General features: G+C 42.6%; 10 protein-coding genes and 2 long non-coding RNA genes across 19 annotated transcripts; 6 read left to right on the top strand and 6 right to left on the bottom strand.

Annotated features, from left to right (window-relative positions):
* Positions 1 to 738: 738 nt before the first annotated feature.
* On the top strand, positions 739 to 2,545 carry TMEM158 (transmembrane protein 158). Its single transcript, XM_059848268.1, has one exon. It carries the CDS (start codon positions 922 to 924, stop codon positions 1,951 to 1,953), a length of 1,032 nt encoding a protein of 343 aa, XP_059704251.1. The 5' UTR covers positions 739 to 921; the 3' UTR covers positions 1,954 to 2,545.
* A 37,351-nt stretch (positions 2,546 to 39,896) lies between these two features.
* Positions 39,897 to 65,553, top strand: CDCP1 (CUB domain containing protein 1). Its single transcript, XM_059848254.1, has 9 exons — positions 39,897 to 40,047; positions 52,587 to 52,790; positions 54,091 to 54,447; positions 55,726 to 56,094; positions 58,317 to 58,544; positions 59,232 to 59,612; positions 59,923 to 60,288; positions 61,499 to 61,580; positions 62,770 to 65,553. Exons 1-9 carry the CDS (start codon positions 39,960 to 39,962, stop codon positions 63,215 to 63,217), a joined length of 2,523 nt encoding a protein of 840 aa, XP_059704237.1. The 5' UTR covers positions 39,897 to 39,959; the 3' UTR covers positions 63,218 to 65,553.
* A 10,431-nt stretch (positions 65,554 to 75,984) lies between these two features.
* On the bottom strand, positions 75,985 to 84,552 carry CLEC3B (C-type lectin domain family 3 member B). The gene is made up of 3 exons (XM_059848234.1): positions 84,078 to 84,552; positions 79,262 to 79,360; positions 75,985 to 77,922 (listed from the first exon to the last, which is right to left on the bottom strand). Exons 1-3 carry the CDS (start codon positions 84,181 to 84,183, stop codon positions 77,522 to 77,524), a joined length of 606 nt encoding a protein of 201 aa, XP_059704217.1. The 5' UTR covers positions 84,184 to 84,552; the 3' UTR covers positions 75,985 to 77,521.
* An 8,005-nt stretch (positions 84,553 to 92,557) lies between these two features.
* On the bottom strand, positions 92,558 to 114,378 carry EXOSC7 (exosome component 7). Of its 2 annotated transcripts, none has more exons than XM_059848219.1 (8): positions 114,067 to 114,378; positions 112,377 to 112,478; positions 111,610 to 111,704; positions 106,037 to 106,199; positions 101,510 to 101,580; positions 96,821 to 96,944; positions 95,717 to 95,872; positions 92,558 to 93,125 (listed from the first exon to the last, which is right to left on the bottom strand). In XM_059848219.1, exons 1-8 carry the CDS (start codon positions 114,223 to 114,225, stop codon positions 93,021 to 93,023), a joined length of 975 nt encoding a protein of 324 aa, XP_059704202.1. In that variant the 5' UTR covers positions 114,226 to 114,378; the 3' UTR covers positions 92,558 to 93,020. The 2 variants fall into 2 exon arrangements, with proteins under 2 accessions (XP_059704202.1, XP_059704207.1); XM_059848224.1 differs by lacking the exon at positions 114,067 to 114,378 and adding an exon at positions 113,787 to 113,896.
* On the top strand, positions 114,153 to 117,106 carry LOC132328423 (uncharacterized). Of its 3 annotated transcripts, none has more exons than XR_009486770.1 (3): positions 114,153 to 114,286; positions 116,067 to 116,284; positions 116,559 to 117,106. It is a non-coding gene; the product is annotated as an uncharacterized LOC132328423 (long non-coding RNA). The 3 variants fall into 3 exon arrangements; XR_009486771.1 differs by having other exon boundaries at positions 116,495 to 117,106; XR_009486769.1 differs by having other exon boundaries at positions 116,067 to 117,106.
* A 701-nt stretch (positions 117,107 to 117,807) lies between these two features.
* On the bottom strand, positions 117,808 to 118,410 carry LOC132323741 (proline-rich protein 2-like). Its single transcript, XM_059839356.1, has one exon. It carries the CDS (start codon positions 118,408 to 118,410, stop codon positions 117,808 to 117,810), a length of 603 nt encoding a protein of 200 aa, XP_059695339.1.
* Positions 118,050 to 151,999, top strand: ZDHHC3 (zinc finger DHHC-type palmitoyltransferase 3). Of its 4 annotated transcripts, none has more exons than XM_059848201.1 (7): positions 118,050 to 118,136; positions 129,530 to 129,859; positions 132,574 to 132,698; positions 135,880 to 135,976; positions 137,878 to 137,959; positions 139,737 to 139,867; positions 148,084 to 151,999. In XM_059848201.1, the coding sequence occupies exons 2-7, from the start codon at positions 129,554 to 129,556 to the stop codon at positions 148,324 to 148,326; spliced, it is 984 nt and encodes a 327-aa protein (XP_059704184.1). In that variant the 5' UTR covers positions 118,050 to 118,136; positions 129,530 to 129,553; the 3' UTR covers positions 148,327 to 151,999. The 4 variants fall into 4 exon arrangements, with proteins under 4 accessions (XP_059704184.1, XP_059704187.1, XP_059704177.1 ...); XM_059848204.1 differs by having other exon boundaries at positions 118,083 to 118,140; XM_059848194.1 differs by lacking the exon at positions 118,050 to 118,136 and adding an exon at positions 118,648 to 118,932.
* Positions 152,000 to 152,715: 716 nt separating this feature from the next.
* On the bottom strand, positions 152,716 to 166,166 carry TGM4 (transglutaminase 4). Its single transcript, XM_059848183.1, has 14 exons — positions 166,031 to 166,166; positions 162,355 to 162,534; positions 162,135 to 162,238; positions 161,683 to 161,812; positions 160,924 to 161,042; positions 159,492 to 159,599; positions 158,747 to 158,921; positions 158,100 to 158,238; positions 157,733 to 157,836; positions 156,240 to 156,491; positions 155,249 to 155,596; positions 154,145 to 154,314; positions 153,546 to 153,682; positions 152,716 to 153,058 (listed from the first exon to the last, which is right to left on the bottom strand). The coding sequence occupies exons 1-14, from the start codon at positions 166,044 to 166,046 to the stop codon at positions 152,917 to 152,919; spliced, it is 2,124 nt and encodes a 707-aa protein (XP_059704166.1). The 5' UTR covers positions 166,047 to 166,166; the 3' UTR covers positions 152,716 to 152,916.
* Positions 164,574 to 170,514, top strand: LOC132328361 (uncharacterized). Its single transcript, XR_009486760.1, has 3 exons — positions 164,574 to 165,010; positions 165,219 to 166,401; positions 168,460 to 170,514. It is a non-coding gene; the product is annotated as an uncharacterized LOC132328361 (long non-coding RNA).
* Positions 170,515 to 175,882: 5,368 nt separating this feature from the next.
* Positions 175,883 to 184,038, bottom strand: TMEM42 (transmembrane protein 42). Its single transcript, XM_059848178.1, has 3 exons — positions 183,925 to 184,038; positions 179,132 to 179,278; positions 175,883 to 178,323 (listed from the first exon to the last, which is right to left on the bottom strand). The coding sequence occupies exons 1-3, from the start codon at positions 184,036 to 184,038 to the stop codon at positions 178,183 to 178,185; spliced, it is 402 nt and encodes a 133-aa protein (XP_059704161.1). The 3' UTR covers positions 175,883 to 178,182.
* Positions 184,039 to 184,905: 867 nt separating this feature from the next.
* KIF15 (kinesin family member 15) lies at positions 184,906 to 218,781 on the bottom strand. 2 transcript variants are annotated; one of them, XM_059848163.1, is made up of 35 exons: positions 218,674 to 218,781; positions 217,022 to 217,064; positions 215,683 to 215,866; positions 214,498 to 214,574; positions 213,356 to 213,393; positions 213,125 to 213,222; positions 212,574 to 212,753; positions 211,666 to 211,875; positions 211,442 to 211,567; positions 209,972 to 210,094; positions 209,105 to 209,228; positions 207,338 to 207,429; positions 206,318 to 206,527; positions 205,075 to 205,252; positions 204,521 to 204,662; positions 202,062 to 202,203; positions 201,535 to 201,723; positions 200,604 to 200,711; positions 199,702 to 199,807; positions 199,020 to 199,185; positions 197,981 to 198,131; positions 196,895 to 196,980; positions 196,438 to 196,513; positions 196,084 to 196,170; positions 195,042 to 195,146; positions 194,070 to 194,192; positions 192,486 to 192,632; positions 191,420 to 191,524; positions 191,085 to 191,249; positions 190,515 to 190,621; positions 188,562 to 188,634; positions 187,923 to 187,960; positions 186,300 to 186,465; positions 185,818 to 185,949; positions 184,906 to 185,562 (listed from the first exon to the last, which is right to left on the bottom strand). In XM_059848163.1, exons 1-35 carry the CDS (start codon positions 218,690 to 218,692, stop codon positions 185,482 to 185,484), a joined length of 4,197 nt encoding a protein of 1,398 aa, XP_059704146.1. In that variant the 5' UTR covers positions 218,693 to 218,781; the 3' UTR covers positions 184,906 to 185,481. The 2 variants fall into 2 exon arrangements, with proteins under 2 accessions (XP_059704146.1, XP_059704153.1); XM_059848170.1 differs by lacking the exons at positions 184,906 to 185,562; positions 185,818 to 185,949; positions 187,923 to 187,960 and having other exon boundaries at positions 186,299 to 186,465.
* Positions 218,782 to 218,854: 73 nt separating this feature from the next.
* Positions 218,855 to 231,419, top strand: KIAA1143 (KIAA1143 ortholog). Its single transcript, XM_059848154.1, has 3 exons — positions 218,855 to 219,013; positions 220,483 to 220,642; positions 228,934 to 231,419. Exons 1-3 carry the CDS (start codon positions 218,906 to 218,908, stop codon positions 229,143 to 229,145), a joined length of 480 nt encoding a protein of 159 aa, XP_059704137.1. The 5' UTR covers positions 218,855 to 218,905; the 3' UTR covers positions 229,146 to 231,419.
* Positions 231,420 to 285,807: the final 54,388 nt, after the last annotated feature.

Genomic DNA, 285,807 nt, shown 5'->3' with positions numbered 1-285,807 from the left:
CAGCGATTCAAAAACGCTGCCAAATCTCACGGCTACCTCGCTTAGGAGCTTTGTGCTGCTTGTAAGCAGATTCCTCGCTTTTATCTTTGCTACAAGGACCGACAGCGCCCGTCGGATGGGTGGGATGCCTGTGGTCCAAGGCCAGGAACATCCTGGGGCCGAGTCCGGACTTGGAGGGCACCGCTGAGGAGAATGCAGCCACCGAGTTTAAACTCCCTTTCTCCTCGTCTCCCCAGTCCCGTCCCGTCCCGCTCCCTTCCCATAAAGTCGCAGTGAAAGCGTGTGCAGTCGGTTCGTGGATGCTATTCCCGGATCCGCGCCCCCCGCCCGGCCCGAGGCGACGGCGGGAGGGCGCTGCCCTCTGCCAGCAGCTTTCCCTCCCCTTGTCCAGCGAGGAGGGGGAGCGGCGGTCACCACGGCAGCCCCCGCGGGTGAGACGGTGGCGCCGGAGCTGGGAGGCTCCGGCTCTCCCCTCGAACATGGTTGCGGGGGGCCCGGCGCGGGAGAGGGGGACCCTGTGGGGGGACGGTCCTCGGCTGAGGGGACAGCGGCGGCCGCTCCGGCCCGCGCCCCGCGGCAGGGAGCGCGGCTGCCCCGGGCCAGCTCCGCGGGAGCGGGGCCGAGCGCCCGCCCGGCCCCTCCCGCCGGGGCGCTGCCGGGCCGGGCCGGGCCGGGCCGGGGGCGGAGGAGGCGGGGAAGGGGGGAGCCGCTGCCGTCACCGAGGCTCCCGGCTCGCTCGGCTCGTCGCCGCGGCAGCCCCAGCCCCGCTCCCACCCCCTCGCTTGCCTCCACCCTCCTTCCCTTTCTCTCGCTAGCTCGGCGAGAGCACTGTGCCTCCTTTCCCGGATGGCAGCCGGCAGCGCCATGCAGCCTCCCGTTCCTCCTCCTCCTCTCCCTCCTCTCCGGCTGTAAGTTAATGCCATGCTGCCGCTGCTCTTCCCGGCACTGCTGGCCGCCTGCCTGCCGCCCTGCCAGGGCTGGAGCCCCTCGGCGGCTGCCAGCGGGCAGGAGGAGCAGGAGCAGGAGCTCTTCTTGCCCCCTTCCAACTCCTCCTCCCGCTCCTTCGCCAGCCTCGAGATGGACCTCGACGGGGCAGCGAGCAAGGAGGAAGGCAGCACCGACAGCCCGGGCACGCCGGCTGCCCCTAGCCAAGAGCCTTTTCCTTCCGCTCCCACCATGTCCGGGCAGGAGCAGCCGGGGCAGGAGCAGCCGGGGCAGGAGCATCAGCAGCGTCCCCAGCCGCAGGGGCAGCCGCAGCCCGCCGAGGACCCGCACTGCAACATCAGCGTGCAGCGGCAGATGCTGAGCTCGCTGCTGGTGCGCTGGAGCCGCCCGCTGGGCATCCAGTGCGACCTCCTGCTCTTCTCCACCAACAGCCACGGGCGAGCCTTCTTCTCCGCCGCCTTCCACCGCGTGGGGCCGCCGCTGCTCATCGAGCACCTGGGGCTGGCGGCCGGCGGTGCCCAGCAGGACTTGCGCCTCTGCGTGGGCTGCAGCTGGGTGCGGAGCAGGCGGGTCGGGCGGCTGCGGGGCGCCGCGCCCCAGCCCCAGCCCCAGCCCCAGCCCCAGCCCCAGCCCCAGCCCCAGCCCCCCGCTGCCGCTGCCGCTGCCGCCGCAGCCGCCGCCTCCGCCTCCGCCTCCGCCTCCTCCTCCTCCTCGCTTTCCTACCCGCCGGCGGCCGAGCCCGGCCAGTACTGGCTGCAAGGGGAGCCGCTGAATTTCTGCTGCCTGGATTTCAGCCTGGAGGAGCTGAAGGGCGAGCCGGGCTGGCGGATGAACCGCAAGCCCATCGAGTCCACCTTGGTGGCGTGTTTCATGACTCTGGTCATCATCGTGTGGAGCGTGGCCGCCCTCATCTGGCCCGTGCCCATCATCGCGGGATTCCTGCCCAACGGCATGGAGCAGCGCCGCGGAACCACTGCTGGCACCGCCGCCGCCGCCGCCGCCAAGTAGCCTCTCCCGGTGACCCCCCTTCTCTTCGTCGTGTGCTGTGGAGGGACGCGGGACGGACTCTGTCGCGTTTTTCTTCTTTGCAGCGTGCCACAGGTGCGCGGCGGGACGTGCGGCCGCCTCAGCGCCCGGCCCGGCCCCGAGGGGACCGAATCATATGTGCGCGTTTTATATCTTTAATACCCGTTTTAAACGAACCTTTTAGTAAAAAAAAAACAAAAAACAAACAAACAAACAAAAAACCCCAAAACCAACCCAACAACCCCCTTCCCCAGGAAAAAAAAAAAAAAAAAAAAGGCAAGAAAAAGCCCCCCTAAAAATTCAGTGGAGGAAATCAAAGACCCTCCTATTCGGCTGCATTTGTTGTCAGAGTAGCGTTTTTGTATAAGGTATGGTTTGAACGGGTTTTTCCTTAATGGACAGAAAGGGATATCTCTCTTTGGCAGAATGGAGAACTGATGTGGTATATATATTGTTACTGCTGAAGCTGAACTTTAATGAACCTTTCACACTTAATTTCCTGGTTGAGATAGTGTGTATTTATTATTGTAGCTCTGCGTTATTTGGCTTTTAATACAGAGGTTTTCTTTCTGGAGCCACTGTAGCCTTTTGTTGGTCTGTTTCCTCCAGGGTGGAACAGAGGGTTTGGCTGGCCTTCCTGTCTGCAAACCTGCCACGAAGCTCCTTTCCCTGTGAAATGGTGTTACCAGGGCTGCTGGTGGCAAAAGGAGAATCCCAAAGCCTTTCTGACTGGTGTTTGCCGTATCTGTGCAGCAGATGTGGGTCTAAATGCCAAACCAGGGTTGGGTGGAGAGGGGTGGGGAGCACAGCTGTGCCAGACATCCTCCAAAGCAATTTCTTCTGCACGTCTCCACAGACTACGGCTTTCTCCTCAGTTTGAGGTTGTGTGGCTTCGGTCCTGGAACGATGAGGCCCTCTCTGAGTTGTACTAAACAGCGTGGGGCATGTCTCTTGACTTGCTCCTTGTTCATTCCTCAAAACCAGCTTAGATGCAGTGTATTTGTTGGAGACACAGGAATACTGTACCTCTTTTTCATCTACCAGTCTGCAGGGTTGCTCACAGCAAGTCTGTGGGGTGAGAAGGCAGGAGCTGCCAGTCCAGAACTAGATTTCAGCTGCTGCTGTGCAAGGGTGCAAAGAAGAAAGATTTCTTCTCTCTTGTTTGAGCAGACAGCTGTGTAGCCTGAAATATCATTTGTTGTGTACTTCCAACTGTTTAGCCTTATAAAAAGTTGTTTCATTTGCCTTAGACATGATTAGTCCAGCTGAAGTCTCTAAAACCAAAATAAGAGCTAAGTGACAAATATTTGCAATAGGAATTCTCATTTTTTTTGTCAGCATCGATGTATTTAATTTGCTAGGAAGGCATGTATTTGCTTGGGGCTAATTTGGTGTGTTCGTTATGTATGGTGGAAATGACTGGGTGGAAAGGCTGGAAGGATTAAATTCTTAGGATTCCCACATTTTTTAACTGACAACAAAATAACATAAATGCATGCTCTATGTGTATGCTCTCTGGACAAAAAGACAGAGAGAAAAAGATTGACAAACAGCAGAAATAAATCAAAATTTAAAAATGCTCCATGTTAGTAGGCTGCCTCTACACCCACTGTTCCTCCTGTTAATCCTCTTGTTGGGGTTGTCACTTGAGTAAACATTGCAGTGGCATTGTTTTCAGAAAGCAGAGGATCTGGTCACTGCGAGAAGTGCTCTCATGACCTGTTGATCCAAAGGGCTCCTGCCCCTGTACACCGAGTTTAGAGAGCCCCTATTTTTTTTTCCTTGATGTGTAAAACAATGTCATTTCCACCTCGTGCAAACTCTTGTCAGACATTTGACATGCTAGAGAGCAATTCTTTGCCTATTAATCTCCTGTGTGACAGAGACACCTCTTCATACTGAAAGGCAGGGCCAGCAGGAAAACATGAGGGTACTGCTAACACCCTCTCAAAAGAGAAATGTTCAACATATGGAATAGACCTCAGAAAAGTTGCCATGCTAGGGAATAGTTTCATCTTTTGAATGAGATGCATTTAGGCAGAGAGTTAACAATTTTTACTGGAAATTTTTCTGGCTTTATTAATTCATGACGTATAGTCCTCACTGTGGTGCAGGCAGCCTGTGCCTAAACTCAAGGGTGGAATCTTTTTTTGCTTATCCTTGTTTCCTTTTTGCTTATCCTTTGGTGATGTGATATTGAGTTTTTTCCTGAATTGCATCAACATAAACAAGGGAGTGGTGTTACTGTCCGAAACAGGCAACTTCAGTTATTAAAGGCTTATTATTTTTCAGTTCTTGCAGACATGTAGCAGGTGGAACACTCAAACTGGTACAAAATGGCTTGTTTTTCTAACTTCTATCGATATCATCTTAAATACAAACTTTGTGAATAGACAGTGCCACAGTCAGAATATTTTGCTGCTTCACGTAAAAAACATGATACAAGAGAGGGGTTTTCTTATAGTTATTCTATAAATACACTGTTAACTGGAGCTATTATTAAAAATCTGCTAAGACACGAATGTTTAGAACACAGGGATGGCATCAAGCAAACTCCAGAGGCAAAACTTTTCTGGAATACAAAAAACTGCAATGTTTTCAGGGAGTACTGGTCTCAGACACAATGTGCAAAGAGTCCTTGTGGGTTAGGTAAGGTGTTTCCTTAGACCCCAGTGACCGTGCACATGAGCATGTTCCCTTTGCAGAGAGAGACCCCTCCGTGTTTCTGTCCCTTAAAGAGGAGTTTAAGACACAGCAGGGGGCACAAGGATTGCCTGCTGTACAGGCTTTAGGCTGAATTTAACTCCCTGTACCCTGGGGTTTCAGTCAGGTGGCAGCTGGGCTTCTCCTGTAAGGAGCAGACAGTGGGAATGCACTATGCAAACTGCAAGCTTTCTTCAGTCACTGTTACACCTAGCTTCAATAACTCTGCTCCTGGAGCTGTGGCTGCTACTGTGACTCTAAGTAAACTGTAATTTTGAGTAACTTTTGCCTTCATCCATGGGAATTTCACAGGAATGCAACCTAGAAGAGGCAAGCCCAGGGCAATGTGGAATGATAAATCTGCACGCCAGCTCGTTTAAAGTTTCAAGTTTAGACACTGAAATGTCTATTTCCTTTTTCTGCACTGGGAGTGGAGCTTTATTGTCTCTTAGCTGGAGTTGACTCTAAGCCTTTTTTTATTCATTTGGATTTATTTTTAAGACCAGCTGGTAGCAGGGTCAGCACGAGAGCAGATTAGTCACCATGTATAATCCTTTATGTACTCAGGGAGGGCATATATTTGTATATATGTATCTGCATATGAGGACTAACTCTGTGGAACAGAAAGTTAAAGCAGAAGTGAGAAAAGGGATGATGAGAAACAAGTAGCACTGATTTTCCTTCACTATTTGTTGGATCGTGTTTCCTGGTAAGTTATCCTGACTTTATTTACATATGAGTGTTTGTTGGAAAGCAAGGGATATTTAGGAAGAGAGGGAGTTTCTTGATTTACTTTTAAAAATTCAATTCAACTCTATTACAGATTCTTGTTTTCATGCCAGAAACCGGGAGCAATCTTGACATTCAGCATTAGAAAGTACTAGGCTTGTGTGTTAGTGTGAGACTGGTACAATTTTTTTCTGTATATTCAGACCTCAGAATTTAATCTCTCGCCTGTTTTCTTAGTTGTGTTTCACAGATGTGTTAGAAGTGGAAGTATACAGAGGAATGTGTAGTTTTAGCATGGACACAGTTTTGCTGTTACTTAGTGCCATGTTGATTCCAACAATAAAAATACAAAAAATGTGGTAGAGTGCAATAAGAGTTATATATTATGTAAGTACACTGTTGCTCAATAGGTTGTCAGTGATGAAGCATTTCTGTATGTCAGGAGGCATTGGGATATTTGGGGCAAAATTGCCATTCTAGGTTAAATGTAAGAGTTGTTACTTATCCAGGGCTTAGTTCACCAGTGCTTTCAATGATTAATGCAACAGCAGGACTACTTGTTCAGTGGATGTTACTCAATATGAGTAAGGGCTACTGAACCAGACCCTAAAAAAAAACTTAATTAAAAGCTGTAGTTGGCTGAAGCAGTATTATTCATCATGACATCAGCTTGCTGAATAAAAGTGTCTCCTGGGCTGACGTTATGTGATCCCAGGGGCTGAACAAAAGCCTAGTGAAATCAAATAATTAATTGAAGTTTTGTAGGACTGGAATTCAAAGGATTTATTTATAAGGATATATCTAGATGTAAGGGTAGGTATGATCTTCTTGTTTCTCTCAGTCCAACGTAGGGCCTTGCCAGTTTGGAAGTTGGCTTCTTTCTGAAGCTAGTATGAAAATGTCAGTTATTTTTCAAGGAATTTTACAGACTAAATGTAATTTTCCCCCCAATTTATTTCAGGGAGAGGCCTTGACTTTGCAAAAAGCATTTGTAATGATTCTGGGAAAACATGTAAATATCAAATCCCAAATGTATTCAGATTTCAAAGAATAAAAAAATCTTTTTAATCAGTAACTGATTTTTAAAAGCATATTTTTAAACAAAAAAATTCAGTTTCCGTTTTTCCCCTCAGAAGGTGAACATTTCAGTGAAGATCAGAAGTGCATTTGAGTGTTTCACATTGTGATTTTGTATGTGATTTTTTTTTGTGGAAAAAAATTCTCTTCCATGATTTGGAACTGATAGCAGCTCTTGACAGATAAGTTACTGTATTTCTTGTCCCATCTTCATAACTGGTTAAATAAGTTGACCAAAATAATTGTAAATCATAATAATAATAATAACGATAATAAAGTAGCTTAGCCCATTTGTTGTGTTTCTGTTCTACTGTGCTGAGGAAGAAAGCAGTCTGGTGTAAAATTTGGGATATTAAAGATATTTATTGGAAATATCTGGACAGCGTTTAATTAGATCTGTGTACAGGCTTCAGTGTCACAGTCATATCTCCAACTTTTTATAAAGTTTGAGTTCATTATTGAGTGTAGCAGTTTGAACATTTATATGTCAGAGTCCCTGGATCTGCAGGTTAGGAAAACCAGGATCTAAAACATAATCTCTTATTTTCACTTTTGTATTACCTCAGCAGGTTAACAATGTCAGAACAAAACAGAGCAGAGCTGAAAGATGCAAATATCCTATGAAATGCTATTTGTTTCTGCCTGTTTGACTTGTTCTTAGCTGTCATGGAAAGCATCAGATTAATGAGACATAAATAAGAGATCAGTGCCATTTTGAAGAAGTGAATTCACTGGGAGAGTGAAGGAAAATTATGTTTATGTTCCTTGTAAGGTGAGATTTGTTCGAAACAGTGGGATTGTGCCTTATTGGTGTCATTCTGGGTGTTGCCTAGCAACATGAAGTGGTTTAAATGGAGATACAGAAGAAGATTGTGGAGGAATTTAAAAAATTAGACATAGAAAAAGCATAAAAGGGAGCAAATGTGACAGCACATCATGCAAAGAAGTTGCAAAGTATCAGATGGGAAAAAGACAGCATTTAAGATCATAGAGAAAAAAGAAAATGGACACAAGGTGAATTAAGAACTTGATTACGTATTTCATATTCAGTCTTTCCATATTCAAACTTTCCAGTTCTTTGCTTGAACAACTGATAACAGTTTTGGCCCCAAATGGCACAACTAGTGGCAAAAGAGAATAAAAGCTTGGAAAGAAGTGTGGGGCTTAAGAAAAATTAGGAAATGATACCACCATATCATTAATAAAAAGAGTTCACTCTCTGTGTTGCTGGCAGCTAAGCAATGAAATGGCAAGGCACTCTCATGCAAGTGTTTTCTATTCTACCCCAAGGAAGTGGTCATGGCACCAAGCCTGCCAGAGTTCAGGAAGGATTTGGGCAATGCTCTAGGAGACATGGTGTGTTTTTTGGGGTTATCCTGTACAGGGCCGGGAGCTGGACTCTGTGGTCTTCCTGGGTCCCTTCTCAGGATCTTCTGTGATTCTGTGGTTCTGATTCTACTCAAATTATGCTTCACATGTTCTCTGAGGTTGTAAGGGAAACAAGCTAAAATACCATTTTTATGGAATGGGTATGGTTCTTCCATCACATCTTGCACTGATCCATGTCAAAAATATGCTTCTCATTGTCTAACACAAGAATGTTCATCATGATTGTATTAAAGCCTTCCACCTGAACTGAAGCAGTGCTGGTCCCAGGCTGGGTCAGGTCACTGCTGCAGACAAGACTACGTGCTGGAATGCTGTGGATGCATTCTGATTTATATTGCCAATACTTTCTCACTCAAACACTTTAATGACTACCTACAGAATTTTCCCTTTTTTTGTGCCTGTCTTCGTTGTTTCCAAAGTTTCACTCCATTTGTCTTCTGTCACTGAAAATTAATCATTCTTAAGATTTGTTCTTTCTCACCTGGTATGTCCCTCTTCCCTTCTCTCTTTCCATGGCATGTATTTATCTTGACATTTTCTGCCTTCAGATTTCCCACAAGTATGTCTTTTGTTATCAAGCCCTATAAAGTACTTCAGGGAACTGGAGCCGTCAGTTTCTTCTGCTTTTCCACTCTGCTTCCCACCCATTCAGGCTGCACCTTTCATGCCTTTGGTCTGTGAAACTTCTAGGGCAAAGATGAGCAGGAAACCTTGTGTTGAGGGTAAAACCAAGTGCAAAGTTGTCTCTCACACCAGTCCTGTCATCACAGGACTTTTTCCACACATCTGCCCCAGACACTGAGCATATTTTATCTTCTGGTAAGTGAAAAGTAGGCCCATTTGAAGAGTTCCTTCCTCCTTAATTGCTCAAAGTCCTGCCTATGAATCACCCTCTATTCATGCACCTGCCCAAAACCCTATCTCATGCCTCATGGGAGCCCTCACATGTCAGTTTTCCCACATATCCTCAATTGAAATGTCAGGATGTGTCTCATCCTGCCCTCTGCTCTAACCAAAGGTAGGTGTCTCACAGCCAGAGCAGAAATTATCTCACTTAGGAGTGGACCAGCACTGAAAGTTACTCTCGAGACAGGTATGCAGCCACAGGGCAAAAACCCATTACTTTTCAATTAAATCTTGGATTCTGCAGACAGTGAACGCTGCTGCCCTGGATTATGGGCCATGGGGAAGTTGTATGAGCAGCAGATATGGCAGGTTTTCAAGTGTTGGTCTAGTAGCCCTCTGGCTTTACTGGCAAAGCTGAGTGGCTAGGATAACTCACCACAGCCCTCCTTTTGCTAAATGATGACAGATGTGTGCAGCTCAGACAGGGGCTTGTGAGGTTCAGGCCTTGTGAAAACTTGTCTGTGTCCCTTTAGCTACGGACAAAATAATACTTATACTTGTCATACTGGTAGTGAAAGGATTAATGAGGTAAATTCCATGTGGCATTTTGAGCGTGTGAAGCACAATAAAAATGCAAAGCTAGAACAAGATTTTATTCCTTCTGTGTTCATTTTTGCACTGAAGGGCATGTACAGAGCCTTGTGTTGTTAAATTAAGGTATTCTGCACAATTTTGATCATGATTTAGCCAGGCAATATCTTTATTCTGGAAATGTTTTTTCCCATTGATATCTGTTGCTGTAAGCAGACATATTAAAACAAATCATTACTAAGTGATTCATGTTACTGGAAGATATTCTAATTAATCCAAAAGAATATGAAAGAATCCCCCAAAGTGTAAGAAATCTTTTTAGGAGGTGAATATTTGAAAGATTTGGTGTGGAAGTAGCTGGTGGAGATTGAATCATGGGGCTATTTTATTTCTTTTCTTGCACTTTGTGTTTCATCACATTTTCTCTGGAGAATATGAGCTGTGCCTAATTATGCCAGAAATGTAGTTGCTCCTAAATGGAAACTGGAAAGTACTTTCTTCAGGCAACACTTAGTATGAATTCCTGGGTTTTTTTTTCATTTCCTCCAGGACATGTAAAGCACTTAATGATGAAGGGTCACATCATTTACTTAACACAGAGAAACCCACTTTTGGGGCATGATATTTATATGCAACATCTCATCCAGTCCCTAAGATGAGCATTTTCCAATGTACCTCAATTCCTGCTATCTTTTTGTAGAATTGCTTAGGGGCTGAGAACATGAAAACTGATGTGTTACCCCTCTGTACTCCACCCCAGCCACACATGACCTTTCCTTCTTTCCTGGAAACATAGTTATGGTGGCTATTACTGGGAATAAATTTACAGCAAGGCCATGCAAGCAGCAGTTACTCCTCTCCATGAAGAGCTACCAGTACTGCTACCAGCAGTACTGGTAGCTCTTCATGGAGAGGACCACATCCAGCAGACCTCTCATTCCTTTTGCTCAGTTGGTTGCATTCCAGGCCTGTGGAGTGCTCCACAGCACTGTGGCTGTGGACCTTCCTTATGGGTCCATGTGGGGCAGCTGAGGAAAACCATATCTACCCTTTTGGAAATGAAATAAAGCTTGGCCTAAAAGTAATTTTGAGCAGAAAAGATATTTAGCTGAGCTCTCCAGGAGTGTCTGTGCATTATATGAAACTTTAAAGAAGTCTTTATCATATACTCAGAGTTTTGCAGGCTTTTTTGGATTGCTTTATTATTTTTTTCAGAGTTTGACCTCTCTAATTTTTTTTTCATAATTGACTGGTTCCTTTTTTTTTTAGAATTTTTTTAGATACTACCTGGGAATACTTCTTTGCCCTGCAAATAAAATGTAATTTCCAAGGCTTTGCTCTAGCTATCCTAATGTTAGAGTGGATTGCCTATGATGAAACCCATCCTCCAAAATATCAGTTACTTATCTCCATTTCTGAAACAGAGACTCATCTCCTCTCCCCATGAGATCCCCATTGTAACACTAAAAGGCATCAGCCCATGCTGGGTTAAGACAGAAGATGACAACTCTTATTTTCTTCCTACAGCTGGAATTTTTCATGCCTGTGACAATTCTGAGTTCCCTGAATTCAGCCAGTGAGATTGATAATGGTGATGCCCAGTGCTAACTGAAGTGCCGTGGGTGGAATGGGTCAGAGAGATTTACTCTCCTCCCACACACAAAGTGCAGAAGGAAAACAACATTGGCTAATCTGTTTTCCTACATGTGCAGAGCACAGTGAAGCAGAAATCAGAGACTTTACCCATGTAAGAAAAACAAACCCCCTGAAGAACAGATGCTGAATGATCCAGTTACCCAAAAACAAAACAGGAGCCTTTTTCTGTGCACGTAACTCCTGCCGATTGCCATGAGAACAGCCCTCCTGAACTGCATGATCAGAAAGTCTTTTAACATAATGACAGGAATAGGATCACTTTTCAAACATTTCCCAATTAATTTCATCAAATTGCCTGTGATTCGTCTGGTAACTGCACTATCTTTAATATCTTTGTGTCAATCAAGAGGTCTCTATTGCTATGTTTCTTCTGTTAAATATAAAAAATAATGCGAAACCTATGAGGAGGAATAGTGTTAATGACGTTTCTGACCAAAAAACTGCTTAAAATCCTTCTAACAATGATATTCAGAGAGCTCATAAGCTAGAAAGCACCAAAGAGTTAGTAAATTTCTGTAATATATTTAAAATACCAGAATCCTCAGTGTTGAGTGCTACAGCTTGGCTGTAGCAATAGAAAGTATTCACAGCAAGTTCCCAAGCATGTGTGGTCTGCTATTGCTTGGCAAATAATCATTGTGCTTAGTCGCCTGCTAATATCTTCCAATCCCACAGTTACAGTAAAACCAGTTACTCATGACAAATGCACATAAAATATTTTCAAACTTCTAGTCTGAGTTCCTCAATGATACAAGCAGATTTCATCTACCTATAAGACTGTCTTGAATATTAGGATTTAAAATGTACAAAATGTTTTTTCGCTTTGACCATCTTCATTTTCTTGCCTTTGTTTCCTACAGCTGCTGTACTATCGAGTTTTACTCAACATGTTTATAGCTGTGGTTATTCAGGAGGCAGTGGAATATGTGAGCAATTCAGCAAAAACTTTTTTCAAGAAATACTAGGCTTGGAGGTAGCACAGGAACAGAGTGTGCTGGATGTTTCCTGCCTGTTATAAAGAGTGGAGTGTGACTTCAGAGAAAAATGAAATCAGAATTTGCTGCAATGATTTTAAGAAACTGATCTTTATTTCTCAGTTCAAAGCACTGAACAGTCAGTCTGGATAAAGCATAAGGCAAGGAGGATATATCAGCTCCTCTGTTTTGAATCTGAGGGGTTTAACTTTCCATTTTACCATAGGTTTTTATGTTATTTCAGACAACTGAAGTGTAGAGGTTTGAGTTACTTCAGAGAAAGTACAGAATACATATACAAGTGCTGAAAAAATAGATCCCATGAGAACGTTACTGATGGAAAGTACCACACAGCAGCCCCTGCCTCTTATTGACTCACCCCATGTGTTGCAGTTAACAACACTGAACTGACACATCTGAATCTTCTCCTGGATGAGCAGGAGGTGGAACTTCTGAGAGAGGGCAGGCCAAGGGCTGAGGGCAGCAGCCACCATCCCTGCTGCAAGGTCATCCCTGTGCCACCTCCGAGGCACAACCCTCCATGTGGCACAACCCTACATGTGTCCACGAGCTGTGGGCACGCAGAGCAGACAGCTGGCACAGGTCTGAGGAGGTGCTTTCCTGGTGTGGCTGCCTGGTGAGAGCTGCCACGTTGTGCTACCACAGCTCTCGGTGTGAGTGCTGCTTCAGACAGAGCAGCACAATCATCATGTGCTCAGGCTGGTCTAAAGACGCACTTTGAGAGGTGCTGTGAGGCACAGAGAGGCACAGAGAGGGTAACCTTCAGCAAGCCCATTCTGATGTGCTGCACACAGAAGCCAGTACCAAGGGCATATTCCAGCAGCAAACCCAGCCCGTGGCACCTTGATGCTTCCTCACAGGAACCCCACAGAGTTTTCAGCTGCACACATCCAGCTTACCACAGTGCAGCTTAAGAGGTGCAGTGGCATTGCTGCACTGCTCTGAAGGAGGTCTCTGACTACCCTTCTTCTCCTCTTGCTCCAAAATGTCAGAGGTATTCTAAGCCCAATCTGTGTGTCCCACACAGTTGAGCTGCAGTTGCTCACCAGCCCCTAGGGTGCTCTGACTTTGCTTAGTCCAGATCACAGCTGCTGTTATGCTCCAGATTCTTGCTGCTGGTCATTGTTTTAGTCTCCTGCTTTTTGGTTCTGCATGCTGCTTCTGCCTCTGAACACCTTAGCTCTGACCAGCTTCTCTGTTCTCAACCACTTCACCTGATCTTGCTTGATCCCTGACTACTTACCTCCTTGATCCTTCACTACCTCCCCTGGCCATCCCATACACCTGACCTGACTCTTGGGATATGAGTTTTTCAGGTGAGAGACGTGGAAAATGGAAGGACTTACACTTCAGAGCAGATAGCTTTTCTCTTCTTTACCTCACCATGACCCATTATTAACTTTAAATGTAAATAATTCACAAAGTTAAAAGTAGCAAACAAGAAATGTAGGTAGCCACTGCAACTAAAATGAATGATTTCTCTTAAGTACATCGGAGAAAAATGGGACTGTATATATCTTGCTTTCTCAAGGAAGACAGAGACTCACAAAAATACAGCTATTCACAAGGCACATCTTTGTTTGCTCTACAGAGATGGTTATTTGCTTTAACACCTGTGTGATTTATGATGTAATCACAGTCTAATGATGCCATCAAAGACTGGCCTGTGCAATGAGCAAAAAGTGACTCACTGGCACGTTAAATAGCAGAAAAGGAATGAAAATGTGCATTCACCACATTCACCAGTTGTCCCATTAATGCACAGTGGCATAAAGCACCATGAACACCTCAGTGTATGCAGGCTCAACAGATCTACCCAAATCTGTTCTGTTACCTCAGTATGTGTGTGCTTTAGCCTACACACCAAATCCCTGTGCTGGCTTTTCCCCCCTGGGAGCAGAGCTATGTCCTGTCATGCTCTGCTGGCTGCTTCCCTCCCCACACAGCCCAGCTGCCCACGGCAGCACCCACATGGCTGGGTGCCATCCACCCCACAGCCCCTGTGCACCTATCCATGATTATCCTCTTTCCAAGACAGCAAGAATGGCTATGACAGTAACTGTGCCCAGAAAGTATCACCTGCTTGTCTTTAAAGACCTGCTTTTTAACTGTTTATAGTGAATTAGGAAAGGATAGATGTTGTGTAGTACAGTGCTATTAGCCTAGTAGGAAAGATGTTAAAAGTTGCCATAAATCATTTGTTATGTAGTCCCTTAGCCTCTAGAAAAATTGCCACCAAACATTTTTTTCTTTAATGAAATGGCTTTTCTTCTCTGCTTGGCTCTTTGTAACACAGGAAGAATTGAATCCTCTGTGTGATCAATAAATAACAAGGAATTATTTCCTTGTAACTACTCTGCTTCTAATGCTGCAACCCCAGTGGTTTCAGCACCGTTTCTCCTGACTTGCACTAGAGAAGCTGAGATCAGGACCTTTGTGTCCCTTAGCAAGTAAGACCAAGCACTTTCAAATGTCAAACAAAGTACTCCTGGCTGTCCCTAGCAATTGGTAAAATGCCAGGGGACAAACTGGCCTGGCATCCTGGGGCTGGCCATGAAATCTAGAGGGGAGGAAGCAGGTGGGGCTCCTGCAGCCAGCTATCTGTTATCCTCCCACTGCAGCAGCTGGCTGACCAGGAGATCTCCATCTCCAGGCTGGAGGAGGATTGGTGGCAGTGTGAAATTACTCCTGGGTGCAGGCAAACCAAGTGACTCCCCATGGCTGAGCTATAAATTCGTCTCTGCAGCCTGCCAGCATATCCTGCCTGCTGATAGCTTATTTATAAGTCAGCTGCAGAGCAGGGTTAATATTTACCTACATCTCAGATGGGTGGCATTCTGAAGATGAAAAGTGTTACAGAAATGCTACAGCAAGTTATCATTAAGCCTCTGCACTGGCATATTTACTATCTCTAATAGCTTACAGAGGTGCAGAAATACAATTAAACCAGAAGAAATCTATAGCTTCTTGCCTCCTGATAACACCTCATCTTCCCATGTATTGATTTAACGCCTGTGCTGGTGGTGTAACATATGTTTACTGTGTTTTACAAGTACCACTGTGCTGACCTGATTTCTGTGTACTGCTTGTGGCTGTTTCTTTGCTCCTTTGGGTGGTATTTATTTATTGTTTCTGATAAAATATATGGAAGCTTACCAGAGAAAGGCAGGGTGGCTTATCTGTGGCAAAGGTGCATATCTGGAACAGAACTCAGTATGTTGAAGGGAAGGTATTATTTTGAGAGTCATTTAATTTACTGTCTTCTGACAACTTAAGCTGTAATTCTTTAATTATATAGGACCTGGTCATCAGACACTAATTCTCCATATCTCAAAAACCACGATGCTGCACAGACATCTGTGCTGTGCTTTCAGCTTAGAGTGCAAGAGAAAACCTGCCCTTCACCAAGGTAATGTTCCCGCTTCCTTTCTTCCCCTTGGTCCTTCTGAAAGGATTCATAGCAAGAATGACCCAGGGCCAATTCCCAGAATATAACAAGACAAATCAGGGGCATTTACATTCTTCATAAACACATGGTCTTTCTACCATGGTCATTGGCACTTAAAGGAATGTACTGCAACTGCTAAGTATGATCCTGGTCACAGCACTAATTGGATGCAGCAATTCAGCCTGCTCCAGGATTTGCTCTTTGCCTTAGCAAACAAGGATAAGGGGGGTTAGCAGCCCCTGGCAAGCCATCCCCCATACATGGTTCATTTGCAAACTTTAGTGTTTATGGCTGTGAGAGCAAGAGCCAGTTTGGAAATGCTGGATGCAAGAAACAGGTTGCTTTGCTGTGGATGAAAAGCACGAGGTGTTGTGAAAGAACTATTTTAGATGTCTATTTTAGGATAAGATGATCAGTGCTCTGAAAGTGACTCTTTCTTTCCATGGTTATGGATGAAATCTAGATGGAGTATTTACATGGTAGATGTCTGTACTTGCTTAGATGTATCCCACCCTTAAAGCCAAATCTTAATGTCACCAGGTGTCTTTTAAACCCATTATTCCTTGTCCTTCTCACTACACCCTTTCCCCAACCAAACAATCCCTTTCTCTGTCACTCTTCAGTGCTCTCTTTGGCTAAAAATCTGCATAATTCTATTTCTCCTTGCAGGTCTTATTTTCCAGACTTTTAAATTTGTGTCATCAGGGATCTCTTGTGCAGGCTGGCCTTTCCAAGCCAGTCCATCCTGGGGTGTAGCATGCTCTGTATGCTTCCTGCAGAGCTGTGCTTGCTCTGGTGATCCAGCCACTGTACCTACCTCGCAGCCACTGCTGGGTTTGGAACACCCAAGCAAATCCTTTAACCTTGACTGCCCCAGGTGTCCCCCCCACCTCTCTCTCTCTACATACTATTTAATACAATTCTATGAAGACTGGAATAGGAATAGAGTATAAGAGGACTTATATCCTCTGAAGAATAAATTGCCTCCTATAAGCTCTGGATGGAATTCAGAAGCACATTCCATGGAGATATGTCTTTTGGAAATGAGAGGAGGTTCATCATCAGACACGTAAACATGCAGAATATTCTGTTTTCTCAGCATCTAACTTTGGTTAGATGAGCCCCATCTTGAAAGTTCAGATCATATCTCTTCTGTTCTAAAACAGCCTACAGCAAAGCACTAGAAGAGAATAATTGATTTGGCAGGTCCATTTTCATGCCGTTCTCGGTTCTAGCATTTCCTGAAGGGTCTTCAACTAATAGTGTCTCAAATTTGTACTGATTGCTTAAAAGGGAAGGTGCTGGGAACAGTGGATGTCCTAAATTTGTGTGAAGTCCCACAAACATGTAGTTACTGGACTGGGGGTTTTCAGACACCTGTTGTTGGACCCATGAAGACATTGAGAAGTCATTCCTTCCTCTAAAACTTCACTGGCAGAGGCAGGAACCTTGCTTGAACCTTGGAAACAGCACATGTAATACCTTTGTTAAACTAGTTTCCATGGTAACAATTTCATGTCACTGAACATCGTTAAAGACAATAAGAAATATGAACTATTCTGTTTGCTTGTGTTTAGAGTTCTATTGACCTCCCTTTCTGAATAACTGTTCTCCTGGAAGAGAAGACTCAGGGCAAAACAACGGATGCTGGAGGTGTAGTTGCTTTGCTGTCACATTATTATCAAGCCTTTCCTTTGATTTTTCAGCTTGGGATTTCAGAAGAAAGCTCTGTAAATATGAGTAGGCATGGAAACGTGGCACAGATATTTCTGTCTCTAACACAAAAATAAAGCAACTAAAGATGATTGTGGTTAAATGGCTTGTCCAGAGGGGAGTTAAAGCAAAGCATAAGGAGGCTGAGCAAGAAACTACATGCTGTGATGACTTGACTCCCCACTTACTCCTTGCCAGAACATGATGGTTCCACTTCATGTTAAAGCTGGATAAACTGCTGTCAGCCTCCTTTGCCACCTGCCCCTCTGGCACTACTTTAAAAATGAAAACCCTGGCACATCTTGACATATGTGAGCAGCTTAACTCTTCTTACAAAATGCTCTAGCAATAAAATGGAGTGAGATGCACTAGTAGGAAAATTCAGCAGTTGTCTGTCATTTTCTCTGTGCACTGGGTGGGGATTTTTTTAGCTTACCTAATTAACATTTGTTTTCTTACCCAATGATTTTTTGTGTACTACACTCTTCTCTCTTGGGCAGCATTTGTTGCTCCTTCTGCTAGTGCAGGATTGCAGCCCCAGCAATGGAAACAAGCCATGTCTTTGCTCTGGCTCTAAAATCCCACTGGCTTCTACGTAAGGCTTGTCCAGCAGCCTGAAGGTTTCCTGTGTCACATCACCTGCAGGGACTTGCACAGCACTGGGCAAAGACCCTTGAAAACTACTGCTGAGAAAAGCAGTCAGTAAGAAGGATTTGTGAATGCCTTCTCCTCTGCATGATAGCCATAGCAAGCTGGGAAGGGTCTTTCAAAGTGGGAGGACAACAGGGGAAAAAATGTCTGTGTGTCTGTACGTGTCAGAACCAAGCTCATAGACTCAAACATTTCACATTTTTATATTTGCAGATTTGATATTTGCAGATTTGTTGCTGGCAGCCTGTGTTACTCCAGTATGTTAGACTGGGGTGTGAGCTATATCCAGAAGGTGCAGAGTGTAGATTTCAGAAGACAAATGCCTCACCAGCTGAGATATGCATTCAGGATCCTGCCATCCTATGGCAAATAGCTAATTGGCCGCTATCACCAGCAGGATGCCTGAACAGACATCAAGGGAAGGACACGTGCTTCATTTCTGCCTGCTGGGAAGCTGTTTGAGGGGGGATGAAATAGTGCACTGTGTTACTACAGGATTATAATTCAATAAAGAACTATCCCTTTTGGACTGACCCTAAAATCAAGCATTGCTTTCCACACCAAAAAACTGAGTAACTGTTTCAGGTGAAATGAAAAAATTTATGAAGTTTTCTGAGAGCTCTTCAGCAGCTTCTGCTGCAGCCTGAATAGCAGGAGGTGGAAGGGAGCAAGAGAAAAGGTGACATTCCTGTTTCTTTAAAAGGTTCCAAAATTATTCATATTCAGGTACAGGATCATACATTTTGTTCTGGATACTGAAGACTGACAGCATCATGACAATTCTTCCCCCTTCCCAGAGAAGCAGAGCATTTTGAGGCATACACCCTAGAGGTGGGAGGACAAAGTTGGACTTCCTGATCTCTGAGTTGAATGCTGTGTCTCCAAAATTCACTTTCTTAAATATACATGAAAATATTTGACATTATACTAAGCCAGCAGATCCCTAACCTGGCTGGTGACAGACTAGGTGGGTGAAGGGCCGGTGGGTTCCAACTCACAGAGTCGTAAGTTGTGGATTTTCCCACAGCACTGCCAAATGTAGGGAAGGATTTGACATTACCAAGTGTTTTCCTCTGTTTCCTTTATCTTTACAATGCTGCAGCAGAATGAAACACCAAAATCTCAAAGTAAAATGATCTGACATTTTCAAAATATTTTTTCCTGCCTGAATTATTCAAAACATTGAACATGAAACTTCAATAAGCAAAGAGACTCCTAAACTGTCTCTCACTGACAAAAAAAATTATTTGCTACAAAAATCAATTTAGGTACCCACTAGGATTGAATGAGGCATGAAAAGTTCCCTGCATGAGTATTCTGATTTGTAATTTTTCAGGCAAAAAACCCTAAAAATAATTTAGCATTGCGACTTAATTTTTTAAAATAACATTCTGCCTGCTGGAATTAAAGGAAACCCAGAGACTTTGAAATAAGGGAAACCTCAACCACAACCCCACTTCCAGCTTTTTTAGCTGAGCTTTGAATATTTTCCCAATCCCAGGGCAAGCAGTTCCCCAGGTTATTGAACTGTTTTGGTCCTGGCTATGTCTACCTGATGGAGCTGAGCAGAGCTGCTTCCAGCAGGGATCTGGGAATCCTGGCTTTGAGATTGGCTCCTTTACAAGCTGCAATGCTGCTTGCCCAGAAAATGGTTGGCTGAGCTGACAGAAACCCAGGATGAAATAACGTGCACAAAACTTTGGATTTCAATTATCAAAATGTTTTTCATCTGACTTTTTTCCCAATGACCTTTTAAAATGAATTCAGCCTTCTTGGCACATTTATTATCAGCGAGAAAAACAGCCTTTACCTTTGTGCCTACACATGATATTTTCCTTCCATTTTTTCACTTTCTCTGCTTCAATCTCTCTTTTAAACCTTAGCAACCCTCCTATCTTTTTCCTCCTCTTGCTGCAAATCCCAAATCTGAGCAAAAATATGCCTTGTTCTGTTGGTGCGACTTGGGACCTTACCATTTACATGGGCATGAACTGTGGTGTCATCTGATACTGGCACTCATTTCAGATGAAAAAGTGATGCAAAGGAGGAGGGGGTGGGCACTGCTATTTCAAATTATGTACACTACATCAGATACCTTTTCTTTCTTTTTAAAAACTCAGTGGCCTTTCTTAGTCCTAAAAAAAAATTTGTCCAAACCTCCTTTTTACTTTGAGGAAATTAAAAGCTGTGAGTGAGGATTGTCTCTATCAACAGCTCAAATCATTCTTTAATGAAGAGAACCAGAATCTTGTCTGTTTTCACACAGGCTTCAGTTCAAAGGAACTTGCTTGAGGATAGCATTTAATTGACCTCAGTGATGGAGCACTAGCAGGATGCCTCTTGCCTAGCAACAACCTCCAGGTAGGAAAGCTTTAATAACTGCTGGGATTTAGACACCAGGGAATGCTGTTGCACAGCTGTGATGGTTTTTGAGCAGCCCAAAAGTGAGCCAGGCTGGCTCCCCTAAAGCAACCTTAGACCAGGGAGGCTGGCTCCGAGGTTCTGCACCGAGCATCAGGAGGTTGCACCTGGATCTGTAGGCATGCCAAAGATTTCTCTGTCCTGCAAGGGTTCACACAAGCACACAGCAGTTTTCCTTCACCTGCTGGGGCTCCCAGGCTCTCTGAGCCTTGTGGGGTCAGCTGTGCTGGCTTTCAGCTTTGCACGTAGAGCTCAGAGGTCAGGCTGGCTGCTCCACACAAATGGCTTGCACAGAATTACATGAAAGCTTGACATTTCAGGTGGTAACCAGAGCTGTACCTTTTTGGTAAATAGGCAAACATTACCTGGCCAGGGTTCATATTACGCAATAAAGTATGTTAAGTGACAGACCAACCAAAGGAGAAAAACACAGAAAAAAGGAGATGAGATAGCACTCAAGTTTAGCCAAATTATTTTAACAAAGAACTTTTTTTCTGCATCTTCAGTTCCTATAAAAAGAAAAAAATTCCAAAGCCTGCTAACAGACAGGGTCTTCCTCCTACTAAGGACATGTTGGGGTTGAAGTCCTTTGTCTTTTAAATATAGGACACTTTGGGAAATGAAGCTGACAAAGAGAATTTAAGAGAACAATCAATATTTCCATCCTCCTCATTCCGGGCACAGTTTTTTTGAGGAGATATGCAAAGAATTGTGCTGAAAAGGGTCTTTGTGTTCTAATAATGATGCATTTCCTACATTTGTCTTACTGCTTTCAGAAGTGCCCTTCTGCTAATATTCAGCAGTCTTTCTTTACTAATTTTTTGTCTGAGAATTTTGTATTTTTTATAGAGATATATATATGTATATGTATATGTATATATTTGTGTGCTTGTGTTTGTATGTATATATAGCTCATACACCATTCTGGTGGACTTTGCAGTCTCATCCCCTTTGCACACTGTCTTCCCCCAGATCCATTGTTTTTCTTGGTGCAGATCCTCAAACTAGCCATGGTACCTAACACCAGAACTAGAGACAAAAAAAACCCCAGTAGTTACCACTGCACTCCTGGTCATCCTCCTGGTTCTTTTCTTCCTTCTCCTGTGCATCAGCATCCACAACCACACACGGGGATGCCAGATGAGAGGTGAGTACAGTCAAGCCTTGCCAGCTGCTGCTGAGAGAGAGAAGGACAGGCAGATCTACAGCCACAAGGGTTGAAATGATCTCTCAGGATGGGCTAAATAAGGTAAAAATGGATTGTTTGGACAAAGAGATATAAAACCAGCAAGTTCCCCTTCCGAGTGCTGAAGTATCACCTTTGGACCACGTCATATCTGGTGGCCTGCATCGTTTGGTCAATGTCCTCTGGTGGAGCCATGCTTTGATGTTGGTAGCAAAGGGAGAAGGCAGAGACAGCTGTTCACATCTTACCCTCTAGAGTGCAGGAGAAGTTTTCCACCTTATGCCTTTCTTTCCTGTGCTTTTGCCCAAGAATGTGTCTCTGTGGGCATTTGTATTCTGACGTGACTGAGCTCAGGGCACACTCTGTGAGTCATCTCCAGGATGGAAGATGGAGAGCTGAAATCAGCATGGAGCTGAGTCCAGTGCAGAAGCCCCGTCCTACCAGGGGCTGTAGCTTGTGCAGGTCCAACACTGGGTATATTATTTCAGCCTGGCTCAGAGCACTACCAGGACAAGCTGAAAAAACCCGTGTCATCCCATCACTGTTTTTTTAGTGTAAGCCTCTTATAGAAACATGGTTTTCAGACATGTCTGGGTAACATCTGGAGTAGCTGGCCATGAGATTTCAAAGGAAATTATATTTTCTTGAAAGTGTGCTCCTTTTGGCTTTTTTCTGATGCAAAACTGAGGAGTGGACTTTGTTCTTTGCTGAATGAGAGGGTGTTTGCAGCAACATTATGGACAGCAATTGAGTTAGTCTCCATTTATAACATCTGAGAGTTGAATCTGGCCTGAAGTCGAGCCAGTAAGTCTCACGGGATTTTATGTACACTGTTTTGAAAACCTATTTTTTAAGGAAAACAAAGGAAGTTCCCGTAATTTGAAGCTCATAATGTTTGCAGTAATCCAGCTACACAAAACCAAATGCCCCTCAAGTAAAAGTCCATTAGGCAGCAAACAAGATTTTTTTTCCTGGTGCCACGCTGCTTTGCAAGAAGGACCAGCCCTATTTTCTTCAGGAGGGAGTACAGAGGCTCCAGTGCACGTAGACTTCACCAAGAGGGGAAAAAGGGATGGCTGAAAGGAAAGCTGGACTTGAGCTTGAGCAGATCCAAACCCTGCTCTAATGCAGGCTGCCGGGTTGAACTTGAGCGTCGCTTTGCTTCTCTTCCCATCTGTCAGATGGGATTATTGCTCCACTCAGGCACTACAGGGATGGGGGCCAGGCAAGAGCCTGTAGCAAGATGAAGACTTTCTAATCTTGCAGCTCCTGACATCTGTGCTGGTAACAAAAAAGACCACTGGTGTAGGTGGCTTTATGATGAGGAAACTGCATCAAGACCTCAAACAAACCAAGACCACTGGCTTCTTTGTCTTAATGAAAGTGGCTGAACAGAGAGTTATTTCCAACAGTTTTGATCTGTGAATAGGAATCCTGGTTCTCTGGGGGGTTAGGGTTATCATTTCCCATTAGTGTTCATGCTGCTCCCCAATAATACTTTCCCTTGTCTTTTGCTTGTCTCCTTTCTTCCCCTTCCCCTTCAATTCCCTATTTCTATTTCACTGTTCCTGCTTTTATTTTCTTCCATCAGTCAGTTCTCAGAATTTTTTCAATGCCAGACTAACTGTTAAATCACAGCCTCCTTTCACAAACCGACTCCTGATCTGTGCTTATATTTTAACCCAAACGTACTTTTCCCATCCCACCTCTCAGTGGCTGAAATAAGCGGAATGCCTGAACACACTGAGGAGTACATTTCAATTGCGTAAGGAAGGGAGGTAAAGAAAAAATCCACAGCCCTGAGACTCCCAGGAGTACTGGGAGCTGGCACCACTCCTTTTGTCCAGTTTTGCTGGTACCAAACTGCTGTTTTCTAATCCAGCAACTGCGTTTCCACTGATGTGACAGTGTCTAGATTCACACTGTAATCAACATCCACCTCCTGGCCGTATTTTAAATTGGATTAGGGTGTGAGTTTCCTTCTCATTTTACAATCAACATGAGCAAATGCTTTGTTTATCAAAGCAATCTTAGTGATGCATAATGGAAAGCATTAGATCTATCTGGAACAGTTATAACCCTGGAGTAGGTGCGTTACAGTAACGGGAAATCTATTCTGCTAAAAGCTTCCTTCAGGATCATTATCCAGAGACCTGCTAACCCTGCAATTGTTCCCACAGCCCCAGCACCTTCTTCAGAAACAAAATTAAGACCATAGCTGCCTGCTTCTGAGTATGAACAGCGCAGCTTGCTGGTGCTCAGGTGGATGCAGCTCCCCATGTGGATGCAATGCTTCCCTCCCCAGATGATGAGAAAATGTAGACCAAGTGCTTTGAACGGAGGTTTCCCCACTAGTGCAAATCCTTCTTGTTTAAAGACCCTGAGGGAAAGAGCTCCTCTGTGCCTGACAGCCTCCTTGACTTCTTTTTTATGAATCAGGAGAGTTTTATATATAAACCAAATGTATGCTTCCATTTCCAAAGAGTGAGGCTCTAATGTATATGTATAAATCAATGGTATCCCTTCATATAAAGTTGGATATTTACAGTGATATTTCTGTAAAATTGTTTTTTAAAAGTTGCTTGCTTTCTTCTCAAGGTTATTTACACATTTGATATATGGACAAGAAATATCTCTGGTATTTTCTGTGACTTATTTTCTGAGCTCAACAAATGATTCCCCTATCATGACTTTTATAATGTTTATAATGTGTTTTATTCATCTGACTAATCTTGTTATTTATAAAATAATTCATGTCAACACACTCAGGCTTCCTCACAAACTTGTTGCTGTGGCTGTTGTCATATGCATGGTAAACCAGACCCACTCAGCCTAGGAGGAGACAGGTAGGAGCAGGGGAGGGACTGAGCCTTGGCTTTGTCTCCAGCTGTTTGGAGACTCTCCTGTGGGCTCAGCCGCTCTGGGTGAAGTGACTGTGGAGGTGTCCTGGGGTGACGTTATGATGCTTGTATCCCCTTCAAGACTGGCTCTGAAGAGTGAAAGTTTTGTTTTGGTTTCTTATCAGCTGCTCCCCCATGGCTGGCAGGACACAGCGATGGGACAGTACATCGTGCTGCCTTTGCTTTTTGCCTGGCTTTTCGCTTTGCTCTTGCTCTTGCTTCTGCTTTGCTCCTTCTTTGCTCTTTCTTTTTGCTTCTGTTCATTAGTTAGTTTAGCTAAACAGTCCAAATTTCTTCCTGGACTGTTTCTCCTTTCTTTTTTGGACCTACTCGAACCTTCTCCAGACTGGGACCTGGGAAACACTGAGAGAGAGTTTGCATCTTGTGGCTGCAGCAGCTGCCCCAGCGCCGGAGGGACTGATAACAGAGCGACCACCCCCAAGAGAGACTTTCTGAATTTTTCATCTTTTTCAGGACGGTGTAAGAGTGGTGTCATCTGGAATTGTTCATTTTTTGTGCTGCGGGTGCGGTGCCTGTTAAATAAACAGGTTCTTTCCACTTCTCTCCGAGGAATTCTTCCTGAACCGGTTGGGGGGAGGGGCCGTGTGAAGGGGCCCCCTTTTGGAGGTTTTCTTCTAAATTTGCCCTAAACCAGGACAGGAGGTCACTTCTAGTCTGTCTTGGCTACAAGTGGACTCTTAAATTATTATCACAGAAACCTCTTTTAGTTTATCTACTTATAGCAGCATTAAGCCTCTCTCAGCAGAGCTGTGGCACTCCCAAATACAAATGCAAAAATAATGATGAGCCAAAATGCAAAACAAAACGACAAATAGCAGCAGGACACTCAGACTTGCAAAAGAGATGATGCCTTGCAAGGCTGTCCTGTTGGTCTCCAATGATTAATCCCAGGAGAGATCTCAGTTAAATTGGATACCCTTGGAAAGGTAGTGCATGGTGAACAGCAGTTGGAAGACGTAGAATCAGAGGGGAAACGCTTTATCAAGCGGATATTTGAGTGTGTTAGCAATTGAAGGGAAAACAAAGCCAGGGCAGGTGAGTAATATCTGTGAAAAGGCAAAAATTTGCAGAGAATGAAAGATAGGAATGAAGCCAGGAGAGAGCTCTGTGCCAGTGGGGAAGGAGAAACTGGAGTCTGTGTGAGAGCTCAGCTCCCTGCAGCCCTTGCTTCAAATGCTGGCATGAACACAAAGTGCCTGCATGCCCCTGAGCTGGGATGGATTTGGACAGTGCATTGCACTAACCATGGCAACTCACCAGCTGGAGCTGTGAGCATCGCTCCTTGCGTGTCTGCCTGCACCTCCTGGCTCACTGCTCCCCTGGTAGAACCTATTCCAGCCTGGCCTCAAGCCTGCTAATGCAAGGCAAAGGAATTAAAACAATTTTGTGGCTGGCCTGGGTCTCTGGCAGTAACAAAGCCTCCCACCACTTCAGTGGTACCCGAGGTTCACTAAGGTGGGTATAAGGCATTTCTGTGGGAATCATTTTGCAGACATACTCCTCTGGTGAAGAGGTTTTCAGTGTGAAGTTTTCCCCAACCACAGTACTTGTAGATTTCACACCAAAATAGTATTTTGGTGGTGTAATTTTGCGGTTATATTTCATGATATCATATTTCTTGTATTATTATTGGATTGTGGTATTATATTTGGGTTTTTAATATTTTTTTCAGTAATATCAAACATCTCACTGATTTAAAATCACACTTCAAATTCTCACAAAAACCACGGGCTGATGGCAATAATTATGCTTCAGCTTTTAGGAAAGTCTAATCTTTAGGTTTCAGGTCACTGCAGTGACATTCATTCCCAGGATCTTTGGGCCACGATGAAAGGGGGTTTTATTGAGGACTGATAGAACATGAAAAAGCAACTGTCTCTTGAAGTGACTGTCTCAGAGACCCTGGGAATTCAGGTATGATTCTTCCTCTGATAAAGGCTGCATGCTGCTGCTAAAGAAATGATGATTTTTCTGAGCAAAGTAACCATCTACTGAAAGGAGCCAGGATGGCTCCAGGATGGCAGATCCATCTGCCACTGAGGTCAAAAGAAAAGCTCACCCTAAAGCAGGTCTTTGCAACACAGTACCAGGAAAGTAATTTTTATTTTTCATTACTGCTGTGAACTGGATAAAGAAGCTCTTAAATGCCTATCAGAAGTACAAAAGAATGCTGTTTATCTGCTGGGAATGCATTAGAGAAAGGAAGATGTCAGAACCTGGAGGGAATAATGTCTTTTATGTAGCAATCTAATGCAGAGGCCTGAATGCATCAGTGGCACTTGAATGACTGGAAAAAGATGTACAAATAATCAAGTCACAAGTTAATAACCATTTGAATTTTAAATACATTTGATGTAGATGTGCTGCCACACCTTTTGTGCTCATTTGCTTGCAGATATGGGAGAAATCATGGTTTCCAAGTTCAAATAAACTCAGAAGATAGTTTTCAAAGTTTGTATGCCCAACTGTTCCAACAAACAAGCATTGCATTCATGTTTATGAATGTTTGTACTGGAAGTGACTGCAGATGTATTCAACCAGTAAATAAAAATGACATAATTTGATTTATTTAAGCAGCCACAAGAAAACAATGTGCATATTAATGAATGCGAATAATTACTCAAAATTAACGTTCAATCTACAGAGCATTAGGATCATTAAGCTGTAGCAAATAAACTTAACTAAGGAATAAATGCAAAAGAAATTTGTGATCCTCTGTCAGTTATTAAATAAATGGGAGCAAAGACTGCATTAATTGTATAAATTATTCATTTTTAATTATTTGTTCAACTGTGATAAGCATTGATAATAACTTTATGTCTCAGGGAGGGAAGAATGATGACAAAGAAACTTTGCTTACTCTCCTTAACAATGGTAAAGGAAAAAAAATTGGAGAACGAACTGAAAAATCTGGGGGTATTTTTAAGTGTGTTGGGGACGTCTTGTTGCTCATCATTTTTTCTTCTGTCTACCTTTGTGCACAGCACTGGTGACCCTCTTTAACAGACATGCCTTTTGAAAACATGCCTGATTGCTGGTTGGAAGAAGAACTACCCAAAATAAAGGGAGCCTTGATCCATATAAAGGTTAGATGACAAATAGCTAATACACTCTCTGGAGTAGGTGCACATAAACAGGGCTGTGAGTGAGGACTGCAGCAGCCTGGTGAGCTGGTTTGATTCTCAGCAATGTGACAGCAGAAACATTGCATGCTTTGGGGATCCATGAGCGTGTGGCAAAAATAAATTAAAATTCTTCTACTTCTCAGCATGCAACCTGCAGGTTTTGATAGGTGCCAATACATAGTGGTGATCCCCAAGCTCCTGAGACCTCTTTCCTGAAGCAGGTGTTGAACGCAGAGGCCAGCAGGGACAGTTATCTTGGAAGTGCCAGCACATCATCCTCCAGGTATTTTCCCACCAGGACAGGCAAAGCTTCATGACTTCCCTGCCAGCACTGCTCTAAAGGCAGAGCTGCAGATCTCCTCCTTGGGTTGTCTCTGGTATTTGCTTTGTGATCTGGTTTGACAACATTTTCGGATAAGACAAACTTTTATCAAAAATCTTGGTTCTGCTGCTTTAACCTGAGAGAGCAGACTTACCTTGACTTACAACAGCACTGCCCTGTCTCCTACCTTGTTCCCTGTCTCATATCACCTCTAGGACGTATTGCCTTCTTGTTCCCTTTCTCACATCTCCTTGAGAGCTTGTTGCCTCAAGCTTCTTGGCTCAGCAAACTGGGACACCTGAAAACTACATGGCATCAGCAACAGAAGGCGAAGAGCTTTCAGACTGCCAGAAATTTTGGAAAAACCTAGCCAGACAAACCACCCCCATTTTATTTCTAGTTTGTGCTCCAAAGCATATGAACAGCAGAGTTTTTAGAAAAAAGAAATGCTTTCCATATTTTTTTACTGGCAATAAAATTATGAGTTTATTGAATCAGTTAAATCAATTTGGCTAGAATGTACTCAAGGAACTTAGGATGAATTAAATAGCAGAAAAATTTCGGCATCAGGCCTATGATAGGCTTATAAACAAGCAAAAAGCACTTTTGAGAGAGAAGCATTAGATAATCTTAACCAAAAAGTGCCATTCCAAATCTACAATGGGTGAAAATTATATATTCCATTAAATGCCATATGTATCATATGTACCTCCCACAGTGCAGAGCTGTTTTCTTGAATGATGATGATGATGATGATGATGATTTTCTTTCTGTGCAGTTATATTTTCATATATTCACTGGGGTCTTTTATTAAAGAAACACAATTCCTCTGTGCAAGGAATTGTGTTGGACCTTGGCAGATCCAGCATTAGTTCATACTAGCAGTATGAGGTGTCTGCAAAGGAGCAAATGTCCCAGAGAACTGCTGGGCACTAATAAGGTTTTTCTATGTGCAGCTGTTTTCTATTGAGAAATGAGAAACTGACTTTCCATTTCACATAGTTTCCCTCTGAAATGAACTAACCATCACTTTATCCAAGTTATTGCTCTGCTGAAACAACCCGAGGGCCATTCAGCCTCCACACAGCTAATGGAGGCATTCAGCAAAGCAATCAGTTTGAATCCCCCCTACAGTCTCTGATTCCAAGAAGCCTGCTAGCCTTGCCTGTATCCTGGGGACAGTATGCAAGGAATCACAGTGGGATCTGGAGGTGCCGCTGGCGGCGTGAAGGATGCTGTAAGCTGTATCTGTGAAGGATGCTGTAAGCTGCACCCATGAAGGATGCTGTAAGCTGCACCATCTTGTGTAGCTCCAAAAAAAGCCATCTGACAGCACAAAGATACTCAAGAATATTTCAGGAGGCAATTAGCATCCATGTACCAGGTGCTCCAGAGTGGCCAAGCTTTAGGAAGACTCCTTAGGATTTTCAGCTGAGTTTGTATCCCAGCTCTAAATCCAGGAAGTTTTTCACATTTGCTGCATAATACTGGGAAGGAAGGGACGGCAAAGATGAGTCAATTCCCTGTTTCTCCCTACAAATCTGTACCAAAGGCCTCTGTTTTGAATGTGTTATAGAATCAAATGTGCAGAATATGAAGTCAGGAAAGTTTAAGCCCATAAGCAGGGGGTAGGTATAAATACCGTGCTAGGATCTGTCCCTGCTCTCTTCCACAAATGTGAATCCCCCTGACATAAAAAGGCGACAGAGGGCTTGATGTCTCAGCAGGAGATGGATTCGTGCAGATCTCTGCAGCAGTGACATTTGCTTCCAGCTGACTCTACCTGTGTAGAACAGCAGGACTATTTGACAGCACAAAGGAAGAGTCAAATGAAATCGAGCAAGGAAAATAATAGCATTGAAAGCGTACACAAGAGGCTTGTGATATGTCCTGTTATGGAATTAAATGGAGACGCTCTGCACCTACTTTTCTCAAAGTGTTTCTCTGAGATGGAAGATGTGAATTTGTGTTTTGCTAATAATGGAGCGAGAGCCAACTGATTTTCACAATTAATTTGTGATACAGAGGCAGTGTCCTAGAGAATATGCTCCCTCTCTCCTATTTTATACAGAGCTTTGCTAGGAGGAAGAGATAGCAGGCTCAAATGAGTCTGTAGGGGCTCATTTGAGAGGGCTTGGTGCCGTATGCTGAGCTTGAATGCACAGGCAGGAATCAGGAAAGAAAAAGATGTTGAGCCTTTTAAGGCAGAAGGATCTTACATTGCCTCCTGTCGCCAGCATGTTCTCCTTGTCCAATAAATTGGACATTTGTAAAGTAATTTTTCACTGAGTCAGTGCTTCTCCTAAGGATGATACGTCTTTTTAGTGTAAAGTAGATGTTTTTTGAAGTCCAGCTCTGAAATCCTAGGGAGAAAATCTTTTTGCTGGAAACATTATTTGCTCTTGGAAAAACCAGCATATGTGCCAGGTAAATACATTCTGTGGTATTTTTATAATGACTATAGACAATGTGTGGCAATTATTTTCTGAGAAATGCTGATTTCCTAGTACATGCCTTTCATTTGAGTTTTGGTCTTTAATGAGATGAGCTTTGGGATCTGTGAATGTATCACCTCTGGCAGAAGTACAACACAGTGCATTTTGAAGTTAGTACCCAAAAGAGCAGTGGATAAGCCGTAGACACAAAAATAGAGCTAGGCTTCACCCCAGGCTTGTATGTTACCAGGTTCTACAGAAAGTTTCTTCTGGCCTTGGTGACAACTGAATCTAACTGCAGACTTTGGTTAAAACAAAACTTTAACACTTCACGTTAGCCTGTTGGGCAGAATCTCGCTCTTTTTTTTTGGATACGTTCTGCATAACTTAAAATAGCTTCAGCATATGCTCACTTCTTTCTCATTAAACATTTCCAGGAAAGTCTTAGCAGTCTTACATGTGGAATAAGAAGTTTAGCTTCAGTTTCCTGGACAACATGCAGCAATTGAACCTATAATAGCACCACTAAATCTCATTTAAATCTACAATTGTCTTTAATCCCTGACCTAGTCTTTTTCTTTTTTTTTTCCATGTCCACCTGAGATGGCAAATATTTTGTAAGAATCGGACAAGGTGTGATTGACTACAGAAAATATTGGGATGCAAGCTCCCTGCTTAATCAGTGTCTTTGTGAATTGGATCATTTCAGTATGTAACACAACCCCTTTAAAGGCAGAATATCATGCAGTAGGCACCTGGTTCACTTCCATAACAAAGCCTTATGAAGGCATGGGAATGCTAAACCCTCTGCACAGCCCAAGGAGGAAATGTCAGTGCCTCAAGCTCTGTTTGGCTTTACCATGTTTTTTATCAATATAGCTGTTAGTTCAGGCACATCACTAATAGTTCCCATACATAAAGGACCCATTTCATACATGCCATGGGGAAGGGCTGGTTTCCCCTTGGAGTGACTCAGGCTGTATCTGCTAAATACACACATAGGCATATGTGCCATTTGGTCGTGGTATTCTATCCTACAAGTTGTTTACCACACATACTATTCATAACTTTTGTTATCAGAGCTTGAACATCTGTACCAGAGATGTCTGTACAAAGTGACAGAGATCTGTATAGTATGCAACAAATAACCAGAGCTTGCATGATGAGGAATGTTCCTGCTGTTTAGCTGGTTTGTTAGGGTTTCACTTAGCAACAGATAAAGATGATGGAATATGAATTCTCCCTGACAAAAAATTGGGTTTCTTTCCAGCAGCTCAGAAATGCCTGAGCCTCAAGGCTCTCTCTGCTGTCTCCTTTGCCTGTCTGGGTGATATGTGATTGATGCCTTGAGAGGCTGCCTAGAACAGAGGCTAGGCAGTGTTAAAGGAATAGAGTATTTATTAAAAGGCCTTTTAAGGATACACCTTGGGTAGTACAAAAGCCTGGCTGTGGCTTTACCTAAGATGTACCCAAGATGGATGATCGGTCACGAATTTTCACACTTTTATAAGTTTTGGCCCATTTACATATCGGGGTTAATTGTCCAATTACAGCTTCAGGTGATGAAGCCCCATCCTCTCAGTTTGCTCTCCTCAATTTGCTGTTGTTTACACTTTTTGGGCCTGAAGCTGCAACGGTGTCCTTGGTTCTCAGGCTGGAAAAGGATTGTTTTGTCCAATCAAACTGTGAAGAGAACTTGCAAACACTTTATATGAAGTTCAGAGTTACATACTAATGCAGTACAGAATCTGGAAAATATGAAAGCTAAAACTTAAGGTATCCTGATGAGCACTCCCTTCCTATGCAAGCAAGTTACTCCTTTCAGGCTGCTGCGTCTCATGTGGGAAGGCAATACTTTTTTTTTTGCTGAACCACCCCTGACTACCCATTTGGGAGCAGATAGATACAAACCAGCCAAACAGGCACTCTGGGTTGCTGCTATGTTTTTTCCTTCCTCTGCATTTGGCATAGCACAAGAAGTGGGAAAAGCAGCCCCTCATGAAGTCCCGCTTGTTTCCCTTCCTGAGTAAACTCCCTTTCAACTGTCATCAAGAAGAAAACAGTAACTTTATACCAAGGATACATGAAAACCTAGCAGGGGGGCAGCAATTCCTCTCCCATTCTACTGTAACAGCACCACATTCTTCACAGCCAGTTTCACAGGAAAATTACAAGCTATCTGTTTATTGAAGTGTGCTCGGGGATAAATCCCGCTCATCTTCTTTAGGTGAATGAGTGAGCCTTATTGCATGAGAAGTTTGGCCAGGGGCAGAACTGGCTCACAGCCTGTGCCCCACCTCCCCCTGGCTCAGGGCGCAGCTTTTCGCATCCCTCTCCGCTCTGCCGCTGCATCCAGCCCCACTTGTGACGTCTCAGGCAAAGGGCAAAAGATGACAGGATAAGACCTTTCGTGTACAAGCTGCAATCTTTGCAGAAGTCTGATTGTCTCATCATTTTCACATCAAGGCCATGATGAGGAAAAAGCCCCATGGTAACTAATTGACGGGAGAGTAACTAGTCAGCTCTGGGGCTGTTGACTTTGTGGCATAAAATCATTGAATAAGCAGTAACAAATGTTTTTACACTCCCTGTGCAGACCTGCCAAGTCAATTCAGAGATATCAACAAGAGCTCTTTAAATGTTTTGGCAAGACAAAAATTTCTATAAGCTATTGAGGTTCTTCGTGCATGTATTTTCAGGTAACAAGCCTTGGCTCAAAGCCCTGCATTCAAGCATCACTGAATATCACTCCTATTCAAAAACTAATCAGAATCAGCATTCAAGTGCTGTAAGCACTATGTTTCCTACAATTCATCTAACCACCATGAATAACTTGGAAATAATTAAGCTTTTGACCAAAATTATGTGCTGAATAATTTCAGTCTATAGACTTGATTTGTTGAATCCAAAATATTCCACAGATCATTATTATAGCTGGACATATTTTTTAAAATTAATGATCAATAATTTATATATTATGACAGATCATGCAGAGTTGTATTGCTTATTTAGCATCATGTGTATCCTTGATAAACACTTTAATAGAGTAGCTTCCAAACACATTTTCAACTCAGGAAACTTCTTCCGATCCTATACGGACAGCAATGTAAATAATTCTGCTTCATTGTGGAAAATTCCATTTTATCCTGCAGAGATTTAATCCTGTGTCCAGAGGGTTGAGTGGACTAGATCCAGTGTCAGTACAACACTAATCATGATGATAACATAATTATCTGAGTACATAGCTACATTTATCAGAAGGGTCCTGACTCTAATGCACCTTGGCCTTTATGTTTGTTGCTCTCCCTTGTTCCTCCTGAATCACTTGCTTCCCCCAAGGAGTGACTCACCAGACCTGGTCAGGGGTGCAGGGGCAGACTTAGCCTGTGGAACCACTTCAGTAGAAGAAGTGCTTTGGCAGGAGAACTGCCTTAAGAAGTTATCAAGGGAATGAAATGTGCTCATATGGCTCACATTTTCACAAATACGTAAAAGACCATGTGGAGCTCTATAGAGCCTGGCAGGCAATAAAAATCCCATCTCCTTCCTTCCATATTTGTTGAGACAGTCATGAGACTTCAACTCCTTCTCCTCACAGCTGGCATGCACAGCAGAGAGGAGCTGCATCCCACAAGTGCTGAGACAGATGTGCTGTATTACTGCAGCTGGATGCTCCTGCTAGGATTGAAGCAGAGGAAACAGTGTCTTTGGTTGTCTTGAACAGAAATGAGAAAACATAAAAAGCTCTCACATATTTTCCTTAATATTAGGAAAGATAATATTTCTTTAATATTAGCTCTGTCTTATTTAGTTTGCTAGGATGATGCAACTGCAGTACAAGGGAAATCCATCACTTTCATTAAGCACAGTAAGTAAAACTAACTCAAAAAATAAATAGGCTATTACATATTTCTGTGCCTACCTCAGGAGATAGAACATTCATTATATTCCAATAAGACCCAGACAGAGATAAAAATACACACAAAATTTGCTAGGGTTGAAAAATGCCTTTTTTTCCTGTGCTCCTGCAGGAGATGCTGTACTTTTCACCATTTCCCTGCCATAGTGAGCTGATCTTTCAGCCCAGGAAAGCAGATGCTGTGCATCGTTGCTGTTCTCAGCTGCAGCAGCAACAAGGAGCCAGCACATGGCCATTTACCCAGTACTTCAGCCCCCAGTGATGTGTAGCTGCACTCACCCCTGTCCAGTGTGTACAGTCACCAGCAGCCCAGGTTCTGCTCCCTCTGACACATCCTCTTCTCCATTATGGGCTTCTCTCACCTTTGGCTCATTTCCAAGCTCTGTGGAGCAAGGCTCACTCTCAGAGCTGGCACAGTGACAAGGCTCAAGCTCTCCACCTTAAGTTAGGTCTCTAGTCATAACCATGGTATAAGGTCATAAATTGTCTGTTTGACATGAAATACTTGGAAATTAGCTGGAACACCCTTTGAGTGTCCTAATTCTCACCAGCATGGGGTACTCTTTGGTACTGCCTGGCGCTCTTTGGGCAGCTGGATGAGTATTGCACAGCTGGCTGAAAGCTGCTTTGGTTTACCCTGTGAAAGCAAATACTATCTCATACAGCAGCTGTGTTTCAAGCATAATGAACTGCATCTTGATTGGTCTCTTTGAGTCTGCACTGGCTCCTCTACCACCTGCCTCATGGACACACATCCTGTCTGTTCAGGATTCACCAAGCTTGTTCTGGTGCTGAGAGTCGGAGCACAGTAGAAAGCACCATCCTAAAAATTACTCAAGTGAACATTCTCTCATTAAGACAAAGAGCACCTCTTTCTCTCTCTCCGTGTGAGGTGATTGAATATTTTCTCACCAGAATCCCTGGGCTGACCATAAGGGTCTATGCCCCTGTGCCTTAATGATTATTACTTTATGATTATTACTTTAATGATTTCTTTCTAGGTGAAAAAAGGTAGGGAGCAGAATCTCTTACTGGCAACAATTGGTAGGAACAACTGTCTCAGTCTTTGAGGTGTTTATTTAGCTGTTTCACACACTGGATAAGGGCATAAGGAAGCTGAAGTGGGAGGTTTGCTCCTCAAAACCAGTATAGTTCAGAATTCACATGCTTCCCTTTATAGCTTTTCAGTACTTTCTTGCAACTTGCAATGTGTAATTTACAGGGCATTTAGAGGCAAAGGATAGGATTCCCATACTCAAAGGAAAGGTGTGTCTCCCATTAAAAAAAAAAAGGATAGGAATGTTTTTGATTAACCAGTACTTATGTGTTTTTTCTTATTTTATCCCATTTTTCCTCTTCCCTGGACTCCCTTTTTAAATTCACCTGTCCATGATGATTAATCCCAGCCTTTCCTCAGAGTGTGTTGACATCACTATGGTGAGCCAGTCAGCAAAGCTCACCAGTGAAATGCAGTATATGGCCCACGTGAAATGGCTGCTACAACACCCTTCAACACTTGCAGAAGAAGAGTACTGTAAAAACAACAAATAATGTTAACGAGGATTAAACTGCATGATTTCCTACACCATTTCCAGCTGGACTAGGGCACTTTGCATTAAGCTAATGAGAGGTGAAAGCCAAATTAGACGTTCTTGATGGAGCTTTCATTGTGTGTGGGCGCACACTGATGGCAGACGCAATTATTTTTCAACCCGTGGGAGCTTCAATCCATAGACTTGCACACCACGTCAAGCTGATCCAGTAAATCTGGCCCCCAAATCTGACCCAGCTGATTCTTGTTCTTTTCTGGGAAATTACTCTAGAGCAGGGAGGAAGAATGTAAAATGATACGTGCTGCTCTTGCTCACCTCCAGCCTGAGAGGATAGGTTTGCATACAAACACTTTCACATTTATCCTGCATTAGGACTAAAAATCAAGATCCTTCCCATCACTGCCAATATAGAGGCAGAACCAAAAAAAGAGGAAAACCAGAAATGTTTTAGACAACAAACAAACAAAACCAAAAAAATCAAGATGGAACAATTGCAAAGAAATTATTTATCTTCAATAAAAAGACAGACTTAGGGAATTGTTCATCAGTTGCAATAGCCAAAATGGACACATGGATGAATTGACAGGTTTACAAGAGTGTTCACCTTCTCAAAAAAATGCACTCAAAAAGTTTACCTTCTCAAAAAAGTGAAAGTTGATAATTATTTCAAGGGAAAGTTTGGTTAAAAGGTACATGAAAGGAAAAGAGTCTCTTACTCTTCAAAATTTTCTTCTTTCTTCATCTTCAAAGCAAAAGTGAAGCAATTAGGGTAATAGCAAAGCAGATTAAGTTACTTTTTTGCTTAGCAGATCAACTCTTGTCACTAGGGTGACAGTTCTTCACCTATGGTCCTCACTTTTTGCAGAGGGGAGAAGTCTGATTTTAGGGTGCCTATTTAACAGCATTCATGCTCTCTTACTTCCTAGATGTTTGGGTAGCATCATATAGGTTGATGCACCTCCATTTGAACCGTACTCTGAGGGTCAGGGTGTTTTGGGGTAGAGGTGTTGGATTTGTGTGGCAAGGGTTTGGTAGCAGGGGTGGCTTCTCTGAGAAGTTGCTTGAAGCCAATGCCAACACAGACCCACCACTGGCTAAGGCTGAGTCCTTTAGTGACAGTGGTAGCACCTCTGGGATAACATATACAAGAAGAGGGAAAGAAAAAACCCTGCAAAACAGCATCAGAGAGAGCAGTGAGAATATGTGAGAGAAACAACCCTGCAGTCACCAAGAGCAGTACAGGAGGGGCAGCAGGTGCTCAGGCACCAGAGCAGAGACTCCCCGGGTGCAGGCCATGGTGAGGCAGCTGCGCCCCTGCAGCCCATGGGGGTCCATGGTGGAGCAGAGATGCACTTGCAGCCTATGGAGGGACCCACACTGGAGCAGGAGAATGTGCCTAAAGGAGACCCTCGTGGGAAACCCATGGAGGGGCAGGCTCCTGTGGGATCTGTGGACCCATGGAGAGGAATTCATGCTGGAGCAGGTTTGCTGGCAGGTCTTGTAACCCTGCAGGACCCACACTAGAACAGTCTGTTCCTGAGGGGCTGCAAGGGACCCGTGATGGAACACTTCATGAAGAACTGCACCTGATGGGAGGGACTCGTGTTGATGAATTTGTGGAAAACTGTCTTGCATGGCAGGGACCACATGCTGGAGCAGGGGAAGAGCATGATGAAAAGGAGCAGCAGAGACAAGATGTGATGAGCTGAACTACAACCCCTACTCCCCATCCCCCTGCACTACTCAGGGGGAAAGAAGGTAGAGAAAATTGGGAGTGAAGTTGAGCCTGGGAAGGAGGGAGGGATGGGAAGGTGTGATTTATGATTCGGGTGTATTTATTTCTCATAATCCTGTTATGTCTTTCACTCTATTATCTCTCCCCTGTCCAGCTGATGGAGTGGTTTTGGGCATCTAGCATTCAGCCAGGGCCAGCCTGCCACACAAATGGAACAACTCTGTAACCAACTTTGCCAACCCCCAAGACTCTGCTGTAGCGTCCTGGCATGTCTAGACAAAACATATGATGGAGGTTGACCCCTTCACTGCTGATCAGGAGCAGCCACCGGGACTGCTGCCACTGTAAGGAAGCAGACCGCGCAAGCCTTAATGAAGCCAATGGAAAATGCCTTCACTTTGTGATGGTGATTTTTCCTCCATAAAATTATGTGTATAGACCATCAATGTTTTTCTACTTGAAGCGGTTGTTTCTGCGTGCTTTCCCATGCCAAGTATTTTAAATATCTCAATCCAGCTATCTACACTGTTTATGCAAGATAGATGTTGCATAAACAACAAAATCTACTAGGAAGTGACTCTCATATGCGGCCAGGCTGTCATATGCAGCTCTCTGGACCCTATGGGGGAGGAGCACTTATTCTCTTATCACACCAGGAAAGCCGTACAGACTTGTCCCTCAGCACATCAGCTCCAAATCAGAGGGAACTGAATTTCGCTGTCTCACTGAGGTGATGTTAGCCTGGCCAGCAAATGTTCATAGAGCTTACAAAGGGATTAGATGGTGATGTTCTTGTTTGGAAATTCTGGCAAACCACTGGGAAGACTGAGGACAACATAAGAGCAGCCAGACAGTGGGCGGTTTCTGGTCCTGTGTTCCTACATCAGAATTATAAATGATAGAGTAGTGTTAAGATTTGTAATGGACATAAACACACATCCATTTTAGGAAGTCTAACTTTTTAGAAAGTCTAAGCTTTTTCCATGTTTAGATATTGGGGAGAAAAAAGAGAGAAGAACTGTAAGGTAATATAAAGCTGAGATAAGAATTACTTTTAGTGGGAAAATATTGAACTTTATGAAGCTGGGAAATCTGATAAGACACAATTAACATAAACTAAATACTTTCCTCTTTCTTCAGTGGAAGAAAATAAAAACTCTACACCTCCCCTATTTCCTTAGATTAAGGAAGTGGCATCAGATCTGATTTGAACCCCTCAGAATCTCTCTATTCCCCTTAATGTGAATGCAAAACTCCTATCCATTCATTTCTCTGCAGTCAAATAACCATTAATTACTTTCTTATTAGCACTATCCTTCTCTAAAGGCTGATGTGTTTTTCTAGATATGTTTTCTTAAAATTGCATATTCTTTGTTAAGATGAGTAAAAAAGCCATACTATGCAGAAGATCACTGAAAAAATAGATTTATTTATAAAAGAGGTGTAAAGATCTCCCCGGAGAGCCGAGTGTCCTCACTGCCAGCTGAAATTAGCAAGAGCAGAGTCGTCTCCAAAGTTCAGCCTCAAATCTGTAACAGGCTGTGAATTTCTGATCTCATTAGGACTTCTTTGAACATGAATATTCTTGTGCACATTCCCATACATTTCTATAATAGCCAGGTGCTGGTGTGGGCTAGTATAAATGTACTAGGGTTTTGTAATGATATTGCCAAAGAAACAAATGCTCCAAAGCAACTGCATGGGATTACTGGAAGATGAGCTGTCTGACGTTAGTAAGGTATTTAGTCACTGGGCAAACATCTAGTCCAGACTATGTCATGATGGTTTCTGCTCAGTTTTCCCTTGCAAAGTTCCCAGATATTTAACAAGCAGGATACAAACCGCTGTTCACTGGGAGGAACCTGCTTCTGTCTGAAACAGGGCACTTCCAAACACAGAACAGTTTGGATTGGAAGTGACCTTTAAAGGCCATTAAGTCCAAACCCCTTGCAATGAGCAGTGACATCTTCAAATAGATCCGCTTGCTTTGAGCCTTGTCCAACCTGCCTGTGAATGTTCCCAGGGATGGGGCATCTACCACTTCTCTGGGCAACCTCTGCCAGTGTTTCACCACCGTCATCACAAAACATTTCTTCCTAATATCTAGTCTGAATCTGCCCAAGTGGTTTAAAATCATTACCTCTTGTCCGGGTAAAAAAGTCTGGCCCCAACTTCAAGCTCCCTTTAAGAATTGAGGCTCAGCGATGCTTTGGCAGGCAAGGGGCCGGTAACACCTCCGAGGGGGAGAGGGGAACTTGGTGACCGACACTTCAAACCCCTTTCGGTAAGTGTGAATGATGTCGGGAATGGGCAGAGAAAAGCGTTTAGGGCAGGAATAACACCTCTCTGCCAACGACCCGCACCTCCGGCGCCCCGCCAAGCCGGCTCCACCCCGCCGCGCCGGGGCCGGGCCGGAGGCAGCGCCCGGGCGGGGACGAGCCGCCCGGGAGGAAGAGGAGGGATTTCACCTGCCCAGCCCGGCCCGCCCCTCCAGGTGCGAGGTGGAGCAGGAAGCGGCGGCGGCGGCGCCGGAGGGACCCGCGCCCGCCTCGGCGCCGGGCCCATGAGGGGAGATGGCGGCGGGCCGAGCGCTGGCCGCGCTGCTGGCCGTGCTGCTGGCCGCGCTGCTGGCCGCCTCGGCGCAGCTGATCCCGCGGGAAGGTACGGACAGGGACAGGGACAGGGACAGGGACTGGGACAGGGATAGGGATGGGCCGGCTCTCGCCACCCTCGGCTCCGTTCCCCCTACCCCCACCCCGGTTCCCCGTCACCCCCAGCCGGGGCTCAGCTGCCATCCCCGCCCCGCCGCCCCTCAGGGGCTGCCCGGGCCGGCGGGACCCGCCCGTGCGCGGCTGAGCCCGGGCTTTGGTTGGCGGCACCGTAGGCGAGAGACTGATAACTCTGCCTTTATCCCCGTGTGTTGATTTTATGCTGCTGATTTAATAACTATTAGTTATTTAAAAGGGGCGGGGGTGGTGGGGTAGCATCGCGTCCTTGATGTTTCTGAGGTGGGACATTTCAGTTTCAGCACTTCTAGTCAGAAGTGCAGCTCCCTTTTCTTTCCTTTTGAAAATGCTAACAAGAAGAATTACTTGCTCTTTGCATCCTTGCTTGCTGGAGTATTGATTATGCAAGTAACTTCACAAAGTCCTTTTCCCTAGACGCCAGAGGGGCAGCTGAACTATCTGTAAAAAGCAGAAGCTCCTCGGTCTGTGTTCTGTGTGGGATCGTGCCCGAGTTTTTCATCAGAGAATGGTATTATTTATATAGAATAATATATAGCGGGTAAACCGTAGATGCAGGGAAATGGAATGGCTTAATGGAACCAGCCGAGCCAGATGGTTTAATGCCCACTACCAGCTCTGCATCTCTTGAAGTTCCTGGATGCTTGTTGAAATCTCATGTATCTAACCCTCTGTGCGACCCCAAAAGAATTCCAGTTAGGAACACAGGGACAGTGTGTGGTGTTTTCCTCAATTTCCAAAGCTGCTTGATTGCAAAAAATGCCCATCCTCAAGTCTAAACAGTCTGTTTAACTGCTCTCTGTAGTCCTTTCAAAGGCTCTTGACGTATGAGTCCTTATGTACAAAATAACTGGTGAGTTATTTGAAGTGATTGTAAATTACCTAAAGAGTCTGGTGTGAAATTTGTGCCTTTTTAATATTTCTATTGCATTTAACTGCAGTGGTTCTACTGAAGTGGAGTTCAGGCCATTATTATCATAAACAATACACACAAAATGTTTCCTTTGAAATTGGGCAGCCCTGAGGTTTAAGTTTCAAGCTGTGCAGTCTTTTAAATAAAATATTTGCATTTAATGTATTGCCTTTGAGTTGAGCGAATAACAGTAATTTGCTTCTCTAAGCCTCTTCAAAGGAAAAAGAAAATATAATGCTGTTTAATAATTGTGCTTTGTTTTCAGAGTAAACAAATATTTAAAACCTTAGATGGCTCAGCACTAGAAGCAGAGGAGGTAGACTGTCCAAGGATTTTAGCTTAATCTAGAGGAACGTGGGAGAAAGAGCACCACAACCTCTGGCCTTGCTCTTTGGCAAATCCTGAAGTTGCTGTTTGCAGCAAAGTTAGTGACAGTGAAGTTGCACAAAATGCCACTGGTAGACCCAGTGGTTTGTTGCCACTGATGGTGGCCCCTCTTCCTACCTCCTTCTGTCCCTTCCTTTCCAGCCGCAGGCTTCCACCCGCTGCTCTGTCTCCTGCACAAGCGCCACCACTCCTGTGTGCCAGGTCTTCTGTCACCCTCTCAAACTCTCTAACGTGGTGCCTTCCTCCTCTTTGAGAACCCCAGTCTCCCCAAAAAGAGGTGGCTCAGTCTCAGCCGCCTTAGCAGCATGGGTTGGCAGACTGGAGGTTGGGGTGGTGTGAGGGGGACATGAGGCAGAGGGGAGTGGTGCCTTCCCAGGTTGTTGGCACGTGAGACCTCGTGTGTCCTTCCTTCCAGTGGGAACTACTGTTGTTATTGCACAACCAAAACTGTTGGAACATTTCCCTGAGCAAAGGTTTGTCCCGAAAGCCCAAGACAGCTCAGGTTAAGATTTTCCTCTGCAGGCCTGTGTAGTTTGTAATTTTTAAAAAGTTCCGGTTGCTCTGGTGCTGACGTTGGTACTGGCTCTGCTGTTGCTGTGCTTTGGCTGCCTCCCTTTCCTTGGGGCAGCTTCCTCCCTTTCAGCAAGGCTGGGTTTAGGCTGGGTGTGCACCTGGGGTGTGTATGAGGCACACATGGCTCCTTCTGGGGAGTGGTGATGTCCTGGTGGGATGGCTACAAAGTTTGGTGTGCCTGTCTCTAAAGCTGTCTCTTGTAGTTCTTGGTGAAGTTCTTTCTCCTCCCACTCCCTGCTCCACCCTTTCCCAGCAGGTACAGTATTACAGTGGTGTTCCTGTAGGAAAGTGTAGGTTGAGCGTGGTTGGTCATGTGGTCCTCAGAGAAGCTTGTGGGTTTTCTTGAGCTGCAACTCCATGCATAAAGTAAATTATCAAATGGAGGATTGCTTCTAACTTATAGCTGGAAAACTACAGGATGAAGTATTTGGTGTGCTGGCTGTGCACAGACGTGGGAGTGTGAACAGAGTATTGCATATCTGACCTTTGAAAATGTGTTTTCCAACTAAAAATGAGTTTCTTTGAGGCACTAATAATGAAGTTAATCAGGCTTCTGTGCTGTCTATGAAACATAAACGTTTCAGGTTTAAAGTGTCCTTATGAATGTGATAAAATCTGCACATGCATTCTGGGCTTTGTCTTTAAAATGTCATTGTTATAATAAGTGAATTTAGAAATAGTGCCATGTTGATTCTTGCTCTACCCTCCAGTCATCTTTTTCTTGGCAACTGACTGATTTGAGTCACACGTCAGTCCTGACATGTAAAGCTGCTTCATTTAATAAAATAAAAAGCCCCGAGCTGTTAGCAGGGTCATTCTGCTGCTCTAACAGAATATAAATAACAGCCGTGTTTGTTCTCCTCTGAAAGTCAGTGGAAACTGGATTATTTCCATTCTGAATCACCATTTGTTCATTCGATTGAGACCTCTCCTTTTAAGACTACAACCAATGCACATGTGTTGTAACCTTTTTTTTTTTTGCTTGCCTCATGCCATTATCAGTCTTGAGTGCTAACTTTTTTTCTCTAGAAAATAATGTTTACAGTAAATTATTTATAGTGTGTCTCAGTTCTGGTACTACTGCCTTAAATTCTCTACCAGAAAATACCCCCTTTTTTTTTCCTTTCCACAATTCCAGAACTTTGTGTGTTTGAAATGTTTGTTTTTAAGAGGTGAGCCTTGTCTGTGTGTGTTTTTCATTCGTCTATAAGTCTGAAGGGATGTAGAGGTGATGGGAATGTGGATATTTTGAAGATTGATATACTGAGCTGAATTTAATGTCCATAGCAGAACGAATAAACACCAGTTTGAGTGTCCCCCACTAGAGATCTTCAGTAAGTTTGTTTTCTCTGGAGTTGTATGAATGAAGTTCCTCCCAAGAGCTGGAATCTTGTTCCTGGGCTTACTCATACTCAAAACTGGAAGCACCAACAAGTATCAGCCCCTTGGCTACAAAGTGGCCCAGGAGAGAAGAAACAGGATGTGATGAGCCAGCTCCTGGGCCTGGCTCCTTAGGTGGCTGGTGTCTTTTTTGTGCCTGGGGTTGTCATTTGATGTGGTGGCTCGTCAGCCAAAAATAATTAGGGGAAAGCATGCTGAAAAGGATTATTTCTTGGCACTGATTCAAGGCAAAGGACTAGTCAAGGGAGAAACAAGGTGAGACGACTGGAGGCTGATGAATCTCATGTCCAGAGTACCGCCATGGACCTGTGACATGGAGGAAGTAATTTGTTAGCTAGAAGGTTGTCTTTCTCTCATTTCATTACAATTCTTTGTGTTGTCCTGCTATACTACAGTGGGAGTTTCTAGACAGAAAGCAGGGCTTGCTGTATGAAATAAAGGAAGAACCTTTCCCCAGCCTGATATTGGATATCATTTGGGTCAGTTGTGCTCAGGCTTGTTAATTGCTTATATGAATTATCTTATCTACAGGTAATGTTGGAATAGGAAAAAAAATAGGAGAAAACAACTGAAAAATAATCTGACTTCTTGGAATATGTAATAGCAGCAGCAGTATTTTCATAAATAAGTGTTGCCAGGGTTCAGTTTATTAATGTAGCCCTTATCACTTAGACTAATTGATATTTATACCGGCATATGGTAAATGAAAAGCTTTGTGATCCACCAATTCCAAACCCTCAGTCTTAGGCAGAGGCTGAACAACTTTGCACTTAGTTCATTCCAGAAATATTTCAAGTTGGAAATAGCATGAGGAACCATCCTGTGCTAAGAGCAAAGTCAAGATACTTTTGGCTTTACCTGTGTTGACTAAAGCTGTGGGTGACAGGGGCATGGCGTGTTTGCAGATTAGTGTAGATGATGGCTGAATAGCTCCTTTCTTCACCAGTTTTTCTTTTTTTTTTTTTGATTCCATTCTCATTTGCTTTTTGTAATTGCTGACGGAAAACATGACCTTCTTCAGGTCCTGGGCAGAAGAGCAGTGAATGTGTGTGGAGTTGTACCCCTTCGTGTTGTGGTCTGGGTGGGATCAGTGGTGGTGCTGGGTTTTTCCTGGGCCTGTGGGGGAAGTTGGATGCTGATTTTTCCACTGCCATAGTGGAATGTGCCTCTGAGCTGAGCTGACCAGTAGTTCTCTTGCAACAGCAAAGTCCTCCTGCTCTCTTCTGGGTGCTCCCTGGAGCTCTCCCTTCAGATGTTTTCTGGTCTTGGTGTCCTTGCAAGAGCTCCTAGAAAGACTCAGCTGTAGCAAAGCATGTATTAACTAGAGAATATGGGGAAAATAGTCATGGATGCTGGTTTTGGTCTAAATGAGCTCTTTTTTGGACTATTCTTGTAAGCTTCTGTTAAAATATTTTTTAAAATCTGCACCTTTTTAAAATCTGCACCTAATTTCTGTAATTTATAAACCTTTGCCTGACTGGGGAAAAAACTAAAGATACCACTTTAACAAAGCACTTCCAGCAGTTTCTGGGACAGCATCCAACTCACTGGTGCTCAGGTGTCTCTGTCAAACCTCGGCTCTGGAGAGGACAACACACCCACTGCAGCAGGGGTTGGCTTGTTGGAACCAAACCATTAACCAGGTCCTGAAGAGCAGCTGCTGACTTACTGCTTTCTTAGTAGGATTCAGTCAGTAGGGCCGGGTCACCATCCCTTGATTTGTAAACTTCTCAAATATCTTGCAGATGTTACCATAGAGTTTCTTCTTGCTTCACATCTGCTTGTGCCACCAGGGTGTGAAGGAGAGGACGTGGGCTGGGCTGCACTTAGTACATTGTTGGCTGCTGGCCTTTACAGCCAGAGCAGAGCAACATCTTGGGTTTCTGTATTGGCTGGTGACAGAGGCAAGGGTTTGCTGCCTGCAGCTGAGCCTGTCTGCTGTGGATAGTATTGATGGGACCTCCTGGAAGACCTTCAGCTGAAGAATTGTGCCATAGTGTCTAGTAGATATGCATTTCAAGTGTGTTAGTAAGATCTAATCTGCCTGCGAGTGCCCAGGCTGCCATTACTGTGGAAAAAGTGGTTTTTAAAAAATCTATCTCCTGTACCAGGGATAAAGTCTCTGCTTTGCCTGTTCTATTGGATACCTTTTAACAAGGGTGCCATAGGGCAGCCTGCTTTGACCTGTGTCTTTTGTTTTCTTGGGGAACAAAGTGAGTGTGGTTACTTGATGTCAGATCAAGCTCTTATTTCGGGAGATAGGATAATGCTGGTATTTTGGAGTTGGTCCTGGATTTTCTGAGTCCCTGTCTGTGAGACAGAGGAGAGAGCAAGCTTTGAGGAGTGGAAAGAGAGCGTTTGGAGTTCCTCAGAAGAGAGAGACTAAGAGCTGACAGCAGGATGTTTGGTGTGGGAGGGATCCCTGATTGCAAAATGCGCTTTTACACCTTTGTTAACCAGAGCCAAGACTGAAGAACTGCTCAGACATGCTCTGAGATGTTGTCCTTCTGCTGGCTTAAATCAAGGTGGGGATAAAAAACTATGCAAGCAAACACCTCTTTGATCAGGGGAGGCTCCTGCAGGGACCTGTGTGGTGTCAATGTTTCTCTAGCCAGTGTGACATTTTCTCCTCAAGCTGTGCAGACCCATGGGTCGAACATTTTGTACATTGTATGCTGGTGGTCAGCTCATAGACAGAGTTTGCTGAGGTCTCCATCTCACCTCTGCAGAAGCAACAAAACTTGATATCTGTAAAATAATAATTAGGAAAAGGCAGTTGAGTGTCAACAGTGTCTCTTTCCCACTTGTGGTAAAAAAAAGCTTCTTTTAAAAAAAACTATTGCATGAGTTATATGAGTGTCTTAATTAGCTACCAGAAAGGTTCTAGAGAAAGCTGTATAAGTACAGAAATGTATAGTTGTTGGGGTTTTTCTTCAGTTATTTTAAATTTGAAGGTACTTTATTCCTGTTAGGCATTACAAATTAAGGAATTAGCAACTTTTGAGTGAGCAACCTTGTTGGCCTGGAGTGCTGACAGATCTCTGGTGAAATGTGTTGGAATGGCTTGTAACATCACTATGCCAGAAGTGTCTGCCCTTCCTCCTTGATGAGGAGGAAAATGCCTACCTCTCGCCTGCTTTGCATCCCCATCCTGGCTATCAGTTCAAACAATCAGTTTAGAAGAAGTGAAGATTAGGGGGCTGTTCTGTGATGGCTGAGGAATGGATATTCTCCCCCAGGAGCCCTCTCCTGAGGTGTGGTTAGCATGGCATGATAGCAATTGGCAACATCTATCTCTAAGAGTTTACAAGCTTTGCAGATTTTATCGCTGTGATTTTCTGGGTGATTCCCTGAAAGTAATCCTTTCACAAAATATGGACCTCATATCCCAGACAAGTGTGGTGGTGGAAGACAGGTCCAAATACGAGGAGATAATGATGTAATGTAGGGAGTAGTTTACTTTTAAATGAAGAAGGGTTGGCTGTAGTTTGTGATGGTGATCTCTCTTTTGCTACTCACAGCACTGGTCAGGAGGTGAGAGGAGTCCAAACTGTGTCTGTGTCTCTGACTAACTTTGCTAAGGGCTTGAAGACTGTGAAGGCAGTCACCTGGATTACATTGTGGGTGAGACTGGAGGAGTGGATGATGCTTGGGCAATTGGCTGCTGCAGTTGAACTGGAGAGATGGACTCAAATTGTCCAAGATGTTAGTAAGACAGGTGCAAAACAACTGAGTTGGCAAAGCAGGGAGACATTTACTCTTTCAAATATTCCTTGATGTGCTTTTGGCCAATTTGAGTGAACTGTGCAGTGAATTGTAATGCAATTCACAATCCACTGGTGTGAATTCAGTGTGATGGTGAGGTGATGCACCACCACACTGAGTTACTGTGTTATACCCCTTGCTTCCCACCTTCTTGCCATGACTCTTGCAGCAGATTATGTGTAGTGGAATAACCTCAGCAGGCTCTGAGTGTGCCTGCAGGTCAGCATCCCAGCAGGGTCTTGCAAGAGGCAGTGAGCCTCCAGGAGTGCCTGCCAAGCTGTAGTGGCAAACAGCATCCCTGTGCTATGGTCGTCCCAGGCTGGTGGCACAATACCCTGCAGGGAGTGAGCCTGTTCTCTGGAGAGGTGTGTTGGTTGTGTGGGTTCAGATCCCCCTGGGGCAGAGCAGGTCTTTGGAGACAGGTATTTCATAATCAGAGCAAGTTGCTGCTACTCGTCTTGTGGCTCCTCCAGCTCCTGAATGGCGGCTGAGTCAGCCCCATCCAACTGGGTTTCAATAAAAATGGCTGTCATGGAGCAAGCCCGTGATTTAACCGGAATGAGCAAACCAACAGCTTCTGTACATAATTCTGGGATAAATTAACATCTGGGATTTCGTTGTAGGTTTTGTTTACTTGGTCTGACTGGGGCTTTTTTGATTGTTTTAATCCACCCAGTCAAGTCGTGTGGAACAATCCATAGATCCTTATGGGTAAATTACTGCAATAAAATGCAGCTGTCAAGCCAAAACTAGTTGGACTCTGTTCTAGCTCCTGCTTTGTGTAGCAAGGCACTTTACATAGCCATAAAAATTGCTGTTCTGCCAAGTCCTTTGCTCGTGTATATGTACACACGCTTCGTGTGAGTGCTACTGCCCTGACTATTCGCCAGTTGTCTTCTGCATTGCACTCCCTCTTGTACAGGAAAAGTGTCCTTTTGACATATTTATATACATGTTCAAATTACTATAAGCTTGTCAGATGCAAACAGAGTAAATAAATTTAGGCTCAGCTCTCTGGAGTGATTGAACTTGTTTTACACTAGGCAGTTTGCTTCTAACCCCAGTGGAAGAGCTCTGAGCACTAACATAAAAGCTTGGAAATATCATCCTGCTAAGAAAAAGCTGTGTTTGTGCTGAGAGGGGCATTACTCTAGCAATAGAGGGATGCTGTGATGAGAAAACTCTCATGAAGGCACATTCTGAAATGAAGATGAGCAGTAGAAAAATCCAGTTGTGGAAGGGAGAGTGTAGATTGAGATTAGGACAGTTGATGAAATATCCATGAGAGGCTGCAAAACTGTAATCGCTTAGAGGAAAAAAGAATAGGGTGAGGTCAGCTGTCTGCATCAGCTATGAACCAGCTCAGGACTGCAGGCTTTACCTCTGACATCTTCTAGCTGGACGATTTCATTGTTGTAAAGACAGAGACGAGATCCAGCTTGGCAATGCTTCCTCATGGTGGTTTGGATATCCTGTGTGTCATCCCTGTGCAGCAGCAATAAGGCGTGGAAATTGCTTCTTTTCAAGAAATGTGTCCAGTTACCGGTAATCCTAATAAAAAGGCATGCAGTGGGAGTCACAGACAAAGACAGATTAGTGTGACTCATGGGGAGACTCACTCATGTTTATAAAAGCTCTCCAATGAAGGTGCTCTTTAAGTAGTCCCTCTGTCGTGCTGCTCATGTGTGGCTGTAGTTTGGGGAGTTTTAGCCATTTGTTCATTTGTTTTTAATGACTTTGGGATCACTGCATATACTTCCTGCGTGATTCTCTTATTCCACTTTTCCTATTAGATTTGATTGTCTAATGCAGCTTAGCACATCCCTAGCAGCTGGCTTCTGTTGGCATTACGGCACCATGCTCTTATTTCTTGGCCAAAATTATTATCTGTAGATTTTCATCTGTGCAAGCTGTTTGTTTATGCACAGAAGGTGTCTGTTCTTATGTGGGCTTCTAACAGGCAATTTTGCTGGTCTGATTTGCTATAGATCTGCATCCTTCTTGCCTATTGTTGTGATGATATATATATTGATCATTGAAAACAATTCTGTGATTTTGGGCAGGTTCTATTTAGGAAAGCTGAAGAATGGGATAAATCTATGCTGGAAAATAATACTGACCTGACAAATATTTTATATTCTTGCAGAGAGATCAAATGAAGAATGATTATATGGTCATGAAGTCAGCAAGAGGAGGGAAAGGAGGGAAAAAAAGCCCAGGCAGCTGAATTTGAGTCTTTCGGGGGCTGGGGAAGAGGATACTTTGTTTTGACCCTTGTGGGACCCTTTGCTTATTTCAAAGTGTTGAAAATTTCTGTTCTTTGGTTTCGGCTCAGGGTGTGTATTTGTTTTGATTTAAAGCTAGTCACGTGCTTAAGGCTATGTTTAAACTTAATCCTCATGGCTCTAAAAATTAGAGTCATGTGCCAACATGTGGTGGAGGAGTGCTGGGTGTTGGTGGTCCTGGTCTCTGTCCTGCCAGGTTAGCCATATGGCTGTGCTGTCCCAGGGATGGGGGAAGGACCAGTGATAACTGTTTGAACAGAGAGTTAGAAACAGAGCTATCAGTAATACTAATAAACCTACAAGGTGAGTATGACAATTATCTTGTGCAAGAAAGAAATGTCTTTTGTCCACAGTTATTAATTATTTGGTTTATGTTATTGACACATCATATCTGGATGACTTAAACAACGGAAAAGTTATTAACATCGTGGTCAAAGGCGTTTTGTGCACTAAGTGTTGTAAAATAAAACCCTAGAGAACCCAAAAAGAATCCAGTGATATGGAAAATAGAACTCTGGGCTAGGTTGGAAGCAGTTGTTTCACTTTCTTTTCTGGCGACTGCTTCCTCCTGAAGAATGAGGAAGAGCAGCACGGATTGCTTGCTTAGCTTTGCTCTCTTCCCCACCCTATGGACATTGCTCCTGCAATTGTCCCCTGTGTGCTTGGAAGGTTATTGTACAGGCAGTTCCCAGGCTACACCATCATCTTTTTTCCTCAGGAAAATCCATATAGAAAACCTTTTTTCGAAGGCAGAAACAGAGATGTAAAGTGTGCCAGCCATTGGAAGAGGCAGGAGAATGCAGTGTAGGCTCTCAGGTCAGAGAACTGTTCTGTCACTTAAAGGCTGTAGGAAAGTTATTCAGTGACCAGGTACTTACTAATGGTGTTAGAGGGTTGGTAAACTTGTGGTTAAAAATATGTGCTGCAGTTTGGCAAGCCTCATGGTGTTTGAGATTTTCATTTAAAACCTTTGATCCTGGAGGCAAATAGGTAAGGCAGTTTCAAGGACTTCCTAAGTCTTTTGACTCCAAGATTGTGTAGAAAAGCTGCAAAAAGGCTCAAGACCAACAAAACTCAGATAAACGTGATGAGCTCTGTCTCTGAGTACTCTATTCTGCCCTACTCCCCCTAGCAGTGGGGGTATTGATGCCTGGTGTTGCCAAACCTGGAGCCACAATGTTTCCAGTGGCAGGGAAGGACCATGCTGACTGCTCAGTCTCCGGGGCTTTTGCAAAGCACTGCAATGAAAGTCAGGCCCTGCAAAAACGTGAGATTCCTGTAAAAATTAGGAGTTTTCTAAACCTCTCTTCAATAGAACAGGTGGTTTTTGTGTGAAATTGAGTCTCTAATGCAATAAGCTGCTTTCAGCAGCTGTGATGACTGCAGCTTTGAGCTGGGTGGGTCTGTTTGTCGAGGGTCTCTGGTGTGCTTGTGTGCTGTTAGAGGGCTCTGCTGATCAAGGATTCCGATGGTGTGTTCAGCCCTGCTCCCCACAGCCCCACCAGGTGAGCCCCTGCATGTCTAGGCTCTGATCAGCATCCTTATCACCCCTGCACCAGCAGCAGCTGGTGTGGACCAGACTGGTGCTCCAGGGATGCTGAGCAGTTGGACAGAGCCTGAGGCATCCTGCAGTTATGTGTGAGCCAGCTGTTCTCCTACACCTTCCTGACATGCTGCCTGGAAATTGGAATGGCTTCAGGGGTTCCCTCAGGGCGCTGCCCTGCTGGGTTTGCCAGCACAAATCTTTTCTCATTGAGGTTAATGAGCACAAGGATTCCCAACCTGGCATACGGGCAGAGCTTTGTCATGCAGCTATGTGTGGTGTACCACTCAAGGCAGAGATGTTTTTGAACCGAACTTGGGGTACCTTTATTTCTAGATCTCTTGCTATTTTTTTATATGCATGATTTTTTTCTCATACACACTAAAACTCAGTTACTGTAGTCACTGAGATTCTATCTTCCATGCACCAAAATAAGAAATGGAGAACAATGAAAACAAGCAGCAGAAAACTTACTGTCTGTCAAATAAGGAATGTAGAACAAGGAAAACAAGCAGCAGAAAACTTACTGTCTGTCCTGTCCTCAGATTTTCACCTGGGACTGGGGTGTGGTTGACTTTACTGCAGACTTGACTTTTTTCAGCCAGGGCTGGCCTCATTATTTGCTAACCATCCAACTGAAGTTAATAATAGTCATCTTGAATGTCCAGTCAGTACTCTCTGGTGTCTTATATTATGTGTATATTTTTAGAAGACAGTCAGGTTTGAGTCATTTTTTGATAAACTGCTACCCATAAAATAAAAGATTATTCAGCAAGCAGTTTATTTAGTGGCTCCAGTATTTCCTGTGAGAGCTGCTCCTGCATCTGGCAGTACTTGAGGATGGGTTGAAATCTGTGAAGTATTTCCAAAAAGCTGTGAATCAGTGATGGTTGTGGCAGAGATGGAGAGGAAGCGTCCAGGCACTCTGTTCCAGGTCACAAATGCCTTTCTGTGCTGGTGAGGGGCACTGCACAGACATCCTGTACATTCGGGGAATGAGTTGGGGAGGGTGGGGAGAGTGGGAGAGGGCCATGACTGCACCTAAAAGTATCTGTTGGTATGTGCTTTTGGTATTGCTGGAATACCTCATCTGGCCCACAGTAATTGTTGAGGTATCCCCAGAAATTATCTGTTACCATTGTGATTAAAGTTGAAGCTTGTTTTTTTGTTTGGCTCCTGAATAAACTTCCTGAATTGAGTCGTGACTTGATGGGTGCCTTCAGAAATGAAGCAGGCTGTGTGATAACAAACTGAAAACAAAAATCAGGAGAACAACTATTTGGAAGAAACAGCTGAGCTACTTCTTAATTGCGAAGTAAAAGACACTGGTGAGGGTAAATTGGAGCAGAACTGATTGTCATAAATTCTCTATATACCGCTCCTGGGCACATGCAGCAAGCGTATTTTTATGTTGTCTGTGCTGGAAGAGAGGAGGCTTTTTCTATTGGTACAACACCAGAGGCTCCTGAGAAGTGGATGCTAATGTTCCTTCGGACACTGTGGTATCTGCAGGGCTGTGTGGAGAGCCTGGTGTTGCTCATATTGCTGGTAACAAAACACTTCTGTTCTATGTATTTTTTCTTTCTTAGATTCCTTTACAATCTCTCTTCATAAAGCGGACAACACCACAGTTATGATTAAACTGAAACCCGGTCTTCCAGCAAGCTGCCGAATCCGCGTGAAATACGTCATCATGTCTGAACTCAAGATAAAGCCTGGGGACAATGTGACTTTTACCTTCACCTGTAGTACTCCAGAGAAGTATTTCATCACAGAAATTCAGAAAAATATTGGTAAGATACAGATTTTTGATTTTTCCCCAGTGGTAATTTTCCTCCAGTAAAACCACATGTTTTTTTTTCCTGCTGCTGTATTAAAGTATTGCCAAAATCTTAGGTAAGAAGAGATCTTTGAGCACTGATAAACAGCCTTGAATGACTGCAACAACTGTGCAAACTGAAGAAGTCTGTATTGCAGCTGGCAGAATTAATGTTAATGTGGCTGTGCTGGAAACAGCTAGAATGAAGTTTGCTGCATGAATTCCTTGCTGCTTTTCCTTTTCCCACAATTTATAAACCCATCAAAGAATCTTTTTGTTCCTGACAAAAGCCTCTGAACACTTATAATATATTATGTATTTGATTAACAACTTGGTTGTGTCTATGAGGACAACAGAAACATTGAAGACCTGCACGTTTCTTTATCTTTAATGAATGTTATTGAAGTCAAGAAACTGTAAATTCAGAAGTGTAACTAAAGCTTCTTCTGCTTTGAATGTTATTCTTGGTGTATGTTCTCTTTAATGGCATGAACATGTGCTACTTCTCAACTAGATCCCAAACTTCATTGGGTATTCAGTCTTTAGTAACATCTTCATTATTTTTGGGGTGATGTTCAAGAGTAATTCTCTTCATGTCTTGGAATTTTATTCATATGATTCATGCAGATAGCAATGCTCACTGTATCTCATATATTTGCAAGACATACTTGTGATATTTCTTCTTTTAAGTCGAAGCCTAGACATGGATTAAAGTTACTTATTTTGAGTGTCAATCGTTTGCATTTTTCAGATAAAAGTTTTCTGGGTTCCCCACAGAATCCTGCAGTGGCATTTTTTGTTGTTAATCTGGGCACCAAGGGAACAAAAATACAGTTCATGGCAAGCAGTAAAATGTTTAAAGATTAATTATTTGCCAGTAACTCTCTGGGGGACATGGGATAAAATGGATTCTCTAGATCTTTGATTTCCAGCTCTCTTGACACTGCATTTGTCCCTTTTGCCCATTCAGACTCTGCCCTATTCACTAAATACCTTCTAAATTCTTCAGCAAACAAGGTGGAATACTAGGGACAATGAATCCCTCCTATTAGTCAGCCTGACTAAAGCAGGTTTATCCTGTCTATTCTATGGGCTGGGAGTCTGTTTGGAGACAGCCTGTGACCGTGTTACAGGAGTGTCGTTTAGTGCTTGTAGAGGAAAACATGAGTGCAACCTAAAAATTGTGATAATGGCAAAGAAGGGGAAGTATCAAACTCCCCTTTTAATGGAATGCTTTCCAGAGTGTATCACAGCTCTTCTCTCTCTGCATTTAGACTGTGTGTCAGGCCCATGTCCCTTTGGAGATGTTCATCTTTACCCACCGGGGCTGCCTCACCTTAACAGGACTTACATCTGGGACGTGAAGGCAAGTACAAAAGCTGGACTTGAACTAAAATTTTCTACCTCCTGGCTAAGACAGATTGAACCAGGAGAGACGTGCCCAGACTTCGTTAGCTACAACATCAACAGCTCTATTGATAATGCCACGGTCAACATTGGCACTTTCTGCAGGAATGGCTCCGTGTCTCGCGTCAAGCTGCTGGGAGGAGTTGTCATGTCCCTGCACCTCCCGTGGCACTTGCCTCTCACCACCTCAGGCTTCAACATAGCAAGCAGGGCTTCCATAAAACGTGAGTACTGAGTAGTGCAGCTGCCTCCTGCAGATTGCAGCAGAATTTTTCAACCTTTCTTTACAGCTAACCTTCCAGTTTTGATGCTGCTATCCCTAACTCCCTTTCACTTCATCTTTTCTGGAAACTATTGTTGTATGATTTTTAATTTAGTTATATGGTGTTCTTCTGGAGTCAAAGTATTTGATGTACATTAATAATTTTAAATCTCTTTAAACTTCCTAAAACTTAAACATACCTACTTTCTTGTTTTTGTGAATTCAGCTAAGTGAGACTAGGTAGTATAATTAGAATGAGCCAGAGAGTTTTTTGCTGGTTGGAGTGTGTAGTTGGGCTTGTTTATTTTTTAAAAAAATTTCTTTAAGTTCTGGAGCCCCAAACCAATATCTCTCTTCAGGAGAGGAGTGTGGGAAAAGGTGAAGCAGTGCCTGGAAGGCACAGGAGGCTGCATAAATACATTTATCTGTTTCAACCTGCACAGTAACATAAACTGTTGTGTAATAATCTTCCTAAAATACCTGGAATATTATACAGCGATCAGTGGGTTACTTTGTGATCTCATGACAAAACTTTCTCTGTACTTGAATTCTAGTGCTGTTGCTATCAGTTATTAAAAAAACCTGGTCCAGGTTCAAGCTTCTAGAACATGAGTGTTTTGTATAATTCCTGGCACTCCTCACTCTTGCACATCATCACTGGAGTCCTAGAGTGGGACCATAATCTCTATGTACTCAACTTCACACTGCCAAGAGTCATCCAAGGATAAAGCGTCTTACGCAGCCTGCACATTTTACATTTGTGTTTTAATATGCCTATCTGAGGCTCTTTGCTGGTGTGCTTTTGTTAAATTTAGGAGGTTTTTGTAAAGAGAGCTACATGCTGCTATAAAAGCTTGCTCTTTTGTTTCCCAAAACCCAGTGAAGCAGAAGCACTTAGCAGGGTGTGTGTTTGCTCTTGCAAATCCAAATGTAGAAGTAGGAATTAGGATCTTGCCCTTGCCAATAATAAAGGCTTGTCTGTCCATGTGCTTGAAAGGTTAACCTGCTAAACTTCAAATGCAGTATTAATACATTCCTTACCTTTTCTGTAATTGAAGACATAAGAATCAACTCAAATATAGGTTTTAGTCTGAGCCTTTTGTATTAACCTAACCTGTAGCTGGAGTGGGTGATCTCACTGTCAAAATAAAAAGACTCTGCTTCTTGGGTGCTAGATATGTCAGTGTTTCTTCAGTAACTGGAACTTATTTTATATGTTGTGATTCCCTCCCTGTTTTAGGGTTATGCATCATTGAATCCATTTTGAAGAGGGAGTCTTCAATCACCCTGATGTCCCCTAACTACCCACTGGGCTTTCCAGAAGACGAGCTGATGACGTGGCAGTTTGTGATTCCTCCCAACCTGAGAGCGAGCGTGTTCTTCCACAACTACAGCCTCTCCAACTGCGAAAGGAAGGAGGAGAGGGTGGAGTACTACATCCCTGGCTCCCCCAGCAACCCGGAGGTGTTCAAGCTGAGCGACAGCCAGCCTGCCAATATTGCTGGTACTTTCAACATGTCCCTGCAGGGCTGTGATCAGGATGCCCAGAATCCTGGCATTCTTCGCCTGCTCTTCCAAGTTGTTGTTCAGCACCCACAGGTTGATGAGAGTGAGTACCTACCTGCCTGCCTCTTTTGTTGCTTTTACTTACAGATGTCTGGCCTGAGCACCACGAGGGAGATAAATACTCTTTTTTTTTGTTATTTTCCTTGGACTTTGCTCCCTCTATGAATTTAAGGAGATTGCCAAGCAACGCTGAGGCCTGTTTTATTGCCCAGGGTAGCGCTGGCCCCCCGTACAGCAAGGCGAGCAGCGATGCTGAAATGTGCAGTTTGCAATGGGCTATTTAGTGCTGCTGTGTTTTTTACACCGTAACTTATAAATGGAGACTTCTTTCCATTTCCAGCACCTAAATAATGTAATTGAAAAATGCCTTTAACAATTCTGCTTTCAGACATGAGACTCAACATTTTAAAGATCATTCTTTAAAGCGTGAACCCCGTTTTTTGTTCCCTGCCTGAGCAATTGCTCCTAACAAGGTGAAACCTGCTGTCATGGTAGATAGCAAGATCTGTGGTGAATTGAGAGATGTAAAATTGTCTCTGTATTGGTAATGGCATTAATATACCTCTTCCCTTCCTTTCTTCCTTCGAGTTTTAATTTTGCTTCCTGGAGGAAGTTGAACATCAACAAGTGTGAAGAAGTCACACTAAACACCAAAGTTGTCAGTAAGATATTCCACTAATAATATCCCCTCCATACTTGGATGTTCTTTACATTTCTTTCTCTATACTGAGAAAATAATTTTTTTGTTGTTGTTTTCTAGCCCCAAATTCAGATTGGTTTAGCACAATGACTTACAATACCAGAGCATTTCTCTAAAAACAGAAATAAAAGGCCTGTCTAGGTAATGAGCCATGGAGTTAGTGATTTAGCCTCTGACTTTGCAACTCTAACCTCAGTTCAAGGTGAAGGTTAATAATCAAGGTGCACTTACTGCAAAAGAGCAGGTGGAGGAAAGTACACCCTTGACTGCCACTGTGTCAGGAGCTACTTAGAGGCTTTCTGGGTAATTTTAGAGAGAATAAGGTGTGAATGACTTGTGCCCCAAAGTCACATATCCAGAAAGGATCTGTAGCATTTCAGAGTTACAGTTCTTTCTTCTTTGTCTGTCTAGCCTGGCTCTGTTTATGAACAGCAAATCCTGACAGAATTGCTGTTAACAAAATTGCATTTGCTTACATTTATTGTGTGTTGCATCTTGGAAGCTAGACAGAACGAAAACATTATATTCAGTTAATCAGCTTTATCTCCCTTCTTCTTTCAAAAGCAAAAAGAATTTTAAAATATTTATGGCTAGGATACAAGACGATAATCATGTAAAAAATTAAAAACAGGTTGTCATTCCATGAATGAAATGCAAGTAATAAACCACTTGGATTTAAGAGACAACAGTGGTTTCTCTAGGGATTTTATAGGATTTCATGATTGATTTTGTAGTTATATAAGTTCCATCAAAGATTCAAATTCAGCCCTCAGGTTGCCATCTGCAACATTGCTCTTATTAAAAATGCATTGCTATCTGCATATTCTCAAAGCTTCCCAAACATTTGGGTATTCCACAACTGTCTGTGGTGCTTGTCATTAAATAAGAAAATATGGCTATATCCCATCACAATAACTTCTTGATCTAACTCTTCCTGTGTTTAGCTGCTGCAGGGAAAAACATTCTGAAAAATGATAACCTTGCGGTAGGAGTCCTAGGTTACAGGCTTGGTTGTGTCAATGCCTTGGATAATTCCGTTTGACCACTTGCCTTTTTGTCTGCCTGATTTCCCACACAGGAAAAAGCTATTTTATTCACCTTTTGTGTATGACTTTGAGATCTGTAGCTAAAGCTAAAACCAGAAAATGAAGAGTAGTAATGGAATATGTGTGTATATAGGTACACTATTTTTCTCCCCTGTCCTTTGTAGAATCATTAAATGGTTTGGTTGGAAAGAACCTTAAAGATCATCCAGTTCCAGACTGCCCTGCCATGGGCAGGGACACTTCCACTAGGCTGGCTTGTTTTTTTTGACATCAGAGAGAGGTGCCTTAGTAACAGCACCAGGATGTTGCATGGATCCAAAATCTATCTTTCCACATGACAGTCAATCTTTATGAACTACACTTGGATTTTTTTTCTCTTTCCTTCTAGTTTCTCCTTCCAGATGTCCCAAGTATTTGCTGTAACAACTGCTCATATAAGGGGGTGAGAAGAGGTGAAGGAGGTTCTGCTTCACACTGTGCTTCTTGGCTGTAATTGCACTGGGGTGTTTTTCGTTGCAGATGTCACCCATTTGGTCGACCTGAGCAAGGAGAAGAACATGACTGTGACAATACACTTGGAAGGGTGGCCCAGCCGCATGCCCCTCATGTCTGAACCCATATGCCTGATCTGCAAGGATCCTCGCACCTGCGACCGTGCCTTGACTTTAACCTCTGGTGCTGTCTACAGGATCTCCTTCCTGTGCAAGGACTTGTCCCAGCTGAGGATCACGGCTGAAAAAGGCATAGGTACTACAAAAGTGGCTTAATGCTGTTTCTTAGGGAATGCTTTTGCATGTTTTTCCCCAGGGGTTAACCAAACTTGTTCCCTTGCTTTGGCTTTAAATGGATTGAGGTTGGAAACCAGGTGTTGGCCAGCTGGGAGATGTGTGCAATGAATCTGGAGGTGACCTTGTTCAGTACATCATTCTACCTTTAGGAATAGAAACTGCATAGCTATTCCTAGAAGAGAAGAGATAGAAGTCACCTAAGTCACTGCAAATTATGGAAACAGAGCCAGAGACCCAAAAATCTGCCCATGAAAATGCAGGACCAAAGTTGCCATCAGGAGTGCATCTTGTTCTGCATGCATGTCCCCTTGATGTAGGATTTTCCCAAATGCTTTCAACTACAGGGGAAAAAAAAAGTGAAATATCCATACCTTGACTGGTCTGCAGCAGTGTCACAGTCAGCAGGTATGTCTTGAGTGAGGGCCTTTGAACATGTTTCTGTTTGTTTCTTTGGTGTCCTGCTCTTTAAAGGAAAGCTCTTTAAATACAAACAATACACATTTGGATAAAGGTTACTAAGAGAGGATATTTTCTTAGGTAGATGCTTATCTTGGTCTGTAATGCAAACCTGACAGTACTCTGCGTGTGCCCAGGTATTTCCTCTGCAACAAATACTCAGCTCTTTGGGTTTTGTTTGTTTTTGCAGGCTGTATGGATATTCGTTGGTGTCAGAAGAAGATCTATTCCCTTTCAGTGCCCAAGGCTATTACCCGATTGCCAATTCGACTGCATAAGTTTAATTGGAAGCTCTTGGCCACTGATATGATCAACGTAGAAATTATGTCTCCGTCCTTGAAACTTCAGCAACACATCCCAGAGCAGAGGTGCAACACGAGCTACAGTTACAGCATTGTTAGTGCCACCCCAGAGACAGAGCTGAATGTTGGTGTATTCTGTCCTGGTGGATCTATTGAAAAAATTCAGATGAGGAATAATATCACCATATCCTTAAAAACATTTGGTAAAGGATTCATCAATGAGTCTATCCCTCAGGATCTGAAAATGTCTTTCGTGCCACATATTAAAGGTAAGGTAGTAGATTTTGTACTATGTTGTACAGTGATAGATCTCTCAATAGGCTTAGTAAGCACATACGGATAAACAGAAATTAGGAGTTCAATCCTTTAGCAATGGCTCTAGGACTGGGCTCTAGAATCAGTCTTTATCTGAACCAGTGATGTGATCTATTTCGGGAAGAGAGAAATAATTCCAGGTAGTGGATAGCTGATCGTGGCAAATTCTGTAAGTATGTCTGTGTTTATTGTGATAACACTGATTTGGGAAAGGACAATAATTATCAAAACTAAGTTTTGTTTTCTTCTTTCCCCTTGCTGCAGATGAGTGCATATTCACCGTGAGTCCAGATCCAAAAGCTAAAGTTTACTTGCAGACTCCCAACTCTCCTTATGGTTTACCTCCTTATGTTTCCATATCCTGGTTCATCGCTGTGCCCAGCAAGCAAACTGCCCGCCTCAGGTTCTCCAAGGACCGCATGGGCATTGCCTGTGAGACGGGCCGTGCCTACATCAACATCAAGGAGGAGACGCTGGGAGCAGAGGAGATCGTGTGCCGCGAGGACGAGCTCCTGCCCCAGCCCCGAAACATGCTCCACAGCTTCTGGGTGAACGTCTCCAACTGTAAACCTGTGGATAAGACGCAGCTGACCTTGCAGTTCTGGGTGACTTTGGCTGACAAGCAGATAGGTGAGTGCTGTAAGGTGGTGGTGGTTTGTTTTCTGCTCGTTTCCTTGCTTTCCCTTGAGGTAACAGTAATGGATGATGGTCCTCCTTGGATGTAGATTCCTGCCTTTGGAAAAGTCTGTCCCTCAAAAACGTCAAGAGTTTCAGCGGAATATTTCTAGGAGCTGGGGAAGAAGGAGGGATTTTATTGTGGTATGGTTTTGTAGGGGGCAGAAGGTGTGTTTCTGGGCTTTTTTCCGTTGACACGAGAAATGGCAAGGATCAAGGTAGTAAGACTAGATTTCATTAAAAAAAAATTAATTTAACTTTTTAAATTGGAGATAACAGACGGAATATATAATAAGATCGAGTGATGTTTTTCCCTTCCAGGGTCACAGACCTAGTGAACAGCTTGGGATTTGATTATGCAAACTTATTCATCCAAGTAGTCCTCATTCATGTTAGCAGTTCAATTAGTCTCAGTGTTCAAATGAGCAAGAAATCCTCCCTAGGACAGGTCTGACCATTTAATGGAGATGGCGCCCTGACTGCTAGCAGCAAATTCTGTTTTTTTGTTCTCTTTCATCTCCCTGAAACATAAACAGTTTTTAAAGAAAAGATGAGGGGGCATTTTTAGGGTAGGCTTTGCTTATGTAAATTTGCTTCACATTTGCACTTTCTAATTTTTTGATCTTTCTTTTTTTCAATCTGCGCTTCTTTTGAAACTTGTAGCATTTTTCTTTGCTCATGCATGGACTTCCCTAATCAATTTTATGACTCCTAGAAAACCCCAGGTCAACACAACCTGTGTATTTCAGAGGAAAGGACGGTTTTGAGGGGAATCTATGGAAATACCACTTTTTCTTCTTTTGAGTCCTTCTCTGTTTCTTTCTGTGCTTTCACCTCTTCCTTGCCTATTCAGCCAGAGACATGTGACGTGCTGTAGGTAAGTTTAGCAGTGCATGAGCTCTATCAAAAACTCTTAGAGGTGGGTGGGTTGGTTGGGGTTTTTGGTTGTCCTCCACTGCCAACGGTGGGAGTTTGTTGTTGCTTGGCCTCCAATCTCTCAGAAATGGCTTGTGTTGCCCTGTGGCAAGCATGGCTTAGAAACTCCTGCTCTGCCAGCAGCTGCTGTGCTTAGAAGCTCTTAAAGGGATTCAAATCCAAACAGATTTTAGGAAAAAGCTGGCTGTTCCTTCTTTGCTCAGTGTCCTTGTTCCTTGTCTGTTTGCAGACCTCGGAATCATACTTGCTGTGGTGGCTGGGGCTGGAGTTCTCACAGTGATTGGATTGACCGTGTGCTGTGTTAAGAAGAAGTAAGTTCATAATTCAGCATGTGTAACTTAGCAGTTCAGGAGGGCATTTTGGGAGAGCTTCTGGGCCCTCTGTTTCATGTGTTGATTTCCTTTGAACCAGGGTCTAAAGCATGAGGAAGGCATGGTGGAAGTAGTGTTGACCCTGGGAATGCTTCTTTACTCTAAATTGACAAACTTCAAGAGCAGAGCAGCGTTCCTGGAGTCGCATTACTTCAACCTGCAGAGCACTGCTTACCTTGGCCTTAAGTGCAGGCTTTTGGGTGTACTGTGAGTCAGGTGTTGGTTGGACCTCCTCAGCAATATTGCAGTCCCTGCAATATGAAATCCCAATGAATGTGGCTGATGCATGCATGACTCCACTCAAGTCTTTGTTCAAACAAGCTGTGAACTCATGCAGATACACTAAGAGCTTTCTTTCATCCGCACAGCCTCCAGCTGCTTCTGGAGTTTGCACATCAAGTGGGAGCAATTTTCTGTGAGATGAGCCCTTGGGGAGAGAAGTGGGTTGTGCAAAGCTTACATGCATGGCATTACTCATATGAACAGAGTCTGAAGTCATTGATTGTCTGGCTTTCTGATACATGTATGCTCAGTGCTGTCAAGGTGGTTGGTCCTGAAGCTGTAGAGCTGGAATGAATTTATGCAATATGGTGACTAGTGCAGTTAGGAGCACATTTTCCTGCCACACAGGAAAGACTTCACAAACACAGGCTTAAAGGCCTTCAGTTCAGCCTTTGTTCTTTCCAATTTAGGGGCAGTCAGTCAGGAAAGCGTAATTAAGAAAAATTCATTTGACTTTCATTTTGACTCCATATCTTGTCTTCAGTAACACAGCCTTGTTTTTGTGAGGATCTAACGATCTCTGGGTCTTACTAATGCCAGTGGAAATTGTGGGACTTGAGCACAGCCAGAACCCCAGTGCTTGGGAGACCACTGGAGTTAATCTTGCAAACTTCAGGGTCAGCAGAGCAGCAGTGGGTAACCAAATAGCATGAAGTTGTTTTCTGCCCTGTTAAAGAATGTCTAGGCTCAAGAGTCATTTCTCCCAAAATTGCAAGTAAGGCCTTTAATCCAGGTAAGCTGCCTGACACTGTGTGGTTGGGATGAGTGAACAGAAGCTGTTGTTACTGAGTTCCAACATGCCAGATGTGTTGGTTTTGACCTGTTAACAATTTCACCTCTGTAACAGGAAGAAGAAAACCCAGAATCCCATGGTGGGAGTGTACAATGATAACGTGAATACCCAGATGCCTGGAAAAAAAGCTTTTTTTGGAAAAGAGAGGCAAAACAATGAGTCTCATGTCTATGCAGTTATTGATGATGCTGTGGTCTATGGACACTTGCTGAAGGAGTCCAATGGCTCTGTCTCTCCAGAAGTTGATGTCTACCGGCCTTTTGATGGACCCATTGGTAGCTTGCCACCTTCTCCACCTCCATTCTCTTTCAGAAAAGACATTAAACGCTCTTCTAACCCCGAGGAGGAGCCTCTGCCCCTGATGGACACAGACCAAGACACTTACACGTTTGCTCATCAGAAATCAGGGCAGTCAGAGGACAATGGAGATGCAAATAAAAAGGATAAGGGAGATACAGGCATGCCCTTGCTGGAAAATAAGGAACGGGATAGTTTAGTGTAGTAATTTTATGCCAGGCATAGCAGTTTCCTCTGGAAACACAGGTGTAAGGACAGTGGCCTAAGACAAAAACATACTGAAGAGGAGTGTTATTTTTAAATATGTTTTTATCTTGTTTTGTTTCATTTGTGTGTTTTCAGTTGTTTTTTGTCCTTTTTTTTTTTTTTAACTTCAGCTGTTGATAGCTTTTAGTTTTAAAATTAACACCTAGCAAACTCAATGCCAGTCAGGACTCTTCAGGACTGGTTGTGAAACAGGTGCCAAAGGTGTGATTCTGCTTTTTACTATATAGGCATCAGGAAAGTTAATTTTTAACCACCAGCTTAAAACTGGCCACTGGTAGCGGGGAGAATGTTCTGTCCAGTGTTTCCTCCTCTCACAAGCCATTATTTGTCTGAGTGTTGGTTGGTGATTCCTAGCAGATGCGGACTGCATCACTGTCTCAAGGCAGCTCCAGGTTGCACATGTCTAGGTGATCTGCTAATATCTGACCGTTCTTTCCATCACTTGCAGCTTGAAAATCCATCAGATTTAGCATGCCAGTGGCTGTGTGAGTGTAGTGAAAGACCATGTATGCTGCCTGGAAGAGCTCTGTGCCTGTAAATCAGTGTGATCACTTGAGCTTGTGCTCTTCTCCTTCAGAAGATAAGTTATGGATTTTCTCTAAATTTCAGCTGATGTTGTTATACTTGGGTTGGACCATGTGAGCTTACACCAAAGACTATTTTATTTGCTCCTTGACAAAAATAATTTCAAAAGTCTAAACCAATTTGTGGTTCTGCTCAGGTGTCTGTGACATTCACATTTTACTAATACCTTGCACTTTTGGTTGAAGTGAGAGTAAGGATTCAATAAAGAAATAATTATTTGGTCATTCAGCTGTTTACCAGTGCTTTTCACTTCACCTGTTACTAAGGTTTAAAATACAGGGTAAAAAAAAAAATTGTTTGCAGCACCTGGTGTCTCTGAAAGGCAAAGAATGAATCCACAAGAAAAGTCTAGATGTTTTTGTTGTTGTTTTTTTTTTTTCTTGGTGTATCAGTCTGAATTTAGCAACCATGTTGTTATGATGGTGGGGACAGTTTTTGACTTCTGGCAGAACTTACCTTTCAGGGGCAGCGAGACAACTGAAGTCTCTCTCTTGAAATCAGGTCTCATTCTAAGTGCTGTAGTTAGCATGCCCCTCAATTTCTGTGCCTTTGACAACACAAGGGCCAGATTCCTTGTGGGAATGAAGTTGTTTTTTATATATGAATATTTGCCTTGTCCAGGTGTACAGTTTACTGAGGGTGTTTGTAATTTTGTGTGCAGCACTAGACTGAGCAACTGGAGAATTTCTCTCCAAAAACCTTACCGTGACTGTTTCTGGCCTAGTGATACACAGAGGTGACATGAAGCTTTTAGACAAGTGTTGCATGCAATGATGCTAAACATATAATAATATTTAAAACTAAAATGCCTTTATTAGAAACCTTACTGTTTACATTAACTGTGTGTGCACACTAAGTGTACTTTAACTTAAGTTAAAGTGTGGATTTCTTCCTGTGTTAACTATGCTGGCATTGCTCATTGACTATTTGGTCAAATGTGTGTATTTAACAGTGCGTTAATACTTCTTGGACCTTTACACAATTCAGTATAATGTCATACCTGACACAGTTTTCTGCAGCATATATCAAAACACATGCCAGCTAAAAGTGCCTTTAATTGTTCCAGGTACCTTCCTGCTCATTTTTATCACTTTCAATACAGAAATGTGTATTCCTAGATCTCTGGCTACTCACTGGGATCACATATTTCAAATTGTACTGGATCATTTTTATGTCATTTGAGAACTTTAAAAGATTTCTGCAATAATAGTATCAGCTTTTCTCAGGTAAATGAATTGCCAAAACCTATTTTATCAGAGTAGTCCAGTTGGGCATTTGTCTGATCAATGTTCCTCACTTCTGTTTTATTGAATAGTCTGTAAAAGAAATTCAAGGCTTTCTTATCCCTCTAGCTCAACTTCGTCAGTTCCTTAGATGAAATTTTTAGTTCATGTTCCTTGTAACCAACAGGAAGAAAACATAATGGAGGTTGGGCATTTGTTCACAGCCTCTTGATCCTTGAGAATATGATTCTTGTTGACTGATACTTTTATGTGTTCTAACTCAGCTTTTCATGTGACAGTATAAACCTTAGTTTACAGATGTCCCCAGTCTAAGGTTGACCTTCAATATGTTTATTTGGTGTGTTTAAAGAAAGAGTTCAGGCACAGATTTCAGTTATTTTACATTAATAGAAAGTTGTGACTTAATTTTTTTTTATTAATAAATAAATGATAATGCTATTGCTAACTGGAGTAAGTAATGTATCTCCTTTCTCTGTGTGTGTGTGTGTGTGTGTGTGTGTGTGTGTGTGAACTCAGGATGAAGTTTTTTTGTGTCTGTCTGTTGGTAGCTATGCCATCACCCTGGACAATAGAAAGGGGTTTCTAGGGAACCTGGTTTCCTGGGATAATAAACTGCTCTCTGTGCATGTCCTCATTCTTGCACAGCCGGTGATATGGTGTTAATGACTGTTTTTAAAGGCTTGTGTTCAGATCATTGAGGAGAAGGGTTGTAAAATATTTGTAGATTTCGTATAAAAATAAACAGTTCAGTGGCTTCTCAGTAGGGTTGAGATATTTGTAATTTATCCATGCCCAACTGACACATAAAATTGAATTCAAAATTAATTTATTTTCAGAGATAATAGCACATTTTATGAAAAGTCCTTCAGCCCAGCAGTGGTCCTTATGGAAATGTGTGAAGCCCATTTTGTTCTAAATATAAGCTCATGGAATCAGTACATACTGATTGCTCTTTTGGGGGTTTTTGTTATTTATGAATTTATTTATTTTGGGGCAAGTTTAACGCACACAGAAATTGATGTTTGAAATCCTTACTACTGAGGATCCCCGTAATTGCTGGGGATGTATCCTAAACTTAATTAATGAGGTCTCCTCTTAGAAGGCTTGGGAAACCTGCCATGGATCATCCAGTCCTTAGGCCTTCTCCAAAACTGCCACTTACTACAAATGTAGATGCAAGTGCTTATCATTTGTATTTTTACTGCAATTGTACCATCCTGGAGTAATTCCCTGGCAGTGGTCTTTATCTAAAAATGAAAATTTCTAAGTCTGATTAGCTGTTAATTGAAAGGTGGGTGTCCATAGGAGGACAGCAGTTGCAGAACTCCTGGCCCAAAGTTAACTTGCTTTTGAAGAGCAAGGAGAAGCTCAGGGTTTTGTTGCCCAAACCAGCAAAGCTGAAAAGATACCTCTTGCTTCTTGTGCTTGAATTTGTAAGGTTTGGACAATCTTGAGCTATCAAAATACTCAGTAATTGCTTCATTTTTAAGCTTGTTTCTGAATAGTCACATTTCCAGATAGATCAAAAGCCAAGTTACTATTTTGTTGCACTACAGCAAAATTTGTAGAGCACCAGTAGGAAATGAATAAGTAGTTTTTATTGTCAACACCAGACGAACAGACTTCAACTCCTTGACCCTAGGGGGGGACAAAATCATGTTACTCTGAAGAAACTATCCTGGGGTACCTGTGAGTGTGACAGAGAAAAATATTTAAGTCTGTGAATGTTTTGGGGGGAGGAAGGAGAAAGCAAAACACTGGATATCACTCATCCATGTGCACATATTTAAGTCTGTGAATGTTTTGGGGGGAGGAAGGAGAAAGCAAAACACTGGATATCACTCATCCATGTGCACATCTTCACCAGCCAGCATCTAACTGCAGACTCTGATACACATAAAGGTGGGAGCAAATCTGCCTCCCCAAAAACTTTGAAGCTAAAAACAAAAAGTGGAGGATATATTTATTGAGTATATACATCTTTCTACATCCAACTTAGTCATCTTCTTTAAAACTGAGGAATTGTGGCATGGAGAACTGATCCAGCCCCGAGGAAGGAACAGTCCTTTTACAAGGACTTTGAAACAACGTGCTAGGAGTTTCTTAGACATAAAGGAAGCGTGGCAAATTGTTTCAATTAGCAACACTTAAGACATAAAAGGTGGTTTTTGTGGTTTGGGCTGTATCCATTTCTCGTCTTAAGGAATTGCTACACTGCTGCACACAAATCAGGCTTTACGCTTCTGGGCAAGATGGATCTTCAAAGACCCAGAAACTGCTTTGTTCCTTGCTCCATTTGTGAGTGCATTTTGTATACAGATCTGTGCCTTTGGCCTGGTACAACTGCTGCCTCACTCACAGCTGTAGAAGGACTGCCATAATGCATCCTGTCAGAGGTTCTTCAACAGAGAAGCACGTGCTCAGCACACAGCACTTTTTCAAGATAGGAAGCTAGAAAAAATGACCTCACTTTCTGAAAAGTGCTTTCTCAGAAGAAAATGAGATAAAATGTTTTGGCAGTATCCTGTCATCTTTGCAACAGAACTATTTTATTTTTTTCTAAATGGAGATTATTTTATTTGAGAAAGTATTGTTTAGAGCCAACTAAACGTTTCACGTAAAGTATGTGCTCCCATTTTTATTTATTTATTAATTTTAAAATAAAATTTTGAAATAAAACTTATTTTTCATTTCAAATTGCATGTATTTAATACTTCCTTTCCTGTAATATTTAATTCATTTAATTGATTTTGTTAATTTATTTAAAATGTTATTGTTATTTCAGTTGTTGGTTGTGCTTTTGTTGGTTGCCATTTCTTTTGGAGGCTGCATCCTCTGGTGGGTTGGTTTGGGTAAATATGGAGAGAGGTAAGGGGGTACTTCCCTTTCACCTCATTAAATTAAATGGGGGCAGGCTTGGGTGCTCCTCAGGAACCTTGGGAATAGTTTTGCCTGAAGGTGATGCCACCTTTGCCACTTGCCATGATGGGGAAAATATCCATACTGGTCTTTACCTTAAGGGCTAAAAATGGCAGACAGAGCCCATATGGACACCTCCCTTCATATATGAGATTAATGGTGGCAAAGCAGTTGCTAGTTACATCTGTAAATCTAGTTTTCTGCACAGGATAACCTGTTCTTAAATGAGATTCATCACTTGGTCTCAGGAGTATGAACTGCAGGCTCTTAAGCCAAATTGTTTTAGTATCTGCTTCAAATTCATCATTGTAAATGCTTTTTATTTAAAAGGTGCTGTGTGGTTTTTTTTAAAAAAAGGAGAAGCAAACTAGTTGAAACTAATTGAAAGGTGGGTGTCCATAGGAGGACAGCAGTTGCAGAACTCCTGGCCCAAAGGCAATTTGCTTAGTGTGTTTTTCCTCTCAGAATCCTACTTTTATTTAAATGCTGGCTTCTGGAAAAAGTAACCCAGGAACAAATGCACAGAGGTGTTGTTTTGTTATACAGGGTTAATTTCAAAGGGGAAAAAAAACCCTACTGCTCTACAGTTTAAGCTGCTAAGTAGAGCTTTGCTCATACTAAATTCTGCATGTGCACTGTGGGCCATGACAGCCTAAAGCTTTCAACTTTGAAGGCCTGGACATCCACCGGCAACTTCTTCTGAGGCAAAAACTACCAATTAGGCTACTTGGGAAAACATCCCTGATATCCTCAGAAATGAGGGCTTTAAAGAAAAATGCAGTGATAAGTGTTTTTGTATAAGAATTATCATTTTAGTAAGAGGCTAGCTCTGCAGCTTGACCCCTTTTAGATTTCACATTTGCATAGTAAATTAAAACTGTTCCACTTTCTGCCAAATGAAACCTGTTTAGATACTTGTTAATTCCTTTCACAGCTGAATGCTTTACCCATTCAAAAGCTTATAAACAGTTAATATGGCAGTTTTCCCAAGTTAGTTTCCTTAAGTTAATGAGAGTTTATTTAACAAGAGGCAAACCCTAAAAAGTAACCAAAGGCCTAATAAAATATTCTAGTATGATTATTTGGTGAACATTTTATAGGCTTATCTTTCAGAGCAATAAAAAAAAAAAAAAAAAAGAAGCAGCAAGGAATTAGATCTTCTTCTCTAATATCTCTTCTCTGGGTTATTGAAAAACAAATTTCTAAGTACCTTAAACCATCCCAACAGGGCAGATGGGTTCAAGTATGTGTCTAATATCTCAGAAGACAATATCTTTGCTTGCCAAACATCTTAGGAAAATTGGCAATGGCCATATACCTATGTATTCTGAGATTTTATACATTTGGCTGGTCAGTTCTGCAGGTCAAACTCTCTCACTTCTCCTTAGGCTTTTATGGTCACCCATTTGGGTTAAAGGACAAGATACAGCTTCAGCTGAAAGGACTTGATGAATTTCTGCAAGAGTGCTTCCCAATACAGGTTGTGGGGAATCTGTCCCCAAGTTATGGTTGGGAAAGGAGCACTTCTGGACCTAAGACAGCTCAGGCTCCAGAGTTTGAACCATGCATCAACGAATCTGCTCCAAACACCACTGAAAGATGGGTTTTTGTCATCACCCTCCTTTCTTTTCCTACTGTTGTATTTTCATGTCTTGTCTGCCTTTCTCCCCAAGCTCCCAATCAACAAAATTCAAGACAGAGGTCTCCAGAAACCAACTTTTTTTGGTGAGTGTTCTCTCAGTGTTGGTGTGAAATACTTATAAACCTCTGTCTACAATATATTTCTTACTCCAGCCTCACCTGAACCTGACTGGAAGGCAGTGAAGCTGCTGTGTGAAGTTTGCTACTGCAAGGTCCTCAGGTTTCACCACAGAGCAGCCACAAAGCTGCTTCAGTGCTGAATGAAGTGGCAGTGCTTGAAGTAATTGACATCTCAAGTAGTTGGAGAGGTACTTGGGAAAGCATTAATACATGTAGGAAAAACTCAAATTAGTCTGGAAAGTACTGCTTCTCTTGGCATGAATGACCTCTTGTATTAGTAACACCTAATTATACACCAAATTAGGTGGAAGGGTGCAGAACAATAACCCAGGTCCATGAATGGTGCAATGGATCATATCTCTACCAGGGACCTTTTCCAAGATGCTTCACAAAATCTGTGCTTGCTTCACTAACACTGACTGTAGCAGTGACATCTCCACCAATTCACACTGTCCTTTAGCTCATGACTTGGTGGCTTTCTGTCACTGAGGAGCAAAACAAAGGAGAGACATTCCCTTTGCTGCCACCTCGAAGGAGAAAATGCATCTGAAGGCTCAGGTATCAATTTTAATTTTTATCATTAAGCTGAAACTTAGTGCTTGTTCTGAGGCTAGAGATTTTTCCTTTATGTTTCCTTTTGGAGTGATTCCACCTCATTCTGGTATATCTTATGTTTCTGATATTAAGGTCCAGAGCTTTACAGCCATAATGTCTCTTGCTTTTTTAGTACACAAATTTAATGCAACTTCAAGTCCCTGTCTCTGGAACCATCAACTTTAATTCCCAAGGAGTGCGAGTTCAGGGCATTGGGAAAGGGCAAGGAGAGCAGGAAAGGAGTGGTGTTGTTGGCCCTGCAGGGAAGATGAGAGGATGGTGACCACAAGGCAGCATCTCACTACTGAGCACTGCCTCACCTGATGCAGCCAGTTCCTGAGACTCGAGACCAAGATTTTCTAGGGACCTCCAGGGTCACCCCAGCTCCCTCATTAGCACATGAATCAAAGGCTGAATATTTGCTTTGCTCGCTGCAGTGTGGCCTTCAGGGCTGCCTGCTCTCCTTCTTTAAGGGACATTTATCACCTGATCAAAGTCATGAGGTGGTTTTATATCTGGCTGCGAACACTACCCACGTCTGTAGTTTCAGCTGGCTTAAAAATAGGCTACTCATAGAGGCTGGCAAACAATTCCTCCAAATGTTTAAAAGAAGGCAAAGTTAATGATGATTTCTGGCTGTTTTCAAGCTCTCCATATTTTATCTGTAAGGTGTGGTTTTCCCTAGTACTATGCTTTCAGGAGTGTTTACCTTTCTCCAGCAATACATTACAACGACTTGCTGTGTTTGCATTCTTTTTTGGTGCGTACATTTTAATTTAGGATCAAACCCCACTAATTGTTGTTCCTCTTTTTTGAAAGCAGTTCAGTTTCCAGGCTGGGTACAAAACTTGTCAGTCACTCACTGTAGGTACACAGCACCCCACCCACACAGCCCCTTCCAAGTCCTCACTCTTCAATGGAACCAATTGTTTAACCCTGTTTATAATCAGCGCAATTCCTGGAGTGTTTCCTAAAATTTGACTGGCTTAAGGTCACTTGGGGGATTTGGCTTTCTGCCCTGATGTATTACAGAACAAAGTGTGAGAGCTACCTTGATAAATGTCTGTTGCAGCACCTGTGTGTTGGTGCTCTGGCAATGGCACCTGAGCCATTGCCCATCTCCTGGGGTCTGGATCCCCAATGCCAGCATGGCTTGACACTCAGGGGCTTTGGATCAAAGCCTTCCCAGTGACAGAGCAATGTCCACATTGCACATGAATCCAGATGAAATTCAAACAGCCCTTGGACTGTTCTGCTCTAACAGTAAAGCAAATCTTTCACTGTGGTTGATCCAATTCACATCTTCATCTGTGCACTCTTGAACTGAGTGTTTGGATTGAAAATTTAATATTAAAAAAGTATATATATTTCATTTTCTTTCTGGTGATTTGGTGGAGTTTGTTTCCAGTTTCCTTCTGGTTGAATAACTAAGTGAAGTTTCAGCTCTTGTCTGCTGATCACACTTGGCAGAGCAGCAAGACCTAGTTAGTATCTAGAGCTCTGGCAGCACTACAGTGTAGAAATCACTTCCCACAAGGGATTATTTTATTGGCTTTCCTGCTAACCTTGTTCTGTAGGAAGGCGTTTACATGACAGCTCGTCCATCAGGTGTCTGAGGTCAGCTGTCTGCTCCTGAAATCCCTGTTTTTCTCCTGTGACTGCAGAAGAGGAATAAGTTATGTAGAATCCCTTGCTCAGTGGCTGTGTTTGCACAGAAGTTGAAAGGGACCTCTGGAGATCACCAGATTGCACCTCCTCCTGCTCAGAGCAAGGTCCCACTGGCCAGGGCCACACGTCCAGTCAGGCTTTGAGTGTCTCCAAGCATTGATGCTCCACAGCCTCTCTCAGCAACCTGTGCCAGGATCTGACTACCCTCACAGAGAAAAAGGATTCTCTTCTCTTTAAGCAGAATGTCTTGTATTTCAGTTTGTGCCCATGGCTCTGTCTTCTCTACCCTCCCCATCAGGCATCTAAGATGAGATCCCCTGAGCCTTCTCTCCTCCAGGCTCGGCAGTCTCAGCTCTTGCTCTCTGCTCACACAACAGTTCCCCAAATCCCTTCTACTTCCCTGCACTCACTTCCCTAGGTACATGTCCTTCCTGTGCTGGGGAGCCCAAAACTAGACCTGTCACTCCAGATGTGGCCTCACTGGTCCTGAGAAACACAGACACAGGGTAAACCACTGAATGTCAGAGACCTCACTTTGTTAATGGGCGTGATAGAAATAGAAGTTACTGACACTGCAGTGGGAAACCAAGCTGTTCATGGGGCATTTCTGCAAAGGAGTAAGAGTTGTAGGTTTTATTTCCCCTCCTGCATTTTCATTTACAAGCTGCTGTGCTTCCCAAACAGTGTTTTCTAAACACAGCTTCTTGGGACATGTTCTCCATTGCCAGCCTGGCAAGCAGCTCAGGTGTTGTGTTCCCTCCCTCAGGCTCGGGGCCAGCTAAAAGGGCTGAGGCCAGAGCAGCCACGTTCTGGGATCAGCAGCTGGCCTCACCTCTTGACAATACAGCATCTTGGGTTTCTCTTTCCTTCCTGGAGGGATGCCGCAGGCCCTGGGATGCCTTGTGGCTGCTGCCAGCTTGGATGGCCCCAGGCTCCAGCACAGCAGGACAGGGGAGTCACAGGGAGGTGATGCAGACACTGACCTGTCTGCACAGCCCAGGACAGAGTGGAGAGGCTGCTGGGTGTGAGGCTAAAATGGTTGTGATTTGTTTTCAGCTGTATTTGGAACAGTCCCCAGCTGCTACCTTTGGACTCCCCCTGAGTGCTTCTATATATAAAAGCAATAAATCATATTTTTTGTTTGTTTTGTTTCGTACAGCACAGCTTGATATCCTATCATCTATCCCCAAGGAGTTTATTTTTATGCTCTCCATTAGTTTAGCGACCCCTCCCCAGCAGGTTTATATTTATGCTCCCAGGGGTGTTTTGGTTTAGCTTTGTTTGCTGAATCTCATAGATGTGTGCTTCTTTCCTGTCTGTGGTGTCTTCTGAGATGGAGAAATGTAACTTTAATTCAGCTATTTATTTTATTTTATTTGTCAAAGGAGAGGCTGGCAGTGGGGTTCAGTGCTTACACAGGAGCAGGAGTGAGGAGTAAAGGCAACAGGAATCACAAAACTCAGAGGTTCAGGGGCAGAGGAGATCCTTCCCTTTTGAGGTTCATTCCACCAAAGGTCTCATTCTGTAGTCACAGAGGTGGGAAGTGTGCTCCCTCTGTGCCAGGCAGGAGCAGAGGTGCTGAGGGACTGTTCCTTGCAAAGGATGACAGGAAGAGGGTGCACCTCATGTGGAGAGAGCCTCTGGTCTGAGTAACACCCGGGCTGGGTGGGCAGGCACAAGGAGCAGGGGCGTGGGGTTGGGTTTCTTGTCAGGACTACCCAGTGCCACAGAAGTGTTCAAGGCCCAAAACAAGCTTTTGGCTCACAGCTCCCAGATTCCTATCCACCTTTGCCCACCCAGCCCTTTCACTGACTGAAGCCAAAAGCAACCTGGCTGCTGAGGTGTGTGAATACTGTGCTGTTCTGGCTCTTGTGCTGAGAGACTTCAGAAAAGCATTACCTGTTTTATGGCTAACCATTTCACTCTGAACCATTTGGTCTTCTCCTGGACCTTCAGGCAAAGACCTGGAGCAGGTCCTGAGCTCCTGGACCAGGGTGAACTGGGGTGGGGGCCATCAGTGGGGTGGGTTAGCACAGCTCTGTTGAAGTCAGCTCCAGATGGCGTAGTGCTGAGGGAACTCCTGTAGGCCCGCCCAGTAACTTTAATTCCTTTGTTTATAGAAATACATGTGCATTTCATGCTTCATCTTTCCTCTGCTGCGTCACAGAGCCACAAGCAGCTGAGCAGTGCCACCAGGGGCACAAGGTCTTATACAACATCCCCTATTTTTAATAACATGTGGCTCATTAGGGATTGCAGGCATCACAATACATTGTTTCAGACATGACCACTTCCACATTTCCTTTTCCTCGGGGAAGAGCTGAGGTTTCGTTAGTCTGCATGCCTTTGGTTGGGACCACACTTCATGGACAGCAGATGTTCCACTCTGGCTTGAATGCCAAAGGATTTAATGGAATATCCAAAAAGTGATGCTTGTTCTGGCCCCCAGCAGATGGACCACATGTGCTCAGGACAGTTTCCCTATGGTGGCAGCCAGTGGCTGTCCCCCATTCAATCCCTCCAAACTGGCATTCCCTGTGACCACAAAACACAGGGTTGGACACATAAAACAACATTGCTGTGGTAAGCAAGGATGAGGAATCTTCTAGAAGTTCCTCCTCTTTGGCTTTTCAAAGAAAATTTGTAGTGCATATTGTATAGCAAGAAGAAGATTGCAAGAATAACAGGAAACTTACAAATGTAGAACTGAGACTACAAGGTCAGTTTTGTCATCCTAGATCCAACAAGTACAGCAGAGGCAAAGCCACCCTTCCCTGTGCTCCTCCCAGCTTCAGAAGAGCAAAACATCTATGAAGAATGGTGCTGGCAGGAGTTTAGCTTTGTGAAAATAGAGAGCAAGAGAGATCCGAGCAAGAAATCTGCTGAGAGCGACTTGTTATTTTTTAGATTTGACAGATTGACTTCTTCATGTCCTCTCTGGGAATATCCTTTGGCATCCATCTCCATGGCTGTTTTTCAGATTCACACTGGTGAAGATACAAGACGGTCCAGCTCCAGCACCCACAACTTTCCTGAAGCTCAGCATTGCAGGATCCATGGCTTTCACATTGTTCCTCTTTCCATAAAAGCCCTCAGTTTATTTCTCTGACCACACATTTGTGTTTTAAGACCTTGTGGTTTACGACCAGTCAGGATTACAGCCAGCAACGCTTCCAGCATTGCTGCTTTGCCTTCATGTGTATCTCAAAGCATGGAGGGAACATCTGCCAAAGGAACTGGAGGGTTTGTATTGAGACAAGCTGGCTTGCAGGGTGTAATCATGACCTACAGCAGAGAGTTTTGGAAAACGTCAGGAGCAGGGTCCAAAGTAAAGCTCATGGGAGGGCTGTGCAAGAGACCTAATTTTGCATGCAGTCCTGCAGCAGTTGAAACTTCACAGACTGGTGTGAGGCACTGTCTTCTACATGGATGGTCTTCTCTCCTACATGGGATGCTGGAGAGGAGGAGGAAGAAGTCATCACCACCCCAGTGAGTGAAGGAGAGGGACTCTTGTGCCTCTGCACCAAGAGCTCATTGTGGAGGAGGTGGGAGGCAGCCTGGGAAGGACTGGCTCCATGCTGGGAGCCAACTCCCCCAGCACCACTAGCGCTGCCAAACAGGGCTGAGGGAGGGTTCTTCCTTCTGGGTTAGCTTGTATTTCAGAAAGAAATTTCCCAGCACCAAGGGAGGAAATGAAGGAAATCTTATTTTCCTATAAAAGGATTCCCTGCCTGTATCCTGTGTATGACGTGTGACTGTGAGGATAACGGGGCAGGAGGGGGAGAATCCTATAAAGCGCATTACAGGGTGGGAGGCTCTCACTTCCTGCTTTTCCCCTCTGCCTTTGTTATCTCCAGCCTTCAGATATATCCCTGGAACTGCTCTGAAGAGAAAGACTAAGTAGAAGAAAACACTCCAATCACACTGGCACAACTCCATTCCTTCAGCAAGCTATAAAGACATCTTTATTTTATAGTCATTTGAACAGCAGAGAGTTTGGCAATAGTGACAACCTCAGAAGCGTGCACTTGGCATTTGTGTGAATGTGTGTGTGCTTCCAGCTTGGCTCAGACTCGATGGCTTGGAAGACCTACCACCATGCTGCTTTTAAACAAAGCAGCAAACTGGAATACCTGTCCCATGGGCAGGATCCTGTCTTGACACCTCCAACCTGGAAATGCAGGGCCTATGACCCAGACTGGAGGGGTTATTGCCAAGCACTGGACTGAAAAGAACCACTCATACCTTTTAGCCAACAGCCAGCAAAGCTCTGTTAAGCTGCCAGGGTGACCTGCACTTCTTTCCCACCATTGCTGGGGGGATTTTCTGCTTTGTTTTGCTTCGGTTTTGTTTTTCGTTTTGTTTTGTTTTACTTTAAACCTTTCCTCAGTAAAAAGTCACTGAGGTCAGACCTTCAGCTGGGCATGACTACTATATTGGCACAAACAGTGCTCAGCAAATTTATGTTTGCCAAGAACCAGCAAAGACTGGATTAGTTCATCTGGATTCCCATCATATGAACAGATCAGGTCATTCCTGAAGCTGCTGGAGTAAGTTGTCTTGGGGCATGTTTTCAATATATATTTATTTTTATATAGCAACATACTCCCTAAGAGTATTACATTTATGTTATTTATGTAATACACACATCTTCTATTTCTAGTAATATTGCTGACTAACTATGCTCCAATTTTTGCTGCTTTCCCCTTGATACTGCTACACAAATAAAGCTTTTGATGGGATTTTTTTTTTTTCCAAAGGATCTGGCAGTGGGTCTTGCTCTCCCACTGAAGTAAGTGAAACTGGCTTCTGGCAGGTGAGAAGAGGACCAAACACACCTGTAACTTGGTACGTGTAATTTGACTAGTTGAGCAGCTGGTACCCTACCAAATAAGCCCAACTGCATCTCTCAATGCAAAGCAGGAGCAGCTCCCTCTGCTTGTTGAGACAGGACCTTGATCCTCACAAGGCTGAACTGGAACACTGTGAGGAACATGGAACTCTCACAAATTGCTGCCAGGGCTTATGGGGAAGCAAAACAAGAGAAGAAAGCAGAAACTGTCTATGCTGGTGTCCCAAGAAAGCTCAGCAAAATGGGAAAGGACACTCCAGAGTGACAGCCCTGGGCAGCCGAGGCAGCTGTATGCCCGGCTGGACTGCTGCACTGGTTCTTTGCTGGAACAACTGAGCTGTCCTAATAAATTCCCTGTGTAAAAAAATATATATCTATAAATCGTGCCTTAGGAAGAGCAGTGCAGCTGTGAACAGGGCTGGATGTGGCCAAAGGAAATGCTCTGGGGCTCTAAGACCCGGCAGCGAGCCGTGGCGACTCTCTTTGCGAAGGGTGACTCTACTGAACACGTGCATGGGGGTGTGTGGATGGACACAGAGGAGCAGACGCAGCTACAGCTCCATCATACTGCTGCCCAGGGCGGGGTCTGGGCTGGCTGGGCAGGGGGGAGGCCCCGCCGCTACACGATCATGAACTGGCAGACGTAGGGCAGCTGCTCTCGGCACCTCTTGTCGAACCACTTGCCGTTGGCGGTCCCCGACAAAGCCGCGCAGTTCTCCAGCTTGCCGCCGTCGGGCTGGGTGGTGATTTCAGTCTCCCAGTTCTTGTAGCGGATGGGGCTGCCTGTCATGTCGACCCACCTGCCCTCCGTGGCCATGTCGTTGAGGCCCAGCCAGAGCTCGGCCTCCGGGCCGATGCTCCTGCGCATGTAGTCGTAGAGGGCGTCATTCTCTTCGCCGCTCTGGGGCGCGCTCAGCGTGCCGCCCTGGGAGATGCAGTTCTCGCTGGCCTCGTGGTACGTCTTGGCCTCCGAAAATGCCAGAAAGCATTTCAGATGAATTTTGGTGCCTTTCAGGCAGACTGAGAGGTTACCACACCAACAGAATAAAAAAGACAGAAAGCGAATTTGGTTTAAAAATGGAGCCCAGGAAGAGGCAGCAGCAACAAGCGCAGCAGCCAAATTACAAATCTAATTTCTTAGGCTGCACAGTGACCCTTAGCAGCACAGGATTCCAAGGGCCCCTTTTTCCCCTATGCAGGGTGGGACACAGTCATGGAGACGTGCCCTCCCCCTCTGCAAATCACTGGGTGAAATAGATTTTCGGGGTGCCCCTGTCACCCTTCTGGGCTCTGCTGCCACTGCTGGAGCCGAGGCACAACATAGTCCTCCTGCTCCTTCCCCTGGCCTTGTTCTTCCCCACTGCTACTCTTTCTGAGATTAATTTGTTGGAAATATGGTTTGTCATGGGCACTGCCGGGTGTTGGAGTGTTTTGGGAAAAAGCGTGCATGCCAATTAAATCATCTTAATTATGCAAGATGAAAAAAAAGTCATTTTTAATAAGCTTTGATCAGAAGCGTTGCGCTTGCATAGCTTGAGGTCTTCAGAGGAAATTTCTACTTGCCTCTGATTTTGGTTTTAAGGATATCAATTTATTTTGCTTTTCTTTAATCTCTAAACCTTAAGAGTGCAGGGTATTGTAGCCAAACAATACCTAATCAGAGACACACATTAATATCCAAACCAATTACTTCTCAATGAATGTGAGCTTGGAACTAAAGCCTTGATTTTGCTTGTGTTCCTTTTCTTTTAAGGAGAAAAATCTCCTTAATTTGCATTTTCATCTCATTTCTGCTTCATGTTTTGCAAATCCTACTCCTACTGATGTCAGTGGAGTTTGCACAGAATACCTATGGAGCACATCTGGAAGATGGACATTTTGGGACTGTCTTCTGTGTATGTTTAATGTAGCAGGACTGCCCTGCAGTGCAGTGCCCTGGGCACGGTGTGTATAAGAGACCAGGTTGCCATTTCGCTGGGGGTCTGACAAAAGATTAAGCTGGATTTGGTTAAATCACAGACTAATCCAAATCCTATCCCTCCACCTCATAAAGGAAAATGAACATCTGGCTTAGCATCATAGGAATATCCAGATGGGAGGCACATAAAGAGGGGGACCCCACACTGCACAGCTCCTGTTAACTGCCCAAGGAGGTTCACCAGCTCAGAGGAATTGCAGAGACCCACAGTCTGCTTTGATCCCCCAGCCCCTCTCCCCATGGTGGGCTTGTTGCTGTGGGGTGCTCGGGCATCAAGCACTCATCATGTCTCTCATGAAGACACGTAGAGCAATTGCAGCCACTTTATGAGCAGCTCCTCTCTTGAAGTAAAAGTTGTGTGTTCTTCAGCAAGCCCTTTACCTGTCTGGAGTGCTTGCTTCTCCTTCAGTAGAGCAACCTCCTGAGAGATGTTGTCAATCATAGCCTTCAGGTCTTCAATCATTTTGAGGCTCACACCATCTGTTGGAGAAATCAAAGAAAGAGCACAAATATTGGTTGTATCCCAGGGGAAGCAACCAAATCTGTTCCTATCATCAAAACTCCGTGTTTCTTTGCCCTCAGAGGAGGATAAACAAATGGAATCCACAAAGTCAGCACCTGTGTCCCCTTGCACATCCATCAGAGTGTGTGTTTGCTCGCCAGCCTGGTTCCACTATCAATTACAACCTTGTTTTCCTGGTTCAGGTTCTGGGACTGTGGACCCCATGCGTCTTCCAGCTGCAGGGGTCACCCTTTGGGTTGGCAGTGCTGGGGAAGAGGTGACATGCACGAGCACTGCAATGTGCAGGCTTGTCTCTGGCACCCCTGTGTAGAGCAGTCTGGGGTTGAGCTCCCAAAATGCAGGAGGACACCCCAGCCTGAACAGAAGTCCTGACACACACAAATGTTTTGTGGGCAACGTGAAGCTAATGATGAACAGGATTTATTTTTTTCAGATTCCTCAAGAGCCTGCTCTCTCTGTCTCTATTCACAGCACACAATCCTGGCTTCCCTTAAACACCCTAACACATGATGTTCTCTGTGTGCACTCCTGGCTGCACCCACCTCCCGTCTCCTGTCACTGGTAGGTTGGTAGGAAAGCACTTTGCTCACCAGGCTGATGCTCAGCAGGAAGGGGCTGGAAGGGCTGCAGATCCTACCTCCACTACATCTGCCTCTGCACCACTAGCCACCAGCCTCTGCCCACCAACCACATCATCCTTTGGACCACCACAGTTGCCTCTGCCCCATCTCTACCTTCATCACCCCCAGTGTAGGTACCCAAACAGCGTCCAGAGCTGCTCTCCTGCTGTGAGAAGACACCTCTTTGGCTGGAGAGCTGGCTCTTAAAGCACATCTTGTTAGGTGTGCTGCTTCTACAACAGCTCCAACCAGTTATTAAATCAGTACTTGGATTTCTCCTAGACAGGAGCAAAGGGACCATTTACACCTTGAAGGTGGTGGGAGAGGCTCTTGTATGCATCTAGTAGTTCTCATGTTGAAAGCATCTAGTAGTTCTCCTGGGCTGAAAGGAAAGGGGACAGTTTGCCCATGAATGCAGTAGGAGGGGCTTCCTTGAGGGCCAAGGAGCTGAGACACCAAGGCAGGCAAGTAGGGAAGCAGCCTGGGTGCAGGTCAAAACCACCAACCCAAGATTACATGGTGCCATGAACATGAAAACCAGACACATCAGGAGAAGGGCATTACTCATTGCTCAATTAACTTTACTTTACTCATTGCTCAGTTAACTTTACTTATTGCTCAATTAACTTTAATGGATTCACTTAACACTGAGGCACTAGATATTATTTTTCTGCCTTTGATGAAAACACTTTGTGGGAAAAGGCTAATTAATCATGGGGCTTTTTCCCATGCAGGCCTGTCTTGCAGCAGAACAAATGTTCTAAGGTTTAAGTAACATCCAAAGGCCATGTCAGGACACTGCTAATGAGTCTTGCTGGGCCAGCTCCTTATGGTGCTCCAGCTGGGTTTGCTGGTAGGTTCCCACCTTGAGGGTCCCTGCCATGAGAGGTGACATGTCTCCTTGATAACTATCTAAGAGCCCTGTCCCTTTTCAGTACCTCATCTCCAAACCCTGGGCCACAAGATATTCCTACAGCACTGCATTCGCTGGGATATCTCACAGAGAACCAGGACTGGTTGACTCACCCTTCAGCTATAAAGTGAGGACCATGGCTACATAACAGACATTGTTGTCTATTTTATTGCCATGGGTTTTTGTCTCGGTGCTGTCATTTCCTCAAGGCTCAACTCCTGAAGCCTGGGATCAAGCCTGTTTCCAGTCTGGGTTTTCTGTGATGGAAGCTGGCATACTGATGATCCTGTGGGAGCTGGAGTGGGTCCCTGTGCAGGACCGAGAGCAGCAGCATTAAGCGTGGGCAGAGGCAAGATCAAAAGGAGACTCACAGAAGTGTGGGTCAAAATAGTCTGTTGGCTTGAAACCCTAGCCAGGAATGTATTTAAAGCTACAAATGGGAACTCTCACCCATTCTAATTTTATGCTTAACAAATCCCTCTGTACTTAATTTTAATGTCTTAACTATTCCTGTATGAAATTTGGATATATATATATATATATATATATATATATGTTTCTTAGCTTTGCCTGGAGATCCAAACAGCTTTTTGTCCCCCAGAGGAATGAGCACTGCTCTGGTTCACAATGTCTGTCATCAAAGCTCTCTGACCACCAGTACTTCTTCTGACACCAGGCATTTCTTCAAAGGTATGAAGTGGAGCAGTCAGGTCCCATACTGCAGTCTGTCCCTGGATCAAAGGAGGAGACTGAACACACCCACACTGGATTTACAGCAGACTAAATGTTCACAGGCATTTTCAGGGAAGAGCAGCCAGACAAGAATACACTGAAATTTTGGGCAGTAGGTGGCATTAGGCGAGAAGCCCAAATTACTCCCTACTCACTGAATTAAGCATCCAGACTCTGACTTCTGTCTCCAGTTACCTCAGAAATACCTGTGAGAGCTGTGCAAAGATGCTCCCTTCCATGATGTCAGTACCCCAACACACCTGTGACCAAGGGGAGCCCCCCCAGGGCTGATGCCTGCACCCTCAAGCCATGGGGTGTCAGCACAGCCCAGGCAGGGATGCCAGTGCCTGCCTCCCCTGGATATTCTTTTGGATGAGACCTCCAGAGCTGCCAGACAAGGGCAAATCCATCTGTATCCCAAGACACTGGTGCTCAGGGAGAGTTTGCTGAGCTACTGCATTTGGAACAATAACTGGGGAGTACTCTGAGGGGGAAAAACACAACAGAAGGCAAACTGAATGTGCTATCTCAGCATTTTCTAAATACTGTGGTTTGGCTTTTTCATGTTGAAATAGCATCATTTTTCATTCTGAAGCAGATCCAAACATAAGCAATAATTACAAAAAGAAAAAAGAAAGAAAGAAAAATTTAAAAAAGACCAACATAAAAAGCTTGGCTTAAACCAGTGCTTTCTTTTCTAACATTTGTGGTTTTGTTGCATAGATTAAAAAATAAATCCAGCCAAACACACCAACCCTCCAGTGGCCTTGCTCTTCCTGACCTTCCCAGGCAAAGCGCAGGGCTGGAACCAGGATGAGGGCATTGAATGCCTGGATGAGGGTGAGATGGGGCCATCCTGATATTGTTCAGAGCAGAAGTGGCTGAGCTCTGGCCCCTGTGGTGGCTGGGCAGGCAAGCTTAGATGTAGAGTAGAAGAGGAGCTCCATAGGGGATTTTTAGTGCTTTTCTCCTCCTTTTCCTACCCTCAGGCATTGGTAAAAATCTGAAAAATATTAACCAAGAAATACTGGGAGTTTCCAGAGGCAGCTGATCCCCTATGGGGCTGGATGGGACTGATCAAAAATGCCAAGTTGCTGGGTTTTTCCCTTTCCTCCACAGAAAATGTGACCTCTGCTTTGAAAAGAAATTGACCAAAACCTGCCACCAGCTGGCCCAGATGGCTTGATTTTCAGGACACCCTCCTCAAAAGTTTTTAAATCAGAGCCAAATTTTCCTGTCAAAAAGGAGATCTTTCTCCCCCCTTCTTGCCACTAATTGATTACAAACAGGAGTTGCAATGACACCTAGAGAAAAACAGGATTTCTTTAAGAAATGTCTCTCTTTCCTGGTATTGTTGAGTTCTTTTTTTATTGTTTCGGTACCTCCAGTAAGTGCAGTGCATGTATGTGCCCTATATGAGCTCAAGGGGGTATGTTCTGCTCCTGAAAACAGTCAGACTGTTTTCTCTGTTATTCCACGTCCTGCAGAATAAGATGTGGAATAAGCAGCTAAGTTTGTGAATTCATAGAAAGATCTAATGGGAGAAAAGGCAGAAATTTCTCAAGGATGGAATCTGACAAAAATAGCCACTGGGTGAGTGTAGACAGCAGCCTGGCCAAGCGAATTCCAGGGATGCTTCTTCCTTGCTCCCCACTTCTTTCCAAGTAGGAAAGTGCCTGCCAGGAGCGGTCCAAGCCCACGCGGCTGCGGTCGGACACATCAGGCGGGCAGGCAAGCTCACATGCTGCTTCCTCACCTCCCCTGCCTTCTCCTCTACTTAACGTGCACTGAGTCAAGGATGGGATAGGAGGAAAACAGGAGAAGAGAAGGAGAAACAAACACAGTAGAGAATAGGAAACCCAGGCACCTTTGTGGGCACACTGCCGTCTGGCAAGCCTAAGCAGGCAGAGCTTGCGCCCGGTGTGAAATACACCCGAGGGCAGCGGTTTTAAATGAAGAACCCTGTTGATGCTTAATGGCTTGGATATTTTCTGCCTCTTCTCATCTCCAAAATTGTCTGTCATCTGCCACTTACTTCCTTCTGAAAAATGAATGAGAAAGGTTGAGGGGGCTATAGAAAGGAAGAGTTTATTAGAGGAAAAGCTTGGGATGAACCTTAGACGGAACATGGAAAACGTGTTCCCTCTGAAACTCAGACTAAGCTGTCCCAACAAATTTATCCAAGGTAGGAACCCACCAGAACCGTTTTAATACCCTCACTATTTTACAGAAGAGCTGCACAGTCATTCCCATGGAGGAAGGGGAGAGAAAGACGCTTTATTAGGTTTTTAGATGTTTTTTTATCAAGTTTCACTAAAGCACTGTTAAATGCCCAGGCGAGTGGGCTGACTGCAACCCCCCCGAAGCCCTGCAAGTCTTCCTCGCAAGGACGCTGCCGCTGCCCCTTACCTTTCTTGGAAGCCGCCGGTTTCTGCCGGGCTTTGCCGTTCTGCTGGTCGGAGACCTGGGCGAGGGAGAGGAGGCAGAGGAGGAGGCAAGCTGCCCGGAGCGCCATGCCGCTGCCGTCGGAGCGGAGCTGCAGCGGCTCTGCCCTCGCACAGCCGCCCAGACAGCGGCTGGAGGCAGGAATGGCTGTCCCAGAGCCTCCCGCTGAGCCCGGGCCAGCGCAGCCTCCCGGCCCCGCGGGGGCTCGGGCGGCTCCGGCCAAGGCTGAACACCTCCCAGAGGGCTTGCAGTTCTTAGCACGCCGCTTGTTTTCGTTAGAAAGAAAAAAAAAAAGCAAAGCAAAACAAAAGAAAACAAAACAAAACCTACAAAAAAAGAGGAATGAATGTACCGTCAGTCTGCTAAGCTAAACATGAGGAAAGGCTGGGAGTATAGCTGGAAGGATTTCCTGTGGCTTTTAGCACAACGCCATGACTTTGATCTCGTGTGTCAGCGATGGCAATAGCAAGGCGAGGTGTGAACCAGCGCTTGGGTGGCCCAGGGAGCAGAGAGGGGCCGCCTGTCCCCCGCCCCTCAGCAGGGATAGCCAGGCACCAACAGAGGCAGAGGGAGCAGCAGAGGGAGCAGCTGGGGGGACTGAGCACCCCGGTTCCTTGCTCAGAGTGTAGGGTAGCTCTTTACCCTCTAAAAAGCAGTCCCACTGTGGCTTTGGTAGGGTCATCCTGCTGTCATTGCTTGTCCTTGGGATCTCCAGTGGGCCTTGGGACCAGGGGCACATGTTCTACAAAAAGGAGGCCCCTTCTCCCCGAGGCCCCTTTGCAGGTTCCCAGCTTAACTTCTCGGACCAGCTGGGCTGTGCTGAGCCCAAACAAAGACTAAACAAAGCCCACTGCCTGTTTTTTTGGGTGGTGTGGTTGTTCAGTGTTGGGGTCTCTAGTTGGTCAGAATGACCCCGAGATACATTAGAAAGTCTCTTTTCCCAGCCCGGCGCTTGAAGAAGAAGTCAGGGCTCGTTATTTCTCGGTCTCAAGGTTGTTTATTGTATCTTACCTATAAAATTCTTTCTCTTGTCCAGCCGATGTCTGCTCAGCAGGACAGTCAGAGGCACTCTGCCTGTCCCCAGGGCAGTGTTATCTTTATATACTAAAAACTACATGTACAATATTTACAATTACTTTCCAATACCTATCACCTACGTTAGACAGTGAACTTCTACTCTAAACGAATCTAAAAGTGCCAACATCACCAGTGAAGATGGAGGTACAGAAGAAGAAAGGCTAGACACGCCCAAAACCCTCCATCTTGTCCCCAAAAACCCCTATACCAAAAATCTTAAAACCTACATTTGCACCCTGTGATTACTTTATTCTTACACTATTCAAACTGCTGTGGCTTTTGTCTCTTCATGTAAAGGAGGCAATTTGCTCCATGGTTCGTAATCGAACCCACTGGTGTTCTGGGCTGTGTGCCAGGGTCTCTGAGCCCCCTGGCAAGGGTCCCGGCAACTCCGAACTCCCAAAGGGATGTCCTGAGTTTTGACAGTTCAGCAGCTGCAGCTCAAGCAGATAAGCCCTGCCCACAGGAGGAAGAGCAGCAGTTTGAACAAGTGGAGGGAATTCATGCAGAAGGAGGACAGGTGGGCATTTTGGAGAACAAAGTGCTCCAGACATCAGCCATTAACCTTAAAACTTTTCTGAGAATTTAAGGCAAGATGCCACCCAGCACAATGTGAACCCCTGGAGTTGTAGGAGTATAAAAGATCTGAGATAAACAGGGATGTGACTGGAAAAAGAGCTGCCAATTAGTTAGTTTGGCAACCACTGTGTTACCCTGCCTCACACTTCTGCTGAATAAGGAAAATCCTGCCCTGATGTCCTACCTGAACAGTCCAAGCTTTTGAAGCATAGGAGGAACAGTTTGATTTTCACTGCTCTTTATCAGGTGCACCAACCCTCACTCAAATTTAAACTGGAAAATACATATTTTGGGGATTTACTGTTCTCCTGCCTGGACTATCCCAAAATGGGATGGATGTAGCCCAAGAGATGCCAGACATCTACATACACACACGCGTTTCCTTTCCTTGAAACTCGAAAGTACTTTTGGTAGGTAACTCAGTACCTCCCAGTTTTCCTTGGCTACAGATATACTCGCCTGCCTTTGCTTTGATTCATGTGCTGCCAAGCTGGAGAAAAACCCAAAATGCTCCCTTTACTGCTGCCCATGAAATAGATTGCTGTGGTGTGGAGTCTGACAGCAATTACCAACCTCAGATTTCCAGTCTGGGACCAACTGGAGTGTTGCCCATCTGAAACAAGAAGGGCAGGGTGACTTTCCATTAGTCCCTGAAGAACAGGTCTGCACCAAAGCGACCCTTCCCTGCACCATCCCTGTGCTGGATGCCACCAGTTTTTCTTGAAAAATGAGAAAAATGAAAACAAATAGACTCAAAACACTTGTCTCCAGCTGTAACACTATCCACAGGGGGCTTTGCCCCAATTCTGTCCTGTGTAGACTGAAAATAAAAATCCTTGACATTACAAAAGCTCATAAACCCTGGCCCATCCAGCTAATGGGAGCAAGCTGAAGTGTTGCTGCATTGGATCCAGCATGAGGATGCTTCAGGAAACAGCCATCCCCCGCCCAAGCTCCTGCTTGAAGCCAGAGGTTCCAGTTAAATAATGGGGCTCTCAATGGTCCTTTGCTTTTGAGATCCCAATGATTCACACTTCTTATGTAAGAGAGGTGTGGGAAGGGAGTAGAGGTAATCCTTTTTGTTAGATGAACTAATAGAACTGGAAGTCATCAGCAAATACTAAAATTATGCCAAGAAACCAAGTTTTCGTTCATGATTTTTAACATCTGTGCAATTATGGATTTTACTTCCCAGTAAAGGCACTTGACTCCCTGGTTTCAAGCCCAGACTCTTGGTTAGAGAGAGAGCAGCTCCTGTTAATTGCAAGGTAACTGGTTTGAGATGAAAAAAGAGGGCAGAAGAACCAGTGCTTGTTGAAACCATTCCAGGGCCGCAGGGAAGCAGACAGAAAAGTTTACGTGGCTTTGGGAAACCCAGTAAGTAGGCTGGGATGCTGAATTTGGAAGGCTTTCAGTTAGCAAAACAGTAGTTGGAATAAACCCATGAAAGGAAGCTGGATGCTCCTGGCAGCAATGCAGACCTGTGATTTCGTGCCCAGCTAGGCAAGGAAATGGGCAGCAAGATCAGAGGCTATTTTGCTTTGGCTCCTAGGAAAAGAGCAGGTATGGCCAAGCCAAGAAATGAGGCAGTGCCACCGCACAATGGCTGGAAAGTGTACAGGAGGACTGGATAACAGCATTCACACGGCTGTTATCAAGATCAGCAGTTACCAGAGCTGGCCTTTCAGGGCTAAGTCACCAGTTCAAAGGCAGGCCACCCCAATGCTGAATGATGCCAGCTCTTTGCCTGAAGCTCCTCCTCCTCTGGGAAGGCTCCTGCCTCCCCTGCCAGCACTGACAGCAGAAGTGCAAAGAGGAGGCCCAAAAGCATCTTTCTTTTTGGGGCCCTGCAGCTTGGGAGCCTGATCCGTGGCTGGGGCAGCACACTGGGATTCATACCTCTGCTCCCTTGAGATCAGCTCAGTGCATTAGAGCCTGGTGCGAAAAATGGTTGTGAGTCCCCGTACAGGCCATTCACTTAAGAGCCGGACTTGATGATCCTTGTGGGTCCTTTCCAGCTTGGAATAGTCTGTGATTTGGTGACATCCACTCTGCAAGGGTAGGATCCGTGTGTCAGAGGCACCACAGAACTGTCAAAGAGGAACAGGAGAGAAACAGCAGGGGAAGTAACAAACACTCTGTGAGGAAATGGGGCTAGCACAAGAAAATCTCAGATATTCATAAGCTGCTGCCTGAACTCGTGCTGGCATAGTTCCTAATTTCCACCAGCATAAACATGGGAACAGGTTAAAATGGAGAGAGCCAAATCTATGGATCATTGTTTTGCAGACCAATTGAGAAAAAACGCAATAACAGTTCAGGAAAGGGTGGTTTTTGTATGGACAATGATGGGGAAAACCAAGGATTTTGCCAAAATGTTATCCCCAGCATCAGCTTTAGGAAACTGACTCTGAGCCTAAGGAGGGAACTTTCCCATTATATCCCATGTCAAGCATGGCTCACATCCCTACCCCACGTACACCAAGGGCTACAGGACAGAAGGATCTATGCTACAGGAGATCCTTGGGCTTTAAACCAGATGCAAATGTGGAGGACTTCAATTGAAGCAGTATCAGCTGTTTTAAATCCTTCTGCTTGCAAAGGAGCTGCACCAAAGGACTCACACTCCCTTCTGTCTGGAGACTGTACCTCCTGTAGGCTAGAGTAATCTGTCTGTCCTCGCTGCTTTGTGTTTGCCTATCAGCCAGATCCCAAAGTCCAAACAGCCAAAGGAAAACTGTAGTGAACTGTCTAAATTTAACACCAAAATTCTGGAGGAATTCCTAACTCTCTAGGAATGCTCTCCACTGCCTGTCACAGCATCAGTTCAAGTGAGGTCAGCACTGAACTTGATGGTTGGTATTTTTGGACTGGCAAGTAGACAGCAGGTCTGTCAGCTTAGACTCTTTATTTCATGTTGTTCTCACTTTTGAGCATTAGATTGCTGCAGATGTTGAATTGTGGATTATGAGAGAATTTCAACTTCAGGATCGTGAATTCCTTAATTTTTTGAATTTAGAGAAAAATTTGCATGATCAGACAGCAGAAAGAAAGCAATCCAGTCTTGAAAAGCCTCATTATGTTAAAGGTTAAAGTTGGTCTTTCTCTGGAGGGAAGAAAGAGAGGCAGGATTTAAATCATGACTTTTCAACCCACAGGTTTCCAGCTGTGGAAATAGCCAAATTTACCATCTGCCAAAGCACAGAGAGAAGGGGTAGTGAGAGAGCTCCTCTGGAAGGGAGGAATCCCTGCCACAGCCAGCTGGGTGGAGGAAATCAGAAAGGGCCTAAAAATTGTTCTTAACTCTCTGAAGGCACAAGCTAAGGGACTGCAGCAATATGATGATCTCTGTCTAAATAAAGGAAAACAAATCTCATCATCAAGTAGTGTGACATGAAAACTCAGCCACGCCTGTGCTGCTCATCTTACCCAGATCTTGAGATCAGGATAGCAACAGAGATATTCACACAGCTCCAGAGATAACCACAGCTTTATTCAAAAGTGTTCCAGTCAATGAAATGGGGGTTTAAACCATCACCAGGGAGTCATTAGCAGCATGCTTGAGATTCTAATGATGTTTTGCAGCAACAGCAAAGACATCTTTGTTCCTGGATAGCTAGAAATAGCAGTTCCAAGAAAATAGCTAGAAATGCAGATCCAAGGAAAAGAAGGAAAAAGGAAAAGAACAAAGGAAAAGGAGCCTCTGTGAGGCACAGCTATCGGGAGCAGCCACATTTTGCCTTAGAAGGAAAAGCTGCCTTGCATAGGCAGGGAGTACAGTGGGGCAGGAGTGCACTAGGAGACAAGAGACTGGGGAGCAGTGAGAAATCAGAGAGGCTGATGGCTGAAGAGATTCAGTACCTGCTGCAGACCTGCTCTTGCATTTTTCTCCAGCGTGTTAAAGGAATGGGGAGAACAAGGCTCTGGGGTCAGGACTGGAGCATTCAGTCTCAGCAGTCACAGCTTTGCTTCTCCCACTCTCTGGGAGCCACTGGCCACTGACCACAGGCAAAGTAAACCAGTGCCACAGCAGGGCTGGAGAGCACCCTGCTGCTGAGGAGGGCAGTGGCATCTGCTGCAGTTCAAAAGAAAAGGTGGAGGCAGTCTTAGCAGAAGCGGGTAAACCTCAGGTAACTGCTGTTTACAAAGCAGATGTAGAAACACCCTATTGTCTGTCAAATCAAGGTGCAAAATCCCTCGAAGACAGACTTGCACACTCCAGTCTCACAGGAGCTGTGAGCAAGCTCTGGCTCACACCAATTTGTCTTTACATCAGGCTGTGCTGAAGGAAGGCTTCATTTAAAGCCTGACTGCAGGTGGCACAGCCACGCTCCTCCCCACCGCCTCCACAGAGCAGAATGAGCTCCCCTCTTCTCCCCAAACTGCACAATTACAGTGTTGAAGTGTAGCTGTAAAATGTGGGCTGACAGGATTCCTGGGCTTGGTAAATCTGCCAGGTCCACTGACCTACAGCCTAGCCCACTTCTGCTTCGAGGGGAATGCTGACCCTGTGAAACAGGTAAATTGCAGGTGTGTGCTTTCTAGGCAACATGAGTAGAAGCCTAGCAGGAGTTACTAGACTCCTCATCTCTAGTACACAGCTTTCAGCCTCTTGACACTCCCAGCAGAAGCAATTAATTTCTGGGACAAACAGAGAGCTATCCCACTCCGCAGATGTTTCCTCTTAGTTCTACTGGACTCAAGTCAATGAAAACGTGGCAGTATCTGCACAGCAACACATGGAACTTTCCACCAGCTCAGATGGGAACAGGAGCATTCTGAGTAGAAATCTCTATTAAAATTCTGCTATTTTTGTTTGGAAGAGAAGGGAGGGGTTAAAGGGAGCTAAGAAAATAGAAATTAGCCCTTAGCATGCCTGAGAACCACAGTCTCACAGATTTCTTGGCAGATACTGTATCATCTGAGAGAGCTGTAGGACCTTTTACCCCTGTCAGAGCTTTGTTTACCCATTTGGGACAGGAGCTGGTAGCAGCAAACCTCCAGGGGCAGCTGAGACCAACTAGCAGCTCTGTAATACTTTTGGCTGGGCTCATTATTTATATCTCAGTGGTCAAAGCAGGCCCCATCTGAACTGGGGTCACTCTCCTCACCACTGTTTTTCCACGCCAACAGATGGGAAGCAGTGACACAGAAGGAACTGGACCCCTTGGGACCGCCAATTCACTCTGTGCCTGCATACCCAGCTACAGAAGACCAGGGGGAGGACAGACACGAGTAGGGGAGGAACTGCAGACACTGGCACCAAGTTAATTTACAGGGTTGCTCTGAGGAAGTGCTTGGCACCAAGTCTCTCTCTTGAGCACACAGCCTGGATCTCAGAGGGCTAAATATTGGCTATCCTTATTAAGAAATGGAGAGGGAGTGCACATGTACTCCCCTCTACAGAGGCGTCAGTTCGCACACTTGAAACACAGTGATGTTTCTTTTCCCACCACCACCTCCAGCTCTCATAAAAATATATTTAAAATTAAAAGGATCTGGAGAGGGGACAAGAAGCATCTTTAAGTGATGTAACTTGCAAAATGCTTGGACATCCTTCAGCTGGAAAGCTGTGTAGAAATACACTATTCATATTACAAAATTCACCCCGAGTGTAACTCGGGGCAGCTTTTTGGTCTCCAAGCACAAATCTGCAATAAAACATTCAGAGAATGGCTGAGGTTCAAGACTTGAGGTTCAAGTCTCATTTACATTAACCATTTTCTGAAACATTAAATAATAAATGATCAAAAAACTGCCTGTGATAAGTGTAAGGTACTTTAAAGGTTTTTTTCCCCCCTTTCTATGCTTTTACAAGCAGCTTTGCATGGCAATGAGTGGATCACAGCTACTGTAAAGCTGATGACAGGTTAGTGTTTGCCTCACACAGAATAACTCTGCTGAAGTGATAAAAGACAATTCGTGCACTCATTGTCAGTTCTTGGCTCTACTACTGTGTAGAAACATTACAACCTACCTAAGCCATTACTTAAGGGACTAAAAAAATCCCAACCCGTCTAAAAACGAACCTTGGGCAAATTTTGGGGAACTTTTTTTTTTAAGAACCTGTCTACTTGTTACATTGCTTGTTATACCTGAAATACACAGTACTGTTGCAGTCCCCTTGAATAACTACATGTATGAACTCTAGCGAAGGACTGAAGAGATTTGGGAACCTTAAGCACTCCATGTATTTTAATGTGATCATGACTATTAGTTTGAGCTGCAATAGGTTGTGTCCTGTATGTACAGCTTTCCTTCAGCAAAATCCTTCTGCCCCTTTTCCACACCAAACATTTTACAGTCAAGAGAGTATTCTTAATCTGATATTATAAAATTGAAATAGAAAATTCAGAAAATTTTGCTTGAGTAAGAGCTAAGTAACTCCTGGATTATTGTAGTAATTTCTGCCATAAAGTTTGTTCAAAACAATCCTTAACCCTTGCAGATGAAGTATCAGCTTCTTAAAAATCAACTTCTTCCTTTGACTTTTTCCATCTGTTGTCTCTTCCTATCAAGTCAAATAAACACCTCTTACTGTTTGCTGGGCCATCCAATTGATGTAGGGAGGGAATCCACTGCTTTCAACACCTGGTGATGCAACTTGTATCCATGCCTTACCTGTAAGCCTCTGCTTTTCTTTGTGAAGGATTGACAGCCACTATGCTTTTCCAGCTGAATTATCAAACTCTAAAAGAACAGTTCAGTGCCTGCCCCCCTGCTTCCCCTTGTGAGGTAGTTGTAGACAAATCTTGGTTTAAAATATGAATTGTGAACTTGGGACCATGTTGTATTTATAGTAAAATCCAACCATATTTTATTCAAAGAATTGTAAGGTAATTTAAAGGAAGATTTCCATGTAGTGCTGCTCTCATTTGTGCTGCACAAAAGACAGCCCCATATGCATTCTAGAACACAGCAGCTGGTTTACAGAAGTGAAACACATGCAAACAGAATTAAGTGGAAAGTACACCAGTCACTCTGGAAAACAGGCTCAAGCACTTCCCAGGCAACAGCATTAACTGCTGCTGCTGCACTTCCTGGGTGCCAGCAGCTACCCATATGGAAAGCACCTCAAATTACTTATTTGCATTTAACTGTAGCTTTCTTTATGCTTAGTAACATTTTGAAAGCCTCTTAGACAGGAGGATGACTCTACTAGAAGAAAAAAAAATGATAGCCTTCTCTTTATATACAAACTGACAAGATTGTAAAATCTATTAAAAACAGTTTTGAACATTTAATAAAAACTCATCCTAGAAATCCAACTTTTGGTCGTGAAGTCCCCAAATTCTCTTCTTCATCCAAAATCTTCTGAAGGGCTATGTGAAGTGACTTGCCTACTCTTTGTCCTGTCTGCAAAGCAAAGAAAGCAAAACAAACCTGAGACACATGTTTATTTGCAGGAAGACAACTCTTACGGAACACTTCCTTTGATGATTCATATACACCAGCTGGTATCATAAAATATGCTTTTAATTTAGAAAAATAATGGTGGTGAAAGTTTCATTTTAACTTGATTAAGTTTTGGAAAAACATACACAGAAAACCAGTGCTCTCATTCATCAGAGAAGCATTCCACAATCATTAATACCATGTCTGTGCATCGCTGGATCACCCAGGAATAGAAATTAAATTCACAGGAGGCACAAGCACACATTAAAATTAGCCAGCACACAGAGCATGAAGCAATATTCTAGCTGCCAGAGGACAAGAGACACCTGACCAGCAAAGCAGGCTACTAACAGAAAGTTCAGCAGACTCTTCTGAATATGTTCAGAATCAGCAGAGTGAATTTAGGCCAGCTGAACACCCTGTCTTGTGGCCAATGAAGCCCAAAATGCACACTGTTTGCACCACCAAGGCACTCTGTGGGCAGATCCTTCATATGATAAGGATAAGATCCTTCTATTCTGTCCTGTCCAAGGGCCTTAAAGGAGTTAACAGAATGTTTTCCTTACAGAAATAAACTCCAGCAGTGAAAACCCAACAGGAACAGCTCCAGCACTGACCTCTACTCGTCCCACATGCCCAAGTATACTGTGCAAGCTACAGGGCAGGGAAACATTGGGCAGTGGTGAAATGAAGATCTTAAGGCAGTGGTGCTCATTGGAGCTTTCCCAGGGTCTCTCTAAATGACCTGAAATACTGACTGCAAACAGAAATAAAATGCCCACTTCCCCCTAGAGAGCCAAAGGCAGACTATATTAAAATAAGTTTATTGGCTCCTGATGTATGCAGCGAAGCCTCGGCTAGCCATACAGCTGACACAAAACTGTTTCACCTCCTGGTGATAATTACTGAAACTATGCACAAACCTGAAAATAAGCTATATTTTTAACTGAAGAGCCAGGTGCCAGAATATGGCCAGTGGTACCAAAGGAAATTTGGGAAGTGCTTTGATGCATCAGGGCAGCTGTCAATCCTAAAGACCATGAGTCATGCTACATAAATGGTGGGGCACAAGAACTGTTACATCTCTGCACTGGAACAAAGATCACTGCAGCAGTCCAGAATCAAGAAGATAAACTTTCTTCTCCTCAAATGTAGGACAACACCACTCCCCCCAGGTTAAAGTGAGTGGGAACTGTGCAGAGCTTTGGTATTGACCCAACACTGTTGCCATCATATTCCTGCTTGCCTCTCTAGTGGATCAGATCATAAACTCAGTTAAAAAAAAAAAAAAAAAAAAAAAAAAGCCTTATGCTTTTGGCAGCTTCCCAAAACTTTCCCATGAAACTCCCTTCCTAAGGTATGTCCTAGAATGTCTGTTCTCTACCAGTGAGGAAAAACTGAACATCCTCTGACCTTCAGCCAAATCATTCAGGAACAGAGGTGTCAGACATAGGTTACTCAGCTCCTCCATTGGGCATTCCCAGGCCTTTATGTTTTTCTTGATATCCTAATCAGGATGTTGAGTTTAAGGCAGGACCAAACAGATAAGCTCTGACCTTACAGAAAACATCTTGGTTTATTTTTTTTTTTTTTGTGATCAGCTTTATCTCTCACTCCTGCAGAGGAATTAGAGATAACACCTCTCTACCCAGGTAGGGGGGATGAAAGGCATGTTTGAATGCAAATAAAAAGCCCTCTGGTACCACTGGGATAAGCACTCTGGATTGACATAGTGACACAGTCAAGTGCCATATGGTCAGTAATTCCCTCTTGAGACCAACTGTTGTCAAACTTGGCTCCAACTTCAGCATTCCTCACTAGAGCCATGCAGAAATTAGCCACCTCTTGTCTCTAGGAAACAGAGCCAGCTTGAACTATATAATTTTCATTCTGACTTTCAAGTTCAAAATCCATTTCTGTCTCATGCTGAAGGCCAAACTCAGGCATGAGAATTTACACTGGAGAACAGATTTAAGAAGAGCCTGAAGAAGGGCTTAAAATGGATCTTATAGGAATGTGGACAATATCCAGATATTTTTTTGAAGTAGGGACAGATTGTAAACTCAATAAGGAAGTAAAGAAAAACAACAGTAAAATGAGAACAGTACATTTATCATAAAGCAAATGAGTTGTGCTAGAACACCATGCACCACCAATTCCAAACGCCATCTCTACTCTTATAGGGACTTTACCATGTTAGAAGTTTTGCTCTTTCATTCTTTAAAAGTCACAATAGAAGAGGGAACATGTTCTTTAAAAATACTCTCAAAGTTTTTCAGCTTAAGCTTTACTGTCTTACAGCTGTGAAGTACTTGCCTGAAACAAATGTGAGTACCACACATTTCAGGCATCCAGAAGTTTAGACAGTGTCCACTCACACTGGAATCTGTTCCAAAGGAACTGCCTGTGACCTTCACAAAGTCCCTTGTGCAAAGTCCCAAATCAAAGCACCAAGGTCTCTACTCTAAAAGCCCTTATTGGAGCTTTCTGTACACTCAAACTCCAGTTCATCCAGTATCATCCAAGACAGTCAACTGCTCAGCACTCCTTACCTCCATCATTTCAAAAATACTCTCAGGATCCAGGCTACCTTTCCCCACCTTCTTCATAGAAGTGATGGCACCTTTACTGGTCACTGAAATAAGCAGGCTTGCCAAAGAACAGGCTTCTTCCTGAAGGGTAGCATCCACCACGTGCCTATATCCAATCTGCAAGTTAGTGACAAAACAATGCATTAGTTTGCAGTTTTTAAAGCTCCCCCACTGAGAAATCAAACTGTGAATGGTGGCTTTGTTACTTATCTACAGCCTCCCATCCTAAAATTATGTGGTTTTTGGAAATAGTCAGAGACTGACTTAAAAGCACAGGATTTAAAGAGCTTCTGACCCCATATGATGGGTACATAAACAACAGAAGTGAGATAAACATGTCACTATTTCATACTGTTTTCTTTTCTACCATCCTTTTATCTGTATGAAACTCCATATTCACCTTTTCCTGCAACTGTAAGTATAGACTTTGCTCCCTTTAACCTGAAAATTACACATCCCAAGACTCAGGTGAGCCCTCATTTCAGAAATGGCCCCTCTACTATTTATGCAAATTGCTTAAAAGAAATGCCAGCCAAACTCGCAGGTGCCTAAGCCAGTCACTAACACTTGCAATGGAAAATGCAGCACCCATAAAATCCACTGTGTTAGCTGTGTGCTATATATGGAAGACAAAAACCTGTTTGAATGGAAAGGGATGGCATTGCAGCCATGAAAATGGAGTTCTGTCCTCAGCAACAAACACTCAGCATGTAACTCCAGGCAGATCACACAACCTCCACTGCTGAACACAGTGACCTTGTTTTAACATACTGAGATATCTGCTGCTCTGTATCTTAAGCAAGGAGCAGATGAAAAATAATAAACATCTCCTCTGCATGCAAAAAGATGCATTTTAAGAATGCATCAAGTAGAAACCTACAATTCAGAGGTGCAAAATCACTCTTACACAGTGAAAGTTCTTAATTAGGAGGCCAAAGACAAACAAATATATACAAAGAGGACACTGCCCATTTCTGCAACTCTAATTTTATCTCTAGGGAAAAAAAAAAGGCAGGTGAAATTAACAGGAACTGGAGTCTCTAGGCAGAAATTTGTCAGGCTTACTTTGCTTAGTGTGACAATACAGGGCACCTCATCTATGTTGAGTCGAATACAATCATAAGGGTCATCAGACAGCTCAATCTCTTTGGTGCCTTCTTCATCCTCCAGAACACGCACTTTGGGTATTCTGTGGAAACAAAAGGTGCAGAGTCATTGCCAGAAGACACAACAAATACAGCTGTTATACAGTCACAACTCCAGAAAGTCCCTGTTCTTCTAAATGAGGCAAAATGTTTAGCAGAACAGTACAGAATGTGATCAAAGGATTAACAACTCACTCCCCAAGACTACGAAGAAAACACTGTAAGTGGGAAGATATTTAGGATAACATCATCCTATTTACATCATTCAAACAGTTAAAATTTGAGCTGTTGTTTACACTATTACATGGGGAGAAATTAGTTTGGAACTTACACAAATCAGTTCTGAACAATTCTTTGTATGCACCAGAAAGTCATAGATGTACAGGAGACAAATTACCAAGACTGAATCCTTTTGTTCTGTGGTTCCCAACCTTGCAGACAACAGTAGAGTTGTCAGCATTACATCAGTTGCATTGCTTGGCAAAGGTGTGACATTAGTAGGAAATACAAGTAGTAAAGCTGTTCAGGAAAGAATAGCACCAGCTAAAGAGATTTGGGGTGAAGAGAAAAGGTGACATTAGTAAAATCCTTTCTCTAGCAAATTGAGAAGATTGGCAAGATACTCTACTGGTTCTAAGGACAGGTATACAAGCAATATGTAACATATCAGGAGGAAGAAGTGATGAAAACCCAGGCAGAAATCCAAGAAATGCTTTCTTCTCAGTTGTAAATGATGAGCTCTCTCCCAAATGAGCTAGACAGGCTCTTTATGGCTCCTTATCAGTCGTACATACATTTTATTTGTGATAGCCATCTAATGGAAGTTGTACAGGATGATTTAAGGCAGTTTCCTTGGCATAGTGAATAAAGTAATTTAAAATAATTTAGTAGAAGATGGTATCTCAAGCTGCCAAGAGTGTCAGCATCTTATACACCCTCATTTATCCAGGTGCCTGCTAGGATGGAGTACTGACTGAGAGACTTGGCATTACTAGCCAGTAAAACACACACAGAGCTCACCCACACTACTCTCTCTTTCACACATTTGCACATGAAAACAAAGTATTTCAAGATGTCCCAAGACAGCTAACTTCAGTAACCACAATCTGGTTTTATGTTAGTGTTTTGCAGTAGCACTGTGTTTTATAACTAGACTCTGGAGGTTACACTCTTTTATGCCCTCTGCAACAAATCTCTTCTTTTAAAAGAGGAGATATGGACTCATTTAATGAGTATTTCCCCCCACCAACATAAAGTGATTTTGATTAATTGATCCTTGGAAGAGTTGGAAGAGTATTTTAGTTGTTTGGGGCTAGTACTTCAAAACAGCTAACCCTGCTCCAGTGACAACAAATTCCCTACAAGCACACTGGTCTAAGCCAACCCAAAACTAAGACTTTGAGTAAGCAGAACAATTGTGATGAGCACTTTTTCCAGAAATGAAACTCCAAATGTTTCAACTCATTAGAAATGCATCAAAGCCTATTTTCAAGTTTAAAATATTCCATTAGAAGTTGATGGAATAAAGTCACAAAGTGACTAACCCTCAAGCTACACAGGACAATGGACAACACTAGACAACAGAAAGAGGTGCACCTGCCAGAGTTTAAAAAACAAAGCGAGATTTTCAGAAAATCTATGAGATTAAGCAATTTTTAACTCCAACATAAAATGGCTTTGAAACCAGAGCAGTATTTGTCTGCAAGAAAAAGTTGCCAGAATTAATATCTGAAAAATGCCTGCAAGGAGCTTTTTTGGCCAAGAACAGATGAGAGGTGTAAATTAGAAATACTGCAAAGGCAAAAAGATCAGACACAAGCATCACAGTTGCATAAAACGGGGGTATATGGACACAAAAAGTATGCAAAGTGAATGGGGCACAAAGCTTCTCCAGAACACTCTGGACTTCCTCTCCCAGCTTGTGAATATTCATCTTAAGAAACAGCTGTACATGATTACTTTGCAACTTTTATTTTTCTATTTTGATTCCTTCAACTAATCAGAGATCTGTACAGCAAGACTCAGTCCTGTAACAAACAGTGCTCTTTTCTTTGTGTGCAGACCCAGATGTCACAAATGCAGAACCAGTCCCACCCTTCCAAGGAGGCACTGGTTCTGCCTCTACCATGCTGTGCAGCAAAAACCTTGGTGTCTGCAAGGCTGTTGTGTTCTAAACGTTGTTGGTTTTGTAACTTGCCTATTTTCTGCAGCCTCGGGTTACAAGTAGGCACATTCCACGGGACCAAGTTTAATGTCCTGACACAGTAGCTAGCTGCACATTTTGCAATATCTACTTCCATCATTAATAAATCCATCCTCAAACATCTGGGAGACATGGGTAAGAAGAAAGCCTGGTATCTGCTATCTTGTGCACATGATCTTGACGGTAGCTTTTAGAACTCCATGAACAATGCAAAACTGTGCAGAGTTTTGTTTTAAATATTCCCCCTAAACCAGTTCTATTGTCATTGTTCCATGCCTGAAGGGGAGAGAACAAGTCAGGTCAGGCATTCAAAGGATTTAAATCCCCTAAGTCTTGAAGAAAATTCCTTAAGTTGTGATGTTGGATTTACTTAGCTCTAAAGCAAGATGGGTCCACAGATATTACAAAAATGCTTAGAGCAAGATTTTACATTGAAGCTGAAGTTTTCAAATGCCTATCTGAATATCTAAAATTTTGTAGCTTCAAAGAAACAACAGCAGCTTGAGCTCCCTGCTCTTTGTTCCAATGCTCTAGTCAAGGCTGGCAAAGATCTGAAAACATTTAGAACAAAAACTTAGTTGTAAGCAAAGTAGGAAAAGCAAGTAAGAGTCAAAGAGGGGACACATTTAGAACACAGTTCAGAACACTTAATCTGAAGCAATCTTCAAACTGACATCTTTTCTTGTTTGGAGAATAATACTTTATAGAGAACAGGCAGCTACCCTTAAACAACCTTGTGTCAATCCAAAGAAAGCCCAGTAGCTACAAAGGGAAAGGGAGAGAAAAAAGTGAATGAGGACAACAAGTTTTCACTTTGAATTTCACCTCTTGACTTTCTGAGCTTGCATGAGATGAGCTGTACTAGCATTCCCTGCTCAAATCAACAAGATAGAGTTTTCAAAGGGAAAAAAATCAACAGGCAGTGTCTTACTGTACCACATTTTGAAATGACAATCAACTTCAACTAGACTCGTGATGTTTGCCCTCAGCTTAAAGATTGTATAAAGGACACAGTTGTCAGAGGACTAAAAATAAGTAAGAAACATTAAAATAATTACACCCTCCATCATGTTGTCCACGTTCTTTTATTCACTTATTTAATTCACTACTTTTTATATGATCATCTCTCTTTATTCTGGTTAAAGTAAGAAAAAAGACCTAGTTATCTTATAAATAAAGTATGAGCTGTGGATCTGCAAAACAACTCAACTGTTTTAACTGTATGACTTTTGCATCCTGGCAACTGACACACAGAAATACAGGCATTTCTTCTTCTTACTGTACTGCCAACTCCTTTGTGAGCCATTACATTTCCAAAAGTATTTCTTAATGTTATAAAAGCAATTTACCGTTAAAAGTTACTGCTGAGAACTTGATTAACATGAGAAATTTATACAACACATACAATTTCTAGTCTCAGATGGATAAGTCTCCCCTTATCCCTTCTGAAGTGTTTATAACCTGATATACTCCCTGTCTTCAAAAGCTTATTTTCCTCTTTTTGCATGTACTTTTCCAGATCTAGTACTGTGCCTCAATTCCCTGATAAATAAATGACTAGCAGATCTCTAATTAATGCTGAAGAACAATTTGAGGTCCACTTTTAAAACATTTATGCTTGTAGAAGTCTAGGTTTCAAACCTCTACCAGCTATTTTTACCATGTAAGTTTTCTAGCAAAGCTATTCACTAGGTTGTTTTTCTCAAGGGTGCTATAAAACTCTGCATTCTCTTTCACCTACAGACAAAGAAAATAAAAACAACAGAAAAAACAGTAATGAGTCTTATTAAAAACACACAGAGAAGACTTGCATCATTCATTCTAGTAGATTGTATTTTCCCATTCTTTGAATTAGAATGCATGGAGCTAAGTTCTTCTAAAGACACATCGTCTTCCGCTCTCCACAATCTGTCACTACCAATTTTTTCCTCTTGGTTTTAAAAAGAACTCTAAGCTGACAGTTAATGAGAACAAAATCAAAAGTGGAAAACCAGGGCTAATTACAATCAGTAGTCACACTGACAGAGGGCTTCTTATTCAGGAGCATCATATATCAGTAAATACTTCTTATTTCAAACCCACAAGGCATCAACACCAAGGACTCCAAATACTTGCAACAAAACCATATGGTCAACACTACTTTTGTGGATCTGGCTACAACAAAATTTATACTGTGAACGTGACTGTGCATAACATGCAATATGACACTTGATCATCAGAAACGGAATTAAAAGAACATTAGTTCATGGTACTTGCATGCAAATGAGTGCTTTGTATCTGAATGCAAGCTGTCTTGGGAACTTATTTAAATAATTAAGCATTAAAAATGTTTTGCTAACAGAGAGAATGTTTCTCTTCCACTTCCCATGCCACTTCTACCCACATGAAATAAGATCTGTGTTTTACCTTGTGTTAAAGAGAGCTGCCTTCACTGCGATAGAGATTGCATCAAAGATGTTCCCACCACATTCCAATAACTGGGGAGGAAAAGAAGAATCTCTTTAAAAGAAAATCAGGCTAGCATTTTTAAATGAAGCCTTTATTTTATTTGAACCTACTTGAAAAGGAAGAAAATTTACTACCAGAACAGGTTTTTGAAAAACAAAGTTGTCTTTAAAGCCTATCTATGAAAAGAAACAGATAGGAAATTAAGATTTCAGCTAACTGTATTATACATGCAAAATAGAAGAGTTAATGCACGTCATAATGAAATTAATGATAAAATTTAATAATAGAAGCTGAAATGAAACCACCAGTGTTCTTAATCTTCTTGTGCTAAGGTTCTGATCTAGACTATGGCCAGAATACCCTTTATAAACTCATCACATTAATTCTTTAGTATTAAATTAAGCCAATCTATTTTCTATGTTTCATTTCTATATTTCAAAGAAGAGCCTTTTTAAAAAAATATCAGATGGACAAAACCAACTGGGAGAATTGCTTTAACAGAAGAAACACACACTGTCACTGAGAACATGGTATGGAAAGCAAGTTATGTAAGGTGTAGTTATGAAGGCACATCATGATTTATTCTCTTTATGGGAAAGAGTCATTGCCAGGTTTATCTCACAGCTGAAAGTGATCCAAGGAGAGCCTGATGTCAGAGTCTTGCAAATGAGTGTTATCAACAAGTGAAGTGTGTGGAGGGAGCCTAGCTCAGCTTCTCCCCATGAAGACCGGGAGAACAGCAGTCAAAGGGAAAAGCAGCACTGCATACAAGGTAAAAAAGGAGGGCTCCCCATACCACTAATACCTTCTGCAGACTGCCAGGCAAGTCAGAGATGTGTCTGTCCATAGCCTACTGTCACTTCTCTGACAAGCTCAGCTCCCAGCTGCCAGTACTATTTCCTGAGGACACACACACACACACAGAGCAGGCATTTGGATCTACTTCAGCAAGAACATATGGATGCTTCTCTGTGACATCAGTCTATGCTGTATGATGAGAGCAAAACATGTTTTGCAATCCTGATTACATTGATTGTTCTTCAAAATTTATTTAAAAATGAGATAAACTCCTGCACAGGGAGTAAATCATAAACTAGATATTCTGTAAAGACAGTTACTTTTTATGAAGACAGACTGAATAGTGTAAAAAGAATGACAAAAAGTTGGGATAGAAAGCTAAATACAAAGGTGATTAGATTATTTCTTTGCAAGCAGCTGCTGGATACAGAGAGGTTGCCCCTTTCAGTCGTTATTGGATTTTACTCGATAACACAATAAGCCCCACAATATCTGTGTTATTAAAACACAATAATGGGATGTGCCTGCACTGTTGCTAGGCTTGTGTTCAGGCTGCTGTTCTAAAGCCTTATCTGTACTACAGTGGCTCCTAGAGGCAAGGAACACTACCTGCACAGAGCATGGTGCGACAATTCCCCCACAAAGAAATGTCATTTGTACTGACATCCTCTCCATTTATTTAATTATTTTTAGGACTAAGAAAGTCAGCACAACTGTGAGTTATGGGAAGCAGAGAGGTCTTTTCTGCTTTTAATTTACTGATATGCAAGTGAAAAAGTTATGGGAAAGAAAAGATAACAGATTATTGACCTAACCTTATTCAGAGAAGCTTTTCCCTCCAAAAGTAGATTCCTAACTTCTTTTTAATCAGACTGGGAGCAGGGGAGGGGGAAATAGAAAAGATGAGGAAATCCTGGAAGGTGCTCAGTAGTGAACTGCAAAAATTTCAAGAGAAACTAATGTACCATGTCCTCCTGACACAATCTACTGTGACTGGATAGGGAATGATAAGAGATTGCACACTTTGATTCTCCTGCTGGGGCAAGTTATGGGGAGAAGGTTATACATATATATCAAAACTCACTCAAAAATGCCTAAAAGATTCTTATTTCTGACATCAATAGCTTGCTTAGAAAAGGAAGAAATTGAGGGAAACACAGAGAGGGTGAGAACAGGCCTTTGTGGTACTCCATGTTGATAAGCTACTATTTGGAAGTGGAACGCCTTCCATTATTAAAAAAGAATGCATATACTCTGAAAGATCAAGGTATATATTCTCCACCTTTGACACATGTATCTCAATTTGTCCATGTGCCTGCATCTTTGTGGTGTGCAAGGCTGAAGATATTTTTTTCCATTCTGCTTCTACAGAATTATAGCATTTCCCAAGTACACTGACCACTAGAAAATATTTGAGAAATGTTTTTAATTGATAAAGCTTTTGCATGACTGCAAAACACACTATTTTCTCTTTTGAGGTGGCATGTGTCAAATTTTGTTTACACACAGGAGCTGAATATAGGTGTTTCAATCAAACTGCACATGGCTAAATTGTGTAGGAATGGAGTATTTCCAGGCTCATAACATTTTTTCTCTCTTTTGGAATGAGAGACTTCCAGACAAGTACCTTCACATCTGACTGCAAGGTACCAGTATTTTCAGTTTTATGACAGATTTGAGGTTTATTTTCCCTCCAATTTAACTATGCAATGCAAACACCAATGTAAAGAATTTCCAGGAATTCTGAAGGAAAATATCACCCAAAGGACTCTCTATGAGTGTTGTTTTTATATTCAGAATCTGTCTCCCTCAAATGACGAATAATATGAGTTGCTCCTTTTATTAGCCCAAGTGTCATCCTTAAACCACACTCTATAAAAAGTAGAATTCTATAGCAATGATTCAGCAACAGCAGCTTCAGGAAAATCTGTAGGTGTCAAGCACCTACACTAGCACATGTAATATGATCACATGCTATCACATGTCTACTGTTTGGAAAAGGAAATATTACAAGTATGTCCAAAAAGTGAAAATACAGAGGGAAAAAAAAAAAAAGGTGGGGGTAGAACAGTGTAAGAGAGAAATATTAACAGTATCTTGTTCTAACTGTACCAACCGCTCTTCAATGGCTCACACACAAAATCCCTGCAGAATGAATATAACATCAAAAAGACTCATCAAGTTTAGAGTCGTAATTATGAACCTGCAACAGATTTTTATTGGCACTGTAAAAAGAGGTAAATGTAAAATTCCTCAGATAACATAGTGATGCCTTGATGCCCTGATGTTCATAATTCTGATACAATCAGTAGCATGAAAACATGGAGGCTCTTTTTCTCTGTAACTGTGGACAATCAACAAATCTGTCCAGGAAGAATCAGATAATGACCAGCTATATCTCAAACAAAAGCTATACAGAACAGTGTGTGTGTGTGTGTGTGTGTGTGTGTGTGTGTATGTGTATACACAGAGAAGCAGACTGCTTTATGAAAGCCTTTGTTTATGCAGTGCCTATGCAATGGTAAGCAGCATGTTGCTTAAATAAGCACTGCATTTAATATTCTGTACCTCTGCTTGTAATTACCCAGTAACTAAAGGCCCCAGTGTGATTTCTCAGAACTAACACTTCATTCTCCATTAAACCTTGCCAAGCTGCAATAAGCCAGTGACTTGGGCTGTTAAAGCACTCAGCAGAGGTACAAATTCCATCATTTTGTAGCTGGACTGTTGTACCATATCTACTATAATTAGGCTAATGCTACTGCTTTTTAAATACCTTGTGAACTAATTTTCACATTTATTTAGGTCTTAGTCTAAATGCTCCTGTATTGTTCAACATATCCCTGTATTTAATTTTCTGGCTGTTCAGCTTAACATTTTGCACATTATTTCACAGACCCTAATGGATTCCTGTAATATCCCTTAACATATTTTCACTTCCAAATTTGATAAAGAGAAACTCAACTTTGGACCAATAAGAATTGGAAATAACGTTCAGGAGAGTCTGACTTGCAGACTTCTATTGAAATCCCCATGACAGAGTGCTTTAAATGCAGCATATTTGGAAATTGAGCTGCTGCATGCATCAGATTTGTACGTATAAAATTCAGTGTCCATTATTGTCATGGGAACAAATATTCAGTTTATCCTCTATGTTTAATGCACATATACAACTTTCATCGAAGAGCACCTTGGCTAAACCTAGCTTTTGCCAAAAAAGTTTCTATTTTACTTCATTAGTAGTGATAATAATTAGTAGTGATAAGAGTACAAAGAACCAGACAGATGGACAGTTCTGTTAGGGCTAACATATACCCTTGATAATTTACATTCACTTGAACAATGCATTTGCTGTTACACCTAGCTTGGAAAAAAAGTTTACCCTTCTTTGGTGGCAATTTCCTTGTCAGTATAAGATCACTGATTTTTATCTGAGACACATTCAGAGTATTCAATGTTTTATTAGTTCTGCAGTAGAACATCAGAATCAAGAAGAGTAGAAAAGGAGCAAGCTGAAATTAGTGATTAACTACCATAAGTAGATGGAAAAGTGCCATCCATGCTGTGATACATTATATCACATAATGAGAAGCTTTCTTTTAAACAAAGAAATACAGAAGGTTATGCTAAGTCAGTCTCTGCCTTAGAAACATTTTGCTGAATCTTAGTTTTCATTTCTGTACTTACCAATACATCCACATAGAGAACCCAGCAGTGCTCTTTGGGATTAATACAAAGGGATTTCAAGTCTACACTGTTTTCGCAGCTGAATACTCTGTATAGTGTATTTGCTATATCTGTGCCAAGTTCTTCTCCTCCCCGGCCTTCCAACTCAGGAGAATTTGAAGAACTAGATAAAGAAAGAAAAGAATACTTTCACTTGTGAAGCAGCAAATACCCAAAGAATATTTCTTAAATATAGAGCATTAAAAATATCTAAGGATTTATTTGTATAAGAATAGGCATCCTATCTGAAAAGGAATTATTTCCATTTTGCATAAGAGAAGGTTTTGATGCAGATAATACACTGACATTTTGTTACAAATACTAACTAAATCCCACTACTATCTTCAGTTCCCCAGTTATAATTAAAGTAAAATTTGGTGAATTCTCTCAAAGATCATTTCTTAAGCACTTTCACCTTCTATCACCTCAACTCTTAAAAAAAAAAAAAAAAAAAGGGATATCTGTATTAAGTTCACAACAGCTACCAAGACAGCCTAGTGAGAGTTGAATGTTCAATTATAAAGAGATTGGCTAAGAAGAGACAGATATGATGATATGACAAGAAGAATACTAATTTCTTGTAAGTAACATGACTGCCTGACCTTAATTGGTAATTTCTTTACTGAGTGTATTGCCTGCTATCAAGCCCCTCAAAGAAAGCATGCCATTACTCTCTACAGCCTATGGAGAACAGCAACTAAACAACATCTTTTCCTGAAGGGATTTGACAAAGTGTGTACTCTTCACTTCCCTGATTCCAATGTAACAAACTATTTATGAGCAGTCATGCAAGAAAGTCCTTGGGTGCTGGGGCCTGCTACACAGCTAAAAACTTCTAACAATAAAAGAAAACAAGCCTACAAAAAAAACCCCCTAAAAACAAAAAACAAAACAAACCCAAAAACCCAAACCAAACCAACCACCCAGACAAAAAAACACAAACAAACAAAAGCCAAACCAAACTAAGCAAACAAAGCCCACCCCAAACCTAACAAAAAATGCCTTGCCTCCAAAGAACAATCAAACAGAGCATAAATGTCCAGAGATGCACATACAGCAAAACAATGAGCAAATTTTCCAAAGCCAGCCTCTGGTTTATAGAGAGGGCAAGAATATTCTCAAGCAGTGGTCCTGTAGCAGCATTGCAAATCCTTCTGGGGTCGGCTGTCTGTCTCTGCCCCCAGACACGCTTAGGATGGTTCTTGCACGCTGGGCTTCAAAGGATGAGACTGGACGCTAGGTTTTTTCAGTCTTCAGTTTGTTTATTATCTCTTATCTAAAAAGTCCTTTTCCCTGCCTGAAGGATCTGACCAGCACGGCAGCCAAAGGCACTCTGCCCACCCCTAAGGCGGCTGCATCTTTTATAACAAAAACTACGTATATCATATTTACATTTTTGTCCCCAATACCTATCATCTTCGTCACTAAGTACACCCTCATCCCAGACCAATCCACAAGTGCCAACACCACCCCAGAAGATGGAAGACAGGAAGAAGAAGGAAAAGCCTGGTGGCACACCCTGATTCCTCCATCTTGTCTCTACAACCCCCCTGTACCAAAACCCCAAAATTTGTAATTCACCCTATAATAATATCTTCCCTTCACTATTTACACCTGAGCGGTTCTCGCATGTTCCATTTCCTCATACATCGGTGGCACATCTCTAGATGGATCAAAATCAAGCCACCAAGTGCTTTTGGCAACATTCCAGGACTCCCGAGCCCCCCAAGGGTTCTCTCGGTAGCTCTGGACATCAGGAGTGATGTGCTGAGCTCCCACAAATCCTGTTTTAAAATAAACCAGTCAGAGCTCCACCAAATTAATTTCTCATTAGAGAACACATCAAAGGAAGTGGTTACACAGAAGCAGTTTTGGTCTGTTCAAAATCTGTAATGGCCACGCCCTGTATTCTCCTGGCGGGGCACATCACAGGGCAAATTTCTCATGTATGTTTTGTGTCTATATGATGATACAAAACACCAGGAATACAAAAATACAGCAGAAAACTAAGTCTTGGAATATAACCCCTTCACCTTTAAAAAAAACTCCAAACAACTAAAGATTCACATGATCAAGGTGTGACTTAAACCATCAAGTGAGCTGTGCCAATAATACTGCAGAATCTATAAGCTTACATATAATTATCCACTATTATCCTTACCTCACAGTAACTCTCCCAAGTTGTTGTTTTGCAGAGCTGATGAAAACTCAGAATGCCAGGAAGAACTACTGGATTTTACAGAAGTTATTTACTGCTACTAGAAACAGATAGCACTGCACACGCTTAAAAAGACAAAGAAACATTACTGCCAATTAAGCACCAATCTACACTTCCAAACTATATTTGCCATGTGAATAAGCACTGCAAGTGTGACACACAGTATTATTCAGGGTTTTTAGACACCAATTTTATGAGATAGGATCTGATCTAAGTAAAACTCAGTGCTGAGTCAGGTGTTCAGGTTGTATTAAACAAGCACTTATCCATGGAAGGCAGCTTTTATGCAAGCTAACAAGATCACTCTGTTTAAGCCATAGTTTTGCAAGCATTATGATCCCTATGGCAAGTTGCAAGAATTGTGCAAACTTCAATCTATGCCTCATTATTATTTCTAAACACAAAGTTTTATCAAATGTTGTATTTTTTGATTATGATTGGATGCTTTCTTTGACAGTGAGTAGAAATAACCTAAGACTCAATTGGAATATCACTGTACATTTCACTGCATCTTAATTCCAGTACCATTTTAACACTTCATTTCCTTGCAATCAAAATGAAATAAAGAAGCAAGGCTAGCAGGATATTATTGTAACTATTTGGTAAATACTGCCACCTAATGCCTACAGACTTCTGCAGTAACTTACACTGGGCAAAATTTGGAAAGAGGATTCTAAACAGACTAGAAAATGACAAAAAACTTGGCTTATGGAAAACAGAAAGAACTTAGTAGTGGTACAGAACTTCTACACCCAAGCAGCATGTAACTTTCAAGACTATCAAAATCATTTCAGTGTCACATTGCCTAACCATCAGAGATTCCTCTTGGAGCATAGTGATGCTTCCATCACTCTACTCAGATATCTACTGAATTTCAAAACTCCTCCTGTTGCCAGTCAAAATCTTTCTGTTGCAACAGTTAAACATTCCTCACTGATTGCTCAGGCCAGTAATACATTGTAATCTACAGATGCTCGGATCAGGAAAGATACATTCCTTTCTTCCCTAATTCCACAAACAAAATCTGATACATTCAAGGAATTCAGATGTCTGCTTTTCTTGTTGTTTCTATTTCTTACAGTTTGAAAGTGATAAATCAGATCAGCCAGAAAACTCAAACGTGATACAAGCAGACATAGCAGTCTTTCAGCATCAAGGGCCAGGATGAATGTCTTCTCCAGTGATGCAAGCCATTAAGAATACCACACATATTAGGGCATAGACTTGTTTTATGATAATTAATTTCTAGAATCACAAACCAGTGCCCCAAAAATCATCCCCTCCAGAGATTCGCATTAAAGTCTGTCTCAAAATGGGACTAAGTGTGCTCCTCAGATTTCAGGTAAAGGACTCAGGGCAGAATAAAGAGAAATAGAAGTTTGGAGCAGAGAATTATACACATGATCCAGCAAATGATTATTTTCATCAGTAAAAGAAACCATGAAATTTTTGGGAAATGAGCATTTTAAGACAAAAAATGAGTTTTTATTTTTAGCTTCAACAATATAATAGCCAAATAGAACACACAGGAACTTCACCAGAAGATTCAGGGTATGGAATTCTGCTCAGTTACTACCACTCAGTGGCAGTCTGGCAAAGCATCAGGGTACTGACAGCAGCCTGTTCCCCCTGACAGAGGAAGCTGCCTCCACTTCACTTTTTGTCATTTGCATCTTTCTGGAAGCTAAAGAACTTTAGCTTGGGGCACCTTTCCCCGTGCCACAAGCATGTGACAAGTGACTACAATCCTCTAAATCTCAGGCCCTTGGATCCTGTTGTCACAGAAATTAAAGATTACTTATTTCCTGAACTGACTAAATCCAACTGCCAAAGATTGATGCACATCTCCCTCCCATCCCATGAAGCAGAGATTAACAGAAAATACAACTGAACATTAATCTAATGAGTTGAAGATTTTCTAATATCTATTTCCATACACAACAAGTATCACAGAATTGCCACATGTCCACAGACCACTTTTTTTAGGAATGAAATCTCCTTGCTGTCAGTGGACTTTCTTCATATAGAGACAACCAGAAAAAAGCCCCAAAACAATAAACATGTACCATTTAAGACACTACATACACGAGTTCTAACAGCAGGACCACACTCAAGATGATCTTCCCATCTGATATTTTTTGAACAGCAATTGTAAACAAACTATCAATTCACAGAAGAGTGCTTTCCTTTAAAGCATAAGTTTCCACAGTTAACTAGAACATACTGATGTACAGAGGTAGTCTTAGGTAAGGCTGCATAAAGTGACATACCAATGTTAAGGCAGATATAGACAATTAGGTCAGAAAGATTATCAGAGATACACTTAGTACCTCTCATACCTTAGCTTTAACAATGGTATATTGGTTTAATGTCAGAGTAGCAACATTCTTTTGTTTTTAATAAAAATTTAAAGAGATGTCATGTGCAAAGCAGCCAACTTGACAATGCCAAGGCTTTTATGAGAGGTCCCCAAAGCAATTTAAATCATAAAGAACAGTTTTGGGTAAGTCTGCAAGACATGGATACTGTAGTCTCAGGCTGCAGACAATTTAGACTAACACTGAGATGTCACTGCGCTATCACAGAACAACCTGAAAACAAGAGTTCTCAGTTTGCTTCTAGGCTTCTCCCATAATTCAAACACTGTCAAGACTGAAAGGATAAACAACAGTCCATTTGTAGCAAAATGCAAGAAATCTGATTAAAAACAAACACCCTTTTAGTTAATGAAAGATGGATTCACTCATAAATATATAACTAAAATTTCTAATAAGTTTTTGCACCTGAAATTTACACTGGGGTTTTTTCTTTTTTTTTTTTTTTTAATTAAGAAATTTTGTAATAAACACACTTCAAACTTTTTCCACTGCTTTAACAGAAAAAGTGAGCAATCTGTAAAGTAAAGTACAGCCTGTAATGGTCAATTCTTTTCTTCCAACTTACTTTCTTTGAAAGATTTTCCTATTCTATCATGGTAAAAACAACAGCTAGACATTTTGCTCATGAAGTCTGGTTCCAAGCATGTGTACTTGAACCATTACCCTTTTCCAGCTGCAGTGATGCTATGCAATTTGGGATTGTTTTATTTAACCTGTTTTCATTCTTTAATTCCTGCTGATTTGCTTCTTTTGGGTTTGCAGGACCAGCAGAAAATTTCTCAACATTCACTGCTACTGAAATGGTAAAATGTTTCTATTACTCAAACCCCTAGAGGAGGTTAGTGGAATGAAGGCATAAACTTCTGAAGAATGGCAAGACCTGATTAGTCATGTATTCCAAATATTAGATCTATTTCATTCTTTTCTAGTATACTAACCAGTCAACAAAAAATTCCAGGTAGCCTTCATCTGGTTTCTCCAACTTCGGTGTCCCCATTTCAGCTTTTATGCCTACCAAGATATCAGTTTCTCCCTATTAAAACAAAAACACATCACACAACTGTAATAAGTACAGAACTACTTCTTTAATTTAAATATCTATGGTAAGCTGACATTTCTACCTTTCAGTTATCAAATCATTCTATCAGCATGAACTTAAAATAACGTTTTCCGTAAAAAACAAAAGGCTTTAGAAGGACAATATTAAGTGTAAGAAGATTCTTCAAACTATTACCATACATATCACCTGTCTCTAGGTCAAAAAGACTCTTAATATCCAAGACTACTTCTGTCATTTTGGTTCTGTAAACAACTTTTTCTGCAGAACCTTCATAATGGTGCACAGTACATTTAACTTCTTCTTCTTCAGTCAACATGTTAGAAATAGTTTTGCTTCGTTTTAAAGGAATAGAAATTTTTGCCTCTCCCAGGAACTAGGCACAACAGTGACTTCAGTTTTCAAGATTAAATGCTAGATTAATTCAGACTGAAGGCTGCCAAGGCAATTTACAGTAAATCCAGCTCAAGCCAGCCTGAACTAATTATACATCCTGCCATTATTACCATATCACATAGTTTCAGTTACTGCTATACACATACGTGTTATTGCACACACAAACCTATCTACAAATAGCATCAGATTAACTAGTCACATGAACAAGCAATTTCATCAGCAAGGTACCCAAACCCTAAGAAATTTACCTACCAGCTTTACTCTTGCAGATCCACTTGTGTTTGATACAACATCTGTTTCTACTTCTGCACATCTGTAGTCTTCACAGCCTCGACCATCTACACGAAGGTCTTCCTAAGTATGACAAACAATATATTGCTAAGGGAATCAGTAATGAAAAGTAAAACCAAACCAAACAAACAAACAAACCCCACCCCAAACAAAAACTGTGAGACTTTAAACTTTCCTTCTTCTATACCAAATGCAGCAGCAAAAAGGATATAAAAGCAACAGCTTGTAGTTTCACCATGGAATACAAAAGAACCAACTATACTTTTTCATTTATATCTCATTTACGTAGAGCTTGGAACAAGCAATCTGCAGGCAGACATGAATTGCACCAAGTCCCTCTAATTCCCAAAAGAAAGCTTCAGCTTTCAAAACTGTAAAGGTCTTGGCTTTAAGTGGTACTTTACCTAACACAACAGAGCTCTTTCCTGGGATAGGCAAGTTCTGTACTTTTACATCAGTAATTAGGACCGACCCCAGCAGACAAAAATAATACACCAGCCTTCCAAATGCTTTCATCCATTTGTATTCGACAAACAGGCACTATGCATCCTCTGATAGCTAGTTCCCATAAAACCAGGCTGTTTTTCAGTAAATTTCAGTAAGAATACAGTTCTTTTATCTTTGGGGCTTCTCCTTAAGCACCTTTCACTCTTCCTCCTTTGTCCACTCATGTTCCTTTGCTAAGTTACAGGCTAAAACTTTATCCAATGGCAATAACTTGAGGAAGAGCCAGGGAAGAGCAAGGAAAGAGGAGCAAATGGGGACAGAAGGATATTAAGCTCTTAGAGAGCATCCAAAGGAGGGCAATGAAGATAGTGAAGGGCCTTGAGGGGAAGTCGTTTGAAGAGATGCTGAGGTCACTTGATCTGTACAGCCTGGAGGAGACTGAGGGGAGACCTCACTGCACTCTACAACTTCCTCATGAGAGGAAGAGGACGGGCAGGCACTGATCTCTGTGGTGACCAGTGACAAGACCCGAGGGAACGGCCTGAAGTTGTGTCAGGAGAGGCACAGGCTGGACATCGAGAAAAGGTTTTTGACCCTTAGGGTGGCTGGGCACTGGAAAAGGCTCTTCAGGGAAGTGGTCACAACACCAATCTCGACAGAGCTCAAGAAGCATTTGGACAAGCACGTGCTGTGACTCTTGGGGTGCTCTGTGCAGGGCCAGGAGTGGAAGTCAGGATATTATGTGATTCTGTGAAACAAATCCATGTCCCGCTCTCAGCCTGCTTCCCGTTCCGATGCTCGGTGTGCTGTGATGATCACTACTCCAGAGGTTCGCCACCAGACACAACGGGGGAGGGCTCCCTCCGTCCCTCCCTCCTTCCCAGCCTAACTCTCTCCCTGCCGCCCGGCGCCCGCCCCCGGTACCTGCACGCCGTGCACGATGTAGAGCTTCTCCGCCTCGCTCAGCACCACGGACGCCATTCCCGCCGCCTCCCGCCCGCACCTGCGCAGTGCCCCGCTTCCTCCCTGCCTTCCTGCCTGCCCGCCCGCCTTCCATCCGCCCGCCACAGCGGGGAAGCTGCCGGCTATCCAGAGCTGGTGTCCCGCCCGCCCAGCCGGCACCGGCATCTCACAGCGAGGGCTCCCCTTGCCTGGTGGCGAAGCGGGGGGTGCAGCCGGGAAGCCACAGAAGCCTTTCACGTACCGCTCTGGACGCGGTACCCGCTGGGCACACCGCGCCCGGAAAACGTCCCGTCCAAGAAGCTGACCCTCGTGGTAAAAACAAAGCTCCCGCTCTCTGCCGAAAGCTCCTCCAGGAGGCTGTGGAAATATCCCGGTGCACAGAAATGGATCGTGTAGTCATAGTTCTCTGCGTTTCCTCATTTTCCTTGCGGAGTTTTTAACCTCAGAAAGGTCCAAGCGAGGTGCGGTGCGGGGAAGGCTGGTGCGGGAGCAGGGAATTCTTAGGAGATTCTCTTGGTCCTGTGCCAGATATTGCTGGGAAAGCGGCGTGGGAAATGTGATTAAAAACTCGCGCTATATATTAAAACAATAATTAAGGGTTGGGCTTTTTTGACAGCCTTAATTGAAAGTTTCATAACAGTCATTAATGTAAGTTTGCTTGCTTTTTTGCACAGCTCCTGTGTGATAATTTTCTGAGTATTTTAAAAGATGCTATCTTGACTTCACGCTGATGCTTGCTTGGCTAAAAATGATCCATGGCTCCCAAGGATTACTCAGCACACTGCCAGCGTTTATCCAGCTTTTTAAAACTCCTTGTTTAATCAAATGTACAAAGCATTCCTGGCTGTGCCTTCCTGAGCACGTGGCATGATGCAGAGGGAGCAAAATTCAAGAGCGATGGATGGTTTTGGGAGTTTTAGCCTGGTCTGGTCCCACTGGCAGGCTCCTTATCAATCAGCAGCTGGGGCAGAGTGGATGCATTTTTGGGACTCTTCCCACAGCTTACCTGCATCTGAAAGGTGCCACACTGCCTGCACACTAGGGTTGTATGGGGATTGCTTACTGCTTCTTGGTGGGGAGAGCCAGCAGTGGAGCCTGGTAGAGCTGGGAGCTTGGGTAGCTTGTCCTCCTCATTCCTCCTAGGGAGGTGAGCAGGGTCTCCTTGCTGGCCCACAGGAGTGCCAGACAAAGGCAGTGCCCATGCATGAAAGGCCCTGGTTTGTATGTTCTCTCTAAAATAGCATCTGCCAGTGTTGCTGTCCAGCACAGCCCAACCCTTCATTTGGCTTGCAGTGCAATACTTGTGTCCTCACATTGCATGGTGTGAACCAAACAACAAGTAAGGAGAAATCAGAAACTCTCTGAAGATATGAGTGAATTCTTGATCTGAAGCAGTGTTAATGCAGAGGCATCCTATGATTTCCACTGGGAGCATAGGGAGATGACATTCTGGCTCTCCTCTTACTTCCTGACTCTCATGGCTTAGCCCACAGCAGCTAACAGTTACAATTGCCAGGAAAGAGTGTTAATTTTTTTCCCACTTCTGCCCCACCAGCTTGGAGTCTACTTAATGTTAGTCAAATTCTTGCATAGTCCAGAGGCTCAGCTAGCAAATCTTGTTCACATGCAAACAGCAGTTATTTTTAAGGTGGGAGGAGCCCAGGCTTGGCTCATTTTTCCTCAGGGAGGGCAGAAGGCAACCGCTTGCCCTAAAGAGCACTTCTGAGGACATTCAAATTCCGGCACAAGGCAGTAGTGAAGCTTATCATACAAAAAAGGATGCCACTTGTTTCTTGGGTTTGTTGGGGTTTGTATGTTGGTTTTTTTTTTTTTTAACAAAGGAAAAGCAGTATCTTTTAACTTCATTGTGGTAAATGAATGATGTATCTTGGCCCATGTCATGGTTTGACACTGGCTAAACACCACGCACCCATGAAAGCTGTTTGCTGATCTTCTCTTGCTCAGCTGGGCAGAGGAGACAAAAAAAAATAATGAAAGGCTTATGAGTTGAGATAAGGACTGAGAGAAAACACTCTAAGGGCAAAACAGGTTAAAATTTAAAGGTATAAAGTAAATCTAATATTAACAGACTAAGAAGAGGATAATGAGAAGTAAAATAATCCTTTAAAACACCATTTTTCCCCCCAGCCCCTCTCTCTTTCCCACCAACAGTGCAGGGAGACAGGGTGTGGGGGTTTTGGTCAGATTGTCACTTGAGATTTTTTTTTTCTGTTTGTTCAGGGAGAGGAGTCTTTGCTATGCCCTGGGGTCCCTCCCATGAGCAAACAGTCTTTTTGAAACTGCTGTGGTGTGGATCACTCATCCACGGGGTGCAGTCCTCTAAGGATAGGCTGTTCTAGTTTGGAAGCAAGGGCCCTCTCTGTCTCTGGAAGCAGGGGCCCTCTCCATTCGGGTCTCCCACTGGATTGCAGTTTTCCCAGACATCCACCTGCTCCAGCGTAAGTACTTCTGTCATAGGCTTTGAGTGATCTCTGTATCCCCCATGGACCTCATGGGCTGCAGGGGGACAGCCTGCTTTACCACAGTCCTCACCACGGCCTGCAGAGGAGTCTCAGCTCTGGCACTTGGAGCACCTCCTCCCCTTCTTTTTCCACTGACCTGGGCACCGCCCTCTTGTTCTCCCTCACTTCCTCCTCTTCTCTGACTAGGAGAAAAACAGCTGCTTGTAGGTACCATGGCAAACAAGTTCCACCAATTCAAAGATTCTTGCAGGATCCTACAGTGCTCAGAGGTTGATCTCGTCTAAGTTTCACATCGGGGAGTCGCTCGCCATGTTTTCTCCACCGGCTTGGTGGCTGCCACAGCACTGGTGCTATAGAGTGCCTCTCCTCATGTGGGGCACCAGCAAGGAGGAGCCACCACCACTGCCACCCCTGCCCTTCTGGACAATTGGCGAGGGGCAGCCAAGCAGGCAAGGCTCACTGTGGGCTGCACCCAGATGGCAATGGCCATGGTGCACTGCCGTGTGTGTGCCGGGATGGCCCCAGTGGCACCGCCTTGCCACCCCTGGAAAAAACTGCCGGTGTGCTGTTTTGATTTTCTTCTTAAATATGTCATCACAGAGGCGTTACCAACCTCTCCAATTGGGTCAGCACCACGTTCATCTTCGGAGCTACCAGAGATTGGCTCTGTCAGATGTGGTGGAAGCTTCTAGCAGCTTCTCACAGAAGCCACTTCTGGCCTTCCCCCACTACCAAAAAAAACAGGCTGTGCCAAAACAACACAGCCCAAATAAAGCCAGCCTCAGGCAACCCCCTGAATTGAGAAGATTTGCACTGCATGATTAATACCTGGGCAAGGCCAAAAAGGCTGGAAGCAGTGGCTTGACGTAGACAGTGTCAATCAAACAGCCCTTGCTCTTGCTCCGACATGCCACCTGCAGTGGAGTGCTCTGTCACAGAATCACAGAATGGGTATGATTGGAATGGACCACTGTGGGTGATCTGGTCCAACCTCCCTGATCAAGCAGGGCTATCCTAGAGCACACGGCACAGGATTGTTCTTGAGTATCTCCAGTGAGGCAGACTCTACAACCTCTTTGTACAACTTCTTCCAGTGTGTGGTCACCCACACAGTAAAGAAGTCCTCATGTTCAGGTGGAACTTCCTGTGCATCAGTTTCTGCCCACTAGCTCGCATCCTGGTGCTTGGAACCACTGAGAGGAGCCCGGCTCCATCTGTTTGGCACACCCGCATGCCCCTCCTTTTAGCCATTTATTATGATGTCCCTTCTCAGTAGTCTCTTCTCGAGGCTCAACTCCCTCAGCTTTTCCTCTTAAGAATGATACTCCGGTCCCCCAAACATCCTCACCGCTCTGCACATTACGGCCCCTCCTTGGGTGCCAACAGATTCTGAATACCTGCAAACCAAAACTACCCTGAACCTGCCTGGGGCTCAGAGGTGCCCACTGAGGCAGAACCATCTGTTCCCATCTCAAAACAAGAAAGTATGGGGTTTTTCCTCACAAAACGCGCATTTCCCCCCCAGGCACCCGCACGCCCGGGCCGTTAACGCGCAGTGGGCACAGGCGGTCCGCAGCCGCACCGGGCCAGCCGCCGCTGCCGTCCGTGGGCCGGGGAGCCCTTGGCGGGGCGGGGAAGGGCAGGGCCGGGACGCGCTGCCTCCCGCCGCCGCCGTTCACTTCCTGGTTCCTCCCGGCGGCCGCTCCACCTCCGCGCAAGGGGCGGGCGGGCGGGCGGCGGAAGGGGGGGTGCGGTGCCGTGCCGTGCCGCTGCCGGCGCGGGGGCGGCGGGGCGCGCCGGACCCGCGGCGGCGGCGGCGGCCACTGGGGTAGGTGGGTGCGACTGACAGCGCGGGGCGGGGGGTGCTGGGGGGCGGGCAGGTGTGTGCGCTGGCGGAGCGGGGCGGGAGCGGGAACTGGGAGCACAGAGCTGGGAACCGGGAGAGGGCCGCCGGTGGATGCCATCCCGCCGCCGCCTGCGCCGCTGCACCAGCCGCTCCCCGGCCCCGCCGCTGTCCCCGGTATCCCCGGCCCGCGCGGCCCCCGGCCGTACGGGAGCCCGGGGGTGGCGCGGCCGCCCAAGGGCCGCGCGGTGCTCCGCATCCCTCGGCGGGGCCCCGGCCAGGGCCGGGCGGCGGGTCGTGTCCCGCAGCGGCGTCCCCGGGACCTGTGGGCATCGGTCGGGAAACGGGCGGAGGGCTCCCGCTCTCACCTCGCCGCCTTCCAGCGCTGGGCTTTAAATTCTGGGAAGCTGAACACATTAAATGATAGCGTGCTAAATACGCGGTTTAGGTCTGCTCCGCGGCCTTTCGGAGCAGCGTTGAGTCTCCTCGGCAGGAAATTTGAAGTCGGAGCCTCCAGTGATTTCGTCAGGGTCCTGTGACCTGTCAGTGGATTGCAGTGGTCCTGTAATTTGCTAATGCGTTGCAGCGATGGGACGTGCCCGCCAGCGAGCAGCTGGACAGCGAGTGGAGCTGACCCTGTCGCTTCCGAGGTGGCCCTGGTCACCAGGCGTGTGGCTGCGGCTGTCCGATGGCCCCATCGGCCAGGTGCGCCCCCGGCATCGGGAGTAATCCGTGGCGAAAGCATGGCGCTGTGATGTGGCGGGTTTAGTTGAAATGGATGGTGAGTTTTACGTGTCAGTAGCAAGCGGTCCGGACTGGTTTAGAACGGTAGCTTCTAAGTGTTACTGGAGTTTTTCTGTAAGGTAAATTTTTAGAAGAAGCAAGAGTTCACGATGGCTCATTAGAAAATAGTCTTCAAGAAAACAATCAAGAAAACAGGCCTTGGGGAGGAGGGGGCAGCAGTCTGGTCCCTGATGGGCTCTCCTCTTGGTGTGTACCATTGAGGTATGTGGGATGGACAGCAAGGTTCGTTTAGATGTCTTTCCTTTGATCCCGATTCAGAAAAGAAACTGTGTTTTTCAGCATGAGAGAGAGTGACAGTGTGCCAGACTCCTGGCGCAGCAAAGGTGTGTGTGGAATGTCAGATCTGTAGGAAAGGAGCCCAAATTTGGATGGTTGTTCTGATACGGTGGAATCACAGAGAGGGGAGGGACTGGTGATTTATGGTGAGTGACTGCATTGGGTGTCTTGTGGTGTACATAGCAAGGCATTAGTGAGGACCATATTTTCCTTTGCTTAGTTAAAGCAACAAATAAGTCTTTAGCGTGGCGTTACAGGCATTTCAGTGATAAGAGTCATCATAAGGGAAGCCATGCCATTCTTACATCTTTTAAAAACGCAGCCCCATGTGCAATAAAGATGCGCTCCTTCAAAGGCCATGACTCTGTCAGTGTAGTTCTTGGTGCTGCCTCCCTGATGCAATAGTGTTTGTCACACCAGAGGGACCTGCTGCTGGTAGTAAGTTGTGTCCGACTGAATGTTCATTGAGATTTAGAAGGTGTGGCCCAGAAACTCTTGTGTGTTTATAGGTTTATGAAAGGAAAAATATTAGGTCTACCTAAAACCCAAAATATTTGTTGTGACATTTAGGACCTATAGCAGTAACATCTATTGGGTATTCTCATGTACGTTTCTGCTTCCTTTTAATTTTCATTTTACATGATGTAGTTACAGACAAGGGTGTCTATTTCAGTTTGAAATTGCTTGTTTGGTTGTAGACAAAAGTACACAAATGTAATTTAATCCAAATAATGGGAGCAGGTTGCAAGAAGATGAATGCCTAATTCCTCAGCAGATGCAGGTCTGCTGTGCCCAAGTAGTTATGCGTTTTTTCTGGGCAGTTTCCTTTGCATCAGCAAAGGGGAACAGCTGACAGTCTTCAGCAGTATGTGTGCATCCTGGGCAGTGGTTGCTCAGCTTTGGTGAATCTCTTTTTCTTTCCTAATATGTATTTACTTTTCTCAATGGGTGGATTGCTGTGCACCTCCAGTAGAACAGGAGCTAGCAGTGCTGCGTAGTCCATGCAGTTTAAACCTGTGTGTTGTATTATTTCAGGAAGACTTGCTCATGGAGCCAGTTTTACTGTGCAGACATTTCCCATACAGCTGTAACAGGGCATCTCTCCTGTAGAGAAGACTAGATGGGCGCCCACAGTGGTGTCAGTCTGAAAATGGACTGGCTGTAGCTCAGCCAGTCTCTGCAGATGTTAGTTGGCTGAGCTTATGCTTTTCTCTGATGCCTCTGCAGTGTAGACATGACCTTTTTCTTAGGGCATTATTTGGGAATACAGTTTTTCTGCTTTCCTGACAGAAGACAGCAGATAATGTAAAATATGACATGACAGAATAGTTTGTTGTCAGGTTTTATTTCCCCCATCCTGTACTTAGCTGGTTGAAGCAAACTAAACGTGACTGATTGTACCTGGAACATCATGTTTAACCTGTGCAAGTAACTGATCTGAAGCTTTGGGTTGTGTTCAAGAAAACGAGAAGTTAAAGTTTTCCTAATTGAAGCTGTGTGTTTCCTGGGTTGTGCAGGCAATAAGGAAAGAAGATAGCCTTTGCCTGGAGCTGCAGTGCAGCAAGTCTGCCAGTAACACTTCACACATTGTCCTTTTGAGAGGGAGTCCAAAAACACGAGCCAGCTTGTTTGCAGGGTGTGGGTGCCAAAGACCTCTCCATATGGCAGCAGTTCCCTGCTAGTGAGGTGCAAGGTGTTAGAGGCAAGGTGCAGGTAGTTGCTGGCTCACTGCATGGGAGCACTGGTGTGTTAACTTCTGTTGCCTGCCTCTGGCTGTGCCCCAGCTTGGGGGCTGCTTGGGAGTGCTTCTGGAGACTGGAGCGAGAGATTTGTCTAGGCTTATAGCCCCATAGCTCTCTTTGCACCACCAGGTTACAGGGTGACCATACAGAACCTGTGCTGTTACAGGAGAAGAGGTAGGAGTGCAAGAGGATAGGTATGGGAAGGTAAGGAAATGAGAGGGAAGGGTACAGCAGCAGAGTTCAGCTGGAAAAATGTTGGGAAATGCTATTCCAGGAGCAAGTAAAACAGCAAGTTAAAAAAGGACACAGAAGACTCACTGTTAAGATCCTTTGACAACAGAGGAACGTTGAGGAAGTGCAAGGCCTTTGTTGATGTTCCTGCTCCTGGGCTGGTGATGGATGGTGTGTTTGTCATGTTCAGCTGTGAGTTTTGCAATAATGCAGAATTGACCGGGGTGACCAATCTTAAGTGTGTTGCAGCATGCAGAAGTTAAAACAAGTGGGCTGGTACAGAAACAGTGTGAGTGAGTAAAGGTAGTGTAAAATACTATGCTCTTGGAAAAAAAAAAAAAGGTAAAAAAAGACGTATACAGGCTTAGTGGGAAAGCAGTAGTACCATGCCGTAGATTACAGAGAGGACTGTAGCAGATGATAAAGGTAGGTAATGTGATATGCATTCTTTGTTCTTTGCAGCGGCCACTTGAATTACAGATGTCCAATACAGCACAGAATAGATAGGGAAGATATTGTATATGGTAGCTGGTCTTGTCTTGAACTCTTTGTATTACAAAAGAAAATTAAGGTTTACATAGAGAAGCTATTTTTTATGGCAGCAAGGATCCCTTCTGCTTGCCAGCACTAAAGTGAGCAAAACAAGAAATGCTTAGTTTGCCAACTCAGAGGTTCTTTGCTATGTTTCAAAAGCTTTAACCTACAGCAACTTTGAACCTGCAGGTTTTTCCAGTTCTCTGAAGTAGCACCATATGTTTCTTCTAGTTGTGATTTTAATTTTGCAGGATAGAGGTGATAATTGTTTGGTCCCTGTGTTTTTAATGTACTATTTTAATGTATGCCCTGTGTACTTTCTGTAGTTGCCTTAGGGATCTGCTTAGATGTAGTATGTAGATTTGAAATCTAAATGCCTTACAGCCTTTATACATCTTTACTTACCCATATGTGTCAAGGCAGAATAATAAACTACAGGCAGGGGAATAAAATCAGAGAGTGAGTGACTTGTTCATGCATGTGAAGAGGGGGCTGTAGCAAAAGCAGGTGAGAGCCAAATCCTGCGACAGACCATCTTGAGTGCAAACCTGTGCCTGGTAGTTAAAGTGCTCTTTCTGCCTTGAAAGATAGTAGTTAGAATATTTTTTTTTACACTAGATGGGTTCTGTCAGCTTCTTATTATGATTAAAACTTTAAAGCTGCAGCTCTTTCCTGCTCTGCAAAACATATGCCATGAAAGTTGTGTGGTTTTTTAAATTGAAACTAAAAATAATACCAGTTTTATAGATAAGCCTTCCCCTTTAATTTTTTTCTTTCTTAAAAAAAAAAAAAAAAAGTTGATAAAGGACAAATGGAGAATTTACGTTCCCCTAATCCAGCGGCTTGCTGTTTTAGGTCCTGAGTCAGCATGTAAATTGCAAAGCTGTCTAGAAGATCAGGACAGCTTCTCCTGTTTTGTCTCTCATAAGGCTGTGCATTCAGGATAACTGCAATGCTGTGGGAAAGCATGACATCCCCATCTGTTGTTTTCTGTTTCCTGGTGCAGTCTCTCCTGCATGATTGCTCTTTCCTTCCAGTGCTTAACTTTAGATAGGTGGCAATGCAACAAGGATGGCATGTTCAGGATTAATATTACTCTTTTGACATGGGTTAAGTAGCTTGTGTGTATTTGGTCTATTGGGTAACTGTGACATGGAAGTGACAGAATTTCTCTGTTGCCCTTGCAGCTCTGATAGTTAAAAACTTACCAGTTATTTTGTAATGGTTTGTTACTTAATGACTGTTTTATAAAGTACCTTCTATCTCTGATGAAAGACTTATTAAGATCACTGACTTTGTGATCAGACCAAGTCAGATCCAAGTCTGACCTCAGTCTTGGTGCCCTTGTGATTTGTGCCCTGTTTCTACATGTTGCCCCAATTTTGTCGCTCATCCATAGTGGTCCAGTGTTTTTGTACCTTGGACAGTAACTACATTGTTTTTGCTCTCCTTTGCTCAGGCTAGCAGCTGACAGGCCTTTTGGTGGGGGTGCAATCACCAGATAACTCAGACTCTTAGGTCAGTCTTTATTGCGTTATAATTTATTTATACAATACATGTCCATTAGTTAAACAGAAATGATACAGACATTAACCAGGAAGCTGTTCCCATCCACCCTGAGGGACTGCATACCACAAGCATCAGGATAGGGAAACCCCTGTATTTGTAATTCAGAAAACATGGCCTTATTTTCCTTTCAGTTCTACTAATGGAATTCCTCTGGCACTGTTGAAGTTGCTTTTTGTCTACACTGATGTAAATTAGAGAAGGACTGAGGGGTTTGTGCCTTGTGTGACTGCATCTCTTTTGAGGCGCAGCCTGATCCAAGCCCTCAGGATGGAGTTTCTTGATATGACAGACATCTTTGAGGTAATTTCCCCCTCCCCTTTCTCTCCTTAGGGAGAAGTTCCCTCTGTGTATTTGCACTCCTATTCAAATGTGTTCTTCAGGAAGGCACGACTTCAATTAAATTTTCTCCTCTAATAAGATGCTTCTAATAAAAATAATGAAAATGTGATTTTAGCATGAGCCATTATTACTAAGGTCTTGTTCATGTGTGACATCTTTGAAGTAAGAAATAAATTGGAAATAGAAAATAACATCAAAATAGTTGATGTTTTAAACAGTTTTGTAAACAATTACTCTAAAGCATTGTAGTACAGGCACTTACTCCCTTTATGTATAGAAAAATGTTATAAATTGGTTATAAATTGTTATAAATTGATTTTACATGCTCTCTCTTCCCCTTTATAAGGGAGGTAATCCAAGCCTATGCTTTTACCCTCAGGAAACATAAATTTATTTTAAGCCTTGTAATTTTTTAAAGATTTCTTTACGCCTTTTTTCTTGAGTATGGGAACTGAAAGTGTTGCAATTGCCTGACTTCAGGAGTCAAAGACTTCAGGAGAATCATGAGGTGTTAGTGAGCCTTTTGCTAAAAAGCAAAACCAGCATAGCTGGTAATGTAATATTTAGGCTGTAACTATACTCCTTAAAGTAGCCTGAATTTCCAGGAGAAAAGTGAAGAAGTATCTGTGGTAGGCACAATGCTGTTCCCTGTCCCTGGAGGAGGAGGGCTGGCAGCGCCGACTTTGCCCTGTGCTAATTCGATCTGAGTCATCGGGTGTCCTGTAAGCACGGCGTTAACTTCCGTGCCCGCTCCTTCCCTGCCGCCTTTGCCGCTGGAGCCCCAGAGGAGGTTTCTGCCCCTTTGGGTTTTCAGCCCGAATTGGGGTGGGGTTTGTTTTGTTTGTTGTTTGTTTGTGTTTTTAACCATGTGTGGAGTCCCGAAAGCATGCCAGTGGAAGTACAGCTCTCGGTAGCAAATTTGAGCCTGCTAATAATAGGTTTGCTTTTTTTAGCTGCCTTTCACAGACCTGTTAGATGTGTCCCATTGACCCTCCTGGTTTTGTAAACCAGAGGTTGGAAACTGCCTTGCCAGTGGATATCTGGATGAATCTGTTGGAGACTGCCAAAAATTCTCAGCATAACTGGCCTGTTCTGTTGCACTCCTGCAGATCTGATAAAGCTTTTTAGGCCTTGCAGGAGCCATTAGGAAAATACATACAAATACTGATATTTTCTTATTATCTGTGCTTTGGGAAGTTTTCACAAGCTTGTTGGATTTTGGCTGCATGGAAGTGAGGTGGGAGAAGCATAGGTAAAAACCCTTTTAGTTAGGAAACTCACCTTCTCTTATGTCTCTTGCAAAGGAAGATTAAATATAAAGTGTTTTAATCTATGCAGTTTTATGTGCAGAAAAAAAATAAAATAAAAATGAATTCTCCTGCAGCTTCTGTCTGTCTGGAGCTGAATGATTTTATTTAAAAGGACATCTATCTTGTGGATCTAGATTGCCTGCCTTAGCTGATGTGAGTATAGTAAGGCTAGTTATGTATGTCTGCTTCCTTTTGATGATAAAACATTAACTTTAGTGTAGTTTGTCAGCTCTCAAGGTACCCTGTGTGTCATAAAAGCTGTTTGGAAGTATTTCTCAAAAGTAAATTAAAAATCAAACTGAAAACCTAAAAAAGGTCCATGATCTGCCCTTATCTCTCTTCTTTTTATTCTTTTTTTCCCCTCAGTATTGTTTTCATGTAGTTGGCAGAACTTCTCATAGTTCATATGACACAATGAAAATGTAACCTCTTCCCCGAGTTCAGCGTTAATGGACTTGTAATAGAGGAAATGGTTGCAATGTACATAGTGATGCTGTAGTTCTGCAAGTTGTACCCATGTGCTTGACTTCACTAACATGAATAATTACATGAAAATCAGCAGGTTCACCATGATGGTGGTTTTAAGCTTGCTGTAAGTTTTACATCAGAACCTCAGGTGGCTTTCAGGCACTTATTGGGTGAAGGCCCACATCATTTGTTTGTACGCTCTTAGCAAATTCTTTAGCTGTCACAGGCAATTGAAAACCAGATTTTTTTGACATGGCTTATGGCAGGTAAAAAGACAGTTTATATAGGATGTAATAGCATATTTTAAGTGTTCATTGTAGCAGGAAGTGAATTTTCATTTTTGTTTACATTTCTAACTTATGTATTACATGTTTTTTGATTGTTCCTGTATTGCCAAATGCCTTCCAGACAAAAAAAAAAACAAGAAAAGGACTTTGCTCTATCATGTCATTAAGCTGAATTGATGTGTGTTGCCATTGTATCTCGCATTTACCTAGTGGCCTCTCTTGTAGCCTGACACCAAGATTAAGTCCTTAAGCCCTTTGCCTACATTGTTTACATATTGTTTGCTCCAGAGCAGGAGGAGCTGACATATTCCATCTGTATTATAAATTAAGTTCATATGCAGCATGATTGAAGGGCAAACCAGTTAGGGCAAGTTACTGCTTTCACCCTGCTACAACCTTTTTTTTTTAAATTGTTGTATTGTTTATCTGAAAATACCAAACTGGATAACATAAACCAAAACAGATGTTTGTATATATAAGAGCAAGGAGTTAAAAAAAACCCTCACTAACCGGGTCATGTAGGAGAGAAGCTGAGACTTTAAGCTCCTATAGCTTGACTCTTAAGATAATGAACACTAGAACACATACGTATTTCTCAAAACAGTGTATGGTGTTTATGTACTGATTTGTTTTGTTGCCTAATGAGGCCTCTAAAGCGAGCATTAAATGGCAGAGTACATTAAATAACAAAATTTTCCTCCAGCCACAATCAGGGGCCTGTGCTCTGTCCTCTTAACTCACTGCAGAATTGAGTCTCCAGACTTCCAGACTGAGGGGGCCTCAGGGCTCCTTCTAGTTTCTTCTTAGAGACAGTTTCACAGCAATAGATTTTTCTTTTTTTTTTTTTTTTCCCAGTTTAGCTTAATAATATATCTGAGAGAAAGCTGTAGAACTTTTATTGGAGTGAAACTACTTCCTGCACTTGCAAGAGAGATTAATTTTTATTTCACTGCTGAAGTGTGCTGTTCAGGACTAAGCCCACAGCTTAATCACTGTGTATTTGTTCAGTTTCAGTCAGTCTTTGCTCATACTGACCTTAAGGTGACTTGTCAAACGGATTCCTTTCTTAAATAGGAGTTTGCTTTTCCTATGACTGTTTGATTCCTTTGCTTTGGGATACAAAACCTTAGGGGCGAAAAAAGGCTCAGAGTCTAGGCAAAAAATCCTGAGAGTCTGTGTTCAGGACTGTCCTAGCTTGTTACAGCACCTGATGTGTCAAGTCTCAACTTTCGATTGAAAGTTGAACACCTAAATTACAGTTTTCTTTCTTACTTTTTAGTAAGTATTACTTTTTAGTGTAATGTGTTGTCCTTGTCAACTAAACACTGTTGTCAGGTGTGAGTCTTTAATTATGTCAGTTTTATTTTGAGCTGGCAAACTAGCATAATAATTTTAATAAGATTATTGAATGACTGAGTGAAGGTTAACCTGTTTCCTTGAGGGAGTGGAAGAACTAAGTCTTTGAAAAACTTGTTAAGTTTGTGTGAATATTTGAATACATGGTTGTCCTTACAGCAGTTGTGAAAAATGGGAGAAAAGGTATGCATATACTAGTAGGTATAGATTTATCTGAACTTAGACTGCCAGATTGTTTGGGCAATCACTGTTTACAAAAATTACGTAGCTTGTCTTCCTAAATATCAGAAATCAGAAGGCTAAATTACAGCTGTGGTTAAAATACAGAGTAATTACAATGTGTTATGTGAATTTTGTGAATGAGGAGTGGGTTTTTTGTTGTGGACTTTTTTCTTGTCGAAGTAAATGACATCCTCACAAGGACATTTTCATCTTGATATTTCTGTTCTGTGGGATGTGTGTATAAATACAAGCCTGATATGCTTTAATATTAATCCACGTGACTTTTTTCAAATTCATAAACCATCTCAAACTTGCTTGGCAGCATACTAAATGTTCAAAGTGGAAAGATAAGGAAATACCTAATTCTCCTAGTTTATTTATACGAGTTGTGTTAGAAATGTTGTAAATTGTCTAGTTCATCTGCTTCTGTGCACCTAGGAAGTTTGTGCTCCTGGCTTTTGCTTCTCACTGTGGCCACAGCAGTTCCAGTACCTCTTTGTGTCACTTGCAGTCAGGCACACAAAGGTCATCACTTCTGTGCTTGGATGTAATTAATCATCCTGCTCATTAATAACCTTATTCTTTGGCTGTGAAAGAATAATTGTCCCCTTATGAATTTGGTCTTCTTAAAATAACAGTTGAAAAGTAAACTGTCTTCTCCTTCTCTGCTGAGATAGGAGAAACAACATCTCCATTTAAGTTGGTGTTAGGCTGAGTAGAGCTTTCTTCTTGTACTTGGTAGAACTTAGCCATAAGATTTGGAGAAAAGTTTGAAGTCCTAGGGATTTCTGCAGTTCTCTCACAATGTTTTATGTAAAATATATCCGTTTTTAAACAATTAATGACAAAAATAGCTTTAGGGTGAACTTTGTTGGCTGAAAAAATAATTAGTGGTGAACATTTTCTCTGAATTTAAACAGCATAATGAACACTCTTGTTTTGCAAAGCCGTGAGAATAAGCCTTACATTTTGAAATAGCAGGAGGCTGATACCTTCCATTGAGGGATCTGCAATTCAGTGTATTTGGTAGTAGAATTATTGGAGCCATTTTTGTAGAAGGTGGGTCTTTAGAGGGTGTAGTGTTATGAAGCATTTAGAAGGTGGGTCTTTAGAGGGTGTAGTGTTATGAAGCATTTAGAGCACTGAGCAAATACTCTGAGTAGAAGTGTGTTTGGAAGAGGTTGCTGGGTGTGTAAAGAGCTGCTTTCAAAATGTAGCATTCCAGGTGCACTCCAGCATTGAGTGGTGGATGGATTGAGTGCAGATGGATTGATGACTTGCCAAAGACTTAGGAGCACCTACTCTGTTTTCTCTAATGCCTCCATTTGGTGGGAGTTACATTGAAACACAAGCCTGGTGCATACCTGGTGCATTACTGTTCCTGGTTCCGAGATGGCTCTTACTCTCAGGATAGACAAGGTGTCTGCAGAGCTGGAGAGGAGAGGACAGGGCAAGGTCAGTGTTGGTCCTCTTGCTACAGTAGAGTGGAATTGGCTGAAAAATGGGAAGCAAAACAAATGCCATTGAGGGATGGAGCAAAGGTGGTTGGAATGGTGTGGCTAAGCAGAAGATTTCCAAGGGATGTAAGGCCAGAGGAGGAGGTGAGAGTGGGACACAGCTGTTGTTGGGAAATAACATCCTCCAGCCAAGACTAGAAATTCCTTCAAGTTATTTTCTGGGTTGCTTCTTAATCAGTTCCTGCAAATCTGACTGTACAGCTGTTTGTTTTTGCACTTTTACCCCAAAGCTGGGAGTCAATGGGTAAGGAGAAAGGAAGCCTCTTCCACTTGCTACGTTTCCCAGTATGTGTAGGAAAGACCCTTCCCTTCCTCAGATATGAAGCAGAAGAAAAGGGACCCTGCCAGCTGTGACAGGACTTTTCTCCCCTCACGTGACAGTGCTGAGTTCTTGCTTCAGTTCCTGTTGGCTCCTACCTGATGATTTTTTCTTCATTAAAGTGCTTGTTGCCTTTCCACTTAGGGAGGTGGAGGTGGCGCACAGGTAGACCTAGTGTGTAATTAAGCACGTCTTAAAAGCACTTAGAGTCTTCTGAGCAAGGAGTGTTCCGATAAGCGCAAGAGTGTGGTTTCCCAATCCATTATTTATGTTTGATTTATTTACCTTTTTTTGCTTTTTCATTTCACTTTCTGCGATTTTCCCATGTGATGACCATGCTGTTATGTGAACAGAGGTCTGGATGTCTGGCAGAGCAGTGAGCACTGTTTCTGACTCTCTTTCAGATGCAAGTATGGACATAATAGCCTATGATGATTACTCCAGTCCACCGCTTCAGAGATATTGAAAGGACACCTGAATACCTCCAGCCAGAAAAGTGTGTTCCACCTCCTAGCCGCGCTTCCCTGGGAACAATGTGGTTTATTCGAGATGGCTGTGGTATTGCATGTGCTGTCGTTACCTGGATGCTGGTGTTCTATGCCGACTTTGTAGTCCTTCTTGTCATGCTAGTTCCATCGAGAGATTATGTTTATAGTGTCATCAATGGCACACTGTTCAACACCTTGGCTTTCCTCGCTTTGGCTTCACATTTTCGTGCTATGCTGACAGATCCAGTAAGTATACACCTCACTCTGTGTGTCTTGGAAAGAAACAGGCGGTGTTTTTCTTGTCTGCTAGATGTTGGGTAACTCAGTTGCTGAGTGAGTGGCAGATTTAAATAACTTTTGTGTGTCAGCCTGCTGAGTGAGGCTGCTGATGTGGTATTCTAATTTTTCATCCCACTCAAGTCGGATGCAAAGTCAGGGACCAGCGTTAGATTCCTGGTGTGTGAGCAGCTCCTCTTTCTGCGCTGGGAAGGAGAGTGTTTCTCTCTGGTGCTGTTTTCTCCCCAGTGGCAGATCTCGTGTTTGTGGCTTGTTGTGTCTTGACAAACAGGAAAGCTGGAAAAGCTGGTTTTGGTTGTCTGCCTTGGCAAGTATTGCTTTGGCAGAACAGAGCAGAATATGTGTTGTTTTGAAAAGCTGTGTTACCATGTCTCATTCTACTGATTTTGTTGAGTGTATTGGACAATGCTGAAATGCAGTCTGAGCATGCTAAGAGATGGCAGTTCTAAGGCAAGTTGGGAAGCATCAGGGTTGTGAGATCCCCTTGTATGTATCCTTAGGACATTGCTTTGAGAGATCGGATCTGCTGCTTTCTCAGCTTTCAGTTTGTGATGAGATAAAGTTTAGCACCATGATGCTAATTCTGAATGGCCTGTGATGGTTTATTTTCCTTATTAACCTCTGGACAGTAGACTCAATTCAAAACCCCATCTCCACTAGTTAGTGGAAGGAAAGACAAGCTTAGACTTCTCCTGTCTCCTTCCTCTCAAATGTTTTTGCTGCTTTTGGGAGTGATGGTGTGCCTCTGATAAGTCTGTCCCTTCCAAATGTTATTTCCCCCTTGAAACCTTGTTAGGGCCTATTGAGACTTCAGTATAATCTTTGTTTCTTATATTCTAGCTCTTCCAGAAGCCCCAGCACTGCAGAAATGGCTTGATTTGGGGTATTCTCACAATTTGTGGTAAAGACTATTGAATTGCATGCTACTGCTGCTGAGCAGAAGTGTAAGCAGTACTTCAGCCTCTGAAACTTCTGATCACTGGACTCAGGAACAGTGGGTTGCTGCAGTTTGTTAGATAGTTTGTATCCTGAGGGTGGTAGTTAATTATTGTATGTTGCTTGATTTTTATGCTTAGGGACCTTCAGGTGGCTGGAATTATTTTGCAGAGTTGGCAGCAGCTCTAGTGAAACAAAAGCTGTATTTTGAAATGGGCTAGTTGGAGCAGTGTTGGAGAAGCAGATACAATTTCTGTTGGGAGTAACTGGGAAAAGATATGTTAATTCCTAGTGTGAGGTGGGATTTATGTATGTGGATGGAGAGCCAGTGGGATTTTGTTTCATTTTTATAATGAGGAATTCAGCTAAATAAAATGCAGGAAGGAAGATACAGAGAAGGGGTACACTAACATCTGGCAGACAATGAGTCTGGGATTAAGGAAGCTTCCAGTACATGGGGAACCAGGGGCATATGTAGGATGAGAATGAAACAGAAAGCACTGCTGAGGCAAAAAAGCAGAATTCTTATTATAAGTAAATTAACAACTCAGTTCTTCACAATTGATAGCGTGTGTTCTGCATTTCAGGAACTTCTTCCAATGGGTCCTTGCTAAAAACATTCCTAAAGTTTTGAGCTTTGCTGCATACTGAAGATAGAGAACATGAGTTGTAGCACTTTAGTGGAAATTGGTCTTGGTAATTTTTAAATTAGTCAGGCCTGTTGGGAGTTTTTGTGGGAAAAAGCCCCCAAAGATTGCTTAAAAAAGCCTTGTACTACTGGTTTAATGTGCAGTTCTCTCACTCATGTATCACTCCTGTTTATTGCTATTAGGAGGCTGTATAGATGTATTGAAAGGAGACTCTTCCATCAGAAATCTATTGAATATTGCATCTCTGTTTTTATTTCAATTTAAAAGCCTTAAATTCACAGAAGTAAATTATGCCAATGTACCAGCAGTGATTTCATACACCATGTTTCATGGTGTTCTTTTTTTTTTTTTGGTTTGTTTGTTGGTTGGCTTTTTGTTTGGTTGGTTTTTTTTTTTGTGAGCAAGTTTTTGTCCCTATAAAGACTGGAAACTCATGAACTTGGGCTCCTGTAGCAGCAATATGTTACCTATTTAAAGATATACTTTGAAGTGGCAATTGCACAGCTAAGAGTGTTTTACCTGGTCTCATTCAGGTGTGACAATTCTTCGTGTTCACTGTTTGAATGTTACCCCCCAATTTAAATAGCAAATACACAATTGAAGCATAACTGAATACATTTGTTATTTACCAGCAACTCTTAGTGTACACAATAAAACTTTTGAAGAAGCTGCCTCTACTGGCATAAAACATCTGCAGTTTTCGGTGTGTGATAGGAAACACTGACATGAAAAATTTGTTGATGTGAAAAGAGGGATGAGGATTCTTAAATATTTTAAGGTTATGGTAGGACTACAAAAGACTAATTGCTTAAGTGGAGGTTTATTAATGTTTTAAAAAAAACCAAAACAACAAAAGCCCCACCAAAATTATGTGTAAGTATGTGGTTCCATATTTTAAGACCACATTTAAATTTCTTTTCTGAATCTTCTTGCTCTTCTTGAAACTCTGTTCTGTTGATCTTAGGGAAACTTTTATTTCTTTTTCTTTCTGCCCTCCCATAGTTTTAGGTCATCTTGTTGTTCTTAGCAGCCATAAAGTGCACAAATTAATCTCCTGGTTTGTTTTTTTTCCTGCAGGGTGCTGTACCCAAAGGTAATGCCACAAAAGAGTTCATTGAGAGTTTACAGCTAAAGCCAGGACAGGTGGTTTACAAGTGCCCAAAGTGTTGTAGCATCAAACCTGACAGAGCACATCACTGCAGGTAAAGTCTGTTCTGAGGAGGGTTGTTTCATCAAGACCTCAAGAATTATTCACCAGTGTACCTTGTTGTTGCAGTCTGAGACTAGAGTGGGTCAGTTGAGGGATTGGCATACAAATTCTGTTGTGAATAGTACCAGACACATTTAAGCTTCTCAGAAGAAATCTCATACCTTTTCTGACAAATTTTTATATATAGGAGGCCAGGGCTACTTTGTGCAAAGTGATAAACACTTGTAATTTTTGAGTGCTGCCTTTGTTCCAGACTCCTAACTGACATTCCATACATTTTCATGTAAACATGACTTGAAAAGAAATATTCTTTACCGAAATGCATAGAAATCCATAAAACGTCTCCCAAAGGGTCAGCGTCTTTTCCATTTTTGTTTTTATTCACAAACCCATTTGTCAAACTGTGTATTCTATTTAGAAGTGATATTTAAGTTAGAACTGAAGTGCAGGTAACTGTATATATATATTTTTAAGAGTTCAGACTTGCACATTTTCATTGAGTAGTGTGACTTTGTTTTTGTGCTGTGTGATAGATCAGTATGCCTACTGATCTGTCATGTCCTTTCTTTTTCTGGTAGGATAAACTTCCCGGAAGAGAGTAACTGGTAGTGAGCTTTTTAGTACTAAAGGCAGTGAGCAAAAAAATAACTACTTCCTAAAATTCTCTTCTGCTTTTAAAAGCAAGTGAACCTGCTTTCCAGTAAGTAGTTAATAAGTTTGCACTGGTGTCACTTCCTTACCTACTCAAAAACCAATACACACAGAGAAAGCTCGTATCTGGGCTAGTGCTGATTCATGCAGTGGTCTTGTGGGGAGGGAAATACGTGGTAATGAGCTAAGCAAACTTGTCCTGCTGTTTGCTTTTCTCATATTTGTTTTCAGAGCTTCAGTTTGCAAATTTTTTTATTTTTTGTTGTTTTTCGTTATTTTTTAAATTTCGGTGAAAATCAGGAGTCGATTATTCAGCAGGAGCAATGTGGTCCTGCCTATCACTTATTAATGCTACTGTAAAATCCCCTCTGACATCTTTTCAATTATGAATGAAACTTCACATCTAAAATGCTGTCCTGATGATGACTCACAGTGTAGGTAAATGAAAAGGACTCTGGCTGAACACAAAACCTTGTCACCCTGGTCTTTTATTCTGTCCTTTAAGATAAGTTTTTAAACATTAAGATTTGGGAAGGTGATCCACTTACCACTGATGCTATTGAGAATCTTCAGTCAGACATTTTTTTTGTGGCCTAGGGAGATTTATTAGACTTTAAGACCAAGGTTGAGCATATGCATCATCAGGAGATGCTGCTAGCTGTATGCCAGAGGGACCAGGGTGTTTTTGATGAATGTGCTATTTAGTGAGTCCCCTGTGCCCACTAACTAGTCCTGCCAGCATTTGGAAGCTGGGTGGTTGAATGGGGGAAGTGTCTGAGTATGGGCAATCCCTGCTCCCTGAAGTGTTTAGTTGTGGTTTCTGTGTTTCCTTTTCCTCCAGCTAGCTTCCTGTTCTGCCTGTCATCCAACTGTTTTTGGTACGCATAGATGGAATAAAACTCCCCTCCCAGCCTCCTCTCCTGTCTCTTTCACATCTGTGGCGTAGCTGCTTCGGGTTGTCCCTCTGGGGAAGTAGGAGCAGTTGGAGGGTTGCTTGGGTACTCCTCTCTCCCAGAGCCCAAGGGAAGTGTGTGCACACCTGCACACAGGGAGACATCCTCCTCCTTCACCATCTTCCTCACCTTACCCCTTCCTTTTTTTCTAATCACAATGAGAGATACTTGTTTTACAAAGTACATTAGCTGGCAGATAAATTGCTTTTACTGTGCCTGCTGATTTTAGACCCCATTTAGCTCCAAATAATTTTAAGCTGCTTGTTCTGGCAAAACGAGGCTTTTTCTTGTTTCCCACTGCACGTGGGGCTGACAGATAGTAGGGCACCCATGTTTGCCTTAGGAGAAGGGGCTCCTGATGTGCCTGCCTGGACTTTCATTTAGGATCAGGCCTATAGCAACTCATTTGTTTTTCAGGCATAGCACATATCCTTGGGGATTATCCCCTCCCACCAATTAAAGTGAGTGAAAGGCTGTTCTGACAGACATTTTCTATTATTTATCATACATGCTGATAAGAACATATTTATGTTTTTGTTTGAGTTTCCCTTAAGTGTTTGGGTGTTGAAGTTTATTATTTATATTAAGGTCAAGACGCTTTTTGCTATAGGAAGAAAAATAAAATTAGCAGAACACTTAGTCCTTTCTGTTTAATTGCTGCCAGAATTATTCTGGAATGGCTGTTTCCTTTCTGGGTCTATTGTTTGTTTGCTTTGGGGTTTTGTATTTTTTCATATTTGATTTCTGTGCTTGTTTGTACAATGTGGTATCAGGAGACTGCCTTTCGACTCCTATCATATGAGAAAGCCGCAGAGAAAAAGACTTCCTTTATGATGTGTGTTGAAGTAGTCACTGACTAAGCAAGAGAATGATGTTCAGAGTAATATATAAAGTAATAATGTTTTAATTTTTTGACTTCCAGCCACAGTTTGCACGCTGGCAAGAATTTGAACTTTGATTTCATGAGTCTGGTTTTGTGAAGTGCTTTAACATCTAATTTCACCTTGAATGTCTGTTGTGGTACCATCTTCCTGACTGACTGCCACAGTTATTTTCTGCTAGTATGTGGCTTACCTTGATGTCAAGAATCTTTCCTAATGCCTTATTTGATTGCAAATTCCTGCTACCAGCAAATGTTGGCAAATAAACCTGAGTCTGTTGTTAGCAACTCTGAGAAGTATCCTTATTCATTACTGTCTTGTATCTTTGTGATTTATGTTTAGTTTTGATCTGTGGATGTTTTTACAGGCCAAATAGATTAAAACTAAAACAAATCACAGATTTTTTTTTTTTCCATCTGTCTGAATGTATTGTTCAAACCATGTTTTGGAAAGAACCACTGGTGTGTGGCATTAGTTTTTGCAATGGTGGTTTGGTATTGTATGATTGATTTTGAACGGGCTTAGTCAAGTAAGCAAACCACAAATATAAATATGGTGGCAAGTAAATTCTTTTATGTTCAGATTTCACCTCTGGTTTTTAATTGAATTTCTTTGTCCCCCAAACCCCTGTAAAATCTTGTGTTCTTGGAATGAAAAGTGCTATTAATGAAGACCTGTGTTCTTTCAGTGTTTGCAAGAGGTGCATTCGGAAAATGGACCATCACTGCCCGTGGGTCAATAACTGTGTAGGAGAGAATAACCAGAAGTACTTTGTACTGTTTACAGTAAGTATTTTGCAGGTGATGCTTGAGGTTGTCCAGTGGGAAGTGCTGAAATGTAGTGCATAGTCTGTGAAGCAGTTCCCAGGGCTGGCGTTCTCTTCCTTCATGTTTTGGAAGAACTTTATGGGGACCTGCTGCAGGCTTCTGTTTCACTAATTAGGAAACACCTCCCCCCACCCTCCATCCATCCACAGCAATAGGAAGAGGCATCACAGGAAGCAATTGTCAGGGTTTTTTGAGGTTTGTATTGATGGTTGTTCAGCACCTATTTTGTAATGTGAATAGTGTATTGTGGTGCTGAGCTCTTTGAGGGAGGGGCCATCCTTTTACATCAAACACTGGCTGGTAGGATCCCAGGCCATATGTAGGGTTCCTAAACATTATAGTTGTACAATTATCTGTGTGGCATCATGTAATAAGAGCTGTTGCCACATCTCAAAGAAAGAGTGGGAAGTCTGCATCCCCTTGGATAAGAATTATCCACCTTTTAATTGCAAGTGGTTTATTTTTATACTTGAAAACCGAGGAGGTGCTTGACTTTTTGTACTAAATCTGTAGCATCATGAGTAAGAAAACAGGAGTACAAACTTGAACAGTGGATATTTCTGGAAGGTTTAAAAAGTGTTTCATCAAAGTGAACTGCAAATATCCCGTGGGAGTAGTGTGAAAATTACAAGGCTGGGTCTCAGTGATGCTCTGTTTTATTAATAAATCTTCTGAGACATCTGTACGTTTGAGGAAGTATGTTCTCATTTTACCAAGCAGAAAGGAGGAGATTTTCAGTTAAATGACAGGCCTAGTGTTCTATGGTGTGGTTTGCAAGGATTTGGATTACAGAACAAAATGAATCCTATTTCTTTCCTATGAGCAAATGGTTTTTTTTTAACATTGAGAAGTGAGCTAGGTGTTCTAGTCCTCTCAAAAGGATTTCAGTTACTATTAGAACTTGATATCCACTTTCTAGCAGACTGTATTTAAGACTTAATCTGGTTGAGAGAAACAAAATAAGCATTGCTGGTTTTGTTCGGTTTTGTTCTTGGATATTCTTTTTGACACATGAGGAAGGGAAAGAACAGCAGCATGCTCAGCGTGCAAGGAAAACCAGAATGCTCCCATATTGCCTTTTACTGCTTCCAGAGGTGTTTCTTGTTACAAAATCTCTTTCACTTCTGCTATATGTCTTTGTCAGAGTTTGTAGGTTCAGAAGAGTAATTTTTTTAGCCCTGTCTTAGTAAATTGTAATCTACGTGTAACATTGCACATAGCTTTTGTTCTAACTTTTTGTTACATACAGTTTTTATTACAAAGCTAAGACCTGGTTTAAGCCAAAAATTATTAAGTATGAAGTATTAAAGCCTGAGAGACACTTTCTATGCCAGTGTCTGCCTCAGAGAAAGTACTACTTAAAAAAAAAAAAAAAGTAATTTTTCTGAACCTCATACTGGAAAACAAAGTGCATTTTCTGGTTAAAACAAAATGACTGTTGTTTCTCTGGGAAACTGTAGTGCTGTCAAGAGCAAGGATGTAAGCTTTGGCAACAGGATACCTTGAGCAGTGGTACTGTTTTCTGAAAGTTGTGCAGTGCTGAGCTGAGGTAAGGACAGTCAGCTGTGTAGGAGGCCACTCTGGGACACAGGAGGCTGGGGTTTGGATCCAGCTGCTGTTGGATTCAGCATCTGCCTTGTCTTTGCTCAGAGCTGTTCGTAAGGAGAGAATACGTCTGTGTAGTTTGGCATTTGCCAGCTTCATGGTGCTTTTTCAGGGCAGATGGGAGAGCTTGATGGTTTTTGGAGTTGTTTTCTGGTTTGGTTTTAGCACTCTGCTTTTAAATAAAGCGTTGGGAAGATAAAGCATTTTGGTCTTTGAACTTGCTTGGTACCTGTATTATGTCCTTTATTTTTCAGATGTATATAGCACTGATTTCCCTGCATGCCCTAATCATGGTGGGATTTCACTTCTTGTACTGCTTTGAAGAAGACTGGACAAGTGAGTATAAACAAAATACCTTATTAAAATAACAGATTATCCTTTGAATAAGAACTTAAAATGCAGTTGGCTTGTTTCAGAGGAATGCTATCAACGTTCTGCTTTGCTATCTCTATTCTTTTTTTTTTTTGTCTTTTTAATCGTTCCTGGGACTTCATAATTCTTTTTGAGCTGCTGAATCTCTGTCCTGAAAAGTCCTCTTTTAACTTAGACCTGATAGTGCCTAGGAAAAAGCTGATATGTAAAGACACCTAAGGAGTATGTGTGCAATAACCTGCTGTTGACATGAACACAGCACTAATTTCCTGAATGCCAGCAAAAGATAAGAAGAATGTGTATGCTTTTTTTAAAAGGGTACTGTGAATCATTCTTGCAAGACTGCCAGGAAAACATGCTACTCATATCCAAAAATCCACCCTTACAAGAATAAACAATTCTTTTCCTCAGAAAAACATAAACCAAACAAACCAAAACCAGAGCCCAAGCAGCTCAAAAAAGTGAAACCAAAAACCTCAGCATTCACTCTCAAGTAGTCAGTGAGTACATTTTCACAAAGTTAGTCTATGTATGTTCCTAAAACCACAAATGGATATAGGAAACCCTCAATGTAATGCTGAGTTGAACAGCAAGGTGTCAAAGAACATGTATGCACATGTATGTACTGCTTGTGAGTCTTTTTGGAAAAGGAGGAGGGTTTTTTCCCTTGGAATTTCAGTAGTGGTATTCAATATAATGGCTGGTTTTAGATCATAGTACCTCAGAGGATACACACATGAATTGAATTTGAAAAGGTTGTTGTGCGCTTCAAAACTTTGCAAAACAGCTGCCAGCAGTCACTGAGAACATCTGCACTTGACTGCAGTGGCCAGGGCCATAAAGGAAGGATACATCAGAAGGTAGTTTCCCTTATGTCCTTTCTCAGAGCCTGATCCTGTGGGGAAAGCACTTTCCTACCTGTCCCAGGTTTAGGCAGCAGAACAGAGCTGTTAGGAGAGATGGATGTGTTGTTCCAGCTGCCTTGTGTTTGTGCAGATTGTATTAGTTCCTGATTATGGTTTATCTGTTTAAGGCTAAGATCTCATTAGAAAAATACAGGCTTTTGGGGAGAGTGTTAGATTTTGGAAAAATCTGGAGACGTTCTGGCATTTACAGCACTCTGCTGTAACTTTGCAGCACTCAACTAAGACTTTGGCCCTATAACATTACTTTCTTCTTCTCCTTTCTAATTAACTTCTTGGGTTTCTTTTTCCAGCTCTTGCTTGAGTTTGCACTTTTGAGTAGAGTATGAGGAAAAATAGGAACTTGGTTTAATCTGACCTTCTTTTAGTTACGGTTTAGAACAGTTATGAAGGAAAGCACACCCTGGTTTTATGTTGATGCTACATGTGCTCATGTCCTGACTGCCAGCTTGAGATTTTTAATGGACTTATCACTGTGGAAAATCCATTAAGGCTAAGATTTGAGAGAGAACCTCCAGATGAAATGGAGGAGAATGGCGTCCTAGTTGGTGTGCTGGGGAAACACTGAAGTGGAAAAGAAAGTTGCAGTCTTGAAGTGTTGCAGGGGTTTTGGTGGGCTTTTTCACTTTTTTTGAAATTTGAGGGAGTGATCATTTTATGGTTGAATGTCAGAGCTTCCCTGTGTATCTTTCCGGGAATGTTGTTCATATTATTTATTTGATAGTTTGAGTATGGGAAACTTGTGGCTTAGCAGGTGTTTTGCAGCAGGTGCATTACTTGGTGTCTGCCTTTGCAACTCCATTGTTTTGTCTTCACAGAATGTAGTTCCTTCTCTCCACCAACTACAGTGATTCTACTCATCCTCTTGTGTTTTGAGGCTCTGCTATTTCTCATCTTCACTTCAGTTATGTTTGGGACCCAAGTACACTCCATCTGCACTGATGAAACGGTGGGTGTCTCACACTCTCTCCTTTACCCTTTCTCTCACCATTTCTAGAAACAGTGACGGGTTACATGGTTTTGCCTCCTGGCACAGGGAGTCCCATGTACCCTCTGAGGAGAGATCCAGTGTAATAGAGCTGACCTAGCACAGTGCTCTGAGGGTTCCTGTGGGATACAGAGTACCATATGCATTGACTGGGGTGCCGTGTTGACAGTAGCTCCCATGAGGTAGGCATAGGTAGCTAGGGTTATTCTGTAGAGAGTATTTGTCCCTGTGGATTGGAGAGCCTTTCTCCTTTAATGAAGTGCTTTTACATCAGTATTGTCTGAAATTCAGCTGTGTGTCCTGGTTGTCACTATTCACAGATTTATGTGCTGCAAAGGCTGGAAAGCCAAGATGAGAAGTTGGGGGAGGAATACACACGCACGCACACACACACACACACACACACACACGCACACACACTTCTTTTAGGCTAGGAGATTTTCCAGCCTTAGCTACCTGTTCAGCAGTTCAAAAACTCCTGCCAGAAGGAAAAAGAAAAGGGAGCGGAGTAGACTCATGGAAACTGCTGGATACTGCTGCAAAATCACCAAGCCATCTCTGATTTGAAGATGGCATAGTAGAGATTATATAGTAATATTACAGTCCTAAATCCATGTATTGGCCCACTTCTGCAAAGATGGAGCCGGGGACTCCTGGGGGTGTTCTCACACTTGTGAATACTTGTACTCTTCACCAAGCACGCTCAGGTAATTGAATTAACCAGAGTGGCTGGAGAGAACTCTTAAAAGAGGGACAGCTCTTCTTTCCTCCCTTGCCTCCTTTAGGTTTCTTTCCCCTGGTTTGCCCATGGCCAGTTGAAGCTAGAGTAGATGTTTTTGCTGCTGTCAGAGAGCTGTGACTGGCATTATATACCATACGAGCCCATTGTTCTGAGCCTTTGTTTGCAGTGCTTTCCTTAATGCTTGGCTTCTGCAAGAGGCTGGTGTTCCACCTGTCTGTGTTCAGAGGAAGACTTCACTGTGCTTTCTGATGGGGAGAGCCCCAGGAAGAAGTACAGTGTGATACAGATCCTGCTATGCTTGTGTTCAGCAGTAAGTGTGTAAGTTAGCAATGCTGCCTGTGAAATCATCATTTGAATTTCTCTGTCTTGGGAACCTGTCAAGAATTTTTAGAAACTGCTTCCTACAGCTGGGTGCCCAAATAAGTCCCCAGATTTTCCCTTCCAGTGTAGTTCTGGGGACTCATAGATGGTAAAGGAACAATGTCACATTCTAAAATAAAGGAATGAAATATGGTCTCCCCTGTTGGGTTGTGGGTTTTTATTTTTGGGTGGCTTTTTAGTGTGTACCAGTAAGGATTCTGCTCTATGGAATGTCTCGTTGTTGGTTTGCTAGCATTGAGCTAGCTGTATGCAAGCAATCTGGTTTTAGCAGAGGAATATTTCCAGGTGAAGTGCTTCTTGGTGTGCTCTCTTGCAGTGTTCTAATTTGCATTTAGAGACAGGGCCGTATGTTGCCCTTTTTTCACCTTTCTATTCCAGTCACTGGGAGACTTCATTCCTCAATTTGAGTATGCTGTCCCGCCAAGATGGTTCCTTTCTGCCTGAAGGGACCCAGAACCCTGGTATTTTGCTGTTGTCTCTGGAGGTGACATTACCAGGGATCAGCACAACTCCTGCAGCTGCCCCATGTTGTGTTCATCAGAGCTCCCAGCGTCAAGAATTTGAGGCACACAGATGTATTGCAGTGCATTGCTGTGTAGCGTGGGAGGCACATGTAGGTCAGGAGGAACCTTGCCTTGCAAAAGATGCAGAGTCAAGGAACTGCGTGGTCTGCCAGCTGCTGCTACTGCTGCTGCCCATGGGAGAGAGATGCTCTCCAGTGACTGCTCTTACTCATTGTGCTTCTGTAGCAGCCAGGCATAAATGGCTTTCCTGAAAGACCAAATTAACTTCCCGGGCTTCAGACACAATATGGGTTTTTATTTTCTTTTTAATGTTTAACTAGTGAATGTTTCAGCTGATTGCTTGATGGCTTATTTTTCTTCTGCCTCTAACCTTTACTAAATAATGCCAATGATTTCATCAAATCAGTATCTTAATTAACTCTCTCTCCCTGCTGTCAGCCCGTGCATGTTTTAGCAGTGATTCTAATGACACATGAAGAGGCACCAGGTAGACTCAGCTACACTGAGCCATGGGCACTTCCTGAACTTGCTTGGTGAATCTGAGAGCATTGCAGAGATTTTCTTTGGGTTTGTGGGTTTTTTGGTTTCTTTTTTTTTTTTTTTTTTTTCCCTACAAGCTTGTAATGGTTTCTTCTAAAACTTTTCCATCTGGTTAGCACATAATGCATTCAGCCATTAAAGCACATACTTTTTGTTTGGTTTTAAGTGGTGGGGTTTTTTTTATTGACATCAGAGGCAATTGGATGGCAAGTCTTAAAATGGTTCTGAAGTATGTAGATCTGAAGAAAATGGAAGCAATTTCCAAGGAACAGTTTCTAGCTTTAGTATTTTTTAATATAAAACAGTGAGAAGAAAAGGAAAGGCAGTGCAGGTGCATTTGTATTTTCTTACTCTGTCCTTTGGATGAGGGGTAATTGAGAGGAGACCTTTCCCCGAATCCAGAGCTACAAAACCTGAGTATTTGACTGAAAATGTCATATTTCTGTTTCCAGGGAATAGAACAGTTGAAAAAGGAAGAGAGAAGATGGGCTAAAAAAACAAAATGGATGAACATGAAAGCAGTATTTGGCCATCCGTTCTCTATAGCATGGCTTAGCCCATTCGCAACACCAGACCAAGGAAAAGCAGACCCATACCAATATGTGGTCTGAGGAATTTCTGACCAGCATTTCCACTAAAATAGAAACATATTACAGCACTACTGTTACAAATTTTCCATGAATGTTTAAAACAAAAAGCAAAATGAACTTTTTTATGTCTATTCAATGGCTGATAATTGCAGAGGAAAAAAAAGCCCTGTGTTCCACCATTTTAGATAATTCTATATCTCTGGCTGAAACTGCTGCTTTTTTTTTTCCCCTTTTTTTTTTTTTTTTTCCTTTCTTTTTTATCACATTAACTTTACTGGCATTTGTTTCTCTTTGCTTTCTGTATGGCATAACTAATGTGAAGGGAATCCTCTCTTCTCTGTTATGACCCACCTCTTCTGAGTAAATTCTCATGCTGTCTCCTGACTGTGATGAGCTCTGTGGATGACATGTGCGTGCCAACAGCCCTGCAAAGACACCTTTGGACTTCCTGAAGGAGCACATTGCTCTTTCATAAGTGAACTTGAACAGGGAAACAGATACTTCACGTACCAAAAGGTGCAAGACCAGAAGGCAGCCCAGCAAGTGAGCCAGTTGACCTGGTGATCACAAACAGTTAAAGTACTTAAAAGTTGCCAAGCCCAATTCTCACTCCACCCTCCTTTTTCCTTCCAGCCACGGAACTGATTCCATCTTTCTGGTATTATTTTATCTGTTCCCTCCCTTGTGTGCAGGAAATTGTTGCCCCTTTAGGATAACTGTGGCAGATTTAGAAGACTCTTTGGATTATTACATGCCTTACACTTCCAGGAAAGAAAGCAAGCTAATTTTCAAGTGTTTAGAATAGCAGAATCATGTTTTTTGATGTGTGTTTGTCTTGGTAAATGACTTGTTAGAGCAATGCCTGCTAAACAGTGTTAACGTGAAAAACTGACATGAATGCCCAGATTACTATAAAAACTAATATTGATGGGATGTGTAAGTGTTCCAGGGTGGTTGATTCTATATTGTTAGCTTTGCCCTGGTTTAGAGCTTTGTAAATCTTTTCTCCTGTTTATGCATACATGTGTATGTGTGTAAGCACATGCACATATATGTGTCAGGGTTTGAAATTGGGAAATATTTATGGTAAGGAGCATGCATGCTGTTATGAACTGTGTGGTGATGAAAAGTGGGAGGGACAGAATGCATTCCAAAAACGGGTAGAGCTAAACCATTCATAATTCCAACTGTTAATTACAACATCTTGTGTTCAGGCAGGAATTTTATTATATTTTTGATCCACAACTCCCATGGGCTCATCAAATGAATTGCAAACAGAGGAAATACACAAATCAGCTGCATCTGTGGCTTCCAAGGAATCTTTTCTTTCCTTGGTTTAAAATATTTTTTTTGGAAACTGACCTGCTTAGACTGCTTCAAAGCCACGGGGAAAGGGAGGGAAATCAGGGAAAGAGAAATTTAATGGATGTCTCATTTTGGAAGTAATGTGAATGCTGCATCTTTTCAATCTGTTAATGCTTCCATATGGAAAACAAATGCAATAAAACTTTTCCAAAAACTTGTTTGCTGTTCTTTCTTTCTTTCTTTGTTCCAAATCTTGGGAAAAATCTGTAATGGTTTTCTGAACTTTCACTTCTGTATGCAAGCAGGCAGAAGCATATAAAAGTTAATTAACTTTTGTATTTAACTTCTAAGTTGAACAGTGAGTTAATTGGTAATATACTGATCTGTTAATCAGTGGCTTATTTCAGCAGCTGGGAGAGGCTGTATCTCTGGTTTGAGTATGTGATGGTGTTTCTCAGAGAACTCTCCCACCTTAATTGTTAAGCTGGATCTTGGGCCATGGTCAGTGTAGCCAGTGAGACATGTGCAGGTGATAATTTGAACTGGCAGAGAATCTGGCCCTAAAGCTGCCTTGGTGCAAAATCAGATATATTGAGGGGAGAGGTTTTAGTCACCTAGGCAATTAACTAATGAATGAATCTCTCTGTAGTTCACTGCTTCAAAAATTGTTTTGATTACAAATTCTACATTCCAGTTTGGGCTTATCTTAACTACCCTTATTAGCTATGTGTTCTGGAGGAAGATTAATTACATTGTTCTGGCCTTTTGACCATTGTGGAAAAATGTGTAACTACTGAGTTTTTCTTGTTTCAATCCAAATGCAGATTTTTAGTAAAACCATGTGTTTTCTCTTCTAAATGAGGCACCATCACAGAAATGCCACCAGCACCTGTCATGTGTGTGGTGATAACCAGGGCCTTCAGGTTTTCTTGTGCTGTACAGCTTTGTTTGATGCAATATGAATGGTACTAAAAGTAAGTCAGTATTAGTATGAGAAAGGCAGGCTTTGTGGTTTGCTGATGGAAAGTATTTTCTTGGTCAGGACTACCTGATTTCAGGTGCTGGTTCTGTTTTAGTATGGCCAAGAGGAATTGAAGGACAAACTCAATCAGAGCACTTCTGTTTTAAAAAACTAAATGGTGCTCCATGCAGAAATGTGTGATGGAACTGCTGTAATAGAATTTCTGCCTTAATCATGATTTTCCAATGGCAGTGCTTCCTGTGTCTTCTCCTTAACCATCAGTTTGTCTCAATGCTTGTCTTTTTTGTTTGCTCTTTCTTTTCACATCCTAAAAGTGCATTGAAAGAAATTAATTCATTTCTTCTAACATTCAAGAGCTGTTCTGCAGATTGCTTCTGGGTCAGACCATGCAGCCCACCATCCTCCTCTGGCACTGGGCAGGAGCAGATACCAAGGGCAGTAATTGAAGAAATGGGTATTATTCTACAGCATCACAGTGGTCACAGGTCAACCTTGTCTAACTGTCCCCATGTTTGCAATGTCGTGCCTTTTACTTAAAGGGGAATGTCCAGTATATTTTATTTCTCAGTGTATGTCTTTTCAGTATTGGTTCAAAATTATGGAATTTGAAATAGGGAAAGATGATGCTTTCTAAGCACCTTTATTTTTTATTAAGTGGAATAGCTGCATGATGGGAAAGAGAAAGAGGTGTTGGTTCAATACAGAAAATTCTCACTTTGTAAAACAATGGTGAGAGATTTATGTAAGTATATATTTTTTTTAAAGTTTAATTAAAAAGTAGTTAAATCTTTCAACAGCTGTCCATTCCTTCCATCTTCCTTAGATTCTTTTTAAGGCATAACCTCATGCCCTACTGACCATGTGGCCAGCAGCCAAAATTAGATCAAGATGCAATTATTAAACTTCTGTTTATTTTGAGTACATGCTGTGAAGGGATTAGTGAGGTCAGGTTGGGAGAGAGAAAGTATGCCCCTGGCTGTTCTGATGAACTACTCCCTAATTGGCATTAGCATAACCTCAGCCTGACCTTGCTTATTGCCTTGGTTAGCAGATGGTGATAGGAGCAGGTGAGCAGTGTTTTTTGGGGGAAGGGAGTGAGGAGTTGCTGCCCAGAAATGTTCCAAATTTGTATTCCCAGTCTAGATGGCAGCAGGGATTGAAACGGATTACGCAAATGACTGAGGGCAGGGTTGAAACTTGTGTTTTCAGGGAAGGGTTTAAATGAAATGCCTGATGTCTGTCTCTCCTCCTGCTCTGTGCTACTTGTTTTCCTTCTCTCCAGATGCTCACACAGTAAGTGCTCCAGCTGTGCTCCAGCCAGTTTGTTACTAACACACGGGAAACCTCTGCAGTTTGCTAAGGAACAGCGCACAACCAAAGGTGCTCTCCTGCTTTAAGCTGCCAGAGCTTCTGCCCTCTGGTTGTGCAGCCGCTGGGTGCTGGAAATGCAGTATCCTGGAGGAAAAGTTTATGGTAGTGCTAGAAGGCTTTGCCAAGGGTCTGCTGTGCACAAGCCCTGCTCCTCTCCAGCTTGCCCAGCAGGGAGGTAAGGTCAGGCCCTGGCTGTGGCACACAAAGTGTGGCATCCCAAGGGACCAGAGGCTGCAGGGGATTTTACCCTGGAGCACTTGAAATGCTACATTTGCAAACTTGGGAGCAGGGTGAGGTGCCACAGGCCTGTGCTTAGCATTCTAAATCCTTCAGGGCCTGAATTTTTCCCAAATTACAGCCCTGAGGAATTCCGATTTGGTATTGCGTCGTTCCTTTCTGCACGTTTACTGCTGGGTTTCTCTTAAGTCAGCACCAGAAATGGGGCATGAATGAAGGAATGAAGTTCATAAAAGCTTTGCACACAGTGCTTTGGTTTGTGGTGTGCTTTCTCCTGGGTCTGCTCATGCTGAGCTGCTGCAAACTGAGCTGCTGCTGTTGTTTTATTTGTGAGGCTGACAACTAGTGCAGCTGTGCTGCTGCTGAGCTGCTGTGTGTATTCCTTTCCCCTCGCTGCAAAGCTTTGAATGCTTTGTGTGTTGTCAAGAAGAATCTGTAGAATTAGAACATGAAAAGTGTGCTGTTCTTCTAGCTCTTCTAAAACTGTTCTTATAGTTTTAACCCAATTTGCACATTTTTTTCCTTTGCTTGAGTTTCTCAAAACTTGGATCCCAGTACTCTTGCTTCTCTAAGAACAGACTTTCTGTGCGGTCACTTGTATATCATCACAAGTGGGTCATACACAGCTGCAGATCTGACTCCTCTCTTACATGATATAGAAAATGGGCATAAAAAGTTGTGCCCTATATCCCACAGTGGTAGCCTTAAAAAAATCATTAAGAAAATAAATTTTAGTTCCCTATTTCTATGTGGAGAAGACTATAGGGAAAAAAATATCGCTGCCCAAATTCAATGGATCTGTTCTTTAAGTACAATCAAAATGTTTGCTTTAGTAAAAGTGACATTCTTGGAGGGAGAATGAATCAAAATACTGACCAAGGCTCCAGTCCCATTTTGAAGCCTCCACATTAACTTGTATAGAATCTCTCACCTCCCAGCAGATTATCTGGCTTGCATTGTAATTTGTCTTTGACAATTTGGTAAATGGAAGTTGTGTTCTTAAATATTTGCTCTTAACTGGCACAGAGTGAACTTCTAGTGACTAGCCTAGGTGTGGCAGTGGTAAATTCCTGGTTGCTGGGAAAAGGTGCAGTATTTTGGCTGTGTCTGAACTATTGCAAAAAATGCCCAATCAAGATGAAACTCTTAAGTTGTAACTGTATTTTGTCGCTTGTTGGCAGGATTCGAAAAGCTATGTGAGAAGAGGTCCATGTTTCCCAAAAGGATGGCTTTTCAGAAGCCATCCCTGTAGCCTAAAAATCAACTGATTCCAAAAATACATCAGCAAGATTCAGACTGTCCATGAATTTGATCTTGTGTGAGGGTTTTGCTGGTAAATTTGGAGGTGAAACTCTCAGTAATGCAGAGTGTCTGTCTTCATAGTTAACTCAAACTGGAATAGCATCAGCCTGGCTATAGGTAGGCAGTTCTGCATGTGCTACAGTGCTTGGTGCTCAAACACCTGTGTAAGCGTGAGATGACCATAAACTCTTCTCTTCTTGCAGGGTATTGAGCGACTTAAAAACCAAAAGCCAACCTGGGAGAAGATCAGCGGCTGGGAAGGAATGAAGCTGGCGTTTGGAGGTGCCTTCTCCCTGGGTTGGTTCAACCCTTTCTCAAACCTGAACTGCGAGAGCCCAGCGCCAGCTGAAGCGGTGGCAGCAGCTCCTGCATCTGAAATAATGACCCAAGAAGAAATCGAGCAGTTTCTGGCTCGAGATGTTGCCATCCAAATGTTGCATGAATAAAGCAAAGCTTCTCCTCCAGGAGAAGCTTTCAGGTGTTTTTTTTTTTAAATAATTACTTGTGCTGGAGATTTAAGGGTTGTTTGTTAACATACTTTCTGGCGCATTAAAAAATTCAGGAGTATTGGTCTGGAGCAGACGCTACAGCACTAGCAGAAGCAATGCAAATCTCCAGAGAGAGCTTCATAAGTGTTGGGGTTCATAAGCTCCTTTTCAGACCTGTGTCAACTGCTTTATCGGTCTTTTCTTACATGGCATTTAAGGACAGTTTATAAATGTCAGATAGATTGGCTCCAGTTCCCAGAAATGTGCCATCCTAGGGAGTCTGGTTAATCTTTTGTTCTTACAGCTCTTTGGAAGACTAAATGTGTGATGGCAAGATCAGCCAGCTCTGAAAGTTTTCTGGAAAAATGCATCCTCTTTAGCCCATCCCGTCCCATGGGTGCTGCTTGTGGGTTATGAATGTTGCTAGTGCACTGGTCTTAGCAGAGGTGGGATGCAGGGCTATGGATGCAGCAGATAGATGAGCTCACCCTGGATGTGATTCCTTTGTGCTCTGAAATATCTCCAGGGGTTAATTTTTACCCTCTGTGCTTGTGAGACTGCCCAGGACTGGTGGTGCTTGTCAGAGGTGGTGGTGGGCTTGTGATGGTGCTGGTGGGAGCATTGACCCATGGCCAGTGCAGCCACCAAGGGGCAAATGTTGGCTAGGATGCTGAGCTGCTGGTGCTGGTGGGAGGAAGCTTTCTCCCAGGGCTGTGGTTCATTGGCATGTAAGATGAGTGGAGTGGGAGCTGCCTGGCTGAGCTCTGCAGCCCAGGGAGCAGGGAAGCAGTCAAGGCCAGGTACCAGAGCTATTTTTGCAGTGAAAGAGAGGGCAATGTGAACACCCTGTGATGGAGGTACTACCTCTCTCTGTTTGACTTGTCTAATTTAGATGTTTCTCCTTTCTTGGTAGAGAATGAATTGTGCCTCCTAATCTAACTGGGTTTAACATTATCCTACTAGTACGTGCCATGACTCCAGGTTTCCTTTCACTAATTTTGCAGCCAATCCCTGGGGAATGCTGGTGGACCTGTAGAAGGAACACCCGTCACTCAAAGAGGGCATTGCTGCAGGAGGCAGTAGATGCAGCAAAGTCCTGCAGAGCTGTTGCCAACTTCTGCATTGAGATGCACTGCAAACACTTGGCATCCTCCAGATGTCAGGCTACTTTTAATTTAGACTGTTCTTCATTTGTGTTTTTCTTCCTCTTCTGTCATATCCCTTAGATTAAGTATCATTAAATTTGCAGGAGACTAGAAATATGCTACTGGTTTCCCCCCCCAGAACATGCTTGCTTTTATGTCCCCCTCCCTTGTAACCTGAACCAAAGATAACTGCTTCCTCTCAAAAGGAAGAGAAAGGAGTTTTTGGGGTGAAAGCATGGTATTGTGAAAGACCTATAAGAAGCTTTTATTATTTATAGGAGTAATATCAAATGGAATTTGTGCAAGTTTTTTTTTACATTTATTTTTAACCCCTCAGAAAGCACCTTTGTGTGCATTGATTGTGTGACATTCAGGGCTACTGTGGAGGGATGAGATTCTCTCCTGGACTTGTCCTCTGCCACAGCAATCCTTTTTTCTGGCAAAGGTGGTGGGAACAAATAGAGTGCCTTGGCTGTTAAGAGCACAGCTTCACCAAAATCCAGGGGGTATTTCTGAATAGCTGTCCCATTCCCTGTTCACACTGGATGTCTCTTTGTCACTGAAAAGCAGATCTAGAGAACATCATTAGGAACTGCATATTCATAACCTTTGGATTAAAGGGAAACACCTCCCACATGAGGGGAAATGAGATATCCTCTCATGTCATTTAGTCGTGAGGTCTTGAATGTCTTTGCCGTGTGCAGAAGGGTGTTGAGGGAAGAAGCTCCTCCTTTTGCACTAGCCTATGTTCCTCCCTGTCAGCATCCCACAGGAGAGGGATGTCAGGGACATACACGGGTCTGTAAGGGATTTCCTCAGGGAGGAATGGCCATGTTGAAAGAGGAGGAGTAAGAGTGCCCTTTTTAGCTCATGTTTTCTAATTTTGCCCTGCTGCTCCACTTCTGCATCCAGTTAACACCCCTGCCTCTGGTGCTGTGTCTGCAGTGGGAATGGTGCTACAGGGAGGAACTTAGTCCATGCCACCTTGAGGCAGGCATATGGGGATGTCAGCTTGGGAGAGAACCTGTGTTCTGCATTCCAGGGATGCTTCTCAGGACAGGGACCCTACTCTAGGACATGGTTTTGGGTAGGCGTGGATGGAGGCGGCCAAATTTCTCCTCCACTCTCAAACCTGGTTCACTTCATCATGAGAACAGTTGTCATTTGTTCTGTTTCCCACCTCTCCTGTTGTTCCTCAGGTGCTGGCATTTCTGGATTTGTTTTATTTAATAGGGGAATCAGAAAAGTAGTGTGAAGAGGAGGGTAAGAGCCAGAGCAGTCATCTCCTCTCCTCCAGTTATAGTCTGAATGAGACAGAGACATGTCCCTGGGCCTTACAGAGAGCATGGACAGCCGGCTCCAGCTGTGGTACCCTCAAGACATGGCAGGGTGACTTCCTATGCCCAGCAAATCAGTTCTGGTGTTTCTTGGCTGTCAGTCTCCCTTGGCCTCTCCCGAAGTCCCACTACTCCTTGGTGTCCTTTCTGTCTCAATGTAGTATGACAACTGTCAGAAATCACAAGTCCTCACAAGTTGGAAAAGTCTGTTTTATCCACAGCTTTTGTGTAAACCTCCTTCTTTAAGGATTGACTGGTAGCTTGAGAGCAAACAAGATTTACATGGAATTGAAACTAAGCTCACTGTTTACTTTCCCTTCCCTCTACACACTTCTTGCCCTTTGTTAGGTCATGCCTTCATGTTCAGACCATGCTGCTGTGGTCCTGGCTGGCTCGCCAGGTCCCAGGAAAGACATTCTGGAGAGCCTGCTCGTAGTGCCCTAAATTTATGGGGCTAGGGAGGATGCTCCCCCTGCACTGCTCAGTGGGACATGGTCTGCTGAAGATCTCATCACTGCTCTGATGTGAAGTGTTAATATGCGATGGACAGAGTCGTGGCATATGTGGAAAGTGTTCTCATACTTCTCACCTGGTGTCTTCTACAGCAGGTTTTCTATGCAAATAGGGAATTTACATCTCGTGAAAAAAATCCATTTTTTGCTGTTTGTAACTCCTTTTGTGCCTTCAGTCACTGCTGTACTTTCTAAAGAACTAATACTTCATCTGCCAAGCACCACCTGCTCCTCCCTGCTCTGCGGACGTCATGCGCATGGACCCTGCACCCGCTCTGCCTGAGGAGAGGATTTCCCACTCCCCGCCACTGTGCCACCACAGGAGGTGGCCTTTCGGGGACACTGTGCTGCTGTGGAGCGACACAACACTGTGAGCAGAGGGGCAGCAGGGGTCAGGGCAGCCTTGAACCCCTTCTGTGGCCTGGCAGCCACTTGCGTGCTCGTCTGGGAGTTCCCCAAATCTTTGAAATGCAGAAGAGTGGTTAAAACCTTTTTGCCTTTTTATGTCCTTTTTTCCCCTCTTCCCTTTCTATGGGCTGGCACATAACCAGATGTAGTCACCATTTCTTTTTTCTGCTCCACTGCCTTAATGCTTGAGCATTTGCCTTTTAAATAAACAGATAAATTACTCCCTATACTACTGCGTGACCTGATTTCCTCTTTACTTGTGGAAATGCTGGCAAACCCACTGCCACTCTGCTGCTGACCATGCTGTGGGACAGGGAAATCCCTTGCTAGAGGTGGGCTCAGGAGTTGCTGGGGTGTGCAGTGCTGGTGGGCTCCAGCTGTGCACAGCTGTTGTCTTCTCCAGTGTGACTATGGCAGGAAGAGCTCCTGGTGTACACTGCCATCAAGGTTCTTCCTGTAGTCCAGCAGTGTTCAGGGTGGAAGGGGAAGAATAGAGGTTGTGCATTTCTAGGGAAGCACTAGTAATGAATGCTGCTGGAGATGGCACCAAAAATACCTGAAAACCCCCAAAAGCAGTGGGATAGGAAGATGTATAAAAAATGGTGTTTGGAGAGAATGTGCTGGGTTTGCTCTTTCTGAGCTCTAATGACAAGGAAAGGCATGTGCTGGTACACTCCCCAGATGGTCAGCTGGGAGGAGAGGGAATTACCCAGGAGGGATTTGCTTGAAATATTCCTTGAGCTGCATAGCAGCCCTTGGTGCAGTGAGGTCCCTGTGTGTCCTTCCATGTAGGACCACAGCACTGCTGCCCCTCCCAGGCTCACACCCATCTCTGGCTGAAGCTGGTACCAACACAAGCTCCAATCCCTGGTCTGAAATGGGAACATCCCCTTGTGGGTCCAGAGCCATCCCAATGTGACAATATCATCAAACAAAATCGCACAGTCAATTTTCACCATCTTTATTGAATCACAATTAACTGCAATCAATGCAACTGTGCCCTTAAGGCAGTTTAATTCCCTTGGCTTTATGGCATTTTTGCTGTTTACTTTAGAAGCACTGTGCAGCAATCAAGAAGGCGAGAAGTGTCCAGTGATGTGATACATTTAGCAAGGCCAACATTTGCTCGCTGACAAGGCACCGCTCCTACTCGGTGATGAAGATGCCCTTCTCTGTAGAGATCCCTTTGATCTGGTTTGAGATCAGCTTGGCTATGATTTTCTTCTCTCCTAGTCTTGTCGGAGTGCATATTATTTCAGACTTCATGATCCTGCCAGGCATTATATCCCTGAGGACAAAGGAAAAACCAAAATAGTCCCAGCATGAATTAGGGTTATTTGCCACTTTGGAATAATTTCTCTTAAAGAAATTGTCACTGCATGGTTTTAGGGTGGGTATTCTCCTTCCCCCATGACCAACTTGCAGCAAATGGGGCATGGCATGGTGGTACTGCCTGGTGGTTCCAGTGATCCTGGGGACCTTCCCCAGAGTTCCCAGTACTGCTGAAACACCAGATTCAGCTCTGAATGAAGCAGCTGTGCTCACACTTGTTGGGCAGCACAGCAGGAGCATGGGGGGAGTCCCTGTCATGTCCATCTGCCCTGAGCCTGTCAACTGCTGTGTGGGTCTTTCTGGCCAAATGTGGTGCAGTTTCAAACACATCTGGCAAAGGTCCCTCTTACTGCAAATCCCCTAACCACTTCTTCAAGGATATTTAAAAAAAAACACACAGAGCAGAGTCCTGCCATAGTCATTTCATTGGCTCATCTCCTTACCCCTGCTCAAATGTTGTCATCTTAAATATGCCCAAGCCCTCCACCAGCAGCTTGCAGTTTTCCAAGGTCACATTCAGCTTGTTCTTGAAGATTAATGCACAGTTGAAGTCTTTGTACAGTTTGGCTGTTTCTGGCATCTGGCAGAGGAGGAAAGAGAGAAACAAACCCAAATACTGGGGATGAGAGGGGTAATAAAGATGCCAGAGCTGCTGCAGGTTTGCTCACTACCAGCTTGGTAGGGGACAGCCCCTTCATATCCTTTCCACCCACCCGAAGCACTGTGTTTTCCCAGATGGTTTCTCAACGCATTTTTGCTTCAGGAAGAGCTGTGGGCTTGGAGATGGGCCTTGTACAAAGTGCCCTCTCCCCCAGCAGCCCCTGCCTTCCCCTTTTAGATGTCGCAGTAATAAAACTTTGATTTCATGGCTGCTTTCAACCTTCAAATGAATGTTGACTAGCCAAGTAAGATGCCAAGAACTGAGCATCCTAGGAGGCAGTTGTTTGGGAGATCCCCCTGGGAATGCTAGCACCACCGTGGTGCTGCAGTGAGCAGAGCTTTAACCCTTGTCCTCCCAGAGCCCAGCTGGCAGCTGCCTCACCTGGACAGTGATGGGGGGATACTCGAATCTCATTGAGGTCTCCTTGGTGAGTTTGTCATTTGTTTCCTTGACCTCGGCAATGGCAGTGACAAGGATGAGCACTTCATCTTCTACGGAGGACAGTGTCTTCATGTATGCATCAGGTGCTATTTTCAGGGGGATCTGCATCTCTGCAGGAAAGGAAACACAGCTTGATGTTTCATCACATGCCCAGGAACTGGGTGGCAAAGTCGGCAGGATGTGGCATGAGCCATATTTGCTGAGACCATCCTGCTTTCCCTTCAGTCCCTGCGGGGGGAAGCCCTAGCTGAGTGAGTGGTACCTGGCACATGCAGCCCATGGGAAGGAGCTACCTTTGTGTCCTGCCCTGCTGCATTTTGACAGCAACAGTACATGAGTGAAAACACTCAGTGCTCATCAACAGCAAAGATTTTTTTTTTTTTTGTGAGTGATTCATGCTAGGAATCAGCAAGGCTTGTTAATTATCACTCGTTAATCTCTTGTTTAGCAAATTTCAGTTACATTGCTTGGGATCAAAAATACAGCCCAGGTTGCTCAAAGATGTGCAAAGCACAGCAGCCAAGAGCTCCAGGGATCAGCCAGGCAGGCAATTGTGAAGTGGGAATTTGCTTGGGCAAATTCAGAAAATAACACTCAGCAGCATCACCACCACCCAAATTAGAGTAGCAAACAGAAGAACAAAAAAAGGCTGACATTTCCAGCCATCTAAATCCTGTGAGGGATCTGATCCACATGGATGCACACAAAGCCTGTGTTGACATCTTTGATGCTCAGACAGTGAGGACAGGAGGGAGATGCTTCAGGACACCTTGCTCACGCCATGAAAACCTCTGTCTGCCCACACTGATGTATTCCTAATCACCTCCTTGAATCTGCTGCAGGGCCTTCATTGTTTGGTCCCTGCTACAGTGGGATCCCAGTCTGTAACTGAGACTTCCAAATGCAGTGAAGAGGGAGGTAGGTTCTAGGCAGGCAATTTCTGCTCTTCACAGAGTACAGAGACGTACACTGGTCTAGAGTGGAGCCAGTACAAACTGCCACAGTAAATTAGTCTACAGAACACAGCAAGCTTTCTGTGCTTACCAGATGGGCCTTCAAGATTGATGGTCTCCTTGACAGTTCCAAGATTGGCCTGAACTTTTCCAGTATAGTACTGCAGCTGGCAGGAGCCAATAAGCTCAACAGTCCAATTCCCAGGAGCAGAGATCCTCACCGTGATGGCCATTTCAAGGGGATTGCCAGGATGCAAAGGTTCTGTATTGGCTATCTCCAGGTGGAGCCCAGTCTTGGTGGCTGGCTCATTTGGGACCAAAGGCTGGGTGTTGGAGCCTAGTGTCTGCATAGTCGAAGCATAGCCTGAACGAGGCATCAACCCTGAAGGGCGTATGAAGCTGTAAGCTCTTTCCATGGACATTCTTTCCTCTCTGGAGCCTGGATGAAGAGAAATATGGGTGACAGCTGTATCTCAGTCTCCTCACCCAGCGCTATCTTCCCTTTATTTATGCTTTTGCTGATAAGCAGAGAGGATGTCAGAGCACCTCCAGCCTCTCCTTAGGACAACTTCTTGGTTTATGCTACCACCAAATCTAACTGCAGCATTCTGGCCTGGAAGAGACAATTTAGAGGATGGATACTCTTAAATATTTCAGCCTGATATTTTTTCCCTCCTAACTGAGAAGCTTTTAACAATCTAGGACAACATGGCTGGATCTGGACAACTGTGGGAAGGAAATGTGGGATTTTTGTTTTCCAAAATGCTTTGGGGAATGGAAAGAAAAAATGAAAAAATGAAAAAATTAAGCGAAGATCAGTGTGACACTAGGTCCACCACTCAGCCCATTTCTTTCACAGTCTGGAAGCTCGCTCGTGTCCCCGAGGAACAGCCTATAGGTGTCACTGTGGGCATGAGGATGCCCGGGAGCAGTGCTGCTCCCCGAGGGTCTCCAGGCCTTGGGCAGAGTTTGCCACTGCAGTTACTCCTGCAGTTTTCTCCTGGAAACAATGCGTGCTGTGGGGTGACCTGCAGGGTCGGGGTGTCCTCTTTGGCACTGTGTCAGAGGATGGGGTCAGTTACCTTCGGGGTACTTGTACTCCTGAGTGATGTCTACCCGCCTGTTCTGCCCCACAGCTTTGGTGCTGATGTTCTTGCCGATGGCTTGGGTCTCCGTGCCAACCTTGAAGTATTTATCCTTGCCGTTCACCTTCTTGACCAGCCAGTAGACCCTGTCAGCGTTCACCTCCGCGTACACGAACTTGGCGTCGTAAGGCAAGTACACATCTCCTTCCTTGACAGCCTTCACCGGGCATGGCCCACACTGGAAACAACCTGGAAAGGGCATTCAATGCCAGCTGGCTTTCCAAACACCTGCAGTGACTCCAGTTTTTGCTCCACACTCACACAACACTCAAGCAGGAATCTGAGGCCATGACAGTTGACACATCGCAGTAAACAGCCCTCCAACTCAGTAATGAACTCCAAAGCCTCTCATTTATCTCAAAGCTTCTTGGGAATTTTTTATAGATGACCAAGGTCTGGTAGGAGCTTTTTCATGTTTCCCCTCACTTAGAAAATTTTAAAGTTAGAAACCCACAGCTTGGTTTGATAAAAGGAACAGAACATAATGATGCCTTGTCCAAACACGGGCAATGTGTTTTAAAGAATAAAAGAATGTAAAAGTAGGCCCACAGGATGCTAAGCATAGCTGGAACCAGTGGATAAACAGATAATGAGGATGTAGTGACTTTTGTGGCAATGCTTTGTGACAAGAAACAACAGCATGTGCCCTAAGAAAAGTTCCAGGCAAGGTCATCTGTAACGCCAGGGGTACTTAGTGAGTACGACCACCCGGGACCCCTTCAGATGACTCCCCAGGACCATAAAAGGCCTTCCAGTAAGAGGCAGATGCAAGCAAATTAGTTCTAGAAGAAGTGATGTTTATGTATTAGCCATAAAGTACACTCTAATGAATAAGTATGATCATGATGGAATAAATACCTTGTGAAATTTCATGATACACTCAATCAGAGGAAATACCCTCTGGGTGTCCAGCGTGCTTTCTAATGAATACCTGCTTTCCAATGCTTCAAAATTGTGTTAGAAAGTTTCTTCCTTAGCCAATTTCAGTATCAGATTATTAAGTCAGCTGCATCCAGACAACTGTGTTTGATCTCTAGGCAATATTCCACTTTCTGCACTTCCCTGAGGATTATCCTTTTAGTTTTTTTCCACCTTCAAATTCCTTGAACCTGTGCAGGGAGTTTGGGTGGTCACTCCTCTCATCTACCAATGAACAGGCTCAACTACCCAATGACTTAGATGTCCTCTAACCTCTGAAACAAAATTCTCATTCCCACACTGTCAGTTTTGTGCTTGCCAAGAAATGCTGTTCCCTCCATCCTGGGCTGAGGTGGCAGGAGTGACACCTGCTGTTTTACATTGTCACTGCCCTGGTGCATGAAGCTGTGTGTGGGGAGTATCTGGTTTGTCGACTGGGAAGCATGTTTTACACACAAAATATTCCTGTCTCCCTCAGGAGTTGCAGAAGAGCCTTTCTAGGCAAATCCTACCTTGACTTTGCTCCTGAGGGGTTGAATCAATGGCCTGCCAGCCACTAAACCCATTTGGTATGTCTGTTCTCTTCATCCAGGCATCATTCCACACGTGGAAGTTCCTGCGTGCATTTGGGTTGGAAAGAAAAGGAGTGAGTTGTTACGGCCTGAAGAATCACGGTCTCCTCCCTTAATTCTTTAGTAAGGGCAGATTTAATGGGTAGTTGCAGGTAACCCTGTGAAACCCCTGGCCTTCTCTCTCTCTCTCTCCTGGGCAACAAACCCCAAGCAGTGGTGAAATTCTCAAAGGAATTGCTGGGGCTGGGAAATGGGGCACTGTAAGGCAGCACAGGGTGTAGGAAGCATTAGCCCCACTTGGCAGTACCAGACAGAGTCAAAGGACAACGAGTTCAGCTTTTCTCCTTTGTCGTTCAGGTAAACATCAACTCTCAGGTTCTCCTCCGTATCGTGGGCGGAGTCGAAGGTGCTCACACAGCGGCATGGCACTCCCAGGCAGCGCATGACTGCAGCACAGACAGACAAAACACAGGGTCACAAAATCCCTCAGCCTGGTGGGCAGCCTCTCATCTGACCCCTCTGCCCACCCAGACTCCTCTAGAGCAGGTGCTCAGGACTGTGTCCAGATGGCTTTTGAACATCTCCAAAGATGTAGATTCCATAACCTCTCTGGGCATCCTGTGCCAGTGCTTGGTCACTCCCACAGTGAAAAAAGCTGTTTTCCCAGGTTCAGACAGAACCTCCCATGTTTCAGGTCGTGCCTGTCAGCTCTGCTCTTGTCATTGAGCATCAATGAGAACAGCCTGTCTGCGCCCCACTCCTTCCTGTCAGGTATTTACACACAAGGATCAGACCTCCAAAGCCTTCTCTTCTGGCTGAGCAGTCCTGGCTCCCTCAGCCTCTCCTCACAGACAGGCCCTGGCACCTCTGTTGCTCAGAGGCACAGTAATTTGGCTTACTAGCACAGTAATTGGGGTGTCAGAGAAGGGAGGCAGGTCACTCTTCACTGTTCACCTGTGTTGAGGACTCCTGCAAAGACCCAGCACTGGCCATAACGGACCGGCTTCTTGGTTTTGTAGTACTTCTGCAAAATCATGACACTCCCAATCCAATCCATAGGGGATGTTCCACTGACGTAGTTCCCTGACCAGTTCCCCAGCAGGACTCCGTTGTCATCGTTGGCATTAACCTGTGGCCACACACACACACACACACAGACACACACAGAGAAAAATTAAGGGATGAGGCTGAATGAGGCTTAAACCCCAAGGGTCTCTGCCAGCCCTGTGGCTTCCCAGGTGCTCCACAGCCATGTGGGACCCATCAAGGCTTCTGGTCCTGGCTGGGGCTCCCCTGGTTAGAAAGCTTCCACCTGGATATCTAGAGGGAGGTGGCAACTGCTCAGGGCAGTAAAAATTAACTCTGCATCCTGTGTCTTAAACTACAGGGCTCCAAAAGGTTCTCAGCACAGAGAGTAGCTCCCCGCCCAAAACACAACCCTTGTGTTGGCCTCACCAACACAACTGATGAGGACGGACAACCACGGGGCCAGCTGCAAGCTTTGGAGATGGGAACATGCTATATTTTTGTTTGCCTCTTCCCTCCACCCCAAAATGCCTCAGTCTCTTTACTTGCAGTTTCCCAAAGGAATCCCTTTCAGATGCCTCCTGAAATGGTGTTCATGGTCCCAGGGAAAGAAAAGCAAGTAAGGATGAGGGAAGATATGAAGGGGCAAAGCACTCCACTGAGAGAGGCTTACCAAAGCAGACATGGCTCTGGACACATGTGCAGGATCCCTTCTCCCATCCAGACTGAGCTGGCTTTTGTCCAGCAGATACATGCAGGCATCCAAGATGAATTCCTCAAACTATTTTGGGGAGAAAATGGAGATATTCTTATATGCTGCTCTAAACCAGAATTCGCTTGTGATATTGAATTTCCAAGGCTGTGGGCCTTTCCAAAGCTGTTCTCTCCAAACAAGGGCTAAAAGGAAACTCAGCCTTGTAAGACAAAAAGCTGTCTCGGGTGTCTTGCAAACACAGTTGGAACTGACCCAGCAATCTTTACTCCTGTGCACAAAAGTCACCAACGTCATCTCCCTGCAACTCTGCAAATTACTCACAAGAGTAATGAAAATTTAAGATCTCTACTGATATTTAGTCTATTGACATAAGTACAAAATGAACCTTGGAAAAAAGAAAGGTACATAAATGCTAATTATTACAACAAAGATTCCTAATTGGCAATTGCTGATAAAGCTCCCTGAGGTCCAGTTCAGAAAGTTGTCAAACATATGATCCAATGAAGCTTGTCAGAATATCAATATCAATTCTCACTGCTTAAGAGCAGGATAAATATTAGGATAGGAACAGCCCTACAGATGATGCCCTTTGGCCCCTTTTGTGTAAAGGCATCAGTGTGAGCACCTTTGTTGGGCTATGTGTGTCCTGCAGATACGTATTCTGCAGATATCCTGCAAAAACTGTAAACTTATAAAACAAAACAAAACAGGACAAAACAAAACAAAACAGAAAAAAACCCAGATTTGAAAGGTTTTTACTGGGGATTTCTGTCTGGATAGGGTGCAGTATACCATGCTTGGTGCCTGTATGCTTTGTACAGGGTGCAAATAAATCTGCTCTGGCATCCACCTCTTATCTCTAGCCCAAGCCAATTTGATATTCCACTCCTCTGGAGTAATCTCAGAGGCAGCATGCAGGAACACCTTTCCTGAGAGAGTGGCTGATTGTGTCCTGCACACAGCTGTCAGTGAAGGCACCACTTGAAAGGTGATAACCTCTGCCAGCAATATCACTCTCGTTATTCCCGACTATGATGCAGCAGGTAAATCAGATTTTTTTTTTCCCCATCAGCCCTCTCCAAGTCTCATTAGCTGACTAACAGCACCTACAGTTGCATGAGAGCAGGAATTCCCTTATGGGAATTTTTTCAGTCAGAAATACCCGGTTCCCAGTTTCCACATCCTTTACCAGGAGGGTCACATCATCTGACTATAAATGTGCCACTAAACCCTGTTCTCCAGCTGTGGGTGGGGAACACGCGTAGGCACATAGGTTACTCTAAGCAGGTGAGCCCTCCCAGTGAAGCTGGCAGGGTCATTCCAGCACTTTGAGCTACTCATGGCCTTCATGCTGAAGGGATGAAGAAGTGACAAGAAAGCCGTGTTTTACCTGCCCAAAATTCCAGGGCCTGTCGTAGATGTTGTATGCAGACCCAACATAGATGCAGCCGGTGTCGTTGAGCACGTACTCCTCCTTCTCTGCCTCATTGGCCATGTAGACAACATCATCTGTAGAAAAAACCCCTCAGACATCAGGTGGTTTGCACACCCTATATGAAATTTTCCATGGAAAGCTCAACTGGGGTAACCAAGGATCTGCAACATTCACACCAACAATGACCATGCAGCATTCCCATTTTTTGCTCCCATCATGAAGAATTTCCAGTAAGACTAATCTTTAATTTCCATCTGTAGGTCCATTGCTATGTGACCACTCTTCTATTATTGCAAAAATCTTATTTCTGAACACTGTGGAGTACTAGGTATACAGCAGAGAGAACAAGGGAATTAGTGATGCCCACCAACCACACAATTTTTTATTCTGGTTATTTTTTTCTGGATCTTAGGCCAACGCAGTTCTCTCAGTTAATCTTTGGCTGGCTCAGGGAAACAGAGAGGGATAATACAGAGGTGCAGATGTGACAGATAGATGTCCCTGTATGTCCTGGCACTGGAGAATATCCAATGAGGAACTGGCTTGTTGCTATTGACCAGCTTCCCACTGTCTCCATGAGTATGCTGCTTACAGTGTTTTATTGGGAAAAAGCAATGTATGTAAGAAAGAGAATAGGGAAAATATGAGGCAAAATTTCATCTGGGACAATCTCTGTTAGGAGTAATTATCATTCCCAGTTGCAGGACCACTTACCTTCACACCAAGGATTGAACAAAAGGTAGATGACACCATTTTCGGGCTTGTAAATGTTACTGCCAGTCTTCACATGCAGGTTGTATTTTCCCACAGGGGCATTGGGTGAGCTGGTGACAGACAGCAGGCACTGAGGGGACAACAAGGAGAGACGGCATGAGGGACACCCCACCATGGCCACATGCATGGCACAAACATGGTGCCACAGAGAGCTGGCATGAGTGGCAAAGCTGGGGGCCATGGAGATCCCTGTGGGGAAAGAGGGGAAGGCAGTGGGATAGGGCGAAGCCTGCCCATGCATGGGGGGAGCCATGAAATAAGCAGGACAAGGCTGCTGCCCATGTAAAATTACAGAACTAAGGGAAAGCAGGACGGGGATATGAGGATGCTTTGCTCTGTAGCTTCTGATAGGCTTGGTACTGGGCACTGGGCCCCTTGCCCACAAGCTTTACCCCTTTGTCATTCCTCTCGACCATGGAAATTTTCCACCCATTGAAATTCTCCCGCTCTGGTTTCAGTGACAGCAGGCTCCCCCTGTTTTTCATTGGATTTTCACCTAGAAACAAACCCGAGACAATATGTGTGAAGGTTGCACAGGTCTGCAATGCCTGTGCAGTGCCAGGAAGAGGCGGCTGGATGCTGCCTGGTGGCCACAGAGGGACCCCTGCTTACCGATGCCAAAGCGCAGGGTCAGCTTGTCGGCAGCCCTCAGCTCCCTGCTGAGGCTGACCTGCACCTGGAAGGGCTGCCCGCGCCGCACCACCAGGCTCTGGATGTTGTACCCATCCGTGTGGTGCTGCTGTGCGTTCTGCCTCTTCAGAAAGTCAACCCCAGTGACTTGCAGACTGGTGTCTGGAAAAACATTAGGAGAAAAGGAGAAAGGAGAAAGAGGAGATGGTAATTTTCTCAGTAAAGACAGTTTTCTTCTCCTTAATGCAGCCCTGTGAGTCATCAAAATATCTAGAGTAATAAGAGATCTAGCAAAAGACAATAAAATAAAATAATAAAATAAAATAAAATAAAATAAAATAAAATAAAATAAAATAAAATAAAATAAAATAAAATAAAATATAAATAAAATTTTAAATATAAAGAAAATACACAGAGGTGAACCTCAGACCCGCTGGGCAGACATGGAGGGAGAAGGAGGAGGCAGAATCATGTTACAGCAGCTCAGGGCCAGATAGTCAGAGGGCAAGGCAGGAGCTTGTCCCTGCTCTGGATGGATTGCTGTAGAACACACATCACAGAGCACTGCCCCCCTTCAGGGGGGCTGCTTTTCCCATTTGGCTTCAGCAGAGATTTACTTCCCAGCAAGAACCCCTTGCAAGTGCCATTCATTCCCAACACAGCAGCTGATTTTTAAGACACAATATTTAAAATGATTGCCTCCTCTCCTGCAACCCTTGGTAGGATCAGGGCCAGTAATGGCTCTGTGCCCAATGGCTCGTGGTTCAGGGCTGTGGCAGAGGAGTGGAGCTCTGAGAGGCACAACCCAGTGATACACTTGAGCAAAAAGAAAGCCCTCAGCTTTGAATGATGATGGAGATTTGGGGGGTCACTGCATCAGGCTTTGGCAGGCTGCCCAGTTGTGACAGGAAAAGCCAGAGCATGCTGGAATGTGGCTGAGCTGTATTTCTTTGGGAGCATTTATGTCTTGTACCTGCCCATTAAATATCCTCAAAGGATGAATTCCGTGTGAACAGCAGGGAGTAACAATACCTCATAAGCACTCTTCTCATGAGTGATTCAGATGAAGACATGGGAGAGGCAAAAACGGGTTACGGGTTACGGTAACTTTGATATTAGCAAGTCAAAAGCATAATGGTTGAAGAGATTAATTCACCAAATGCCTTGACAGATTTGCATGGTACCTGGCAACCATGTTAATTTGAGTATCAACAAGAGCCATCCCCAACACAGAAGAGGCTGGAATCTGGCAGCTGGTGTGGCGTGAGAGATGCCACATGCAGGGCTAGTCCCAGGGCAGGCTGAAATCAGCAGCACACTTCCTACCGCAACCTGTGCCATGCAGTGACTGCAGCCCTGAGTAAACAGAACCGACCACCCATGGATCCAAACCATATCTCTGTGTGTTTCCTCTTTGTAAATACATAAACCATATTTATCTTAGTTACATACTAGATATAACTGGCACAACAAATAGACTTAAAATTGACCAGCATCCCTTGTTAACCAACTTAAGATTTGAGTGCTTTTTGTTTGCTTGCTGCATGCCAGTTGCCAACCTCGGGCTGATATTTTGCGCAATGGGGTGTGTGTGAATTTATGTCAAAAAATTTCAGCTGGAGCTAGCTGCTTAACCCTCTTGAGGACAAAGAGGAAGTGCATCTTCCTCAGCATTAAGAAATTTCCAAACACTAAAGTTGCTCAATCTTGTTCTTTATGGAAAACCCTGGCTCTGGGCTGAGAAGATACCAGAAAGGCTTGGTCCTGGGAGAGGGATGCAAAGGGATATGAGAGTTGAACACATGGGATAGCTATGGGAAAGTGCCCAAGGAAATCCATCCATCCATCCATCCATCCATCCATCCATCCATCCATCCATCCATCCATCCATCACTTCTTAACTTAGGGACTGCATATCCATCCCATTTCTGGACATCACCAGCGATGTTGGGGATGCACGGGGAAGATTCACTGACAACAGCTGCCCTAGAATATGGCCTGACCGTGCTGAGCACTGTGCCAAAGACCTGTCTGAACTCAGCACTGCTAGTCAATTGTGCTGCATTTATTCCTGTGCAAACACACCTGCGATACCCTGTGACCTGACTGGCACGGTGTCCTGTGCCAAGGAATGCCTCAGAGCGAGCCAGTGGCGCACCCATCACCACATCCCAGGGGGCTTGGCTGCAGCTTGTCTTCCCTGGAAAACCCTCTCCTGCTGCTTTTGTCTTCCTGCCCTGCTTCCTGCCCTGGGCATGGAGCTGGGCCCCCACACACCCTCTGGGTGCCTGCAGGCACCTTGATGTGCCAACACGGAAATTTAAGATTTGCAGAAGAGCTGTATATACCCAGAACGCACAGGACAGAGGCTCAGGCTGTGAGAGGCAGTCCTGTTTGCGCTCATTCCTGGGCCGGGACAGAAGCAAACCCAAGCCTCAAATCCTGTCAGATTTCTTTTCCTTTTTTAATAGAAAAAAATTCAAGGCATTATTTTGTCACCTATTTCCATGATTTATCCTTCAGACAGCTCCTTTCTACGCTCACCCACAAACCCCATTGCATCACTGCCTGCCTGGAGAGATGTTCAGAGCTTCAAAAGAACAGTGATCGAAGATGGACATATGAGACCTTGTCACTGGTAAGTATATGGGGCCTTTTTTCCCTTATGATGAGGAGATTATGGGGTTTAAAAAACCTATCAATATGGAGCAGGGTATTTATAGTATGTCTGGCTTCAGTGGGTACAGGGCTGCTCAGAAAGACTGAAGGGAAGGGGGATGAGAACTGCAGCTTTTCAAGAGAGAGCATAATTTGGATACCTGCACTTACTCCTGATTTTTGCCCAGCCTCCAGGCAAACACTCATGCACATCCCAGAGATGTGAGATCACATCCCAAAGATGCTGCAGTCCAAGATTTCCTGGAAAATTTTAGCTCATCCACACTCAGAGTACAGAGGTTTGAAACTGAGAGACTCAGAGCAGTGCTAAAACACCCCTCCCCTCCTGAGAGCCGTGGAGACCTGCTCCCAACTCTGCTGCGGGCACCACCCAGCCCACGTGCATCTGCTCAGCTACATCCCAAACCCCAGGAGTTTTGGGCATTCTGGGGCTGGGCTGGCCAGTGGTGCTGGTTCAGCAGCTACTGCAGGAGTGACCCAGGCACCTTTCTAGGTAGGTTCAGAATCTCCTGACAACAGGGCAGGCAGGACAGCCATGGGACAGAGCTCAAGCACAAATAAATTCCTCCTTTCAGTTATTTTGAAACTTCCTTCAGATGCTATCAGTCATCACTAAAGAGCAAAAATCAACATGATAAAATAGCCTGAAAGAAAGAAAACATTTTAACATTGATATGGAAAAAATTTAAAAGAGCTGCATTTCTTTCCCATTATCACTGATAGAACCAGATGTCTACAGGTTGAAGAATAGCAATGAAAAATGAGCTGTGTCTTGCAGTTAGTTTACCAACCTGTCAAAACCAGAATTTGCACAGCCAGAGCAAACTGATCCCCTGTGAGCAGTGCTGGCATCAAAACTTCTTTCCTCAAGGTGTCACCCATAGCAATCAGAGGGCTGAGAACCTCTGGAGCTGCCATCCTACCTGCAGGAGACTTGCCAAACTTCACACTTAACATATGTCAAGCATTAAAAACTCACCAGTGTTGCTGAACATGGTTCTTGTCGGAGTTTCTGCCTGAGATGCTTGCAGTGCCAGCAGCTTCCAAACTCCTGAGCAGTCTCTGCCACTTGCTTCTGAGTGTGGAGAAGGAAGACAGGCCGCCCTTTTATCTGTGTCTTGCTCTGAGGTGTCAGCAGGTCCACTGCCAAGGGGTGGTGTTTCAAGAAAGGAAGTTCCCGTGGAAAAAAAAAAAAAAAAAAAGAAAAAAAAGACTACAACTCCCTCTGCACATAGTCAGACCCTGAAAAACAGCGAAACTTAAATCCCGACTCACATGGAAGGTGAATTTGCATAATCAGATGACAAGTGGACAGACCCTTCACTGACAAACAGCAAAATCACAGGCTAGGTGAGTAACAAGAATTTACCTATGCCCTAATATCCAGGTCACCAGGACTGCAACTCCAGGGCTAACTTTACAAGAATGCACACAAACATTTAATCCTTAGGAGAACAGAGTTCCCCATTAAGACCTGTCTAACATTCTTATAAGTATATGAGTTTTGTGTCATCACATTTGGGACAGAAATACTTGGAGCCATGGGCTAAAACCCAGCATTTACACATGTGGGTTGAAAAGCTGAAGGATCCTAGCATTGGCCCCCTCCTCACAGGATGAGGTGGGCTTCAAGGGAGATAGCTCAGTGGGAGCACTGAGTGGGAAAGAGGAGAATCGGATCATGTCCAAGAGGAGAAAGAAATGCATTGGAACCGGAGCTGTTTGCTGGCTGCTCTTTGCTGGCAGCTCTGCCAAAGGTCTCTGCCAGGAATGGTTGAATCCCTCATTCCCCACTGCCACCCTGGTCCTCAGGGTGACCAAAGATGGAGAGATGAGCCTACACCACAGAGAGGAGAGCTGGTGGTATACAGGCCACCAGTGACAGAGGCACAGTGTCCAGAAAGAGATACAAATGTCCCCAGGCATCCAGAAACTTAGAGGTGGCTCAGCTGTGGGAGCAGTCTCAGCCTCCTGATGCCTCCCTCAATGGGAGCAGCCCAAGGTTCAGCAAGGTAGACTTCTGTTTGCAAGGCTTCCCTGTCTAAATGTGGGTTGTTCCTAAAGAAGATCTCCCTTTGGAAGCCTTCAAAGGCACTGACTTTTCTCCACTGGTTTAGGCAAGCAGGTATTTCCTTTTAGGAGGACTGTTTCCCTTGGTGCAAAGGTGCAGCTGAGTTAGCAGATACCACTCTCTGAGCATGTCACTGCTTGCTGGCAGGTGTATGTTGGGTGTCCTTGCTTGAGAGCGTGACTAGGGCACCACAGGGCACCGAGGGTTCAGCACACATCCATAATCTCGCCGGACATCTGAAGATGAACAAGAACATTGGAACCACCAATGTTCTCAGCAGACGGAGCATCACTCAGCATTCAGCACCAGACAATGTGCTGGCAACTATGTATTTAGTGAAATACGTAGTTTTGTCAATCAATAGTGATTGACAAAAGCACTGCAGCCTTGATTTACCCTTCTGTGGCGCTCTTATTCTGCATTTCCTTCCTCCTAGGGGGTGAAAGACATTTTTGTTTAGAAGCAGTATGGGATGAAATTAAGTACACATGGAATGTCAGTACAACAACATAACCAGTAATGCATGTAATCTGAACATTTATGATGTATCTTACTGGTTTCCACTTAACTGCAGCAAGAGTAATCTACATCAGCTGAAGTCACTGACAGTAGCTTCCTAATCCAGTCTCAACCTGTTTTATACATCATTTTATGCTTGGTAGGAGGCATCTTAAATTGTGTTGACACAATAGTCCTACAGCAAAATTACAGATTTTTGCAAACAGGAACAGATTTATGTTGGTAACATTTTACTTCTGAAAAAAATGTTTTAGATGTGTGCTGGAGGGTGAGCAAGGGAAGCAGGGCATGTATTCACCAGAGACAGTCATACTTCCAGTGCTGTGGAGTTTTGCACAACTTTGATTTCAACAGAGTGCTTGTCCTGACCCTCACTTTAAACCTCAGAGTTCAAGGAAAGATTGTAAAATTTACATGGGTGTGGATTCTGCCCTGCCATCTTTGAACTTACTCCATCTTGGAAGGTGGCTGACCTTTTTTGGGGGGAGGTTTGGCCATTGGGGCATGGTTTCAGTTCTCCTTTTGCTTTGTGCAGCTGCTGATCTAGCCCATTCCCACTATCTTTCTCTACACACTGTTAGTATCTCAATTCAACAAAACTAAACTTGGCGCATGGTACCACGCTCCCAACACAACCTCCTGCCCCTGGCTCGTACCAGCTTGCCCTGCCAGAAAAGGCCATTGAATTCTAATACTCTCCAGGAGTTGTTGGCAAGGTCTGAGAAGAGGAATTTCAGCTTAAACTACAGGAATGTTTTTAAAAGATGTGGTTTCAAGTTTTTTCATGTTGTCAGCAGGTGATCTCTATCTTTTTACAGGTAAACCTTCTGTCTTTGCTGATCAGAGTGGCTGGCTGTGGTTCAGCTCCATGGCTTTTTTCTTCTTGGTGAAGCAATGAAAAATACCAGCCCATTTTAATTTCATTTTTTTACCCCCAAATAGTTAAAACAGTTAGTAATTTCAATCTGTCTCATAAAACTATACTCTTTTAAATTAACAGTGGTGGGAGATTTTTTTTTTCCCCACAGGCAATCTCCGTATTCCCAATAATGTCAGCAATTTACTTCCCAGCTTGCAGTCAGCCTTATCTACATCTGTCTGTTGCAAGGTCACCTTATTAGCTGGCACAAGAAGGTAATAAAATGCAAACAAATAAAATAAAATTCCCCAGTGGCTGCTCCCCTATTTGCAAGTTTGCCCTTTGTCTCAGGTTTTGTTTATTTTGTGTATCAAAAATGACAAAACAAGTTCAAACTTCCAGAGCATGACCACAGGTATTGATGCCAAATAGGAAAGACAAATCCTTAGCCTAACATTTTCATTCATTCGCAACCGTATGAGAAGCTGCCCTTTATAACAGCAATTTACTGAGCTACATTTTTTATAAACACCTGAGGCTTCAAGTTGATTTTGTTTTGTCGGGTTTTTTTTCTACGTCTAGTCAGAGTAACACTCAAAATAAATAAGACATCAAAAGGTTTCCTTTTCGGTGCTCTGGAAAGGTGAACTCATCCTCTCAGCCTTCCCACGGGGTTGCTCTGAGGTGTCAGAGGGTGAGCAGTGCATCCGGCATGGAACACATGGACACAGCCCCTGTCTGGGTCCTGATGGCACCACGGTGAGGAGATGTCCTCCACTGACCACAGCAGGACTGCTCCCACATGCACCACCTAGTAGGTGCTGAGTCCTGCCTGAATCACAGCCTAGGGAGTGATAAGTAGTAAGAAATCCTGGGGGTGTCAAAGACAAAAAAGCACAGAAGAACAGCTGACGATCTGGTCCATCTCATTTGAGCTGGATTGGAGGTGCTACGTCGGTCCTGCTCTCACAATTTCATTAAGATGTACCTCAGTCTTTAGGAATGTCCTAGTATTGAGACACATCACATCCACACAATGATCCTGGCGTGCCAGTGCTGCTGTTACTCTGAAAGGAACATTGATTTGCTCACTTCTCACTCACATACCTCAACCATGGACCATGAGAGTGGTCTGTGCCCATAGGGCATCCCGTGTATCCAGCAGGCAGATTCACTTCTAATCCAACATGAGCCAGCTTGAGGTAGGCATTCGGACGTCAGGGGTTGATGAAAGATGGCCAAGCCCAGATCTTAACACTGATTCCAAGTCATCTGGCCCCAGGTACCTGGTAATGAGTTTCTCACAGGCAAATACCAGAGAAGTGATTGATGCCAGTATAATCATTATGGAAATTCCACTGCTTCACAGCATCGTGAAATCATAGATTATCCTGAGTTGTGAGGGACCCACAAGAGTCATGGAAGCCCTTCTTCTTCCTTCCAACTGAACGCTGAAAAAGGATTTTTGGACCTAAGTAAGGGATATAGGTGACTGACTTTGGGCACTTACCTGCAGAAGGAATGAAAACTGTTATCATCCTGTGCCCAACCCAGCACCACCCAAGTGCTCTGCTGCTGAAGAAGGCAAAGACAGAGATCAAACAGCGACCATTCCTCCACATATATCATACATACACTTACAGCTACTCAGGCAAAACACTCTCCCTGCCCTGAAAGAAATGTTCTGTGGGCCCAAAAACTGAAGGTTTAGGCCGCTGACAAAAGAGAGAGCTGCTTTAAGAGCAAGCCAAAATTCTAAGATGCTAAAATATTTTTTAAGATCCCTTTCCTGGCTAAGGTGCAAAAGGCAAAATTGCAATATCAGTCCAGATATATTGAGCAACAACGTGTGAAGGCTGAACCTGGAATTTCAGTACTACGATTTCTTGACCCTCAGTTCTAGTACAACTGTTGCACTGGAAACACTGAAATATGCATGCTCTACTGCCAAGATATTTTGTATTAGTCTAAAACAACTCAACATGAAGTACTTCTTCTTCTCGGCAAACTTCTTTGGAATTTTGTGCAATAAATTACAAAGAAAGATCTCCATCATGTCATGTTTTAAAAATATTTGCCCACTTTTTGAACCTGATGAACCATCTAGCCTCTGCTGCTTCCTGCAGGCAGGAGTTCCTCATCCAAATGACACATTGCAAGAAGAGGAAGCTCCTTTGGCTTTGACACTTGCTAGCTTCCTTTGTGGCCCCCGTCCTCGTGGCAGAGGAGACAATTGACAGCTCTCCTTCTCCATTATTCTAGCTTACTTTCTGCATGCAACTTAAGGTCTTCTCAGCCCCTATTACAAAGCACTATGGTCTCTTTTGAAGTCTGAATGGCCCTAGCCTGCCAACTCCCTCCTCACACCTTCATCCCATCCAGAGACCTGAAATGGGGACACCCCTCACCATGCCATCCCATAACCTACAGTGTGTGTTTGAAAAGGGTCCAACAAGTGGGTGGGTGTAGTTATTCCAGGGCTGTTTCCACCCTACTGCCACTGACCCATGAACTTGCTTGCAGGTATGACCACACTGACTGATTGCAGTGTGAACACATACCCACAGCCTACACCTAAAGCAAACAATATGAAAAGGTACGAGGAAAAATAGAGCAAAAGAGGGCTGCAAAAAATAAATGGTAAGGGCAAGGAAATCAACAGCGCAAATATTGAATCATAGTTTATCCATGTATTAAAATAGTTTATCCATGTATTAAAAACAGCTCCAGCGAACAAGGAAAATGCTGAAAGAATACCTTCCCACCTACAGGATATGTGTTAGGTTGCAAATGTCTAAGTGAGAAAACAGAAACTTGCATGCCAGTGTCTTCGAGTAACATTTCTTTCTGCAGGGGAGGTGTAACAGCTTCTCCCACCTGTCTGTGTGGGTGTGTGTCTATATACATCAAGATGTACACGGTCTACAGACTACAGGTCACACTGAGCCATGCCGCATTCCCGCCAGCCAGCAGTGCAACTGAAATTGTCACGTGGTGGGAAGGGAGAAACTTCCTAGACCAAGGTTTGCAAGGCGGAGATGGTCCCACACAGTGCTGGGGATCTGGCTCATGTGCTGCACCAGAGCAGACCAAAACCACATGAGGTGCAAAGGTTTTGTCCCATCCCTGAATGCATCCATCAAGTGGCCATCTCCGGGTATGGCAGGACTGACTGAGCCAAGGGATTTGTGGCTATTAGCCCTGAGAAGCAACCAAGCCAGAGTATTCCCACCCACCCCTCATCACGGCATCCAGGCTATTGTCCTTCAGAGCAGCTCATGATGCTCGACTCCATGACTACCAGGGTTTCTAGGAAGCATTTTAATGCAACACTGGTTCCTAGTAGAATCATGCTTGTGATTGCCTAACACTGGAGTGTCCTGAAGGGAAAAAGTCACTTAACTTACCTCCTATCTGGATGAGGAAACAGTCAACTGGCATTAAAAAATATATTTGTAATGCCTCATCCTTCCCTGGGGCACTGCTCATTTCTCCCTAAGTGTTGCCTTAATTTACTGAAAGCAATTAGGGTCCTGCTGTTCAGACATTGTGCACTGCAGGTCCCAGTGCCAAGCAGAGCTGTCCAACTCTCGCCTCTCGCTGCAAAACCAGAGATGCTCTGCTTGTGCCAAGGGAGGCCCCAAGCTGCTCACACGGCCGAGCCCCAGCCCCGACTCCCACAGGCAGCTCCGACTCTCACAGGCTCACTGTGACCTCTGAGGAAAACGAGACTGAGCAACAGGTTCAAAATGTACAAAAAGTGGTGGCACCATCTACAGCACCCCACCTACTACCACTCCTTGCAGCCCTTCCCTTTCGCTTATTTCCATTGTCATGGATTTATCCCCTCGGGGTGCGGTGGAGCCTCTGTGTTCTGCAAAACCTGTGCAGGGGCTAAGCAGGGTGTGCATCATCTCCCCCCAGCAAACTGGGAGTGGGAGGCCCCACCCAGGAGTTCCTCAGGCTTTAACCCAGCAATCCCTCCGGACTTCAAGGGCATGAAGGGAGCTGCTTAGGAAATCTTGGCAATTAGTACAGCCACTCACAGACAGCCTTCCTTAAACCTCAAGGGGAAATTGAAACAACGAATAATGTTATCAAGCAGTCAGAAACTGAAAAACTTGGTTGGAGAGTGAATAGTATGGCTGGCTGGTTGGCTGCTCCCAGGGCAAAGAGTCTCCTGTGTGTGCCAAGCGCTGCGACTGGGCATGGGTCACTGTGGTGCAGCACACAGCCACAGGATGGAGTAACACAAGATCCAGGCTTCCCGGTCTTCCCTCAGGGCACCCCACGCTGGGGAGCTGCAGCTGGTCAGCCCTGCCCAGCCCTGGGAGCCATGGCTAACACTGCAAGAGTACAAGCCTCTGGCAGCCTAGGTCTGCATGGTGCCTCAAGGGGGAACCTCCTTTCTATTGCACAGCAGGATTTAATGGGACCTACTAAACACGGAGACAAAAGGTCAAACCAGTTTCCAGTTACAGATGGTGGTGATCATGAAATTGGCCCCTAGGTCACAGGAAATCCATCTGTCTGCCCAGATGGGATGGTCACCAACACTAGATTGAGTCACTAGAAGTTTTGTCTAGCTGAGTCTTGAAAATCTCCATGAGCAGGGACTCAGCTGCTTGTATAGGCAACTAACCTAGTGACATTTTTTCCCCTGATGGCCAGCTTGAAAGTCGTAAAAGACAGCCTGTGTCTGTTACCTTGTGTAGTACTGGCCATTTCTATGCTGCCTCTGGAACTCCTGTCCAAGGCTAATTGGGTCAGCCTGAGCCTTCCTTGTCTCCAACCAGCCCACATCCCTCAGCCTCTCCTCCTAGACCCATGCCATCTTGGAATCCTTGAGCCAGATCAGTTTCCTACACCCCTCTTGAATTTGGGGGTCCAGCACTGGATAAAACACTCCAGGCAGAACCATTGACTATGTTAGGACTCTGAGAGCACCACTGGGGCTGGCTGCCCCTGCCCAACCCACAGGGCTTCCCCCTCCTCCCTGCTCATGGCCCAGGAACCCATCTCAGACTTTACAAGCAAATAGCTGACTTTTTTTTTTGGTGCTAAATACCTGGAAAGAGACTTGCCTTAGAAAGGGTACTGAAACACACAGCCCAACAACCATCTGCCTAAAGCAAAAAGGTGTTACTTTACCTTTGTTCTGTCCTCCGGAAGGACAACATTAACAGGAATGTTGTCTTCTTCAATCCTTTCCATTAAAAAGTCACATGGTACAACACTCCACACTCTTGATTTTTAGGGACAAAGCCTTGGTTCTCCTGGGAAGGCTTTTACCACTGACCTGAGCTCACCCCAGATTTTTCTCCAAGATCAAGTGAGCCGCAGGCACCACACTACTTGCTGTAGGTAAGTGCCCATATTGTGCAACTTCCCTCTGCACCTCTCAGATCCCCAAAAGGAAGGTTTGCTGCCACTCTTCTGAAGAACAGCACCCCAAACACGTCAGGATTAGTACCCATTTATTCCTAATTTAATGTTTTTTTTCTGTGCCAGACAAGGTCAGAGCCACTCTTCTGGCATGTTGTGTCACAGGACCTCCTTCTTCGAAAACACCCCACTGCTTGCAAGATCGTGTAATTATGTGTGCATGTGGGACACTCTTGCAATGTGATCATTTAAGGTCTCTGAAGAGAGAGCAGAGAGCACTGAGTCAAATTCCTTGGAAATTTTGAATATACCAAACTCAGCAGAACAATCTACCAAACTTATTTATCGCATGTACTTCAAATAAGTATTACCTAGGCAAACATACCATCCTTCAAGTGATTTCAATAAATGCTGTGACTGAGATGCTGCACAAACTTTCAGTGACTCCTTGTCAATGACAACAGGGACATTTAAAAGTTTTTATGTATATTTCCTTATCTAATCAGTCAAATTATGGTTTATGGTTCAACTGAAACTGTAATTTCATTTGGCTTTGTTCCTTGTAAAGGTATATGAGACATTGTTTACCTTAGAATATAATACTCCTGGACCTTGTTTATACAACATTTTTCTGTTTTTCTGTTTCTGCTTCCCACCATTAATTCAAATATTTTTATTTGAATCTTCCTGAGTGTCATTGTGAGCCTTCCTGTTAACCATGCAGCACCTGCTTCTTCTACTCTTGAAAAGTATGACATGGTATGGCATGCCTGATGATGAACAAGATGCTGAAAAACAAAACATTGTGTTTGAGAATGAGAGGTAGGTGCAGGAAACACTCATTACAACCAGTCCTTGGGAGGTGAGAGAATCATAGAGTGGTTTGTGTTGAAAGAGACCTTAAAGATCATCTAGTTCCAAACACCTGGCCAGCATCAGGGACACCTTCCACTAGACCAGGCTGTTCAGATCTCCATCCAACCTGACCTTGAACAGTGCCAGGGATGGGGCATCCACAGCTTCTCTGGGCAACCTCTTCCAGTAGGATTTCTTTCATCTAACCTTAATTCCCTCTCTTTCAATTTGTCCCCATTACTGTCCTATCACTGTAGTTCCTGATCAAGAGTTCCTCTCTGGCTTCCCTGTAGGCCTCCTTCAGATACTGGAAGGTTGCTATGAGGTCTCCACGCAACCTTTTCTTCTCCAGGCTGAAGAGCCCCAACTTTCTCAGCCTGTCTTCCTGCAGCAGGTGCTCCAGTCTCCTTATCAAGTTTGTGGCCTCCTGGACTTGCTTCAACAGTTGCATGTTCCGCCTGTGTCAGGGGCACCAGAGTCGGATGCAGCACCACAGGTGGGGTCTCACGAGAGCAGAGCAGAAGGACAGAATCACCTCCCTCCACCTGCTGGCCACACTCCTTAAGATGCAGCCCAGGATTTGTTTGGCTTTCTGGGCTGCAAGCCCACACTGCTGGCTCATGCTGAGTTTCTGGTCAGCCACCACCCAAAAGTCCTTCACCACAAGTCTGCTGTCAGTCATGTCTCTGCCCAGCTTGTAGGTGTGCCTGGGATCAAATCCATGTCTCCAATTTAGAGACAAGGATGTGGTGCAGGACAGTGTCTAATGCTTTGCACAAGCCCAGGCAGACAATGTCCGTGGCTTTGTCCCTATCCACCAGTGCTGTAGATACAGCACTGTGTTTCTGTGAGATTTTGCGGGAATTTGACTGGAAACATGTGCCCAAGACTCTTCTCTAATACCACCACACCTCAACTGAGCAAAAACTTCACGCGTGCACACTGCTGTAGTTCCCACATAAAGGTAACCCACCTTCCACCCTGGTAAACCAAGGTCTTGGAGTTGGCCATGATCTTCAGCCACCTTACAAGGTCCGCCACATCTGAGCCACTGACTTGTCAAACACAGCTCATTTGTTAGTCTCACATTGCTTTATTGTGTGTGTGGTCTAAAATATCTAAAAATAAAAAAAATCAGCCACTGAGCTTTGGACACAGTTTTATTTTGGAAATTCCCTTCTGTGTTTTTTTTTTTTTTCTAATTATCTTCAGCCACATTTTGGATGATCCCATATGAATGGTTTATCAGAAGTACACTGCTTTGCCGCACAGTGATTACAGTTTTTCTTATAGCCACGGCCACATTGGCAGACATGGCCAAACTCTTGTGTACACAAGAGGGGTGGGTTTCCTCCATAAAATGAACCCTGCTTGGCAATCTTTCCTTATCATGGGAATTGGTGAAAAACTTACTTCTGTTCCCACCTTCAAGTATGTATGAGAGAATTTACAGCCCTTGTTTATATTCACCCACCTTAAAGGGAGCACCACAAAGTAAAGTGCTGCTCACACCTTCTGTACACATTCTGCTTCCAAAGAAACACCTCCTAAACCCTGACCTCCAACAACGACTGTAATAAAGAAATGTCAGTTTTGAGACAGTCCATGTTAAAATGCTTTCCAAATGGTTTATTAGGAAATGGGACAACAGCCAAATTAACCAGAATGCCTGGTCCTTCTACTGCTGTTTGCATGAAGGCAGCCATGGCTTACAGCTGGCTGAGGGTTAAAAACAAGGGCAAATAAACCAGGCTTCATTAATTTTCCATTATCTATGAAGATCTGAGGAGACCTGATGTACTTAGAAATGCATGGCTCTTGGCTGTCATATGCAGACCTATGAGGGATGCTGGGTCCCTGTGTCAGGTCCCAGCTTTCCAGGCAACTGGATGTGTCCCATCCTACCACTGCTGCCACTCAGAGAGCTCCCCAGATGCAAAGACCCGCGGTGGCAGGGAGGGAAGGCACTCAGAGCGCTCTCCCCCACCACATATGCAGCTCCCCTCTTTGACAGGAAGACTTGAGAGCACACTGAGGCTCTCAAGTCTTCCTGTCAAAGAAGGTTTTGCCACTCTTGGGACACGGCTGCCAGATGTGGTGAGCTAAAATGACAGTGAACAGAGTAAATGGCTCTTGGACTTTTCTGGGAGACAGAGACTCTTCTGATTCAAAGATGGCATAATCTGAACTCCAGTAGCATTTCCATCCACAAGTCTATTTTACACTTGACACAGCACAGATCTGCCAGGTTCAAATACAGATCTGACAGGTTCAGATCCAGATGCTCACAGAGTCGTGTCCTTAGGTTTTCTGCACATGCCACAACCGTGACTCACCTTCTGTCATTACAAGATGACAGAGACAACCTGGCAAGCCCAGAGCAAGCAAGCAATATCACCACCATGATGCATAGATTTATAGGTATGATTATATTTCTTAATTCCAACTGAAGAATTTCCAAGGAGTTAAAAAAAGAAGTGGGCAGGGGAATTAAGCCGATACCTTACAAATGATGATGTGTGACACATTCACCAAATTGACACCTGAACACAGAGTAATCACTGATGCAAAATTTAGCAGATACCAGTGATCTGGTTGATCACATCACATCAATGGGAATAAGCATCATCCAGAGGTGTAGGAAAAACATGGCTTGAGAAACTCCCTTTTACCAAACATTAAAGCAATTGTCAACTTGAGTTGGGATGAGGGATGTATTGAACACGGACACTCCAAGTGAAAGCAGGTTGCCTGTTGAACTGTCCCAAAATTAGTCTGACCTACACAAAGCAGGAATGGTGATCAAAACCCTATTCTGGGTAAGGGTTTAAAGGAAAGAGCAGCAACCTTATAGTGACTAACATGTCAGGAATGGGTAAGTGAAAATCTAGATGTCACATACAAATGGCAAGTTCAGAGGGGTATGTGACTGATAGAGGAAACTGAAGGAATTAATGAAAGTCTCCACAGCCTTACAGGCAGCAGTGGGCATTGAACCATTTCAAGAGACAGAGTCAGGAACAGCAGAGCAGAAATAACAGCTGCCTTCAGCATCTAATTTTGATTGCTCTTCTATTTTGGAATAGGTCCTTTCATGGAAAAATACTGCTGCACAAGCACCTTCCACAGACACCATGTTTACTTTCAGCATTCCCCTAACTGGGAAAGCTCCACAGCCACAGGGTGTGAAGAGGAGGAGTGGCTGATAAGCCTCTGGCCTAATTTTCACAATACTGACTCAGAGTTGACCAGCTCCCTCCGAGCTGTCACTGCCACCATAACACCACCAGGAAAAATGCGATTTTGCAAGTCAGCAGATGAGCAGTGAGCAGGGGTTAGCACCTCGGTGGCCGACATGTTCAGAGGCCAGTGGGGACTGGGGGTGCTGTCATGAGACAGGCTGGAGAGGGGCAGCATGGCACTGTGACCCCTGCAGCAGCTATCATTCCTTCTTCTCCGCTGGGACTGGCACCAGCTGGGGTGCAGCTGTGTGCAGCAGTATGAGCCCGCAGACCGTCACGGCGAGGCCGACCCACCACAGAGGTGTCCATGTCTCCCCAAAGAGCAATCTTCCCAGGATAGCCTGAAGGAAAAGAGAGACAAAAAGCTTTGCTGAGCCAAGCTGCCCCAAGGCCTCTTGTGCTGCCAGAGCTGTGAGGACTTCTGGGAGAGATGGCCCTGGAAAAAACCTGGTTGAGGAAATTCCTACTGGGATGACCAACAGGAATGGCTGCTGAAGATGATGCTGGAGATGACCAACTCCACCAGCAGCCTGGAAGCACAGCCATACTGTGGTTCCTAAGCAAGATTCGATAGATGCACATGTGCTTTGCTGCCTTCCCAGCACTTCTCAGGAGCCAAATTTCCCACTGACTGGGCATTTATTATGATTGTCGATTATTGGACACCATCATGAGCTGTCTGCCAGCTGGAGCACAGAAACAAGGTGGACTCTGTCAAAAGCAAAAAGCAAGTGGAAAAAACCTGTGGGTCAAAGACTTTCTTCTGTCACTAGAAGTGATGCATCTTCAGACCCAACTAGGGTGACTTTGGCTTGTCACAAGTGAGGTGCTGCAAAGGAAAAGCAAAATGAAGCAAAGCTCCCAGCTCCAGCTCCCACTGGCAATCAGAAAACTTTGGTAAACTGTGCTGCTGCTGCAAGGCATGCAGCAGCACCCTTTCTCCTGCACCACTCAGGGAAGTTCCATCACCTGTGCTGTGAACAGCTATCAGAGCAGCCGAGGCCTGACACAATCATTTCCCATCTGCCTGTAACTCTTCCATTGTGTCAGCGATGCTGGGTGCACTGGGAGATGAGTTACAACCAGTGTGGCCATTCCCACCTCGCTGTGCTCCTCAGGCTTCAGTGTCTGGGGAAGGAGTCTACTCACCGAAGAGATGAAGTTGGAGGCTGTCGTTGTCACAGAGGCAGCAGCTGAGGAGGAGGAGAGTCGTAACGCTTTTGTGAAGACTGTCCACATCACTGCATTGCACACAAACACCAGGCCAACACAGCTGAGACGAAGCAACACTGGCAGCTGCAGGACAAAATGGAAAACTCTGTGTATTTCACCTCCCACTTATTCAACCTCAATAATTCATGCACACTTTGGAGCCAAACCTAATGGTGTGGGCTTTTAAAACTGAATTATGGCTGGTATTACACAAAGATGAATACATTAAATCACAAAAGGAAATGGAAACAAGGAAACAGCTCCGGACAGACTGTGAGCTGGCCATGTCCTGCTGCAAGCCCAGCCTCACACTACAACCTGAGAAGTGTTAGGGTAGTGTGCAGCAGCTGCCATGCCAGAAGCCAACCTGCAGAAAGCTCTCCAGTTCATTAAGTGGTGCCACACACAACGCCCATAAATGCCCTTCACTTATCACTTGATGTGTGGAAAAGGGTCAAATTCAGTCTGACAAACACCACAGATGTACATGCTGGCACTGTGTGTGCTCCAGAACCCAGCTGTGAATGTGAGCCAAGATCTGGGCGGACCCAAAGCACTGGTCCTTACGAGCTCCCAGGACCTGGCCTGCCCTACTGCTGCAGTGAGGGTAGAGCAGGATCTCTGGGAGGAAAGAGTGAGCTGAGTGGCTTCATGCCTTTTTTTGCACAAGGAGTGGCTTTTGCCTTGTTACTCTCACTGGAGAGTAGGGAAGTTTATTGATGGGGTCTCTGCTCTAGCATTTAGTAGCAATAAAACCAATTTTGAATTCAAAGGCCTCAAGAAAGATCTCCCTCCTTAGACAACCTGACCAGATGTGTAACTGCCTCACTCTGAAAAAGGGGCACAGTTGCACCTAAAAAGCCAGCACCATTCACAGTGCCCCCCATCCCTTTCTAGTCTAAGCAGCTGAGGCCATCTCCCCAGCTCATGGGTACCATGTAGTTGATGTGAAGACACCAAGGGAGATCACAGGCAGGCAGATCACAACTCTCACAGTGACAAGTGAAAGCAAAGCTTTGTCTACACCCGTAGCAATCACCACTTCATAGCCTGCCACCTTTCAGTCCATGGTGGGATCCATCTTGAGGCAGAGAGAAATGCAAGTTTGAGGCCACCAACAAGTACAGCTCAGAGGTGGCACCTGCCCTGTGGGAATGGCTGTAGTGTCCTCCTGCCAGCTGCCCAAATCAACAGTGTCCACCATCTGTGCTCTGCTCCCACTCAGAAGAAGAAATTACTAATTATAAGCAGTGGGGGAGCCCACAGTTTTCTGAATCAAGTGATATGGCAAGTACAAAGTTAAAAGGAAAACAATGCAAAGAAAATCCATGCTAGATGGCTGATCCAAGCTCTCAGAGGCTAATCCCACTCCAGTGAGGGATGGTGCAGGTGTGTAGCCTCATTTCGCCCCACTTGTGGCAAAGGTCGCCAACTTTTGTAACTAATCAGGACAACAGTAAAGATTCAGAATGATTCCTCCAGTAAATCACTTTGTTTTCCCACTGGCACCCTGGCAAACCCTGTGTGGATGGATAAGAGGGACAAACATGTCCAGCTACTACTGCTCCTCTGAGGAAGAAAACTTCTGCTGTGTTAGGGCTCACCACAGGATGGGGTTTCCCTCCCAGTTTCACTGCCTGTACGACCTGGCAGTTTGACTTTCCTCAGGGAGTTACGTACATCCACACAACCTCTAGTGAGTAAGCAGACTTGGGAGTGGGGATTAGAGGGGAAAACAATTCTCTGTGTTTCACCTAACTCCAGTGTATTTCTGGAGCAGAAATATGCTGCCGAGGTTAAAAAAAAGCCTTAAGAAATCTTGTTATTGCCTTCAACCATCAGCCCAAGGGTGTGGAGGGATGGAGCCCAGGCTCTTCTCCAAGGTCCATCAGGATATGAGAAGAGGCATCAAGTGAAGTATGGAACAAATGAAATTCATTATGAGGAAAAGCAAAGGTGATCAAGCACTGGAACGGAGGTCAAGGGCTCTCTGACCTTCTAAGTATTTAAAACTTAACTGGAGAAGATAATGTGTAAGCAAAGGTTGGACTAAAGAGATCTTGCCAGACTTGAGCTAGTCTGAGACTACTGGTGGTGAAGCAAAGCTGGCTTCCACCATCACAGTAACTATGTCACCTTCAAAAGTGACCCAGAACCCATGGCTTCTTCTGATCACCTAATGCAGAGCCAGGGAAATCAGCTGCAGGTGGCACATGCCCAGAAGGAAAGTTTATCAGAGAAAGGTGAAGTTTCTCTGTGCCCAGGGCAGCAGAGTGGTCATCACAACGGTACGCAGACAGAGAGACAGAAACACCCCCACGTGTTCCCCACAAGGAAGGAGGGAGATAAATTCCTCCCCTGCTAAGGACTCAGCTGAGCCACCCCAATGAGTCAAGGATTACTGTTCTGATTGCTTTTCTAAGCAAAGATTAATTTCAGTGTACATTTCAGATAATCCAGAATCACTTCTGAAGTGGCAGAAGTAATTTTAGATGAAGATTGGCAGGGGAGCGGAGAAAGCAAAGAAAAACTTTTGTTCAAGTGCAATGACCCTTCCTGGTCACACTGCTCTCAGGCTGGGCCACCACAGCACATCCTTGTGGCCAGGAAATCCATCCCTGTGGTGCTGTGGAGTATCCTGCTACCCTGCATCATCAGCTCTTAGAAGTGTTAATACACTTTTTGCTGCCGTGTTCCACAATGCACAAATGATGGCTGCAATCCCATTTATTTTGGGATTTCTGTAGCTCTTCCTCCAACACAAAACCCCTTGAATCTCTGTCACCTCATGGCTGCTCTGCAGAAATGCCTTTGCCACATGCATGCACTGAAATACTTTATCCATCTACAGTCCCATGCAATTTAAACTGCTAGGAAGATTATGGCATTTACATAAAACTTGGCTAGTTTTACAGCTAAGCTGATTAATTTAATTAATAATTGTCACCTGGAGTGGACCTGAAAACCAAAACAAACCAATCTGCCCATAAAAAAGAAACAGTCACAGAAACACAGCATGGCAGAGGTTGGAAAGGATCTCTGGAATTCATCTGCTCCAACCTCATCACTCCAGCAGATTGCCCAGGTCCATGTCTGGACAGTACAAGAGTATCTCCAAGGATGGAGACTCTACCACATCCCTGGGCACCCTGGGTCAGTGTCTGGTCACCCCCACAGTTTCTGATGTTCAGAGGGAACTGCCCATTTCATGCCCTTTGCCTCTGGTCTTGTTACTAGGCACCACTGGAATGAGCTTGGCTTCATCCTTTGCGCGCCCTCCCTGCAGGTACTTCTACACATTGAAAAGATCCCTCTGAACCTTCTCTTCTCCAGGAGGAACAGTCCCAGCTCTTTCAGCCTCTCCTCACCAAAAAGATGCTCTGATCCCTTCATCATCTTTATGGGCCTTTGCTGGATTCTCCAGTAGCTCCATCTCTTTTTTTGCAGTGGAGAGCTCAGAACTCAACCCCAAACTGCAGGTGTAGCCTCACTGGGGCTGAGTAGAGGGGAGGGATAATCTCTCTTGAACTTCTGGCAACACTTCACATCAACGACAGAATACTTTGTCATAGCACATTAAAAAAAAAAGAAGTACCAACCTCCCCCACCCCTGCCCCCCCATAAAAATGGGCAATATTTTTATAAATTTCAACAGAGAAAAATACTCCAACAAAATGCTGTCAGCATTTTCAGTAATTCCATGCTCTGCCATTCTCTCAGTACAGAGCAAAATTTGGGTTTTTTTTGGGCAGAGTGAAAAGTATCAGGAGGTTCTTTTTTTCCATTTCTCCTTTCTGAGATCTCAGAAGCGATCAACAGGATTGGCAGGTACTGAGTTTTTGCCTTTTTAACTCTCTCTAAAAATCACACAGGTCAACTTCCTTTTTTTTTTTTTTTTTTTTCCCTCCCCTTGAGCGAGGCTGGATTTGTTTCAGATCTAGCTTCCCTTTGTGAGTTCCCTTTTGTACATTTGCCATGTGAGTAACAACCTATGCCTAAATGAGTCTCCCCAAAGTGCTTTTAGGACACATGTACTCTGCCTTCCCGCTCCCCACTCACACACAACCTGGTGCCCATCTCCCCCTCTGCCGTGGCTGTGCCAGAGGTCAAGGTTACTCCTGGAGGTAAGGACACCACCCCTGCGGTGAAGGGCCAGCAGTCCCATGTAACCGCAAGCACACGGAGGTTTGTGAAACACGACCGAGATAAAGATCATCACCGATGATGAACACCCAAAGAGAAGCAGAGAGGAAATCAAGGGCTCCACCTCTCTGCTCTGCTTAGGGCCGAGCAAAGGCAGAATAAGAGAGAAGGGCGCTACTATGAGCAAAACAGTGGGCTGAGAAGCATTTGATGCTCAGTCATACTAACATCCTGCTTTAAAGTAACACTGACGTGGAAGGACTGGATATGGGCTCCCAGAGCTGGGCTTGGTTCGGGGCATTCCCGTACCACGCTCGCTCTCCTCACACGCCCGGCAGCCCCGCCGCGCTGCCCGCGCTGCTGACGTCGGCACGGCGCATTACTCAGCCCCGCCAGGCCGGGCTCCCCCAGGGCTGAGTCACGGCTCCGCCCTCCGACACCGCCCCCCTTTCCCTGCAAATCCAGGGCAGCCCCTGGGAGAGCCGGAGGAAGGATCAGCGCGTTCCTTCCCCTTCACGGCCGAGTGGCGCCTGCGTGGCGGCCGTACGGCAGCTCGGGGCGCCCAGCACCGCCCGCTCCTTCCTTACCGGGCCGCCGGCCGCCTCCCCGCCCGAGCCCAGCGCCAGCTTCGCCGCGGCAGCCGCCGCCGCCCCCAGGCCTCCCGCGGCCACCGCCGCCGCCGCCCCGGCCCCCGCCCGCATGGCCCGGCCCGGCCCGGCCCCGCGCAGCGCCAGCACCGCCCAGCACGGGCGGGCCCCGGCCGGGAGCGGGCGGGCTGGGGGGGAAGGGCATGTGGGCTGTGTTCGCTTGTGTACAAAGGATTTAGGGAAATAAAGGCTTTATGGAAACAAACAGAGAAGCACGGGGCCGCACGACAACGCCGCTCCTGCTGTGGCCACGTACAACACAGAAAAAGGCCTCTGCCGACATGAAGGCAGTTCAGAAAGAGGCAGGAAAGAAACACTTGTAAACCTAGAACATGGCAGTCGCAAATAAAAGCACCCTTGCTTAACCCCTCTGTGCTGCTCCTCATCCGTGCTAGTTCTGACCTCTAGTCACACGCCAACACGTCTGCCCTTTAAGGTCAGCTTTTTATTTCTCTGCATCAGATCTCAAGCGGAAACAAATCTACAGCTTAAAATAGGTAAGGTGGTGGAAATTCTTCTTTCCCTCAGCCAAATAATGTAGTAAATCATTAGGTATATTCTACCCTTGACCAGACACATCTTTCCTCTTTATACCCTTTTACCCCAGTGCTTGTGGTCAAAACTAGTAGGGTATGAATTAGCCAGAAAACAGAACGATAGGATTAGTGGCAGTAAAAAAAACCTAGTTTGATATTGCTATAGAAATCAACATTTTGTGTTCCACTAATAAAGATTTATTGCAAATAACTGAAATGCTTAAGTGCGATTAAATGAACTTATGCTGTACTCCTATATAATGTTCTGCATATTTTCACATATTCTTTCCTAACATTTTTCATTTCTTTGATAAGAAAATGGTTTCAAAACCCTCAGAATTTCCTACAGTGCTAATATAGAGCTCTAAGTTTATAATAACAGAAAAAAGGTTTGAAAAGCATTTTATTTTCAAATAAAGAACAAAAAATTGTATTTATAGTACTATTTACAAGCCTGTTACTAAATTCACATTTATGATTAATTGAACAAAGTTTAATATGAAAATTATTTTTAAGCAACCCAGGAAATCATTTTATGTTTAACTAAAGAAATAAACACAAAGAAATTGTGCTTTTTGAATTTTGGCTGTGATGGAAAATGTAGCATTTCAGAAGTGGTAGGAACCTGAATAAAAGTACAAAAGGAGACAAAAATCCAGGTGTGTTCCCAGGTAGAAAACTTTTCCTTGGCAAGGTACAAAAGTTTCAAGGCAGTATCTACCCAGCATCTATACAAAATCAGGTTTTTTAATTGAAAAAAATTACAAATAGGTGTTACAATTTTGTCGAAAGCTGCCCACAGAGCTGGAATAACAATCTCCACTTAGAAATATTATTACCAGCAAAAAATCTACAAACTAGAATACTTGATTAGTCCAGAATCACAGCAAAAGTCAAATTTGACAACTGACTTTTGCTTATTCTGTACACTTATTCTGGCTGTGCAGTTTTATTTGGGTCATTACCGCTGATTTTGTCTACAAAAGTCACATTTTTTTGATTCTTTCAAAAAAGTGTTTTCAACTCGTAGTTTTTCAGTTTCCTGTAAAACAGAAAAAACATGAGTATATTAAGGAAATTATTCTCACTTTTTTTTTTTTTTTTTTTTTTTTACACAAGCAGTATCTAGAGTTGTTGAAGTGTTTTATACACTATATACTTGAGGAAGTAAGATGGAGATCAAAGGTATCTCTGTTCCTCTCCAACAGAAGAGCAGGAATTTTAGTCTTCATTCTCAAAGCTCAGCTCTTTGCTATGTCAGGCCATTACTCCATCTGTAATCTACTCTGCAACTTACCTCTGTAAGTTTAGCAAAATCTTTCTTCAGTTTCACAAGATACTGAATCTTCTGGTTTAGGTTTTGATGACCAAGTAATTTCCCATTCTCCTCAGCAAGCGAGTCAACTTGCTTCCTCAGCAATTTTATTTCCTGTAATAATAAATACATTGTGTACCTCTTAGCAGTAGCCTCTCCTCTTTTCAGAAGCAATAGCTTCTTAGAGCTATTAACATACTAACATTCAAGTTTGTTGTAACATATGATGCAAGAGTTGGTTCACTCAGGAGATACATGTTTGTCTTATGTCTCCTTAGACACTATCCCTCTAAAAGGCAAAAAAGGAGCACCATTTCATTTGTACTACTAAGTGATTTCTGTATCCAGACTTTCACTACTGCAGAGAACATCACAAATAAAGCTAAACTGCAAAACAAAACAGCTGTACCTCTGCTAAATAAGATTCTGCTGTGAAGATGACAAAAAAATTATGTATATGTAACCTTTCCAATCCTGTCTTTTTCTTCATATGCTTCCTCCAGTTTTGATCTAATTTCCTCTTTCTCATTAAATGCTTTGAGCTCCAAAGTCCTTGTCCGTTGCATCTCCAGAGTCAATTCATGACAGCTTTTCTCTTGGATTCTGAGGATATTTTTGGTCTCTTCTAATCTGCCAATATAAAAGAATCATGAAACGTTAAAAACCAACAAAAATGTCATACAACTGAATTCCTAAGTCAGTCTTGGACATGGAGGGAGGCTCCTTTAAAAGCATTATTTTGAGATATTGTATTTCCCTTAGAATTTAGTGCTAAAGAAAGGAAAAATTTCATTCTGCTTCACGGTTCTTGTGTTTGAGACTATCAACTAGGCAGTGTTTTGGAGCCACTCTTCTATTTGGGAACTGTGCTGTTTGCAATCCTGGATATACAACTCCACTCATGATTGAAAACAGAAGCTTCTCTTACAAGAACACTTTGAATTAATTCACCCAAGGAATGTAAATTTTCCAGCTAAACTCAGCTGCTCTCCAGGTTCCCTCTATAAAATGCTTGTTTGTCTGTGGCTTTTCCCCGTTGACAGCCTCATTGCTCAGAAACACCTCTGAGCAGTTCAGATGGTCTGAGCCTGCTTGGTTGGCCTGGTAAGAGAATGAGTACCACTTTGGATAAAATTAAAATATTTTCAGCAAATGAGGCCACAGGATATTAAACTGTGCCATCAAACTTAGCAGCCTGTCTATTGCTTCTATGAACTTGAGTAATTTTGCAGATCAATTAAAATATTGCATACATGAAATTTCTGTCATCAGTTTTGTTTTACTGAAGTGTGCTGTTTAAGACCTGGTTTGTGAACAGTATTCATTTTCTGGAAAATTTAATGCAAATCACTTGTGAAATGACCATGTGCATAAGAACTATCTTCCTCCTCAAAAGAAGTTACTTGCATAGAAAGCATTCCATCAAATGAAAATAACTCTTATGTTGGGAGATTCAGCCACAATAAATCCTGAAGCAATACAGATTAGGAAAAGAACAGCAGGACAGACATTCTCAAAGTAATTTTTATCTACTAAGTATTTCCTTTCTTTGCTGTTATCCATCCAAGGTACAAAACACTTGAATTTTGAGGACTACTTGCCCAATAGTGCAGACGCAATTTAGAAAGCCTCTAATAAAAAAAAATCATTTTTCAAGCTGAACCACAGAAATTTAAACAAATAGAATAAAACCCAAATAATTACATTATGTTTAAAATTATAAACAATTTGCAATATTAATAAAGAAATGAACTGTATTTCAATTTAACTTGAAAAGGAATGCTATTACAATTCACTGCATATAAATATCTTTAAACAATTAAAAACACCCCTTCCAATTAAGTTTTTATGGTTCTACCGATTAAAGTATTGTCCTGATATAGTGGTATGTAGTAATAGGTGCTACTACCACCTACTGATGAGAAAGAGTAAGAACTCAAGGTATCTTGCAGAAGTGTAAATACTTCCAAATTATGACTTTTGTCATTTTGGATCTTGGACTACAATTGCTTAAATGTATCTTTTTTTTTCTGTCATTAGTTAGTTTAATACAAGCTTCCAGTTCGAGGAACAATAGTCAGACTTACTCTGCTTTGATTTTCAGCATTTCTTCCACTGCTTTATTCTGGAAAAGTTCAAAAACATTAGATGCAGTCTTAATGTTTAACATACACCTATATATATGTTTAAAAATATCTGTCACTTAATTGATGCTACATATCTCATTCCAGATCATCCTACTACCTAGTAGTTCACATCTCTAATTTTCACTTTAAGTTAATCTCTTTGCTGTAGGCACTTATTTCCCATTTCATGCCAGCACAGCTGACCCACAGCAGTGTCTCTGTGCCCACACACATACAGCAGAGCTCTAACAGGGGGTTCTTCTGTCTGGGACATCCATGGAAACCTCTGCTGTGATATTAACTTCCCTTTGACAGCTCTGACATTAGCAAGTGACACAATCTTCACTTTCCAGTTCTGGGTATGAGTCAGATTTAGCAATCTGAATCTGTTTTTGCTAATTGTGCAATCTGACACCCTGCTCACTGGTGTTTGGCCAAGATAGAAATCCTAAGAGCTAAGTCTCAGCCTGTTAGAATTCACTAGAAATTGGTGTTTGTTTTGCTGCCATGAAAACAAACAAACAAACAAAAATCAAACCAAACCCAAAAAAAAAAAATCACAGCAGGTCAACAGCAATTGACATGAGAAGGATAATATACCTTGGCAAGTCGCTCTTCAGCAATCTCTTCCTCTTTCTCTTTAAGATACTGAACATCAGGATGTTTCTGATCACTATGAAATTCAAGAATGAGAAAAAAAGTTTCTCACAAACAGAGGAAACCAGTTGTAAAAACATGTTATCCAGATTAAACCAGTAAGTGTGTGCAGTTGCTTTCACACATGTTCATACTCAAAATACAGAACATCATAAAAAAAACTCTGGAAGGGTTTAAACTTCTAAACATGTTTTCTTACATCAGAGTATAAAGAAATTAATGTTTTAATGGAAACAATTACAAATATAATAGATATGCAACTTATGTTTGTTAGACAGCTGTGCTGGTTTTAGCTGAGGTAGAAATAATCATCTTCACAGCAGCCATTATGAGGCTGTGTTTTGGATTTGTGCTGAACACAGGGTTGATAATGTAGAGATCTGTTTCTTATTGCTGAGCAGGGCTTGCACACAGCCAAGGCTTTTCCTGCCTTCCATACTGCCACACTGGCTGGGGAGCTGGGTTGAGTGGGAGGCTGGGAGGAGACACAGCCAGGACAAGTCACCCAAAGTGACCAAAGGGACATTCCAGACCATGTGACACCATGCTCAGTGTGTAACAAAGTGGGGGGAAAAGGAGGAAGAGTTTGGAGTGATGGTGTTTGTCTTCCCAAGCCACCATTGTGTGTGATGGGGCCCTGCTCTCCTGGAGATGGCTGAACACCTGCTTGCCCGTGGGAAACAGTGAATGAATACCTCGGTTTGCTTTGCTTGTGTGTGTGTGTGTGACTTTCACTTTCCCTATTAAACTGCCTTTATCTCAAGCCACAAGTTTTCTGGGTTTTGCTCTCCTGATTATCTCCCTGATCCCACTGCTGGGGGAGTGAGTGAGTGGCTGTGTGGGGCCTGGCTGCTGGCTGGGGTTTAACTACAAGAGCAGCTTTTGGATGGAGGTACATATTTTATTATTTCACAGTGTTCATGTGTATGGAGACTGCAAAAAGACTTCCTACAAGATCACTGCTTAGTGATCTTGCCAAGTTAAGAAGGTAAAAGCTTCTTGTATTCAAAAGACTTCACTAATTTTTATTTTGGTAGTTTTTAATCAACATGACATTGGATGGAAATAAAACAGATATAACTAAAAATAACTCACTTTAGTGTGCTATATGGGAAAAAGTTAATTGGTTAAGAATTTTATAAATGCATCATCTTACCAAAAACCCACTGTTTTCAGTAACTTAAAATCTTGTGAACAGATCAGGTAGGTTACTGAACAATGATGCTGTTTCTAAGGCTTTCTGCTTAGTTTGCAACAGACATTTGAAATTGTGTTGTGAATTGAAATGGAAATCACAGTTAAACAATAATGGTTACATTGCCACGGAACACTGGATTCTGTGGCTTTGTTTTTCACAGTTTATATAGGTTTTTCTAGACCAAATTTTTCCACAATAAAAGCATTATTTTTATGTTCCTTACTTGCTGGATTCCTGACTTGGGACTTTGGAATATAGTTTGGATATGCACTAAGAATTGCTCCTTTTAGTTGATAGGAGATGTGGTTTGAATAGACCAAAGGCTAATTGTATACTGGAGGCTTTAAAAATTTCATTTATGTCTATATATTGAAACTTGTGTTGCATTTATTTGGACATTCCTTATCTGTTGGATCCGTAACTACACAAGTGACACGGCAATATATAATACCCAGGACCTACTATGCATATAATGATTTTACATTGTTTCCATTCCCTTTATAAAACTTTATTGAATTTAAGAACTTGTGATTTAAGGGTTATAAAGTTTACAAGCCAGTAAATAATCTTCATAGAAAAGCTTGAGTCAATCTCTAAGTAGGCAAACAACATAAGAATGTACTTCAAATAAAACCTGTAAACTTTATCTTAATTATTTCAAGTTATGAGAGATTTTTTTTTGTTTTATTTTACTTTACCTGTTCTTGCTTGGTCTCTGAGCTTCTACAAGGCTCTGTAAACTCCTGTTGTTCTCCACCAATATCTGCATTTCCAGACGCAAGTTTTCCAACTCATTTAATTGTTCCTAAGCAAGTAAAATCCAAAACATTTTATTTGAAGACCAAATTGCAATTCCTGTTTTCATTTCTAGTTGAACATGTTTTTGAGTAGAACAGAAGACAAAAAATAGTTCTCAGAAAACAGGCATGGTTTTCTGGCAAATATACCCTTCCATCTATAGTTGCATTAGAAACTTTATTGAGAGTAGTTTCAGCAGCAAATATTAAGAACTGTTTCAGCAGCAAAAAATTATGTTACCATTTGACATTTATGAACACAAAACAGCACAGTCCTTGGGAAAAAGAGATTTACAGATATTGCAAGCAAGTTGTCACCACTTGTTCCCAGCCTAGGTAAAGGGAAAACCAAAAACTGCCTTCCTGCTTTAATGAATGTACTACTAAGCAGAGCTCACTAAAAAAACCTGAACTCTGCAGTCTGTCTCATTTTGACCTTACAAGCTGCCAGCAGAGATTGACTCATAGTACCTTCAGCCTTAGAATTTCCTCATTTTTTGCTCTTCGTTCTTTGTTCAGTTCATGCACAAGGTGCTCCAGATTTATTGCAGAGGCCCTTCGATCAGCTATTTCTTGCTCATGAGTTTCCAAAAGCTTGGCCAAATTCACATCAAAATTAGGAGGAGTTTTAGGACACTAGCAAGTGAAAAAAAACAAACCATGCAAACTATTAGCAAAGGACTGTTTTCCCTATGTATTGATTACATGTTTTAATACTTCACTGGAGACATCAGTTAATAAATTTCTGGCACACAAATCATCACTAATTACAAAGTATGTGAAAATGTTTCTCTCAAATGCGATACCTGAGGAAATGTTACTGAAGAGGAGTCCACAAAGCAATCTATTTGCTTCATTTTCAGTTCATATTCACTCTTTCTGTTCTCCAGTTCCACTGTCATTTTGTCCAACTATTAGAAACACAGGAAGAATTAAAGTAGCTTATAATACACATAAAATAGGAAACAAAATGGCACTCAGATCTATATTTTGAGGAAGCTTAAGTACACCGCAGGTTATTTTAGATTAGCAAAGACTTCACTTTCATAACTCTTCTGTATTTAGTCAATCACTGTTAAACTTTCAATAGTTGTATGCAACAAGCATTTTTGAAAGCATCTATACATCTAACTACTTTGTAGTTAATCTGAATTTTGTTCTTGTTAGTATTTGATTTTCTTGCCTTGCTAACACAATCTACCTTTCAAAGGGTGTCCTAACACAGAAAAAAGCTATAATGAACTTTACAAACATTACTGGTCAAAACATGATTTGAAACAAAGATTTTAGTGATAAAGATTTGATCAATTTCCCCAAGAGAATATGGTAACATGACATAAAAACTCCTCTTCCAAAAAATAACTCACTAGAGTCTTTGCCAACACAAATATATTACTTAGCACTATGATAGTTGTGACAAGTAGAGCTATAATTTGAACAAAGGTTCAACATAGCTATTTAGTCTGCAGCAGCTCCAAACCACTGCATAATTTACAGAGCTCAACAGTTATCTCTATTGCATAATGATATCATTTGTGGATAAATGTTAAGCAGAGGAAAAGGTAATCCCCTGGGTTATACTGCTGATAACCTGAGGATGCTCTGCTCTTACAGGTACTGATAATTTTACTCTGCTATCAGAGTACACATTTTTTTGATCTCTAGACAACAGTTCCGAAACATTAAAAGTTACCTAATCTTTGTTCAGAAGTTTCTGAGCTACTACTTTCCTTTTACAAGAAGGAGCATTTCTCTTCACCAAGAGGACTATGTACCAGATGCTCTAAAATGACAAGTGAAACCTTTTTCAGAAGCTACAGTTGACCACAGCTCCCTCTCAATGAGCTAATTGTGAGTATTTCTTTGTTTTACCTGTTCCCTGAGTTCCTGGATTACAGCTTCTTTCTTTGCTATATCTTCCTGTGCACACTGGAGCAATGCATGGTGTTTCTTAGAGGCCTCTGTCAGACTGATCAGCTGATCAGCAGTATGACGCAATTCTTCACACAGAAGGTCCCTCTGTTTTAAGTTGTTGGATGTGTAAAAAAAGAAATGTTAAAAGTTATTGCTCTAAGTCAGTTGTTTCAAGATGTTTTGTCATTGGTGCTGAGACTGCTAACAGCTACAAGCATTTTCCTTTTCCTTCTACTTTTTCATCATGAATTGTAGCAAGCATTCATCTATAAATTTATTTTAGCATATTTTGATACACTTGGTCTTGGTTACAGAACAAAAATGAGAACTTTTCCCCAGTATAGTGACAATTAAGATTCTAGTGGAAGATCTTTGGAATTAGTCACAATTTTAAAATATAATATGTACTTCAAAAGAAACCAGAAAAGAATGTATAGATTTTAATCACACTGAAGTGATTACAGCTTTTTTTAGTGCACTGATATTCCATAGATACCTTTGGATTTATTCTAGGATTTATACTCCCACCCTATCTGATGGGGCATCATACCTAAACAAAATGTATTAATACATAAGGAAAAACTTCATCTAGTATTTTAAATGCCACCTCAGATTAGTTGTTCTTGTCCAGTTAAGAAAGGATGAGGAAATTAGTAACTGAAGTATAAAGTAAAGGAGAAAAACTATAATTTTATCAGGAGCCAGATATACCCAAGGATAACACTGAAACAGGAACTGGCACTAAGTTAAAAATGTCAAAAGCACCAAAATGATCCATTTGCTAGACAACTCAGCTTTGGGTTTCAGAATGTCACTTTTAGATATGATTATTAATGAACACAGTCTGTTTATTTTAAAACAGATTTCCATTATGTTTCATGTCCTTTGAGAAACGCACACCTCCCTGGATGACTTTATTGGTGCTATCTGATTGGACTAGCAAATCTAATCACAGATGATCTTGTAGAAATTACATTTAAGGAGGTCCTAGTATTTGTGACTGTTTGACACATTCAACGAAATAATGGTGACAGCAGTAATAGAAAAGACAGAGTTAAAGAAAGATACAATATTAAAAAGCAAAACCACATTTGAATCAAATGTGTGCCCTAGATCTGTTTCCAGCAGGTGGAGCTTTTAGTTAAACTTAAGAGCAAAGAAAAGATATTACTGAATATAGTGCAGTGGGGGAAGAGACACTGTGGAACATAATATATTCTTCTACCTATTTTAATTTCTCAGCTGCATCAACTAAAGCTGCCATTAAATTCAGCTGATGATTCCTTAGTGGCCTTAACAAAATTAAACCAGGCTCTTAGCATAGGCTTTTATGAAGTAGCTTATAAAATATTTATGTCAAGTAACATGGTAATTTAACAGAATTTGTCAGGTATCTCATGAAAAATTCTTTTACGAACAGCTTAACTAGCTGTAGTTTGAACTAAAATGAGGTTAAGTTTTACATGAGCATTTTAAGCAAAACCACATCCAATTGGTCTGGTTGAACAAATAATCATAATACACCAACATTAATGTTTTTACCTCAATGTTATCAGCTATTTCTCTTCCTTCCAAGGCTTCCTTCAGTTCTTCAATCTTCTTTTCCTGATCTTCTATGATTCCTGTGCTTTCTTCTTTTGCAGCCAGAACAAGATTATACTTGTACTACAAAAAGCATTAAATCAAATTTAAAATATTTTAGAAAAACATGTTATCAGGGAAAGTTGGGAAATAGAAGACAAGAAATGTACATCACAAATCTTATGAGGACAACTATATTTAGAAATTAGTATCAATGACTAAAACCAGAATGATATATTTTACTTGCTAAATGATACAAACTGTTTATAGAGATTAGTTGTCAGAATGATATAAAAAGATTATTAATGTGAATTAGCCACCACAATACATATTACCCATTAAAACCATTATTAAAGAGATAGCCATATTTAGAAATCTGTCTCATCAACATTTTTCTTCTATAGAATCTTTGGCATTCGTAGTTCACACATATTATGTAAAGCATTCTGTTGGTTGCTCTATCAGTTTTCAAACCAGACCTATTTTAATAAAGCAGAAGCATCATATTTATTCATAGTTATTCAAATACACAGTTTTAGTTCTTTATACTTGTTTTCAGATGTAGAACATAGTAATACCAGCAACATAAAAATTCACTCTATCAAAACTGAATTTACAATTCAGCTTCAATTGCTGAGGTCTTAAATTGCCAATTTCTGAGAAAATCTAAATGTGACTGTCAGCTGAGTGGAGTTTACAGGATGTGAATAGGTCCCTTTAGAGACACAGCTTTTTACCCACCACGTGGAGAGGGTTCACTTTTTGAGACAGCCTTAGGCATAAAATGTTCAGAAGATTTCAATATGTCAAAACAAAGAAGTTTCCTTCTAAAACACTGCAGCAAGTTATACTGTTTGAGTCCTGTGATAAGACATGCCATTGCATTCCATTTCTAAAGAACGATACCATGTCCTTCAAAATGACAGAACATACATTTATATCCTCGAGCTCTCTTGTCAGCCCATCTATGGACTCAGTTTTATGATTAATTGAAGACCTCAGCTCCTGGATCTGTCTCATCAAGTCAGTTACAACTTCCTGCAACATAAAAAAATTAATCCTGATAAAATACATATAAAAGCCATATAATGTATAACTGGACTTTTTTTGTATATAATTTGTCAATCCCAAACTTTAATCAATCAGGTGAAAATGAGTCCTCAAACTGCACATATAAAAAATAAACAGAAAATTCATTGCTAAATCACTGGCTTTTGTTCTAAGCACTTAAAGAAAGAGCTAAATAACCTGCAGTCCTCATTAGAAGAGAAGACTGGCCTGCTGATTTAGTCTTAGGCTGTAATGGGTTACTAATAGGAGAACACAACTGCTATAATTTAAGGGCTGTTTAAAATGGAAAAAGGCACATTCAAGAAACACCACTGCACTGACAATACCAGGTGATTCTGACCTTATGCATGTCAGATTTTTGGGTTTATGATGGAAAAAGCAATACTTACCATTGCATCATGCTAGGCAGTAAACACACCGTGTGATTTCTTATGGTTGTTTTATAGACAGTACATATGTTTGCACTAGGGGAACTCGGCTTTCATACTACAACAGTCTTTACATAAAGAAGTGGTTTGATTTTACTAATAAAGATAATGTGACACAGTCACATTCTTACAACACCTTTCTTACCTTTTCCATCTGCCCATTACAACAGAGCCCTGACTGGAAGGCTTTGTTATTCATCTAGGGAATTATGCATTGTTTAGGCATTGAATGTTTTGTCCAGTAGACAGTTTTACCTTCAGTCAACTTGTCTTTTCTCTGAATGCATACCAGTTTCCTACCTCCCTACCAACTCCGTGCTAGGAAAAAGTAGGATTTATTTTACCTGGCTATATAGCAAGGATTGCCTAAAAGCACAAAATTACTAAGCAGCACAGGAAGGCTCTAGTCTTTCATCTCTACTAGAGAACATAGTTACCCACAAGAGTGTGTACCAGTAACAGAAATAAACCCAAACCTTATCTGTATTATTTGTCTTCTTCAAAGAAGCAATAGTCTCTTCAGCAGCAGCCAGCTCCTGTTCCAATGTCCTCAGTTTTGCTTCCTAGAGGAAATAATATTTGTGAAGGAATGTCCTCCCTACCTTTGGTGTATTTTATAAAGCACCGAGTCATGAAAAAAAAAAGGAAGTAAATTGTTAAACTTACCTAAAAAAATTAACCAGTAGCTTAACAAAACAATACGTAGCCTGAGCACTCTACATTTATTTTGCTGATAATCAACCTAACAGTCAGTACACCAATAAAATTGTTATTAATGCCCAAAAAAAGCCACAAACACACAATTCACATATTCAAATCTGCTTTTGTACCTGCTGCTCACACTGTGTCTCCAATTCTGAAAATGGTTTCTCCACCTGTCCTTTTTCAAGTACTTTCAACAGCTCCCTGGTAAAAATAAAAACATGTTTTGATTGTACTTCTTACTAGAAATGTAAGAGAACTTTAACAAGGACAAAGTGATATGAAATTTTTTTATTTGCACTTAATTTTTTTAAGTTCTTCAGTCATCACCTTCTCAGTGCTATACAAAAGACTAATACTTTAGTTACTAGCCTTACACTGCAATCAATGGCAGAATTTTATCTTTGACATGAAAAACAATACGATTAAATTAGTTTAAATAAACATGAATTACTGTTCTGATTTGGATTAAATAAAAAACCTATCTGGAGAAAAACACCTCTACAAATGGGATCCCCATCTGAATACAACATATATACCAGTGAGGTCAGATGAAAATAAACCCCAGTGCTAATTAAAACTTACTGTGAATTGTTTTCTTTGTCTTCTTGTAATTGTAATGTTAGTTTTTCATTATGTTCTTTTTCTGTTTTCAGAAGCTGCAAAAGGTTCTAGAATATCAAAACATATGTTTGCTATAAGTTACAATATAAGGTCTCTAAAGCAATTTAAAACAAAATAAAAATCAAAACAAATCCTTAAGATGACTGAAAAAACCCAACCACTCCAGAAAACCTTAACTGAAAACTGGAAGATCTTTAGTTTGTCCTGAAGAAGTTCAAAAGTAAACTCTTATTTATATTAAGTAATCGAATATTTTCACCTGCCATTAATAATAGTTTCATATAGCTATGATGCTCCTCAATATCCAAGGCTGTTAAGGAAAAAATTAGAATTTTCAATTGTAGATTAATTTGGGGGCATTTTAAAATTCTGTATTTGTTCAAAATACTGAAATATACAGAATTTAAACAAATAATATTCAATCTGTCAGCTTTCTCTTAAACAATAACAAGGAAAATTTATATCAAACTTGCCAAGCAGGCACCACATCCCCTCCAGAAACACAGGCTAAGTTATTTGCAAAATCCCTTGAGCAACCTTGCTGCTGTTTTGCAGTCACTGTAGTCTGACAGGCTTTCAAGGACAGTATCAACTAAATTGCAGGACAGTGATCCACCACAAGTCATAGATCATTTTAACAAGATCACATCCACTATGAAAATTTTTAAGAAACTGCTTTGTAAAGATAGAATAATTAGGCTAGCCTTGGCTAGCCCTGAGATAAAAGGTCTTCTCAGCATTTCAATGTCTAGATTCTTTTCCAAAGAAGTGTCTTATTCCTTTAGTAATTAACCCATCTCCCTCAATATTTCCAGAGCAATTTCTTCAGCCTAAAACTTACTATTCCTGATGCTACTGGGTATTTCTGATAGCCCGTGGTTGCAAAAATCTTGCAGTAAGTTTAGAAAAAGAATTTGGGTACATCTTCCAAAGGAAATCATTAAGAAACCTATTACTACTGTGGAATGTTATCAGTGATACAACAATAGAAATTAGGCAATCTGGGTTCTGCATAATCATGTCCTTTAAAATTCTTGACTGTCTTACACTCAGCTCAGTTTTCATTGCTTCTGCTTCTTGCTTCCCATCCTCAAGTTGCTGCTTCAGCTGGTCTGTCTCAAACTTGGCCACCTCCTGCAAATTGTCGTAGTCATCCTGCAGTCTTGCCTTTTCTTCAAGAATCTTTTCATGTTCTAGCCTTCAATAAAAAAATCCAGACCAAATAGTCTAGTAAGGGTTTGTGTCCTTATAAAAATAATCCAACCAACTGTATTTTAAAATATTCAAATAATATACAGAGGGAAAGAATACTCTCCAAACAGTATTTCTGCTGACACAGAATGCACTAATACAACCACAGCATTTAATTTCAGTTTCAGGTTCCTGGTCTTACAATGCCTCACTCAAAAATTGCTTCAGCTAAGACATGACCTGCTATAATGCAAACTATAGTGAAGTTTTCCAGGAAGAAAAATCAAACCCAAACCATAAAACCAAAGCACAACAAAAACAAATTAACAAGACAGCAATAAATCCCAACATCGCTAAATCACATTAGTAATTAAAAAGCATACTGATTATCATCTCCTGATGATAATGGCAATTATTGCAGACAAGGCAATGAGTTTTTCTGGCTTTGATACTCAAACTTCAGTTATTTTTTGTGATTTCTTTCTGCTTGTAATTTTTTAGAGCGGCATCATTATGTCACCTGCTTCATGTGACCAGACTGACAAACTGTCCACTTAACTTTTGGAGAGCAGCAAGTTTATAGATATATCCTATTTAATGACAAAATTATATAGGAAAGCAAAATTAGGGCAGGCACATTTTGTTTTCTTTCTAATAATTCCACCATGTTGCCTGAAATAGGCATGAAAGAACAGAGCAAAAAAACCCCAGTCAAACAACCAAAAAACAACCAAACACTCCTGGCCCGCCCACAAACAAACAAGCAAAGGACAAACACAAAGCAACAACTTTAAAGAAAACATGTGAAGTGTAAGTTCACAGACAGGACAGGATGACTAAATCACTGGATGCATCCAGAAGGGATGACAAGGATTGTACCAAACTGCCAACATACCTGACACTGTCCAGCTGGAACTGTACATCCATATGTCTAGCAGAGAGCTGACTTGTTTCTTTCTCTTGCTTTTCCCTAAAGGCACTATATTCCAGTTTTACATCAGACAGCTCCTTGTCTGCAGACAGCAGGACAATGCGCAAGTCATGGACTTCACTGGTCAATACTGTCAAAAAAAGCCAAAATAATTTACATGTTATTTGGAAAACTGTGCTAGATATAGGACACAGAGTGCTGCAGAACCTGCTGGGATCACAAAGCTCTACATGTTTTCAGTGGAATTAATCTCAAAAGTCACACACAAAAAGGGCTCATGAATGGAAAGGGTCAACAAAACACTGACTTTAAAGGTGAATCAAAAGCATTCCACACAGTATCACTGTAATTTCCATAGACAATAGATGTTTAATCCTTTGTTTTTATTTAACATTTTCATTTTAAATACTGTATCTTGTACCTCCTTCACATTCAAAGACAGAACCATTTTGAATATTGTATATTGTGCAAGACTAGGCAAAGATGATATGCAAGTATTAAAGATTGCTTTCTTTATAAAAAACAAAGAAAATCAAACCAGTAGGTCTAACACCCCAAATTAGTTACTCAGCACATGCTATTGTTGATTTAAAACAGTCAGACACCTCAAAACTTTTTATGACATTTTAGTATTACAAAGACTTACAATCAGCATTGTTTTGACTTTCTTGCAGCTGCTTTTCAAGTGATTTTATCTGTTCAAGGAGCTCCTGGCGCTGTTTACTCCAGTCATTCCTTTCAGATGAAAGAAGCTTGAAAAGAAAAGTAAATTTTTTTAAATAGAAGGAAGTGTAGGAGTGGGTAGGCCACACACTGTAACAATAATATAATGATGTATTAAAGCATTTCATCAACTGATTATAAACACATTTTTCTTTAAATTCAGTATTTGGTGACTCTGAAATCCATTAAAGTGCAAGGAAAAAATAATTTATATAACTGAAGACATCACCTTATCTAAAAAGTTCATTTAAAAGGAACTCACAGCTTAGGAGCTGATATCACAGATATCACAAGTGAGACTGATGTGGAAATGAATACAAGTCTTATTTCCTTTTCTATGATAAAACAACCCTAGCAATCAAGCAAGACTTGCAAATATCTGATAGGCAGTTCCAACTGAGACGAGTATTTTCAGCTTTTTAAAGTTTAAAATTTCCTTGTCACTATAGCTGTCTTTCAGAAAACATGAAGCTGGCCAAACCCAGCCACAACAGTGTTTGTTTGCTTATATTTAAGCTCAAGCAGGTGTGGATTCACAAGATTTAAAGCAACAAAACCAAACTCAAAACTGCAGTGTTATATGAACCTTCTCTGCTTACTCCAGATCCAGGGGGGGTTGGATTAGATGACCTTTAAACCAAACCAAACTATTCCATGATTTTAAATCCTTGTCTTCCAGCACAGCCCTGAGTTATGATGCTATGTAAAGTTGTCAAAATGCAAGTAACATGGCAAGACAACCATGTCAGCAGACATGGTTGCAGACAACACAGCAGTGTGACTGTATGATAGTTACATGAGCCCTATATTACATTGTTCTCTCACCTCCTGTATTTGTGCAGAGTGATGCTCCAGTTTATTAATATGCTGCTGGAGTTTCATGTTCTTGCTTTCCTCTTCATCCAGCTTTGTCTGCATTGTGCTCAGTTGTTCCTGTGACACAACAGACACTCAAAATTAGAGCACCCATCCTGCACTTTTTTCACATGCCATATGGCAGTCTGTGCTTATTAAATATAGAAAGTCAACAAGTTTCTATTTTTATGACCTGAACCAACAGAAAACAGAACACTCAAAAATCAACTGGTATCTTAAGTAGCTGATTTCTCCTATCTCTAACTTAACTGCCAAAACACAAGAAAATCCATCAGTGAATATAAGGACTGAATCTTGGAAAAATAAGGCTTTAAAAAGAAATTATTCAAAACATGCACTAGTTAAACTCCTTACAGGATCTCTGCACTATGGTAAGCATCAAAGAGGGGTTTTGGCTGTTGTGCCAGGGTTTTTCATGCACTGAAGTTAGCTCCAGCCTCTAGAGAGTAGTTCAGCTAGACCTTCCCTGCCCATTAGAAAAGACACAAGACAATGTATAACGGTGGACAAGCATTATTTGGCAGGTTTCTTCAAATAATGCAGTATTATATATTAAGCTTGTGTATTGTTACAAATGTAGCTGTCAACTTATAAAGAGGATTACTCAGAGGCAAGTTATCAGGTTCAAATAGAAAAAAAGTATGAACATCCCGCAATAAACTACTTATGATATTCAACCCTCAAATCACTTTCAGTATTTTTGTTGTAAATCCTCTTTCAAGTACAATGTATAGAGAACTGTTTAGTGCTAAGTATTAATGAGGGGCCTCAGTTTCCCATGCAAATCAAAATGCACTTGGTGCAGGGGAAGTACTTAGTGGCAAAGCCTGCTTTATTATAAAGTTGCACATACACTTCACTTTTTATTCAGAACATTCACCTGTGCCACTTTGAGCTCCTCAGCCATGGCTTCACAGGCTTGTTCACTCATCTCTGGAGGAACTGGCTCTTTTAGAATGTCATCCATCATCTCTTCAGAATGCTGAAAATCTTCAAAATTGTAATCTGGGCTTATTCGCGGCACAAGGCGAGACCTTAGCTGGTAAGCTCTAGTTGGAGTGGTTATGCTCTGTTACAAAGATTACAAAGCAGTCTTTATTTTAACTGTAAAATGAAATTAAAACTTTGTCTGGTATTGTATTTTTTAAATTCTATAAGCAGAATAATTAAATAAAATACTTAAAGTGGCTAGTTCTGAACTACTATTACTTCTTCAGATTTGTCATCTGATGACAGTAGCAGCCATTCAGTTAATACTCCAGAACAAAAAGTAGCCTATTTGGTTTATCACATATGGAGAACATTCCAGAAAACTAGTTAGGCTAAGGGATCACACAAATGACAGTCTGTACTCTTGCACAACTCAGGAGTAAGTATGTGTGGCCTTAAATAAACTTATTCTCATACCTTAAGACTTTCTCTATGTAGCTTATGGAGCTGAGAGACTTCTTGGCGCTTGTGTGCTTTGGTTGCCTCCAGAATGTTTTCAAGATGCTGGTTGGCTTTCTGAAGGGATTGAAGCTCTGATTCCAGTTCCATCTGTTTTTTCCTGTTTAGGAAGTGTTTTACTACTGTCAAAACTACTCCATGAGTATGCTGTCCTATCAGTAAGGAAACACTGCAGTATTGCCAATGAGCAAACTGCAGCTGAACTTTTACCCAAACACCAAAATGCATTATTTTGAGAAGAAAGCCACTACTACTGTATTAAAAAGTAAAAAATAATGTATAAAAAATAGAAAAGCTAAGCAGCTTATTTGTGCCTGCATAATGAAGCAAGCAGATGGATAACTAAACATGTCAGAAAAAAAAATCCATTACATAGTAAGAAATAAGCTGAGAGCTCTGCAGTTCCTTTTATGAGAAAGTGATATCACCCATACCAATATGGTTTTAAGCTTTAAAAATGTTATCCAGTTATATGAGAAGTCTAAACTGGAGCTTGCCAGGATTAAAGAAAATCCTTTAAAGACTTTTTTTTTTTTTAAAGTCCTGCTCTGTTAAGATTATTTCGCCCTCTAAGAGTACTTTAGCTGAAATCCACCATTTGAGCAGAAATTTAGGAATAATTTTCACTAGGTATTTTGCAGAACTACATGCTGTTACTGTGATAGTTGTCATTACTGTGATAATGGTAGGGTCAAAGTCTATGCACAAATAGAAACATGCTATTTAATCTCTTGGCAGTTTAATGCAATCATTTTCCCTCACGCTCTTGGCATCTGCAGCAAAACTTAGGGAACAGAGTAGAAGTTCTGACTGCAATTGGACAGCAGAAAAATTAGCATATGTTGTTTTTGTGAAATTGCTATTTTACTCTACTTTTATTCAATTACAGCATATGTAACCTGTATGTAAAGTTTCAGTTACTCTGAAACTGGAAACAAGTTTAAATTTAGTGAAATTTAGTGACTCCAGGGGCTGAAAAACACATTTCTGTTTGACTGCACTCCATCAAGAAAATGTTGGTAATTGATAATAAACTGCATACATACTAACAAGAAAGCAAGACATTCACAAAACATGGAATATGTAAAATAGAAATCTATTTAATGGGCAGAAAATAAAGTAATCAATATATTAAAATATAAATAGACTACTGCATTTAATGATATGGAACAATTGATGGACTGCTGAATTGATAACCTCAGTAGATCATAATACTATTATTTATAAAGCTCATAGGATTTGCTACACAGAAATCTAACAATAAAAATACAGATTTGTACAATTGCCTAAAAAAGCAAAAAGGATATTAAAAGCTACTTTATAAAAATAGAAGTGGGGAGGCAAAATTGTGCCTGATGCTTTTAGAATTGCACTTTAATTTCACTGACATCAACAGAAAGCAACACTGTTAGGTATGATTAAAATAAATTTTAGAAAAAATCAGGTCCCTTTTGCCTTCCAGATTTGCATTACACTTGCTGGAAATGCTATTCTTCTTCTATCTGCAGTTACAAGATCTGAATTTTTCAGAAATGAGGTTAATCAAGTGAAGTAATGTATTATTTACATGCATATGAACACTGAAGGTACTAGTTAGGCCATTCCATTATCTTGTGCTGCCCTCTAGGAGAACAATGACAGTAAATTCTTTACTACATTAATAAGGGCAAAGTAGAATCTTACCTCATGTTTATGGATATAATGGATATAAATGTACTACTGACACCATGTCTTCGCTCTGATTTGAATTAAACCTTTGTTCCCATAACAAGTCTCAAGATAACAGTTTTATTGCCTTCTTAAAAATCTTTGCAATTGAGATAAAAAATTAACCAACAGGTCAGCCAGAGTTTTCTTGGGTGCTTGGAGTCTACATTTAGGTTGACTCAAACTTGCAGACTTTAAGTGATTACATTAAAAACCACTGTAGCACAAAACCAAAGCCCCACATACCCCTCTCATTCTCCCCTATCCCATCAACTCCTACTTCCTGTCAGTGCCTCCACTTGTAATATTTCAATTACTGAAAACATTGGCTCTGCATGGAAACTAAGCCAAACTCTCCCAGCGCTGTTAAGGAGGTGACTGCCAGAATTAAAGGGTATGTCCATCTCCTGCATGGTGTGAAGCATTTTTCTGCATCTTGCTATCAAGAGTGGCTTTGGAAAAGACAAAGAAACCTGCAGCAGTGCAGACATACCTTCAGATTTAATGATGGCTGTTCCCTAGTCAGGGAATTAACGAGTTCAACAGGAACCTACCCTGTGTGTGCATACCATTATTCTTAAGCTGTCTCTTTCTTACATGCAAAGAACAAGCCTAGTCAGTATAATCAGGATCTGAGTCTTTCAAAAATCGATATGAATAATGACTTAAAACCATTTAATTACAGATATTTCAATACTGTTTTGTCTCACTTGGTTAGCTCTTTAAATTCTTCGTATTCTTGCTTTGAAGTTGCCAGTTCAGCTTGGGTCTGCAGCAGATGAGCTTTCAGCCTTTCCACAGATGCCAGAGAGTTGCCTTCCACTGACACAGTGCTGGAATGTAAGCGGTGACCTACAGAACAAACACAGACCCTCTGAAATCACACAGCAGCTCAAACACCTAAAGCCTTACTAGAATGAAAGTGTTTGTCAGCTTTTGAACAGCACAGCAGCAATTGAGATTGACAAAAATAGGTACTGGCAACAGTCCACACGAAAACCAGTAATAATTAATATTACCGCAGTCTTCATGATAACTAAGGAGCACAAAATGAGATTATAGATGAGTTTCACAAGATGCAAATCAAAATTCCTTATTGCTGGAAGGCCAACATGAATATAATTAAGTAAAACTGTTTTATCAGTCTTCAGGTACCATTTCGAGGAAGGCAAAAATATATCAAGACAGACATTTTCAACACTATGCTGCACACAGCAGAAACACAATAAGCACATTTATCTGGAAAACATTAGCATATTTTTACCTCTAGTACTTTTCTCTGTGGCTGAAGCTTCCAAAAAAGCTTTTTCTAGCTCCGCAATGGTCTGAGCATCAATTTCTTGGGCCTTTTTAACTGATTGTAAAGAACGAAGTTTTTTATTCTCCTCTCTGAGATTATGGTTCTCCATGGCGTACTTTGCAATTCGTGGGTGTTGTTCCATCTGTGGTAATTATTGTTTTATTCAACAGTTTTTATTTTCCTGACAATGCTACAGCTATCTAGCTGTTACTCTACTACATTAATATGGATTAAACTATAATAGAAAAGGAAAAGAGGCGTTCCCCACAGTGGTTAAAATGACTCAGTTTTTCTTTGGTTAATTTTCTTACTGCCTTGGAATCTACTCTCAAGACAGTGAATTTACATCTTCTGTGTTTACTCTTTTACTGGTAATAAAGCAGTAGGATGCTTTTCTTGCTGCTCTCGATACCCTTTTCCATTTTAACTTTAAACTTTGGCTTTCTCAATGCCATAGTGATGGTATCTTCCTTGCAAGCCACAGTAATGATTCTGTAGTCAATAAAGGACTGTCCTGAACTTTGTTTCTTTTCCTCCTCCCTTTCCTTTGAAGCTCAATTATGAGCTACAGATTTATGCTCTGCCAAGACATTTACTCCTCCTCCCTCCTTGTGTTGGAGGAAATTGTTTTTCAAGAATTTGCCTTCTCTTTTGGGTTTCTTTGTTCTTCAAAACTGCCTCACAAATGATACCCACACCAACTGGACACCTGAATAACCCAAAGCTGTTTTCAAACAGCTCCAGGACCACATCCCCCTTTATATGTCCAACTGGCATGTGTATTATCTTTCAAACCCCATAGCATTATTGCTATCCTGCTGTCTTTCCCTTTCAACTGATGTCATAGAGCTTGAAATCTGCCATCTGAATGAGGTTTTGTGATTTGGAGACTTCCATGAGTTGCTGAAAAGAAACTTGGTCCTCTGCCTAACCCAGATCAGGTGGCCTGTTGCAAGCTCCCACCACAACATCACTCTTACTAAACTCTCCTCTTAGGCAAACTCAAACTCTAAACCCAGCCATTGTCTCTTCCATATGGAAACCCCATGTGTTTGAGATGCTTCTATAAGGGAACCCACCACCCATCCTCTGCTTTTCTGCTTTATCTTCCTAAAAAGCCCCTATTTACCCATCACAGGACTACAACATGTGAGCTATCTCACAAAAAACCCCACCTGTTCCAGAAAAGAAAAAACAAAGACTTTACCTGTTCTCTGAGTATCTGCACTTCCTCCCTCAAGTCACTGAGGAGATCATTTTGCTCTTTTGGCAATAACATTCCACCAGCTTCTTTATGCAACCTCTCCAAGCGAACAATATGATGTTCCCGGAATTTAACTATCATTTTATTGGACTGAACAAATTTTTCCTTCTTGGCACACAGCTCTTCTAGCTGTGCCACTTTTTCTAATAAATTCTTAGAAAGCACATAGACAGATTAGTGAATTTTTAAGGTGCACATTTTACATACATATGCACAGACAGACAAATCATGCAAAATCTCAGTTAACAGTAATTTTGTGAATACACAGACTATCATTTTTAGCAGATTTGTAGAGAGCAACAGCTCATACAAAGAACCAAAATTACACAATGTATTAGAGACTCAAATATGATCTAATAGAGTAAGTATTCTGTTAAGCACCTCAGATGCACATCACTACAGTGCCTGTTTCAGTTAATTTTCTTTAGGGAAAAAAAAAAAATCCATTTTGTCTGTTTCAGTACTATACCATGACTGGAGAACAATAAAATGAGAATGACTGGGACATTTGCTTAATAAACCACACTGTTGATTAAAACACTCAAAATTCAGTAAAACAGAAGCTTGTTCTTTTCAACTTTTTTTAAATTAGAAAACCCCAATAAAGCCACCACCCCTTAAAATTAAATATACTATCAAAGCTATCCTATGGCTTGACAGAATTTGAAAGACAGAATAGAAACATAGAATTATTTCAGTTGGAAAAGACTTTTACGATCATCAGATCCAACCATTAATCCACCACTGCCAAGTCCACTACTGAACCATTGTCCTTAAGCACTCTAGGTGTTACCTTAAATGTCATTCGACTAAGTTCCCTTGTTACCAAACCTTGTTATCTTTGGACAGAGTATTTTTATTCAAAATCAAGGAAAATCACTAAGAGAGTCAGCTTCAGTATGCTCACTGGTCTCTCACCAGAAAATACACTGAATGCACTTAGAAATATCAGTGTTTTCTTACCTTCTTTTCACCTTCTGATTTCTCCCAGAATAACATTGCTTCAAGAAAGTTGTTCATGTAATTTATGTTGCTCTTCCCTTTTTCAACAGTATCTGCAGGGGAAGTCAAAGAAACAAATGCCATATTTATTAAAATACCACTTAGGCTTTTCTACATTTATAACATGACAATTGTGTAAAGTAAATTCAAATAAATTCTTTAAACAGTGTAATTCTTCCACAAAGATCATGTGCCATACCCAGGGCACACTGTTTAGACAGTCATTCAAAGTCACCTGCAAGTGCTGATAAAGAACAGAGCTAATTTACATAATTGTATAATTAACAAAGTTGTTCAAGCATTAAACAGCCTTGCGATGGACTTTATTAAAAGTAAAAGAATCAGTCTGTTCAGCTAAGCATATCTATAAAATGCAAAATCCCTCTGAAATTAATTTGATAACACTAAGCCATTATTAGAGCAGTTTGTACATATTAAAAGTGGACTGACTGGTTTATGAGAAGGAAGTTTAGGAAAATAAGCTTGAATTATGTGGACAATTAGTGGCTTAATCTGGAAGGAAAGTGTCCACACAAGGGATTAAGAGGGTTTAAAAATCCACTTAGAAATTAATTCAAAATAGCATGTCTGAATATTCTAATACAGACAAGTCTACTTATTTATGGAATACTAATCACCATAGTATCTAGGTGCACGGTAGCTACATTTTCATGATTTAATATATTTTAAAATGCCATCATGTTTCTGAAGCACACAGAAAGCAGATTTTGTATTTCTGTGATTGAGTATTGCAAATATAATTTAACTGCACAGAACAAACACAGCTCTGATATTTTAGATTCTTCTCAAAACTCCTCCTGAATGTTTAACCATCATCATTTGTTTTCCCTCAGACTCTATCATAGGTCTAAACATTGAGCCCTCTGTCAATATTCATATATTTATGAACCATGATTCATTCAGTGTCCTACCTCATCTCTGACTGGTTTTTACTGGTTGAACTTGTATGCTAACATAGAAGTACTTTTTCCTTGGGAAAACTTAAGCCCAGATGCTTTATATTAGACAAGGCTTTCTAACTTCTGCCATAACTTCTCCTGCTGTATCTTCTATTTCTTGGCAAGGTCAGAAAAGAGTTAATTCACAAAACCAGTAAGTTACAAGACAAAGTTTACGACCTTGTAATCAAACCTTATCAAGAAGCACATTTCAGTGAGAAACACAGACTGGGAAGCTCTGCTGAGGTTTGTATTGCAGATAAAATGGCCTAATGAGAAGCTTATAGAAGATTACCTAAAAACTCTATTTCCACCTTATATTGAAATCAAATGTCCGTTGAAAGTAAGCATCCCTCTTAGGTTCTTCTGGAAGGGGCAAAAAAGGGAAAAGTGGGAAGAAAATCCTGCCCTAAACTTAAAAAGAATGCAAGACTGTGCCTTCCCTCTGACTAAAATGTACAAGGAATCACATGCAAACTTTTCGTTACAAAAAGTATTAGGCAGCATATATCTTAAGAAGTGGAAGAATATCCAGGTATCATATAATAAAATCATAGTCCAGTACCCAAACTTATGAGGAAGAAAATAAAACCCCATTAATAATTTCTGCAAAGTAGCAGATAGAAGTACAGGAAATAGAATCCAAAGGCAAAATATGATCCCAGTACATCAGTCCCTACAAAAATACTAATTGTTCAGAAACTTAATGAAGGCCACCAACCTTCTGGGTTATAGAAGTAGCAAATTCTCCCTCCCCTCCAACTCTTACCTTGTGATACGGAAATACTGCACACAGATGGCACTGAAGTAAGTTTAGCAAGCTGCTCTTTCAACTTCTTGACCTCAGCTTGCAGCTGGTTCACATTTCCCTGTGTATCTTCATTTACTACAGCCTTTTATAAATAGGAGAAAATTAGGAAAAGGTATAAATAAAAATCTTACATGATAAGAGGAAACTCAAAAAATGCAAACCAGTAAAATTACTGAGAACTCCTTCCATCTTAGAAAAGAATTCCTCGAAAAAGCAAAGTTCCATTCACTGAGAAATCAGCAAGTTGCACTTCAGATGGAATTAGATGTTAAAAAATGTAATGTTTTTGAAGAATTTTGTCTGGACCTTCTTCACCAACAAAGCAGTACACATCAGAGACAGTTTCAGCTAAATGCCAGCATGCATTTAAACACCCACTCATGAAAAATACATGTCGGGCACTAGAATTAATATAGAACAAGTGAACAGAAACAACATTGAATCAGAACTTTTTGTCAATTTGCATTTTTAGTATAGATTTACTTTTTACTTTTCTAATCAAGTGCTCTGAGAGCAAGCAATGAATATGTGCTGTTAGTAGCCATTACTTAGTGTCCAGCTGTTGTCCCTTATTTCTAACTAAGAGCAAACAAGCCCTTTTTAAAAACAATTTGTCTTTAAAAAAGAACCACAAAGCAAATTAATGTTTTCAAATAAGCTAAATCAACTTTAACTAGTGAAAGCACAGGAGTACTTCAGTGAAGCTACCTTGCTTGCAAATTAAGTTAAAGTGATAAGTGGTATCATCAGATTGATATCATCATCAAGTGATATAAGAGATATGATGTCTCTTGCTACAATAAAGACATTAAATAACTTTCTTACCTTGTTTTTAATCAACTTTGCTCTCTGAGCAAAATTAAGAGTGGACAGTGTTTCACCAAAACACTTGGATCCTGGGTGAACATTTGCAATTATACACGTTTTTGCATTACCACCAAGAGAATCCTATTAAAAACATGGAAGTTAGTTTTATTTGCATGTTTTTGGTCACAATAGGAAGCCATCACCTAAAAGATACTGCGTATCATTCTGAACAAATTTCAGAAATAAATTCATTTAACAAATACCCACATAGAAGGTAAGTTTCTCAAATTTTATTTCAAATGTGGGTATATAAAGGGTGTGACCATAAAGAAAGACTTTATTTGGGGCTTTAAAACCCAGACTGTATTGAGATATTTTCTTCACCTGAACAGCAGGAAGAGGAAAAAATTCTAAACAACTGCAAAAATAATTTTTGGTAATTAGCAGATTTGTGGTAGCACTACTTTCAACATCATCTGTTCATTGTTCCAACCTATCTTCCTTCTGGTTGCAACTATCAAACAAACAAAATCACAAATGAAGATTCTTGACCAAGGATATTATAGAATCATCTCCCTTTTACATGCACAGCATTTCTGTACTGTTAAACAAGTAACTCTCAAATCTCAGGGGAAGGCAGCATTTATAGCTAAAGACTAAAAGTCTGGTACTACAGAATAGTCCACAAGCCTTGATGGCATTCTCAGTCTGTAGTAGTGAAGCTCATGTCTGTGGACTTCTTTGCAGTATAGACACCTCAAAAAAAAGACCACTTAAAGGAGCAGCAATTCTCTTCCGATTTTTTTGTATTTTGGGTTGCATTGGAAGAACATAATTCCTCAGAGTTTCATCAATCTACACAGAACTGGGATGGAACACTGAGAAATTTTGCTGTGATCACAATACTGTGTTCAAATACAAATACTGTATGTGTACAAATATTATATTACAATACAAAAATATACTCCAGCCATTCATGTACTCTACACAGAATTTTGGTGAGTGCTGACATCCAACAAATCTTCGACTGCTTATGTCTTTGTTTTGTGTTCATTTTGAAAAGAGCCTATAAGCTCTCAGGCAGGAGACTAAATTTAACTGATCTTTAACACTAGACCAACCCTAACCACACATAAGCTAATTCTGGAAATCACAGCAAATGTATCAATACATCTCTAAATATTACACTTTGATACACATTATTTCCCAAATTATAAGGATGAAAATGTGCTTTTACTTTCATCAAAACTTCCAAAAATGTAAGTAGTAGCAGCTTATGACAATAAATAGATTTGTCTTCAGTTAACAGCAATGGATTGATCAGAAATCTGTTTAGGCTAAAAAGATAACTTTCAGTCTTTTATCCACTTGCCCAATATTGAAACAACTTTAATGCACTGGAATTCAGCTTTTAATAGTTAAAAAGCCCAATGAAATATATTTTTCTACATCCCGGGTAGCAGATAAAATCCAGAGGATATATATTACCCGTAGCAGAAAAGTGAGCTTGGAATCCCGGTAACAAATGTGTCTCTGTTTGCCATTGCCCACATCAACAAGTGCTGTGATTACTTGGGCCAGGCAGCTTAGTGACCGATTGATGTTGCCTGCTTCCTAAAAAAGAAGAGGGAACAAGAGTGAATGGATTTGGTGGAAGGAACAGGGTACTGCATCTGAAAGGAGAAAGATGCTACAGATACTACAGAACTGACCTTTAACCTCAGTCCTTCTGTATGGGTGTCTTTCTGTCTCTCAGATCCTGCCAAGTCAACCAGGTTGAGCAGGGAAGACCGAATGTTAACAAGCTCGTTGCTCTTCTCCATGGATTCCACTGTGACAGTGAAAACTGCATGGGATCTGGAGGACTCTCTGTTCATGGAGGTCGATGCTACACGACGGTTTCTCCAGCCTGTAGTTAATACCTAAGCATGAGAAAGACATCACAGTTTCAGCTGTGTCAGACTGTACTTTACATACAGGTGACATAAGCAGCCATAGGCACAATTCCATGCAACAGCTTGTAAAAATCTCAAGTACAAGGACTTTTTTTACTGTTTTCCAACACAGGTATTTTAAAAGCAAAAAAGATATAGCTATAGTCAAGCTTAGTAGCAGAACTTGTTATAATATTCACTTCTTTTCTCCAAAAGTGCCACTGCTGTTTTAAAGCATAATATACCTCATTCTGGGGTATGTTAGCAGTACACACAATAATAATTAAAAAAAAAATTAAAGTCACACAAGTACTATCTGTATGTGTATCACTCATGGAGAAATAAACCTGACAATTCTGGAACACATGGAGCCCACTTAGCAGGAAATGTAGCCTTCTGTGGCTATTCCAGAGATGTGTAGGGCAAGCATTGGGGAAAGTTTACTGTAATTGCCATTCAGGTATTCCAAACTCTAAAACCTTTTTGATTTCTTACAGGTATGGGATAGTCAGGAAGCATTGATTTAAACAAGCTTTTTTTACACTGTGTTTTGAAGTAGGGAGATAAGGGGGCAGAAAGCATCACAGACAAAAAATAAGCTAAAAAATGTTCTTTAATCCAAGAAGAATATTTACCATGTAAGATCTAAGATGAATAGTCCAGCATTAAAAAGTGCCAAAAAATACCTGGTATGCTTCAGCAGCAGATGACACCACCTGTTCAACAGCACCATCAACAAAGACTCCCTTCTTGATGTGCTCTCTGAGAAAGAGTCCAGCTGAAGCAGAATCTAGCAAGTCAAATATCTGTTCATTGTAGATTTCAATAAATGAGCATTTGCAGAGAAAACTCTTTCCACTGCCAGCCTGAAAAACACAGTAATTTACACTATAAACAGATTGGTTTTATGAAGTCTGTCATTGTATGGCAGCAAGTCTCTTTTCACATGTACCTAAAGCTATTAGATTGCATATATATTCTGCACACTATACATTCCTGATGCCCAGGTGACAACCAACATCCAGAAACCTAGATGCGTTTTTAGACTCAAAATATGAGCACACTTGTGTCTGAAGAAACTGTACTATAATTTGGTAGAGTACTAGATGCAAGCATTTCTCATTAATACATTTGAGGCAATAATCTTGGAAACTTAATGGCTGCACACCCAGTTTACCAACCCTAGCTAATCTTTAGACATTACTTTACTGCAATAGTAATTACAAAATAAATGTACCTTTTCCTTTTCCCGCTCAATTAGAAAAAATAAGTATTCAAAGCTCCGTGGAATTACACCTCTCAGACTGTGAGTGAAGTTATCAGAATCAGATGGTCCTAAAGAGATTTTTTAATTAAAAAGATAATTAATTAGTAGTACTCAATAGTAGCGGCTGACATGAGGAATACATCTCAAGACAAAAAAAAAAAAAAGAAGAAACCACTGAAAGATTAATCTCCATGCACTTACCCATCATAGTAAAGGTTTTTCCTGACCCAGTCTGGCCACTAACAAAAAGAAAAAAAAAAGTGAGATTAAAGTTTATTCTGAATTTTTCATTCATCTTCGTCTTTTAAGGACAAATCAAAGTAAAACAAGCAAATAAAAATTTTTCTAAACTGAAGATAAGGATAGAGAAGCAAGCTGAGAAATCAGTCAGCTAAAAAGGTATAAAAATAGAATAGCAAATTTTACCAAGAAATCCCATTAGTTAAATCCCATTTTGTCTCCCTACCACCCACCATTTCCTTCCACATTTCTGCTGGAAAGAGAAGCTAGCATTAAAATGAAGGCTTTCAAATATATACATAAAACTAATTTTTGGGTATATCTGACTTAAAAGTATTTTTTTCTTTTAGAGTTTTTTTTCTAATTTAGTTATTAATCATGCTAGAGAAACTTCAGGGCAATTTAATTTCATTTTTCCACATTTGTATATTGTAACAAAGTGGACTTCATAGTTTTGCAAAAGCTGTGCCACACTAAAAACACCTCAGTAAGGTTTTGATTAGATTAGCCCTTTAAGTCAGCATTTTCTGACCCAAGTGGTTCCTCAGTTTTCAAAATGAAAAAAATATTAAGTTAATATAATGATATTCATACTACTAGTCCTGGATATATTTCTACCTTAAAAATATTCTAAAAGTTAAAATTATCATTTATGAGTTTTCCCACAGGCAGCCAAGAGTCACTGAAGAGTTGAGCTGACCAAATGTGAAGTTAAAAAAATTTTTCATTCTATTTTACTATGGACATACTGAAAACCACTAGCTTTCTCTTTAACAGTACAGTAACTTCTACAACCACTAGCTTTCTCTTCCCACTTTTTAAATAAACAATAGTAAAACTGAAATGAGTTTACATTGGCATTATCAGCCTTAAGTGTTAAAAGCATAACACCTACACACAGATTCCTCCAAAAGAGGGGCAATGAGCACCATCCAATACTGCAAGAACATTCCTTATTCTGTGCTGCTGTATGGAAGTAGTTTTAAAGTTTACTGTAACATCAGGCAGGCTCTGGCTCTTAAAACCCCAACTTCTTATTAGCAGGATCTCCTTAAACGTCACCATTGCTATGAAATAACTGTAACTGCTACAAAATCACTTACTATGCAAAGATGGTTCCATTGTAGCCATTCATACAAGATTCAACAATGTTTTTAGCCACACTTGAGAACACAGACTCCTGGGGACAAGGAAAAGAAAAAGGACTTGGCACCACCTATTTAAATATCTGTTATATCAGTGTTTCCTATGCCATAACTTTATAGTATATAATAGATGCATTCCTTAAGGTTAGACATGTATGATGAGTCCTGGAATTCTCACAGCAAAATGATACATTCTTAGTCTTTGTGACATAAATCACTCACTCTGAAAAAATTGTATTCCTTGACCCAAAGAGACATAATAAAATTCAGCATCATAGTAACAGTTTCCAAATACATAGTAATAATTTTGATCCAGTGGTTTTGATTATGTTATGCAGTTTATACCATTGGTAGGCCAGGTGCCTGTAACAGTTAAAAAATCTAGCTTTCAACATTTGCCACTGCACAGTAGCACATTCAACAAAGCTGCACAACTTAGTCTCATCTGTCCTCACATTTTTCTCTTAGATCTGCAAGAGCCTAGCTACAAATAATAGCCTAGAGCAGGAGAGGTTTTTGGGAAGTTTTGTTTAGTTTGTTGTTTTAACAGAATTTAAATGGAATTGTGAGTCCTAGCAGAATTAAAATTACATTCAGAACATCAATCACCATATTATAGAAATTAAATTGAAGTACTTTCTTTCTAGTATTACTTGTCACAGGTGAGCATTTAAAAGGCAAAAGCAGAAGGAAATATATTAAATAGAATAGAAACTCTGAAGTTCCTTAAATACAAATGTGCAAGACCTGGAGTTGAACTTGATGAGTCCCTTCCAACTCAGCATATTCTGTGATTCTGTGAAATCACTTCTTAATATCAGCTACAGACTGCCAGTTATTTTTATACATTTGTCTCAACAGGCAGATTTATTTTCTTTCTATGGTGTTACCATAATGTTTACAAACAAAACATTCTATTTTAATTCAAACTCCAATTAAAGAAATTAACAGCTAAAAAAAAAAAAATCACATGAAAACTGTTAGAGAGCAGAATTTAGTGCAGCATTTTACACTATAACAACGTTTTCCATTCTGACCACTGAAAAAAATTAGACTAATGCACTACATCTTTAGAAATGCTTAGCATAGTAGCTGCCAAAATTTGGGTGAAAATAGTAGTTGTGAGATTCTGGAAATGATTACCTGTGTTGTTTCCATATTTGCAACGTAATCAAAAGTGAAGATCTTAGGCTCAGGCTTTGAGTGCAGGCGGATGGTATTTGATGAAAGCACAGATAAACACAGGCCATGATCTCCATCCATTAATGCAGTGCTGTCTGAAGGGGGACGCACCCGTACAAAAACTTTGATAGCATCACCTTCAACACTAAATAAATGTTTATGCATTAGATTACTTCCAAATAGATCAGCAATCTGATAAAATCAAATTGCAACAATCAGATGAAGCATATGAAGCCTTACAAAGGTCTGTCCGAAAATCATGTTACTTGTAGACAAAATCAATAGAGGTAAAAATGTGGCTGCAAAGAACATGCAAGTCATTGCTGTGGCACCTACTTTAGCTCTAAAAGAATACGTTGCACAGTGAACATGAGATGCCCTTCTTAATCCTGGAAGCTTTATGGACCAATGGATCAGATAATGCTACGGTCCAGCAAAAAAGTTGTCAGCATTTTTCTTTGGTGCTCACAAGAAGGGGGAAAAGAATCAATTCTTGATCAACGAATGGAATAAAGCATAGCAAGTGTCTGCATCTAAAACATCCCTAACCAATTTCATCACATTTATCAGCTTTAAAAAGTAACTGTGCTTGACTCACATTAAGGCTCTGAAGAGTTCTGCCATAAATACCAATACACCCATAAAATAGTAAAGAATTAAATTCTTACATAAAGTGGTAGGAAACTTGGATTTACTTCATTATTTTCCAAAAATTTTAGCAGGAGGATTTTGAAACTGCTATTTTAACCTTTGTTAACGAGAGAGAAGAACAGTTTTAAGAGTGGGGAAGGGTCTTCATGAATGAAATGTGCAGTTGGGTAGTAGCAGAATAAAGGGCTGAGAACATAAGCAGCCACTGAGAAAAATCCAGTATAACATTTTCCCTAAGACACACCAAATTAATTTGCCAACTATGCTTTCATTATTCTGAGTCCTGGCACAGTTTACACTTTGAGGAGGGCTTTTTGGTTTTTGTTTTGGTTTAGGGCTTCCTCACAGGACTGAAGCTCCTAGCGGGATATTTTTTCATATAAACTCTAAAGTCCAGCTGCAGAATTAGCGGACAAATGAAAATTTATTGTATGGCAGCATTCCAAGAGGAACACAACATGTCGGCGTAGCAGTTTTATTATGAATACATTTTTTTAAAAGGATATTAGGAGAGAAAAGCTGCAATCTTAAGCAGGTAAAGATTGAAAGAAAAAACTTTAAATTATCCTACAAAGTTGTGCTAGGTTTTGGTTGCACTTTCTGTGCAATGTGATTAATAATATATGGGAACGGGCCAATATTATTTTACCTAGATGAGTTCAGCAAAGATATTGAAGAGTCACGCAGATCTCCTATAAAAGAGAGACACACAAAAATTAAAATAAAATTACTGCTCAAAACTCCTGACCTAAATAGAAAATACTGTAAGCAGTACAGAGGGAAATAAATGGAGAGCCTAATAAATACCTGTTTTGTGCATGAACAGAACTGCATGAAAATATTTGGTAATTATCTTCCTTTGTCAGAAAGATTTCATTTTGTTACAGAGGAAGTGAAACCTCCAGTCCTTTAATGTGAATGTGCACACACTTATCAATGTGCCATTTGTTTATTCTGGCAATAAGGAGGCTCAGGGAGACCTTATCACTCTACAACTGCCTGGAAGGAGGCTGGAGTCAGACTCTTCTCCCAGGTGACAGGACAAGAGGACACAGCCTCAAGCTGTGGCAGAGGAGATTCAGGTTGGACATCAGGAAGAATGTTTTCACTAAAAGGCTGATTAGACTTTGGAATGGGCTGCCCAGGGAGGTACTGGAGTCACCACGCCTGGAGGTGTCTGGAATGGCACTCAGTGCCATGGCCTGGTTGACTAGGTGCTGGTCAGTCATAGGTTGGACTCCATGATCTCAGAGGTCTTTTCCAAATTCACTGATTCTGTGAGTGAGGCTCATTTTGCACGGCTTCAGATTTCAAGGAGACAGAACATATTACCCCATAGGTAGATAAAGTGACTTATTTTTTACTTAATCTGACATCAAAGTCCATAATATAGTCAAAACATTAACTAATAAAACTAACAAAATTGTATTTAGAAAATAAGCAAAATAACAATGAAAGACAATGCCTCAAAATATTCCGATAATAAAGTATTTACAAAGTCTTTATAAGAACACTTTTTTTTTGTAAGAGGATCACTTTTAACAGCAGAATGAACAATGATGTGCAAAGATGCCTACCTTCTCTTTGACGTTCATACTACCTAAATATCCTGCTGCTGCACGAGCTTTCCGTGCCGTTTTGATTTACTCAACATCTGAGAAATATTTTAGCTCCTCATTAAGTAATTTATTCTTCATTTGCACAAGTTATCAAGGAAAGGAGTGCAGTTAAAAACTGAAATAATACAAAAAGGTACTTGCACAGCTCTGGGAATAGCCTGAAATTGTGTCAATTGTTTGGGCTGGATATTAGAAAAAGGCTCTTCACTCAGAGGGTGGCTGGGCACTGGAACAGGCATCCCCGGGAAGTGGTCACAGCACAAGCCTGACAGAGTTCAGGAAGTGTTTGGACAATGCTCCCGGGCACATGGTGTGATTGTTGGGGATGGTGCTGTGCAGGGCCGGGAGTTGGACCTGATGATGCTTGCGGGTTCCTTCCAACTCAGCATATTCTGTAATTCTGGGAAAGGGCCGACTCCCAGGTACCCCGACACCACCGGGGCAGCGCTCTGCCCGCGGGCAGCGCAGGACGGAACCCACCGGAGCATCTGCCCCGCTGGGGAACACCGAGCCCCTCCGCACCTGGCCCCGCTGGTTCTCCCACGCGGGTGATGCCCCACCAGGGCACGGGACAGCGCGGCTCGCCTGGGCACAGCCGTCCCTCAGACCCCCGGTCCCCCCCGCCCCAGCTCCCCGATCCGAAGGCACATCCCCAAGCCCCTCCCCGGCCGTTCCCCCTCACCTTTCTCGCCGGGAGCCATGGTCACTTCAAGCCCGGCGACTCCCGCCCGCCCGCCGCTCCAAAATGGCGACGCCTTCGAATTTGGCGCTCAGCGACGCGGCCCCGCCCCCTGCCCGAGGCCAGCGCGAGCGCCGTCATTTCTCCCGGCGCGCGCGTGCCCCGCCATTGGCTGGGCCCGCCGGAACGGAGAGCGCGGGGCGAGCCCCGCCCGGAAGCGCGCGTGGTGGCGGCCATGAGCAAGAGGAACCAGGTCTCCTACGTGCGGCCGGCCGAGCCCGCCTTCCTCAGCCGCTTCAAGCGGCGGGTCGGGTATCGGGAGGGCCCCACGGTGGACACCAAGGTAACGCCCTGGCTCGCGGGTGGGAGGGGGCAGCGCCCGCTTCCCGAGCCTTGATGCCCGTCCATCCCCGCCCGCTGCCTTCTCGCGTAGTGGGCTGTGCGGAAGCAGCATTTGTAATGCAAGGGGTTACTCGCTTCAAACTGACTGAAATCCTATGTGTAACTTGGTTTTGCTTCTGTGTTGGCGGATCAAGACAACAGCAAGGCTGCTGTGGCGGCCTTGCGGAGCATCGCTTCAGCCTCTCCGTGCCCGAGGGGGCTGTGGGGGCACGGGGCGAACAGCGGTGATGTCCGGGCTTGAACTGGACTTTGAAAAGCCCCGGGCGGAGTGGGAAAAACGTTCTAAAAGTACGGTTAAAAATTACTGTAAAGGAGTTAACATGAGTTCGAACTGATAAAGGAGAAATTTAGGTTCGATATATGGAAAAAAATTCTTAGCTGTGAGGGTGGTGAGACAGGTTCCCTAAGGACATTGGGGATGCCCCGTGTCTGGAACTGTTCAAAGCCAGGTTGGATGGGGCGCTGAGCAACCTGGCCGAGTGGGAGGTGCCCTTGTCCACGGCGAGGGGGTTGGAACTGGATGATCTTTAAGGTCCCTCCCAACCTAAAACATCTTGCTGTAGGTCCGTGGTCATGAGCTGTGTTGTGATGGCTGGAAAGGCAGGGGGTTAAAAGGCAGCCTTTTCTGAGGCACAGTTTTTTTCTGCTTCCAATGTGATTTTGCATGTGTTTCCCTCTAAAGAGGATTTTACAGGATACCTTAAGAAATGAACTTACTGTTTTATATATATATATATAAACACACGTGTATATATATATATATATATATATATACACACATATTCAGTAGATTACAGTAATCTGTCTGTACTTTTCCTTAGAAGATAAAGTTTTCAGGTCCTCTAATATTGCCAAACTTCAGGTTGCTGCACTGAGGTTTCCATGCCAGAAGGTTTATTTAAAAAGATTAAAAATTACCCAAATTGATTCTTCTGTCCCAGTGCACAAGTTTGAGAGAGCAGAAACAGGAGTATGATATTCCTTGTGTCAGTGCTGCTTACAGTGATTTGTTTAGCCAGGTTTAATAACCCAGCCACCATGGACCCACATTTCCCTTTGTGCTGCTTTGAGTACAGCATAGACGTTCAAGTTTGGATCCTTGCATTTAAAGCTTTTCTTAGTGTTGCGTAGCAGACAGTGCTGCACAGTCAAGATGGCGAGGGAAAAAAAATAATTTCTTGCTGTCCAAGTCTAATTGAAGAAGCCTATACTCCCATGCTAATGTTTTCAATGGTAGCCATGTCTCAGTGATAGAATTGGAGTGTCCTTTGGACAACGTGTGTTGGGAGGGCCTGGCACTGGCAGCTATGCCAAGTCTCCCCCATAACATTTCTGCAAAGGTGAAACCAAGGAGTACTGGCCCACAGCTGGAGTGATGATCAGAATGGCTTTTATTTCTCTCCTGGCCAGAGAGAGCAGCTTCCACTTGCTGAGGATGACAGTGACAATGGCAGTGACAAGGAAGATGAGCAGCCTCAAGTGGTGACACTGAAAAAAGGGGACTTGACTGCGGAAGAAGCGATGAAAATTAAACAGCAAATCAAAGAGGCCTTAAAGTCAAAAGAATCAGGTGAATTTCAAACTACTAATTTCTTGCTTTGTGTCGTCAAAGAGATAACCCACAAAAGCAGGTCTGATACTTGCTCAGCTTTCTACTGTTTAATACTACCTTTGATTAGTTCTGAATTTTTCACCTAAATAATTTGCACTTCTGGTTTCTAATCTCAAGTCATTAAGTACTTATTCAGGCTGTCTGGCTTTTTATAATGATGTAGTTCTGTGCTTCTTGATTTTGCACCGTCCTCCCTCTAAATACTCCCTTAAATTAATTTTTTTTGTAAATTAACTTTTTTGTTGTATTATTGCAGTGCACAGTCTTTTGACATCACCTGTGATCATTTTTTAAACTCACTGACTAGCTCAGCCAAATTTGACAGGAGTGGATGTTTGAAAGGTAATTGTATGAGTTCATGAAAGAGGGTGTCAGGGCAGAGGGATTCAGGTCTGTGCTTTGGTGGAAAGAATTGCAGATGTGTGGCTTGGGAACATGTTCACTTACCTGACTGGTCCATGTGAGTACTTGCTTAAAATCAACCCCAGCATGTGTTGTTCCAGAAAAAAAATGTTTCTCTGTGTCCTGGTTTAGGGCAAATTTGGGAGAAAACCTCCTAAAGGGCCCCTCCCCCCCAGTTGGTTTGGGAAAAATTTCCTTGGAGAGAAGTGGAAAAAAACCTGTTTATTTAACAGACAAAGCACTCCCCAGCACAAAAAATAAACAATACCAGATAACAAAACTCATTCACTGCTCTGAAGAGATGACAAACTCAGAAAGTCTCTCCGGGGCTGTTGTTATAATATCACAACAGTTCTGTTATTATTATAGTGCAAAGGCTCCATATTGCTAGAGTTTTCTTACCTCCTTGATGTTTCTTGTAGGCAGCTCCTCTAAGCACTGACTCTTCCTTCTTGCAGTAGCTAGCTGACTGCAGTGCCCCCTTAACCAACCAATCCACTCTTTCATAACACTGTTCTTATTGGCTACAGCTGAGGCCTGTTAGAGTCAGGCCTGTTCCTAATCTTTAATAATTGGCTCAGCTGCAACTCCTTAGGGGTAAGATTACTTTCTATACTACCTTTAATTTCTTATATTGTATCCCCCCTACACTGGGGTGGTTCCTCTGTTATCAGTCCCTCCAGCACTGGGAATGGCTGCTGGCCAGAGAAGGCCCCCAGTGGCCATAAAGTGCAAACTCTCAGTGCTCCCCAGGTCCCCAGTCCAGAGCAGGTTTGAACAGTTCCAAGAAAAGGGAAAGAAAAGACAGTTCAGGGAAAATTTCCCTGCCTCAGCTAGCTAAACTAACTAAAAAGCGAAGGAGGGCCCTGTTGTGCTCTGTCTGTGCCCAGAGGAAACAATCCAGTGCAGCATGTAGAGGAGGAGTGCAGTTTTTGATAACAAACTCCATGCTGCTTCTCCCCACCTTTGCTCTCAGAGCCAGTCTTGAAGGCACAGAATATAATATCCAGCATAAACAGAGCAGAGGACTGGGCATACAAACATCATAAAGTTACCCTAGGACACTCTGCCACAAAGAATTACACACAATGGAAAGATGGAAGTGGTGCAGGAGGGGCTGCTGCAGTTTTACAATAAGGATGAGAAACAACATCTGATGGACACAGTTATGTTAAGAATTTCTCTCAGTATTCATCATTTAGGTATGATTGACTTAAGTGCTCCAGAAGCTTCAATCATCACACAGGGTGTGATGCAATGTAGCTTTATCTTTTGCTGACAGAAGACTTGACAAATTGAATGTAGCTACTGTTGTCTCTAGTGGAAATGTCTTGACAATTAAGAATATAGGAACTGGAACCCCATAGGTATAAAATAGAAAGGTGACTCATAGAAACTGGACATCTTCTGTGGTTAGTCATTATGGCTATTTACAAAAGCTGCCAATTGAATTTAGAGCACACTGTGAGGCCTAGCACATGGCTGTCAATATGATATCCTTAGCGTTTCTCTTTGTCTGCCATTTGGATTTGAAAATTCAGGTTCATGCTGTCTCTGTGTAGATGTATATGTTAAAATTCAAATGGTATAAATGGAGAAGTCAGTAACAGAAGTGAGAGAAAATATGTTGAGAGTCTTATGTTTTTTGAAAAACAGATTGCTGAGAAATCTTAATTTTTAATAATGTAGGTTAGCTTGAAACTAAATAAACCACATCCTATTTTCTTCAGGTAGATATGTATTTGTTAGATCTAAGCAGGTGTATGACTTGAACTCCTCTGAGAATATGTGCTCAGCTTTGGGCTTACTTCCTGGTGTCTTGTTATTAAACTGTAATGCATATAGATGCTTGATTTCACAGTTTCTAAAGTCATCACAAAATTTCTTTTCACCCTCCTAGTATTGGGAGAAGTTTCAACTTATTGGAAAGAAATATCATGGTTCTTTCTGAGCATTGCCTTCCTTTTCATATAAGCAACTTGAACTTTGAGTGATCACAGTAGGAGGAAAAATGATTTTGTAAGGCTGGGCAAAAAGAAGTAGTTGTCCATGAGAATCTATTGAGGTGGAGTCCATGCTGTGAAAAAAGTCCAAAAGAGCTACCAAGCTGAATACACAGTGTGAAATGGAAGTGTATTTGAATAGAGTGACTGAACTTACTTGGTGGAAAAATACATTCCTAAGACATAATTGTATGTAGTGAGGATGGCAGTATTGAGTCCCTGTAGGACTTTGTCACCTCTGCTTATTACCCCTTCAGTCCTTCAGTAATAGCTTGCATTTGGAGGAAAAAATCCACAGAAGTAGGTAGCAAGAGTGTTGGGGACTGCTGCCCTCTGTTCTGCTTTGTGTTACTATTCATTCATCTGCCTTTGCAGTTCATATGAGGTCTTCATGTTCTTTTCCTTTTTATGGCTTATGGGAATAAATAGGGTAAGCACTACTGTGTTCCTCTGCTATGGAGAGAAGCCAGTGTGAAATTTCCAGTGAAGGGAGGTGAGTGTGACTATGCTACAACTTGCTGAAGGCTTTTTTGCATTTTGGGCCATTTTTGCACTGTCAGTCTGACCTCTAGATTTAAATTTTGATTTCTAATCTGAGACAGGTATTTAGACAGCTGTTTACTTCCAGTTTAATAAAGAGAGTTTTGAGTAACATGAGAATTTCTTTTATTTTTTTGGCTGTCAATTCTGAAAATGGGAAGTAAAACGAAAGTTTGGTGCTGCATGACTTGGTTGCATTTCATGTTGCTTTAATTTTAATCCCAGAGTTAAAAGTCAAATTAATTTAATAGCTACTAGACCTTATTATATAGTCCCAAATCAGATCATTAGTGAAATTACATGAAGCTAAAAAGGTAATAGGAAAGTAAATTTGCCAACTGAAAATCTTCCTTTCCAGCATGCATCAATGCTGAGGCACTTTGATTCTAAGAAATGTGCTGCTAACTGTCTGTTGTGGATACATACAGTTTTTCAGAACTTGGGAAGTACTCAGTTTTGAGGTTCTGCCATCTTTTCTCTTATATTGTAGTCATTGTCTTCATTTAAAGGACCTTATTTTCAGGTTTAGGATTGTGATATTATTCCAGAATTTTCCATAATCTCATTTACGTACTTTCTCCTTTGTTTTCTTCTATAGCCATTTTGACATGGCTACAGCTTTTGTTCATTTTGGTTTTGTTTATTTTTAATTTTAGACACCAGATGTTCCTATGACTTGATTTTCTTTTATAGATGAGTAACATTTTTGCATTAATTTGGTAAAACCAAATTAATTAACCATTTGATTAATGTCCTAGCTGCACTTAGTTGCTTCCTAAGGCAGAGCAAATCCTAGCTTTTCTGTTGGCTTTTGCAAGTAGAGTCACAGGGATCTTTTTTATTTAGGACCAAATCTTTCTTATATGAGAAAACACTCTTCTGTATTGAAATATTTTTCCCCATGGAGCAGAGACTCAAAGGCTTTTTAAAAAAGAAGTAGTTTGTGTATCAGCAGTGATTTTGCTTAATGTTTTATGCATCATTTTAAAAATTGTCACTGTTGGTTCAGAGACAAAGAAAAATAGTCTTATGAAAAATTAAATTTGCACAAAAGAAAATACGGGAATTACTGCAAGATAGTTTATCTCAGCATTCGTTACAGTCTATAAAATAGATTTTTTTTTCTACTGCTTTTCTACTTCATATGGCCTCTGAGACACTCTGACATATGCAGATGACCAAATTTGGCAAAAGGTATCCTTTCTTGTTCAAAGCCTTATAGTATTTTTCTTGTTTCATTCAATATGCTTGTTTCTGGGGAAGGACAGAGGCAAGGAGAATACAGTCCTTGCTGTTTTGGCCCTTGGAGCCCTTTCTGAATAAGCACAGGCTCTTCTGATTCAAGCAGCTGATGTATCAGATACATCTCACAGAGGTAATGCTGCTCTGTGAAATATGAAATATTTCACATATATGTGAAATAGCAGGAACCTAAATCAAAGCTAACTTTGCAGTATTTAAGTAAGGAAAACTTTCCCAAGTGTTCTCATAAACAGTTGACACTGAGTATGGAAAAAGAGTGACCTTCTTATCTTCACACACCAGTGTGCTCAATTCCTGGAGTAAATGCTTCCGAAGGCATGGCTAGAGAATGGATGGCCAGAAAGCATTGGAAGGAGCATCTGAAATGGCTGACCTGAACTTCTAACCTCAGAAACCATTAAGAAATTTGCCAGGTTATTGTAATTTTTTTTCCTAACCTCCTATCTTTGAATAGACCTATATGGGTTCCACTGTTCCTCCTGTTGTTCCTGACAGTTTAGTGGCACTTGTGTTTCCTGTTGTTGCCTCAGTGATGTATGTGGACAGAAACTTCTGAAAAGTGGTGCTGCTAACTACACAAATGACTACTAAACAAAAAACCCTCAAACTGAAGAGCAGTAGTTCATTTTCAGGCTCTCATTTCTACTTTTATTTATTTTCTACCTTGAAATAATTAGAAAAGAAGAAATTTGTGATTTTGTGGTTTCTTAAATTGATATCATTTGTGAAGTAAGTTTTCAGCTCAGCATCTGACTGTGCTCATGTTGGTCAGCCGGTGGTTTGTGATCCAGGTAAAAAGCAGCAATGGCTAAGAATAGTGGGAATTTGAACTGCTAGTGTAGTTTTTGACTCATTTTTGAAAAGTGGATTTCATTATTTCTCCTGTAGTGCTTTTATGTATTTTACTTCATGTATTTCAGTGTGCTTGCCAGAAATCCCGCTTTCCATAATTCATAATACTATTAGAGTCTTTTATTGGGAATCTGTTTTAAAAACTACCAACACTGAGATTGTTTCTTCAGGTTTTTTTTTTTTCATTGCTTAATACAAGTCAGTTTTTTGTAGGTCTTTGATGCAAACAAGAAAGATAGCTGATACAGAAGAACCTGGTGAAATTAAAAAGGATAAAGTGAAGTCATTTTACCAGCTGAAAAAGACAATCTTAACACATGAACACAAATTCCTTGAACTGCCTCATCAAATTTTTTCAAAAAGCATAGTCTGTCCTCACTCTCTCCACATTTAGGCTAGGCCTACTGTGTTTCCTTATCTGCTTCATTCTTTGTCAAGCACTGCCAACACACACTGCTCTCTGAAGCTGGCCTGGGCTTCCTGGTGAAAGGAATGTCCTTGAGCATATCATGAAATTTTGACAGTGTTTAACCAGGCCAAGAGCTAAAATAATTTCCTTTGATACAGAATGACCTGTGAATAGTATTGTAGCCCTGGAGGTCAGAGCTGAGCTAGTTGCCATTTTGGTGGAGTTTTTGAGTTTTGCTGTTTGTGCCCTTAGCTTATTACATGTTTAAATTCATAATGCAAAGATACTTATCAGTTTCTCCATCTGGTTGGCAAAATGAAATTTTTTTGTGCAGTTCACAATGTGGGTAGCAGACCAGTTGTGAGTAAATTTAAAATTTCTGTCCTCTCTTTTTCCATCAATTACAACTATGTAGCTATTTATGTTTTCATGTATGGATATGCTTTGAACTATATTTTTAGGGGTTAGGTTTTTAAATTTACCACTCTAAGAAAATGTAGTAATCCATTTGTTAAAGAGTATCCAATGGGGGTTTGATTTTTTGCTCCGCCTGCTTATCCAGTAGCTGGTTGTGCCATTTCCACAGCAGTATGGGTATATATACATCACATATGGGTATATATACATCACATAGACAGTTGTGTCTGCACATAAGGGACGTTCTCCTTATAAATATTTTTATATTTTCAGAATTTGGCTTAGATTGTGCCTCAGATCTTGTTTAAATTGAAAGGTCTCTATTTCCAAATAAACATTGTAGTTATGCAACAATTAGTACGGGGAATCATTTGCTGTTAAACTTCTTAGCCCAAAAATGGAGACCCAGCTTCTGAGAAAAAGGATGCATAGTGTATTCTGATTCATTAGGTGTGATATGCTTTCAGGAGTTCTATTTCCTGCCCAGAATTTACTGTAGGCACTTCTTAAACTTCTGTATCACATGTACAGCATCTGAACACTTAAGCTCTCTGTGCAGAGTTCACAATGGATCCATTGAGAACTATGCTTTTCATATCTACAGTTTATTATTGCTGCTAATTCCTTGTAGCTGTAATGCTTTTCTAATGTGCCAAGAATGAAGTATTTTTTCCCTAAACCTGGTTAGTTATTTTCTGCATAGTAGTATTTTCTCATAAACTAGTGTATAATCATAGAATCAAGGAAATGTTTGGTTTGGAAAAGACCTCTAGGATCCATGGAGCCCCACTTACTAACCTTGCACTACTTTGTTACCGATAAACCGTGTCCTCAGGTGCCATGAATTCTTTGAACACTGCAAGGGATAGTGATTCTACTACTTGCCTGGACAACTTGTTCTAGTGCCTGACCACTCTCACAATGAAGAAATTTTTCTTGGTATGACAGTGAAGAAATTTTTCTTGGTATGCAATCTAAACTTCCCCATGTGGCCATTTCTTGTCCTATTCCTTGTTACTTGGGAGAAGAGACTGATGCCTACCTCACTACAGCCTCCTTTCAGGCAGTTGCAGAGAGAGATGAGGTCTCCCTGGAGCTCATTTTCTCCAGGCTGGACAACCCCAGGACCCTCAGGAGTTGTGCTCCAGCTCATCACCATATGCCCCTTTTGGAAGTATGCATTCTGTAGAAGCCATTGACAGAATTGGTGCCTAGTTTTTCAAGCTGGGTTTCTTCTTTAAGAGGATCTCTGAAACTTAAGGCATTCTAAGTTGATGTCTTCATTTGTACCACACAACCCTTAAGATACCAGATTTATTGGTTGTACTGTTTTGAGAATGCACTGAAGAGAGTTTCAGCCAGTGCTGTGTAGATAACACTGAAATGTTAATTCTTCTGCCGTACTGCTGATATACCGAGAAAAGAATTTGTGCTAAAGAGAAAAGTTATTTATTGGTTTTAATTAAGTAGCACATAATCTTGTCAAACACTTTTCTGTTGAATAATGAATTTCACTAAAGTAATTTAGGAAAAATATCTTGCACAGAACCCATGGCTCCTTAACATTCTGTCACATATACATTATAAAAATTGGAAACTACTGCAGCATGAACCTTTGTGTCTGATTCACGACTTTACATTACACTTTATCTTCCAGAAATACTGCCCTGATGCTGTTACTTACGCAGTAGCTTTCCCACTCTGCCTGATAATCATGGAAGGGACTTCTCCTGTTTTCAGGATTGTTGTCTGCTCCTCTGCATGCACTAGAGCAAAATTAATCAGTTGGAATAGTTGGGTGATTTTGCAGATACAAAGAAAACCTGAAACTTTCATCCATGACGATAATAAAGGGGACGTTTATTACCATGTGATCTTTTCAGCTGTCTCAGCAAGACAGAATATATTAGGGAAAAAAGTTTTTCTTGTATATGTGCCATTTTGTTATTTAAAGATAAGTAATTCTGAAATAACTCTGAAATAAGTGCATTTGTTGTCATGAATTTTACAAATCATGAAGAAGAGTGAAAGGATCCTATGAAGTTGTCCTCTCCATTTTGGTAAGTGGATGTGAATGGAATGTGAGGGAAAAGCTCTACTGCTCACAGTTTCTTCTAAGTTAGAGTTCTGGTTAGTGAAACCCTATTTCCAATAGGAACTGCAGGAGGATTGTCTTCAAGGGCTGGCTGACATGAAGCAGGTATGTGTACATGAAGGACATTGATTGATACAGAGTTTATGGCCAAAAAGTGCATTTTCGTGATTGTTGTATTCTCTCAGAGGCCTTACTGATTTTGGTTCAAGGTCTGTTTGTGTTTGTGAACAAATGCAGATGAGTTCTGACTTTACTCTCTTTATTACAGATGATGAACCAGAACCTGCTGATGGAAAAATTGTGTTCAGGAAACCAGCCAAACGTTCATCAGAGAAGTGTTTGGACTTCAATGTAAGTTCAAGTAAGAAGATGAAAGAAGCAAAGAAAACTAAGAAGGAAGCAACTACTTCTCAGAGTACAGCTAAGCAAGTAAAAAACAGCAGTCTTCTCTCATTTGATGATGAGGAAAATGATGATTAGGGGTTGTATTTTTTATGCTTAACTTGCTTGTCTAGAAACCTGGGTAACACTGAGGGCTTTTGTAGGAATTGAAGCATGGTGTCTGAGTCTTCTATTACTTTGTTATAGTCCAACTAGAGAAATAATGTATAAAATTAGCATGAGCTAGGTCTTTGCAGTTAGTTGGAACTGTATGTCATGTCTTAATTTTAAAAGAGAATGTAACCATGTATGTAAAAGCTATTTGAGGTCACAAATGAGTAGCAAATTATACCTGTATATATTCAGCTTACAAATTTTCAATCAATTTTAAAATGCCCTCCATTACTAAAATGTATTTCCTCTACATTGAATAGCCTTAGTTGACAATTGTCAACAATTGTGGTTTTTTCCTGTTATTATTGACATTCAAAAGAGAGACACTTCATTGCTGTGAAACACATACTGAAGTTTTCTGTCTCACAGCTTAACAAAAGTTTGCATAACCTTTGCATTTGTGATTTGCAAGATTAGCTCTTGCAAAGCCTTGCTGTAAATGAGGCTGCATTTGCTAAATTTATGTAGTCTTGATCCTGTCTTTGGTGAATGCAGTCTAAGAAACATCAAATTAATTTGAATTGGTTGTAATATCGAGGTATAAAGATTTTGATTCTAGTTGATGATATCAACTAATGCAAAAGAAGCCTAAAGCATTGAAGATTGTGCACTTTGGTTTTGACACTGATGGGCTCAGTGGTTTGATGGTGTTTTGGGGTTTTTTTAAAAGTATATTTGTTCCAGTTAACTACTTAAGTGTTCATAATTATTTGGGATCTCAGCTTGTTTAAAAAACTGTATTTCATCTTTAAGCTGTAAATTTAAGTATTAATTTAGTATTCTTCAAGTAGGGGGGGAAGTTGTAAACAGGGAATTTTTAGCCAAGAAACACTACAGCTGTGTGTGTCTTGGTTTAAGACAGTTTCCGGGGCAGACACTCCAAAATGAGTTACTGCCCCTTTTAGTTTTAACTGCTTCCCTTTCACCGGTGAGCAGAGATGAAAGCAAGAACATATAAATGAAAAAACAAAAGTTACTAAAAAATGAAACAGCAACAGGCAGGATAACAGTAATCATCACTAGATACAAAGGTGCTGAATCCCATGGACTGCTTGGAAACAAAGAAGACAAGATGGCAGAGAAACCCCTCCCCAAAAATGTTGGTCTCCATAGAAGACCACATGGTTCAGGGGACAAAGACAAGCTGGTGGAGAAGCCCCTTCTCCTAACCATGTGTTGGAGAGAGAACAAAGGGAAAAAAACCCACCACAGCATCTGAAACTCTGTGATTATGAAAGTCTCTCTTCTCCAAACAACAACCAATGAGGAACAAGGACAAAGCTAAAAGAAACTTGGACTCTAAAAGCAGTCAAATGCTGCTGATCCATTTGCTCCACATCACCATCACTGGACAGGGTCTCTCTCCAGGCAGCAGCAGTAGCTCCATCAACAGTGGCAGCTGGAACTGGTCAGTGACTGGAACTCATGGGGGGACTTGGCCTCCTGCTCAGCAGAAAATGACAGGCAGATGCCTGGGGCAGCCTGGGCTCCACGCCCTCCCCGCTGCAGCTGAGCGCTGCTGGGGCGGGGCTGGAGTGACCGTATGAAGCAGGGGCTGTTCCGTTTTCCCACTGTGGTGCCATGGCTGGCCATCCCGGGTGACAGCAACGAAAAAGGAAGGAAAAAAGGTCAGAAGAGAAAGTCTTCCCTGGCCCAGAGACCAAAACAAAAGGGAGCTTCTGCCTTGTGCTGCCTCAGCTTCTCATTAGTTTGCGGGAACGAAAGAGAGGCCTTTGTGAGTGTTGTCTCATTTTAAAGGGATCCTGCCATCTTCTGCCTCCCTGAACTTGGGGCAAGGTCCTCTGGTTCTGCTTCTGACCACCAGGTCTTAAAGAGAGAGTAGCAATCTTGGGCAGATGGGCATAGAAAGAAAGTGTCCATTTCAGCATCTTTTCTGTAGCAGGACAGAAACAACACTGAGAACTGATGGGATTTTAGAGAACAAGGTGGTAGGAATGTCACTTGTGACTTTATTTTGTGAAATTATTTGGATGTATGGTGTGTTCTGTAACCATATAAAACCAGTTCTGCTTGTGACAGGACATTTGAAATTATTTGGCCTGTAAAGCTTCATCGAGGAGCAAATTTCAAGTTGCTGTGTGAAACAGCTGGTTTTAGTTTCATCTGGTAGTAAACAATAATTTATGTTTTCTTTTTAGTGGTCCAAAGAGATTTTAATAAAAATTTCAATACATGAAATGAGATTTTTTTTTGCCTCCTGATACTGGAGCCTCCTGTACCTGCTGCCTGTCTCCTTACACACCAGCTTCCTGCAGCATAACATCAGATACAAGTCTACACACTGTTTTGCACTGCTTGTGTGAGTACATGTTACCCTGATTTTGAAAATTAATAGATCTGTTGTCCTTTCAGAAAATTGAAACCAGACCTATAAATGGATATTAAAGTCTTGTTACACTGGTTTCATATTAGAATTGTGAGAAAGGTGTTGGGTGACAACCTGATTTTTCCCATGAGGACGTGCTACATAAATACATAATTTGTCTGTATTCTCTATGTTTAAAAGAAGAAGAAATTTAAAAAGTACAGAAAAGTACAGAACCAAAGGTTCCCAGGAATTAGTATTTCCACTTATTTTGCATACTGAAAATTTGTTTAAATCTATTAAAAATATATACCAATACATACATACACACCCATGAGTAATCTTGTAGCATTCCAGAGTACAAAAGGAATATTTGGGCATACGTCAACAATGGAGTAAAAACTCTGACTTGCTGAGACTCATCTGAAAGAATGAATTAACCATTGGCTGCTTACTTAAACTTTTCTGGTTCTGTTTGTCAGTACAGAAATATGTTTGCATACATTTTCCTTGCACAACCTGGAAGCTCATAACTTGAGCTGTGAAGCAGTTTAGGAGACGTGGCTATTGAGATAAATGCTTGCCAAGGACCAGAGGGCATTTGGTTTTACCTTAAAATTAGAAAATCCCTCACAAATATGCAGTTGATCTGGCCTGTTCAAAGTAAGATTGAGATCTTGTTTGATTCTGGATAGTAATTGCATTTAAACAAAATTTTTAGTGAAAGACTTGGGAGACTGAAGTGCAGTAGAGAGTTACCTTAAAGTATTGAGTGCAGTACTTTTACTTATTGAGTGTGGTACTTTTGGTTAATCATGCTTCTTGCTCTACAACCTCATGACAGATATCTGGAATGCAAATAAATGGATTGAGTTTACTTGGAAATAATAAATTAAAAGGTATGTTGTTGTTTGGGCAACACAGCGGGGGACAGAAAGGTTGATATAGAAACCCAGTTTCTTTCCTTTATTCCGACTGATGTGTAGTGCTCTAACCAGGAGGAGACCTTTGTATTCATTGTATTTCACTCCCAGTTCACCCAGCAATAACTAATTGAATAGATTTATTAAGAGGTGTGAGTGATGCACAAAAGCATTTTAATCAGGTAGTCATGTGAAAATTCAGAGTTTTTACCATGACACACCAGGAAAATCACACACACTATCAACTCCCATGAAACTTGTGGTTAAAGAGAACAATTACTTGTTCATTTAGAAAAGAAATGTGAAACTCTTAAGCAATCACCTGTTCTAATGGGCTGTGGGAAAATAATCACAAGTTTCTTATAAAGGGGAAGCCAAAGCTAAGTACATGGAACATGAGGCTAGGACAGGAAGGGACCATTTTCCTGGGTTTTCTTTTTCTCTTGCTTGCCCCCATTCCCTGTTCTTTTCCCCTCCTGTAGTAGAGAATATATATGCCTTTATTTTCTCATGGAGTTTGCCGAGTTAAATGTGAGAGCAGTGCTGGAGGAGCAAGGTGAGAGTAGCTGAGGATTGTTACCCAATACAGGAATCTTGGTCAGATGTGGCCTATTACCTCATATGGGAATCTTGTTTCTATTAATAAAATACTTGAAATTTCCCAGTTCATTAAGACTAAAACATTTATTGATGCTATTAGCTGAGCAGTGAGGTGCCACAAATCTGGTGAACTGTAGTAGCATGGCAGCAGCAGATGCTTATAATGGAGGCCTTTTACACTGCAAAGGTGCTTGGATGTCAGTAGGAGAGGTGACATGCTCTGTCACCTTAATTTCTTTTGAAGAATCAGGATTTTTCTCTAAATGATAGGAATCAAGGTGAGTCTTCAAGAATGCTGCGTTCTTGATAGATAGAATAAACTAGAAAATGCATGTGTGGGCAGGTGGCCCAGGAGTTCATACCATTGATTGCATTTCTGAAATAAAAGCAGATTTGTTGTACTGAAAAAGTTAATCTCATTGGGCTAAAGAGGAAGGGATGAGTCAGAATTATATTCTGATAAGTTTTTTTGTCCAGCACTTTTCCTAGAAATATCATTTGGAGGATCAAAGGCTCTGTTTTACAGACACTGAGCACAAGAAGCCTGTATTTAGCGGTTTTAATTATACATTTTTAAGTTTCATCACAGGACTTAATGTCCTTTTTTACAGTGCTTCAGTATATAATCCTGTTAGGAAGCTGCAGATTTAAACTGAAGCAGGAAGCAGCAATGTCATTGTTTCAGCTGATTGTTTCCCTTATGCTGTAGTATATTAACTAAGTAATGCTTCACTTGGCTGTGCAGAGCCAACTGCCTTCTCAAGGACATCAGGCTTGCCTGCAGATGAGTCATTACCTTTTGTGCAGCACACGAGGTATGATGTGCAGCCTCAGCAAGTGTTTGTCCATTGAGGTTGGTTAATAACCTATAGGCCTGTCCTGTGGCAAGATGCCATAAATCAATCCTTTGTGCATTCAGCATTCAGCAAACAGAAAGGCTTGTGTATCAGCTGCCTCTTCAGTATCATCCCTTTATTCCTATTCCTAGAGCAAGGTACCAATCTGCAGAGACATTTTTCATGTTGTAGACCTTCCCTTCTGCCCCACTTCCTTGAGAGCATTTCACAGGCAGCAGTCACAAAGATAGCCATTAAAACCAGGGGAGACACACCATAGGGTTATACGTGACTGCAACCTCCTGTAGACTTACTCAACATATTGAGAACCTATAAAATCTCAGAGGCAGCCTCTGGGAAGTAACTTCCTCCTGCGGAAAATGAATGGGACCAGCCAGGAAAATGACACAAGATTGAATTTTACTGTTATTTACCTCACTGTTCGTGTATTTTCTGTTGAAGGTAAAGCAACAGCTGGTAAAGCAGTTCTTTCCCTCTTATCAGAAGTGGCTTTGGTGCCATTCCAATCCATATGGCAAAGGATTCCTTTTCCTTGACTCTGGTGGCAGTCCTCAGTGCCATGCCTGATTAGTAAAGGCCGTGGGCAAGTGGGAGCTACCTTGTAAGAGGCAAAAGTTATTAGAGGAAGGTGTTGTCAAGCCTCTGTAGGATAACGGTGATCACTGCACACTTTTAGTTTTGATATCATGAAAGAGTTGTTCCCTTAGGGACAGCACACTAACAACGAACTTTAAAAGGGCAGATTATAAAACTATGAGGAAAATGGTTAACAGCAGGCTGAAGGGCAAAGAGAAGTACTTAAAAACCATAGAGATCTGCCTGGAGGCTATTTAAGAACATTGTATTAGAGGCACAGATGGTTTGTATACCTCTGAGCAAAAACAGCCTATGAGGAAGGATGAAGGGTTTCGTGGGAGAAAAGCATGAGTAAAGAAAGGCTGAAATGCATCCCTTAAAGATGACGACTGTGTGAATGACAGACAAGGGAGTGTTACCAGGAGAGTGGAGGGAGCTGGAAAGTCAGTGCCAAGGAAAAGACTATAGCAGCTGCTGACTCTCGACCCCCAGGATGAAACACTGAAAAAGGTGAGTCTAATAAAGTCCAGACCACTCTGCCTCTGAAGACTGGGCTACTCTGCGTGACACTTAACCAGAAGAAGCAGTGTACTGTTAATCTGAGTCAGCTAGCACAAGCCAAGATCTTATTAAAGCAGTCTACATTTTTAATATCTTACTGGGCCAAATTTAAGACTAAAGGAGTAGATTCAATCACGGTTACTCTATGCTAGGACTTTGCTTTGACCTTGTGTTTTATACAGTGCCAAAAATGCTTTCAATCTTTGCTGAAGAAGGTAAGAGATTAAAAAAAATAAATTGAACAGTTCTAAAAACTGATTTTAGTAGAAGAAAAAACCCTACATGAAACCCTAGTAAAAGAAAAAACCCAACCTGTTCTCACACGGAGTTGGGCTGAGAGAGACAATCTGATAAGGATGAAGTGAGGTTTGCACAGCATTTTTACACCGATGTGTAATTGGGCAGATGTGGAATTTTATTGTTATATATCAGAACAAGAACACACTGATTATAAATTAGGCAGGGAACATCTCAAGTATCACAAACCTGATGATGTGTGCATAAAGAGTCCCTGTGAAATCAATGAAAGCTATTTTCTCGTTTAAAACCAAGGAAGGGCTGGGGAAGGTTAGAACAACTTATTTTTGCAATAAAACCTTCATGCACACAGTCTCACTGGAACTAGAGCCCTGGCATCCAGGCTGTTTTATTCTGCCCTGTTAAATTGAAACAAACAATTCAGCTGCCTGAGTCCCTTCTTTTCTCCTCTGACATGCCAACTGTCTTGAGAGAAGAGATTAGGCATTGTTCTGATGAGTGCTGCAGCAGCAGCAGCAGCTTTATAATTTAGGGGCTACATAAAATTTATGGAGCACTGAGAAGAGCTTAAATCAATTTTATGATTTTCATAAATTATTTCAGGCATATGAACTTTGTGCAAAAAGCCAGTGATGTTTGAGCTGTTTTTCCAATGGACAACAACATGGAAAATAGGGATTTTCAAAGGCACCTGTGGGAATTATGTATCTGAGTTTGATACATAATTAGAAGGGAGTTAGAAGATTTGTTCCTTTGAGCTACCTAGTATTCCAATGTAAATTTTTAATCATTCCAATTTACTTAAAATACTTGGTAAACATCAAAATTAGAGGAGGGTTAAATTTAGAGCAATTTTGAAATTTCATTTAAATGCTGCATATGCTTATAAACAGTGGATGGATAGCCTCTACTTCAAGTGACAAACCAGTCCAGCACTTGTAAAGTTAAGCCTTTTCTTATGACAGTGTATTTTTGGGTTGTTGTTTAGGCCTCATTCACTGAGGAACCTTGCCCTGTCTTCTTTCACACAGTATCTGCAAATTACTCCAGCTGCTAAAGAGTAGGATCTGCCTGTACAGCAGAAAGAGAAACTAGCTGGTTTCTTATAGCACATTTCAAGATTATATAATAGGACAAATATAATTTCATATGTTACAGAAATTAATAGAGACTCAACTTCCCTTCTGGACAAGTGACTAAAGAGCTGATAGGATGCAATTCCCACTTCATCCTAATTTTGGGTATTGGGTGTGATTTAAAGAGCTTTCCTCTCCCTGGGCATTATGCTCGTCAGGATCCAGGTAGATTGCAGACCTTCATCTAATTGGGATGCCTCTGAGCTATAATTTTCATGTATAATTTTCTGTATTTTAAGCTGCTCCAACTCGTCTAAACTGACATCATTGTGCTTCAGATTACTTCACATTGAATATACTAAACATGGTAGTAATAGGAAAAACCACTTCTGAATTTCTCTGAACTGGATGGGCAACTTGGAGTAAATTATTTACTGATATTACTGCATTGCTTTCAGTGAAATAACACTGATAGATACTGAGCTCCTTACTAAACCTGAACAAGGTAGCCTGAGGTGAGTGGGTTTAAATTCAAAGTAGTTAAGTGTGGGACACTCCAGGATCTTGCCACTGAGTTTCTATAGCCAACAATATACATAAATAATAGGAGCTTCCTACTCAGTGGTCGTTATTCGGCAGGAGGGGATTTGTGACTGCTGGGAATTAAACAGAACACAATCCATGGTGTGAGGAAAGCTAATGTAATTTCAGCTCTAAAAATTAATGTGTCATGGAGAAGAAATGAGGAATAAACTTACCCAATTATTCTCTGCTTCAGACCTTAGCTGGAGTGATGTATCTACTTTTGTGCGCTATACTTCAAAAAAGAAAGATACAGTCCAATTGGAAATTCCAACAGAAAGCAGGGGTATTGATCAGGAGTCTAGAAAACATGAACTGTAAGATTGAAAGAAGAGGGTAGTACAACTAGAGAAAGAAGATGCAGGGAAAGGAATAGGAATTGATACCAGTGTTCAGACATATTGCTGCAAAGAGGCAAGTTGCAAATTGTTCTCTGTGTCCTCTGGGAATACAAAAAGAATGAAAGGATTTAAATTGTAGCCAAGGAGATTCAAGGAAGACATTAGGACAGTCTTTCCATCTGTAACAGTAGTGAAATATTGAAACAGATTGCCTGGGGAGGTTGTGGGATCTTCATTGCCAGACATTTTTAAGAACAGGTTAGACAAACTTCTGTCAGGAATGATTTGGGTATAATTGATCCTGCCTTAGGGCAGAGGGCCGGACTAGATGACCTTGCAAGGTCCCTTCCAGCTCTGCTTTCAATGGTTCTCTTATTAGAAAGGCTGATGTCAAATTCCTAGGACCTCACCATTCCTTTCAAAAGCAAAAACATGCTATAGCAATGGCAAGAGTCAGATTTAAACTGACAGTATCTGGGAAAAGGTATTAGCTAAAGGTTGATATCCCACCTTTTAATACTAACACTTGAATATATGCAATGCAGATGGACTTGTTCAACAGCTAAATACTTGTGGGTTACACTACTATGAGTTTTTTGTGACCAGACTATGATCTTTTTAACGGCATGAGAATTTGTTTCTTGTATAGTGTATTAATCTTATATATTGCAACTTCCTTTCTGTCACTTGAGTAAGTAGCAGGCAATGCTATTCGGCATCTAACATGTTCCAGGTGGGTCACTCTCATTCCGCATGCCATGACACAATTGGCCACTTGCTATATACTCACTCACTCACTCACTCACTCACTCACTCACTCACTCACTCCAAAGCTCATTCCTCTCTTCCAATTTATCATGATGCTGGTGCTCAGCTTCATTATGTGGCTGTGTTTAAACAAACTAATGTGACTGCTAATGTGCTTGGTATCCTTCTTTCCATCCTCAGACACTGGATATCCCTCCTGCTGCTTTCTGCTTGCATGTTCTTTTATTCCTGTTGATAAATTTCATTTTCATCTCTTTTGCTGCTTTCCCTTCAAGATGTGCTTGCATTACAAACTGCAGTTCAGCAGTTTAGCAGTTGGATTGCATCCAAATATTACCAAATGCCACATCTTTTAATATCAGGCAGAGCAGCTTGAATTTTCTTCCTTGGAGTGCTGTAAAAGACACACTGACATGTTTTCTGTGAAAATGCCAAAAAGGAAAAAAATGCTTAACAAAAGATGGAGGGGTGTGAAGCAAGCTGAAAAGTCTGCATTCCCAGGATTTTCTATTTTCCCTGATTTCTGGATTTAGTTCATGACCCAGCTGCTGATCTCTGAAACTCTGTGGAACCATGCCAGTTTCTAGCAGCCAAGAATTTGTTGCTGTCACATTTGTGACTGGTAGTACCTTTGTGTTCAGCTAAATAACCATATGTGTTTTTATCCCCAAAGGCCATGCCTGGCCACTGATGATCACAGTATTTCCAAGCCCTTGGACTGTAAAAAATTCACTGTCAAACCATGAAGTAGCATGTATACATGTGTGTGTATATATATACATATATAGTTATATATGTATGTATTTATATACTATATATTTGAGTTTGAATTTGGCCTTTCAGCATTCAGGACTTTTGAGTTTTTCTCTACAGCTACATGGAGAATAAAAACTGAAGTAAAAATAAAACCAAAACCAGAATAAAGCTGGGCTTTTTGCACACTCACATAATGCTTCCAGAAGCTGAGACATGAAAAAACATTCCAGTTATACCATGAAATCTGGTAGTGCTATAACTGGATATTTGGCCACTAAATTGTTTTACTGCATCCTTCAGGGGGAAAGATGCTATCAGTTGTTTTTCATAACAGTGAAATACTTGTCAGGATGCTTTAAGACACCCATTATTCTATGTATCTTTGCCATTTCCTTGTCAGAGACATTTATATGTACTGTAGCTGTGGGTACTGCATGTGGTTTGCCCTAGAGGATTTCTCTTGATTGCCCTGGGCTTTGGATAGGAGTCCAGAGTAACTTTTGCTGTCTTTGTTCATCTCTTTTGCTCAAGACTTGTCCTTCACCTGTTTTGGAGGTGGATGGACAAACAACACAGATACTCTGGTGCATCCAGGTCACATGGCTATGTTCCTTGCCTGTGTTGTGCATTCTGTGTGTTTATTCCCCAGCTTCTGCTGTCGCTGTATATGGTGGGCGGGGGAAGGAGGGTAAAGTGCACCTCCAGGTCACTGCTCCAGAACCCATGTGCCCCCAGAGTTTCAACTTGAGGTGCACTGGCTTGGCAAAGGCTTTTGTCTGAGGGCAGATTTCCCCCACGTCACTTGCTTCTGCTTTGTGCTTTGCATTGCTCAACACACTCCTTTCCTCTTCCCTGTGGATACTGTCTGTGGCAGTACCCTTTCTTGACCTTGAAATGCAGTTTAATTCATTTTTCCCGCTAGATAATACTGAAATTGAAAGGAAGGTAAATCCTGTTATTTAGACACAGCAACTGTGATCGTTTCCTGCTCCTGTCAGATGTTTCCTGTGCAACAGTGCTTCCTAACATCTTATTTTCCATATTGGCACTTTCTGGTGGCAATGTATTTGAATTGTGTGTGCCCCAGTGTATATTTTCATGTATCTCTTGGGCTGTTTGCTCTTTAGTTCCTACCTCCAACAGGCCCAGCACAAATATGAGGCAAACACATCATCCAGCAAATCTGCCTTGCAAGGAGTGTAGGGGGCTGTTCACTGCACCTCCTGAGCAGAATGAGTGTGATTGAGCATTTGCAATGTGAGACTGCTTCTCAAGCTCACCGGTCTAAGGTGTTGTACCTCTGCAAACCTCCTATGTTGCCCTCCTCTCCCTCAGCTTTGGGTTGGCACAGACAGAGGCCAATCATGCCTGTGAGTTGCACTCTATCACTTTCCCCAGCTCCCCCACACCTCTAGGGAGTTCAGAGTCCACAATGGCTGCAACACCAGCTGAATTTGGGGTTTGAGTGAGTCAGAGACTTTTATGTGTGGATGCAAGCTTTTTAAAGGTACCTTTCAGTGCTTAAGTGCCTATGTAGGTTCTAATAAATAAATGCTTTTGTCTCAGGTGTTGACTTTAGTGCAGTCATTCAGTACCACATGCACAAATACATACCCATGAATCTTGTTGAACTCTGAGGTTTAGAAAGCCATTTTCTTAGTCTTGCATCACAAGATTGCATGGCATCTACCCTAGTGGAGCCCTAATCTGAGCCACAGACTGGGGTGCTACCTTAGTACAAAAATATAATAGTAATTTGTAAATGAATCAGGGAGATTTTAAAATCAATTTCCTTCAGCAAACAGTGATTATTGAAATGGTTGCAGTTATCGCTGAGGACTGAATGTATAAAGTGCTTCAAGATAGAGAATTGGATTCTCTAAATATATAATTCTTTTATCAATAATTCTTATGAGCAGTCTTCTTTCTGCCCTCTCCCTTTTGCCAAAACTCTCCTGTCTATTATCTACTGAGCTGATTTGCCTTCTGGATAGCTGTGGATTTGTTGGTATACAAATTAATTTTGTTATTGACTAGAATGAACATTTGGAGAATAAGAATGCCATTGCTATTCACACCTAAAGGTAATCAATACCGGTACAGAGGAATAAATATTTTCAAACCAACTAAGCATCCTCTCTAGCCTTATTTTGTTTTTTCTAAACCCCACAGGTCTGTATCCTGTGAACAAAGCAGTGAGGGGCAATAGCATTTACATCTTGTTTCCAGAGGAGGACTGAGAGAGAAACTTCTCTCCTGGTCTTGGCTTTTCCCATGATTCAGCTCATCAGTCGGTCACTCATAAACAGCCTCTGTCTACTCTTTGACTGCAATGGTGATAATTATTTGTCTGTCATCAATTTATTACCACCAACACAGAAGAAAGTAATCCCTTCTTGAAGAGCCTTGATGTCTCCTTGGGAATGGCAGAGACATCAAATGGCAGCGTTTAAGAGAGAGCATGTGATGGGACATTACAGTGATGTGGTGTTACTTGCTTCAGCCTGGGGTCTGTTCTGCGGAATGAGTATTATTAGCATGTAAAAAGCAAAGGAAAGGGGACAGAATAGCAAAAAGTGGTGGAGTCTGCCCTGTTCCTGGCCGATTCCACTGGCCAGTCCCAGATGCTCGTGACCAGTCGTTGGTGGCATTTGGAGTTTTTCAGGTTTTCCTTGCCCAGAGACACCCAGGAGTTTTGCTCTCGCCTTGTAGCCAGACTCTGCCTTCATTTACGCCTGAAATGAGTCGGGGGCGAACAGAGCTTCAGAGACGGATTTTGCAAACCCTTCCCGAGGGCTCGCCAAGGCTGTGATTCCCCAAGCGAGGCAGGAGGCCGCGCAGCCGGGCCGGGCCGGGCCGCTCCTTCCCGGCGCTGCCTGCGGCCGCCAGCAGGTGGCGGCCGCGCCTCAGGCTCGGCAGCGGGGCCGGGCCGGTCCCGCGGGGCTGTGGCGGCTCCGGGAGCGCTCGGCGGCGCTGCCCGCCCGCGGTACCGCGCCCGCCGCCCCGCCCGGGCCTGTCCTGGCCCGCCCGGGCCTGCCCTGCCCTGCCCTGCCCTGCCCTGCCCTGCTCTGCTCTGCCCTGCCCTGCTCTGCTCCGCTCTGCCAGGCCGTGCCCTGCTCTGCTCCGCTCTGCCAGCGCACGGCGTGCGGCCGGGGTTGGCGCGGTTATTCTGTTTGGGTTTCTCTATTTTCCCCCGTCTTCCCTTTTTCTCCTTCACTCCATCTCCTACATCATATCTAGGGTAACACCTGCTGCTCGGGTTTGTGTTTGATTTGGGATGAGTGAGGAGCAAAGTGCTGCAAGGGGCAAGTTAGAGCGATGCTTTCTTCTGGTGAAAAAACTGTTCACAAAATCACAGCAGCACAGAACATTCTGAGTTGGAAGGATCGTCGGGTCTGACTCCTGGCCCTGCACAGGACACCCTGAGAATCACACCATGTGCCCAAGAACATTGTCCAAACGTTTCCTGAGCTCTGCCTGGTTTGGTGCTGTGACCGCTTCCCTGGGGAGTCTGTTTCAGCCCCCAACCACCCTCTGAGTGAAGAACCTTTTTCTAGTATCCAATCTAAATCTCTCCTGACAACTTCAGGCCCATTCCCTTAGGTCTTGTCCCGAGTCATCAGCAGTGGCTGCTTGTTGAGGGCTGCACTGTGGGGACAGCTGCTGCACTCCCAGTTCCCACTGTTCTACCTTTGCTGGCTCTTGCTGTGCATGGTACCGCCATGGCTTGGTGCCACTAGGAGCTGGAGCCCAGGGTGTCAGGGCCTCAAGGCTGGCGAGCCCCAGGGTGAGGGTGAGGATGGGGATGAGGCACACCAGGGCTTGCACACTGCTGTGGCCACTGACCACCATGACCCAGGATTAGTGACCTAACTGATGGGTAAGGCAAAGTCAGGCCCCTCATCTTGGTTAGGGATGGGTGGGAGATTAACTGCAAAGAGTATGGGCGACTGTCGCTGGAGCACCCAGTAAGAAGACCTAAAATGGAGCTTAGTGAGACATTTAAAATTCAACGAAGAAAAGCCAAGTGGAAAAGAGACTCCTTTCTGTTGTAGCGTACTGGTTATGGGTTGTATCTTGCAAGTATAATACACACAGTTGGAAAATTTAGGTGAAGAGTCTCCACTGGCTTCAGCAGGAGCCTCCGTAACAGCCCCATGGGTGTGAGGGAGCATGGCAGAATTCTGTGTGCTACTGTTGAAACTTGAGTATCATCAATATCTGAATCTTGCAAGTTCTCTTTGATTTGGCTGGCTCTGTTTGCAGTGCCATGACCTGTTATCTGTACACATTATTTATCATTTATCTCACGGTACAGATGTGCCCAGAATTTTATTAAGCAGAACAAACTGTAGTTGAATATGTAGGCTGAAGAGCAATTGGTAATGCAAAAGCAGTGGTCCTAGCAAGGTGTGATTTCTAATATGCTATAAAGTGCAGAAGATTTCAGGTCAATTAATCAATATTTGTGGAATTGCAGAGTAAAATTTCCAAGTTTTAGGTGTTTGATACCTGGATATTTAATCATTAGACCATGCATACTTACTGAGCCAGGATGCATAGGCGCTGTCGAAAAAAGGCTGTATGTGCTGGAGACATAAAATCATGCTGGAGACATAAAGTCATGCTGGAGACATAAAATCATTCTGGAGGTGATAGGATTTTCTGATATCTCTGAATCTGACCTCTTATGGGAATAGGATCCATGCACATATCAGGTGATGAAACTTGCACATGATATAGAACAGCTCATTTAAATGAATGTGCCATTTGGTGGCTGCCTGACTACTCACAGCTTCTCTTGAGTGCCAGTCCAGTCCTTTTTTAAGTGAGAACAGTAAGATAGCTGTCCTTAGCAAAACAAGATGAAACCTGCCAATGAGCATTTTCACATGCTGTTTTCTCTTTGTTTTGTAATTGTATTTTTAAATAGAAGTGAGCAGACCCTGAGATTTTGAGCTGAACACTTAGGAATATAGATGTAGGTAAAAAGCCAGTCCTATGTCCACAAGGTCCTTCTTGTCCTATGTCCAAGGTTCCTTCTTAAAATATCAATCCCATAACCTTGAATGTTTTTTGGAGATATCTGTAGACTTAAGTGAACGAAAGCAAGGGATGAACAAGCCATTTTGTTTCTCAAGCAAATAAGTACATCTGTATTATTAAACATAGATGTCTGAAGTTAAGATCAAAAATCTTTTCTTGGTATCTCAGCATCTTTTCTCATCTGTACTCTTATTAGTATTTAGGTGCTTTTTAGCTTTCTGTGGCAAAGACCAGTCCTTTCTCCATGACAACCTCCAATTCCTTCAGCAGAGCACTTTCTTTAAGCACTGTGTCTCTTGAGCATTTTTAGGCATTGAGCACAGCTTTCCCAGCCCCACAGTTGGCTGCTGCAGTCCTGCTGATGGCATTTCACCCAGAAAACATTGAGATACATACCAAAGAGCTAGGAGAGAGGAGGAAGAAGAATGATCTTGTCTCTAGACACCTTTGTTCTGTTCCACCTTTATTTCCCTGCTGCTGGGAAGCATGATTTCTGTACAGGCTGTCTGTCTTCATCTGTGAGTGAGGGAACAGTAGTAAGCCAGACACCAAGACAGCAGAGCCATCACCACTCCTCACAGCTCACAAGGAATCAGACCTGTGGGAACAGCTGTGCCTTTGCCACTGAACCACTGCAGGCCAGTGATGATGCCACAGGGATGATACTGAGGTGAGATCTCACTTAAAGCTGGAATTCTACCACTCTGCTTTCTCTGCCAAGGTGACTGCTTCTCCTTGGGCAACTGCTCACCTTGCATATTCATCTGATTGGCCCTCTTTAAAATCCCAGTGATGACAAGATACTCCTAAGTACATATTGTTGCAAATAAATGGGCATAAATATGTATTAAGAATTACAGATAATAATGCTACTGATAATTAAATTGGCAACCCCATCTGCTGTGCAGCTGACCAGGGTTAGCTTCGCTTTACTTCAGCAGCTGTGTCCACACTGTGTCTTGAAGTGAAACTTAAGTTCTTCTTTGCCTGTCTGCAGGCAGTGATCCTATAAAGTGTAGCTCTTTGAAGGCAGGCCTCTTTACATGGCTAAGCACGTCCAACATGCTCCAGGGCCACCCTGCACACACAGGGAGCTGGGCCCAGAACTATCTGTGGCGAGAGCAGAGGTCCCGGTAACTAAAACCACTCCAGAAGTTACTCTTTCAGAGAGCTCCAGATGAAACCAGAGAGGCTGTTTACTTCATGTGAAATAGAAGTTTAAAAGCTCAGGCATCCTTTCTAATCTAGAGCAAGGGTGTCTCTGTTGGTTGTATTGTGGGTGTATTGCTCTATTTCAGGAAGTCTGAGTGTGGGGCAGTTGTCCCCCCTCCCAGTGGGGGACCACAAACAGATGGCAGAGTTTATGACCATCTGGGCCTTCTCAGGTTGCTAAATGGGTGGGGGAATCCCTTCTAGATCCTGCTCATCTGAGAAGGGGATTCCAGGGGGTTCCTACTGTGGAAAAGGCTGACAACCCAGCTCTGCTCTAATTGCAGCATCAGAAGGGGGCAATACTAGAGATGCAGATGATGGAGGGTATTTACTACTCCCCACCACCCCGTTTTCTCCAGAGAGCCCTTTCTGTTCTTTGCACCCAGTTTTAGCAGCTCAGGAGTACTAAAATATCAAGAGTTCTTGGTGCTTAAACCAAAAACGAAACAAAGAAAGAATGAGAGAAGGTTGATTCAGTTTCTTGTATAACAATCTCCACCCTTCAAACTCTGGGATAAATGTTGGCAGAATGAGACCCTTCAGTGAAACACCCGCTTTGAATTTCAAGCCGAAACTTCTCCCACCATATGCAAAGACTTTGTCATCACACAGATCCTTGTCATCACATCTGTTTGATCAAAGCGTTCCTGGACAGAAAGTGGGGGTTGTGACTGCCAAGCAGAAAAAAAAAATAGTAGCTGTGTGCCTTATCCAAGCCTGTCATTGCTCTTATGGCTGCACTCACAAAAGCTGCTGCCTTTCCCTGCAGAGCCAGTGTTTAACACCTTAGTTTACTGGAGCTCCAGATAACTGAAGCTCCAGTTCTCTGCAGGAGGTGCTACAGAAAAGCAAGAGTCTCTCCTAGCTTATTCAGAGTCCCAGGGTTTCTGAAGAATGTACAGGAAGACCTGTCTAGGAATTAATATTCCCACTATGCCTTGCCTATTTTTCAAAACTTAATTTTATTTAATGAAGTTTTAAAATCTGGGTAGTCTTTTCCACATCCCTTTTCCTCCACACTATGGCAGTTCATTTCTATAGGCATTTGCACCAACCAAACATATCAGCAGGTTTTAAAAAATGAAACAGGTACTTTACATGTAATTAATTTAGTGATTTGCTCAGTTGCTGATTCACGTGCATAACCTCAATTACCATTAATGAGAGTTATGTAGGCATGTCAAGGGCAGAATGGACCCCTAATAATCTAACATGGAATATTATTACATTACTGCTGTAATTATATCCTGCACACACATCATTTCTACTTTGCTCCATGAACTGCTCTTCAAATGTGGCGGCTACTCATCTATTATCCTTCATATGTTAATGCTGAGGTTACACTAAGCATTATCTTTTCCTCTTCATTGTTCTGCTGTCTGTCCACGAGAGATACATGGAGCTAAATAAGCAACCTGCCAGTTGGTGTTTTTGCAAAGCTACAAGTTTTGGATTTTTTTGAAGGTGATCCTGGAAACCAGGAATGATCATAAAACAACAAACCTCAGCAGAACAGCATGTCATCTCTCCTTCAGCGTCTTATTTTTATTTATTTTTAATTGGAATCTGAGCAAGCATTGCTGAGACACCTTTAGCCTCATGGTCACAGAAAGTCACACGTACATGAATCGTATCTCTGAAGGAGGTGTTGAAAAAATTCTGCTCTTCCAGAGGATTTTTAGTCTTTGTTAAATAACTTTTTTTTTTTTTTTTTGGGAGAGAGAAGGAAGAGGGGTAGTCCTATCCTGATGCACCAACTGGATGTTACTAGAAACTAGAGAAATTGAGAAAACTGAATGTTGTCTAATTGGTGTAAATAGCAATTTTCAGGCAATCAAGCTTAACACACTGGCTCAGCCTGCTCTATCTCTTGTTTTGTATATGGACAACTGCTTTTTGGTGTTGGCTGTGGGACATATTCTGCCTCTGTGTTTGTGCCACTGCTCTCTGAACTGTCACATACATTTCAGTATCTTTGTCTTGAGGCTCCCTCCTGCACTTCTGCAAAAGATAAGGCCCAATACATTTCTGAGTATGTGGGCTACTGTTCAAACCTGTGTATTTGCAGTAGCACAGTACATCCCTGCAACTAATCATTGGCTCCCTGTGGCCTGCTTGCCATAACAATCGTGCCCAGTGCCTTGGATATTATACTGCTGTGGAATCAGAGGTACACACAGTATGCCTGCACCTTTGCAGGATCACACAGCTAAGCCAAGTAGTTCAGATTAGCTTGGCAATTAAGGGATAGTGAGAAGCAGGGAATCCTTAATGCTGACTGACAACATGGCACTAGTCGATGGGAAGGGAAAAGAAGCACTTGCAGAAATGTGAAGATTGTGAAACAGCCAAAGCCCCTGAGTTAATTCTTTCTTTATACAATCACCATCAGGCAGGTGGCATGTTCTGGGCTGAAGGTAAATACTGATACCACCATCCAGCAATCTCTTACTGAGGAATTTGATTTTACTACTTCTGTTTGTGTAGTGCCTAATGTTAGTTAAAGTGTTTGCTAAAAGAGAGCTCTGTTTCCAAGGTAACAGCTACCTAACTTTATTACTAAAACTGTACTAATTCAAACAGGGATCTGAACAAACAGATTCATGTTAATTTCAAGCTCCATTAAAAACACAAGGAAAAAAAAATCGATGTTTACCAAATGGAAAAAGAAAATAAATCAATAAAGAAATTTTATTTTCAGCCTTTTAAGTGGCTTTTTGTAAATAGTAGAGGTTAAAAAAGTGAAACTACTTGAGAGCAATACACAGCATCCTTGTAAGCTGTACTGTAAACAGGAGAACAAAAAGATTCAGTGATAATGTACGAGTAATTATTAAAGCTGTAAAAGTTTGAACAATAGAAGCACAGGAGTGGAATGACCTGTCTGAAGCCACGTGCAGCCAGGTCTTCTAGCATGTTGTCCAGTGCCCTTGGGCTGTGACTCAGGAGCGATGGCCAGAAGCCTGAAGAGCACAGGTGTGGTTGTGTCATGGCCTACATTACTCTGAGCAGCGTGGGTGACAGCAGCTGTGCCTGTGTCACTGCCAGGACTCAAACATTTGCTAGCAACCAACACACAAACACTCTGGGAATCCTAGTGGTGTGCTTTGACTCCCACCATGTGCCAAAGCCCCTGCTGCCCCCATTTTCCCTGCTGTGGGGTCCCTTGCTGGCAGAGGGGCAGGTACACTGGCACAGCTGCAGGCTGGGCACAGCTGGTGGCATGCTGGCACGGTGACAGCTGGGACTGTCAGGTGGCAGGTGCCGCCCAGAGGGCTCTGGGAGGTGGGGTTTTACTTGTGGTTGAGACACCAACTTAGCACTTGGGAGATCTGCATCCATCTCCTCCTTGCTCTCAGCCTTTGTGCTGCCCCCCAGCTGTAAAACAGGGGTCCAGCTCTCTGGTGCTGTTTTAAGGCTAAACCCAGTATTGGGAGCAGTGACTCAGAAGGCAGAAAGGTTTGGAGGGAACCAAGTGAGCCGGTTTGAAATCAGGCCTTTGCATGGTAGCTCAGCTCTTCATGCTTTACAGGACATTTATCTGATCTGAGAAGCTGCAGTTCCTTTCCTTTCAAATTAAAGCTCTCTTGGCAGGTCCATGAGTTTTGAAACTGTTCAGAAAAGATTTTTGCAAGGAGTAGCAATGGCTTTTCCCCTTCATCGGGCCGTATCTTTTCCATTTTGCCACTGTGAATAAATATTCTCATTTCCAAAATCTGGATGGAAGAAGGAGGGAGCTATAAAAAGATAACTTTCTGAATTCTCCACAATACTGTGTTTCTCAGACAAAATATTGTTTTATTATTTAAAAGAGTGAAAATAATTGGCTGTAGCCTTGAAGTGCCCAAAATGCACTTAATGACAATTCCTGATAGAAGTCAACTCTTCAAGATCCAAATTATTTCAATATTTTCTGGAATACAGTATCTCATTCCTTTCTCTAAAACTTTTACTACTGAGCACTCTCTTCAAATAATGAAGTTTTAAATAGGTATGTGATAGTAGGTTTTATCTACCTGGCTTGAAAATAGTGAAGGTAGTGTCACATGGCTGCCCCTTGTGAATAACAAATGGTCTTACTTGGCCTCTCCAAAACAAGGAGGGAAGGGCACAGAGTAAGCAGCCAGTGCTTATACACCAAGCATCTAGTTTTTAGTCTTTACATTCCTTGCACCTGTAAAGAAAAAATCTGGGAGGATGAAAGGCAAAATCTCAAGGTCATGCACTGATAAGGCCTATCTGGTAAAGAGACAAAGCAAATAGAACCAAAAAAAAAAATATCTACAGCACAATGCAGTAGTTTATTTTAGTAATCCTCCTAAGGAAAGCTAATGATTGGAATGTTTTTCAGAACACAGTAAAAAATGGAACCAAATAAAACCTGAGTGCAGCAGTCCTCTGAAAGGAGAGACTGATGACAACAGAAGTCTCTGGCAACATTTGTGATGATTTTTGTCAGGACAGCTGTTTTCTCCCAGCATTAGTCTTTTGTAGAGTCACCCTCTATTCAAACAGCACATTATACCCTCTCCTCTCCTCTCCTCTCCTCTCCTCTCCTCTCCTCTCCTCTCCTCTCCTCTCCTCTCCTCTCCTCTCCTCTCCTCTCCTCTCCTCTCCTCTCCTCTCCTCTCCTCTCCTCTCCTCTCCTCTCCTCTCCTCTCCTCTCCTCTCCTCTCCTCTCCTCTCCTCTCCTCTCCTCTCCTCTCCTCTCCTCTCCTCTCCTCTCCTCTCCTCTCCTCTCCTCTCCTCTCCTCTCCTCTCCTCTCCTCTCCTCTCCTCTCCTCTCCTCTCCTCTCCTCTCCTCTCCTCTCCTCTCCTCTCCTCTCCTCTCCTCTCCTCTCCTCTCCTCTCCTCTCCTCTCCTCTCCTCTCCTCTCCTCTCCTCTCCTCTCCTCTCCTCTCCTCTCCTCTCCTCTCCTCTCCTCTCCTCTCCTCTCCTCTCCTCTCCTCTCCTCTCCTCTCCTCTCCTCTCCTCTCCTCTCCTCTCCTCTCCTCTCCTCTCCTCTCCTCTCCTCTCCTCTCCTCTCCTCCTCAGCAGTATTACACTGTTTGCCCCAAATTCTAAATGGTATTTACTTTAAATCTTCTTTGATTCAGTTACTTCACCTTGGCATCCCATCAGCTGGCAAACACAAGTAATGAAATGAAGGGAACACAGTTAAATTGATATCTTAAATGCACACAAATCCCACATGCTGTGGCAACAACAAAATGAATAACAAACACGCTGCATGAAAATCCTCTTAAGTTCCTTTTTTTTTCAATTCCAGCCTTGCATACAGGAGGAGGAACATCTTAAAAAATAATCCTGTAATATTCCTGAACTAACAGCATTGGCATGAGGCACTGGATGGTCTTATGCTTCTCTGCATATCTCAGACAATCACAGCTGCTGCTAGTAATATAATGGCTGCAAGGGAGTTGGAAGAGGGAGAACGAGGAGAAAAAAGGGAAATGAAAGCCTCGTAGGTGGCCTTGTCTCTGCCAAAATGAGATATTTTCACTGGAGATTTTTTATTCAACAATTGGCAGCTTTATCCAGAGGCCTTAAACAGAAAAATTCTGACTGTTTTCAGAGTGACTGCTAATGGGATGCAGCACTATCTGCTAATGTACATGAATGAATATCTATTTCATAATAGAATTGTTTTCTCTTTAGGGTGCCTTTCTTATTTCTTTTCCTTTAAATTCTTGCCTACCAGGTCTGCCTGCTTCCCTTTGCCCTGGAAATTAAACCTTGGTACTTTATGCAAGATTTATGCTGGAGTCATTGGCTGGTATTGCATTGTCAGTCAGGGTGTGATTCTGCTGTGACAATTTCAGCTATATTTTTATGGTAGCTGTAGTTAAACCAACATGAAGCATAAAAACAAACACTTTTTTTTCCTGACTGAGTTCATTCATATCAGTGAAACAAACTAAAAGATGCACTATCCAAAGCACTTTTGGCTGGTTTTACTTACATCTGCCCTAGGGGGCTTTGCTAGCCTGGACATAGCTGGGCTGCCAGTAGCTCAGATGGAGAGTGGGGGTGTGGTGTGTCTGTGCATGTGTGCAGGGAGGGTAGCTGAAGTGCAGAGTAAATAATGAAAGAAAAAAATAGGTCTAATTAGTCTTCTGTTTGGGTGAAAACCCCTGAAGGGCTGAAGTTAGGAGAAAAATTAGTCAGGCATCCTGACATGTCCAAGACCCACTGACTTCTGCTGTCTGTTGGATTCAGTGGAGGTGTCTTCAGAGGTTGCTGACTTCTGCCTGCTCACCTCACCTCAGCCAGAGCTTACTGCTCTCTGAGGCAGGCTATGATGGAACAACTGACCTGGTTGTTCCTTCAGCTGCCCCAAGTAATAATCAACCATATTTGATTCACAGAAATTGTTCTCCACAAATGCTTTATTCGTAACAGTCCTGTAAAAGGTCTGATTTTCAATGTCAAAGTTTCCTGCCTGCTCTGGACTTCTTCAGTTGGATTAGAAGGGTGAACAGAGCACACAGGAAGAGTACTATTAAGCTAGAAAGTGATTTGATGGCCACAGCCATCAGCAAGGACTTTAATCAGCAAGGACAGTTATCCTTGGGGCAGAAGTCCTTAGTGACAATAATCAATGGCCAATGGTTCTTTCCTTCCTCCCACCTTAATAAAGCACAACCCACAACATCAGTAATGAAGGGACAGAGGAGGAAAGGAAAAAAACCAAAAGGAGATGCCAGGCACCTCCTTTGGTTGTGGGAGGGCCAGAGGGATGACAGTGGGAATGGAGGCATGCAGAACCCCAGAATGCAGGACACTAGGAAGGTCCTGAGCAAGGAGGGAATGGGAACCTGTGATCAATGGGCTCACATTATTATGAAACCATAATCTCAGCATGTAGAGTGGGACTCCCTCATTTACTCACTTAAACCTATGTACCTATGTTTTCCCCTTCTGTTCAGAACCATTCAGCTGCAATGCCTTTTTTACTGGAAACTTTTCCCAAATTTAATGGAATGTCCTTTGTTCCCCTTTTCCCTTTCTGGCACGTAGTCTTTGCACTGTTAAATATTGCTGCATTCTCATTCCACAAAGTTGTCTGCCACTTGAGTTTCTTCAGCCTTGCATGCTATTTTCTCTTCAGTGCTTGCTTTCAACCTCTCTGGACCAGAGAGAAAGAGGAGTGGGGGCAGACTGAGGTGAATTGATCATCTACAGTAAGCCAGTGCAATTCCACTGACTAAATGAACTGAATTACTGTAGCTGAGAACCAGCTTTGTCACATCTCCCTCTTCTGTGTATTTTGTATTGCCTGTTGTAAAAAAAAACCCCACAAAACAACAGAAAACCCCCACTCCACCAAAACTCTGGCTCTTTCTGATTTTGCTCTGCTAAGAGGTGCAGCTGTATGCTAATAGTCTACTTCTCTAGTGGGAGATAGAAAGGGCATGCTTTGATAAACCAGGAAGCAGACTCTGACACCAGTGCGCAGGGAGAGAAACATATGGAACTTTTTTTCCCACTTTCTTTCCCTCACATCAATTTCACAGTCTTTTAGTTCTGTTGACCTCCACAGAGTCCCTCCTAATTTACAGCGCCATAAACAAATTCGGAACGATGCCCCCTAAAATGTGCAGAATTGTTTCTGGCTTGCACTGAGGAGCATGGCCTATCCCAGAGATTTGCAAAGACATCTCTCTGCTGGGTGTGTTTCTTGTGTTATTGACCTTCTCCCATGCTTCTCCTGCTATTACTGGCATATTTTATTTGGATGGGTAAGAAAGATACAAACAGCAATGCAATCACGTAGTCTGCTGCTTTGGAAGAATTGGAGAGACTCAGTTTCTGCCACATTTTCTTTTAAACTCCTGAAAGTTGCATGGTCAAGGCTGGAGCATGAGCCCAGTAAAGGCCTTGACTATGACAATACCCTGAAGATGTGTTTTGGTTTACTGCTCTGCTGATTGATTTCATGCCATGAATGGACTGGAAGCCCTTTATTTTGCCCTGTGCCTCCCTGTGGCATGTCCTGGGTGTGCCGTTAATCAGACTATATGGGCTGTTCCATCTTATTGCTTAATTAAGATTTGTCAGTAATTTACATGAGATTAATACCTATTTATATGGAGCTGGAGTTTCATCTGTTTGGGGGATAAGTTATTGAACTGCATTATATGAAGTAAATCAATAAAATATTACTGGGAATGAGAATGATGTTCTCTCCCTTGCACTTCAGTCCTTTCACCAAGCACAGAGACAAAACTTTCTCAAGGGAGACATTCGTGTGTGCAGTCAGCTTTCCATCTTCCAGCTGGACGTGATGTCTGCTAATATCTCTGATCACCTTGCTCTCATGACCTGAATCATAAAGTCAAGACCTGAGGGAGTGCTGCCAAGAATGAGAGGTATTTTTAACTAGTTACAGGGTAGTGATCCTGTTATGATATGACTCAGATCCCAGTCTTTCCAGGGGTGACTACAAAACCAACACCCTCAAACTGGTCTGAAGTTGCTCTTAAATGAGTGCTTTGTATGACCATACGTACTCATTATTCATGAGAAACAGCAGAGAAGTCATCAGTGGGTGATGTCCAGAACATTGCAGGGTTTTGTTACACTAATACAACCTGTTTACCAAATGCAAATAACTACCCTTTAATATCATGTTTTGATTGTGTTCCAGTGCTGATGAAGGTTTTTTCCTGACCACATTTCCTGCCTGTGGTGACTTCCCTTGAATTGAGCTGAGCAGGACTCTCCTCTCATAAGAGACACCCTTCCAGGAAAGCTCCAGATGCTCTTGAAAAATAGAGCTGGTCTTTCTGCCTTGTCTTCCATATTTTTTCTTTCTCTCCCAAGCTTGACCTCTGGGATGGATCTGATACATGTCCTCTCTCCACAAAGACATATAGCTTCCCTTCCCTGGGTGGCTGGTTACTTTCCAGTGCCAGTTTTCCTGCTCTTCCACCCAGCCTTATCCCAAATTAGAAAGTGCAGAGGCTTTGTCCTTTTGTCCCTTTCTGTAAAAAACATCTACTTCTGATACCATTTGATTTACAACCTGTCACAGAAAAGGGTTTCCAAGTAACTGAAAGCCTATTTTCTTTGTAATAATTGTTCCTATCTTTGTAATAATCTATGTGGAGTGAGGGTTGGACTTCAGTTCACAGGTGTTTGCTGAGATGGCAGAGTTCATCACTAGCCTGGAGCTTCTGCTGGTTTGAAAAGAACAACTCATCTCCTTCTAAAGTTCTGGAAGAAGAAGAGGGCTTTTCTCTTACTTGTAAATAATTCAGAAGAGTATTTTGAGTAGATATTAAACAAGGACAACCTTCACTTCTAACCAGCTTCTCACTGTCCCTCTTCCTCTTTGTTGCTAGTTTTAGCTTCTCTGCCATTATCACTGAAAAGTCTCCTTGAATGCTTGTATGGTAGGATAGTGTTCACAGAGCTAAGAAATGAGATGCTCTCTTGACAGCAGGCACTGCTTAAAGCAGGGGTTAATGTGCTTTTCTGGCCTCAGATGAACCCGGTTTCAGGGCACTCCTGTGTTCCAGCTGTCCTTTTCCTTTTCTGCTAAACATCATCTCTGCTTTGTATCTGCCACCATAACTGCAGGCTGGAGGTGCTCCCTAACCCAGTTCTGTCACAGTAATCTGGGTCAGCCTCAACACTTCCAGTACTATGTTTATTTTTGTTACTCTCATCACTTCAGTAGTTGGGTTAGAGAGCCCTTTCATGTGCAGTTATGCTGACAAAATTGAGGGGGAAGTGAGCTCCAGAGGGGGCTGAGCAGAGCAGGACAGGGGTGCCTGTGGCCATGACAGCAGGCTGACCATTCCCTAAAGCACACAATAAACAAACCTGGGAGGGAGGGACAGCCCACAGCAGCTTTTTAGCATCTTGAGGCTTTTGCCCTCTCCTGAGAATGAGAATAGGTGGGAAGTATACAGATTTAGAAGTTCATTCCTAAATTCGTTATGTGCTTGCATATTAACAAAGGCTAAGTTGGTAGCTGAACTCCTCTCACCTCGCCACTGATTTGACTGTGACAGTGACTGATTTGAGACTCAGCATTGCAGTGGGCCTTGTAGGGTGTAGGTCAGGTACCGAGCTACAAAATATTTTCTGAAGAGAGGGTCATTACAGTTTCTCAGGTGTGCCTTCAAGTTGCAGAACACGTGCATGGGCATCAAAATAGTGCAAAGGCTGATGAGCTCAACCTCCATGGAAACAGCACAGCAGCAGATGGATTTGCTGAGGAATGTAACTGTTGGCAAATGCTAGGATTTTTTATTTAATATCAAAAAGGAGGAAGCTGCAAAATTTGGATCTGAACTTCCGTGAAGTTTAGTAGAGGAGCAGGAAGGAACTGTTTGTATCAGAAGTTTTGGTCTATCTCCTCTTTTGATATTTAACTGTTGTCAAAAACATCAGTGAAAGAAAGAAAAGAAATCATCTGGACTATGGAAAATATTAGCTTCGCTTGATATTTTCCAATCTGCTCTTCTTCTAACCCTTCTCGCCTCTATTTCCAGCCTTCATTTCACTGAGATTATTCTACATGCTAGAGCCGTTTCTCTATAAAAAAAAAATCAACTACAAAATCTTTAGACATTTGCCCCTGGAAAAGAAGCACACTGTAAATAATATACAGGAGTATGAGCCTCATGAGGATCTGAGTCCAAGCACATGTCACTAACTTGGAACTGGGTAAAACAGCCCTACTACCTCTGAAAACAAACCAGCCCTGTCATCCCAGCCTCTGTCACCTCTTCAGTAATACCTGATCATGAGTAGGCTTGGCAACTCAAGGAAAGCTGTCCTTTGCCTCTTGTGAAACTGGCACACGGGCACACACTGCCAGCTCAGGGTCGAATTGTTATGACACGGGAGTCGCTAAACATTTTACACACAGTTGGAAGCAGCTTTGACATGACTTCCATCTCCTCAGGCTTTTTTCTGCCTCTTTTTTCAACCTCTTTTTTCAGCCTCTCCCTTTAGCCAATGGAATGAAAATGTCAAGAGTGTTCTCAGACCCACTCTCCTGGGCACAATCACCTGAGTGAAAACGAGTTTGTGGCTGTGAGTGCAATATACATTTATTGAGCTATCTCCCAAGATACCTGTGGTCACTTTTTCAATTCAGCCCTAACTAACTCCATGTCACGGTGGAAATGAAGCAGCCGGTGTAAATAAATAGATGTTTTGTGCCTGCGGTTTAGATCACTTAAACTGTCTTTTAGAGTTGAGGTAGAGAGTTAAGAACTGCCTGTGGAGGAGGAATGTTAGCAGCTACTCACAACGCAGTACACCCCGAGCAAGGATATCCACAGAGGACAGTGCCTGAGTGCTTGCAAGTGTTTAGAATCACACTTAGGTTTATAGCACTGTAGTTTTCCTGTGGAGCCAAGCTTTTAAATGTTAACTTGAATTGATTCGCAGATTTATATTGGATTTGGTATGCACACATGTACACGTTTATACCCTCATATACCCATGTGCTTAATCTAACTTTTCACCTTTGATCACATCAGTGCTTAGCCCTGGTTGCTTGGGAAGTCTTTTCTTTGAGAACAACTTTTTGGTTGTGAAGTCCCCTGGGATTACGTAGCTGGAAATCTCAAGTCTAATTACAACAAATTTATGTACTTGCAAATGTGAACATATAGCTGAGATTTCATACCTCAGACAATTTCCTTTAAGCTTCTGCACATGCTCTGGCCAAGAGCAAAAATTTCTTTTTCAATTACAAAATCTTGCTTCCACTCAAAAATCAACCATCCAATCAATCAACTAGTTTGTTTGCTGGTTTTGCTGTATGCACAATATTAAATCCCCTGAAAAGTGACATTTATAAGAAACAATTATCAATATATCATTATGAATGCTTGAAAAGAAGGCTTCCTGCTACTGCATGGCTGAGGATTTCCAGAGGAACACAGCAAGGATTTCCAACTGTAGCAGGTTGGAAAAAAGAAGATTTTTAAAAGTCAAAATGACTGACAGACCTGCTGTTTTAGGGAGTTGCTTAGACACTTTAAAATGCACCATTTATATTTATTTTCCCTTCCAGGTCTCTGCTAAGACAAATTAGCAGTATAGATCAAGGCATTAAAAAAGAAGACTTTAATAAAGTCTCAGATTTAGGGCTCGTGCCTGTAAATTCCTTGCATAAACAAGAGGCTGTGGTATGACACAGTAAAAATCCAAGTGTCAGTCATGCCAGGGTGACTAATATAACTCACTTGTGGCCTCATTAATCATGAGTGGAGCAGGCATCCGAAATTCACATCAATAACAGCTTTATGCCACCCTGGCAAATAAGAAATCCTCTATAGATATCCTCAGATAGAGTGAGAAACCTTGGTCCTTTTTGGTGTAAACCACCTGAGCTCTGCAAAGGGCTGACAAGCAATGATCATTTTTCTTAGCTGAGCATCTGACCTACATTTGCTATTCATTATTCCTGTATTATTTTTTGGGAGTCAGCAGAGTTCTTCTTCTGGCTCTGAACAAAGTGTTTGTCTTGTAATCTAACCAGACCAGGGATGTCTCCAAATACTCTTTGGGAATTTTATAAAAAATGCAGCCTCTGCCTTAGCTGTAGAAAATAAATTGAACGTTTGTTTCCCCTCAGGTGAAACTGATACCATCTTAGGACACTTTTGATCGCTAGATAAGGGGATCACACAAGCAATCCTAAGAAACATTAACCACTTGAGTTGTTAGATTGTGAAAGAGTGGTAACTAAAAAAGGAAATATTTGGATAAGTACAGCTAGATTTCTTTAAAAGCTCTGTGCTTCCTCCTCTTCCAAGTTTTGCACGTGGAAGATTTTTCTTGCCTCTCCCTGTCTCTATGCCTCTAGAGCAACATTCATTTGGGATGAGGGAGATGTTGCTGTCAGCACTCAGTTGAAAAGCCATCACTACTTTTTGGTAGGAGTAGTGTCCAGGCGGATTGGGTCCTTGCTCTGTCTGCAATACAGATCCTGGGCTAAGGGCAGGACCCTCCACCTCTTTTGGGGGCTCTCTGCATGTGGATCAGCTTAGTGTAAGAGCCAAAAACTCTATGAGAAGAGGAGAAGAATATCCATTTCTCTCCTGCATTCCCTCTAAGTATATCTCTATATATTTGCTTCAAAATTCAAACTTTCATCAGAAAGCTCATCGTAGAGTTGTGCTGATCAGGAGCCCTCATGACTGCTGTCCAAGACTTCCATGTGGCCCTTAAAGGGAAGACAGCCTGCCTTTCCAGCTCATCTCTGCCCAGCCCACTCCCTGGCCCCAGAGGGTGAGCTGCAGTTCGGGTCTGCCAGCCTGGAACCTGCAGGACACCTGTGGGCTGTGCAAGGCTCCGGGGCTGCATCTGCCACGCCTGCCTCAGCAGCAGCAGTGGAGCATCTGGAGGAAACATGAGGTTCACATTTCATGGAGCGTTCTCAGCCCAGAGGAAATGGCACAGCTGACTGTTCCTTTCAACACGAGCTGCCATGCAGGGTGACAAAAGTGCAGCTGAGGGGCCACATGCAGTTCCCGAGTGCAGCTGCTGCTGCTGCTGCTGGTGCTTGGTGAAAACCCCCAGCAGGGTTGAAGCGTGGCAGCCAGATGTGTCCTCACCTCCTTGTCTCCTCTCCATGTGGCATCATGGCACAGGAGGAAGAGCCAAAACCAGCAGAGGACCCATCATCAAGCACCCTGATTTCCTCCTCAGTGGAAAACCAGAGCTTCCTACAGGCAGAAAACTGGTGCTGCAATATTCCTCCCAAATCCCAGCATGTTTAATGTGCTCTCAAGATAATTGAATATCCCGTTGATGATATGTAAATGCTTGTCATCGAGAAGGTCAGATATTTTCAGCTGAAGCTGATAGGCTGGTGATATGGATGAATGGGGACTGAAAAAGAAAGACCTGGACCAAAATAGTTTTCTAGATGTTTAGTGAGAAGGTGAAAGTCATTCCCTCTCCCTAGGGCAGAGCAGCTCACATACTGCTTATGTAACTTGCAGGTCTAAGGCTTCACTTATAATAAACTGACCCCATGAAAAGCAGCATGTCCATGGTGGTGGCTGTTCTTTTGGCTCCAATGGTTATGATTGCTTTGTTACCAGGGAAATTTGTGGGCAGCTGCTCACACTCTCTTGCACACCATGAGCTGTCTCGGGGCAGACCCACTTTACACCTCTGAAGCTACAGCAGGTGCTTCTTGCCCTGGAGTTCACTCATGTGCTGAAAAAAGGCCATGTCCAGTCTCTTGACAATAGACTTTGGTGCAACTGCTGCAATCCCAGAGTGTAACTCCACCTTGGTGGTTGCTGTGGTTCTGCCCCATGCCTTATTTGTGGGGAGAAATGAGATATTTAGGGTCATACCATGAAGTTATATTGAGGCAGGTTCCTGGTGTTGGACCCAAAGTGGAGGGGCACTCAGGGGTTGAACTAAATGATCGCCCCTCTGCTGAACATCCTCGATTAAGGTCAGTGTGTGGTTACAAGCCCTCCCAAAGTTGAGCACTGATGCGGTGGTAACTGGATCTCACTGGGCTGGTCAAAGGGGAGTTCTACTTCCCAGCAATTATTGCCTAGGGGAGGGAAGGGAAATGGAAGGAAAAAAACCCAAACCTGGAGGCAGGGAATTAGAGTAAGTGCTGATGAGTTGGCAGATGCTGCCGGATCAATGGGCGTATCATGGCAGGGAAAAGAGTGACAGCCCTCTAAGAGCCATCAGTCACTGTTATTTTGGGTAAATGCCAGCAAGCAGAGCGAGAGGAGAGAGAGGAAAGATGGGGGAGGGAGGCACCAGCCTGCTGGGCCACTTTTAATTATTTTGGGTCACATCAGACAGAGAACTGCCCACTGTGACAGATCAGTCCTGCTCAGAGGGCTTGCACGCAACCCAGGGTAGCAACCAGGACTTATGTTTGCGAATCTCCTTTTATCCAGAAAAAAAACCCTGCACAACTCAAAGCACCACCACAGCCAAGTGACAGGCAGAAGCATATTGTGCACATCCACGCATCCCCATGCCATGCAGGGCTTCCCTGGGCTGCAGCAGCAAGGGGTGTCTGTCTGACAGGGCGTGCAGCAGCACTACACCACTTTCCGGGCAAGAGGGCGGGCAGGGGAGGCTTGGTGGCACCATCGCTTCCCTGGATGGGAGCCAGAACATTAGCACATCTAAGGTAGGGCTCGTGTCTCCACATGGCTCAAGTTGTTGCCACAGCCTCCAGAAGGGGATCTTGCAATTTTTCACTCCTTTTCTCCTTTGAAGCCTTTAGTGGGTCTTGTGGGAGCACAGGTGCTCTGCAAAGTCTTATTTGTGAGTGTTTTTTGCACCAGCAGCAAGGTGCTGTCATAAGAATGGTCACTGACTTTCTGTACTTGATTGCCATCACAAATTCCTCAAAAGCTTGTAAAAAAAGAAAAGAAAGAAATATCATCATTCTGTAAAAAAAATTTTATGGCAGAATCCATCACTGCCACACATGAAGCTCATATACGATCCTTGTTTTCTTCACACACAACAGTTTCCTGTTGACTTCACTGGGATCTGCATTTGCATTCAGGTTGCAAAGTCAGGTTGTTAATTATGCAAACTCACCTGATCCTCCTGAGCTCAGCACAAATTCAAATGGACATGCCCTCATGAAAATAAGTCCTTCATTGCCCTGCCACAGATTTTAAAATACTAGTTTCCCCAGTGGAAACAGTATTTGGTGTTTCTAGAACACTCTGATGATGTGTGGCTCCTCCTACTTCTCAGTCCCTGTTTTAGTGATGTTTACTTTCAGGCCTTCTGTCCCTGCATCTGTGCTTCTCATTCAACTTGATAGCTTGTGGTGCTAGGCTTTTGACTATGCTAATGACCTAATCCAAGTTTAAATAATAAAAAAAAGGCAGGTTGGTTTTACACTGCAAACAATTTTACCTGTAGACAATGCAGGGATGGAAAAAAGCAAAAGAGAGGTAAAAATGACAAACTGAAATTTGCTGCCACAGTACTAAATTGCAGTAGGAGCCAAAATTAAACTGCTCGTCAGCCACACCAGTGCAGACAGGAGAATTAGGCATTGTTTCTGTTTCAAATCAAATGGATGTATAGTCCAGGGGTGCCAGTTTAGCTCACATAAAGGAGAAACCTTCATTATAAGTCTGAGAGGCCACTTTAATGAGCTGTTTTAATCTGACGTAGTTCAGCTGATTGTGGTGGCTTTGGCACAGGCTCTGCTGAGCTGTGTGGGGGATGAGATCTGCTGTGTGCCATTGCCCCCAGCAGACCCCGCATGCCCCTGGTGCTGCTGCCGTGTGTGGCTGTGTGCCCCATGGGTGTTACCAGCACACCTGGCTGGTGGGTTCTCACTTGCCCCATTTGACTCTGGTATTTTTCTCTGCTCTGTTCACTCCCCACATTTTCTTCAGCTGGTGAGGTCTGGCTAACAGCTTTGGCTGGAGGATCTCAGGAGCGGGCAGCTTTTGTTTCCTGAAACACAGCAGCTGGAAATTACTGCCAGACTGGATTTTTTGTCATGGGTTTTCCCTCCTATGGTGTTCATGGTAGTGTCTTCTTGTGCTACTTTGTCATTTAGGGGGACAGTCTTTCTGCTGTAAACACACAGCTTCCTTCTTTCCCCAAACACCTTTTAACTTCAACAAGGTTAAAGCCTGGCATTCATATTCTTAGTCTGTCAGGCAGCTGCAAGCAGAGCAATAGAAAAAGAAATTTTAGTGCCATCCTAGACTTTCTGTGTGACTTCAGAATGGTTATTGTAATGGCAGGGTTGATCAAATACAGTAGAAATGTTGTTTTTAAATATTTATTGCTATTCCAACTGATGACTACTCAACAACAACTCATACTTTATTTACTTATTTGTTTGCTATTTGAACATCTACCTAAAGAGACTTTTCTTGCACAAATATTAGGGGAATGGCTGTTCTTTGTACCAATGCCATTGTTTAGCTTCAAGCAAAAGTATTTGAGAAAAGACAAGAAATGCATGTTTCTCATTGCTTTCCAGCTGCTCTTCTTCATCAATTATTGCTATTACTCCTATTGCTGCAGAGTCAGAAGGTCTTGGATTGGGTACAATTACTGCGTGACCTGGGTGAGAGCTGTTCTGGCTTGCTGAGTTAGGTGATCTAACTCTGTAGGTCAGCAGCAGGATCTACAAGGCATTATCCAACCCTGTGGGAACAATGATTTGCTGTGAAGGTCTCCCTGGCAAGAATTCCCCTGCATTTACAGGTTCCAGCATCAGACCAGTAAAAAGACTAGATATCATTTGGTGACAGGAATACTCGGTGCAGGAGGAAGAACTTGTACAAGTAATCACAGATTCAAAGGTTAAAATCAAGTTGATAAGTCTCAATGAAGAAAAAAAAATCAGCAATTATTGTAAGCAGTGCTGGGGGTAAAAGGCTTGGAGGAGGAGGGGAGTTGACATATTGAGACAGAAGGTTAGTAGATGGAAGTACACTCAGAAGGTGATAGGAGACTTTACAGTGGGATAGAAATATATTTCAATTAAGGGTTGAAGATTCAGATAGCCACTGAAATCTGCATGGTGTTCACTGGTTGCTGTCCCACTTTCGGTGGTAAATTTATGCCACAAAAAAAGCCCCCAAAATATTTGTCCTCCTTCTTTTTCACAGTCTCTGCCACATTCACATGGAGAGGGAGGATGGACTACTTCATATTTTTCTCCTCTGTCACCTCTCCTTTTTGCTACAAATGTCTGTCCAGGTCAAGGCATCCTAAGATACACATCTCTCTTCCTGCTGGGACAAGCATTTTGGTCTTTGTGCTCTGGGCTGCCAGAGCAGCAATATTTTTTCCAGGAGTGCTAAATTCTTGCCAGAACTATTTGAAACAAATAAGCAAACAATTTCTTTTTGCCAAGCTCTTATTCTATTACACAGGTCCAGTGGCAACTTTTTAATGACAAATATTTCCTGAGGTTTCTGTTCATTTTTGGACACGGCAATTGCTTACAGAAGCCACATTATGCATACATTGGACTGAGCGTAACAGCACCTGCTGCTGCTCCTGCTGCTACTGAAGAGAGAGCAACTAATCTCTTTAATTATTGGAAAAGAATTAAGGCTTTCATTTTTCTTATTGCAGAAACATAGATATTTCCCCCCCTGCAGGCTGGGAAGAAGATGTTCTTTGCCTTCCTGTTCTGCTGCATGAGTGAGGGGCTTAAACCATTGGGTGGGTGGCCTCCACCAGCAGCACCCAAAGGAAGAGTAGGATTGTATGAACACCCACCACTCCATTATCTTTGTAGGATTGGCACCCATGGGTTTTATCCCACAATGTCAGCACTACATGCAAGACAGAGGGGCCAGTTTGCTCCCCGGAACTGTGGCTGAGGCGATTCCTTTGGGTCCCGTGGGCAGCAAAGGGGACAGGCGGAGGGCAGGGTTAGGCTCTCTCTAGGAGCAAGGCGAATGCAAATAGCAGCAGGATTGTCTGGGCACTGCTGGAGCCCGCGTGTCTGCAGGCGTGCTGTGTGTTCTGGGCGTGCCGGGGAGCCACAGGACCCCTGGCACATCGGCTGTCTCCAGCGGGGAGATGGGCTCGTCATGCCAACAGCACACCTGCTTCTTTTGCCTGGGAGGAAGAGGTGGGGAATCCAAAGTAGAAAATTATCACAGGGAAACTGTTTCCTTGATAAGGATGTTGTAGCTCATTTTTACAAAGACCTTCCTGGCCACATGCTGCATAGTCACACTCTGAGGGACACTGGGAGTTAGAGAAGCTCTTGAAGGACTAAGGAGGGTCTGTTACTAGTGGTTCCCCACACTCAAAGCTGGACCAGACTGGGCTGTAGTGGTCTTCTCTCAAACACTACCAACATTTTGTTAGTCTCCTTGTCTCAAATCCCCTCCCAGTCCATTTTTCTCTGCTTCCAGACCCTTATCTCCTTGTCAGTGTTAAAGCAAGAGGAGTGGAAAAGAGCATGGAAAAGAGCAAAAAAGATCCTTTCCATCCTTTCGGCTCCCTGCTGCCCTCCCTCCCCCCCACCCCTTCCCATAAAGGAGCTGCAAGTATTCCTCTGCACCACAAAAAGGACCTGCCAATGGGTCTAGGACAGAAAGAGTTAAACTCAGACGAGCAGTAGCTCTAACACAGTTAATCCATATAAAGCTCATGGATTTCTCTGCAGTGATCTTTGTGGTTGTCATTTGCATTTTTTTCCTTTTGTGAAATCTTTTCTTCTTTCCTTTTACACTCGTATGCATGCAGAAATTAGCATATTGTACCGAGAGTGGGAGATGTAAGAAGCCGACCCCCTGCTGTTCAGCGGATTGTGCAATCTGCAGGCGGCATCAATTTTTCAGCAGTTTTCTCATTTCTCATTACAGTCAGGGCACCGCTCAGCTCCCGATTCAACACAATCCCTAGTGGTCCTACAGACAAGCATATGGGCTGTCGAATAGCCGTACTGCTACTTTCATAGCATTAATATCCTTGTTTATGCTTCCACCGTAATTAATCCTGGTATTAATATAGTTTGGGCTTAGCTTTACTAATTATGTATGGGCTAGCAGGATAATTATGTCAGCAGACTCTGGCTCTTATGCTTGACAGCAGTTTGCTAACCTTAGGAGCTGCACATCAACACTTTGGCTGATCCTGCCTTGGAAACAAGGAGGGCAAAGAGATGAGGAGGAGGCTGTACATGGCGACTCGATGTCTGATACCTATAAGTACTGTTTTTAAAATAAGGAAATTTCACAAGCACAATAAAGTTGTCCTCAGGTATCAAACTCTGTGGTTGTCATAGTGATGTGTTTATTATTAAGAGGGTGTTGTTCACTCTGGCATCTGAGCTTATAATGAGGACAGCTCATTATCAGCCCAATGAGAGTTCCTTTCCCCACTGACCACAGTGCAGCTTGATGGTGCATGGGCTGAGGGGAACTTTTTTCCCTGTGTTCCTTCCCTGCCCTCCATCACACTCCACCCCGAATAATCTCAGCAAGCTATTGGTACAGCATACTGCTGTGCAGGGCTAATGAATAGCTAGTGCTAGGAAAGCCATTTCCCAGTTTCCCTCTGGTTTGGAGCATGCCTGTGACTTTAATGGGTAAAAAAAAAATCACACTTTGGCCACTTTAGACTCTTTGGCTGTCCCTGGCCTGAACATTCATTAACATTGCAGATTGGGAAGTTTGAAACAAGCCATTAGTTTGCTTTTATTTCTGCACCTGTTTCTGCTGCCTGACTGTTCCCAGCAAATATCCTTTGCGGGGTCAATGATGCCCCTTTGCGCCAGGCACACGGCTTAATGGAACTTCCTTTGCTTATCATTAGCCACTTTGCATTTTTATAGAGCACTATTAACTGGGATGCAGACTTGCTTTTAATTCCCTTCTGAGGTTTGTACACAGCGGTCACATCCCTCCCCCGCTCCTCAAACAATCCAATTATCACAGTTTGTCACACAGACGTGGATGACCCACACACCACCTGCTCTGCCGGCGAGCCCGATCCTCCGGGATGGCAGCCCAGCACAGTAGTTCGAGTTTTGCCTCAGAGGGGCCCTTTAAATGGCTTTAAATATCATGTATCTGCTTTTGTTGGCAAGACCAAACACAGAACCCAAAATCAGCTGTGAAATTACATTATTTGAAGGTATGAAAGGGATGTGGAAATTACTTTTAAAAATTTCAGTTTTCCCTCTCCCCCACTTTTTTTCCCCCATGGAATAGATTTATGTCTAGACAGGCAACCTGAGTATCAGGCTGAACCTTGTTCAGCCCCATTAGGCAATCCTGGCGATGTAGAGGATCTGATCATCTGGAAAGTTTGAAAAGTGAAAGTTAGTGAGAATGCTGCTGTTGGCCTCCTATACAAGTATGTCTGTAAGTGTGAGGTCAGAATTAAGGATATGATTAAATGTCATCAACTTCAATTGGATTATGTGCTGATACATTTTCCAGAAATGTCTCCCAAATCTTAACCCAAAGACATGGGTGGAAATGTTCCCTATGTCTTCAGGTCATTTTGGAGCAGACCCTTGGGGCTTTGCCATTAAATTCCCCAGGTCATACTTTCCTCTGTCCAGCTCTCCCTGTGTGATTTCTGTGCCTTTCTAGCAGCATTTGGCTTTTGGCCTGTGACAGCCCAGGGACATCTGGCTCTTGTTCAAATGTGGCTGTACCTTCGTAGAGCACAGTACTTTGGGTCCTGATCCAGTACCAATTCTTTTAAATTAAAGGGCCACTTGTTGCAGAACCAGTCCTAACACCAGAAACTTTATCCCCTCAGATGCAGAGATTGTAACTGGAGAGGCCAGAGCTGTGTGCTCTCTTTGACCCTGAACTCTTGAAATTTTCTTTGCCCAACAGCAGAGTTTCAGGAAGGGTAGAACCTGGTCTGAGTGGCCACTGTGTGACCTCATGAACAGAGGTGCTGAATCCATGGCATGGGTGATCCTCCTATAGCTAGCCAAGGGTGAGCTGTGAGTTGCCCAAAGAAGAGGCAATCCCTCTAAATTCTAAAGCATTTGAGAGATCTCTTCTAACAGAGACTTTTGCATGTTTACAATTGCACTAGGGGTTTTCCACAACTTCCAGTTTTGTTTTTTTTTTTTTTGGCCGTTGTATTTCAATGGTCAAAAGCAATGAGGTCCCTCCAGTAAGGGTTTCATGCTGCACGTTCTCTTTGTCACACAAAAATCAAAGGGAATTTCACATGTGAATAAAATAAGAGGCCCTCCAGCTATAGCTAGAAGGTCCTGGATTACTCCATCAGTCTACAGGAGAAATCCTCCTGCCCTGAAGCAGTCATCTCCAAGGAAAAAGTCTCTGTTTGTGTTTTTAGACTCTGGAGGGAATTTGGATACACTGTGGAACTGCATGAAAGTGTTTACTTTTCCACCAAATCCCAGATTTCCCGATCTTGAGATGCAGATCATCTGAAAGTTATGTATTCTTTAAATGCTGGACATTCCTCTTAGTTCTGTATCATTTGAAGGCTGAAAGTTAGTAGCAGGGAGCAAAATAAGCCAAATGTTTCAAGTATATGTGACTAGTAAATGGATTGGCATTTTGTCTTGTATTTCAAAAGGCTTTTTCTACTCGGAAATTAGTCTCTACTCATAGCATTGGGATAATCTGCTTATAGTCAAGTTCATCAATATCTTAAGTACCCACATGCTTTTCCTGTACAACACAGCAACTGATATTTAGATGCTGGTTGTTAACCATACCAAGTAAATTTCCTAGCAGAGTATGGGCGAGTTTTAGACAGCTGTGCATGCTTTATTAGCACAGACTAAAGATGCCTATCAGTAGTCAACATTTTCAGACACCAGAAGCTTGTTAGTCTTTCGGACTACGCTACATTTCTCTCTATGCTCAGGACCTTGCAGGCTGACACAAGATGCTGTAGGGGAAGAGAAAGGCCTGGAGGAACATGGACATCACCATGAAACTGTGGGTGCTCAGCAAAGGTCACTGGCAGCACGGAGAGATAACAAATTGACAAGGTATGTAGCAAGTACCTTTTATTTGGCTCATTCTTGATCAGCTCCTTCAGCCTGTAAACTTGGTTGTTTTGGATTCCCTGAAATGGTCATATGGAAACGGAACACGGTCCTCAGTTTCACCTTCCAGTACTCAGTGACAGCAGCAATGGCTCATGGAGCTACAATCAGCAATTGCTGTGGCAGCCCTGGGTGTATATGGTTCTAGCAAAATTCAGCATAGAAGTGGGGCTGAGGGATCTCCTGGTGCTTAAAATATAACCTGAAACCCACAGGGTGCCTAAGCTGTTTACAAGCAGAAGCTGTGAGGGCATGTAACGGGAAAGACCCTGGTACACAAAACGTGCTTCAATTCTCTCTGAACATCTGCTTGACCACTGTCAGAGAGAGGCTACTGGGCTTAACAAACCCTTTTTTTTGATGCAATATGGCCTCTCTTAATCCATTTGAGGGTGTAGTGTTGCATACCCAGTGCTTCTCGCTCAGTGGCATTCCCTCTATTGCAGGTAACACTGCAATAGACATCTGTGTTGCTCTGTTTTTGAAGTTCTTCAAAGCCTTCTGATGTTTGCATTCTTGTAAAGAACTTTCTTACTCACTTTATGTAAATAACTTATTGTTTTGCATTCTTTTATGGAGGAGGAGAAGTTTGATAAACTGTTGGTTTGTCCAGTGTCATTGGAGAGGTGGCACTGTCATCCTCCAATCCACTGTCACTTTTGGAAATCTATAAATGTTGGAGTCAGAATTAAACTTGCTCCCTTTTTTGCCTTGGGGAAAAAAACCCCCAAACAAACAAACAAACAAACCCAAAAAACCCAGGTGACACACCCAGGCAGAGATCAAGGCCCTTGCTCTCCATCTCCATGAGTCAAGACAATGAAAAGTCACTTTCATCCCGAATGGGGCAGAAATACTAATGCAGAGGGCAGCTAAGAATTGCCCTGTTGCTCTGGGGTCTTGAAAAGGCAATCTTAGCAGATTGGGGCAGGTATTAGTTTGTTTGCCCTCTCTGCCCTGAGTTACAATGAGGGAGAGAAGTTGGACCAGAAACATAAATGAAGCACAGGATTTTTTTATTAAGTGTGTGAACACTGAAACTGCTACTCATGGTGTATAGTTTGCAGTTTTAGCTTATTTGCTGCATGTATATTCACCAGACATAAATAGCTGACAGCAGTTACACTTAGTGATACTGTTGGAAACCAGAGTCATACCTCCTTTATGAGTTCATAAAAGGACCCTTTCAACTTTAAAATGCCAAGATAGCAAGCGAGTTATACAGATGTTATTTCAAGTGTGTGCTTTCATCCAGGGCCAGTCCTCTAGACCCACATCAAGTTGAGCAAGGAGGGGAGTCATTTTCTCAACCAGACCTAGGTGTATTTTCCAATAACTTTTAGAATTTAAAGAACTGGAGGTATCTTAATATTTCTGAGTCTTGTCTTTGTAAGGAAGCCATACTCTGATAAAGTATTTGTTCATTTAAGCCAGTTGGAGGAGGAAAATTACAGTTTTGGAGCAGCTTCCGTGTTTTTCCATTTGTTTTTATTTTTCCCATCCAACACGATGATGGTGATGGATGAGCAGGTGCCCAGGTGAAGTACCAAAGGACAGCTGGGTTGTTGGGTTATTGTCTTCTGTCCAGAGCTGTGTGGGTAACCCTGGCTTTTCCTTCCCAGAGGCATAGCTGAAGGTAAGCAGTGCTGTTCTAAACCTGATTTAGACAATATTGAATGTGCTCTCTTTTGAGAGACCCTGAACAGGTGAGCTCACCCACTTGTTTTTATTCACCACTACATGCAATCTTTGGGGCACACAAGGGCTCAATCTAGTCTGTGACAGCTCTCAAGTATTTTCTCTCTCATTTAACTTTTCTTATGGAAAGTAATTTGCCTTAAAGCATGTGGGTTTCCCCAAAGCAGGGAAATCAACAAGAATGTCCCTACAGCAATTTCTTCTCTTAGGATCTACCCCCTTTCCTGGTGATGTCTGTAAGGGCAGCAAGGCCCAGGTACCACTTTATTCTTTGGTGCATATAATGCTGAAGGCTCTCGGTGATGGTGTCCTGCTCCTGCACAAGGTATGCCAGTGGTGAGCTGAGAGATCTGGTTTTTGCTGTAAGTAAAAGAGGTCAGGACAGAAGGAGCAGGTCTCTGATGAGTTGCATGCTAAAGCAGATCCACATTCTGCCAGTTGCGTGATTATACACTGGGACATGATTTTTTAATGGAGATGGAAAACAGACATTTTGACAGAACTGAATTTTGCTCAGGGCTATCTGTGTGCTACTCTCAGAGAAGAGTCTTGGCCGAATTTGTTCCTGGATAGAGAAGACACAACTCTGCAGAGGCATGATAGAGCTGAGTTTGATACTGAAGTGCAGCTGTAGGCAAGTATTCCATGTTGTCTCCTGTTAGGGCAGAGAGAGGAGCCATATGAGATGCTAGTTATGAAGTCCTACTGCTTGCCCTAGCAAGCATGCAGATTTAAAGAAAAATGTTTTGGTTATCTAATTGATCTTTTATTTCAGCTCTTTTAAGCTTGTCTTGTTGAACATGCTCCCCATGAATAAACTGTTGTTGGGGCTTAACCTGTTCTGGGATTTCAGAAAATCTTAAAGAATTTCAAAATTTCATGGGCATAGAATTGGATTGAAATATAAATAAATGAACAAACAGAGAGAGAAAGAAAAAATTGTTGAAAGGAGTAATCTGTAGTGGCATTTCAACTCCTGCAATACAAGAGGAGAAAAACTTTTCAAAGTCCTTGGATGTGCATCTTGCCAGAAGGGATCATGTCAGAGCAAAGTGACATTTTTCTCCCTTTGGTGATGTGCTAGCAGGGCTTTGGAAAGTACTGGTGCTGTCAGTATGGCAGCATTATCACGATATAGTTATGGATGGAATTTCTTTCCCCTTTTAAAATGGTACTTTTTTTGAGGTGCCTAAACCACCTGGTACTGAACCACCTGTCTGAAGACTTCAGGGCAAGTCTGAGATGGTGTTGGAAGGGGAACTGTAGTCAAAGGTAAGCTTGGCTGAACTGCAGAAGGGTAAATGTATCAAGCTTATTATTCCTTGGGCTGTAGCAGACAGGAAGTTAGATTAGGTGTGTGGGTGATGAAGGTATAGACATAGAAGAATGTTTTGAATTAAAACCTTAGAACTGACGAGATTTTTTCGAACAATGACTTATGATTATTATCAGACCTGACTTATACCCTTTGAACTGACTAGACTTTCACAATATTAAAATTGTTGTGTTGAAATATAGCAATGCTTAGTGGGAAGCAAAAAGATACTTTAAGTAAGTGATAAGCAGATATATTATAGTAAAGCTACAAAATGCAAGGTAGTTAATGAACTACACAGTTATGAAAGTTTCTTTTTAAGTAAACTGAGAGGGGGGAATTGTGGGAATCCATAAAATCAGAGGGTTTTAGGAAAGCTGCAAAAGACAGGCCTCAGAGACAGCAGAATTGTGATTAGAGCTAAGCAGTAGCCATAAGATTGGTCAGGAGAAAAATTATGTAAGAAGTAGAAAAGTAAGGACAAATAGAACAATAGTCTGTGTATTAGTGCTTGTCTAGAATAACTCCTTAAGCTACAGAAAAATATATCTAGTGAGATATTAGGAAGTTCTAAGCTTAATAGGGGAGCTCTGTACATTGTATCTTAAGGCTTACAAGCAGGTATTGTATTCGAAATAAGCAAGCATTGTTTTAACTGAATGTATGTGTGCTTATAGTGGTTGGATAAAACTACTGTCAATACGCCTTTGCTTTTTGGGATTGGTCAAAAAGCTTATAAAGTAAGTTGTAACATTAAGTTCTTTGTCTGCTGCCTGGGATATGAGCTTCTGGCATCTTCCCATTGTCATAATCATGCAAGGAGACTGATGCTAGAAAATAAAACAGCTCAAGATGTGTTCCTAGCAGTCCTGTCCTGTTCGTGATTTGTACATAGCCCCCAACCAGCGATAAGGTGATTTGATAATCAAGCCTAAACCAGCCACTGCTGAACTAATAGGAGACAGCAAACATCTAAGTTAATGCCAAGATATCGACAATGATGGGTTCCTCAGAGGACTTCAAGAAATACTGAAAAGGTGTTTTAGTCCAGCAAACTAGATTTCCCATACTCTGAGAACGTTTGGCAATCCTGCTGAAGGTGTAGCATTTATTCTTGTCTCCTGGCTGAGCCATGTTTAGCTATCCTGGTGGACTATCAGGTTGACAGTATCCTGCAAGGAAGAAAATAGGGACAAGTCCCTTATGGCCTCACAGGTGGAAAGGGGAATGGTTTGGCAGTATGATTGGGCACTTCTCCATACAATGAGTACTGTATAATGGTGCTAGAGATGGATATCACCGCCTTCTGTTGGCAGTCCTGGTATTCCATAGATAGTCCCACCTAACTGGCCTGATGTAAAAGATCCTGCCAATAATGGTACTGGAGAACAGCACCCTTCGTTTATCCATTGAACTCACTGAATGCTGCTTGCTTCACCTTGCCAGGATAGCTGTGGTCCCCTGTAAAACTGTGTGGGAAGCTTGTATTTCATATGATAGCTCATAGGAGCTCATATGAAGTCCATTTGAGTTACCTCCTGAGAGGTTCAGAAGGCCACTTCTGGATGGTAGCCAATGGTTGTCTGCCAGCTGTGGTAGCTGGACCTAGCTGACTCTACCTCTTGCACCAAAAGTGACTTTACAACCTCATCCCCTCCATCACTGAGCAGACAACCACTGAAAATTAATTTAAGTCTTTTCTGTCTCTTCAGGGCCCAAAATGAATGTGCAGAAGGCAAAGCTCCCCCCTTGCTACTATTGTATGTAGCTACCTGTTTATTCCTTATTTGTGAAAAAATGCTTCTTTGGACATTTTTTAGGAAAAGTCAAATATGACGAAAGGGTATGAAAAAAAAGGATGGAATCAAGCTGCTTGCTATGAAAGAGGAAATAATTCTGAGAAACACAGCAATTTAGACATTAAAGTCTTCTTTCTCCATGAGAGAAGACCCCATCCATTAAAACAGTCATAAAACCCTTTAAATCAGGCTGAGGTACCTTTCAGGGAGATGATTGCCAGTTCAGGATCTGTTCAATGTGGAGAAGTACAAATGTACCAGTTTTAATCATGATAAATAACTTCTCTTTTATCAAATCATCTCTGCTGGAAATAGTTTCGCTCTGTGCAGTAATGATAATTTGCGCACTTATCATTCGGTACCTTCCCAAGACAAGCAGCCAGCCATGGGATGTAATTTAACGACTTATCAACCACAGTTTCATCCAGCCCTTTCCAGCCAGAAGGGCATTTCACACTATTTAAGTGACTTCACCATATATTGCCGTCAATTTAAGATTTTACCAGCCCCTAGTCATTAAAATTTTCCACTCAGCACTTCGCTTTATAACCTGGGGATGTAGCTGCTGAATGGCACCAGCAGGCCCACGGAATTATCTGCGTTGTGCAGGTGATGGGATAATCACAGAAAGAATGCAAATCACTGATTGGCTCTCAAAGGGTGCAATCATGATTAGCTCTGTGTGTCATGTACAGAGGCTGGAAAGGCATGGGGGGAGAGACATAAAGAGTATCTGTGGCATGCTTATACCCTTCCTTGTGTGTTTTCCAGTGGAGCTGTCTCTCCGGGATGTGTCTGTTGAGCTCAGAGAGGATGGGATCTGGCACTAAACTCATTGGGTTGCACATCATCTCCAGCGCAGCAGAGAGGCAAGGAATGTTGGACGGGTCCCACAGTTCACTGCCCTGCAATCCTTTGTGGTAGGTCCAGGTCTGGAAGAGCCCTGGCTACAAGGTCAGAGTGTGTCTTGGTGCAGAGGCATTACTGAAGTCTTGTTAAAGTCAGGCATGCAGGAGTTGTGTTCAGCAGTGGTTACTCATTTTTGTCCTAGTGAGGAACTGGTTGGTGGTGGACACAGGAGGGCACTTCTCTGTGTTTAAGGTGCAGTGCTTTGAGGGAGTTTGGGATCCCCCCTCAGCTGAAAACACCTGCTTGGTGCTGTATCATTTCTTTTTGGATGACAGGTTTAAATGAAAAGGGGTTAGAAGGACTTGCCCATCCAAAGAAGGTTTTCCCCACCCCAAATTTCTACAGCAGTGACCCTAGTCTTCCATTATAGTCAGGATACACAAAACTAACATAGTCTTGGGTCTTCTTCTTGTCCTCAACCCTAAACTGTATTGTTCTTCCCCTTTTTATAAATAGAGATGGGATGAGCAGCTTAGCAACAGACTTTTCATTGCAATGTGAATAGTGAGAGAGTCCTATTTGCTCCCATTGGGATAGATTTTATGAGATTGGGGCCATCCCTGGCCCTTGTAGCAGCCTTCCTGACAGTCCTACCAGCACTCACTGGTGCTGCTATTACTATCTGAAAAGGAAGCACAAGTACAACACTTTCTGGCCTCCTGACAGACAGAATCGGACCCTCTGCTCTCCAATTGGCTATTGGAGCTGTGGCAAATTTCCCCAAAGCCTACTAAAGCCTCACTGCAGCATCCTTAAATTCCTAACTGCACCCCTTACTCCTCCTGGGAACCACACTGCTCATGGCTGCTTCTTTGCCCTTCCTTCCCACTCACATCTCTGTTTGGATGAGGAGACTGGAGAAATACTGACAGCCTTCATAATTATCAGCACAGTGGATGACCTAACATGAGCCTTTTCTCCTCTTATGGCTGCCTCAAAGCTCACAAGAATCTGCAGTGTCTGCCCATTTGGCAAACCTGTCTGAGCTCGACCAGCCAATCCAGAAGTTGTTTGGGGAATTGGTCTGTAAATCTTGTTTCCTCAGGAAACCATTCTTCATTTAAAACTTCTCTTCGTTTGAACAGAAATTATTCCTCTCCTTTGGCTACTTCTTGCTTTTAAAAGGTCCTCAGGACCTTGGAAGAAAAAGCATATAATACCATCCATAAAGGGTTTAACATCTGTTTAAAACTCCACAAAACTTGAAAAAGTCATCTGCTTCAACCCCTCTTGCTGCTCTCACCTGGGGATGTCAACATAAGGCATACAGCACAGGAACCAGAAGTCAAAGACCCAGACGAGCCTTTTACAGTCTGTGTTGGCATAAAAGAGATAGAAAAAGGCAGAGGGGAAAGAATAGGATGGAGAGTAAAAATACTCACCTTAAGATGAATTCTAGATGTATTTTTTCCAGTAATTTTTCATGCTGAAGTGGCTTCTGAACAGATTGTTGTGCATGGTAAGTCAACCAGACCTGTTATATCAAAAGCTCACTGTGCAGCATGATTCAATTACAGACAAACATTGTAGGATTCCCGAGCCTCCTACCACCTCTGCAGTGTGGGAAGTTGTGCAAAACTGGGGGCTGAACTGCACCCACAGCCCTGGAGTCCACAGTGCCTCTATTAGTCATCACATAATTTTTCTCCACTATGCACCTCACCTCTCTTAAGGCTTTGTTGCCTCATGTGTAGGCAGTGCCTGGTGTTTTTATCATTGCGTACAAGCTGTAGGAATCAGGGAGGGGATGTGTGAGAGGGCTGGGGACGCTCCAGATGTTTCCCCCTGGCACCACACTAATGTGCTGACTATCTGGCTGTGTGCTGCTGTTTCCTTCTGCAGTGGCATTTAGTGCTGGAAGATGTGTGGGCCAAAGCACAGTCTCACATTGTTCTGAGAGAACTTTTTATTTTTTTGCCAGCTGACAAAGTGACCCTGCCATCAAGTTGGTAAAATGCCACTCCACTGTTTGAGAAAGGAGGAAAATTCCCATTACCAACTGTGATGAATTTATTCCTGGGTTTACACCTGTGTAAACATGAGAACAGAGAGGCCGGGCAACGGGAGAAGATTTATAGCTGAGAGAAGTCTTCAAAAGGATGGTGGCAAGAATGGAATTCTGCCTCTGCATCCAGGATCATTATCTCCGATTGCCATAACTTTGGAGTAGGCTGCTTGTGTCTGTGTAGCTGTTTACCTTCCAGATGGCCTTGAGGTGCTATACAGAATTAAAGTCTGCTTGCATAAGGTTTTAGAGAAGGACCATTTATTTGAAAAAAAACCCCCAGCTTCTCAAAATGCATAAATATTCTGTTATGCCATGTTAGTAAAATGCTGAGATTGGTCAGTGGATTTTTTTGAGCCAGAATCCAGATGTTCAAATGCTTTTTTGCTTAAGAAGGGAGATAGGCTTTAAGAAGATGCCCCTTCTTGACTAGTTGGTAACATCAGGGCAGGGTCTACACCAACCCCAGGTGTTTGGCATCATACAGGGAACTGCTCAAGGCTAGAGTTTCTGTTTTGCAGAAACCAGTTTTTGAAGTCTGATGTCTTCTGAAAACATGCCTGGGTTGTTCTTCAGTAAGATACAAATGCCTGGGGGACAGCTCTTTCCTCAGCCCAGCTTCCCCTCTCTGGGCTGCAACTTTGGAAGCTCTTCCCATGCTTTTTCTCCACCCAGGTAAGTGAGGATATTTTTGCCATACTCTCAGTCCTGGGCTGTATTTTGGATTTCTGGATTCTGCTGACTACACTGCAGTGTTTATCTTCAGTGTTTAAGACTTTGCTGGGAGGTGCCTATATTTTTTCTAGAAGTCCTGGTGAAACCATTTTCTTGTGTCTGTTGTTACCTCTTGGGAATGTGGTTAGGATGCAGGTACCTGCTTTGTTTCTGAGTAAGCACAGCACAGGATGTGTCCTTCCACCTCCTCTGGCTTTAGTGGCCACTGAACACCTTTGAACACCCAATGGATGAGAGATCCTGCCAGCCAGCAGCACTCATCCACACAGGCTGGAAAACTCAGGAGAGCATTTCACTTCCTGACAAAGCCACTTGGCTTCACCTTGTTTCTTCAAAGAGGGCTCTGATTGCTGATGCAGCACCATAAATCATCATGGCCAGGAAATACCCTTTTGAATCCCACAGTATCATTTTAAAGCTCTGGACTTTATGGTATATGGTCTTTTGGCAAATACCAAATGTACACTTAAAAATTGAAGGGTGTTTTTCCCCCTGGAAGTGTTTGGAAAGGAGTAGATTGTCCTTGGACTGTTTGCAGAAGCTGGAGTTCAGCAGCTGCCATTTGTTTGGCTTCTCCCAGCCTCCAGGACTGATGATATACTGGAAGGCAAGAGGGGGATGTGGTTTGGAGGGGCTGGGGCAAGTGGAACCAAGTTTTGAAATTGCTAGCAGTTTACTACTTTCACATCCAAAAGATCTCTCTTCTTTCATCTCTTGAATGTATTGTGCTCATTTATTTTCTTTGACCAGAGGCCAACAAACAGCAAGCAATATTTTTTAATATTTGGTAGGAAAAAATTAAGAAGTGGTTTCTGGTAAAAAGCATGGAAGAATTATTAAGGTGTCTGTGTTCACACTGCATGATAGAATGGGAGGAATCAATGCTGCAATTGAGACTTATAAACAACACAAAAAAACCAGAAAACTTCCACCCCTTATAAAGAAAGATGAAAAGAATTCTAAGCAATTTTAAATTTGGTAAACATTTTAGTAAATATGGTAAATTTGGTAAATATTTTTTGGTAAAAAAATATTTGAAGATCTGAAACAAATTACTACGGGGAGTTCAGAATGGAGCAAACTGTGGTTCGCTATCCAGAGATTTTTGTAAAAGACTGAAATTCGATGAACTTTGTGCTCCTGAATGTGTTAAAAGATTAAGAACATTTATGACATGCTACTTGAAGCCAATGGAGCTTTTGACTTGGTCAAACAAAGGTCAGACCTAAATAAAGGACTTAAGATTTTCAACAAAGCAGATGTAATGTCCTGCAAGATGTGGGCAAAACACCTCTGTCAAATCAAAGAGATCCTGTTGTCCTGGCAAGAACCCAAAGCTCATGTCTTCAGGGAAATCCTTTTTCTTGCCTTAGGAGAGCAGTCTCCAACTGCAGCTGCCCAGGAGAATATCAATTGCAGAAGGCATGAAAGTCAGTATCTACTGCAACCATCCCACCGCAGTGACTCCATGTTTTATTTCTACCTAATTAATCTGCTGCACACCCTTTTCAACCAATAAAGGGGGCTACAAAATTTGCCCTCACACAGAGTACAGCACCACAAGAAGCTCAGAGAAGCTGGGCAGGGAATATACTAGCTGCCTGCCTTTTCCAAAAAGGAGCAAATTCCTTTTCTCTGATATTCCGTGTTGGGCCCTGATGGTAGTGGGCTATTAATAGCAGCAGGTCACTCTAGGAGAATGCATGAGGAGGGTGATAGGTATAGCCCATAGGTTTTCATCCCTGTTGAGGGATGGGGCAGTTAGTTCGCTTCATCTGGGTCTCTCTGCTCTCACAAGATTTGTCCTCATGAATCTGTACACTTGGAACAGGCTGTACCAGCAGTTCCAGTCATTTTGGGGCTTCAGCCTCAAGTTGTGCAAAACTGCAGACATGAGCAGTGCAAAACTGTCATTAGCTATTTGTTAAACCAGAAAGAGAAAAAGCACAATATGTCACCATCCTGACGCCTAGCCTAGTACACAAGTTTGTCCTGAAGGCAGCCATATATATGTTTGTCTCTATATCAGAGAATCTAAGTTAATTTAGTTGTTGGGTACTTTTTATGCCAAGGATAATAAGCCAAAGGGCTCCACACCCAGCAGTGATTTTGTAGAGTTGTGTCATGAATGTGGCCCAAGTTTACAGAAACAGATTTTCATTGTGCTTTTCCCTTTTCTGGTAATGTCTAGATTAACAGTAGAGGTGACAGGCCATATAATCCATAAAAGGCAAATTCTACATCACCATAGTCTCACCAAAATGATACTCCCCTGTATAATGGTAGAGTAGCATAGACATGTATAAAAAGTGAATATATCTTCTGACAGCAAAGAAACAAAGCCCTCCCTCACCTCTCTTTTAATAGCAGTGGTTCGGGAAAAGGCATTAGTTTTACTGCTGTCCTTAAGGCTAAAAGGAGAGCACATGTGACTCTTTGGTCTTTCAAATAAAATGAACTTTATTGCAAAATGTTTGTTCTTTCGTTGTCTTGCATGTTGGGTGGCTTCAAGAGTTTGTGTAATACAAGGACAGCATTGTACAGTAATTGTTCCTCATCCTCAAAAATTCACAGATTTTGAATTCATAGATTTTTTGTTTATGCAGTTGACTATGGCTGTGAGCTTCTCCATTGCTAGAAAAGACTGAAACCAGTACAGACTGCACATGCACAGCTTCATTGAATCCCTATTTATCCTTAGCCTAAGTTTGCAAAAATTACATCAACCTCAAGTCTAGTACAAGGGGTACCTCAGGGTGGCAGGGTGTGAAGCCCAGATTTATTCTGGGTGCCCTTAAATAAAGGGAAATCTAATTGAGATGCCTGGTTCAGGAATATCACCAGAACTACAATATCTACAGCCAGTGTAAGTAAGACCACTCCAAAGGGCAATGAGATTGGGATGCATCACCCTACAGTACCTCTTTATCTATCCAGGGAGAAGTAAAATAGAGCTCGTAGGTGGCCAGTCAGTAAAACAGAGTACAGGTAATGTTTGGAGTTGATATGTACCAAGGCCTGTGTGTCTGAAAGTGTTTGGCTCCTGCCAGAGAGGGCTATAGAGGTACTGAAGTGTCAGAATAGCTGCTGCTGTATTCCTAGAGACCTAGGCAGAAGAATGACCTCGCAGCTGGAGGTGGGAAGGAAAAAGGGAAAACAATGATATAAAGACAGAGGAGCAATTAGGAATAAGGAGTGTGAGTAAAGGAATGAGAAAATGCAAGGAAAGCTAGAACAAAGAAGTTGAAAAGGACTCAACACTGTGGTAGGTGCACTTTATAGTGGTGCATATATATCTACAAACCTGCTCTGAGCAGTGTGTTTGTTCCTCTCTCAGCAGAATGCACCTGTGCTTCAGTTCCTCACCACTGAGCCTCTCTAATGAATGCTGTTTTGTAGCCTCCTGAACACCTCCCATGGCTAATGCAGGGTACACTAACATATTTGTAAAGGTTTGCTTAGCAATGAATAGATCTGCCCTCACTTCAAAATACATCAGCGGCATGTAGCCTCAGGACCCCCTGTATCTTAAACACATCCCTGGTGGCAAGCCAGATTTAACTGCACACAAAGCCACGCTGCCTTCCTTCTTTAGGGCACTGCCTCCACATTCAGCCAGAGGAGCTGCAGCCATGCTCAGCACATCACCCTGATGTGATCCCACCGGGAACAGAGGTGCTCTCCTCACAGGTGAATTCGTCCCCACCCATCACATAGTGGGCCCAGGCATCAGCTTCAGCGCTGGAAAGATTTATATCTGATTGCTCTTCTTTTAAGAGAATGCCACTCTCAGAGAGAGTTTCAGTGCCTGGGGGCAAAAGGAGAGGATTGTTTTGGCTGTTTTGAATTGAGCGTTGGCTCTTTGCATGTCAGGGTACTCTGCTTAGGTTTCCCACTTGTGTGTTCTCTGTGTGCTTGCTGGAGTCTTTCAGCAGACCTCCCTGGTAGCACTGCAATAGTGGAGTGGGTTAGTCACAACTTTGAGAGGGCTTGAAACTTGACAGAGTTTTTATGTCTCTGAAACAATGAAGTTAGTCCCACAGGGAGGTCCTGAAGGCCTGGCAGGTATTCTTGGTAGAAAAATTGGACAGAAGTCTCAATCCTACGTCTCATCCTACCATATGAGCACAAGTGCTCCGAGGAGGATTCCTTTAGGATGGATGTTGTGCATGAAGAAGTTATATTGCAGGGTGAGATTGATTTCTGCTGCCTCTGAGCACTGTGCATGAGTGAGGTGGGAGAGGGAATGGCATTGGGGGAGCTGCAGCCTGGCTGTTCTGTGCTTGACAGACATCAAGGGTTGCTGCCTCTGGAGTATAGTTTGGAGCACCCCCATGTAATGTCTTGAGCAAGGAGATATGGAAACCTCCTCTTCTTCTCTGGTGCTGAGATCTGAATCCCAGAGGTCTGAGGATTTGAAGAAATCATTGCCCATTCCCAGCTTCATAAATCCACAGGGTTACTGAACTTAGAAAAACTGATGATGAGTATCTGTAAAAGGAGGTGGTGGTTTTACAGTGAGGATTTGCTTATGCAGAGTGGCTGAGAAAAACTTACTCTGAATTAAAAAAAATATGTGAATTGAAAGTAGATTATCAATGCCATATAAATGGATGAATTCCTTAAATTCTTCTCTTCAGAATTAAAATTATCCTAATTTGTTTCAGTATAATTATGAAAGGGAATGTTATACAGGTCTTTAATGAGATAGAACTTACTGACCGTAAAACTTAGCCTGGGTTAATTTTTTTGTGTCTCCCAGTAGGGGTGAGATTGGAATACAGACTTGGATTTTTTTGTTAGTAGGAAGCTTGTATTGTTTTTCCTGGGGATTTCAGTAAATGATTCTGGTAATGTAAGAATCAGTTTTTATTATGATTGTACTATTTATAAAATTAGGAAATGAAATATCTGAATAAGCAATTAATTAATCCTCACCATGTCCCTGTGAGGTCGGTAAAGGCTTTGTAGCAACTTCTCTGTTCATTGCTGTGCTATGCCTGCTTTTAGCAAGGAATACAGCAAGACAAAGCAGTCCTACGAGATATGGCAGGGAAGATGAGAATCAAATCTTATTGGACACATGGGAGGAATTAAGCAAGTACAAAAATGTTACTGCCCAGCTTAGAACTTGGTCAAGCCACTGTGAGAAAATGTCAGGGGAGTTTTAGCAATCAGGGTGTCTACTTTATGTCTAACCAAATCCACACATGAGGGTGCCACACACAGAGCGCACTTTGGTGAGGACCAGCTTAACAGCAGGGTGTAAATATTGTAAAATATGGTAAAAATAATTGCAAAGATGTAAAAATAATGTATCTAATTTCCTTCTGTTTGAAAGGAGAATGTATCTATTTAAATTAAATTCATTCAAAAAAATAAAGAGGGGGGAGAAAACCCCTCTGAAAAGATGACTGCCCACTGAAGGCTTATTCTCCATTGTCATAGCTTGCTCCATCAGTGTTGCAGTGCAGAGTGGTACTCCTCACAGTCCCTTCTCTGCACAGGCAGCTTCTTCTTTTCTTCAGAAGGCAGTTTATTTTCTACCCAATGCTAAATCTCATGTTTGTCTTACTTCTTTGAATGAGCACAAGCACTGTGCTTTTGTTCTTCTCATTTTCCAGTGCCTTTTTGCTGATCTTCTCTGCATGTATCTGAAAGGTCAGGAAAACAAATCAATATGGAAAAGGACCTCCTGCCCCTTTTAACCTAACCTGTAGGAGGGAGGGAAGGGAGATTGCCCCTTACGTTAAACGGAGCTTTAAATATACTTGAAAAAAGCACTGTGAGAGTGAGGGTTTGGAAGGACAGGTGTTGACAAGACCATTCTCTGCAGTTCACAGGGTGCCTTTATGAACTCACAGTCTCCTCCTCCACAGCAGTGTATACAGACAGATCCACAGAGCTGAAGCATGTCCCAGAAAAGAGGCACTCTAACAGGGAATGGCCCTCTCATTTCAGCATAACAGACCATGAAGGTCAGGCACAGGGAGCTGGTCTGAGACTCACCACATAGTTTGAGGGCTACCAAATGATGACCTCTGTCTTCTACTGCCTGGGACTTCTTCAGTTCTTTCTGGTTATTGCTCTCTTGTTTCCATTCCTCAAGGTGACCAGCTCCTTCTTCTGCACGTAACTCCCCATGCACACTCCAGAGCATCAGAGAGAGCCTCCACATCTGCATAACAACTAGATTCCTGCTGTACCACCACTGTGGCAGTGAGGCCTATAATTGAGTTCTTGTCTAATTTCTAGCCTGAATACAACAGACAGGTTTACAAATCATGTCCCCTGTAGCCAACTTGCAGCCTCAAACATTCTACTCGGTGTTCCATTAGAAGAGCACTCCTGGAACCTCCCTGGCAGTTCAGTGGAGAGGAGGGAGCTCTCCCTTTACTTTCCAATGATGAATACTTCTTGATTGCTCATATATGATCATCATACAAATGTCTTATGATAGGTGCTGACAATTCAGGCCTCAATTTCTGAAATTATTTTAGTTTTGAAATAACTGTCTTTGAATTTAGCCTTAATTGATCTGTCAGATGCAAGACCCTTGAACACCCTGCTAAGGTACCTTCTTTCCCCCCCAGCCCCATCCCAGCTGCTTTTTTAAAGAACAGCTGTTCACTTGCTACTTATTTGGCTTGCTTATTTTGACAAGTACTGGTGTGGAAAAGTGGCTAATTGCTCTGCCCTCCTTCCAGCATCAAGGTCAGAAAACAGAGAAACGCAGAGAGCAAAGTGAGCCTCCCTTTTAAAGCATGGAATTGGGTTTCAAAGTGCAGCCATCCAGCCTGGATAAACAGCAACATTTTGCACAGGTATCAGCGGGGTTCTGCAGCCTGCAGTACCTGTCTGCTTTGTTTGTGGTCTCTCTTTTGTGCTACATTTGTCTTACCGAAACAGCAGTAGCAAACAAACCTTTCCTTTTTGCAAATATCCACACATATAACCCTCTTGCTGGGGAAAACAACAGTGTCTGTGTGTCTCAGAAAGCTCAGCATTTGTGCTGCTGAGTGCAGAGTGGTGGTGCTCCTTCTGCACGCTGGTAGCATCAGTCACCAGAGGAGAGAGATGGAAGGAGGGGACAGAAACAGTGACGTAAATGTATTTTACCTCTTCCTGGTGTCATCTGTTGAACTACTGAAAGTGCTTCATTAAAAGCTTTTTAAGAATACCTTTGCAGCAAAAGCCTTTTGCTAAAAAACAGCTGTTAGAAAAAGAGCATTCTTTTGCAGATGATAAAAGCAGAAGCCCACATGGTGGGTGTTTTTCAAGTCTTCCCTTTCCTTCCTCGTTTGTGTCCTGCACCAAGCCAAGCCACTTTGGGCCCATTCTGGCTCTCAACTGACTGCACAGTACCAAAGGCAGACTCAGGCTGCAGACAGATGATGCTGGTGTGTTGCACCTTCCATTTTGAAATGTCTCGTGTGGGTAAGCTGCTGACATCTGCTTCAAGGTTGCTGTGCCTCTTGAGACACTGCTTTCACACTAAGATCAAACTCTAGAACTCCAAAAGGAGAGATCAAGTGAGGAAACCATTCAGGGTCTTGAGCTTGTTGGGTGAAATTTCGTACACCTAAGTGCCCAGTGTTGTCAGAAAAGGGAGCCTAAGATTTTTGCACTCAGAAATGAAAACTGAGATTAGTCCATTAGACTGAGCCGAGAGCAATTTACCTGCAGATGCCTTTACTCTAAATGAGAACACAGACACTTCACTAGGCAGAAGCAATAGACTTTGAGATAAGATGGCACTGTGAATTTGGCTTTCTTTGCAGCTCCAGGCAGCTCTGGTCTTCTTTCAGGTCTCTGGAATGCTTCAAAAAGCTGATACTAAAGAATTACTAACAGAAGAAGGCCCCTTACATTGTGATTGTCCTCACAGACACCTTAATGAGCCCTCCCTATTGAGGGGGGGCAGATTTTGATCCCAGTGGTGCAAACCTGGAGTAGTGGATTTTAGTGAATTTCAGCAGGATTCCTCTAGAAAAATCCATGTATAATGAAAATGAAACATTTTTAAAGCAATACTTAGCTGCCCAATCCTTCAGCTTTCAAAATTTTTTTTGGGATTCTCATGTTGGTTAGATACAGCAGGGCAAGAAGATATGGAAGTAATCACTATTCACACTCTTACAGGAAGTTCCTTCTCACAGTCCAACGTACCTCAGAAAGTGGCACTGAACAGCTCAGAATCTCTCAGAGGTGACGGTATGGTCACCCATCTGTATCTTGCCTGGAAGTGTTTTCAGACCTTTTGAGGCTTAGTTGCTGAAAACATCATGAAATGGTGTTTTGCCTGAACTTCTGCTCATCTCTGTGTCTCAGTGGAGACAGCAGTAGCAAAGCAGTAATCCCCCCGGGACTCCTCACCTCATGCACGCTCTAAGTGATCAAGACATGCTGCTTACATTTGGATCCACAAAAAGATAAGTATGTGGCTTACTAAGACTTGAGTGATGAAAGAGCAAAAAAGCTGTAATGAAGTGGACTGATGACAGTAAAAACAGATAATTAACATGTAAAAGTTAATTGCTGAAGGTATTACACGCGGACTGAGCTGTTTTATGCAGACACAAGCTTGGCTGTTTGCTGGGATGTAGCAGGGTACACTGAGCACCCATGGGCTTACACAGGATCTTCACACTGGGGCTATGTGTTTATTCTGATGATCAGATAACTCTGCTGGCAGGTGCTGCCATCACTCCACAAAGTTTAACTTGTACCATGGGCTGAAGTGCTTGTGCTATGGTACAGTCCCAAGGCCAACACCTCAAATGTGGTGTTCAGTTTTGGATCCCTTGCTACAAGAAAGACATTGAAGTGCTGTAGCATGTCCAGAGATGGGCAATGAAGCTGGGGAGGGTCTGGAGCACAAGTCTGATGGGGAGTGGCTGAGGGAACTGGGATTGTTTAGCCTGGAGAAAAGGAGCCTCAGGGGAAGCCTTGTCACTCTCTACAACTTCCTGAAAGAGGCTGTAGTCAAGAGGGAGTTGGTCTCTTCTCCCAAGTACCAAACAATAGGACAAGAAGAAATAGCATCAAATTGCACCAGGGGATGTTTAAATTGGATATTTGGAAAAATTTCTTCATGAAAAGGGTCGTAAACCATTGGAACAGGCTGTCCAGGGAAGTGGATGAGTCATCATCCCATCAGGTATTTAAAAGATGCATAGATAGGGATGGACCTGACAGTGTTAGGTTAATGGCTGGACTCAATCTTAGAGGTCTTTTCCAAATAAAATGATTCTATGATTCATCTTTCTTCTCCTGCTATTTTAACTCTGACTCTGCTGAAAATTTGGCACCATGTTCCAGAAGTTAATCAAACACTTGTCTACTCTACTTTGCTCACAATTTTCATTTAGAAAAATAATATTAGGAGTAACCCATCAGGGAAAATGTCGTAAAATTATGCTGAAATCCCATGCAATGTGAGCCTGCAGAACTGAGATCTTGATACCTCTGATGGTTTTGATTTAAGGCTTTAGATTAAACCACCAACAGTATATTCTGCATGTATATGTGTATGCATAACACAATAGTGTTCTTAATGCACACAGATTCATACATACAGTGGGACAGAGCAAGCTGCCTGTAAATTTGGATTCAGGAAATAGATGTGCCTGTGTCTTGCAATGTTCTCAGGTCTCTAAAGGAGACAAACTGCAAAGATCAAGAAGATAAATTACTTTAAAAGTGGATCTTCATTA

Source organism: Haemorhous mexicanus, chromosome 1 (genome assembly GCF_027477595.1).
Source record: "Haemorhous mexicanus isolate bHaeMex1 chromosome 1, bHaeMex1.pri, whole genome shotgun sequence".
Lineage (NCBI taxonomy): Eukaryota > Metazoa > Chordata > Aves > Passeriformes > Fringillidae > Haemorhous > Haemorhous mexicanus.
The sequence above is the reverse complement of the archived record's forward strand: the minus strand, read 5'-3'. Positions and strand labels throughout refer to the sequence as shown.

Excerpts from the sequence above, each read along its gene's own strand:
- TMEM158 (XM_059848268.1), top strand. The coding sequence starts at position 922 with ATGCTGCCGCTGCTCTTCCCGGCACTGCTGGCCGCCTGCCTGCCGCCC.
- CDCP1 (XM_059848254.1), top strand. The coding sequence starts at position 39,960 with ATGGCGGCGGGCCGAGCGCTGGCCGCGCTGCTGGCCGTGCTGCTGGCC. Across the intron at positions 52,791-54,090 it reads AGAAATTCAGAAAAATATTG|ACTGTGTGTCAGGCCCATGT; the intron begins GTAAGATACAGA and ends CTCTGCATTTAG. Across the intron at positions 59,613-59,922 it reads TTTCGTGCCACATATTAAAG|ATGAGTGCATATTCACCGTG; the intron begins GTAAGGTAGTAG and ends CCCTTGCTGCAG.
- CLEC3B (XM_059848234.1), bottom strand. The coding sequence starts at position 84,183 with ATGGCGCTCCGGGCAGCTTGCCTCCTCCTCTGCCTCCTCTCCCTCGCC. Across the intron at positions 79,361-84,077 it reads ACCGGCGGCTTCCAAGAAAG|ATGGTGTGAGCCTCAAAATG; the intron begins GTAAGGGGCAGC and ends TTTCTCCAACAG. Across the intron at positions 77,923-79,261 it reads GAAGCAAGCACTCCAGACAG|TCTGCCTGAAAGGCACCAAA; the intron begins GTAAAGGGCTTG and ends GTAACCTCTCAG.
- EXOSC7 (XM_059848219.1), bottom strand. The coding sequence starts at position 114,225 with ATGACTACACGATCCATTTCTGTGCACCGGGATATTTCCACAGCCTCC. Across the intron at positions 96,945-101,509 it reads GCAGCTCTCTTTAACACAAG|AATACCCAAAGTGCGTGTTC; the intron begins GTAAAACACAGA and ends TTGTTTCCACAG. Across the intron at positions 95,873-96,820 it reads GTATTGTCACACTAAGCAAA|ATTGGATATAGGCACGTGGT; the intron begins GTAAGCCTGACA and ends ACTAACTTGCAG.
- LOC132323741 (XM_059839356.1), bottom strand. The coding sequence starts at position 118,410 with ATGCGGAGCACCGCGCGGCCCTTGGGCGGCCGCGCCACCCCCGGGCTC.
- ZDHHC3 (XM_059848201.1), top strand. The coding sequence starts at position 129,554 with ATGATGATTACTCCAGTCCACCGCTTCAGAGATATTGAAAGGACACCT. Across the intron at positions 135,977-137,877 it reads AGTACTTTGTACTGTTTACA|ATGTATATAGCACTGATTTC; the intron begins GTAAGTATTTTG and ends TTTATTTTTCAG. Across the intron at positions 139,868-148,083 it reads CCATCTGCACTGATGAAACG|GGTATTGAGCGACTTAAAAA; the intron begins GTGGGTGTCTCA and ends CTCTTCTTGCAG.
- TGM4 (XM_059848183.1), bottom strand. Across the intron at positions 161,813-162,134 it reads TCGAGAGGAATGACAAAGGG|TGCCTGCTGTCTGTCACCAG; the intron begins GTAAAGCTTGTG and ends TTGTCCCCTCAG. Across the intron at positions 156,492-157,732 it reads CCCTCAGGAGCAAAGTCAAG|GTTGTTTCCAGTGTGGGCCA; the intron begins GTAGGATTTGCC and ends TGCCCTTTCCAG.
- TMEM42 (XM_059848178.1), bottom strand. The coding sequence starts at position 184,038 with ATGCGGGCGGGGGCCGGGGCGGCGGCGGCGGTGGCCGCGGGAGGCCTG. Across the intron at positions 179,279-183,924 it reads GGGAGGCGGCCGGCGGCCCG|CTGCCAGTGTTGCTTCGTCT; the intron begins GTAAGGAAGGAG and ends TTTGTCCTGCAG. Across the intron at positions 178,324-179,131 it reads CCTCCAACTTCATCTCTTCG|GCTATCCTGGGAAGATTGCT; the intron begins GTGAGTAGACTC and ends CTTTTCCTTCAG.
- KIF15 (XM_059848163.1), bottom strand. Across the intron at positions 199,808-200,603 it reads ACTCTGCACAAATACAGGAG|CTTCTTTCATCTGAAAGGAA; the intron begins GTGAGAGAACAA and ends TTTCTTTTCAAG. Across the intron at positions 190,622-191,084 it reads AGGAAATTCTAAGGCTGAAG|GAACAATTAAATGAGTTGGA; the intron begins GTACTATGAGTC and ends TTACTTGCTTAG.
- KIAA1143 (XM_059848154.1), top strand. The coding sequence starts at position 218,906 with ATGAGCAAGAGGAACCAGGTCTCCTACGTGCGGCCGGCCGAGCCCGCC. Across the intron at positions 219,014-220,482 it reads GCCCCACGGTGGACACCAAG|AGAGAGCAGCTTCCACTTGC; the intron begins GTAACGCCCTGG and ends TCTCCTGGCCAG. Across the intron at positions 220,643-228,933 it reads CTTAAAGTCAAAAGAATCAG|ATGATGAACCAGAACCTGCT; the intron begins GTGAATTTCAAA and ends TCTTTATTACAG.